We start from the raw sequence: 286,418 nt of genomic DNA, 5'->3' as shown, positions 1-286,418 counted from the left end.
ATGTGCTGGGTCATTGGATGATGATTGGATTGTGATGCGCTAGATCACTGGGATGATGAATAGAATCCATTTGCTAATACTGGGTGTTGAAATTACCAGTGTATTATCAGAATGCAGTAGAGTATAAGGAGAGTAAGTGAAGACAGTGCAGAAAATCTTGATCCGTGCTCTCTAATTCTTCACTGTTTGATGTTGCCACAATAGTGAACTTGTGCCATCATTTATTTGGCTCCAGAAACTGAAAATTAAAAATAAATGATCAAGAATTATTAATACTGAGTGTGTTGGTTAATGATTATAACGTTTCAATTCACCATACACCTGTTACCACTGTGACACCACAGTGACTGTAGAAAGCATTATTAAATCAGTTCTGACCAGAGCTGAACTAGAGGAGTTTCAGATTTAACTGGTGCCGTTCCACAAATCTCTGTTGCAGAGCCACAATGGAGTCAGAGAACAGCAAATATTCTGGCTGCATTCCATGCACTGACACATTCAGGCATCACATGACAGCTGTCCCAAATTAGGTATTATTCCCTGTGACCTTTTAGTGCTAGGCTGGCCGCAAGCACCAAGCAGCTCCACACCCACTGGAAGCTGGCGAGAGCCCTTTCTGTGGATGCTGGCAAGCTTTGGAGCAGATGTGACAGCAGCTGTGCAAAAACAGTGATCAAAAAAAACTACATGGAACCTCAGCAGCACAGGTAAAAGAGGTGAAGGGAAAAGGGGTGAAAATGAGAAGTGGGAGGGTTCCTACAGTCTGACGCATAAACACATGTCCCTAGCAGTTCACATGTAATGGGAAATGTGATCTGCAGCACCCCTGGGTCATGCTCGTATTTTTACAAGGAAAAGGACTTCCACCCCTACAGGCTGGCCTTCAGCCACTAAGGCCATCAGCCTCCAAGTCCCACAGACCATGTCTTACAGTCTGCTTTCAGGCCCAGGCTTTGGCCCATCCTGCCTCCTGGGCTGTGCATTAAAATCATGATGATATCGTTGAGATCATTTTCCCCAAGGGTCCAGGCCCTTCTTCTAACAATCTAAAGATAATAAAGACATTGTGAATCAGCCAATTTCTAATTCCTCTAGAAAAAAAAAAATGGGGGGTGGGGGGATAGGAGGGGAGACTTGAATACATCAGCAGACAAATATCCCATCCCACAGGACAAGCCAATCCCACATCACTTGTCTGAGTAAGTGGGTAGGAACCTTCTTCCTACAGTATAACATAGTATAGCATGGCATGGCATAGCAGAACATAGAATCCCCCTTCCCAGATCAATGCCCCTCCTTAGAAACTTCCCCTCTCTGCTCAGCAAAGGGGTGGGTATTGAGGAAACCTGGGAACAGCCTCCCATACTGCCAAGTCATGCCCCAGCACAAGTCCTGTCCCTGCCACAGCAACACCACCTGGATGCAAACAGCTCTGCGCCCTGGCATGTAGAGATTCTCTACCTATTTTCAACCTTCATGCTGTTTCCCATTTCATCACTAAGAATTTTCCTTGATTAGTTTAGTTATGTTAGCTATTTAGTTGAACATTCTTTTAAAATTAAGAATTCCAACTCAAGTGAAATTTCCAAATATATAATTTTCAATCAGAACTAGCAGGGATTCTACCTGTGGAAAGGCATAGCTCTTCTGTGGCTAGGGCTGCAGGACACATCCTATTGCAGCAAAAGGCAAGGATATCAAGAGATGATTCTGGAATGAATTTACCCTTGAAGCTCTGAAAAAAGCTGTTTTGCAGTAGTGTACACACCATTTCTGACTCCTAATTGTACTTACCTCCACTTAGCATTCACCACTCAATTCCTCCCTTCTCCATCCTCCTGGTCCAACTCTCCACTCTCTTCTCTCTGCCAAAAGATAAACAAGGACAAAAGGAGGCTAAAAAATGCATACTTGAAGAACACTGAATCCCCCACTGAAGAGGAATGGCATTCAAGCTGTACCAGATATGAAAGAAGAGGGAAGAACATTCTAAATGGGAAATAAATTTGAGATTTTTAAGACAAGGAATGGATTTTCTAAGTAGAGAGACAGTTTATTTCTCTATTTTCTAGAAAAAAAAAAAAAGTGTTGAGACTCACAGGTCCTTCCTCAGACATCCCGCAGAAATAAGGCAAAAGCTGAATTACTTGGGTCATACAAAACTTGACTAAAAAGACTGAGTTAACATCATTGGCATACATAGGTTTTTCCCATGGCTGCACTTAAATCACAGTAGCTCACATGGTACCCAAGGCCTCTTTTACACACATCCTTTCAACAAGGAAAGATTCCTTGAGTTAAAACCTAAGGCACAGCTCCTCAGAATTTTGTTAATATGAGCAAGAGTCTCATGTCCTTCTACTTAGGAGTACAAACTGCACACAGAGACAACAGGAGCACACAAGCTCACCTTCCTGTTGTTGTTCTGGATGTTAGTAAATTAATCTGCTGCTGAAGAGCACTGCAAACTTATGTTCCAGAAGCAGTGTGCCACAGACAGTATGCATCATCTCCTTGCAGCCTAGTGGGTGTTAACAGCCTGTTTTAAGGTAGAGACACAAGTCTGATCAAGAGACAACTGTGTGCATTAAAACCTCTGCTAACCCCAACTTTTGTTGCAGTCCTGCTCATGGAAACTACAGTCCTCAACTCTGCTTGCAGAGCCTCATGTAAAACTGGCTGTCAGGCACTGATGAAGCCTTTTCACTCACACAGTTGCTTTCACTATAATCAAAGAGTGCATCTAATTGTCATACAGCCAATGATTAGACAAGGATGGTGTCACTTTTCAACCAGTCCTGCTAGATCCAGCACAGGGTGTTTGCAGACAACAGAAAACTTGCTTGTGCACATCAGCACAACGCAGAGCTGCCTTGTCTACTGTGGTTTCATATCCCAAATTCACGATATTGCTTCTACACCATCACTCAAACTCTGATCTCATTCATTCTGGGATGAAAGAGGAGCAACATCTCCTGCAGGCACCACTTCTACTGGTTGAAGCAACTACTGAAAGAGTCATCAGTTGGGATGTATCTTATGAGCACAAGCATTTATCAGCAGCTTTTACTTACCAACAATTTCTGTTACTAGCATCATGTCTCAGTACTGGCAGTGAGTGGGGATTTGAGGGTGCCAGAGGCCACTCTCACTTCCTGGCATATAGTCAGCATTTCTTGGAACCATGTCATACACCAGCCAGAAGTAGCTGTTTGCATCTCCAGCAAGCTTCTGCTCTTCGTTATTAAAAGCTGCCTATCGTTGGTATGTTTGGACATAACATTTCACAGAGAAAACATTCATTCTTTATTAGTTATTGCAGATACTTTCAAAGAGAGGGACATAGGTGCTGTACATGTCGCTGAATTGGCAACAAAGCAGGAAATTGGGCCCATTTGCTCTTCCAAATGTCTGGCTACAGATTCCTCTTAAAAAAAAAATAAATCCACCCAGCAAAAAAGCAACAAAGAAACAACAAAAACTCTGAGCTTGAATACTGCTTTGAAAACTGCAAAGTCCAGACTTCTGTGTTGCTTGAAGTTTCTCATGTGCATAGCAGACACCCTGACAAGCAAGTAGGGGAAAGCATGCCGGGTGTGGAGCTCCTGCTCTTATGTCAGCATGCAAAAGAAGTTGATTTATTTATGATAAAGCTCTGATGTTTCACGATTTGTGCCAAAGTCTTCTCCAACAACTGCATTTAGTGAACAGAAACTGTTTAATAGGCTGTCACTTCTTTGCTTTGAAAGGAATATTCAAAACCAGACCTTTTGTGAGACTTCTGTATGGTGATTGTTATTAAATTGCACAAGCTAAATGAAATATATTTCATCAACTGGTTTATTTTTTTGGACAGCAATTTCAACCAATTCCTTCAAACAATTTTTGGACCATTATTTCTCATGTTAATAACAACAGAAAAGAAAGACAGGCAGGAAACAAAGCCGTATGTTTACCCATAACACAATATACATGACAAAGGACATCTTTGAATGGAAACTTGTTAAAAAGTAATTAAGCAGACAGAATCATCCCGGTAAACCCGTTTAAGATGCAATGGAGGATGCTTGATTCAGAAGCTGTCACTTAGAAAATAAAGCATTTTATTTGTTTTGGGGATTAGTAATTGACTTTTAATATAAAATGTGTGTGCATGTATATATCACAAAAATACAATATTTTTACATCTTTATAAGACTCTTTCAATAAATTATAAACATATTTACTATTTACATACAGCAGTTAAGTTGGTCTAGTGCTAACAAAATATCAGTTGAATATTCCTGCACTGCCCTGAGTACATGGACAATTCAATGCAGCGTGGAAAGCAAGCAGGAAAAACTAGACTTGTGTGCAAATTTACAGAATCATTACACTGCATAACTGGGACACAGTCAGACAGCATGCATGACTGAAGCACCATGGCGGATGGCAGAAACCCTGCAAGAAACAGTGGCAGGGAGGTCAAGGAGAGGGGCTGTCCTTTCTGTGGAAGAATGGCTTGAATGCATGGAACTCTGCTCACGGCCAGCTACAGACTGGTTGACAGCTTGTGTGTGGGGATCACAGAACATACCAGCAGGGATGATGAGCAGGCTAGTCAATGGATCAGCATAAGGAGGTAGGTAAAGGCTTCCCTAAGCAGCTCAAGAAAGATTTTGAATAACAGGCATAATATGGAGGAGGAACATCAGCCTCTCTGACATCTGCTGGAAAGGCAACACAGCAGGACTCAGGCAGTGAAGATGATTTCCTGGAAGTGTCAGGGGCCTCCACCTAGGCTGGACCAGCAAGAGTGATGTTGCACTGCTCTATCTGCTGCTCACCTGCAGATGGGGTCATGAATACCTGCTTTGGCTGTAGTGATCAAGAAAAGTGGAGTTTCAGATCCTTAGTGGAATGAGGAAGACAAGCACCAGAGTATCAGCCCTATACTTTGTTAGAGCAAATTTCAGCTTATTGAAGCAGCTGGTAGGCACGTTTGCTTGGGAGACAGAACTGCAGAGCAAAGGAGCTCCAAAAAGCCAGCAGGCCTTCAATGACAACTTTCTCTAAGCATGAGCACAGGCCATCCTGATGATCAGGAAAACAGGCAGGCAAATTGGGAAATCAGTTTGGCTAAGCAGGCTACTTCTGACACAGATCTAGCACAAAGCTGACAGGCAGGGACAGGCTGCAATGAAAGAATTAAGAAACTGACAGTGTAGGTAAAGGTCACTGAATCACAGAATTGTAGGGATTGGAAGGGACCTCCAGAGATCACTGAGTCCAAACCCCCTGCAAAGCAGGCTCCCTACAGCAGGCTGCACAGGTAGGTGTCCAGACAGGTCCTGAATATCTCCACAGGAAACTCCACAACCTTACTGGGCAACCTGTTCCAGTGCTCCTGTCACCCTTTACTGTGAAGAAGTTCTTTCGCATATTGGTGCGGAACTTCCTATGCTCCAGTTTATGGCTATTTCCCCTTGTTCTGTCCCCACAGACCACTGAAAAGAGGCTGGCCATGTCTCTTTGTCTCCCACGCTTAAGGTATTTTTAAACATTACTAAGATCCCCCCTCAGTCTTCTTTTCCCCAGGCTGAACAGACACAGTTTACTCAGCCTTTCCTCACAGGGGAGATGCTCCAGTCCCTTTGTCATCTTTGTGGCCTCCTGCTGGACTCTTCCAAGGAAATCCCTGTCTTTTTTTGTACTGGGGAGCCCAGAACTGGATACAGTACTCCAGGTGAGGCCTGACCAGGGCAGAGTAGAATGGGAAGATCACCTCCCTTGACCTGCTGGCCACCCTCCTTTTAACGCACCCCAGTATCCCATTGGCCTTCTTGGCCACCAGGGCACACTGCTGGCTCACAGCCAACCTGTCATCCACCAGGACCCCCAGGTCCTTCTCCACAAAGCTTGTCTCCAGCAGGTCATCCCCCAGCCTGTACTGATACATGCAGTTATTCTTTCCCATGTGCAAGACTCTACACTTGCTTCTGTTAAACCTCATCTGATTTCTTACTGTCCAGCTCTCCAATCTGTCCAGGTCCTTCTGGCAAGTCAGCCACTCCTCCCAGCTTTGTATCATTGGCGTACTTGCTGAGGTGGACATTATCCCCTCATCAAGGTTGTCGATGAAGATACTGAACAAGATCAGATCCAGCACTGATTCTTGGGGAACACCACTAGTCACAGGTCTCCGACCAGACTTTGCACTGCTGATCACCACTCCCTGAGCTCGGCCAGTCAGCCAGTTCCCAACCCACCTCATTGTCCACTCATCTAACACATTTCCTCAGCTTCATTAGCAGAATGTTGTGGGAGACAGTATCAAAAGACTTGCTGAAGTCAAGGTGGATGACATCTACTATTCTCATCTACCCAGCCAGTGACACCATCATAGAGGCTATGTGATTGGTTGAGCACAATTTCACAGAATCATAGAACTGCTCAAATTGGAAAAGACCTTAAAGATCACCAAGTCCAACCGCAACCTAACCATACTACCCTAACTAACAACCCTCCGCTAAATCATGTCCCTGAGCACCACATCCAAAAAGTTTTTAAACATATTCAGGGATAGAGACTCCACCACCTCCCTGGAGAGCCAATTCCAGTGCTTAACAACCCCTTCTGCAAAATTCTTCCTGATATCCAACCTAACCCTCTCCTGGCAATTCCAGCTCCTCCTGCTTGTTGCCCATGCTGCTTGCGTTGGTGTAGATGCACTTCCGCTGAGACATCTGCCTCACTCCCAGCTCCAGCATTGTTCCTCTAGGCTTACCTCTGGTGAGCCCTGGTTTGTTCCCTTTGCCCATCATAGGTAGTTTAAAATTCTTTCAGTAAGCCCTGCTAGCTCTTGCACTAGTATTCGTTTCCCCCTTTGAGACAGGAGAGTTTCATCTATGGACAACAGGCTAGGGTCTGAGTAGACTTCTCCATGGTCAAAAATCCCAAAGTACCTGCCTTGACACCAGCCTCTGAGCCAATTACTCATTACCTGTGTTTTCCTAGCCTGCTCCATGTCCTTCACCACCCCAGAAGGTATAGAACAAAACATCACTTGCACTTCTGCTCCTTGAACTATGCACTCTAAACCCCTGAAATCTCCTTTCATAGTTAGCAAGCTTCTCCAAGCAATTTCATCACTGCCCACCTGAACTAGGAGTAATGGGAAGAAAACAGTGGAGTGAACTAGCTTTGGGAGTTTTCTAGTTATGTTCCTGACACGGGGCCCAGGAAGGCAGCACATTTCCCTATGGCTCAGGGCTGGTCTGCAAATGGAGCCTCTGTTCCTCTGAGAAGAGAGTTGCCTACCACAACCACCCTTTTTTCTTTCCTGGCAGAGGCAGTCTCAACACGTGGAGTAGACTGCCTTGCCCTTGGTAACCTCTTAGGGGAGCCTTCCCACACCTTCTCAGTCACCTCCCCTTCAATGTCCAATGCTGCAAACCTATTGCTTAGGGGGACATGGGGATGCAAGGTAGGTGGGGAGGGGGGGTTGCCCACGATATCAAGCAGGGACTCTCTCCCAGTCCTTCCTGTCCCTCAGATCCCCCCCAACCTGACAGGGACAGGCCAGGGGGTCCACCACTGATTGCAGTGCTTTTGCTGGCTTCATAAAAGCCCTAAAAAGAGCTTTTTGTCAGTCCTTTTTGATTTAGATCCCTAGCCCAGTGCAGTCTTACCTGCCCTGAGTCTGGTCTCCGCAGCAACATTAGAAATATTTATTGTTGCTTTTCATCTTAGTGGCCAAGTTCAGTTCTACCTGGGCTTTGGCTTTTCTAATTTTCTCCCCACACAGCTTCAGTATCTATCTGTAATCCTCATAAGTTGTTTGCTTATGAGGATCTTTGCTTTTATGAGGTCTTTCAAAGACCATAATTTTTCCTTTTGTTACAAGTTCCAGCCAAAGGTTTCTGTTCAGCCAGACTGGTCTCCTTCACCGTCAGCTTGTCTTCTGTAACATGGTGATGGTCAGCTCCTGTACCTTTAAATAACTTCCTTGAAGTATTCACAGCCTCCTGGGCTCCCATGCTCTCCAAAATTACCTCCCAAGGAACTCTTTCAATCATGGTTCTAAAGAGATCAAAGTCTGCCCTCTGGAAGTCCAAGGTGGCAGTTCTGCTGATTCCTCCCTGGTTCCTTCATTTCATGATCACTTTGCCTCAAACAGCCTCCAACTTTTACATCCCCCACAAGACCTTCTCTGTTAACAAACAGCAGATCCAGGATTTTGCTTCCCTTTATTGGCTCCTTCACCATCTGTGTCAGGAAGTTATCTCCCACACACTCCAGGAACATCCAGGACTGTTCCCTTTCACCTGTATTATAAATCCAGCAGATGTCTGGGAAGTTGAAGACCCCGACGAGAACAAGGGGTAGACCTCGAGCCTTCACCCAATTGTCTATAAAGTATTCTATCCACCTTTTCATCCTGATTGAGTGGCCTGTAGCAGACTCCCACAGTAATGTCAGTCTTACTGGCCTCCCCTTTGATTCTGACCCATAGGCTCTCAACCCTACAATCACCATCATTAATTTACAGACATTCACATTTTTTCTTAACATAGAGGGCCACACCACCACCTTTCCTGCCTTGCTTATGTCTTTTGAAGAGTTGGTAGCCATCAATCGCAGCTCTGCAGCTATACAAGTCATCTCACCACATTTCTGTGATGGTAACTACTATGTCATAGTTTCCTGACAGCACAATGGCATCCAGCTCCTTCTGTTTGCTACCAATGCTGGATGCATTAGTCTAAACGCACTGAAGCTGAGCCACCTTTTGAGTGGGAAAAGCCCTAACACTCTTGACCATACTTACGTGTTTCTGTAGCAACTAGCCTCACACCAACCCTTGTATTCTTCCTACAAAAAGGTTTTTTGTTCTCCTTCACCAAGACACAAGACTATAAGATCTTACTAGCACATCTCCCTCCAACAAGCACTGGCGTGTAACATACAGGCTCCTTTCCAGTGACCCTGGTTTCACCCCCATCTCCCTTCATACCTAGTTTAAAGCTCTATCAATGAACCTTGCCAACTCCCATCATAAAACCCCTTTCCACCAGTCGGATAAGCTATTCTCATTGATTACCAGCAGGCCTGGTCTATTGTAAGTTGAGCCAAGGCCAAAAAACCCAAATCCCTGCTGGGCACATCAGGCTCAGAGCCAAGAATTCATCTGTTGGCCCATCGTGTTGAGTCCCTCATCATTCCCTATAACTGGAGGGATAGAGGAGAACATTTGTGCTCCTGAACCCCTGACCAGCTGCCCTAAGGCTCTGAAGTGCTTCTTAATAGTCCTTAGGGAAGTCCTTCCTATTTCATCCCTGCCTACCTGAAACAACAATAGGGGATAATAATCTGAGGACCATACTAAGAAAGGAAGTTTCTCCCTTCCATCTTTAACCTGAACCCCCAGAGGCAGCAGACCTGCCTGTGTAGTGAGTCTGGTCTGCATATTGGGCCTTCTGCTCCCTTCAGCAGTGCTTCACCACCACCAACGACCCATCTTTTTTTCTTTACTGAGAAGGTTTTAATGTTAAGGGTAGTCTTGCTAGACTTCGATGACACCCCTAAGCAGGAAGAACTATCATCCCCACCACTGTCCAATTGGCCCTGAAGAGCACTGTAACCTGTTCTGCAGGGGCAGCTGGGGAGGTGGGGGAACTGTTGGGAAGGTGTGTCTGCATCACTGAGCATGGACCTTTTGCTATTGCCCCCTGCCCCCAGTTCATCATCATTTTTGTTAGGAGGAGGAAAAGACAAGAGCTCACTGTAGCAGGAACACTGACTGCCTGATGGTCTCCTGCTATTACCTGTTTGCAAGGCAGTAGGGGGTGATGTGCTTCATCTGGAGCCTCAGCTGGATGCCTAGATCTCAGGGTTGGCAGGGACTGGCATTACCAATCTGTCTCCCTCTCACACTCCCTAATGCTCCTCAGCTTCTCCACCAGCTCCTTCAGGTCAACTACTGAGCTAAGTAAATCATTCAGCTGGTTGCATCTAACACAAATGCTATCTCTGTCGCCCCATGCTGCAAGGGCCAGGCTCTGGCACTCACTGCAAACACAGACCTGTGCACTAGCATGTTGTTGTGGGACCTCTGTCTGGGTCTCCACATTTTTCCTGGCAACAGAGAGCAGCCACGGCAAACCAAAAGACTCACTAGCACCATGTAGGGTAGCCTTAATGGGGTCTGTCATTGGACAATGTTCTTAAGATACACAGTTTAACCCCTAAGTTGTGGAGAGGCAGGAGTTGGAGTCAGAGATTTGGGTCCCTTCCAAGTTAGGATATTCTATGATTCCATAATTATCCTCCTCTACTCAGAATTAAATTAGCGCCCATTTATAAAACCGCTCCTGATTTTGTACCCTTTCAAGAAGACAGATACATCAGTCAACTGGAGCAATTTCAGTGAAGAACCACGAAGATGGTCAGAGGGTTAGAGCAATGGCATTGTAAGGAGACACTCTGGACACTGTGTTTGTTCACATCTGGAAAAGAAAATTCTTTGGGGGTGGTAACCAGCAGCAGCCTTCCTATACCTACAAGATGATCATCAAGAAGATGGAGACACGTTCTTTATAATGGTACCTGGTGAGAAGACAAGAGATAACAGACATGAAGTTGAAACAGCAATGATTCAGACTGGAAAGATTTTCAACATTAAAGCAGTCAGACAATAAAAGAGATTGCCAGAGAGTCTGTCCAGTCTCCATCTTTGAGGGTTTTCAAAACCAAAGTAGGTAAAGCAGAATCCCATTTCAGTGTTGACCTTGGTTTAAGTAGGAGTTTGGACTACCTAACCTCGTGTTCCATCTAACCTCGTATTTTCCTATCATTTCTAATAGTGTTACGAGTTCTTCTCTGTTACTAGTCTTCTCACTGTGTTATTCATAAACATGCCTTAACAACTGTACCACTCAGAACTGATTCATTAAAATAACCACAGGTATCAAGAACAGACTCTATTTGCATGGGAATGGTTCAGATGTTTAAATAATCAACTATTTGGCTGAAATATTTCATAAAGCCAAGGTAGTATAACAAGAATTGGCAATATGCCAGAATCCCTTCCATTCCTATCCAATTTCAGTTTGAAGTCTGAGTAATACTGAGGGCATGGGCATTCCTAATCTATTACACAGAGGAGAATTTGAATCCTGCCTTGCAAGCAAGAATCAGTCCAACGAGGAAGACAAAGGAAAATTTTCTGATTTCTTGTTATCACTATCAAACCTTTATCAATCTTCTCATACACAACTTTCAAAACCAAATGAAATGGCATTCTAGCTTCCATAAACAAAACAGCAAGCAGAATTTATACTCCACAGCTTGTTGTTTTGAAAACATTAATACATGGTATTTTTTTCTCTTTGATTCTTTTTGAGCTTCATTGTATTTCTGAGCTCAGTTTTCAAGTTCTCTTTCCAGACATGACCAACGTAAAACCATATTACTCTTCTTTAGAAATGGGTGGGTTAGGGGTCTCTTAGCATAATGTGAAGCAGCAGCTAAGACATAAAATAAACCCTCTCCCCAGAAATATCAAAAGTTCAGGAAAAATAAAACAGTCTTAACAGCAGCAGCAGCTCTGTTCGGATCTAAGAGCAAACCAAACCACAGCTTTATCTTGAAGTCAACCACCAGCAGGAGATGATCATAGTTTGCCAGTCTTCTTCTGACTCCAGCAGATAGCTATGTTTGAGAATACTTGTCTGGAGCACTGAGTTCCTGTTGGAGATCCCAAAAAATAGCAAATTCAAACTTCCAGCTATTTGAAACTGCTGAAGAACAAATCATCTCTCTCCTGAATGTACATGTATTGATCCAAAAGTTACACAGAAAGCTGATCAGACTTTGTTTATCTAAATTTATGAATATGACTTTGTTTATGTCTGAAAGGTTTGTTCAGTAAAAACTGATACGAAACAATACAGAAGAGATTTTTGTCCATGATTTAACTTATTTACCTCCATGCAGCAACATTCAAAAAGGAGGCCGTCCACTCTGAGGAATGAAAAGTAGGCTCTGGAAACAGCTGGACTAGTCTTCAAAACATCACTTTATGGACAATTTTAATGCTTCTGGAATGCTTCCAACAGAACAGATAGCTGCTCTTCCACTACTGAATTCTCTTCCATTGGTCAAACTGCCATTTGGTTCACAAGGCAATTATTTATGAGCTAAGATTCTGGAGCAAAATAAAAAAATCCATACGTAAACTATTATGCTTTCTAGAAACTGTATTAGTTATACAAGAATATTGCAGGCTTTAAACACTAATACTGTGTGAAGGTGAATTAAGATACTGTCACATCAACGTAAACAAACCATTTCTAAGAAGCTATTAGACCCATGACATCTCACAGGCACTAGCCAATTACCACAGTAATCTGTTTAAAGTGATACATGTTGCACTGAACTGGAGCAGAATAAGAACATTTGTCAGCTAGTGTCAGCCATTTGCTAAGTAGCCAGTAACCTGGAAGGCTGTTCTGATTCCGTGACTTTGGATCAGACAGCTATGCCCTTAAGACACCACTTTGAGGCAAAGATTCAAGTTTATCATTTTTTTGCACCACACATGCAAGTGATGCTGCTGCTATTCTTTCCACACAGTAACGGCAGGTGCTTTTAGTTTTCTAAAACTAAACAGAGTTCTTTTTTAAAAATCAAGAAAACTGAAAACAAAGGGAAGTTACAGCACAGGAGGTTAAAATGTAGCAAGTTCAAGACTACATTCCTAATCTAATCCCTTTTCAACTTCTATTTTTGTGCGTGTTTTATAATGTACCTATTTATTAGTAAAGAATTACATTTATATAGTTCATAAATAATGTAGTTACTGCTGATCAGCATCTCATCTCCTCCACAGAACTAGCACAGTGCTTATCAAAGTTATTTACAACCACACTTAACCTGTTATTCCAGCAGAAAACAATATTTTTTTCCTGCTGGATCAGTTTCCTTCTACATAGTACACAGAGAGTATGATGAACATCAGAGCACGCACAAAAAGTAAGACCTCCACTTTCAGTGACAGTAAATTGCCAGACTGGTTCAAACCATCCTGTGATTTGTATCTACTTGGAACAATTTTCACCCATCTACATCAAAGACAAAGCTCTGTAGAACAAGAGCATGGCTGGGCTATAGTAAATCACAGTGAGCCTCACAAACCCAGGTAAGTTAATTGCTATCATTGAATGGATTCAAAGTTCAGAAACGGTCCTTTGTATCATCTTATCCAGTGTAAGCTTCACAGACAGACTAACAATTGGGAAGATTTATTACATATTTACCTACAGATTAAATTTATGATTATTGCAGCCAGCTGATTGCACTTCTACAAGCAGACATACCATTTGCTACGTTGGGAAATATTTCCGACCTTCTCTATATGGCTGCCACAAAGACCAAGACTTTGAGATTCTTCCTGGAAGCCATTTCACAGTTAGTCACTTTGGAATTTTCCACACATAAGGGCTAAGCAGGATTTTGTGCAATACTAACCAGGTAGAAATCACATTAAGAGTGCAATGATTGCTCTTGATGAATGTTTGATGTTTTCTTGTCCTTTGCCTGCTGCCACACCAGTAAGATTTATCATTATAAACAAAAGGTCAATGATCCCAGAGCCAAAATTACAACATTTAGTATTTCTTGGGAATGACGGTGTGAAACTGAATAGTAACAAGAGTGAAATCAGTTAGCTTTCTACAGGCTTTCTCTACTAGAGAAAAATTCTACAGACTGGTCTGGACAGATGAAAGACTGTAAGGCTTTGCCTGTACACTTCATTAATGGATAGCTTTGTATGCTTCTGCTCTCAGATCTGGGACAGGATTAATATGAGTTTTTATATTCTCCATGTGGTTGTATTCCAGGAAATACATATGTAACCTTACACAGATGGTCTACACATCTACCACCAGAAACAGATTGAGAGAGCGAAACTGCTTCGGAGATGTGTAAATGGAGGCCTCTTATGTCCCCACTGTAAATACAGCACACAGAACTGATACCTGACTAAAGGACTTCATTAGTTCAAGCAGTATGACATAACTGTTAAGAAACATTGCATCAGTGTGGCCTGGAATTTCACTAACAAGATGAAGCACTGATCAATTATTCTCCCATACAAAGAATTACCAGCTTTCTCATTCTATGTGTAGGTCCTTAGGCTCACTACTCTGTTTACTTAGAAGAGCTTTCCTACAGCATCCCTGTAGGTTTAAAAACAAGTTCAACCACAAAAAAAAATACACGAGTTAAGTAAATTTGGCATTCTTTGCGAAAAAAAGAAAAGGTGTCTGCATACCTAAGCAATAAAGAGCCACCAGTGTTATGCAATAGCTCTCTGTTTTGATACGATGTTCAATAGTGTTTACAGTTTAAAAGACAGAATAACAGTTCTGCCTACTGACACAGACATATCACCACTATAACCCATTATCATTTGCTAAGGCACGACACAGAAGTATTAGCATGAGAAAGAGCTGTGTTATTAATGAATGCTAACAAATGCTAGCAAATTTCAGTTTTAGAGTTTCAAAGAGAGACTGGTCAGTCTGCTAAGCACTTCCATCACAAACATCTGATTTCATAGCAATCATCACACCTGCATCACACCAATAACAGCCCCAACCTACAACCCCACTGACCGTAGGGGACATCAGAGAACACACATCCCCTCTCCTCCACACCTGGAGCCACAGTGTTCTCAAGCTTCTTTCCACATAGGCCAAGCACAGAGGGCTCACAGAGCCGATGGCACCACCCTTTAGCTTCACATCAATAAGCTTCAGGCAAAAGCCAAGCAGACAAACACCACTCCACTATGCAGGCACTTACCTCCTTCATTTTCAACGCTGTCATCTTCACACCTGGCCACAAAGCTACTGAACTCCTTTTGAACAGTGTCTAAAGAGAGAGCAGAAGACAGCTACAGTTACCAAGCCCACAGCCACTCAGATTCCAAGTACAGACCAGCACTTAAGAGTGAGGTCGCAGCTACAGCTTACCGTACTGCCAACATCAACAGCTAACACTTATTCCCACAAACAACCCCACTGTGGAATAAGCATTCACCTCCCACACTCTCCTTATGGTCTGCTTCACAAAATGAATTTTGTTCTAGTCATTGACCATGCTGGTGGCACTATGCTCAATTTGCTCACATTTATCAGCACTTCTCCAGCTCTAGGGGATAGCACATATCATCTACCAAGTGGCAAGTAATGGAAAATAATCACTTCCTTTAACTTACTGGCTCAAGTTCTCCTCGAACAGCCTAGGATGTTATTAGTCTTCTTTGCTGCCAGGGAGCAGTATAGATTCATGTTTCAGCACACTGTTCTTAAAAACAGATTCCTTTTAGCAGAGCTACTCTCTTGCCAGGCAGTCAGCCTACACCACTGCAGAGTCTTAGTCCACTCATCCTAGCAGAAGACACCTTGTTGCCCTGCAGAACTTCATGTGGTTCACTGTGGACCACCCCTCCAGCTCTTTCTGAACAGCAGTCCTACCATTACACAGACCAACTGCACTCCGCATTTAGCAGTCTTTTATAAACTCAATTACACTGTTTTCTACTTCCTTGTCCAAGACAATAAATGAATATTGAAAAGTGCAGGCTTCTGAACAGAGTTTTGCAGTAGTCCACTTGCCACTGGCATCCATTAGAGAAAAAAGAAAACAACAACGACAACAAAACATTAGCTGCTAACAGCAGGCCTGACATTCTAACACATTTTCTATCCATATACACAGACACTTATTCAGACTAGGACATCCCAACTTCAGCTGTGGGAGACTACATAAAAAGCCTTGCTCAAATCAAGGCATATAGTACTCACTGCATTCCTCTCGTAGTTCGTAGACTTAGTTATTTCAGCCAAAAAAAAGTTTGTCAGTAGTTTGCTTAGCCAAGCTGATCTCCTGATTTATCTGCTTGTTTTCTTGACCATCAGGATGGTCTTTGCTCATGCTTAGAGAAAGTCATCATCTCGCTATGTCTGTATCTGCAGTCACCACCTACTGTTAAAAATGAGCGACATTGTACCTGACCTGTATATATATGTGTACATATATATATATATACACACACACACACATATACATACACCCTTAAAAAAAAAAAACACAAAAAACCACCACCACCAAAAAAAACCAACAGTGCTCCTAGATTTCCTCAAGCTCAATTCCCTCAAGCCCATCAGTTCTGCTGAGGTTATTTCCAAGTGTGACTTACATAAGAATGATACACATTACTCCAGCAAAATGTGAAGCAGTCACTCTTGACAGTGGCTTGAAAGCTGGTTTACTCATCATTATCTAAACAACTAGTGTTTGTCCGAATGAGGAACACTATTCTACACACATTCTTCCTGCATCAGTTGCAATAACTAGCAAAATCCAAGGGTCTCCTAGTTTCCTTCTCCTCATTGTCATCATGAGTGACATTTCCCTTTATCAGGTAAGGGAGGACCTCTTACTTCTCCAAACAAGGCACTTATTATCAGTTATTTGTGGAAAACAGTGGAATGTTGGTGTGTGAATAATCACTGTGACAGACTGGGAAACAATGTGTTTTTTACTGACTTGAATGAAAATGTTCACATTTCACATCCCTCTAGAGGAAAAGGAATTTCTAGAAAAAAGTACAGGTGAAATTTACACAGACTGTATAATAAAACAGAACTGGGGCTTTGTTAGCTTCCTAATAAATATATTCAAAATCCTAGAATATAAATCAAGTGGAAGATACAAGACCAACACTGGTGCTTCTCTAAGAAGCCTGCTAGATCTCCCAGACTGACATTTCACAAGCATCCTACCTCTAGATTGGCGTTTTGAGGCTCAGGTTTATTCTTCAGCAATACACCCAAGATTTGAAACCAAAGCACTTAATTACTTAAGGTCTGCTTGAGGATTTCTTTCTAGTAAAAATAAAGATCCCATGATGACATATTAAAGAAATATCCTCGTATTCTACTGCATGCAAATAGGAGCTAACACCAGACAAAAGGTAACTTGCATATTTACTATGAAAGAGGATCCTTCATATATACCTAGTTTTCCTTTCCAAAGATTATTGGATTATAATCTTATTATAAAGATTATAAAGAATATTTGGATTATATTCCAAAGTAAAGTGATTTGCATACAGTTTCATTCTCATTGTATCAAGAGGGAAGCTGAAGTCCAGAGAAGGCATTTGCTCAGTTTTGTTTAACAGACACGAGGATCCAGGTAGTTTCAACTCCTCGTCTAGTGATTCATCCACCAACATTTACTGTTCCTAAGGCAACAAGTCTGCTTAAGCTGACAGTGGAATGGAAATCTCTTGACTGAGAACACATTAATATGTTTTAGACTGTGAAAGGCCAGATGCAAAATTAATTCTCCCCTCATATTTCCGCAGCTGCAGGCAAACAGAAATTCTTTTAAGAAATGCATGTGGAGGTTTGCAAAATATACAACTCTACCTTAAAGTGACAGTCTCATTGTTTATATAATATATATAGCATATTCTTCAGATGACTTGTATGTTAAGCCAGTTTAGTGAAAGCTTTACAAAAAATTTCAGCTTCCCACCAGCACTGACTTAAGTTGCTAAACCACATTTTGCATTATTAGAGGCTACACAGATTTGCCATAAGAAGACAGAGACAGCTGAGAAGAAAATCCACATCTCCTGTCTTTACTTCCTACATGTCACACTAATGCTGTGATTTTCTCCTTGCAACCTGAAAGAGTCTCTAATTGAAATGTGAGCCATTTCAAACCACATTTAAGTGCAGCAGCAAAAGAAGGAGGGTTTTTCTGTTTGTTTATAAAATCTTTTTTACCTTCTTCTAACTCACCAGTACTTTGTGAACTTCAGAGACCTCTGAACTACTGGTTGGAAACACAGTTCTAAGGAACATACAAAGATATCAAAAGAAAAATTAAATTATTTATTCTGAATTCTGCTAAAAAGCTCTTTATATTTTGACCTGCCCAAGGGAAAAACAAACATAACAAAAAATACTCCGAAGTCCTGTTTTGAATGACCTATCTCCTTACCTGTGTCATCTTTTCCAAGCCCACCACCATAGACATCATGATTTTCAGCAACCAAAACTGTGAAAACATTAATTTAAGAAATTAAAACTATAGAAAATTGTCTTCAAAGGTAACACAGTTGTTTACAACCCAAAAAGCATCCTGCTCCAGCCTTGTGTTCATCCCAGTACTTCATGTAACAAACCAGATTGAGTATGGTATACATACAACCACTGTTAACTCCAGAACACTCCAGGAGGGCACAGAACTCCAGCGTGGTGACAGATACTTTGGCCATTCCCCACTGAAACAGTATTACTTGCTCCAGTGACCTCCATGACAAAGGATTTCTGTTAGTCTTCTCCAGCATTCTCCAATCTGCTTGGTTGTTTAGGGGGCTGATGGTCTAGCATGGTTCATAAGAACACACAACAGCACTCCTGGCACCAAAACACATACATCTTAAAGCTGGAAGATATTAACCTCATTCACTCTTGAGAAAGACAAATGGATTGAAGGAACAAAGAAAAGTAGGATTAGAACACAGAAAGCAGAAGCATAAGTAAAGACCTAAACAGAAATGCACACAACCCTAAGAAACCGTACTTCCTGCAAAAGAACATCATGTAAAGAAATCACTGATAGGCAGCAAACTGGTAACTAATGGAAAGAAGTGAGAAATTCCTCCACTGAGTGTCACCTTCCCTCCTCTTGATTGTTATGAGAAGACTTAAAATTGAACAAAAGTGAATCAAAAGATGCTGCTAAGACATTTCTTTCCTGAAACAACTGGAAGGGATTAGAGAAAGGAAAAAATTGCAACTGCCCACAAGAGGCAAGCGCGCACTAGTGTCTGTTAAAGAATCAATAAACAGGAACATCTACAGCTAGATCAGGCTGCTCAGAGCCCCATCCAACCTGACCTTCAATGTCTACAGGAATAGGACATCCACTACCTCTCTGGGCAACCTGTTCCGGTGCCTCACCACCCTTATCACAGAAAACCTCTTCCTTACATCCAACCTAAAACTTCCCTCTTTTAGTTTGAAACCATTTCTCCTCATCCTATCACCACAGACTCTGCGAGTCTACCCTTCTTTCTTATAGCCCTCCTTTATATACTGAGAGGCTGCTATCAGGAAACCTCAAAGCGTTCTCTTCTCCAGGCTGAACAGCCCTAGCAAACAGCTTGTCCCCATAGGAGAGGTGTTCTACCCCTCATATCATTTTTGTGACACTCCTCAGGACACACTCCAACTGGTCCACATCTCTCCTGTACTGAGGACTCCACATCTGGACACAGTACTCCAGGTGAGGCCTCACCAGCACAGACTAGAGGGGCAGGATCACCGTCCATGCCCTGCTGGCCACGCTTCTTTTGATGCAGCTAAGGATACAGCTGGCCTTGTTTTTTGGATTGTTTTTTTCTCTTGTAACTTTCCAGTTACCCTTTTTTTCAGGCTTTTTTTTTTTTTTTTTTTTTTTTCCATTGTGAATTCCCCCAGGTAGTTACATTTCCTCTGAATCATGATCTCTGCGGTGGCAGAGGACCCAGGACTAGATGCTCAGCACTGAAAGACAGGCAGATATTTACGCACTGCTCCCTACCTCCCAACAGGCCACAGACACGATCCTGTTCCCAAACTCCAGCCTCCCAGGCAGTTGCAAAAGCAAATAAGATTTATATAGCAGAGACTGCAGACCTTGCATGTAAGACAGAAAACAGAGGATTCCACTTGCTTATTGCAGCGAGTTCATACAGTTGTGCACCGCTGCCCTTGAATAACATGGGGCTGTCTGCAGCCCACACACCGATGTTTTAACTATGTGTAAGCTGCAAAATACTTCTGTCACTCCCTTTGCATCACTTGTATCTTCCTATTGATATTCTCTTGGGAGAAGAGACTGACCCTGACCATGCTACAGCCAGGCAGTTGTAGAAAGCAATAAGGTCTCCTCCGAGCCCCTTCTTTTCCAGACTAACAATCCCAGTTCCCTTCCTGCTGCCCCTTGCTTACATTGTCTTCATCTCAACCCATTTGTTTTCCTTGCTCTTGCCCTTCAGATTCTAACAGGGAGTGCATAGGAACTTCACAACTTTCAGATCCCCACCCATCTCTGGCAATGCATCTGAAGTTCCGTGTTTGAATAAAGGACAGAATCTAATCCAAAATTCTGCAGCTCAGGTCCGTTTCTTCATAGATCTGAAATGGAAGCTCTGAGCCAAGTACTGTCAATTACTGATTGTAAAGCTGAAACAAGTTTTCTTAACTCTGAGGAGATGCACCTACAATGAATTTCTAACAAGAAGAATCCACTGGACTACATTTCCAGCTTGGAAAAGATATTCCTCTGTGAGGGTAAATATGTGGACTCCTATTTTTCTGACAACTTCACTTGGGAATTTTCTTTTTGCCAAAGCATTACTTTAGCTTATTTCTAGGTTTCTATTCACTCCATAGTAAACAAACATATCTATAAGAAAATTTCCATGTCTAGTGAGTTCCCCTCTGCATGTACCCCAGGATGAGAGTATGTGTAGACTGTCAGCACAGCATTACCAGCATTATAGTCAGCCTGTCATCCTTAAGTAGTATGGTACAGTGGTCAACACCTTCATTCATACCCCTCCCATACTTGGTAATGCTGCACACCAGTACAGCAAGAGGAAAACCTGATATAACAGCCTAAACACACACACACCATTATTAGCTAACTTCACCTCAGGGCACTTCTCCTTGGATTACATAGTTTTCACTTCTGCTTCATAAACAACAGGAACTCGAGCTCACTTCCATCATTCCTATCTCTGGAACAGTAGCACAGACCCAGAATTTCATCTTCCTTTCACAGTCTTATAGTCGTGCTCGTCTGGCAAGCTCCCTGAATGAAGCCAGCAGCACTCTTTTTTGTTCTTTTTTTGCTGACAAATTGCACTGTCACTAGTACAATGAGTTAAATCCAGAGAATGCCCAGGCCAACACACAACAGTCTATTTGGAACCTCCACTTCTGGAGATGGTGAACTGTTAGAGAGCCCTGTGAAAACTACCCTCAGGGTTAAAACACTTCTAGGAGAAATCAGGAAAACAACAAAACAAAACAAAACAAAACAACCCACAGTGTTGCCAAGAAACACATTCCTGTGAGCCCATGATCAACAGTGTATAAAGTACCTTCTGCTCTTACAGGCTGTTTTTGCTTACCTCAATTTTTGTAAAAAGTTCAACTGAAAAAACAAAGCATTAAAAGGAACCCAGCAAAACAATAATACTGCTTGAAAATGAGTTGATGCTCAGGACACAAGAGCATCAATTCTTCTCCTTCCAGAAGAGCCTCACTACAGATACAGAATGCTTCCAGCTCCTCTAGTTCATTCACCTGGTTTCTCTTCCTTATCTCATCTATTCTTGGAATGAAGTCCCTATCCTGCTAAAGCTGGCAGAAGCTTGGCTGATGTCTGCAGCACAAGTGGCACAGCAATCCTCTCGCTGGTGCAGTTAGTGAGAAATTTATTCACCTTGTGCAGGCAGTACAGAAATCTCTCTCTAGTTTCTACAACAGTCTGCGGGATCTGGCACAGTCATCACTGTCACTTTTTTCCACCTTGTGTACATTCTCAGTTTTGGCTTGAATTTCCAATGACTGATTTTAGACCTACTAAGACCACTCTCCTTTGAAGTCCTACACTGCCTCAACGTGATCTTAACTCTTTAAGTATTGTATATGCAAGTCTGTGGTTTTATCAGACAAACGCCTGATCTGGCAAGGCACTGGGAATAGCAGCAACCTCTACACGTTGAGCAAGGATGCTGAAGAATGCAGCTGCAGTGAGGCTCTGGCAGCTTTCCACGTGTCAAAGTTCCCCACAGGAGAATGAAGATGCAAGTCTTCAGGATGGATTATGCTCTGTGCTCCTCTCTCACATCCTTTTCCAGGCGCTAGAGACCAGGGCACAGGAGCAGAATTTTAAACCTGGGCACTGGAAAGGGAGAGTGAGAAGGCTGGGATTCAGAAGGTGAGGGCAGACAGTGGAAGAGCGGCTGCAAACATAAGTTTGCAAGACTAGAAACTTGCATGACAAGTCAAGGTGTTATTGACGTACTGTATGCACTTGGGCGAAAGAAGAACTTCTTTACTGTGAGGGTGACAGAGCAGTGGAACAGGTTGCCCAGAGTGGTTGAGGAGTCTACTTCTCCGGAAATATTCAAGACTCACTTGGATGCTCTCCTGTGCAACCTGCTGTAGGGAACCTGCTTTAGCAGGTGATTGGACTAGAAGATCTTCAGAGGTCCCTTCCAACCCCTATGATTCTTTGAGACCAGTATGACTTACGACTTATGATTTTCTTATATGGATATGACAAGTTATTTAACCTCTATAAAATCCACACCCAGCAATAGAAACATTTACACACAGGCCACAACACAAATAATAGTCGTAACGTAAGCATGCAAACAAACAGAGGGTTGTGAAATCTCGCCTATGTGATTTTAGTCCACATCAGCAGAGTTGTTATTTGTTATTCTGATCACCCATCCTAATCAGCATATATATAATTACAGAGAGGAAAGAGAAACTGAGCTAACATCTCTCCCCCCTCAAAGGGCATAGCATCATCATAGAATGATAGAATGGCTTGGGTTGGAAGGGGCCTCAAGGATCATCAAGCTCCAAGCCCCCTGCTGCATGTAGGGCCACAAATCTTCATATCTCATACTAGACCAGGCTGCCCCATCCAACCTGGCCTTGAACACCTCCAGGGACGGGGTATCCACAACCTCTATGGGCAGCCTGTTCCAGCACCTCACCACTCTCTTGGTAAAGAAATGGCAAGGAAAAATGACATCAGCAGCCACCATTATCTTCTCTATTTATCTAATTATGATTTTCTGTTCTCCCTATCTGGTGCACATCTCCCCCCAGCCCCGAGTGGCACCCACCACCCACACCCCGCCCTGCTCCACCCTCATAGCAGCGAGGGGAGTGGGTCCACCCGCGGGGTCCTGGGCTTTGCCCGCCTTCAATATCTCAGCGTGGTTTTGAGGAAGAAAGTGAAAATAACCGCAACAGTTTAGGAAACCTAAGTGTCCATCAGCATGAAAAAGTTGTTGCTCCAGCAGCCATGCTGTGAGCTGCTGCTTTGGGGGGGGAGGGAATGTCAGTCTCCTGCCACTACTATGTTTGTGTTCGTGCCAGGGGAAGGCCAGTTCCACCTGAACCTCCGGCAGCCTCAAGGCACATTCAGCCTCCAGGAATTTCCTCTCTATCCAAGAGCTGCTGAAGCTCCTTTGCCTCATCACTGCAGCTGTTGCATGGGCTACAGTGACACTGCATGGTGCACTGAGCTATGCTGCCTTGGTCTTCACAAAATAAGAGTAACACCATAGCTAGGTTGTACCCACTTGCCTATCTGCATGGCATAGAACCGGCCCCAGATGGCATCAGACCTATTATAGAATCACAGAATGATTTAGGTTGGAAAGGATCTCAAAGCCCATCCAGTGGGCAGGGCTGCCCTCAACCAGCTCAGGCTGCATAGGCCTGGCCTTGAACGCTTCCAGGGATGTGGGCACCCACAGCTCCTCCTGGGCAGTCTCTGCCAGTGCCTGACCACCCACTGAGTAAAAAATTTCCTGCTAACATCTAACCTAATCTCCCCTTTCAGTTTAACTCCATTTGCTCTTGTTCTTTCAATTCCAGAAGCTCCTTTTGCTTAGTGACAGGAGCCCATGACTCAGTCTTCTGTTCCTCTGTCCTAGCTCCTGTTCTCAAGCCCACTAGCAGCTCCCTGCACTGCAAAGACTCTAAGTCATAGTCATAGAATCATAGAATCATGGAATGGCTTGGGTTGGAAGGGACCTCAAAGATTATGAATCTCCAACATCCCTACCACAGGCAGGGCTGCCAACCTCCATTTTTAATACTAGACCAGGCTGCCCAGAGCCCCATCCAATCTGGCCTTGAACACCTCCAGGGACGGGGCATCCACAACCTCTCCAAGCAAGTCATAGTGAGTACTCCAGAAATGCCATACCTTTCTGCAGTACACTGTTTACCAGCTCCCTGCAGCTGATTAGCCTGCTTGGCAAGTAAAACATCCTCTCAGCAGCAGGGGCTTTGGATGAAACTGTTTTGAAAGGTGCTGTCTCCTACCCTGCCCACTATAGCCTTCCTGTGGGTTACGTGATCTTCTGAGAAAGCAGGAAGAAATTTGAAGCAGGGTCTGGAGCACCTCTTCTTTGAAGGAGGGCTGAGGGAGCTAAGCTTGTTTAGCTTGGAGAAGGCTCTGAGGAAACCTCACTGTGGCCTTCCTGTACGGGAAGCTTATAAACAAGAGGGAAACTGACTTTTTACGTGGTCTGACAGTGATAGGACAAGGGGAGTGGTTTTAAACAAAAAGAGGGGTAAGTTAGGTTATAAATTATGAAGAAATTATTTACTCAGAGGATGGTGGATGCCCAGAGAGCTGTGGATGCCCCATCCTTGGAGACATTCAAGACCAGGTTGGATGGGATCCTGGGCAGTCTAATCTGGTGGGTGGCCACTCTGCCCATGGCAAGGGAGGTTGTAATTGGATAGGCTTTACAATCCTTCCCAACCTAATACATTCTGATTCCTTGACAGAATACTTTCACTTAGGTTATTTTAGGATGGAACCTCCAAAGGTCACCCACACGCACTGAAAGTAGGGCTGATTCTTCCTACTGGAACTGCTCCTATTTGTAGAGAATGATTAGGGCTTTATGGGGCAGAGGAAGGGAAAGGGAAGCTTGAGCCCAGTGGCTTAGACACCCATCTTGGCTCCTCTGTTTTGAGAGACTGTAGGGGTGAGTAGCAATGTATCTTCTTGTCCATGCTGATGTAGCAATTCTAGGTGGAAGATCCCTTATGTGTTTGCTCAAGACTCTAAGGAAGGATCATTTTCCCTTCTTTTCTGAGGATCCAATCTAAGTCCCCATGCTTTCCCCCCTCGCTTGCTAAGCCAGTCTTTAATGTTTTCTTCCTGCTTTCTCAAAGCCAGGACACTCTCCAGGATTTGAATCACTTCTTGCTGAGCTGGGAACTAAACCCTTGGTTTCTCTTGGGAGCAGTATGCAGGTGCTACCTACACCCAAAGCTGTGCTTTCTTTGCGAGGGGCAAAGGATAGAAAAGGAGTTGTGATGTCTATTCCAACAGTGGGGTAGAACCTTTAACTCACCATAAGCAAAGCCATGCTGGTGTTTCATTCCTTTCCTTGAATGCAGAGAAGACAAGGAGCGGACTTCATCACCGCTTACTGGTATGACAACCTGTTTTCCCCAAGGCCACACAATGCTACTCAGGCTGCATTGTTTCCATTGCCACTTAATTGCTTTCACACTTAAGTGAGTCTTCCTGCAGTCAGATTTCCTCCTGACATCTGGGCACGTCAAAATGCTGATACATTTCTGCCAGCTGTTGCTTTGTAAGTGAAGTGGTGACATTTTCCACTTTTGGTGTTCGCTGGAATGTGCAAACAGTGCAATTTTCAGATCCTTAATAATAAGAATTTTGTGCATAAAATCACATTTGTTTGTTGACTGACTTAAGTGTATCACATCAAGCTTCAATTTGGTGTGGGCTGAAAGCTTTTTCAAGAGTTTTTTCAAGTCCCTACTGTTATTATAGGCTCTCCCTGTGGGGAGTAAAATAATGATGCCAACAGTACCTTTACTGTAATTAACTACAACCATTCTGAAAGGTACTGTAATTAAGTTAACAAATATATTAAAAAAAAAACAACTTTACACTAAAATAGTTTTACTGGTAAAATATTTTAAGCACAGAGCAGTGAGGTGGTTTTCTGTGTTTGCATGAGGGACCACAGCAGTCTGCTGGCAGAAGAAGTTCATAGAACGGCAAAATACTGAGATTACAGGGGAAAAAGGTGGTAAGGCAACAGAATCTTCAATATGATAAAGATTTATTATTTTCAGATGTATTTTTTATGGCATGATAGTGTTTAACAATTCTGTACATTCACGTAGTGGTGCAAAAAGGAGGCTTGCATGAAATGGCACAGCTTATTGGTAGGATTATAGAAGCTTATTTAGTTTTTTCTGCACTAAGAAATGATTCAGATCAGTGCAATTTGATGACAAGGAGTGGGCTGGGCTTTGTTGCAGTCTCAAGTTAGCTTGTGTCGTGCAGTGTCAGAATTCACCTGAGCTGGGCTGGAAGCCTGGTTCCAACACTAAATATTGGAAAATTGGTTGGGTAGACAACCAGTTGACACCAATTCAGTAATGTATTTGAAGAAACACTGAAATCTGTTCCTCAGAAAATAAGCCTGCATGACCACAGAGCCAAGTAAGTGTTTCAGGGTCAGGCCATGTCTGCTATGTGTCACTTGGAAGATGCAGTTGGGCCAAGGTTTCAGCAGCCCTTGGGACCAAGCAGTTAATGCTGCCAAGCTTCCCCACAAAAACTGGAGGGTATTTCCCTCAGGAGTGTCTCGGGAAAAAAAAAGAAGTTCTGCCTAAAATAGCTGCTCTTCTCCATTACCCTTGTCCAGAGCAAACTGGGGTAAGGAAATGACTGCTATTGCCAGTTAATTGTGAATGAAGGTAATGCCCGGTGCTTTTGAAAAGGTTTTTTGGTCATCTTTCCAGTCAGACTGAATCAATTTCTTCATTTTGCTCTTCAAGTAAAGCAGCTGTAGAGTAAATTTCACCTGGGGAGGGAATGAGCTTTCTCTTTTGCTTCTTGCCACTGAAAACAGTCACAGACAAGGCTGCCTGTTCTTCTGCAAGGAAGGCCAACATGCATCAAAAAGAAAGACACTGATGCAATAGGAAAATATTTAGATGCAGTGTTCTGCTAGGAGCCTTCCTTGCACAAACATCTTATGAAATCTTGCAACTACTACTTTTGCCTTCAGGAAAAGGAAGTAGGAAGGAAAGGGGTGTCAACATCTATTTTAACCAAAATACCAGTGAAGCCTCTGCTGACACAGACCTTGACTAATGATCAAACAAGAGCAGAGGAGATTGCCCCTACTCGTTTTCCCAAAAGAGCAGAGCCTAGTTGATCATTGACCAAGCCAAGCCGAATGAGCAATCCACCACTGTTGTTATTCTGTGTACAATCTTCATACTTGTAGTGGACTAACAGGAAGATGGTTGAGGATCGGAAGAGAAAACCCCTCTTTGTCCTCGCTGGCATCTTGCTGCTTAGCTCGGCACAAGCAGGTAAGAAAAGGCATGAATGCATGGCAAGGGATTGAAGACTTTACACAGAAGGATCTGACTTAAATTCTCCCCAGCATACCTGTGTTTCAACAGGTCTTTGCTGTAATCCAGTTAGACATCAGGAGAATGGCCTGCACAGGAAAAGTCCTTCCTTAACCCATCTGTCTCAGTGATTTTACTCCACTACCATGATTTAAAAGAGCATTCCAGAATTGTGCTGAAGTGCAGAGAGGTGGAAAAGAGACCACTTGACCTCTGGCACTGGCAACTCCTGATTTGAAAGCTAAGCAAGTGTAATCTGCGGTAGCTGAGGGAAAAAAAATAGATGCCATTCCTCCACTTCTTGCTTTAGTTGGGATCTTTTTTTGCACTCACAAACCTCCTCCCCTGATGCCATTTCTGATATGCTCTGCTTTTACTAAGCATGCCCTTTAAGTGAAGCTAGTTCATGAGCAGCAGTTTTTCTGAATGACTGCCAGAGAATGTGTTTCCCTTTTCTCTCTGGTTCACAGAAAGACCAGAAAAGACAACAGTAAGGGACAGCTGCATCCCACAAGGGGAGATCTGAGTACCAGTTTTTTTTTTTCGTGTGTGTGTTTACTCTTAGGCTGTGTTCCATCTCACTGCTGTACAATATCTTCTGTGGGAACAGACAGCAGCTGGGAGCTGGTTGTTTGGAATTTTTTATTTTTTATTTTTAACTGAACATGTAGATTTAAGGCTGTTTCACTTCCTCCGGTCTAGAAAAGGAAAGGAACATGAGTTGTCATTTTATCAGGATGCAACTATGTCAGTTCACAGAGTAACCATTTTTTAAGTCAGAAGGTATCATTTCATCAAATATTTGGCTTCCTGCTCATCACATGTCAATAAATTTTGTCTTTTGTCATTCCAACACGTTGCCTCCTATAACTATTCTGAAATAGCAACCAGTTCTCTAAAATGTCAAAAGATGGAGTTCTTTTGTGGACTACTTGTTCTACTGGCTAGCCATACACACCATGTAGGTCTGCTATGTAGGTCTTTCTCTGATTTATAGCCAAAATTTATGCAGTTTTGTACTAATTGTGGGTTTGATGGATTTTTTTTTTTTTTTTTTTTTTTTTTTTTTTTGCTTTCATTCACATCTCAGTAAAACAAATCCACAGACATCCACAGTTTTGTTCCCCAACACTCCAATTCCATCAAAGGGCAGAACAGCTTCTTCAGGCAATACTTGCTTTTCAGAATAGGCTGATTTTAATCTATGATCTAGCCTTTCACTCTTTATTAATAGAAGCCAGATTCCTAGTGAATTAGTATGAGCTTTTTCTTCCACCATGAAGATACAGGCCAAATATTCTTCTCACTCCCTCTCATTGCAGGGAACATACACAGAACCTCAGGGCATCGCTGCGCTGATTTCCAGACGGCAAATTTCCTACATGGCAGTAAACTTAATGTCCGGTTTCTTCTATTCACCTCCTCCAGCCCTAGTTGCGGGGAGCTAATTTTGGCTGATGATGGCATCAAGAAATCCAGCTTCAATAGCAGCCTGGAAACGAAGATAATAATCCATGGGTTCAGGTGAGAGAAAAAAGAGCATTACGGTTAAATTTATATTCATAAATTAAACAGACAGGACATTCCCAGGCCCTGCGTGGGGCTGGCATGGAAATCCCCTGCCCATCTGACAGTCGAACTCTCCCCAACAGTGACTACATTTGAAACATCTGCTAAGAGCAGAGCCTGGTGTGCTCAGTGCCAAACCATACCTGGGAACTGCCTCTGAGACTATAGGTGGGACAGGGCCAGAGGTGGGAAAAAAATGCTGTTGACAACTCTCTTTACAATGCAACCTTCATAGAATCATAGAATCATAGAATGTCTTGATTTAGAAGGGATTTTCTGAAGATCATCTAGTTCTAACCCCTCCACCATGGACATGGTTGTCAACTACTAGATCAGGCTGCCCAAAGCCTCATCTAATTTGGCCTAGAACACCTCCAGGAATGGGGCATCTACAGCTTCTCTGGGCAACTTGTTCCAGTGCCTCAACACCCTCTGAGTAAATAATCTCTTCTTAACATCTAAGTTAAATCTCCCCTTTTAGTTTAAAACCATTCCCCTTGTCCTACCACTATTAGATTGTAAAAAGTTGGGCACCCTCCTGTTGATAAACTTCCTTTAAGTACTGGAAGACTGCAATGAAATCTCCGCAGAGCCTTCCCCTCTCCAAGCTAAACAAGCCTAGCTTCCTCAACCTTTCTTCATAGGAGAGGTACTCCAGCCCTCTGATCATCTTCACGGAGCTCCTCTGGACCTGCTTCAACAGCTCCACATCCTTCCTGAGTGCAGTATTCTAGATGAAGCCACCCCTCTTTTAATGCAGCCCAGGATACAGTTGACTTTCCAGACTGCAAGCAGTGAGAACTGTTGTCATATGTCAAGCTTTTCACCCACCTGAATTCCTAAGTCCTTCTCTGCATGGCTGCTCTCCAGGACTTCTTCTCCTAGTCTGCATTAGGCCTTCTTGAATCTCATTAGGTTCCTTTTCAAGACTGTCTAGGTCAGTCTGAATGACATTCTTTCCTTCTGTTGTACCAACTGCACCACTCAGCTTTGTGTCATCAACAAACATGCCAACGATACAATATAAGTCTGTGTCACTGGTAAAGATATGGAAGAGTACCAGTCCCAAGACTGACCCCTGGGGGACACCACTCATCACCAGCCTGCACCCGGGCATAGAATCACTGACTACGTACCTCTTGCAGCAACCATTCAATCGGTTTTTTATCCACTGAATAGTTCACCCTTCAAATCTGTGTCTCTCCTATTTAGAGGCAAGGATCTGGTGTGGGATCATGTCAAAGGACTTGCAGAAGTCCAGGTAGGTTATCATCAGTTGCCCTTCCTTTGTCCACCAATGCTGTCACTCCTTCATACATGGTCAGGTATGATTTGCCTTCGGTGAAGCCATATTGGCTGTCTTGGATCACCTCCTCATCTCGTGTGTGCCTTAACATCTCTTCCAGGAAGATCTGTTCCATGAACTTCCCAGGCACAGATGTGAGGCTTATGGGCCTGTAGTTCCCTGGGTCTTACTTTCTTCCTTTCTTAAAAATGAGAGTGATGTTTTCCTTTTTTCAGTTACCAAGTATTTTGCCTGACAGCCATGATTTTTCAAGTATGATGGAGAGTGACTTGGCAACCACATCAGTCAGTTCCTTCAGGACCCTAGAATGCATGTCATCTGACTCCATAGACTTGTATACATTCAGCCTCATGAGGTGGCCTCAGACTTGCTCTTCTCTTACAGTGGGAAGAATATTGCTGCTTCGACCCCCACCTGGAGGTTCAGGGACATGAGAGACATGCTGCAAACATTGGTGTAGAGGCACTTCAGCTGGGTTACTGGCTGTTTTACCTTCCTGGAGAAGCCTTCCCCAAATCACCTGGGACCAATCACAGGTTTTCTTCTGCTGCTTCCTAAAATGACAGTGTTCTATGACTCTTCTCTGTCATTTACAAGTACATCCCCCACCCACATCAAATCCAGTTTAAAGCACTGGTGATAAGCCCAGCCAGCTTGCTGTCCAATATATTCTTGGCCCTGCTGGTCAGTTGCATCCTATTCAACGTCAACATGCCCAGTCTATTGAAGGTATGTCCAAGATCATAGTAGCCAAAATTATTAGCACAATACTGTCCATGCAGCCATTCACTCAACTGATCCATTCTCCTCTTTCTACCTTGGTCCCAAACACCAACTGGGAGAATCAAGAAGAACACTATTTATCCTCCCAATCTTTCTGGCATTCTCCCAAGGAACATAAAGTCTTTTTAAAAATTTTGCAATTTTCATGTTGCAGCCTCCTGTGACCCAACTTGAAACAGTAGGAGCATGTGCTTTACTGTGCGACTAGCTGTCTATTTTTTGTTTCACATTTTTGGAGCCTAAAACAAGTTAGGAAATTATTTTCCATCTTCCTTCCCCCCCCCCCCCCTTTCCATCTTTCTTCTATACCTTCATTCATTCTTTATTTCACTCTTTTTTTCTCTCTCTCTTTACCTGCTCCCTTTCCCTTTCCTTTCTCTTCCATTTTTCTTTCAATCTTTTTATTTAAGAAGTCTTTTCTTCAAGATCATCTTCTCTTTAAATTGTCTCCTTGCAGAACCTTGATGTCCTGGTTCATCAGAAGCATGGATTAGCCAGTCATTTAGAATCCCTGCCAGACACACAGTCCTTCTAATCTTGAAAATGTAGGGATGTAAACCAGTTTTTTTTTTTAAAAAACTGTCACCATACTGCTAGCTTCTTTCACAGTGCCAGCTGTGACCATTTAATGTTATTTGATTTGATGTGCAAAAGCCTGAATGACAAGTGCCTAGAAAAACAGGATGAAACTTCTAAATGCCTTTGGAGGCATTCAAGGCCAGGCTGGATGTGGCTCTGGGCAGCCTGGTCTGCTGGTTGGCGACCCTGCTCATAACAGGGGGGTTGAAACTTGATGATCATTGTGGTCCTTTTCAACCCAAGCCATTCTATGATTATATGGTTCTATGATTCTGTGATTCTATGAAACCACACAAGGAGTTGCAGGGCCTTTTCAGAAAATCAGTAGCTGCCCTCACATGACATAGCATACTCCTACTCTAGGTGATAGTAGGGGAAGTGGGTAGTACACAGGCTCCTCATTTTCTCAGTGTAGCAGTGACAGACTGTGTTGTTTCACCTAGGACTTCCTCCTGGTTGGCAGCAGAACAGGACCAGGTGTTTCTGGTCAGTTCACTCACTCCAGGTGGGCTCTGTGGTGGCTGACTGGAACACCACAGCAAGACCAAGATCTCAGCCCGAACCCTACAAATGTTTTTCTTGGTTGGTTCCTTTCTGAATCAACCCATTCTGGACAGTTTGTTACTACACTGCAGCAATGACATGCCAGGTATATGTGTCTGGCACCAGAACAACTTTTCAGCAGCTGTCTGACAGTCTACTCTGAGATATATGAAACAACATCAGAGAACAATATTTTGTCACATGCCCTTCTTTAGAAAACACCTAACATATTTGTTTCTGATTACTCCACAGAGCGTTGGGTACAAAACCTTCCTGGATTGAAGGGCTTGTCCATGCAATATTGCACATAAGTCAGGTAAATGTGATTGCAGTGGACTGGGTTCATGGGTCTACAGGAGCCTATAACTCTGCAGTGGAAAACGTCACACAGGTGGCCCTCTTCATCACAAGCTTCATCAGCAAGCTCCTGGTAAGCTCATGCATAGCACTGCTGAACAACACTTATGCAATGAGGATGGTATATCTTTGCATTTACCAGCCATGCATAAACTCAGTGTAGCATTTGCACCGTAGACCCTGACTGGAGTGCGGGAGATCCTGGGTATGCTCCAGAGTGTGTATTCACACTCCTGGAGCAGCTGTGACATCAGGAGGATGGAGATAGGGCTGGGAGGGGAGAGGTCTGTCACCCTCATTAGTGATTTGGTCTCAGTGAACAAATTACTGGGCCACTCTGGTCCCCAGCATCCATCCTGTGTATGTGCTGAGCTCTAGTCCAGCTACTTAAGGACTTTTTTGTCCAAACTCTCCTGCTTACACCACAGAAGAAAAATTCCAGTTTCTCATAAGCCTCAGTGCTGCTGCAGGATGTAACATCACATATTTCAAAGGTACGATTTTTCATCTCACTCCCATGGTCTCATTCTCACCCACGGTATGCTACTGCATCATGCTGAACAGCCTGCAGCCAGCAGGATCCCTTCAGATGGAGTCACCTTACGTCATGTCTAAGTGACTGTGCTTTACCTGGCAGTTCAACCTATGAATAAATTCTTTATCTCTGAAAATGTAATCTTAAAATACTGAGTAAGAGTACAACGTGCACAGTAGTGGTATAAAAGTGAAACAAAATTATTTCCTCTGCTTTACTAAGGAAAAGATTGTTTGTATGGGGGAACATGAGTTACTCAGCTGAGATGAGGAAGTTTTATCTGAAGCAAACCATGGAAGGAGGAGCAAAAGGCTATGTAGTCATGATCAGAAGCATCTGACCAACCTGGTTAGAGCTGGTTTTGCATGTGTGGACAAAGAGAGACACTCAAAAGCAGAAAGGACAATAGCCATCATTCCCACATCTAGTTTGTTCTCCACTGTATACCTCAAAAGCAATCCTACATGAGAAGAGTTGTGGAGCTGCTGGGTATTTCACCTTTCTTCTATAGAAATACATATTTGTATGATCATCTGCAGGCCCTGGGAGTCTCTGCATCATCCATTCACATTATCGGTGTGAGCCTTGGTGCACATGTTGGGGGCCTAGTTGGGCACTTCCATGATGGTCAGCTGGGACGGATAACAGGTATGTTAAAACTGAGACTTGGGTCCTGATTTCTTATTCAATGAAGAGAATGAGATGTCAGGGAAGGGGATAATCCATAATGGTCTTATAACTGCATGAAGGCTCAGTCAATCCAAGCTTCAGGGATTCTTACTAGCTTCTAAAGATCTTGACAATCCTTTTCAGCCATCGGTCCCCTCCACAGTACCAAAAGAATGCATACACAGAAGAATTCTGCCTCTACTCTCTTCTAACTAGTGAGCTTTCCTAGTCATGAGATCTTGTTATTAGTGAAATGACAAGTCACTCAGTTGTACCAAATCAGAGCTCGCCTTGAAAACACAGCAAAAGTCTTAGGTGTGAGGAAGAGATTGCAGTGGGGAATTACAGATAAAGATGGTTAGAGGCTGATCATGGCATGCAAGGCTTTTAAATTCCTCCAGCTTTTAAGTATGGATTGGAATAAAGTCACACAACAATTTGGGTGAGAAGGGACCTTGGAAGGTCTCCTGTCCAACCTCCCACTCAAAGCATGGCTGTCTGCTAAGCCAGATCAGATTGTTGAGGGTTTGTCAAGTCTGGGAAAATTCCAAAGCTGGAGATTTATCTTAGTAGGAGTGAAAAGAGGAAGAGACACAGACTGAGCAGCAGCCAAGGAAGAACAGATGTAGACAGAACATGGTTCCCGGTCTGCTTCAGCCCATGCTGGGCTGCCTCATAGAAAAGTCCTCAAGAAGAGACACTCCACAGGAAATGTTGGTTCACCCTTCACATGTCATAGCTTCACACATTGCATGTACTACAGGCATTTCTAACCAGGAGCAGAGTTTCACGATGGGCCCCTGATAAAGCTGTGAATGAAAGTATATGTTCGGAAGGATTTTGGGTAACCATCATCCTGTACCAGTATTTTCTCATCAGCTTCATTTTGAGATGACTCCTTCCCAATTCAGTTGGAGACCTTTGCCTTTATGTTCTTCAAACGTAATAAAAGCTCTGTAGATCTATGTATCCAATTCATTTTTAGCTCTACTAGAAGTCTCTTTAAACCATGCTTATTCCTGCAGATTCCTCATTGTGCAGGAAAGAAAATGGTACAGGAATGGGAATTAACAGCCCATATCTAAAACTGCTGAAGAACAATTTGTTTCTGGAGGAGAAAAAGAGGAATCCTGAAGGAATTTAGCTGCACATAGTACAGCTACAGTGAATAGTGCAGGATGTATGTCTCCGTACATGCAGTTTGTGCTGGGAAGTGGTGGAAATCCCATCCCAGGAAATATCTGAGAGATGGGTAGATGTAGGACTCAGGAACATGGCTTATTGGCAGACTTGATAGTGTTGATGATTGGCTCTAATGATCTTAAGGGCCTTTTCCAACCTAAATGATTCTGTAATTCTGTTCATGGAGGAGACCAGCAGAGAAAACAGAGGATAGAAATGGGCTAACCTTGGAGCTGTGCTAGAACTGGCTTGTTTGTATTAAATGTTTCTCCCTCCTCAGGAAGAACTTTAAGGTGTACTGACTAATGCTTTTTATTCTATCCTAAAGCCTTTAACTTAAACTTGCTCTGTAGAAGTGAGCAGAGAACATCTCAGCTTTTTGCATGGGACAGAAGACAAAAAAGAACATCAATGACAAACAAAAGCATTACATTCTTCTGACCACTTGTCCCTTTAATAGCCTTTATTTTTAGGTAGGACAGGAACTAACTTTTCTTCTTTCTCCTCTTCTCCTCCTCCCTGCTTCCACACACACGCAAACATGTCAGTTTATATTTTGTTGATAACACCTTCTCCGTAGAGAATTAATGGGACTTAGTCCAAAAGGCAATTAAACTGGCCAGCTCTGAGGCAGTGTTACAAGGAGCAGAGCTGCTTCTTAAACCATTATTGGTGCCTGGGGAGTGAAAAAGGTCTTGTGAGGTTATTTTCCAAAGCAAAGTGAACAGAATAAACATCAGCCAGAATAAAAACATGATCTTTAACCTGTTCTTGGTACAGCCAAAGAAAATTTGCAGTATTACTTTGTCTCCTCAGAATTTGCTCTAGGAGCAAGTTTCAGGCAAAAATGTCAGTGGCTGCTTGAGAACTTGATTTTATTTCTTGGGAGAAGGCTCAGAAGTATTTCTATTTTAAGACTGTTTGATAGTATTGAACCTTTGTAAAGCTTAGGTTGATTAACACCTACAATGCTGAATTCATCACTAAGCTTGAGATCTTCAGTGACATTGCTCAGGCTGTAGCATTACTACAGATGACTGTACAATTAGGGAAGGTATTACAGGTTTGAATCTCTGAAAATCCAAAATATGCTCTGCCCCTACTCTGTTAGAGGTACTTGAAGCTCAAACATGGCTTTACAGCCTAGAAATTTGAGGCTTCATGGGCTGTTTGGTACAGAGCTGCTGCATAGAAATGGATGGCTGTGGAGCAGTGGAAGACAAGATAAGGAAGCTGCAGTGGAACTTAGTGGGAGCAGAAAGCTTTCTGAGCTATGATCAATGCAATGAGGGAATAATTAATCACTTCTGCCAGGCAACAATTTAAAAAGCTTTAAATAAAATTACTGGTCCAGAAATAAGAAAGGGAGGGTCTGAAGAGCATTTGTTGTTGGGCTGTTTGATTTTGTTGCAGGCCTGGATCCCGCAGGCCCTAAGTACACCAGAGCCAGCCCGGAAGAACGCCTGGACCCTGGGGATGCCCTCTTTGTGGAAGCCATTCATACCGATGCTGACAGTAAGCTGGCTTCTTTCCTCTTCAGCTCGCCATGTCTGTTTGTCCTGCCACTGTTATTGCTAAGAACCAAGCAGGTCATTGTCCCATTTATGCCATATGACTACAAGTTCCGGTCCAGTCTGAGGATGTTCCCCGATTAGACAGGCTTCAGAGATGAATACACTGGCAGGCATCCATACCCCAGAGCACATCACAACAACAGGTGGGAGCTTTAGTGCTGTAGACACAGGGCAATCTTCCAGCACATATTTCTTCCACAACCCTGGTACAGCAGAATGAGTTTCTACAGAACAAGCTCAGTTTGCTTTTTACCACTTGCAAGGAATTTACGTGTCTAACCTTGCTTTGCTTTTGTGACAACAGAAAGGTGCCACTGTGAGAAAGTAATGGAGTCAAATCCACAGCTGTTGCAGCAGTGGATTAACTTTCCTAAGACACTTAGGTTCTGCTAATTAAAATGTAAACATTTTAAATGTAAACATGTCTGCTAAAATATAAACATTTGCCTTTCAGTCACACCCTTTGCCTGGAGACCACAAAAATCTCTACCAACATCATTCTCACTCATTCCTCATAATTCCCTATGAAAGTTGTGTCCAGTTTTGCTCTGCTTTATATAGGATCAAGAACAGGAATGATGAAGATAGTGATTAAGCCAAAGTTGCCAGTCATTTTTATGGCAGATCCCAGAGCAATCTCTGCTCCATGCACTAAAGCCAGGGCATCTGAGAAGGAACAGAAAATATATTCTTGCTGTGTGAATAAAATGGGTCATGGGGAAGCTATGTCTGGCACTGGTCACATTCAACCTGTTATTGGGTCCTGTCAAACACCATGTAGATTACAGCCTACAGTAGTGCTGAGCATAGGAATAAAGTTGCATTTCATCTACTTTCAGATTTTGGGATCCGGATCCCTGTCGGCCACATCGATTATTATGTCAATGGAGGCAAAGATCAGCCAGGATGCCCCCGATTCATCTCTGCAGGTGAGAATACTATGTGGCCAAGCAAAGAGATTTCGTGGCCATTTAGCAATCAGTGAAAATGCTGTGTGGCAACCAGCTCCTGCCACAATCAGAGCAGACGTCAAAGCATGACAACATTTATTTGCAAAGATACATGGTAGTGGAGATTCATGGCCCACATCTCCTCAGCAGCACAAAAAACAGCTGAAATTAGGACCACATGTAAGTCAAATGTCTTGGCAGCAAGGGTTGGATGAATATTTAAACACCTTCTGGATGAGACAGCTACATTGAGGATAGAGAGGCCTAGGAAACCTCACTTCCCACAGCTGGGGTCATGGTGCAGATGGGAGGCAAAGCTATTGCCTTTTTACAGAGGGTTTGGGTCCTCATCAGTGGCATAATGAGTGAGACAGGGCAGCCATGTGCCCCTCTCAGTATGAAAGACAGTCTCCCAGCTTTCTGCATGATTTCTGTTGCAGTGAGATCTAGGTTTGCAGTCACAGAGATGTTCTACAAAATGTTATTTCGCAGAGTGGAAGTGTCTGCAGAATCTATTGCTTGACTTTTTGTTCCATAGGAAGCTGCAGAAAGATCAAAACCAGCTGAAAAGCTGACGGCTGCTTTTCTCTCCATGCATTTATTCCTGCAGGCTACAAGTATCTGATCTGTGATCACATGAGGGCAGTACATCTCTATGTCAGTGCCCTGAAACATTCCTGTCCCATCGTGGCATTCCCTTGCACAAGTCATCAAGATTTTTTGAATGGACGATGCGTGGACTGTGGTGATCCCTTCCTATTCTCCTGTCCCAGAATAGGTACAGTATCAGCGTGAGACCTTCATGGAGCAGGGGACAATACATTCTTGATGAGTGCCAGCGCAACCCACAGGACATGATTGAGATTTTTCCAAGCAAGATCTGAATGCGAGCTATGTGGGGTCAGGGAGAAACTGTGTCATTTTCAGGCTTCCGTAGAGAAATACTCATATATTGTCCAAGGTAGAACACCAGTGTCTTGAATATTTCTGATCTTTAAATATTTCACGGGGCTCATACTCAGAGACATTCTCAAGAATCTCTTGCCTAGCAAATGGGCAATTTGCTCAAAAAGTGTCTTGTTTAGAGAAGCAGATGGAAGTTTTAGACCAACCTCAAAGTCTCAACCTTCTGCAGACTACTTACTTTTGTTACATCACTTCCTTCTCATAAATTGCTGCCATGGCTGCCCTAAAGATAAACCACCTGGACTGGGAGAAGATAATCTTTGCCACTTTTAGCCTTTTGAATCACAGCTGTGGTAAGAGGAAAGGAAGTGTCCTTGAGTAGTTTTTGGTGTTTGGTACCAGAGGAATACACAGAGAGGCTCTCAGATCATCCACTCCTTTCCTATTTCTGCAAAGCCACACTGTCACCTGGTTAGTGGGTTCATGTCTTCTCACTTCTGCCAGAAATACCATCTCCAAGCTCCTTGGGTCTCCTTTGTCCTAGCACCTTGCATTGGCTTGCATCTGCACAAAGCCTCTAAGAGGTATGTTGCTGATGGTTAGCTACAATAGTCAGAGGAGATTTTCTGGGGGCCTGTTAACCTGTCAAACAGACAACACAAACCTCTGCTTGCTCTAGTATAAAGAAAGGGTCTGTCCTCCAACACAACGAAATTGGGAATGAAGGTGAATTGGAACCAATTCTGTTTCTGTCCTGAGTCCTTCACGGCTTTCTCTGCTTTGGCTTTGTTTCCTCCCACAGGCCTGCTGGAACAGGCATTTGTCAACAAGAGGAGGCTGCCTATGGAAGTGAACGCTTATTTAATGACCAGTTCTTCAGTGCCATTCTGTGGTAAGTAGCAAAAAACAAAACATGAGCCAGAAGGGGGATGACCAAATAAGGCAGACTATCTGGCAAGGCCAAGTAGTGACAGCCTACCACTCCCATTAGAATCAGCTGCTGTGGAGCTGATGATCCCAGACACATAGCTGAAGAGCAATAACCCTGCACATCTCCCTCATAAAGCCCTTTCCAATGGGTTTATTAGTGTGGGCACAGCCTCATATTAACACAGCCACATGGCTTCAGGGCTGAATTGAAGGGTACAGAAAATGCCTGACTGTTAACATCGGAGTATGCAGATCTGCCCACTGTGTCTTTCAAACCATGGACTATGTTCTTTCTTACACCTGCTTAATCTTAGCTGTTCTGGTGGTGCCAGGCAGTCAGTGCTAGAAATTACTCCTTTTGGTAGGGTAGGTCTAACACACAGCACCTGCCCTCACTCCCGCATACTTTTCCTCTCGCTCAGTTCACCACAGCCTCATTGAGTTCCGCTTGCAGAAGAAAAGAAATGTAATCACCAGCATTGAAATCACTTTCTTCAGCAACAGCACCAAGGACACAACAAAGATCACCATGTGAGTTACAGTGCATGTTTCTGGCTCACTTTTTCCCAATTCCATATATAAGGATGTTTTTCCCAGACCAGGAAAGGCACAAGGATGGAACATCTCCCTGAGTGCAGCCACTGTGTGATGAACCACAGTCTTTCTTGAGTTCCTACACATTTACCTTAAATGCTTTCAAGAATCAGGTATGTGCTACCACTACTTGGTAACTCTGATGAAGTCCACAGGTACACAAACCAAGAGGTGTACTCTGGGATCCCCTTTGTACTGTTATGATGATTCCTTTTTTACACCATACCTATGCCTGGTGCTGATTTAAATCACTCTCAGATAGCTATTAATCCTACTGTGCCAGACAGAGCTGGCTACAGCAAGACCTCATCCACTGGATGTTCTAGAGTGATTAACTTGGTTCAAACATTTCTGTTCATGCTCATTAGGACAGCAGTTGCAGAAAGAAAACAAGTACATCCCTGCACAGGGATATATCATAACATATATCTATGTGTTCAGCTGTCAGGAGTACACTTCTGTTTATGCAGTAACACCAAAATGTGCCGTAGCAGAGAAGTCCATTGGGCAGGAGACCAAGACTATGTGATTTAGTATGCACGGTGGTAATGGGTCGATGGTTGGACTACATGATCTTAGTGATCTTTTCCAACCTTAAAGATTTTATAATCTGTAGACAGTCAGTTCTCTCTTGCCACCACCTCCCTCTTCCAAACCATAACTGAATTAAAAGACCAGGCTCAGAGCTTCCAGCCTGTGCCTTAAGGGGATCTCCCCACCACAGACAAGTTCTCCAGAAGGAAGTCTTCCTCACTTCTCACAACTTCCTGTCCACTGCCAGGGGCTGGTAACCACCACGTAGATATGCAGTGTCAGAAAGCAGGAAAGCGGTCTGCTAAAGACCCCAGCCAGCTCTCCTAGGTTCAAAGGGGATCCAGAACTGGCTTCAACATAGCCCTTATGAAGCCAAAGCTACCTCTGTTGATCTGATCCTGTGCATTAGGAGAGAAAGGTGAGAACTGAAGAAGGGGAGGCCCATGGGAGGGTGCTTGATTATGGATTTTCAGACTAACACTGCAATTTGGAGTTCATACTCCAACCTGATGGAGCTCATGCCTGTCCAACTCCACAGCGAAGCAAAAGCAGATCCAAGCAGCCCTGAAAACTCAGAAGCCAGATCTGCCTTCTCCAAAGGTGTGGGAAGGAGGAAATAGCAACACCCAGGTCAAGTCAGGACCCACAGTTTGTTCAAGAAGACATGCAGCACTTCCTTTTGCAGCTGCACACAGCATTTGTCACGTGTGCAGCAGGAGACATGAGCCCTGGAGAGAAATCTGCCTGGGAAGTGAGACAGCCAGGCAATCCCAAGGCTTTACTGTACCCTCCAGTTTTAGTGAGACAGTAGAGCTACAGCTATCCAGGGACACCCTTGCCCTGGAAGACAGCAGCTGTGCTTCACTTAAGTGCCCACACAAGAATCACAGAATCACAGGGGTTGGAAGGGACCTCAGGAGATCATCAAATCCAAACCCCACCTAAAGCAGATTCCTTGAGATAGGTCACACAGGTAGAAGTCCAGATGCCATCACCCTACACATGCTGCTCACTGTGTCCCCAAGAGATGAGTCCTCAAGCCTGACAGCTGTCACAGAGCTGACAGAGTAAGGAGTTTTACATGGAATATTTCCCTGCTGCACTAGTGTTGCTTATGTACCACGTTATGTAACACGGCCTCACCCCCATACCCAAGAAAACATAGTTCTGAAGTTAGACAGAGCCCTACACGCACCCAAAGGCAGCATAGGCTTTGACAAATTGTCAGTCCCAGTAGTGAATTTCTTCAGTCTAATTAATTGTGCTCCTCTGTCCTATGGCATGGCTGGATCCTGTCCATGCACATTATGCTGTAAAGGGACAGCCTTTCCTCAGTTTGTTTTCCATCTATCATCCATCGTTCACCTTTATAGCCACAATTTAATGATGCTTCTCATTTTGAATAGCTTCAAGCCACACACAAAACTCCAGCATCTACCACTGCAGTCTAAGAAGAGAACTGGATGCACTGGTTTGGATTGGCTGCTCTGGCCTGGGAGGACATTGAACCCAGCCATCAGCCTGATCCTCAACTTATTCTGGTTACCAGAATTGTAGGCTCTTCCTGATCCCTTTGTCATCTCTTCCCTTTGTCATGTTTCTGAGCAAATGCTTTTGGGATTTCATCGACTCCACACATTATTAAACAGTACAAGGGAATAGGTGCCAAGGTCATAGGTCAAACATTAGATGCCCCATAGGACAGACTCCATGGAAGGTGGGCAGCCCACCTAGGTAAAACAGCTGGGCAGCATCACTTCAGGGCATACAGCCTGCCACCAGGCTCTGGCAATCACTGCTCTGGCTTTCCTTAGTTCACATTATGTGGTGAAGAGCTTAAGGACAGGCAAAATTCCATCTATGCAAGCATGTCATCTTCAACATGGCCTGAAGTAAATACCTCGAGAAGAGCATAAATAAGGCAACGTAGGCATGCAGCAGTGATACCTGAAGATAGTTTCCCTATTTCTAGCAAACACATTTCAAGGACATTCAGAGCCAAAGATGAGTAGTGTTTATTAACTCCCAATACTTCTATTTTCTGTGAACCTGTCCATACTCCTCCATGAATTTATGCAGTTATGTAAAGTTTCTAACACATGACAGTAATTTTTATGTGGAAATACTCCTGATTGCAGAGATGAAACATGAACAGAAAGCTAAGAAAGATATGTTCAGTTGCTGACTCTCTTGTAATGCCCTATGTTTTGACAGATGAGTCTTTGTACTCCATTTTTTTTTTTTAACCCAAAGGTCTGAATGAGTGCTACAGGCTCCTCCAGTGTTTCAATCTGCATCTAGACGTTGTTGAACACCAGCCCTCACATCTCTTCCCTTCCATTGCAGACCTAAGCACGAGGAGGTGGGCAGACGGCTGCTGGCCCACAGGGCTCCCCTCTGCCAGACAAACAGTGTGACACTCAAATACCTGCCCAAGAATCGGTTTTGGAGGAAGGATGAGTCAGACATTGTTGGCAAGTTCTGTTCAGCTCCCCTGCCTCTTGGTAACAAGTAAGTCAATACAAGTAAGGAATATCTCCCAGGGATGCACAGAGCTAGGGATGAAGTTTGTAGTATATACCAGTGCATTCTCTTCCAGTTTTGATAAACTTGTAAAGAGGTCTCTCTCATCCTTCCCCATATGTGTCCCCATATAAATAATTTCCCACTCATGAGAGAGAAAAACTACCAAGGTAGTTTTCCATGAGTTTTCTTCAGTCCTTCCCTCAGGATAAAAATGTTGCACCATACAGGGAAAATGCCACTCACCTCACCTTGAAGACAGTGAAGTCACAAACCATTACAAAAACTCATACTAAATGGAACTGTTGGTTTTGTCCTCCCTTGTTCTCTTCATCTTCCCCATTTCTACAAGGGGTCCCCATTTGAAACATGATGGAAATCCACATTTTTCAAGATAACAGAAGACCATAGATACATATATGTGTGTGTATACACACACACCTCACACAATTTAACAAAGCACTGAGGCTGAAGACAACCATTCCAGCCCCTTCTTGGAGCCAGACACTGCAGAGTACATACCTTCAGCCGTAACTACCTTCTCCAGAGCTGAAGCAACCAAGACCTTCTCATTCTGAAAGAGATGACAATCTACTCCATAGACTTGTCAGGATTGTTGCAGATCCTAAGTTCTTGTAGGCAGCACAAAATAACTGGATCCGTACAGATGCATTATACTCTTTCCATATTGTTACTGAGCCAACACTTACCTTGGCTCCAGGCTGAAGCAAGCCAGTGGGTACTCCAAAGCAGGGAAACCAGCTGGTCAGACTCTGTTCTAAAGGGCAACAAGGTAGCAAAATATATTATAGGCCCAGAGAAAATAGTCATTCCTTTGTAGATTTCAGGCATTTAAGGATAATGACTATTCCTAATTAGCATGCTTAGCAGAGCAAAGAACTACAAAGCAGTGATGGATATGCAGATATGTGGCTTTTTGCCACTTATGAATGGGATAGCATTGCACGTGGTCTTGAAGTTTGCTGACCTGTACCACTTGAGCGCTGGATGTGATGCAGGTGGGAAGCTGTGAAGTTGCACAGGTTCACAACTACACTCATCACACAACTGCTCAGAGCAGCAAAGTCCAGCTGATTTATCCCAGCTCAGCACATGTTCATCATACCTTTGCAAAGCAACATAAGATCCATCAGCAGCTTGCTTGTCCCTGTCTTAGGACAACAATCCCTGCCTGCTAAAACACAGTCTGACTTCCCTGTGCTCTTTCCACAGCAGGACCATGTTCTGTTTGCCCAGGATCCTCACTCTTTATGGCAACACAGAACTCTCTCTCCAGCTGTCTGCTCCTTGCACCTAGCACTGCTTTTGGAGCTCACATGCATAGCCAAAGCTGGGAGGGAGTCCTAAACCTGCTGCTGCTCTCTCTCACGGATGATGCTTTCATTACAGAACTGGATGGGTGTTTTTTTAGTTCCTGCATTTAGGAGTGGATATCAAGGAAAAGAAGCAAGAAGTACATCAGCAATTACAAGACTAAGCAGTTACAAGACCTCTCAGTAAAAAGACTATATTGGGACTTTTATCTCACAGATTCTGTTCCCAGATCTGAAAAGTGAAATAGGCGAGTCATTTAATCTCAAGATTTGAATTGCTATGAAACAAGAAGATAATTTCACTCTTCCTACACAGTATGAAGTAGAGTATTAGGATGATTCATTTGTGTTTTATTAAAGTGTCCTGAAATCTTTGTACTAACGGTGCAAAGTATTATTTATCTTCAGAATGAAGAGTTCAGATTTGGTTGAGTCTTGGCATAGGGAAGCATTACAGAATCATAGAATCATTTAGATCAGAAAGGATTTATAAGATCATCAAGTTCAACCACCATCTAACACTACCAAATCCACCACTAAATCACATCCCTATTGCTTTGGCAGCTTTCCCCAGTTCAGAACTCACTTCTACCACCTACAAGACACCTTCAGCCTGAGAGTCTTGATTTCATGTAAATACTCATGCTATGTAATCAAAGTGGATTCTCACCCCATGACAAGACTGCAGCTCATCTGGCTGCTGGTTTGTTCTCTTTGAAGCTCACATGGATACCAGAAACATAGCAGTGCTCTTCCATACAACTTTGCACTGCTTTAAAACAACCACCCAGAACAAAAGATAATAGAACGGAGCACTGCAGCTACAGGACTACCTAACATAAATTAGTCCTAGGAGCTCAGTGCAGCTCTTTAGATCTTGAAAAGTAGCAGATGTCTGGAAAGTACTGGCAGAAGCCTACAGTGAGAGGAAAACATACACTCACAAGCAGCCCTCATCTATTCCACCCATTTTCCACCACCTTGATGTATCTGCAAATTAAAGACACCAGTCTTCCCTCTCTGCTGCCCAAAACCCACGCATTCTGCAGATCACCCTCTCTAGTTCTCCCGACTGGCATCATTGGGTGACACAGAAGTGTACCAGGAACACCGTAGTCAAGAGATAGGAACATACTAAAGGCATTTCAGCCTTGAGAAAGCAGAAACATCATTGGCATGAGCTGCCACTCCACCAGACGTTGTCAATACAGAGTTACCTCCTCTGCTCAGCAAATGCCAGATCCCAAGGCCTCAGACCTCACTTGGAGGAGATCTGTCTGGTGGGGAAAGGCCATCAGCCAACTACTGTTGCACTTGAATGTGGAAGATGTTTTTCCATTTCCACACTTTCTCCTAGGGCACTGCACTACCTCCTCCCTCCCAGTGGCTGCTTTCCCCAGAGGCTTTTTGCTCTCACTCATTTCCTTCACTGTGTGCACAACCTGAGACCAAGCCCCACTGAGTACAAAAATGCCATTTCAGACTCTCCTTCTCACCTGAGTCCCAGTTTCTTCTCTTCCTTATTCCAAAAGAATCAACTCAAACCCTTTGCCAGAAACTGGTAATGTCTTTGATAAGCAGTGCTTGCCAGCAGTGAGAAACCTGGTCCCTAGAAGGGCTTTCCTGGCCTTACTAGAGCAGACGCCTACTGTGATGTAATAGATCCACTCTCCATATTATGCCTTCTGATACATGCCCATTATCAAAGCCACCAGGCACCCCCAATTCCCACTGTCCTTTTCCCGATGGCTTTCAAACCACCTCATATTCCCCAAGCAGCATTATCGCCCTCTCCAAATCCTCAAACACCACCAACTTCTCCTCTGTCTTTAATGGGAATCGTTAAATCAAAGGGAACACAGATCCCATGAGCAGCTCATGCTGCTTGCAGCCGTATTGCTGTGCCATGGTACCAGGCCTGCCGAAATGATCTGCGGAGGCAGGACTAGAAATCAAACCAGGGTATCACCCTGGGGCCAGCAAGTTGAAGCAAACATTGTGGAGTGGGAGGTGCTGGAGGGTCACTGCAGTCCCACGCGTGTGCTTCAGTGTGCTCCTGAGTGTCCGTGTCCATGCAGGCAGACATTTTGGTGCGTGCTACAGAGTGTCCATCTGGTCAGAAAGGTGTGTGAGTACACAGCCCCCCCAGGAGGGCTTGGGATCCAAACAGCCTGCTGTTCCCTAGAGCTCGGGGGTCTGCGTGGGAGCCAGGGGAGCTCGTCCTTTGCAGGGAGCAGGAAGGTGGCTCCAGAGGTTCTCAGAGGCTGTGGAAAAAAAGCAGTGGAGCAGGAAGGAAAATTAAGGGGGAGAGAAAGGGACAAAGAAAGAAAGCATCATTAGTGTCAGAGGAATAATTCTTACTTGTTTTGCAAACCTTTCCAAGACACAAACCTCACAGAGCTCACCATTACTTTTCCTCCTCCCCCTCTCCTGTTAAATTAACATGCAAAACCATATAATTCTTCCACACACAATATATCAGAAAATGTTATCCAAGCACACTGAAGCAGCAAAACCAAAGCTTTTCCAAGCACCTCCTGTGATACCACTGGAACAAAGCCCACAGCTCCTTTAGTTCTGCTTGCAAAGCAGGTGTAAAAATTCCTACTAATGTAGATACCAGGCTACAGCCCATCGAGCACCCATCCATTTTGCCCACCCAAGAGAAAGCCAGCTCACAGATGCAAAACTAAGTAGCAGCAGCTACGCATCTTGCAAGCATTTATAGAACAAGCCAGAGCGAATGCAATATGGAAGGGGGAAAAGGCAGGTGGCTTCTGGTTGTATCAATTTTCATTCAGGGATTAAAGCTTTGTTTGCTAGGGAGTACTGGGCTATACAGCAGTATGCTGTATAAAGCAAGTTTTGAACAGAACCCTTGAAACTGTCTCTTTTAAACAGACAAATTACTGAAACAGCTGTTCTCCTGAAAAAGCATGTGCTCTTCAGTAGGATAACACAGTCTGTTTGCTTGCAAGCAGACGAGAAATTCTCTCAAGGACTAGAGGGTAACTACAGTAGGACAACACATCTCACAGGAAAGTTTTGTACTGAAACGGCCTCAAGTTGCAAGGAGGGGGTTTAGGTTGCACATCAGGAAGAAATTCTCCACAGAGATGGTGACCAGGGATTGGAAGAGGCTGTCCAGAGCAGAGGAGTTCCCACTCCTGAAGGTATCTAAGAGTTATGTAGATGTGGAACTAAGAGATGTGGTTCAGTGATGAGATTCAGCAGGTCACACTGACGGTTGGACTTCATGACCTTGAAGGTCTTTTCCAACTGAGATCTATGGACATTCAAAAATCACTGTGGTCATTCAGAAATTGTTTCCTGCATTGTGGCATAGCAAGTTGGCAACAGTCAATGAAAAGAAAGGTGATTTGCAGAAGCACTCCGGCAAGAAGAATTTAGAGAACCAGAAGGTAATTACCCAGCCTGGAAACTGCTGGGGAGACAGATGAGAGCTCAGGACATGGGAAAGCCCCAGGAAAGCTCTGAGACCACAGCTATTGCATACCTCAAGCAAGGATGATGTGGGGACTATCCCTGTTTACTGTTTTCACCACTTTTAACGCAGAAGTTACAAAAGTGCTTGCCCCAGGCTGCAGCAGGCTGGTGCAGCTGTGCATGTGCCCAGCCAGGAGGGAGGAGCGCAGCTCCTTTCTAGCACTACCTTCTGCTGTTAAGTGCTCAGGTCATGGTGGAACAATGTCCTAGTGTGACAATCGACAAAAGGAAGACCATCCCCTCCTCCACTCCAAATACAGGCCTCTGGAACATTTGGGCTTCTATCACAAGTCTCTACTCCAAATATCAACCCATGCTGACATTGCCTCTGTCCCAAGATCTAGAAAGGCAAGAACTTCCAAATGTTTTAAAAGGACTTTGTGACAGAATATGGACCTTTGTGTTGCATCCCATGAACTTTCCCTAATGCAGATGTAAACAAGCACCTTTTGCATGCATGTTCACAGTATTGCCTTACGCCAAATACAGTTGGCTGAAAGGTTCAATTCAAGAAAAGCTGTGGTATTCTTTGCCTCCATCACTTCCTTCCTTATTTTTTTAATTGCATTTGAAATTCTGATTTTACTAAGCTTCATCTACCAGGAGAATTCTGCCAGTGACCTGAGAATGGATATCCTAGCACTGAGAAAACAACATACAAGCAAAACACAGACAAAGTGCCCATTTACAGCACTAACTGCATTTATTTTTGATTGCATCTATGCAACAGAAATGCCTGACAGTTAAGAGAATGACTGTCTCATAACTGATTCATGTTCCTGCTTCTCCAAGTAAGGACTGAAAAAGCTTCAAGTTTGTACCTCCAGCAGCCTACAGCCTAACTGTCAAATTAGGAGAACTCCTAAGCTGGAAAATAAATAAGGATTTTAATTTTTTTTTTTTTCTGTGAACCATTTTTTTTAAACAAAGCAAAACTCTTGCTGTTTTGTTTTGTTTAAATCCAATTCAAGGAAAACCAAACACACTTGTTCTTCTCCTGGCTAGCTCCATCATATCTCAGATTTCAAGTCAGTAGACGTGGAAATGCAGGAACAGGCACATAGCTTAATTCAAAGCAGAATGGTATTGGACAGGAAGATCTTCTAGCTCCAGTGCTTCCAAAACTCTTTTTAGCTTTCTTGCAGACTCAGCTTGGACTCATGCAGTGGTCACTTCTAGGACAGAAATCCCAGCCCTATGCTTGGAGTCTGGCAACTGGCTGCCAGAAAGCAGCATTTCAAGACAGCAGGAATGCACATTTGGAGACTGCAGCTGGTGTGCAGCAGCTGGCTAAATGTAGCTCAGCATGGAATTTATCTCTCAGTCACTTGCATATGAATTTCAAATATGAGCCACTCTACTAGCTATTTCTGTTTGCCTGTACTGTCCCAATGTCCCGTCCCCAAGCCCAGGAATTTCCTTCCCCAAGAGCAAGGAGCTGGCATTTTGGAGGGGAGCACTTATTCCCACTTACCAGAAAGTAGAGCTTGGGGCATGTAAAAGCAATATTTTACATTTGGCCTGGCAGAGTTCAGGGTCATTGGAGACTTTGAATAATGCACAGTGCTCCCACTATCAATCCACGTTAAGCCCTAGAGGTGGTTTTATCTGTGCTGGCCTCACTGAGGTTGTCAGCTCCCTTACCTGCATTTACCCTCCTCAGTTCCATACCAGAATATCTTCAGTCACAGCTCTACCTCACACAAGCAGGCTAATCCCACGCTGTCCTTGCAGATACCCATACATCCCACTAACCTGGATGCCATTATAGTGCCTCTACCTCCCCAGGGGGATGGAGAGGACAAGGCAGGGAGGAGCTTCCTCTGGGCTGGTGACCAGTCCTTACACTCCACTGTGTGCCTGATGCCTGTAATTAAGCTTTTACCTCCTCCTGCTTAAAATCATGCAGGTCAAGGACATCTCCTTGAGTTCTCTGGCAAAAAAATGCTGCCAAGTGCTCACAGCAGTATCATAGTCCTTCCCAGCACCATGATGACCAAGCAGGTGCACCTGACAATCATAAGGTACATTTGTGGTGATTTCCTTAGGGAAAAAGAGGGCTGTGTGTTGTGGGTTTATACCTACTTGTATGCTAACCTCCGTAACAAGAGAGCAAGGCATCTTGCGCTGGTAGTGGGAAGCCACCAGGAGGGAACTGGTAAGGCCAAGCAGCCACTATCTTCTGTTCTGCTTTGAGGCTGCTGTACCTCTGCCCCTGGGGACTTCAGGGGAGCCACCTGCACTTTTCCTTACCTCTGTGGCAAGCAAGGGCAAGAGGCTGGGGAATGACTTGCTGCCACTGGTGGGTACTTACGCAGGGGTGCCACATGGAGTGACGCATGCCCGTGTAGGGAGCACCCTCACTTCATATACTCCCCTTCGCTCACATAGTCCATAAATGACCCTGGTAACTCAGCAAAATCTTCCAAGACAAGACTGGTGGAGTCCTCACCCAGCAGGTCGCTCTCGGCCCGGGAGGACCGAGGGCGTGAAGGTGGTGGTGGTGGTGGAGGCTGTGGAGGAGGTTCCAAGGCCCCGTCCAGCCCATGTTCAGGCTGTGGTGAGCGCGGCAGCTCCTCGGCCTCCTCCAGCTCCCCCTCTGAGGAGGCCGGTCCCAGGACATGGTAGAGGCTGGGCAAGCGGATGTCAAAGCGGAGACCAAACTTGGCGAAGAGCTTCTCATTGAGGGAGTAGAGCTTCTCTGAGATGTCATAGCCCAAGTGGGAGGAGAAGAGGCGGGAAATGTAGCGGTCCTTCCTCAGAAGGAGGTACAGCCGCCGCCTTGGCCAGGTGATGTAGCTGCAGTCAGTTTCAGCTGTCAGTGTGACCTGTGGGGCAACAAAGGAGTCATTATAGCCATTTTTTACACTAGCTATAAGATCAAGCTAACAGTAATTTTAGAATATACAACACATGACTATATATTGCAATAAATATAATAATAAAATATAAGAAACATATGCAAGGTGAAATACTCTTGGGCCAGAGAAGAATATCTGAATGTAATGGAGACACAGGCATGCAAACAAGCATTGGAACCAAAATATCCCGGGGGCTCCCTTTCACTCCATACACAGGGGTCTCCTTGGCCAGTCACCGTGGCAGAGGGCCATTGGGAAGCTGAACATGGCTTGGCTGCAAGTGTGTGTCCTTGGGATTGATACCTAACACTGCTGCCATGCAAGCAGCTGCCCTATGAAAGAAATACAGGACCTAATAGCTGAGAACTTCCCCAGGACAAGGTTAGCGAGAGTATGGGTTACACAGAAACTGCAGTGAGGAGAATCTCATTTTCCTAACCAATTTCTGGCACAGCCTCTCTTTTTCACAAGGGATTAGGTGAACTGCGACAACAGAACTTAGTTAGGTTTTCTCCTAACTAGGGCAACAGGACAGGATTTGTTCATGAACCTCTGGCATCATCAGAGCTTCTGGGAGAATGAGCCAGCCACAAAACCCAACTCCTCCAGGCACTGGAAGCCAGCAGCTCAGCAGCAGTATGGGAAGAAGATGTGGCCAAAGCAGAAGGCATGAGAAAAAGTGGAGTGAGTCAGGCTCTTGCCACTTCTCAGTGGGCCTAGAATTGCTCAACCCAGTCAGCCACAGGGGGAAACGTGGGCAAGAAAAGCTTTCCATGTCCTGTTCCAGCAAAGGTCCAGAATCAAATATGCATTTTTCTACCCAAACGACTGTGGTGCTGGAAAAGGTTGAGATGAGATAGTCTTATCAGTGACACGGATATGGGGAACTAGTGGGTCTAACATTTGCTCAAGATAGCATGTTACCACAGGCATCAAGAACAATGTTCTGCCAGTCAAACCACACCTGATGAATTTTGGTCTCATGCAGCCTCATAATTCTTCATTCTCTTTAGTGAGCAGATAAGGATTTAGTCATTTCTAGCATGCTGCTGCAGCCTTTCCACACCCAGACCAATACCAGCTATCCCAGTGCCCTGGTGCAACTGATCTCCCTGACCAGGAGCTCTAGGAACATTCGGTTCCACAGAAATTAGCTCAGAAAGCACTGCTGATGCCTGTGCAGATGTTTCCTGCCTTTGACGAACCTTTTCCCTCAGGGAACAACAGGTATTGTTCTCTCTTATCAACTCTTACTTAAATAGAACTCAGGAGTAGGTTGAAGCCTGGTGCAAAACACAGGATACCTCCACCTCTGGCACAGCCATGCTGTTGTTACTCTCCATGCACCTCAGTACCTTGGCCTGACATCTCAATTTCTGTTCACAAACTGTAGGCTGTGCCACCCTTACAGGGTCAGCCATTCTCTGCTGCTCCTTCTCTGGTAGGATTGTGATGATCAGTGATGGCAGAGGTCTCAGAACCAGTCACCATGACCTCCCCCTCACAGTATCCAGGACAAATTCAGACCTGAGGAAAGCAGATATGGGGAGCTGCCTTGGCTTAACCAAGTCTGAACGCGGCTGTCCCCATAAGAGCATAATTCCCTCATGACTGTCCCACCCTCCCCAGGGATTAGCAAAGCCTCTCCTCATATGCTCCAACTGGCACACTCTAGATTGACATCCTGATAGCTATCAGCCAATCCCATGGGTTAAAGGCGGAGAGATACGGGTTTGCGTAATCTCCTCCAGAAGGAAAGCCAAACAACAAATACTGTGGTGTTGACAGCAAGATCAAAACCCTCTCAATTGCTGCAAATAACAATTGCTCTGGTCTCTCAGCAAGGGATTCCTTTGCTCAGAAAGGACCATATTCAGGCGTGAATCATCCTTTCTGCTTCTCCACCCCAAATAGATACCATCCTGCCACAGAACAATGCAGCCCACTGGGCAAACATTTCAGTGTTGGTACAAGGGAGCATTCTGACAGCAGCGAGCCAGCAACCCAAGGCCTCCCCGCCTGCTGAATCGCGCCTGGCATTGCTGCTGGCTGGCTGTGGGAAACCAGGAGTGAGCCTGGGTGACACTTAGGGTTACCTGGAACGTTCCTTCCTCAGAAGGTCGTAGTGACTCCCATTCTGGAGAGTCCAGAAACTGGTATGGAAAGATGTAGTGGAGGAACTGCCCATCCTGGCTCACACGGATCCTGCAGGTATAGGCAAAATGCACAGGCTTAGACTGCAAAGCAGATATCTCTTGAAATTGACCACACAGCCGGTCCCACCGGCAAGGAGAGGCCTTCTCCCTGCCTCGTGTGTGTCACAGCCTACTAAAGGCAGCTGCACACACTCTGGCCTTTGGGGCTCTCTCTTTTTCTCAATGGGAAATGAGATTCACTGCCACTGCCCTGCTCTCCACTTGTTTCATTTTTACTGCATACCCAGCCCTCACAGGTGCAATGCCAGTCCTAAACCAGGACTTCTGAGCCCACAAGATTGCTGCTGTTCAAGTACTTCTCAGCCTGACCATACCTCTTTCTACTTGCATCTTCCCGCTTTCCTTTGAGTTGCATGAGGGCAGGCAATCCTCACCTCCATGCTGCACAGCCCTCTCCCAGAATCACACTGGCAGCATGCTGCAAGCTCATAGTTTGCTGCACACTCAATCTTGCAGCCTCTTGCTTTCCAAGCATCATTTGCATAGCCTGGAACAATGGCAGGGCAGGCTGAAGCTCTGTTTTTGCTCTGCACCACCACACTGCTGCATGCCACACTCTGCAGTAGCATGAGCTCGGGCAATTCCAGCTTTTAGGAGTTACAATGCTCATTTCGCTGCTGAATTTTAGTTAGTCAGATGCACTGCCTGGGAAAGTCAAGGACTGCAATACTTTCTGTTCCAGGCAAATCCTGTGCTTCCAGTCCACCTTATCTTAATATCATTCCATTCTGGAGAGGACATCAGAAGAGCAGCTCTGCAGTGCTCTGCAGGGTCAGCCATGGCCTCGTAATGTAACAGGGTGGGTAGCAAGAAATGTAAATCCAATCCCACCTCCACAGAGCATCTCATAGCAAGATGCATACTTCCCACAGCAAAAGAGAGCAGGACAACTCCACCAGTGCTGGCTTACTGCACATTGCAGCATTTTGTGCTCACAGAGCAGCAGCAGATGACCCAGTGCAAGGCAAGGCAGCTCTCCTGAGAAATCCTATTTGCAGGTCTGTACACTTCAAAGGAGGGTGCTTAGCATGGAGTTTGGTTAGGAGAAGGGCATCCAGTAGAAATACACATACCCAGTTTCCTCCCAGTACATTGCCTGGGTTGGTAGTCCCAGAACGCTCTTAGCACATCCCCCAGAAATGTCCAAACATACAAGAAAAAGCAAGGACAACCCTTCTTCATGTCCCCCCTCACCTCCACTGCAGTAGACCACAAGTTCCAGGTGATGCTGAATTCATCTTCCCAAAGGAAAATCCTTGTGAGACACTTACAGGTCTCTTTCCTTTTTTACTCTCTCTTGACATTAACGCTGAGTGCCTGGCAGCAGTTAATATCACTACTATTTTCTGCATTTAGATTTTGAAAATTGGAAAAGAGGTATGATCATGGGAGTGTGCCACAGGCTCTAGGGTAAACAAATGCCAGTACCTCATCAGCACTGTTCACTCTATCACACAATCAAACCCCCCAGTAAATAAATAGCAAATTAACATAGCTTGAAGGCAAACAGCTACAACCATCTACAGGTCCTCCTCGATGGTCCAGAAGGAACAGCATGGATGCATGACAATACAAAAAAAGAAAGGAGCCTGCTGAGGTGAGATGGATTTTCTTTTGACAAAATGACCCTCAAAGTGGAAAAACAGAGCCTTGAAGGCTCAGATAATGGAGACGAAGTTCTCCCTTAATGCTGCTGGCCAGGGCAGCAGGTGAACCAAAGACTCTTGCTTGGCGTACTCAGTCACCCATAGCACAGTGCCATTTCTGGAACCCACAGAGAACACAGGTTCAGACACACCTCCTGCTCTCATGGCTCCAGGGCAGCTCCCACTAGAAATAAAATCACTTTAAAAAGACACATAAAGAGGTAAGGATCCCCCAACATTATCATAAGCACAGCTGTGCTTGCTGTGTATCATTACCTGAAATATTTTTATATATAGAAAAAGCCCAAAGGGAAGCTGAAAAAAAAAATAATCAGCAAAAGCAGCAGGAAGACGTATATCACAAAGCCCTTTCAGAGGAAGGAAATAATCACACCCCAGTTAGTACAGAGGGAGAAAACTACCCACAGCAGCCTCAGTGCTTTGCTGTGGGCCTGCTGGGAACCAGGAGAGCTTTACCTGCCAGACAGCAGCAAGGAGAGCCGGTCGATGGGCGTCTTGCCCTCCACTGCGTAATTCTGGTCTCGGCCTAATGATTGCACTTGCTCTTCACAGCACTTCACAATTTCTCTGTAGACTTCCAGGGGCACCTGCAAGGGCAGGTACATGGCCTTGTAGAGAAGCTCAAACTCTTCGGGGACGGTGTCTCTGCGGAGTCGGTAAGCCAGGTGAGCCAGCTGCAGCACACAGGTGAGGACGAGCAGCGCATTCCAGACTAAGATGTCAAGGCCACAGGCGCTCAGCCAGCCCCACAGAGCATAGCAGAAGTAGCCCGGGGCCAGGAGGCCAAAAATATAGAGGGACCCAAAGATGCCGCTGCCACCCATGTAGCCTAGGAGAACGATACAGCTGGCCAGATGGTAGGCCGCTCCCTCCATGTGCTCCTTCCAGGCATTGCAGGCAGGAGGCTGGAGGACAGCTTGGTCCCAGGGGGGGCTGCTGGTTCTCATCCTGCCCCGGCCGACTGGAGTTAAAAAGCAATTGTCATATGCAAAGAGTGCAGAGGTCTGAAAGCAGAGCTGCTGGGTGGCTTTTCCTCCTCCTACTCCTCAGTACCGGCTGGTCCCACAGCAGTGCACTTCACAGCGACATGTTAAAGCACTGCTAGATGTTTTCACTACCAAAAAATCCCCGAAGAGCTCACTTTTTCTCTTTGTGGCTCACAAATCAGACTGGCCCTCTCCCTAGCTGCACCAAAGAAAAACAGATCTGGCAAAACAGCAACTGAAAAAGCTCAGGCAAAGAGAAAGCAGAGGCCATTAGCTGGAAAACTCTGAGTCCAGTTAGAGATCTGGTTGCAATGCTCCTGTCGCCAGCCCTCGGCAGTGAAAATGAGCCCGCGAGAGAGCGGCGGGGAGGGCGGCAGGGTTGGATTTGGTACGTCTATCACTTGGCAGCAGCGAGGAGAGGGACCCCAGAGGGATAACCATGTTTGGAATTGAAATCCAAGGAGCAAAAGCAGCAAGGGGAATGGAGAACAGGCACGCACCCGCCACTTAACATAACTCAGGCACACAGATAAGTCCAGTGCAATGAGGGGAAAGGAGAGGGAGAGCAACGGGCTTTATCTCTGAGAACTCCAGGCATCTGCATGGCTCAGCACTGCTCTGTGCTCTTACAAGAGAGTGACCCTCACATGGAACAAAAAAGGAGAAAGGTTGTCTCCTTCTCCTGCTGCAACAGGCAGCGGTGCCAGGATTTCAGCAGAAGAGAGGCTGTTCCGTAGAATGTTATTTTCCAGCAATGCGCTCTGCAACACAGCCTCTCCACAGGCAGAGCATTTCAGACCTAGAGGCTTAAGGTATAGCACCAGAGCACATTTGTGAGTGCAAGGGACAGAGCTAAAGATAGTGAGCTGCTGGGACTCAGCTTTATCTGTTGTGAAGAGATTATATTGCCAAAAATTTCCAGAGCATAGCATTTGGAAGCACGCTTTGCAGGGACATCCCAACTGAGCGAGGATTCTTTCACCCCATGAGTAACAGGCCTGTGTTGTCAGCCATGGGTAAGATGCGTAAATGCAGCTTTTCCCCTGCTTCGAGTAACACATTATCAGTCACACCGACGGGATCCACCTCACTGCCAGGAAGCAGTAATATTTCAGGCATTGACGCAGCATGGTCAGTCAACAGTATGAAGTCAGCCTGCATGGGTCAGTGGGGTAGGGATAGGGTTTCCAAGGGTGGTTGTGTTTCAGGACGAGCTTGCAGCTGCCCTGCCTAACATGCCATTACCATTGGCATCGTTCATTTAAAGAAACACAATCAGCTCTGCCACTAATAGCCCTTTAGGATAACACTATGAACTGGGTGAGGCATAAGCAATGCTTCATGGAAGCCTTAAAGAACATATCATGGTCTCAGCCAGCACAACTGGTCTCTGCAGTGACGAGTCTACGTGCAACACAGTGCTGTACTATTCCTAAGAGCAGCAAAGGTACCTTGACCAGTTGCCACATGGTAAGGAAATAACACAAATAAAGCTTTGCCTTTGCCCAGAGGGTGAGTACAATCCACCCAGAAACACGCTCCTGTGAAGAGTGAAGTGCTACAGGGAAACTTGTCTCCAGTCGTCCCTTACTTAAGAGAGAAATTCCACCAACTGAAGCATAACAAAGCTCAGCTGCAAGAGGTATCTTTGGCTTCTTTGCAGGGAGAGAAGGATGATCTTACAGCCAAAGCACAAAAACAACAGTACTGGGAACCAAGTTCTGTTTTCCCTACCATTGTCATGTTCACGATAGACAAGCTATTGTTGAGATCAACTACCTTAAGGCCTCCGCAAACCAATATTATAAGGAACACTTTTTTCAGGGGAAGCTGGCATTTGATATAAAGAGGAACTGGAATATCAAGACTGGGAAGATTTAAGGTATGTTGCATAAGATATGCAAGATAAAAATGACCTGCTGCGGATAACAATGCTGAACTATGTTTGAAGAAACATTCTGAAAAGCAAAGTTGCAGTAAGATTACCGCTATGTTTTCCCCACCCGAATAATGGCTTCACTTCAGAGTCCAGCTTCAACACAATTTGTTAAGCACCTCCCTGCTCTTCCTTTTCTTTCTGGTGAAATCCCATTCCTGCATGTAACCTCACGTCATAATTTCTCCTGCCCTTCCGTACTATCAAAAAACTTCTGCAGTACTACCAAAGAAAGGGACCAAAAAAAAGTTACACAGTTTACCTCAGGTAATTTCTTGAACTAAGAGACACTCAGGTTACACAAAGTTAACTACTCCTTAGGACAAAGGAAGTTCTGCCCCGATGTCTTCCAGGACACATCTCGCTTAGAAAAAAGAAACACTGATGTCATTAAGTGCAGCCATTGGGATTGCAAGAAGCATACCCCAGAGCTGGATTTCCTTTACAGTATTGGGAGAGTCAATTGGGGTCAAGCCCTGACTTTTTATACTAGTACTGTAATGTATACAAATCAAGGCCTGTATCATTGAAGGTACAGAATGAAGAGTTCTGAATGGCAATGTGCAAGAGTGCCTGAGCTGCTGAGGTTGCTTCAAGCATTTGTTTGGATCTGTGCTTGTGGAGGTGTCTGGCAACCGCTGCAAAATAACTGAAACACCAAGGCCCAAACCTTGCTTTCTGCCTTAAGAATACAGTGGCCATCTTTACAGCATGTTCAGTTTTCTATCCAACAAGAGTTTAAAGAACTTTCTTAGTTTTCTGAAAAGAGATTTTATTCTAATGCATTGCCTAGAATTGGAATACATGCCTTCTCATCTAGAGATGCTGAGGTTCACCCAAGCTGAGAGTGCACAAGCCAACACTGACTCAAGAGGAAAAGCTAAACAAACATTCGAAGGGAGATATCAAGCTCAAAACAATTTGAAATCAAGAGAGCAAATAAAAAGATACCTGAGCAGCATTAAAACTCTTCACTGGAAGAAGACATATAGGGATTACAACAAAATGATCACGTGAGGAAGAAAAATACAGGTCAAGTTCTTCAGCTCTGAAATCAGCAGCACATAAATGGTCACTTATAATGAACTCATTCAGTAGCACGTAACATTCAGCAACAGATGATGACACAAACCAGGTGCATGATATGTTTGGCAAATAAATCTATGTACTTAGCATTATCCTCTATCCTTGAGAGCAGACCCACACCAAGAGATTATCAGTCTCAGATCCCGCAGCAGCTACACAAGTGGTTATTTTCCTCAGGATGTATAAAGTTCACTAGTGACCTCGTAACCCGAAAAGTAGTCTAATCACCTGAGTTGTGGACACTAAGATCTTCATGGCCTAAAGTCAGAGAGGGAATAGTTAGACAATTGTTTTAAATTTATTATGTAGTGCATTACCAACAACACTTTGCAAAACATATGGGAAACAGCTGGGAAAGGTCTCAAGACTGTTTCAGACAAGCTCAATCAAACAAGGTCAATCGCAAACGTACAAAGATAACTCGTACCATATTTGGTTGAACTACTACTATACAGTTCAGCCATATTTCCTGCTCCTGCTTCATTTCATGTCCTTGCAGCTACACTAAACATCATGTGCAGAATAGGGTATGCCATCAGTCCTCCCTCCATTCAGACTCTGAATCCACCCCATAAGAATCTTGTAGTAATAATAATGCAAGCCTCTCAGCAAGATTTGACTGCAAGGCAATTGTTGCTTTTAAGTATACAACTGTCCAGTATCTTTTCAGTACCTGCTGCATACTAGTATTGCAGCTCCCCAGCAAGCCTCAACATGACTTTGCTGAAAGCAATAACACAACAATATCCCTAGCATGATTGCTCAATTTGCATCAGGTGGAAAACCCACACTGAAGACCCACCTGTTCAACCACCGGTTAGACTGACTAATCCCTGTTCTCATTTCAATTAAAGCTTTCCTCATGCTCTCCATTCTTATAGCTCAGCGTTTTGAATAACTATTGCCATTTTTTCCCTTAACTTTTTTACGGAAAACAAACAAAAAACAGAAGTCATGATCACTGGTCATTTTTTAGACTTTTATTAAGAGGGAAAAATATATATTTTTTATACCAGCAATAAAGAGGTAACAGTGGAAAAGCTGCAGATGTGATACACACTTTACCATTAAAGACTCTTTATAAATAGGTTCTTTTTTCATACTTGTTCTTTGAAGCGACTTCCAGAAATAATTTATTTTTCAGCCTTCCAGTACACCAATCACACAACAGTCATCATCTAGAAAAGGGAGGAAAAACAGCTTCATTAAGCATGGATTCCCACAGGATATCAAGGGACAGTTTAACCGTCTCCAGACATTAAGAGTATTGTATACAAACAGCCCTACTCTGCTCTAAACTGGTTCCAGAGTTACTTTCTGAACTCCAGGGTGAGGTATGTCCATTTCCAAAGAATATGAGACAAAAACAGGTTTTCCCTCTCTATGTGACTTTTGCATTTGGGTGAAGGAGGGGCAAGAACTAAACACAGCGTCCTACCATTAGAAATCTAAATTGAACTCTGGCTTTCTTGAAAGAGAACAGAAGCAGCATCAAACTTCACTATTCAAGAGCCACTCACAAGGGCTCTGAGCTCCCAGAAGCCTTTGCCGTCCTCACAAGGAGAGCAGCAGTTACTCCAGGGTCAATGAGGTTTACTTGGCTTTCTCTCTTTTAGGAAAGATTTGCCCTTTATCATCAGTACAGTACCCTGTACTTCCCAGTAGCACCAGCTGAGACACCAGGATACTTTAGAGGCAGACAACAAGCAATGAGTGCGTTTCTGTAGGCTATACTCACCACACACATCATTCTTGCTCATCCCGCTCATATCTTGAAACCCAGAGCTCTCATACATTCTTTGTGAGCTTCAATTAAGTGCCCGCAATTTTCTTCCCCCTTCTCAATGATGCTGCAAAACAAAAAGATTTCCAAGGCTCAGCAACAATACGTTATCTTACTATTAGTCAAAATCACACAACTGACAAGCTGTTGAGGGCAAATAAAAATGAATAAATAACAATTAGGCTCCAGAGATTTTTTTTTGCCTATCGTGTCTAGAGTAGCACTACCAGTGTCCACAATGAGCAGGCCTACTGGGATTTCATTATACAGTACATGACAGTTGCTTCACTATGCTGGGTTGCTGATTTTGACAGTGAATTCTCAAATCATTTAGTAAGGAGAGGGACAAAGTTTCTACAAGACAGATTAGACTGGCTTTACCAATAAACAATGGGTTAGTCCAGTTTTTGGTGGCTTTTAGGGATTCTGAAAAAAAAAAAAAAAAAAAGGAAAAAAATCCATCTACTTATTAAAAACAAAACCAAACACATTACCACACACGGTAACTTTCGATATTACTCGTTCATCCCATTGCTCGTTATGTATTCAAATAACGGCCAGTCCCCGCTGTCCCTTACAGCAGGCCGCCATACGTTAAATCCTAACGGCGCGCCCAGGCAACTCAAAGCCGCGACCAGGTCACTCACCAGGCGTCTCGCGCCTTCTTGGTCTCGGGACAGGCGCAGCAAGGCTTCAGCGGTTTCTTCTCGTCCCGCGCCTCCCCGGCGCCCTTGGAGTCGCAGCTGGCGGCCGCTACAGTCGACATGGCGAGCGCTCACTGCTGTCACGGCCTACTGGAGACAAGGGACCTGCAGCGAGCTTGGTTTCCGGACGAGCCTCGCCTCACTGCGCCTGCACGCATAGCCCGCAGCATGCCGGGAAATGTAGTTTCTAGGCCAGAGTGTGCAACTGCGTGAGAGTCGCGCATGCGCGATGCGCCCTCGTGATGCTCCGCTCCGTCTCTTCAGAGCTGTGCTTCCTAGGCTTGTGCCTGGAACGGGGCAGCTCCGTTTTTGTGCTGCAGTCAGCTCCTCGCAACACAGTTTTCCAGATCGCCAAAGCTCCTCATTTTCATCCCATCAGAGATGAGGCACTTCCTGCCTCCGCGTGTCTATGCAACTCCTCCAAACACAGACTCCTGAGGAGGCTGCCTCCTGCCTCTGGAATGGTGTTGCACACTACTCGCTCACCTCATTGACCTGTTTAATTACCTGCCGATCTCAGTTCAGTACCTTGTCCCCAGCTACCCATCTGTGGCTGATGAGGATGTTCAGGATGGCTCACAGAATCATAGAACTGCTCAGCTTGGAAAAGACTTTAAAGATCATCAGGTTCAACCGCAACCTAACCATACTACCCTAACAACCCTCTGCCAATCATGTCATAGAATCATAGAATCACAGAATGGCCTGGGTTGAAAAGGACCACAATGATCATCTAGTTTCAACCCCTGTGCTATGTGCAGGGTCGCCAACCAGCAGACCAGGCTGCCCAGAGCCACATCCAGCCTTGAATGCCTGCAGGGATGGGGCATCCACAACCTCCTTGGGCAACTTGTTCCAGTGCGTCACCACCCTCTGTGTGAAAAACTTCCTCCTAATCTCTAACCTAAACCTCCCTTGTCTCAGTTTAAACTCATTCCCCCTTGTCCTACCACTATCCACTCTCATAAACAGCCATTCCCCCTCCTGTTTATATGCTTCCTTCAAGTACTGGAAGGCCGCAATGAGGTCTCCCCAGAGCCTTCTCTTCTCCAACTAACAGTATTGGTGCTTCCCATAAATATCTTACTAACTTTATTTTTTCAAGCTCTTAGTCCCTAAGTGCCACATCCAAATCATTTTTAAACATATTCGGGGTGGTGACTCAACCACCTCCCTGTGCCCAACTGGTTCAGCACACAGGCACTGTGAGGCCGTGCACCCCAGTGTGATGGGTTGTGATTGGAAGAAGTAAATACACAGTATGTTTTAGTAGCGCATTTTTAGAAATAGAGCCGTTGAATTGTTGTATTATGTGATTAGCAACTTGCTTGCAAAACTGTAATAGCTTTTAGATGTTGTGAATGGTTATGGATGTAGCATTATAGACTAGGAAGCATGTTGTAAGGCTATTGTCTTTTAACAAGAGACCTGCAGCAAAAGAAACACAATAATGAAAAGATACGAGTAGGCTTATCAGACATCAAAAGAAGCTAGGTCCTCCACACAGGGCCATATTGTCTCACTCTGGGTGTAGATTGGGATGCAAGAGGCAGACATCAAGATACTCCCCTCTATCCTCCTTATTTTCCAGCACCCCGTATGTCTCATTTAAAGACAGGCTGCCAAATTTATTTCTATCCAAAGACAAGCAGAAGTTAAGAAACAATGGTTGAAATGCTGAGTGAGCAAACGTTATGATTTTGGTACCTATAAATTACTTATAATAGGCATTTTACTGAGTACACAGCAATGAAAGCACGGAAGACCATTGGATGATGCAGAAGGCTGTCTGTTGGACTGTCATGATGCTAAAGGGACACCAGACAGTAGAAGAAACCATGGAATAGAAGATTGAAAACCTTATCAATCACTACCTGAGATAGGTATATGTGCTAATTATCTCGCAGGTAAATATGTACTACCTGTGGAAATATAATGGACTCTGAATCACATCATCTTGGAAGGGCTTATGGTGGAAATATCCCAGTGCTTCCTGGTGCCGCTAATAAAGAATACCTGACTTAATGGTAACAAAACTTTGCCGTTCAGTTTCTTAGCTTTTTTTCAACTCAGCTGGAAGATGCACACGTTCTCTATGTTGACCAGGATATGCTTTTCCTAAATCCATGCAAACATCCTGCAAGGTGGAGCTGAGATTGAAACTCTTATTGACCAACACTCTAAAGCAGTATCTTGCTATTGTTTTGTTTGTTTAATATATTGTGTGTTTTCCTTTCAAATTAACTAGCTTTGTCTTTTCTTCTTATAGCTTTCTCTACTGTTTGTTATCCAAAGACCTAGCTCTGGAGATAAAAACCTTGAAGAACCTGGGGTAAAAACCTCACAGGGATTTTCCAAATCTGTAAGCATCTTTTATTTAACAACATCTTCCAGCAAAATATTTGTAGTCTAGCTAGAGCTACAAAATGCCAAGTGAGATGGTGTGAAAATGTAGTTGTCTTCATTCTCTACACAAAGATACAAACCTGGAGAAACATCTCTGTAACCAGCATACCATTTCAACCCTAGCAGCTTTCCAAGTTAAGGAGTAGCACTGCTGTTTTTGCCACACTGCCTGTGTGGTAATGGTTTGTAAGAGATTGCCCTGGAAGAGGGGATCACTTCTTGGTGGGATGAAGGGGAAAGAATTGGGAGAGAAGAAAAGGAAAGGAACGGAAGGTTTTCCTGTACAACCTTTTATCAGAATTATAGAACATATTTCGGTGACTCATTATTTGTAAGCATCCCAGTAGCACTGTGGACTATGCTGTTGGCTTCTTGTATCTTCAGCTTCAGCCAACTTAAAACATTGTCTAAAAAAATGTACTTGTCTGTTAGAGAGGGTCAAGAGGGCAGACTTTTCAAGGAACCTCAAAAATATATTTACATTCATTGGTAACGTTATGTAGGGTATACCCCTATTCAATGTCAGCTAGAAGCAGCAGCCTGGAGCAGGCTGAGGTTTTCCAGATTTCTCACACTTCTGATATACATGACATAAAAGGTGAATTTAGCAATGGAAAATCTGCATGGTGAAGCAGAGATAAATGTATTTTGGTATTTTCCATGCAGTGTCTATTCTGGGATGTATTAACCCTTTACTGTCTTGAAAAGAAGACACCAATTTAATACTGATCTAGAGAAATATTTTTGTCTTCAACCTAGTATAAATATGAGACAGCCACTCCCCCAGCAGCCCAATTAACCTGTGTCTAATTATCACACAAGTTGTCTGTATTTTTGGTTAACACTTAGTTACACATGCTACAAGAAAAGGACTTCAAACATCAGAAAAAGATGACTTGTCAGGGCCCATTTACCTACCACATTAACTGCCTGTGTGCTGGATAGAGCATCTCTTTTTGATCAGAGTTGCAGATACGCAACTGCCCAGTATTTTCCGTTCAGGAGAATGACATGCTGGGATAGAAGGACCTTTGCTCTGATCTTGTACAATGGGAGAACATAAGGTGATTAATTGTAACCCCTATAAATTCCAAACTCTATCTTTAAGTGAAAGTAACTGGTTCACTATACCTGAGCTAAAATCACCTCCAAAAGTGATGCTTCAGTCCTATCCCAGGCTGAAAAGGTAAATCTCACTTTTTCAGCACTACAGCACGAACCCTTTATGCAGAAATTCCATACCACAACACTTCACTGTCCCTCCCGGCAGGGAGGCTGTATGGAAACAGTTTCATACTGGAAAGTGAGTTGTTAAAGAAACATGGTTAGAGTGGAGCCATGATTATTTTTAAGGCATTTCTGTTAGTTTAAATGCTCTATGAGTTTAGTGCTACAACAGATTATCCCTTGCCAGAAATTGAGCCAAATCTTCAGAGTGTCAAAGGCTGGAGGTGGACAGCAGTTTGCAAGATTGCAGTCACCTTTTGTTTTTTGCTTCATTTCAGAAGCAGATTTCCTGCCTGCATCCTCGTGAGGGCTCAGCAAACAACATCCCAGAGATTCTGAGGTCTCATGCTGGGATGTAGACTATATGGCCCACTCATCCATGGTAAGAAAAATGATGAGCCTCCTACAGTAACACACAGAGCAGAACTTTTGTCCTGATCAATATTTACAGCAAAAATTTCAAGCATTGTTACTGCTGCTTCTGCTAAAGAACCAATGTTTCTGTGGAACATGTTAAGATTGTTTCCAGCAATGAATGGCTTTTCTAGTGAAAACTGGTTCTTTGTACAAAAAAATAAAATGGACATTACTACTTCTTCTTCCATAAACTTAACTTACATTTTTGCTACAAATCTCTCCCCAGTTTGTGCTAAGATTATCATCACTTTAATGTTATGCCTCCTCATCTTTTCAATACCCTGAAAGCATATCCAGGTATATTAGCAAAGATTAAGAATTTGCCATGGAACACTCTAAAAGTCAGATCAGCAAATTCAGTATGCAATCACCATGGCAACATCACAAAAGAAGGAAGCTGGAATTTTGTACTCTCTACAGAGTTAACCACGGCAGCTGCTGATGTAGATATTCCCAAATAGGAAACCTCTTTCATTCTCTTTTCTCACGACTTGGAAGAGTAAGGCTTAAACTTCTGCATAACCACTACATAAATTGCCAAAAATGTCTGAATGTGAGCCCAAGCAATCAGACAGCTTACCCACCACTAATACAGCACCCCATATATGCATGTATGATCTCTGATTAGTTATCCTAGAGAAAGCAAATGCTGTTTGAGGTCCATGCTTATGCAATGCAGGAAATCTCATTCAGAACACAAATTTACTTGCTTATGTATTGAAAAAATAGTGAGTCACATAAAATATTCCATAATATCATCTTCTCACTTTGATCAGTTTGCTCATATCAGGCAGTGTTACTGAGTAACTCCAGTGAATGGTGTTCAGATGTTGATCCAGTGAGTGATACAGTAGGTCCATTTCTTGCTCGCTGTATACATTACAGTCATCCCTGCTGCTATAAAGAATTTTATTCTGCCTGGTGCAGTGCCATTTTGTTGTCAGTGTCAGTTGCAAATCTTGCTTGCTTTAATCTGTTCAAATCTCTTTTGATCATGTTTTATGAAATGTGAGCTATGTGAGCTCTGCTGTAGCAAACAGTTTAACAGTCACAACAAAGTGCAGGAGATAAATGAAAGCCTGGAAGGAATACTTAGTATTTCCAAATACGTTACTTATTTTGGCTGCATTCTTCTGCGCACTCAAGTCCCAGCATCTCACTCCTCTTAAATACTGCATCAATATATATGCTATATAGCACTGCAAGTTGCTGGTCAAGAGCAAGAAACATTACATATCTTCTAGATCCATTTAGACTCCCCGCAGCTCTTATTTGCTTGGCAAAGTTACAAAATAATGTAGAAAATGCAGCCATTTCTTCCACATCAATGGTCAGATTAGTTTGCAATTTTAAATACCTAATTCTCCTGCACTTGTTTTCTCCTAATTTTCTTGTTGGTCCATTGTTGGTACATTCTGAAAGACCTCTTAGGAAACCTCATTCCCACCAAAATCAGTTTGACTTGACAATTGAGTGCTTACTGTTCAGAATTTAAGATATATTAAGGTTCCATATACAGGTAGAGATTTCTCAAAAGATCCTGTTTCTTTTGACAGCTTCCTAAATTCTACTAAGTACCATTAGTACAATTATTATTTTTTTTAAAAAAGTGATGTAGGAACAGATCACCTTTGTTGTAATGCCTTTCTTATTGTATTGGTATATCCATTTGCTACTGAGAGGAAACTAGAATGTGATATATAGAAGAGTTATGCTGTGCTTATAAATACAAGATGAAATGCAGCTTCACAGCACTTCTGACCAGCTATTTAATTTCTATGAAGAGAGTGGCTAACAGAAAATCAAGAGTTCTTGGGACTCCCTTCCAATCAGGTCTTTGTGCAAACACACTCACTCACATCCTAGAAGGGTTTCCTACTAGCTGGAAGACAGACTTGACCAGGCACTTTGACGAACATTAGGAGAAAGAGCAAGGAGAGCAGAAATGCTGCAGAAGTTAACAAGATACTCCATTCCGTAGTTTCTGACACATCACACAAATATATACTGTCTCCCCATCTGCTGAATCCTTAAAACTACTCTGAACTCCTGTTGGCTACAGTAAAAACCATCAATCAAGCAGCAAGTAAAATCTAGCTATCAAACTCATGAGCTTCTGGATACAGAGATCTCTTTGGATGAGAGAGACAACCCTCTCTCTGCAGACCTTGATACTGTCAGGAAGTTGCCGTTCCTCTTAATCCAAAGGAGAGCAGAGACAGGTGACATGATCAGCTGGCCCAGCTGGGATGGTCAGTGCCAGTGAGAGCACCCTCTCTGCATCTTTGCAGGCTGAACAGGAATCACCAGGCAAATATTATGGAGATGGGCACCTCAGTACCACTCCTCCTCAGGTTTGGCCAAGTAATTATTTGCTAGCAGCAAATGTAGCTGTTATTTTAAAAAATAGACAAACAGATTATAAGTCTGAAGCTGGACCCTCATGGAAAGCAGATTTGGGATGGATACGCCTCCAATCACAACTCAGTTATATGCACATCTTCCAGGTTTCCTGAAACAAGTAGTTGGATTTGCTTTGAAGATACAAGCTCTTTCCAACTCCTTCTAAGCCACAAATACAGGGAATATCCTGTCTTTTAAGTCAGTGTAATATTCTCCTTCCATCAAACCACTGTTTCTCTGGCTCTGGAAAGGATTCTTCTCTTACTTCTTGCACTCTGTCTAGAACACTGATTCAACCATTGCTGGGGAAGGCAAGGGAGAGAACAAATGCAAGTTTTCTTTGTTGAAATTAGATGTCTTAGCACACTGGAACTTGAACACTGCAAGCTAACATGTTGGAATTACCATTTACATCTCTGAGTACTACATGGACAAAGTGAGAATACTAGAAATTCACCAGTTTCCTAAGCAGTTCAGTCAAGATCCTCTTGCTACTTAGGTTAGACAACATAATTCCAGCAAATGGTAGACAACACCAGGCTAGCAAAGAAACCAAATGTCTGCCTTAATCATTCCCTGATCACTGAGAATTTCCTCCAGAGTTCATCTAAGTGGAATGAAGTTTATGAGCATGCACATCTAACTGTATGAGTGAGTGGGCTTTTGTCAGAAATTGCACTTCTCTGCCCACTGCCTGAAAATGTCCTTAATTTCCCCTTCTCTTTCTTGCTTTTTTCTTCTTTTTTTTTTTTTTCCCCTCCTCCTTAATCAAAGACATTATAGAAATCTTCAGCAGGCTTTGGAGTGAATCCTTTAACTGTGATCACAAAGCACTGCTGCTTCATTTTCTTTGAGCTTTGACTTTTGAAGCCATCCTCATTTGTAGATTGCTTTTAGTTCAGAAAACATGCCAGCAGTTGTACTAAGAAAAGAAGAGAAAGAGAGAACAGAAGGTCTTCCATAAAGAGTTTCATCTCTGTGCTTTTCTTTCCATTTCAGTGGTTTTATCTCAAGATGCCTGTTTTAGCCAAGCTTTCAGAAAAAAACAGCAAAAGAAACCGAAGTTTCCAACTTGATGAAGCTAAATTTAGCATAATCAGTACTCTAAGGCCATTTTTACAAAAGATGTCACAAGTGAGGTATTCCACAGCAGATATAATGCATTACCATGGGCAAGAGCCAGCACTGAGACAAAGCCTAGATCCACAAAGCAACATATTTCACAGGAGCCAACATCTCACCAATATTGTACACAGTTAGAGAACCACGTGGAGACCGGTCTGAGAATGGATAGTGGGGCTTATCTGGGGTGCCCAAGGGCCAAATTCATGTAATTAGCATTTCGCGTTTAATAGAAACACTGACTGGAGCCCCCCAGTTAGGGCCTGTGATGGACTTTACACGGATAAAGGCTGACATCCTGTGGCAAACCTGGGAAATGGCAGCTCCATCTGACGGTGACTCGTTTTAAACGCATGGCTTTCATTGGGCATTTCAACAATGCTTTTAGTGCTATAACTTCGTTGGCTATGACATGCATATATACTTTTTTTAACAGTCAGAAAACAAACAAACAAACAAAAAAAACCCAACAACAACAACAAAAAAAACCCCACAACCAGCCACGAAGCATCACAGCACAACAGTGCAGTTGTTTGACTATTGCTAAAAACAGAGCAGAAGAGGAATGCCTATGTAACCAAGCCTCGAGCCAGACAGATGACGTCTTGCCAGGAGTTTCACAGATGCTCATGGATTGCAGAACAGCCACACTCAAAAATCCAGTTTCCTCCTAAGCTTTCTGGGCAGAAGGAAGACCAAGGAGATATTACAGCCTTCCTCACTTTTTCATCTCCTCAACCCAGACTCCCATTTTCTTGTCCAGAACATGTACTGTATTACTGCCTGCTCACTCTGTCTCTCCCTCCTCCGGTATCCACTGATTCTCTACACGTTTCTTTGCTCAGCCAGCCAAACCTCTCCTCCTATATCATATTTTTGTGTCCAATTCATCTTCTCCTTGCCCAGCTACTTCTGCTCTCAGCTGATGCCTCCTCATCACAGCTTTCCACTTCTCCGTCTGGTTTTACAGCTCAAGCGCATCAGGAAACTATCACAGCATAACAAGTCCATCAACAGAGCGGCAGTAATTCATCTTTGCAGCAAATTACACTGTCCTGCCTCAAGGTTAATAGGAAGTAAAATGCAGTTATCTCGGCTTCTTTCATGGCTGGTTAACTAGTGCACTTCACCACACATTTACAACATGCTAAACACTGGGCCATGATTAGTCTGCTCCACCAGTCACTGCACAGTAACTCACGGAGCTGTGGACAGCTTACGCATACATCTGAGTACTTGCTGTCCCCACACTGCCAAATGGTTGTAAGAAATCATCGCATGGACAGGATCCCAGCTCAGCTACACCATCCTGTCCTGAAAAAGCTATTACTAAATAAATAAATAAATACATAAATCATGCTTCAACCTGCAGTGCTAAAGAGAAAACCAACAGTCAAGTTCTCTGCAAACTAAGCTAAGGAACAGAGGAATGTTTCTGATTGCTTACAGCTCTGTTACCTTTAGTTCACTTTCAGTCAAGCAACAGCATGCATCCTGAGACAGAGACCTACCAGATAAGATTAGAGTCCATTTTCTGAAGTGCTGGCCAGATAGGATTGTCACAGTTTACTGTCTGGGACCAAACACTTTTCTCAGAGTCCTTCATGCTTGGGGATTTTTTTTCTTTAAAAATAGCTGATCCCACTCCATGAGTGGGAAGACAGCAAGTCTTCAGGCAGTTATACAGTGATCTGAAAACATGTGTTTTATTTTGCGGCAGGTTAGTTTCCAGCAACACCATTCTCCTGAGCTTCTTACACACACAGCCTTCTAGCTGCCAACACCCACAGGTCAGAGGCAATGAGGCCAGGCAGTGAGGCCAGGCAGCACATGCAAAATTAAGAAGATGGCAGCATCTTGCTTTGAGACCTATGTGAAGTGGCTTCATTTAATGGTAATACTACACCTTCCACAGCTCCAGAATAACTCATCTTTTAGGCTACATCCTGAGATTTTGTACTCCTGCATCAACAACTCATGTAATTGTTCCACTGCTCCTTCTCTACTAGGTTCCCATCCAGTCTTTCCCTCATCAGAAAAAAATAAACAGTAAGTCCAGGCACCTGCATCCTATCCTCTCTGAAAACTTTAAAGAGGAAAAACTTGAGAGGGTGGAACTGACAAAGAGCCAACATACAGTTGACACATCTCATCATTTTAAGGCAGATGTTCAGCATGGAAAATTTCATTGTGGAAATTATGAAGCTCTTACGCAATGAGATACGAGAGAAAGGAAAACAGATCTTGATCATGGGAAATGTTAGGAAAGCCTACTAAGCGATGTTTGCTGCCCCTTTAATAATTACAAGGTATCACTACGTAAAGCTCCTTAATAAGTGAGGGCCATTACAGCCAGCTGATTATATTATTAATCAGTCCATTGTATAAAGCTGCGACAGCATGCTTTATTTCAGAGTTTTCCATTGATCAATTTGATCTGCTACCTGAAGAAATATGCTGCTGCTTCAGACAAGCCTCAGGCCTTGAAGAAGCATAAACCAGCATTTCAAACTTAAATTCAGTGTTTAAACGTAAATTGCTAGAGTCGAAGAACTTGGAGCCACATGTCTCTCTCCTGTGATGAAGTACCAAGGGAATAAAATTTTGCGTCAGACATGCCAAGCTGTGAGTAATTCTTTTGGTATATGTGAAATAATGAATGCAAGGGACCTACTTCAAGGCAGTATGCAAAGGAGATGTTCCTTGACAGTTCTGCTGCTTTTTGTGCCCTGTTCTCTATGAGCAGTCTCCGCAGTGCTGCTGCCAAACCCCTTAGACTGACCAAAGGAGAGCCTTTCCATTCAGCAGCACCAGCGTTTCCAGGTTTGTTCCTCAGAGAGGATGACAGCCTCCTCCTTTTCAAAGCAGCATTACAACTCACTAGCAGAGTAACGTTGGTTTGTAATCCCTCATGTAGGTCTTTTTGGATGCTGTTCAAATGCAACAGTGCCAGTAGCTTGCTCAAGGAGGTAGGCACCAAGCCTATTTTCTGTGTTTTATAGCAAGAGATGTCCTGTAGACATGAGCAGAGCCAGAAACACCTGGGTTTAAATCCAGTACTCCAGCATAATTGCTAAAACAGTTTTTCTTAAGCACTAAGCAAGGATCCAGGAGAACTGGGGAGCACCGTCTACAACAAGGGCTGGTGCTGTGAAGGACTTGAGGTGGTGGTGCTGATGTAGGAGCATGCAGCGGTGGCGCTACCGGTGGTGAAGGACTTGCGAGGAGAACAGCTGCTGAAAGACATCCCCCCACCACCCTCCATCTTGGGCAGGACAAAGCCCGCCGCCTCGGCTCCCTCTCGGCGCGGTGACGTCACGCAGGGGGCGTGGCCTCCGTTACCCCGGTAACGGCAGGCAGCCGCCGCCATCAGCCGCGCAGCGTCTCCGCATCCCGCGGGCGGCTTCCGGTCGGACTCACCGCTGCCTCCACGGTACTCCCCCAGCACGCGGCCCCCGGGGCGGGGGGACTGGAGTGGCCAGGCCCAGCATCCCCGCGGGGAGAGGCCACGGCCTTCGGGTGTCCGTCTCCGCCCGTGGCGGGGGTCTGGTAGCGGGACAGCTATGCAGCCGCAGGGGTTGACTGCCCGTCCGTTTTTAACCTCTTTGGGCAGACTTTTAAAGAGGGAAAGGATCCTGAGCGGTGTCCCATGCTGGTTCCTTCTGTGTGTAACTAGATCCTTTTGTTCATTTATCTTTCAGACCCTCAGTACGCGCTACCGAGTGAGAAGGGCCATTCAAAGGCAAATGCCCACGTTCAGCTTGTCAGTGAGAAGTTGGTAGGTGTTTGCCAAAGAGAGCACACCTGGTACGCCTGGTTTTCCACGTATGTGCACACAAATGGATAGAACCTTATTTACTCCCTTAAAGCAACAACCTACACAGCAAAGGAAGGAAAGTTAGGAATTTTACCTGACATAAAAGACAACGCAGGGAGCACCTTATTGCTGGCTGGGATGACTGTAGCAGCAGCCTAGAAATGCCCAGTTTCATATCCTGGATAGTTTCCAAAATTGCATGTAGGTATTTTTAATAACATACCATCAAATGCTGATAAACATTAGCTTGCATATGGCATTAAGATCTAATAAAACAAATGGACAATTGTTGGGCTGTTGTTCGAATACAGCTGTTAAAATGTGTTATTTCACAGTGCCCTCTCCTGTACCTAGGGATGTACTTGCATTTGCAGCTCAAGGTAACATACTCAAACAGCTTGAAATCTACTAAGTATCAACAGCTAAGCAGCCTGTAACAGGTTGCAAACCCATCCTGATTCTTCTAGGTTTGCATAGCTCAGCTTCCCAGCTAAGCTCTTAGTTAGCCCATGCTTAGCTCTCCCACTGTCCTCCTGCTATCAGTATTCAACCTAGCTAGTTTAAAACCAGCTAGGGCACATCCTTAGGGAACTGCAGTCACATCTTTGGACAGCAGTGATCAATGTCTGGACAGGCTGCATATAGGCAGAATGCCAAGAAAAAGCAAATTTGCTACAGCAAGACTGCAGCAGCACAATGAATTGGATTTTAAACAAAGAGCCCTCCTGAAACTCTGTGCTTGACTGAGCGTACAAAGCAGATATTTGAAACTCTGAAAGTCCATTCCTATCCAGCAAGGAGAAATTCCCCCAAATGAAACATTTTTTTGAAAAATGTTTCTGGATGTCTCTTACCTAGTTATGTCAGGTTTTTGTGTATGTATATATATATCTACGTGACAGAGATGTGTGCTTGTCCACCCCTCTGCGCAGAGACACATGGAACTGTCATCATAAAGATCCTTGCAACAGTGTGGCTGTGCCAACAGTTCAGGCGCAACAAGTAAGCAGATGCACTGTCACAAAGGTTGTGAATGTCATAGATGTAATGTTGCAGATGGGTATGGTGACATACTCTGATTTCTATAAAATGTTTTTTAAGTGTGTGAATCACCAAGTGCGTAACGTGCTATACAAAACAAAACAACTTTGAATTCCTGGTCTATAGCATCACAAAATGGGGTGGGCAGAGGCTGAGCTAATGCTGGTTTATAAGCACTTCTGAACTCTTAGAACTTGAATTCCCTTCCAAGAGAAATAAAACAAAAATGCAGTCTCACGCCCAGAAAGCAGTTACTCATAGAAGGTTGCCAAGGTCTTCATAATCTGACACACTCTGATGAGTTAGTGTGCTTGAAATGTCACTGTTATCCTATATGTGTGCGAGTTACTATCCACTGAAATGAAAGGGGTAATGTGCAATTCAAAACAGATTTCAAGCTCTACAGAAGCCAGTGCATCTACATCACTTATAATTGAGTCACAATTACAAAGATTTATTGGTAACCATAAATCTTCAGATTTAAGGCATATCTACCAAGGGAAATCAGTGCTCCAGAAGAAAGAGTGTGGATTTTTAATGTGATCTTTTTTTGTGTGCTAACTCCCATCAAGCTATTTTTAGCACATGCTAAAATTATTGTATTATAAGATAATGTAATTTTACTCTCTAAGTAAAATAACTGCTTCTTCATTTCTAGAGCACACCTAGTGGGAGGGAGTTACATGGGGTAATCTGCTAGAAGTTCACATTCCTGCATATTCACAGTTTCTGCACACTAACTTCTTTATGTAACAAAACTGTTAGACCCTTGGATTTGTAGTATAAGTTTAGATACTGGAAAACAGCCAGAAGACATATCTGTGCATCTGCTGCTAGTCTGGTATGCTCCACATCTTGAGAAGTACCATCTAATCGGCTGCAGTCATTTGCATGTGTATGCCTTCTTCTTTCCTCCTCCCATATGTCTGTAAATAACACCAGCCTTTTCTATGGACTGCTTGTATATACATATACTCACCAGCACCAGCTGAAATTCTGATACTTTAATGCTCTTTGAAATGACTAAAGCACCGCTTCTTCTTTGTGTCCACACAAACATTAGGTAAAAGTACCAGTTTTCACAAGTATGCTTAGTAGCTTGATCCATTTCCCGGGCTATGGTCTGTGCTTGGAGGGCAAAGATGCAGTGCCTCCATTTATTGACCGAAGATGGACAGACAGGGCTCAGCAGCGCCTGAAGGCTCTTCAGCAGCTTGCAGTGTAAGTGTTTCATGCTTGGGTAATTTAAAACAAACATGCAAACAAAAACAACAAAAACCCTGACGCGCTGAAGTGGTGTTGACTGCAATTTGCTCCTACTTATATTGCCCTTGAAATTAAGAGACTGCAGCTGTTGTGGAGTGTTGTTGCCCATGTGTTTCTTACAGGGTGGACATTACACATTCCTTCATCCCTGTGCGATCTGCTCTGCAGAAGCTGCTGGCAAAATGAAGAGTAATTCAATCTCTTATAGATCAGACAAGTTGCAAAGTCTTCACTGGCTCACGAGTTACTTCAGTGGTAGCTGTTCTCTTTTAGTCCTAGGAACTTGCAGCTGGTTGGATTGCTTTTGCTGTTCATTCAAGCATGTATGGTGCTTGAACTGGGACATGCATTTACAGTTCAGAAGTTTTTTGTATGACTTTTCTCTTGGCATTGCAATTTGCACTTCTAATTCAGCAAATATTTAAGCTATCATTTGAGTTTTGCCACAGTATGCGTCTTTAAGAGTCTTCACTCTTGAGTGTAGCAACACTCAAGAATGCAGGCATTAGCCTGGCTACTTGTTTTCAGGGTGTTTTTGTTTGTTTTTTTTTTTTGCTGCCCTAACTAACTTTAGACCATGGGCTCTTCATACGATATATTCTCTGGTTTTGTTAACTGAGTTTTACCACTTGCCAGAAAGTAATCAAGGAAGCTTAAGAGTGATATGAAGAATTTCACACCTATTTCTGTTCAGTTTTGAAAGCATACTCTTCTCATTTCTGCAACAAAGTAATACTTTGGAGGTGTTTTGTTTGTTTGTTTTTTCTTATTTTCAGCAATTCAAACTGTCCCCAGCACATGAATACCTCAGTGGCTTCTTCTATTTTGCTTGCTATTCTGTAACAGGAACCTTTTTGAAACCTTAAGTGTTTTAAAATTACATTTACATTTCAACAACATATATTTGCAAAATATCTTGCAATTAGTAGAAAAAAATATATATAAAGAGAGAGAAATACATCCCTTCTATTTCAGCCTGCACTGGTTGACAGTACTGCTAGTGAAGATGATAGAATTATTTTCCAGCTGTCTTCTCAGTAGTTGTGTTGCTTCTGCAAGGTTATCAGGAATGAATGCTCGTTTATTTCAGCAAAGTCAGCAAATGTAAGTCAAGGACTTGGAAGAGGCAGGATCTGAGGAATAAAAGAGGCTGTTTCACTGGGTTCCCATTGTGCCTATAATGTATCATAACAGGGTGAATAGCTTATACTAATAAAATTAGATCTTAAGAATAAGTGCCCACCTGTGCTGAATGAAACATAAATCCATCTAACAGCAGCACTCATACATAGAGTCAGCTAGTGGAACTAGCCATCAGCTCAGTTAACTCATTAGAATTTCAAACACGACTTTACAATAATAGGTTGATTAGTGCTGAGTAAGTATCTACTATTATCGCACAGCATCTTGAACCCATCTCCTCTCCTTTGTTACATGATGTGACTAAAAATGCTGGGAAGAGATGACCTTGTCAGTAAACTGTATGTCACAGGAGATGTAGGAAGCGTTACTCTGCAGGCATTGCTGTAGTTTGTAGCCATATGGTTGGCTCCTTGAATTCCACAGCACAGTTCACAGGGCTTATGAGGTCTTTGAAGACAGTTGATGTCACTATGCAGTCTCTGTTTTGATCCCAGCTGTCAAGCAATATTATGCATTATTTACCTTATTTCTGTCAATGAGGCTCCGTATTTAAAATTAAGTGGCAGCAACTAACTCGATTACCCAGAATCCTATACACTTAAGGTCAGAATTGTTGTAAGTTATCAAAAAAAATATTAGGAAAACATAACCTTCAGGATTGGCCTTACAAACAATTTAATGATTGACCTTAATAGCACAACATACTACTTAAAAACAATAACAACAACAGGAAAAACACCACAGTTTTGTTTTTTTCAAGGTTGCAGGTAGAGAAGAGTAAGACTGGAATATGAAGTAGCTGTGAAATCTAAAGGCAGTCCTGACATAGCCTTCAAAGGACTCAGTCTCAAACATTCCCTCACTGATTGCCTCAATAGACCACCTGGTTTTAAAATAAAGACCTCATGGCTTTAAAAGAAAGAAAACCAAGATGTTATAGTGATAAATGTAAATGGTCTGACTACTGTAAATTCAAGATGGAGAAAATGAAGAAACACTATTGATGTACTTATTTCAGCATAATTTTTGAAACATTCACATGATCAGCATAATTTTTTTTCCTGTATTAGAGATCTGAAATTGAAGTCATTGAATCATAGAATCACTCAGATTGGAAAAGACCTTAAAGATCATGAAGTCCAACCACAACCTAACCGTACTACCCTAACAACCTTCTGCTAAATCATGTCCCTGAGCAGAATGCAGAGAAATACTAGCATGGTATCTTTGCCATGAAAGATTGTCTCCTTCCCAAGGGCATAAAATAACTCAATTTCAGAATTTACCATCCTGAAAGTTCTCCATCTGATACCTTCTGGGGATATGCTCTCTGAAGGAAGGGCAATCTAATGCTAACTCTACAAGCCCATTTGACTCAGTGTGGTTGTGTCTTCCTGTTCAACACAAAAAGTCCCTCCATATGTACTTGCAATCATATAACACTGTTAACAAGAATTTACTTCAGAGAGCTTGGGTTTCTTCGAGAAAAAAAAAAAAACAACTGATCACATGCATATCCCAGGACCTCTCATTTGTTAATCCAAAGGTCATAGGTCATTCCTCCCTTCTTTCCTCATTGTTGACTCTAAGCTTTCTCACACTTGTTTAAAATCCTTAGCTACTTTTAGAAGGCAGCAAATTGTAGTCTCCACTTTGTTCGCTGTGTACGTATTTTCTGTTATGGAAAGTTTTTCACTTTAAGAAAATGAGCTTGGCCCCCCAACTCCCAGTAGAAGTATTTTTTAGGTTAAGCAGTTAGGCCTTGTCATGACAGGTACATAAAGAATTTTTATTAAATCTGGCTGGTGGCTTTTTTTCTGCCAGGGAAATAACACAAAAAAGTGTGAAACTGTCTTGCTATATATGTAAGTATGAAAAAAGCAAAATATAATTGCTTGCGTATGTATGTGAATTTTGTGGAATTTATAATATGCATGTTTGGATTGTGCAACTGGAGAAGTAGAAAGAAATGAATGATGATGCATAAGAAAAAAAAGTCAGGACTGTTCTGAATATATTTCATGAGAAAAGAATCTGTACTACTTTCCCTGTATTTTGGCTTTCAGAGGTCAAACTTCTCTTCAGATACCCCATATGGTATATGAAGATCCTGAAGTTAGTGGAAGGAATCGTTACAAATATTTTGCAAGGTAAGCAATGAACTAATTTGAAACAGAGTTCTGAAGCTTGATTTTGTGAAGTTTATATAATATTTAAATGTTCAAGTCTTTTCTCCTTTTTTATTTCTCTCTCTCTCTCTCTCTCTCTTTTTTTCTTTCTTTCTTTTTTTTTCTTTTTTTTTTGGTCTTTTCTGTCTCTTTACATTCACACTGTCCAAGAATTTTCAGGTAATGAGTTACTGTATGAAGCATTCTGTACTTAATAATTATTTGTAGAAAGCTTCAGGCAAACTAAACCACCATGGCTCTCCAAAGTCCTGCAAAGGTGCCTTCTAGAGAAGGCACAGAAGGCACTTTTAAACTCCCTGTTTTTTTCCAAGAGCAGAATGAGATTAAAGGGAATCTTTAATTAACTTTTCATCCATGTTCTCTCTACTGCGGTACTGCTCTGTTCCTGCCAGAATTACACTGCAGTTAGCACTAGAATCATGATCTAAACCAACAGCTAGCAACAAACATTCTCAACTTAGTCACGTGTGCTTTGTGTTAAATCCATTTGTAGAGATAGCTATTGGCCAATACATCCACTTTAAATCCCATAAAAATTGTATGTTATTAACATTCTTTAAAGCTACTGTAATAGAGTCCATTCCTTCTGATGGGACCTTGATGTCTGGTTAGCTTAGCTGTAACATTGACAGAGTAGAGTCATAGAGTGGTCCAAGCCCCCTGCTATAGGCAAGGACACCTCCCTCGAGACTAAGTTGCTCAAAGCCCCATCCAGTCTGGTTTTGACTCTTTGAAGGGGGAAAAGTAGAACAGTACAGTAGTAGTCACCTGCAAAAAGTCTTATGCACAGCTTTTGTTAATTGAAAGCTTTTAGTTCATCTGGTTGCTTTAGAAAAAGAAAATGAAGGACTGTGTGTTAAAGAATCAGAACAAAAGTATTCCTAATTCATCAGTTGTTCTTTATAATATTCCATTAAATCTTGACTGTAAATAGAAAGCATTTCTCATTTATAAAAACTATATGTTTAAAACATTATATAAAATATTATTTAAGGGGGAATGACTGTTTACATGGGTTGATTGTCATAGGACCAGTGGGAATGGTTTTAAACTGAAACAGGGGAGGTTTAGGTTAGATGTTAGGAGGAAGTTTTTCACTCAGAGGGTGGTGACACACTGGAACAGGTTGCCCAAGGAGGCTGTGGATGCCCCATCCCTGGAGGCATTCAAGGCCAGGCTGGATGTGGCTCTGGGCAGCCTGGTCTGGTGGTTGGTGACCCTGCACACAGCAGGGAGTTTGAAACTAGGTGATCTTTGAGTTCCTTTTCAACCAGGCCATTCTATGGTAATCACAGTATACCAATTCTACACTTTTTTCAAGTTCCAGACATGCAAAGTTCTCTAGTTGTAATGTCTTTTAAGTCTCTCAGAGGCTTAGGAGGATTGCTATGGAGCAACAACATGCAAACTATAAGAATGCATAAGAAACAGTTCTTACTATGAATACTTCGTTTTCGTCCAGTCTTAGTGTACATCACTATATAATAAATATATTAGGTCTACTTTCGCTTTTTCTAATGGGCAACTTGGAAGTAGTCCACTGGTGCACAGGATCTCTATGCTGTTGAAAATCACTGACTTAATTTGCTTTGCTGTTGGTGACTCCTCATTTCCTAGCACACCACAGATCACTGTAATTCTTCTGAAATCACAACTGAATCAGTATCGAAAGCTGTAAGGAAAATCAAGATTTTGAATCGGAAAATACTTTTAAATTTTTTTCATGCTCTGTCTGAAGAATAGCACTCGTTCCTTCTGTTGAAGTATTATTTAGCTGTGAAAGGATTCTTGAATATTCAGGCACAACATGCAGGTTCAGATTCTGAGTTGTGGAAAATCAGTGCAACTCCACTGAAATTAATGAACTGCAGTTTTTCTAAGCTATAATGATCTTTTATGCCTCATGGCTATTGACTTGCCTCTTTGTTCTTTTTTTTTTTTTCAGACCTCTTGTCCCTCCTAACAAGCTGCTTCCACTAGATGTTTCTTATGTGACTGCAAAGTAAGTATTGGCTTCTGGAACAAAACTGTTGTAATAGGCCACAGCTCACCTGAAAATGATTGGTTAGCTACTTAGCTAGTGATTAATGGTTTTTGTAACGAATGACAGGAAATACTTGTTAATGATAGAGTCTGTTCACTGTTGAGAATTCCTGGGTGAGCAGGTGGCTGCCTCGTTTGGTGCTTGCTTGCAGTAGGTAAGCAGTGCTTTCTGATAGAAGAGGTATGTCAAGATTATGAGGCCTGAAACAGAATGCCAAGCATCTCTGAATCTTACAAGAAATACCTCTACAGAGGATTCTCCAGTGCAGCATTAAATACTATTGAAAATTCTCCTGACTTTTTTTTACAATTTCTGCAATAGCTGCAATACTGTTCAATTGTATAGAGCATCCATTGAGTAGAGTAATGTGGTAGTCTGATGAGATTTGCAATGCAGATCAAAGAATGCAAGTGGAGTCAATGGAAGTTGCAACTGCTTGCACCAGAACTGACTTTTGTTCTGGAAATGTTGGAAAGACAAACATGTAAGTTAAACTGAAGCAGCGCTCCTTCATTTTATACTCAGCCATCAGTTGCATTTTGTGCCTATTAGAAGCAGTGCTTTAGAATGAATACATAGGGAAGATTTGCATGTTATAATTAAAGAGAGCTGAAACTGGAAGATTTCTGGTTTGCTTATATAAAGAGGGAGCTTTCAAAGGATTTAGTGTTACCTCTGTCTGCTTTTACTGAAGATAATGGATTTAACATGAATGATATCAAAATTCAGATGAAACAATGCACATTTGAATGTGGTACCTTTGACATAGTGCTGCATCTCTGTTTTGTTTTGTTCTTTTAAATGTGACAAATGTTCTTCCATCTTTCATCACTTTTTAGGACAGAGCCCATTGTCTATTTATCTACAAGAGACAATGAGATCTTTGGTCCCAAAATACGAACTTTCGGCACACAGACCGATTACAGGGATGGTGAAGCCCAGACAGATCCATATTCCCCTGAATATGTAGTTCCCAGTGGCTCAGTCCCTGAGCTTCTGACGCTTGCTACTCTCACTTGGGGTGAGTTGCAGAATCAAGATAAATTGTAATAGTTATATCCCCCCTTTAGCAGCAGGTTCTCCTTTATTCAATGTCAGGTTTCAAGTCTACTTGTACCTTTGGTATGGTAGCCCTTTGCAGTCTTCCTTTAGGGCACAATAAAGTGATAATGGCCTGAAGTAGAATCTAGAAAGGTTCAGGCTGCACATTAGGAAACATTTCCTTCCAAAAGAGTGATAATGCATTGGAAGAGATTGCCCAGGGAGGTGGTGGAGTCACTGTCTCTGGAAGTCTTCAAAAAAAGTGTAGACGTGACACTGAGGGACATGGTTTAGTAGACATTATGGTGATGGGTTGATAGTTGGACTAGATTATCTTAATGATCTTTTCCAAGCTTAATGATTCTATGATTTTATCTATTTTTAAAATAGGTATGGTATTCACATATTTAATAGTGCTCTTCTGAGGCATTTAATAAAGAGCTTTGAGTATAAAAAGGTCACGTGTTTTACAAGTATGAACTAGTAGAAGTTTTCCACTTACCCTCTGTTCTTCGGTTGTTCTGAGCTAGACATCAGTAAGAAAATAAGAATGCTTCTGCGGAAGAATACAGCCTGTGGTCCTCATCTCCCAGTGTTTCATCTACAGTAGTGATGAGTACTGGGGGGATGACACAGTAAGTGCTCATTCTCAGAAAATGTCTTCCTTTCCAGCCTGCAGTAGAGGAATGAAGAGATAGCATTCATGTCAACTAAGCTATAGCAACGACAGGTCCAACCATTTCTCACATTATAGCATTCTACTGGTTTTGGATGTATTTACTTCTGCCTATTGGCCTTTCTGCATCTCTTTAACATAGGCGTTTGTGCCCATGAAGCCCTCTAATACTTTAGTGCTCTGGTGGATTGACAGTTCTTCTAAAGAGCTACTGTTTCTTGTCCCCGTAAGGTCGGGGACTACCAGCAGGACTAGCCGAAGTGGAGATGATTGAACGTGCCCGGGAAAAACGTGCATGGGAAGCAACTCTTCCAGCCATGGACAGCGCCTCAAACATCGCAAAGAGGAGGAAAATGATGGATGAGATGGAGAGGAAGGAATGGGCTTTCAGAGAACAGGAAATAGAAAAGTGAGAGACCAGTTATACACTTTCTTTCTTTTAATTATGACCTGAAGAGAAAAGAAATAAGAAGGGTTAGCGGATTGGCTGGAGGGTACAAACCTTTGATTTCTGCAGAAATCCCCTGATTTTCAGAAGGGATATTTTTGTTAAATTTAATATGAGATTGCTACTACTGCAGTCTTTTCACCAGGTTTATACTTTTAAAAGTGAAAGATTAAAAATGAGATACGCAATATGAACTGTGTGTAAAGCCATCGGCTGGTACATTGCACAGAACACTGCAGAGTACTCTAAATCATACCTGGCCTTTCTTTTCCTTAAAGGTTGCAAGAGATTCGACTGGAAGTCTTTAAGAAGCTGCTGAAGAGGCGAGAGGAGAAACAGAATGAGCTGGATGCCAAGCGCTTGGATGACCACTGGCAAAATCATCAGAAGGCTAAAGAAGAGAAAATAAAAAAGATTCAGCATGATTTTGCACTGAGTATGTTTGAAAACCAGGGAGAGCGCAGTATGAGATTTAGTTTTCAAACAAGCCCTTTCTATTTTCACAAAGTTGCAGTCTTTGTTCAAGATGAAACGAGTAGCAACCACAATATAGATATGCATGGCCAGCATGTGTTCTGAGCAAACTGGCCGTGTTTTATATTATCCAGCAGGAGCCTTTGTGAATTTCTGAAGTTGAGGCTTTTAAAAACTATTTGTATGAAGAAAGTTCTTACATTCGTGTATCCTTTTCAGTGCTCAGGAAACTGATAGCTAAGAGGAAGAATGTGATGGGGAAGCTGGAGAGACGAGATATCATCAAAGAGTATACTAACTTTGCATCACAAACATATGCTCCTTTGTCTAGGATTGGTTATTTCCCAGACAACCATTCTGAACGCTACGTTGTAAAAAACTTCTACCTTAACACCTTTGCAGGTAAGGCATTTTGGAAGACTTAGTTGCTATGAGATATTTATTAAAAACACTAACAAACTTCAAATTTTGCTCTCCATCACTCTGTTACTTAGTTGCTCTTTGTTTCTCTTAGGACTGTGCGAACTGGAAGCATCTCTCCCAGATTCTGTCACCCAGGTTGAAATTAAAGCTCCAAAGCCTAAAAACAACATCACTAAGACTGGATATATTAAAAGATCAGCAAGACTAGAAGTGGAGCTGGCACTGGTTCACCAGGTATGGAGGTGCATCCAGCAGTATGTCAGTTCCTTTCAGGCTTGAACTGCTCCAAAATGCTTTTAGGAAGACCAAACGTGTAAGCAATCTCCCAATTTGCTGCGCTAAATTCGTATTTTGTCTAAGACAACTTCAAGGACAGAGTGTATGAGACATTCAGTCTGTTGTAGACATGACCAGCACTGCTCTGGAACTCAGTCTGTTAGTACTCTTTTAGCAAGAGCATCTGTGGTTCTGCTTCGGCCTTCTAGAAAACAAGCATAGCTGCTTCTGTCTTCCTACAGATTTGGCATTTGGACTGGGATGTGCTATATCAATTAGAAAGTGTGTCCTGCAATTTGCTCATTCTCTTTTCTCCCTTGCACATGTGGCAAGCCTGCTGGTTACATTGCCAAACTAATAATGATTAAGTAAATCAAATGTGAACTCATAGTCTAAAAGTTTTTTTTACATTTTTAAAAATGTGCATTCTAAGTACATATTGTAAAAATACGTGTGGCAAAGCATGATTGAAATGGCCGCAGTCATAAAATTGGATCAGAGTAGAGGATTTATATCACTGTTATTCCTAAACAACAGTATCATATCGTAGTGCTTTGTATATCTTAATTTATCACAACTGTTCATGCAAATGAGATGTCCATATATGCAATTAACCACTGAGGAAAGAAACACCTTATTTGCATCTACAATCACAATGTTAGTAAATTAAGTACTCCTTTAAGTATGCTCCTTATGAGGGTTACCTTTCTTTAAAATCAGGCTTATTCTTACTGGCTGATGCATCTCTAAAAAGTACTAAGCTTGGCAAACGTTACTAATTTTTACTTTACAAATTTTTCTTTAGTGAAAAATATTTCAAATTTGGAAATTATATGTATAGCATTCTTGGTTTAGTGTAATTAATTAATAGTCAGTTGAATAATATTGAAATTGAAATATTGCTCTGAGAAAACAATCACATCGCTTCAAGTTTAAATTTTACTGGACGTTGTAAAAGATTAAGCATTGTATCTGATTGTTACTCAGATAGAAAATCTTCAAGAAAGTCTGGAGTGCTACAGGAAGTGTCAGGAACATTGGTTGACTACAGATTTGGAGAAGAGAACATGACACTATTGAAGAGGTTTGAGCTTGGGTACTTTCCACATAAGATAGTGATCATATATACTCATGATCATGACGTGTGCGGTAGCTCTCATGGACAGCAGAATGTTAGCCTGAGTTTTCAAGACTGAAATCTAAGTACAACAATTGTATTCTGTTTTCAAAATACTTCTTATAGTTTGAAAGACCACAGTGGAATGTCTGAAGTGTAGCCACTGGTGAGAAATATGCCATAATAGAGACTGCTAATGTAATAATGTCTCTTCAAAGACGAAACGATAGCCAAAAGGAATGGAATGCAGAACTAAAGCAGACAATACTGCATCTTTTCTTCTGTGGTACATCACTTGGGCTATATTGATTTATACCAGCTGAGAGGCTAGCACAACAAAAACTCATTTCCCCTCCACAAAAAGGCAAAATATATGTTCTTTTAAAGTCACAAAACATTTCCTTTGCAGGCAGAGATAATAAACCTGCACAAAATTTAACTACTAATTTTAGAAATACAAAACTAGACACAAAGCTAGTCAGTCCAAACTAGCAGAAAGTAGTATCACACTGCTAGAGACTCAGCCACCATTAAACATATTTTCTGCTCAGAGCAACAAGAGAATAAACAATTTTATCATAGCAGTCAATTTTCAGAATTGCAAGTATTTTTGCCTTGGTTAGCTTTCAAGCTCTGTGGTGATGTTGCTGATTAGTTCTCCCGTCAGAGCCTTTGGATCCCTAATTGTAGCAGCTGTAGCATGTTCTCTGGCTTAGCAGGGGCCTCTATGACTGGTCCAGCCCATAAGCTACTGGTGCTGTTGAAAAGTGGGCAGTGAAGGGCACAGAGTGCTTGATTAACAGAATTTAGCACTTGAGAGGACAGCAGTCAGACCACTTGGTTTGAACAATCTCAAGCCTGCCAATAGCCTCCTCTGGAATATGAAAGAGGTTTAAAGCAGATAGTTGGGGATCATCTTAAAAGGACTATGTTGCTTTGTATGATTTCTACAGCCAAGCAGCTAGACCAGTTTTCTCTTCAAAATCCTCTATTTAGTGCTGTCCCAGCACTCAGTCCGGAAATTTTCTCCCTTAATTTTGGAAATGACACAGTACTCTAGTAAACTCAGTGTGTGTAATCATCTAGCTTTGGAATGAGCTTCCTTCTGTTTTTTTGTTTTGTTTTGTTTTTGCTGGCTAATCTCTGGGAGGAGGCAGCAAAAGAGGAGGAATGTTAGACTTTGTCATTAGAAGTAGTTGGTTTTAATAAAGAAAATCTGCAAGACGTGCTTCTCTGGCAAAAAAAAAAAAAAAAAGTGGAAAGTTGGACTAATTCTCCTCATTGTATTCCTCTTGGATTGCCATACTGAGCATCTTCCTAAAGTTAAAGGCTATAAAAAGGGACAAGAGATTATCCAGGGAACTACAGAAAGGGTGTATGTCCAGAAGAACAGCTTCCTCCAGAAATGAAACTAATCAAAAAAGAAATGATTTTAGAGGAATATCCTGAAACCTTTTGCAAGAGTATTGTTTAACTTCAGTGTTCTTTGAATAATTCTCTAAAACAAGAGAACGTGGCTGAAACAGGATTTACAGTAACAGCTATGTTCTGTACCTTAAACCAAATCTGTAAAAGGACAAGAAAAGCCAGTTTTTAGCCAGCACAAATAGTCATGCTTAAGGGAATGTAAGTGAACCATTATACAACCTTAAGTGATAATCAAAGGCATTCATTTAGTTCAAAAAAGAGATAATGCATTGATGTAGCTAATTATCACAGAAAATAAATGCAACTAGGGAACTGGATACACCAAGGAACAAAGGAGCTACTAGAATAAATCCCAGTGCAGAGCAGTGCATGACTGCAGGCTGACCATGGTGCTCTGATGACTCAGAAGAGATGAAGTGTCAGATAGTTTCAAAGTGCTGGATCCTGATGACGTCAGAACAGAGCATCTCTCACCTCAGCATCAAGTGCGACTCTCATCATGGCTATTTTCCTTCAGCCCATTTTTGGAAGGAGGTGGAGAGATAGGATAGCCAAGAATATCTCTGGAGAAAATCTGTGCCAGCTTCAAAGAGTAGGAAAACCCATTAAAGCAGTTATCTCTCCATCACATTGGTAGTTGGCTGATTCTCAGGCAGATTCTAAGAGCTATCACGTCAGATTTGAACAGCCAAGATGCAGCAGGCATGCTGCATTGCAAAGTAAGTATTCAGTCTGGCCTTGGTGATCTCACCTTTCTCATTCATGGGCAAAAAGGAAGGAAAAGACACAATTATATATTCTGTTGTATATGAAAATAAGAGATGGTGTCCTGTGAACATGATTAAAGAGAAGGTAGATAATGAAGAAATCTAACAGATGGTTTCCTTGTAAGGAGAGTTGTTTCTCAAGCCACTATCCTGTAAAGAGTTCTGCTTCTGTCGGAAGCCAGCCAAAAGAGCAAAGTGTTTGGCCAAAAGCAGAGGTGCCATTTCCTATTCACTGCATTCATTAGGAAAATGAAAAGGAGGTGAAAGATTTAGTTGATCCTTCCCTGTCCAATCCAATCAGACTTTACCATGACTCTGAACCTACTACTTGAAGGAAGAAACATAGTCTACCTCAGAAATGCTAGCATGTGAGAGGTAGGCAGTACTTTTTGAAATACGTTGCTTAGAACTTTAGCACATTTTTCTAAGTCTTAAGAAAATATTTGTATAGCAATTCTTCTATTCTGATTTCTCTGTTTGGAATGGAAAAATGGTCACTTGTTAAGGTAAGCAGAACGGGTTAATGCCAGAAACACACCTTTTCTTTTTGTACACTGAAGTCTTAAAGTAACTTAAAACCTCAGGTTTGAGAAAGCAAATGGTAACCATTTTTGACTTAGTAAAGATAACAAAGCAGCACTAGCTTGTGCTGACATGAAAGCTTACAGCCACTTCTGGGAACTGCAGTGCTTCTCAAAGCTACATTTATAAAAATTCCTGCTTGTCAGAAGTGTTTGTAGATTTTCTGGCTTTAAAAGTTTTAATTCTGGTTGTGCTTTGTTATTCTGGTTAACAAGATGTATTTTTAAAGAAAAAGGTTTTATCAGATAAATTCTTATGAATGCAACGTTGTATTAACAAACGTAGGAGCCACTGTTTTGAAAATCATCACAATTATAAGGGATTTTTTTCTTTCACGTTTTTCCCTGTCATGCAAAACACCTTATAAATCATAGCAAGCACTACTATATTCTTCATGCCAGAAAGCTCTAAGGTCATCAAATACAAGAAAGGGTTCAGAAGATGTAACATTTTTGATCTATAGCCATTTCGTGTGGCTTATATACAGTTATAGGCTTTGACTTTTGCATTATTAACACGGTCCATTTCAGAAGTTTCACTATTCAAGCATTTTACCCCCTCCACCTAGAAGACCCTCTACTTTTCTGCACCCATTAATTATCCTGGTCTGAATGTTTAGCTCAAATATTCAAGAGTTTTGTACAATGACCACTGGTGTTTCAAAACTTGCAAGTGCCATCTATTTTCTGTTACTGGAGAAAGAAATGCTGTGTGGGATTTCTTTTCTTTGTTTCCTTGGATTTTATTTTTCTTTTTTTATATTTGACTGTATCTGTGCAACGTACCTTCTCTAAAAATAAATGAATAGGTAAAAACAGAAGAATAAAATAAAAGGTCTCTTTGCTGAAATATGTCTGTTCTTATAGTCGTAAAGACCAAAGATCCAATCCGTGCAGCAGTAAGATTATATTTCAGAAAGAAATTTAAATGTGTGTAGACAGATATTGCAGTGCCATTGGAAGAGATTATTTGAATACCTTGCAATTAAGTAGCTTGCAAGGAGCATTTGGCAGGACTTTGTCTGTATAAATGGTGTGGAAATATCTTGAAGTGGCTGAGACCTTGGTGGCAATTTCAGCTTCCAGCCTGCTTAGGCCTGCAAGTTTTGGCATCTGCCACCAAGCAGCTGCAAGCAGAGTAAAGTGCACTTTTCATGGTGAATTTTCCTGGTAGGAGGAAGTTCTCAGGCAAGCTTATTTTCCTTTTTTGCCTTTAATCTACTTATGCAGTTGCTGTGAGTGCTGCTGGGCAGAGGAGAGTTTCAGAGCATATTTTCCAAAGAGGTCCTGGATCATTCAGTACAGCCCTACGCACAAACAGGATATCATACAGGGATATTTTCCCAAGGAGGGAGCACAGAACAGTGACTCTTGGAGTGAACCCCTTTACTAGTGGCTACATAACACTTTCAACCTGCAGTAACAGTCGTTATACCTATAGTTAAAGACAAAAAGCTTATAACCATTTTCTTCAATACATAAACTGTAATTAAATTGTGATATTCTTACCCATGCTTTGAAAGAACTTTACTTCTATCATAGGAATGTTATTAACATCTTTGTCATTGCATAAGGCAAGAAAGTAACACATACAACTGCTTCTGCTTGCAGATGGGTCAGTGTTAAATTTTCAAATGGAAAAAATTACTTTCAAGAATGATTTATTTTAGAGATTGGGTTCACACCAATTTCAGGCAACTCATTTTATACAGTTGCTGATGATTGACTTGTAAATATCATAAAATAGCTCTCACTTTCTTACAAATTGTTTAGAAATTCCCATTGGTATCTTCTGACCAACGAATAGCATAATCTACCAGCTATATTCCTATATACTATAAAACTATGTAGTTTTTCAATTGCTGTGTCGTGCAGAATGGAAGCCATAAGCCTGCAAAATGCAGAACTTCTTTCGGTCGGTGTGATCAGGAGTGGCTAGCATCTGCAGTAGAGGCCTTACTGTGTCTTGCTTTAACTGGCTCAGTTCTGAGTAAACTCTATGACTGTTTCAGGCACTGTTGGAGAAGAAGAATAAAGTCAAGGAGCCAAAGAAGCCTCTTCGCTTCCTTGAAAAAGTAGAAAAGCCTGTCCCTCGTCCCCCCACTCCAATTTTGGAAAAACCATCAATTGTAAGTAAGATGATTTTAGCACTATTCATTTATCCTCTTTTGATCCTCCATTATTTCCTACCTGGTTGTTGAAGGAATGCCCAGAGAAGGAAAGAAATGAGTTTTATCTTTTTTTGTTGTTGTTAGGTATTTGTCTTAGAAATACAAGTGTATTTCTAAAGCCTCTCTTATTTATTTATTCTACAAAGATTCTAGTAAGTGAAGAACTGGAAATCTTTTACCTTATCTGTTGGCTAAATCCTTTAATTAGCCTCCATTTATAAAGAAATAAATTAGTAGATGTGTTGTTCCCTTGCTCACTGGGAACAAAAAAGCAGTCATAGACCTCTGCAAACATGAATTTATTCAGCATCTTCCATCCTTCTGATCTGACAACACTATCATAATCAGGGGAGCTATTAAGTTTAGTCTCATTGAAGTCCGTAAGACTTTGGGTGCTTAGCACTGAGCGTGCACATCACTAATTGCTGAAATGAAGCAAAATGAAGTCATTGCATAGGACTCAGTCTTTGATGAACATGCTCAGTTTAGGTGACAGTTCACCTTCATTTTTCTGTAGAGATCAGAACAGCAGTAATGTGTCGTGAGGATTGTGATGTGCCATAGGAAAAAACCAAAACAACTTCTTGGGGGAGCTGCAACTTCTTTTCCATTTTTGAAGTAATGCACTTAAGAGATGGTTGCCCCAGTGGATTGCTTTGTCTGCTTATTAACACCATTTTCCCGAGGCAGTAAAAAATCAGACATAATCACCATTTAAACTTGTGAATTTTGGAGAGTCATACAGCCATGAAAGCAAGAGAAAAGAAGTCTTATTAAGCCATCCATGCCATCTTCCCTCATGCAGTATGATGATCTATGTTTTATACAGTCCATTTTAAGATGAATGCAGCAAGAACATCTGCTTGGGGAGAACTTTCTACAGTTTAACTAACACCTAGATATTAGGTATTGTATTGGAGTAGTACATTTACACTATTTAGATACAAGACTTCGGGAGATTTTTTGGACACAAGGAAAGAAATCAGAAAAATGTATCCCTTAATCGTAGTCATTCTTGAACCTATTTTCAGATTATTTTCTTTTGGAAGGGTTCCATTACAATACACTTCCACTTAGATTAATTCTGCCAACATTTGGTTGATTTTCAAATATCCTATATGTGAACATTTACATGATTTGAGCTCTCCAGTGAAGAGATCTGTGAAATCAGTCCACTTCAGCCACTGAAGAGCATCTGCAGCATCACCTACCTACTTTACAGAATCCTAGTAAGCTTTCTCCTACCAGCTTTCTCCTGAAAGCAAGGTCACTCTTTCTTGCTGGTTTGTAGCAGGTGGATGAAAAGGTTGATGATTACCCTTGCTAAAGCATCATTTGCAGCACTGAACAATACAACTCCAAGTGCAGAAGATTACATCACACAAAAATACAGTCTAAATCTTTTCCTAATTTGCCTTACCTGTATTGCATATATGTTGATTGTCTCCATTTCCATTTCGGGAGGGTTTGTAGGCCTCACCTCTGCAGCCAGGTGACGTGATGCAGGTTAGCTTTCTAACTAGACTGTAAATTCATCCTTTCTTTCCATAGGAAAAGAACACACCAAATCAAAAGGCAGTCTTTCTCTCATCCCACACTCTTCCTGGCACTTCTAAAATGCCACTTTTCCATTCAAACCTATAGGCTCTTTGTATAAAAAAAACCTTCTTTCAATTTTTAGTTTTCTTTTTATCTTTCCCAAGTACCTGATAAGCTTTCTTCTCCTGCTGCTGTCAGTTCAGCAAGATCCCTCAGCAAGAAAAAATGCTGCCTGTTCTTCTATTTAAAATAAGCTTTTTTTTTTTTTTTTTCCTCCTGTGGACCTGTTCTCTTTCTCATTACATACCATCGTTTTTCCAAGTTAGTACCAGTCATACAATGCTACACTAGTAAACTTCTAAAATTAACAAATTGCACTCTAGGGTAATTTATTTTACTTCCAAACTATCACTTTCTGAGTCTAAATTTACCAAGTTACTGTGATAAAGGTCACCACTAGAAGAAATATAAGAAAAAAAAAAAAAAAGGATATGTTGCTTTTTAATCCCTTTATTTATAGTTAACAGCTCTCTTGCAGCTCCTTAAATAACTCTTCTATCCCGTTAGTGTCTTTTTGTGTTGCTCATTGTCATTTTGCCAACTCAGTCAAGCGATAAGTCATACTTCTAACACGTACAGTCATTTTCTCCATCAGTATCTTAGTATTAGGTACTTCTCTCTAGAGACCCTCTAAAATCTCAGATAAAATCTCATTATGTTGTCTTGCTCCCCCACCTCTTATAAAACATGTAGGTATGTATTATTCTGACTCATATTACCTTTCATTAGAAGAAAAGTGTTCACAAACAATTGAGAAATTGGTATTAATTTGACTTTTTGATAGTTAGTGGATACTCCATAGAAATCTCAGCCTCTAAATAAATTGTCAGTTATTGTGTGGATATTTGTTTGGTTTTGTCAGGAGGAAGAGGAAAGAGAACTGGCAGTGATCTGCTTGCAGAAATTGCTCCGAGGCAGGGCTATTCAGAACAAGGTATTTTGTGTGTCTTGGTTTATGTCTCTCTTCAGAATGACAGTGGGAATGATTGGAGGTGTTTGCAGTCTTTCTTTCTCAGAACTAATCTAGGGTAATGAGGATATTATGCAGCATATCCTCCTGTATGGCCTCTGATATCCTTCAAGTCTTTGCCCTCCATCCCGTATTTTTTACAGGAACATTTAGGTTCCTATCTGTTTGTGTCTCCCTGCCATGCATTCAGCTGTTTAATTAGATGCTTCATAACAGAATTACTCAAATGGCAAATTCTAGACTAGATCTGGATTATGAGTACATTTTGCCTTGATTATGCCAAGATCCCAGGCACACAAGAACACACAAGAACGACACAAAGCTGTGCCAGGTGAGGTTCATACTGGATATCTGCAAAAATTTCTGTACCTTGAGGGTGGACAAACACTAGAACAGACTTCTTAGAGATAGAGCTGGTGACCCATGCCTGTCAGTGCTTAAGACACTTGGATAAATGCCCTCAGTAATATGCTTTAACTTTCGGTTAGCCTTGAAGTGGTCAGCCGCTTGGACTCACAGATCTTTGTAGGTCCCTTCCAACTAAGCTATTCTGTCCTATTAATGGAGAAAAATGTGTGTGCTCTGCTCTGCAGAACACGTTGAATATATTCTCTGTTTAATATGCTTGTTTGTCTAACTTTATCTGAAAGATGTTTGAAGAGAAGGAGAAGAGGCTGGAACTGATCCAAGAGCTGCGCACCACTCACGCACTTCAAGAGAATGGACAGCTGCTTCTGAAAGTCCAGGAGAAAATGACCCGGGCCTTACAGCAGCAGCATGACTTGAAAATGCACAAGGTATACCTATGAAGATGGAGAGGTTGACTCACCACACTCCTCTAGCAGGGCACTGTGCTTGCAGCAGCATCAGCACTCTCACTTATTTGTTTTCTATTATCCACAGCACAGCAAGTACCCCAAATAACTCAAATCTGTGGGGCTTTTAACATTTTTGAGATTCCCCAGAGCCTGCACAGTATCAAGAGCAGTCTGAGGCACCCTGACCACAGCTGCGACCCAAGCTGTTACTTGCTTATTTATAATCCTGTGGCTCTGAACAAACTGCACCTTCAAATGAACCTCATTTTACCCACGTTTCTGTCTCTTTGACTGTTACTGTGACCTGGCATCACAATATCTGCTAGTCACTTGCACCTGTCAGATGCCTTTTATTGAATGCATGTTTTTACTGTGACATTTTCTAGTTCCTTTTCTAGCTTGGCACTCCCTCAGGCTCCTCTTCAGGCACGAGGTATCAGTGGATTTATTTTGTAAATCTTGGAGGGATTGAGCCTTCTAGGAATTTAGCAGTGATGTCGTATTGCTGTTGCCACTGTTCCAGAGAAGAGAAAAATTCTAGGCCCCATTCCCTACCAAGAACCTAGGGAGTGCTGAGAACACAAATTCTCATCCTATTTCCTTGCATGGCCATGGCCTTCCAGAGCACAGTTAATCTTAGACTGGAAGAGATCATAAAGAAATTCTGTCCATCTCAGATACTGAGTCACTCCCACAATTCTGCAGGTGTTTGTGCATAGTTTTTACCACTCTCCTGGTGTTTTACTGACCAACTGTGAGACAATACTACGGTTTGCATATTATGCTAACAGCATCCACTAGCCACTGGCATGGCAGGGATGAAGTCAAGTTACTGCATCTTGCTAGGTGGGCAGCAGCGAAGTTTCCCTTCAGATCCCAACAGAAAATGATTTAGGTGACTGTGTTTTGCTGTTTATGATTTTTAGATGCTCCCTAATATACAGGGAGCCTGAGTATAAATCATAGAATACAGAATTCATCTAATGAGAAATTAATAAAAAATGAAAGCTTTTTGCTCTGTCCCTGGAGGCCTGGGTAAGAAGAAGGAGAAAGCTGTTCAGACATAATGACGTTCAGAAGAGAGAGAGCAAATGGTAAAGATGCTGACCTCTGGTCTCAGAATTTCCTTTTGGGAGAGCCACTATCCCCCTCTGCTGGCACTTACCTCCTCTGCACTTGCCTTTTTTTTTTCTTCTTTTTTGTTGTTTCCCCTCTTTTAACTAAGTCTCTGAAGGCACACAGTCCAAGGCTCAAGTCTTTAAATATTTAGAACTTTAAAACTCTGGAATGCATGTGCAATAGTTTTGTAAGTGTATGCCTATTTTGGAAAGTCACTGATGATTCATAGCCCCTTAGTTCTAGCTGGTCACAATTTTTTCAGGTTTTTAACTTCCCTGATATAGAAAAAGGCATTTTTTTAAGAAATGTTTTCTATAGAAGAAAGACTGAAATTCCAGATAAAATTGTCAAAGATGAAAATTTTAAACTTGAGGTACAGCAAAATCCTAAGACAGGTTTGTTCCTGTGTTGCTCTCCCTCATTTCATGTAGGTTTTAAACACAGCACCTTGAGCAGTAAAAAGAAAGAAACTTGTTAGCTCCTTGATACTCATCCCTGAGGGATGGTGCAGTTACAGCATTGCTGTCCTCCATCCTAAACCCCTGTGGGCTGAGCACTGTCACTTCTAGGTGCAACGCTGACAATCCCACTTTCTTTTAAAAACTGCATGAGCAAACGCCACAGCAATATAAGAAAGATGATTTATTTCTACTTGTCTGGCATATTTCACCTCCAGTATGCTTTGAGTTTTACATTCAAGTTTTCTCTGTTATTGCCTGTTTATTCCAACAGAGACACAGCATACCAGCCAGCTCCAGGCATTCTTTCCTGCCTAAGACTGTGGCTTCATAGTCCATGCTGGAGATAATGTACTTACCATATATCTTGTCACTTTCTGAAATGCAGTCACACATACCAGGTCCATAAAGCAACTCATGAGCGGCACTGTGGTGCCAAACACCTGAACTCTGGTCTCAGCTCTGTCAGAGACTTTCTGATTTTCCATTGCCTGGATTTTGAGTTTTCATGAGCACTTCTGCAAAATGAGTATAATCGCTGTTGATTTGAATTTGATAGTGTCTAGTACTTATACAGTTTTAGGGAATAACTCAATACCTAAACCTCTTGATTCCTGTACCACCTCTGCACTTTGCTCACATGGTGAATGTCCAACCAAAAAGGAACCATTTCCTTCAGACAGCTTTGAACTGCAACAGACATGACAAGTCCTCAAAATAGCACAGAAATGTGGCTGTACTCAAAATTGTACAGCTTCCTAAACTTTGACTCAAGCTCCCTGTTTGTAAGAATTGAGGCTTTACTTTCCAGATGTTAAAAGCTGTCTTTGCATATTTTGATCCTATTTTTTCTAGCTGAGCTTAGTGCAGAAAGATGAAGGGTATGCAAAGCAACCATTTCATTGTCACTTGTTTTTTTTAATCTTCCTTTTCTCAGACTGGGAATTGGAGCAGTTTCCCAGTAGCAGAGAGAAGGCCCCAGTGTCTGTTCTGATTATACTCATAGACAAAAAAAAACAGTTCAGAATAGCTGGAATACAGTGCGTCTAGTGTTTTATTTCCTCCCACTCACCTAAACGAAGGAACTGCTTGTCACAGTGTAACAGGACCAGGACCATCCCCCTGGTGGCTATTTTTACCATCTTTTTACCTCTTTGTACCATCGGGGCCAGTATACAGGAACATTACCTGATGTGGAATCCAGGTCTGTGCATGTGAAACAAGAATGCAGAGCTCCCCACGGTCAATGTGAGGGGATGCTGTAGAGCTGTTTCACATGCCTGTGGTAGTCCTGAGACTCAGAGGGACATTCCTGAGGCTTGTAACACAATTCTTTGCATATTTTATTTTTTTTTTTTAAAGCTGTCATCAATGGAAAGCCACTTGGCCAGGGAAGAAGGAAGGGCACTGGCAAACATGTTTGATTTCCTGTCCAAAGAACTGCTGAGGTTGCAAGAAGAGCGGAGGATCCACGCTTTTGTCATGCTGGCTGAGAGAACCAGGCGGATGAGAGAAGCAGAGGAGAGTGGGCGCCGACAGGTGGAAGAGAGGCAGCGGCAGGAAGAAGATGAGATTTTCAGACAGGCAAGAGAAGGAGATTGGTGGAACTGTGGGCAGCTTGTGGGAAGGTCTAGGTGGAAGGGAAGTGCTTCAGATTTCACCAAGGTGGTGGTTAGGGGAAAGGCTTAGTGAAGAGCAGGTGATTGCATCTTAGAATGAGTGCATCATCTGCACTCAGTTAAGGATGATCTGAGTGCCTCTACAGACAGATCTGTCGAGCATTCAGTTACGTGCCTTGAGTGGATGTAAGTTTCCAAAGTTCCACAAACACTTCTAGAAAACAGATGAACCTACATCATCTTTGGGATTAATGTTTTGTCAGAACTCGGTCTGTCCAGCAGAACTGCTATGGGCTCTCCCAGGAAAGATGCCTTTAGGCAGAATTTTCGAATGATTTTGTCCCCAAAAGTAGACTGTGATAACAAGGGATAAGATAAGATCGTTTTGAAACAATAACGAATAACGTAACTGTGAAGTCCAGAAATTAGTCCTGAGATTATCCTATTCCATAACTAGAATGCAGTCCTGTTCCTATTCCCTAGCTCCTGACTGCATGAAGCAGTTGAAACAAATGAGTGGGAGCCTAATTGTCTAAACCAATAATTTTCAAACTTGATGGGAGGAAATTAATACCAGGAGAGTCTGAAATTAGCATTGTTTTTCTTCTAATTTTAGCTTTTTCTCTTTTCCAGTTCTCTAAGTGGCAAGCAAGGAAGGTCAAAATGCAATTAGTTTAGGCCCTTCAGACTAGCAGAGGGAAAAGCCCCATTTCTAGAATCTTTGCTCTACATCCATTGTAAGGAAACCAATAATTTTACCTTGTTATTTCATGTATCTTTGTCTGGCTCACTGGAAGCTTCTCCTCCAGGATTTGCTTGAATGAAAGCTGATTAATTTACTGAAGCCAACACTGGTATTTGTTACGTAGCAGCTGTTCAGGAGCCCATGAGAACTGAAGAGACAACTGCTGTTGGATTCATAGTAACCTGCTGCAGAAATGTATCTGGTGATAAGTTTTGCTGGTTCTTTCCTGTACTTGTTTCTGTCTGTTCTCAGATGGAGTTACTAGAGAAGAATCTTTTACTCAAGTTATTCTTCCCAGCAAGGGCCTTTGAATCCAAACCTCAGGCTGGCCTGCCTGAAATTGAGAGCGACTGGTGAAAATCCATTGATTTTGTTTCTCTGGAAATCTGGTTCCATTCTCTTAGCGAGGCAACGGGCAGTAAGAGCAACACCTTGGTACTCTGTTCCAGGTGGTGAAAGTGCACCAGAGCACTGTTGACTCCTACCTGGAAGACATTATCTTAAGTAGCATGGAGAACACAGCTGAAGAGCAAGCAAGGGAAGAAGTTCAGAGAATGGCTGTAGAAATCAATGACATTGCTTATGAACTGGAAAGAAGGTGTGTTCTTAAAAAGCACATTGGAGGTCACTGACAGCAGTTTAGAACCTGCCTAGCTGCCTGCATCTGGGGTTACATGTACGGTCTAAGAGAAAGGAAGGCTAGAGCAGTACTGTTCATGACCACCTCAATAGTGTGACTGCTGGATGGCAACCACACTGTTACTGTCTGGTACGTGCATACAAATTCATCAGAGCTTTATTTTTATGCAGCATGTGCCAGATTCCCTTTGGAAATCACTTGTGGGATCTGTGAATCACCCTTTTTAGACTTCTGCATGCCAATGCGATGCTGGGACTGAACTTTAAGTGAATCTGGGAACTGCCTAAAGCAATGCCCATTCATGCTGGTCTTTTCATTTATTTACAGTATTACAGAAAATCGGTTTGAAAGAGATGCTAAAGATACAGCTTTACAGAAATCTCTCCTTCTGAGGTAGCTGTTCTTTTAGAAAGTGCCAGTTTCCATGGGCTCGGTCATATTGATAGTGCTTTGGGTAGAGTAACTTGTTGAGAACACCATGGTCTTGTGTTTGGCTGGGGCATCAAGAATGAATACTTTTCAGGACCTGCCAAAGCTCTAATTCAGTTTCTATGCCCTTTCTTTGGATCCGAGCCATAAAAATCCCAATGACACAGTGACTCCCCTATGGTACAGCAGCCGTCTATTTTGTAACTAGATGAATACGACCAGAATGTCAAAATCCTTGGGGAGAATGAAGTGTAGATAATGCATGCAGCCCTTGGGCCAGTTGGGAACCCATTGAACACTGGCATGGTAAAGAGCATGGGGACCGGTGCAAAGTCACAAAAGGGAAGAATTCAGCAAACTCAGCAAAGGGCCAAAAACTAAATTGTGAAAGACTCAATTCCTTGGAGCTATGTGTGTGGGTTTGTCATCATTCAGGGCTGTGCTCCTAAATACCTCTGGGGATGAGAAGTGCATGCATGTGGCAGGGGGGTTGGAGATTCATGATCCTTGAGGTCCCTTCCAACCCTGGCCATCCTGTGATTCTGTGAGTCCTGGGTGATCTTCTCCCAGAAAAGCTCCTTTACCTTGTTGAAGACATTGGCGGTGCAGAGGGCAATAGGCACACTGTCACGGCACTGCATCAGTTTTTTTGGATAAATACACTGAGCTGATGATTACTGCCATGACTCACTTGAAAACAGTGATAATAATTGTGTGCTTGCAGAGGTAATCTGGAAAGAAAAATGAAATACTAATATTACTTTCTGCATCTGTTCTGTAGTCGTACTCACCTACAGTCAGAAGAGATTGTAGCAGAGCTGGTTTACGCTTTCCTGATACCAGAGATTGAGAAAATGTCTATCAGAGAAAAAGGTGAGGAGCCACGTTTTATGCTCTTTTTGAACTGCTTCACCATCCTTACTCTTGCTCATCAAAAGGAAAAAATGCAGTGCCAGGAGGTGTCTCAATTCTCCGAGATGCCTCTTCTGCACTGTGCAGGTAGAAAGTTGAGCCCTCTGGTCCCTTTTCACCAATTTCTCATGATCTTGATGGCCTGAGTTAGATCTGATGCAATTTGGTGTGACTGCGACATGTAACTGTAGAAGTGGAAAAAGAAATAGCACTGTACATCCAGAAACAAACAGAAAAAAAATCTTTAAGCAGCATGGTTGTGAGTTGTCTGTTATGTGGCAATTTGTAAAATCTGGAAGTCTTTAACAAGCAGATTACTTAAACATGGGCTGTATCTGAAAGGAATATTATATCCTTTCCGATGGTTTTTATTCACAATCAGTTAAAAACTAAAACCACAAATAAGGTTTTAAGGTTGACTGTAGTGACACCATGCTTTAAGGAGATAGTCTTGCTGTGTTAAAAGGTATTTCTGTTTAGTCAAAATGGAAGAGTATATCTCAAAATACAGAGGGGAAGACGCCAGAAACCCATGCATTGCCTTGATGGTCATGAATAAATGTTGTTTTTAACTCAGAGTTTTCCACTGGCTAGCATGCTCAGATGGTTGGTGACTAAACCAGTCATCCATATAAAGAAGATATAACTTACAAAGAGCACTTGCATCACTGCTGAGTCTGAAGTGGTCCTTGCCTCATTATACTTCTCTGCCTTGAAAACAAAGGCACTTTTACTTTATTCTATTTTTTTTTTTTAATGAAAACACAAGCCTTCCAAATATGCTTTATGATCTAGGAATTGTGCAAACCTCTTTATTCCTGGTTTGCGTTTTTGTCACAACAACAGCATCTGTTCAGCAGCTGACAGTTCTGTGTAAGCTTAAATCAGCTCCCTTCTCCCTAGCCTTGCTTCTGCACTCCTCCCAAAGCAGGATGATGTAATTGTAGTCAGTAAGCCTGCAGCATAGGTAATAGTACACACAGATTAGCCTGTGTCAGAAAGGAGAATAGAAAGAGAAGACCTGAACATGGCTTAGGATTCTGGGTATACCAAGGTACGATCACTAAGGAAAATACAGACTGTGTTTAAATGCAACAGTAGCTAATGTATAAAGCATCTCAGAAGTGCTTCCACGAAGCAGAACTTAAAAAAAAAAATCGTCAAAGGACCCACTGTCTCACATACAGTCAAACTGCCTGGAAGGAAGATCTAGACCCAGGAAAAATGGAGGCTGGAAGAAGAGCTAGAGCAACAGGTGATAAAGTACAAGAGCTCCTTCAAACGTAGTCAGGCAAAGTTTGGCACAGTATTCTTGTGACGGAAGCATTCGCAAGAGATTCAATACCAAATGTGTGCTTTGATGAATAGGCTCTGCCATAGACCTCCTTCACAGTGAGACCTTCAGGGAAGCAGAAATCAGTGACTATTCCTTGTGAATCCAAAGGAAATATTATCAAAGAGCAATGTTAGATCTCAAGAGCACATTGGTATATTGCATTTCTGTGGAAGCTTTTAAAGCTTTTCCCATTGTGAGCCAGCTTATTCATTATGAAACTGTTTTATTGACCCAGCACATTCCTGAGCACACACATTCCTTGAAACTATCAGGGAGCAAATCTGAGAGCACAGTTGTGTGGCCTGCCAGAGGAGTGAGTCTATTTGTATAACAAAGATCTGAGGACTTCCAAATTCAGACTGTGCCTATCCTTCAGCTTTCTCTTAAGCATCTCTATTTTGCCATTAAGTAGACTCTTCTCCTCTTCTTGCCCTCTTTCTCTCCCCTTCCTATGCATAAAAGCAGGAATTTTCCAGAGCTGGCTCATCCTGAGACACCTCTGCACATCACTTCTGAACCGTCCCTCACTGAAGGTCACTGTTCTCATGTGAAAAAAGTGCTTTTAAAAGGAGAAAACTCAGCCACCAGTTTTTAACCCTCCTTGTAGATGGAGGAAGGGACTGCAGTGACACTGGGAGAGTACTCCCAATATACTACATGCAATTCATGCACGTGCAACTGAAGCCTGAAGCCAAAGTGCCTTGGACAGATGAAGCTCTCCTGGGAATTGAGAGCTGGCTGGTAAAGGTTTGCTTACCGAACCCAGGCTAGATCCGTTGTATTTGCTGTCAGCAAAATGGACCTGGAATATGGATGAACATAAGCAGGCTGGGTTAGTAATGCTGAGCAATGAGGGCTGTCTGAACGGCAACAGACCGAAACAAGAAGTCTTGGGCTTCTGCAGGGAAGCAACATGATGGCAACCACCTCTCACTGCTGGAACATTCCCTCGCCCTCCTACAAGCACACAGTATTTCATTCCTTGTGATTGTTTATCAGTGTCATAAGTCTAGAGACAGAAAGATAGAACAAAGAATAGCAAAGAGAGATGAGTTGTAGGGTCAGTGATTTAGCTTGGGTAATTACTTCCCAAGAGGTGGGCTGGAAATATGTACAAATGAGATTGCTTGAAAACCATGTATCTCAGTAAAGAACAATTCTACAGCAGCAAAAGGGAGATGATAGGATGGGTGGCTTAATGAATCTGTACTGTCTCCAGGTCTTTCTTTGAACTCTTTCTCAGTGTAGGCATAATCTTAACATAAAGAGCAGGTTTCAGCTCTGCTCCTCTAGAAACCTGCTACAATTAACAGGTACTGAAGGAGAAGCTAATTTAAAGCCTGCTAACCTGTGCAGTTGTGCCCTAAGCTGGAAAGGATGACACGGGCTGTGCTTTCCACTGGCAGGGGGAGCTCATCTTCCAAGTGAAATGCACAGTTGGGTGCTGCTATTAGGTGGCAGTAGAACACTTTCACCAAAGTTATTGGGGTGTGATGTTTTTCCTGAGATTGGCTTTTCCAGAGCTCCAGAAAGGCTAAGAGCTGCCTCTCTCACCTCCCCCACAGAGAACCCTGTGCTGCATGTTCTCAAGGAAAAGCCTTTCTTACCTCTTTTCCTTTGCAGTGAAGCAATCCCAAAGAAAACACATCTATGCTGCTCATCAGATCATCCATCGGAGCGTGGAAGAGTTATTGGCTGATCCAGCACTACGCCAGGAGATGTCTGCCAGCAAGATGAGGGGAGCTCCTCCTGTTGAGACAGCCAGCACTGCTATGGGCAGGACAACCAGTGGACAGACTGTGGCTGAGAGCTCTCACTCTGCCCCAGTTGCACAGGATGTGTGTCAACCTTTGCACGAAGAGAGCCCACAGGAGCCAACAGTGAGCCCTGCTGATGGACCAGACAAGGATGGCACAGCCTCCTAGAGATATGAACACGGTGAGTTTCCCTTCCCCTCATTGATCTGAGCTCAGAACATAGGGAAGAAGATAGAAGCACATTACATTTACTTTTTCCAAGGCGTCCAGAATGCAAAATTCATTATTTGCCCCTTCAGCTACCCATCAGCTATGCTGTCCTGGAACCAAACAATATTGTGACAGTCCCAGTCCAACTCTTCTACCCATCTACTGCTGAACCTCATTAGCTAATTTTTCTCTTCTGATTATTCTAATTATTAGAGAGCTTGAGTGAGAGACCACTTTTGATATTCGTATTTGTATTCCTGGTGCAGGCCAACAGTGATCTGCACCTGAGCTTTTGATGCTTCCTTGTATCAATAACATTGAATGACAAAATATTCCAGCAGTGGGATGTATTGAGGTGAGCCACCGCACACAGCTTTTCTCAAGCACATCCCACTGCTTGCCTTAATGGAGTAAAGCAGAGAGCAGGTTGTTGTATCAACAGCACCACTAATTGGCATTGTAGTTGAATGCAACCCCCCTTTGATGAGCTACTAATGGTGGCAGACCTTGCACCATCTTTTCATGTCATGCACTTAGGAAAGGTGCTTGGCCTCAGCGAGTGGCTTCTGCCATCCAGGCAGCCTCTGTCACTAACAACCAGAGCTGGACCTCTTTGTGTTTTTTCTCATCCTGATGGAGACCACTTCTGGATAGTACCTTATTTCTCAGAGCAGCATGAGTCACTCTGCCCTTCATTTCTGGGGGAAAAGCAGGAAGAATGCTGGCACATTCTGGTGTGCAGGCAGGAGGTGCTCAGGCTCAAGATGCCAGCAGCCAGCACGGTGCATCTGAGCAGGGAGCTGCCAGCTCTCCAGCACTCACCTGTCAAAACTATCTGGGTTTAGCGTCTCAAAGGTACTTTTATACCAATCCCAACATCAAACTCAGGCACAGCCATGACCAAACACCTCAAGTACTTGCTTACTCACCGTCCCTAGAATTATAACTTACTCAGCAATGCCAGTGCATTGGGCTGGTATCTGCGTACTTCCAGAACCTCTTTGGACGTGATTGCCTGTGCTTTGTGCTGGGGTTGTAGAGCCACAGGCATGGTCCAGCTCCAGCTAATTATGAGCATTGCTCCGTTCCTTCAAAAACAGCTGTTGTTCAAAAATCCAGGCCCACCGGGGCATTTCTGGAAACATTTTGCCTCACTTTTCCATTCTGTGGACTGAAGGGGGCAAGTGGCAGATAGAAGAGAGACAGAAAAAAAAATATTGAGTACTCCTGTAGTCCACTGAGCTGTAAATGAGGACTGGAGAGAGGAACACTGCCGCACCATGATGCCGTTGCCACGCTATCAGCCCTGGACCAGGGGCACCAGACAAGAAGGGAGGGCTCTCAGCCTCTGTAACGCTGCAAAGTCTGGCAGGAGTCAGGGATGGGTGATGGGTTTTGGTGAGGATGCTGTGAGGATGAGTGTGGCAGAGTTTAGGGATTGGGGAAAATTCTCATGGCATTCCTAGCTAAGCTCTGGAAACAAAGGTAACAAATGTAGAAACAGAAAACAAAATCACAGAGTGTAGGAGGAGCGGCTGTGCGGGGCATTGGCTCCTTTGCCTCAGGCCACCTTGGACAAATTTAGCCTGGTTGAAAGAAGGGATAACACGAATCACAAGATCCAGTGTAATAAGAGAAACATGGAAAACTTGATGCAGCTCAACAGGAGAACAGGAAAAGCAAGCCAACGAAGCATTCACTGTATTTCTGAGATTGCACTTGGAAATAAACATCCTCTGTGTGGCATGTTGTACAATTTGTTGTGGTTACAAAGACAAGAAGCGTTCTAACAGGTGTGGGAATAGATGTAGGGAGCAGTATCCCTGCCTTCCCCAGGGATGCAGCCCAGCACAGCAGCCAGGAGCAGGGGATGTGGGTGCTGTGTGCAGGCTGAGCTAAACATGCCATGGCTTTTGGTGTGATCTAAGGGACGCTGTCAAGGAAAAGCCCTCTTCTCCACATGACATTGCATTGCATGGATACTGAATGCCACAGCAAGGTTTCTGTGGGAAACTGCTCCAGAAACTGCTTTCAGTCATCACACGTGGGGTTACAGAATGTGCTTTGAGGAAGAAAATGAGCACAGTGAGAGGGAATTGAGCTCATAAATCAATAGCACAAGAACGCGCCATTCCCTCCTCGCAGGAACCAGAACAGCCCTAGGGAGGAGCTGCATCTGAAACAAACACAGCTGATGCCTCCAGGGCTGCACCAGTGCAGCGTAGGCACCTGGATGATGGCACTTGCCCTGCATTGCCTCCAGCAGCTCCTGGGAGGAGCCTGGCTGTGGCTCACAGCTCTTCTGTGTCCCAATCGGGCCTGGAGGGACCACAGAACACAGGCTCCTCAGAGGCAGCTGGTCTCAGGTCTTCCCTGCAGCCTTGGCTCTTGCAGTGTGGGGTGAGAAAATCTGCAGTTCCAACCAGCAGAAAGGCCTATTGATGGGATAACATGAAGGCAGCACACCTTTCCCCAGACACTAACTGATAACAAACCCACAGTCCTCCGTCTCTCCCGCCTCCCTTAAGAGCAGCACAGCCATCACACAGCAGCTGCACTCCTGCTCTCTGAGAGCACTCTCTGTTCTGGTCTCACACAGGTGCTTGGGCTCTGCCTGCTGCTTTGCTGGGCTCAGCTCAGCCCTCGCACACCTGCAGGGTCATAAAACCACAGGTACAGTCCTCGCACACTGAAGGCTTTGCAGGGCTCAGACATGGCTGTTACTGACTCAGCCGCCTCCTGGAAGTGCTCCTGCCACAATTGGGAAAGAGAGGCTTCTCTGGCTCCTGCTCCAACAGCATCATTCCCTCTCCCTTTTCTCCACCTCCTGCAGCCTGGTCCAGTCCACTCCTCTCAGCCCATCTCCACATGCCAGAGCTCCATCCTTTGTGTAGGGGCTCAGAGCTCACTTCCACCCTCCCCAGCAGCCCCCTCTGCACGGCCATCCTGGTACTCTCAGGCCAGTGCTGGACACAGGGCCGTCCATCCCCTTCCTTGGGGAGAGGCCAGCAGCGCACGGTGCTGCAAACTGTGCTGAGCAATGGCAGCTGCGCAGCATGGACCCAGTGCTGTTGCTCCTGGTGACAATGCCGGCAGTGAGCATGAGCAATGCCAGTGCTCTGAATACAGATGCAGCAACACGGAGCCATGCTCCTATGTAACTCCTAAAGGACAAGCACCCACCCTGCTGCCCTCTCATACGCCCACTCGGCAGCATCTGCTTGTTCACTGTTTCACCTCTCCAGCATTTGAGAAGCAGCCGCTACCATCAGCACTACGAAGCTGCATTTGCTTCTCTCCCTGAGCTGCTGCAAGACTGATCCTAAGAATTAAATCTTTTTTTTTTTTTTTTTCCTTCCTCTCTACGAGTCAGCAATAGCCAGCATCTGTAGTCAAAGCCTTTTGCAAACACCGTGTTGGTCCCCCACCAACTGAACCTGCCAGCCCACATCATTCTCCCACCTGGCCAAATGCAAACTATTTCTCATCCCTTGAAAGGTCCCAGATCTGTCATTTCTTGCAGAGCCAGCTGCCATTGACAACCCAGCCTGATCCCAGGCCTCTTAGAAAGGGGAAAGGGCTCTGACATGCACAATCCAAACACTACCCAGCTGGGAGCCACTGCATGTCCCAAGATTGTGAACCGCAACATCTCGAGGAACATTAATGGTACAGTTCAGGTCAATACAGAAAACATCTTCAAATAGTCTGTTATATTCCACTCTCGCCTGGCAAAGGGCCTGACTACACAGCCAGGTTACTGAAGGGAGAGGGCAGGCACACTGCAAGTGAGGGAAGATGGGTTTGTCCCCCTCCTTCCTCGTCCCAGGGAGCTGGCATTGGCTTGGAGGACATGAATGTATGCGGGTGTGCAGAATGGGATTGCTCCCTGCAGGTGAAAACCACCGTCAGCAGCCGTGGCACCACCTGTACTTACACCCGAGGTGGCTGTCGGTTGGCTGGCACAAGCACTCTGATGGAACAGACTGTTGTAATACACGCAGATCAGTGCTGCTTTGTGTTGGGTTGAGCGCTGACAAGAATCTGAAGGTGTCATGATCAGCAAGTGGGTAGACTTGAGCACAGCTTACTGTTAAGTGAATGCCATCCAGAGAGATCTAGATGAGCAGTGGGCCCAGGAGAAACTCATGAGGTTCAACAAAGCTAAGTGCAAAGTCTTGCACCTGGGTTGAGGCAACGCTTATCAGTACAAGCTGGGGGATGTAAGGATGGAAGGCAGCCCTGCCAAAAGGCAACTGGAGATACTGGTGGATGGGGAGCTGGACACGAGCCAGCAATGTGCCCTTGCAGCCCAGAAGGCCAACCGTATCCTGGACTGCATCAAAAGAAGTGTGGCCAGCAGTTTGAGGGAGGTGATCCTGCCCCTCTACTCTGTGTTGGTGAGACCTCACCTGGAATATTGCATCAAGATGTGGAGTCCTCACTACAGGATGTGGACCTGTTGGAGCATGTCCAGAGGAGGACTGACTACAAAAATGATCCAAGGGATGGAACACCTCTCCTATAAGGACAGGCTGAGAGAGCTGGGGCTGTTCAGCCTGGAGAACAGAAGGCTCTGGGGAATCCTGAGAGCAGCCTTTCAGTACCTAAAAGAGGGTTATGAGAGGGATAAAGGGGATGGACTCTTTAGCAGGGTCTGTGGTGATAGGACAAGGGGTAATAGTTTCAAATTAAAACAGGGTCCTGATGGAAGGGCATTTGCAGCGAGGTACTTAGAGAAAACACAAGGCATCAGTGCATGTGTTTAAAAAGGAAAGTGCTCAAGGGTAATTACCCCTGATTTCCAAGGATTGTGATGAAGAGCAAAATTCAAATCAATAAGAACTCACCAAACAGTTCAATCAGTGACTCCAACGCAGTACAACTGGCGGCTTTCAGAGCTGCTAGAGCAGAGCATCCCCAGACCCTGCAGCCAACAGTGGATGGTGCTTTGGTCGCATCCCCATCCTCTGCCACCCAGGAGCCTGGAGCGCAGGGCAAACCACGGAGCAGCGGCAGAGCCCAGCTGCAGACCTGGGGTGGCTGCCAGCCGCTCCGAGGGGCTCCGTGTCAGCCCACCTATCGGGAGCACCCCGAGCCCAGCCGCAGAGCTGTCACCCACTCACATCCCCGAACAAAGCCAGAGGAGCCACCGTGCAATATAAATTTGTTTTTATTGAAGCAGCAGTCACATGACCTTGCATCTAGCCTTTAGGATAGCGACAGAATGGATTCGGCCAGGTCAGCCAGCCCAAAAAAAGGAATTTTTATTCGTTTTTATTTATTTATTTATTTATTTTTCTTTTGCGCTAATAGACATGTCATGTTTAATACACACATTATCCAGTACCGGAAACCCAACTCAGAGATAGCTACGTGCTGATTTGCTGGAGGAACGGTCCACTGGACGTGGTCTTGACAAACTTTACAAATCACCACCAAATAACGTTACTAATGGGACCAAATGAGGAAAAAAGAAAAAAGAAACGATGAGTGCAGTATTCAAAGCCAGCAGTTTACACAGGTTCTTAAGTTTGTATCTATAGGTGGACAGTAAAGGAAGATCGCTTGGTTTCAATTTGAGATATCATGTCCCAGGGTTCCTCTCTCCATCAAATCAAACGGCATCAGAGACAAGCTGGCACCTCTTGGAAAAGTATCATGGAGTAACACAGCTCATTTAAGAAAACATGCTTATTTCTCATGATTTTTTTTTTCTATTTTTATTTTTATTATTATTACAAAGATTCATGTCCACCTATTCTCGCGGAGTGGAAAAAGGTGCGGGGGTGAGGAACAAGGGGCAGAGAAGGAGGAGAGGAGGAGGAAGGAAGGGGGCAAGACTTTGAAATAAAGACCACACACTTGGGAATTTTCAATTTCATTTCCAGGCTAACCTACTTTTTATTTAATGCAAATTACAGTACCAGTTAACTATTTCCGAACCGAGTCACACAGAACAAAACGTATTTACAAGGGGAATGGGCGGGGGAAATAATAAAACATTAAGCATACTTTCCACAAAAAAAGTTTATATTTAAAATGAAAAAAAAAAAAAAAAATCAGTCACAGAGGCATTCAAGTAGTAATAATGTTATACAGGTTTTGCTTTTCCTTTAAATCAAGACAGATTTGCACAAGTGTATGCAATAGTTTGTATACAACCCACAGTCCTTAATATATATATATATATTTTAGATTTGTTTTTAAGATGGAAGTGGTCACACTAATCGGTGTGTACAGGCCCAAGTGATCCATCAGCAACACATTAATGAACGCAAATTTTACAGGCAAGCAAATTATATATATATAAATATATTTTATATATATATATATATATATGTATATATATATATATATTAAAAATAAATTGAGAAAGACCAACACAAGGAAGCTACTTTTCTCAAGCTAACCCCTTAGGTACTGTTTTCCTTTCTGGTCGTTTTGCTGTTATTGCAGGGCTCCAAAATAAAACAAACTAGGAACAAAACTAAGAGCCCTATGGGAAGAACCTGGGACCCAGGCACCTCTCCCCGCCTCAGAAAGGCAGACCCGGAGTGGAGGCTCTGTGCATTGCTGGCACCGTCCGTCCGTCCGTCCAAGGCTGTCTGCTTTTCAGAGAGGGGACTGACGAGCCGGGGGTTTGGATGTGCTCACCAGTGGCACGACACAGGCACCTGCCACTGCTGTAAGCAAAGCTTTGCTTAAAAATAATGGGAGAAAGCGACCAGGGATCTGTGATTAGCCAATTTTCTTTTGCGATTTTTTTTTTTTTCCTAGTAAGGTAGGTAAGTTAATTAGCATTAAGAACAGCAGTGTCTTAACTGGGTGCCCAGAGGGGGCCCCGATCACCATCGGCTCCATCTCAGAGACCTACGTGTTGTGGAGTTGACAAGAGGACAGATGGAGACCATACACTGTCAAAACCGAGCCCCAGACGGAGGGAAGAGAGTAACAGCTCTGAGCGGACCATCAGAAGCAACGTGACATCACTGACCTTTGTGTCACCAGAAAAAGTGCAGCCTCTGCTTCATCGGAATGAACGCAAGATGCTCCGAAACAAAACAGCAACCTTTGGTTTGGTACAGGGTGTTTTCCCATTCAAGACAACCTCAGGTGGAACACTAACCAGGTAGTAAACACAAGCGGACTAATTGTAGAAACAAGGCCTTCGTGCTGGGCGCAAGAACTCAAGAGACATGTTCAACTTGCCATCTTAAGAAACCAAAAGTGACTGTGGGGAGGGGATGCGGTGAGGAGCCCCCTGCTCCGAGAGCCCCCGCAGGGCCCAGCGACGATGGCGGGGTCCCTTCGCTGCTGACGGCAGAGGGCCCTTCATCCATGACGGTGGGGAATCCATCAATGATGGCGGAGGATCCACCATTGATGGCGGGGGGAAGACGAGCAAAGCCGAGCTCAGCCGCCAGCCATAGGGCTGCTGCGGGCGAGTGAGTGGAGAATGAAACCGGTCACTGCTAGAGGGGGGAGGAGGGCAGGGGGAACCGGGGACGTCCAGAGCAAAGCCGTGGCTCAGGTGAGATGGGGGCGAGGAGGGTTTCCTTTCGTTCCGCTCGGGATCGGGGTACCACCGAAACCTGACAGCACTCCGAATTAAAAGCGGGGAGCGGAGATGCGGTTGTATGGGGGATGTTGTTAATAAAGGAGGAAAAAAAAAAAAAGGGAAATAAAATTCAAAAAATCATGGAAGCGAAGGCACTCCAAACTATATAGATACACTATACATCGCTAGAGTTATTGTTACAATAATACAGGCCGGTACCTACTGTACAGAGTTAAAACTATATGGCTTTAAAAAGCTCGTCTACATTTTGTCTGATTATTAAACAGAATCACTGCCCTGAACGGTAACTTTTTGCTCATTAATAACAGTTCCTGGGTCCACATATTTACATACAAAACAATAAAACTCAAAATTTAAAAACAACCAAAAATAATAATGTACAAGCTTGAATTTGGTGAGGAGCTTTGTGGTTTCCTTTTTTTTTTTTTGTTTTTTTCCTGTGTGTTTTTTTTTTTTTTCTTCTTATTTACAAAAAAAGGTTATTCAAAGACCTGGATCTAACTGTATAAAAGAGTCGGTGATCCTGCCATGATCCTTGAAACAAACAAACAAACAAACAAACTCCCCGGGGCGCCCCGACCCCCGGCTAACACCCACACAGTGCACACAGACACGGCACAGAACGGGAGCAAAGCTCTTCACTCTCCTCCGCTAGACTTCGATGAAAGGAGAAAAAGAAGAAAAGAAAGGAAGAAAAGCCACATTTCCTGGAACGAGCAGCAATTTTTTCTCCGTTAGTTTTAAAGACTCGGTCATCTATCTGCCTCCGAGCAGCGGCGCCTACAGGCCATGGCCCAGCGCTCTCGTCCTGCAGCAGATCCACACTCCGCCCTGCTCTGTGGGTCTCCTGCACTACGTGAGATGGCTGGGCCACTGCTGAGCCTCTGCACTTACCTGTGTGAGCCGTGTTCCGTCCTTAGGACGCTCTCAGCCCTTTCAATTGTGTCACGCGTGAGGGTTTTGAAAGCCTTCAGCTCTGAAGAGGCATTGTGCCTTCCTCTACAGTCAGCCAGAATTTAGGGACAGCCTCTGTAAAGCACGGAAATGCTTTTTTCCCCGACAGCAAATTGATGTGGGGCATAACGTAAGGGCTTAGCGGTTTCAGGGTGGGCGTTTGCTCCTCCCTCCCACCATTATATCGGGCAGGACTCGGAGACGAGTTTCCAAAAATCCCCACACAAACAGGGTGAAATGCACAGGAGGGAAGGCCGTGAGCAAAGCCCCCGCAGCCACCAGGTTTGCTGGAGCCGCTCCAGGCCATGCGAAGGGCCGCACGCTGCCACAAACCAACCACCTGTCTCAGGCCCTCGGGTCAGACAGAGCTGCTAAGCACCGAGGCGGCTCCTAAGGAGCTCAAGGCAAGGGGGAACTCCTCCACCTGTCCTCCCCGGGGATATTGCTTGGGATGGGGCAGAGGTGGGACCGTGCACCACTCGCCCTCACAGGGGGGGAACCCGGAGCCTGGGCTATGACAAGCACCCGCCTCACGCTTCAGTCAGACTGCTGCGAGATTGTAGACAAAATAAAAAAAACAGTGTTGTCTCTATGTATACATGTATATATTTATATAATATATATACACACACACTCATATGTAGCCAGCTTTCCTACAAGTCAGCAGGTACAATTACCGTTGATAGCACTCCGATGTGTAGTTTATTAATATTCTACCGATGTAAAAACAGAATGGCAACGTGGCAACGCGCATCAATAAATAGAGATCAAAAAAGCAAAGAGGTTAAAAAGATGAAATTTAAATACAGACTCTAGCCGTGGATTTAAAATCAGAGCTACCGTAGAATGTGGCATCCTGCGAGTTAAAGCTGCAGTTAAAAAATATTACAAAATAAACCAGTAGAAGACTGTTACAGTTCACATTATAAATCCCGGTGTCCTTTTCCTGTACATCTCGGGAAAGGGAAGCCTATTCCAATTGGGACTGGACAATCGCTCAGGCGGTGGCATCTCTCAGCCCGGCCCTCGCCATCCCCTCCGCTGCCCCAACCACAACCGCTCGCCTCCGCCTGTGTGTGTATTATATTATATAGAGCCGTGCAAAGGGCTCCTCTTGGAAGGAAGCTGCAGGTCTCTTCATCGCTAGCACTGATTTGTGAAAGGAAAGTCTGCCACTAGCAGCTCAAGCCTTAAGACACACGTAAGCCTCCCCCCTCCCCCAGGCAGCCTATGTCCTACCATGCCAGCCAGGGCAGCTGTCAGTCGCCCGTCGGTCGGCCCGGGGCGTGGATTCGCTGGCACCGAACGCTGAGCTCTGTTGAATGACCCCTGCTAAGCTCCCGACCAAATTCAAGCTGTGCACTACATCAAAGTCCGAAACTTCACTTAAAAAGAAAATAAAAAAAGAGGTTAAAAAAAAGAACTTCAGCAGAGAATGAGGTTTGGGGGTTCTTTTTTTTTGTTTTGCCTTTTTTTTTTTTTTTTTTTTTTTTCTCCTTCTTTCCGTTGTGGGAGAGGGCATGAGGCAAGAGTCCTGGTTCTGAAGTACACAACAGCAAACTTCCAACATGAAGAGATTGTTGAGGGGAGAGACACTGGTGTGTTGTATTGCTCCGCGTTCCCTCCTCCCCCCACCTAGTCCCTGCCCCGGACACCCTGCAGAGTGAGATACAATGAAACTGGTTCGTATTTATAGATATTTTACAAGGTTAAATAAGAACAGCAATAATAATAATAAAAAATTGAACACTAAAATGAACAGGTTGGTTGGTTGGTTGCTTTTTTTCCTCTTTTTAATTTTCTTTCCAAATGTGACCAGTGTTGCTGAGCAAGACTCAAATTACTGGTGATTTTCCTGTGCAGCTGGCTGCTTGGTACCGGTTCAGGTGGAGTTGGAGGCTGATGCTGTAGCTACACTATTGGTCTGAACTCGTTCTCCTGCATTAACATCTGCAAATGACAGGCGAGGGAAGGAAAGAAAGAAAGAACAACCAGCATTACCTCCAGAATACAGACATTTGCAACAACAGCCATGATATTTCCCACATAGGGAAAGCCCCAAATCCCACCACCGTACCGCTGGGCAGGATGCCCTCGTTGGGTTTACAAAGAGCCGTTTGCTCTGGGCAGAGGTGTGCTTTGAGTGGGATGACACCATTTCAGCATGCTAACACCTGGCAGTGTTCAGCTGTCCTGGTGGGACAGGCTGTGCTCAGGCTGACCCAGGAACACTGAGTGTGAAGGCTCGCTGGCACTGCCAGAGCCAGCACAACTGCCCAGGGCTGCACACTGGTGCTGATGTTTCCTGTTGTTAGGCCTCCTTGTAGCAAAGCCATCTCCAGGAGGGATGGAGCCCCACACAGAGACAACATACAGGACCAGGGGCTCCTGTCAGTGTGTATTCAAGGAAACTCAGAATTTGCAAAGAAATACCAAAAGGAATTTCACCACAACTGTGTCTTCAGATGTGATTTGAAGGGAAAACAGTTGTGTCAGCTTGTAGCGAAGGGCTATAGGGAGAGTCTTCATGCTGATGTGCAGAGGCTCTTCCAGAGACCATCAAGTACTGTTATTCAGTTCTTAGAATGCCCCAGCAAATCGGGGCAGGCCTTCAATAAGGCAAGAAAAGGAGAAAAGCAAGAGCCAAGATGCTAATAAACATCCAAATATATTGAGAACAACGGAACAGTACAATGACCAAATAACCACACACCGTTGGTGAAAAAAAGAAGCTTTCTGAATATTAGAAGAATTGGGAGGGGAAAAAAATACACCAACTTCATCTGGAACCATCCTATGCAGCATGTGATCTGCATAGCCACAAAAAAGGAAAGAGGACAAAAAGTGAAACACAAAATACTTAACAAATACATGAGTAGAAAAAGATATCAAGTGAAGCTTCCTAAAGTGAGCATCATGCATTTCTCCCACTGAATTTAAGGCTAGCTGCAAAGCTATCAATACTGCAATAGGATAAAAATGACTTTTATCTCAGTACAGAAGAGGGCAGAGTGGGAAAGCAATGCATTCAGAAGACAAGGAAAAGGGCTCACAGAGGACAGAGCAAATTTAACAACCAATGAAGGACAGCGTGACCAGCAGAAATAACAGGACAAAATACAAGTGGGGGTGGTGGGGTGCAGCAATACTTCTCCAGTAGAGAAACACTGGTGAGGCATGGCTGTGGGATGTTGCTAATGCAGCCTATCTGCTGTCCAGCCACTCCAACCTGACCATAGTTGGAAGTGCAGCCACGAGCAAAAGGTGACAAGGTGAATGAGAGTTCAGAAATGGAGTGCATTGGTTGAGGGACAAATTAAGTAACACATAGAGATGATGGCAACAAGAAGGGGCAATCAAACCAGCACCAGCATTCAGGAACAAAAAGGACAATGGAGAAAGGGTGTGATGCCTGTATGAAAAGGAAATGCCGCGAGGAATGCGTAGGAAGAAAGGGAAATCCTTCTGTGGGCACTATGCTGGGAAAGTTTCCCATTCCTTTTCCCCCCACCCCAAAGTGACCCAGAGCTCTCCCTACCGAAGGAATGACCACCATGAGAAAAGAAGCTCAAAGCACCACGGTAATGTGCCAACAGCAGCAGTGTTATCTGGGAAGCTAGCAGTGCACGTGAGGGACATCCACCTAGGTGGGGAACTGCTCTCAAGGAGCAGCTCCCAAACCACATGTGCTTGTGAACCAATGATGACCAAGGAAATCTGAAGTGGAAACTCTGATTCTCAGCTTCTGGCTGAGTCACACCTCAAACTGTGCCTGATGTGCAGGTAGAGATAAACCCTAGCTAATGCAACATCTGTGCCTGATGCAAACAGTCCAGCTGGAATCCGTACTGTTGGCAGAGGACTCCTCTGTGCAAGAACAAGAGTGTGTGTGTTTCATTTGCTGAAATAAAACATGTTTTTTGATCTCCTACTCCTGAAGACAACAGAGGCTGAAACCATTATCATTTCACTGCTACTGAGCAGAGATAAAGAAGAAAGAGGAAGGGATGGAGCTACTTCATGTAACATGTAACACATGCTCCTCGTATCATCATGCTAGTGGGGGAGTTTCTGAGAAATATATACAGCATACGTCAGAAGGAAATAAAGTGATGCAGCCCCAGACCATTTACATGAGGCTTTTCACAACACTGTGTAACAGCCCACCCAGGCTGGGACAGAGCACAAGCTGCTAAGGGCTGCACTGACTCAGAACCTGCAAGAAAATGTAGCATTGTGACTCTCCAGCCTGTTATGGATGGAGCATTTGGGGAGCAGAGCAGGGCTTGCTCCAGCACCTCTCTGCTAGAGTGCAAGAAAAAGAGTACAACCAGAGCACGAGGGTTTCTGGGCATTCAGTTACTTTTCGTCACTAGGAGAAATTGGTCCTTGGACACAGGAGGAGAAAACCTATGCCTTCAGCAACACTACTAAACTCTGCACAATATTTGCTTTGCCAACTGTGCTGCTGTGGAAGCTGTGCTAGGGACTGAAGCTACGAGCTGGTACGGAGCTCTCTAGTATGGGGCAGGTGATGCAGCAGCCTGTGGCTTGAGGTTAGGGCATGCTCTGCTCTGACCCGCCCACCTGACCCCTCTGTGCCTGGCAAGGAAACCACAGCAGGGTTGAGGTGTCAGCCGCTTCGGAACTTCTTATAAACAGAGGGAAAAAGTCATCTCTCATCAATATACTCTCTGCCAGTTCAGCTGCAGCCTTTGAGGAATACCTTTACTTTCTCAGAAGATATGCGGTGCTCCCTAGAAACCTCCCAGAAAGGAAAGACTGGGCTGCAGTTCAAAGACAGAGCCACCAACTCAGTCTGAAAAAACTCATCAACACTAATGACAACATTAGCTGGCTGGATTTGAGCACTGACAGACAGCACTGCTCTTCTATAAGAGAGAAACAGAAGTGCAAACAGTCTGGGAGTCCACACAGGGCAACAGAGGAGAGGAGTGGAAGGATGAGAATGGCTCATTTTTCCTGTGTGTCTACTGAAGGAGAAATGTTGGGCTCAATGCAAAACTGGTAAGACTGACATGGACAAATTGCTCTCCTGTAGCTGCCATGGATGCATGAAAACTGCCTGCCCTTTTTCTGTCGAAGGAAGTAGGGCTGTACAAAATTCTTTCAATGGAAATATCATACTTGCACTAAATCTTATTTCACCGGAGTACTGTGGCCTTTTCAACTACCCAACACTGGCAGGTGACACTAGCTCTAATCTGTTTTGTTGCTGAAAGTTCAGGCACACCATCTCGTTTGGGATTACACAGGATCAGCACAGCAGGATGCCTAAGACGACAACCCCAGTATCCCAGCTGGCACAGCTCCCTGCAGATGGCAATTACACCCTTCCCATCCTTGCACTGCTAACAGAGAGGTAACTGCTGCTGCTGCCTAAGCCAGGAAGAAAAATGCAGTCACACAAACAGGTAAACCGCTCAACTTCACTGCATGGCTGTGAACTGTCCTCCTCCTCCGGACTGATCAAGTCAACATCCATGTGTACAAAGCTTCACTGGCCTTTTTTATCAATCATCAGTGTGATTCACAGAAAGCCAGCACACCATTTCCAGCAGGGCCATTCACTTTCAACTTCTCATTCCTTTTTGTGCCACAGAAGTCAAAGGGGATTTCTCAAACTTTATGCCAGTTTGCCAGTGCCAGAGCAGCAAGGCTTTGTGCTCCCATAGCAAAACAGGGTTCCATCAGTACAGGGAGCCTGGCTTTACGCCTTGAGAGGAAATCTGCAACCTAAGTCACACTAAAAGTTACCTCAAATTCCTCTGCGCTTCACATCATGATCCCAAAGCTGCTGTTGCACTGGGCTACTGAAATCACTACTCTGCATCTATCAGTTAATGAGCACAATTTTGGATAACTTGTAATAATATAAAATGTGTGCAATATAAAGCAGTGCTTTGCACCTTATGAAAAAATTGAGACTCATGTCACAGAATCTGCTACATAGCAGCTATGAAAATGACTATGAACAGGTAAGAGCAGCTCAGCTGGATGTTCACTCCATTTCAGTGCTAGAATACCTATAAGCAGCTATGTTGGGCACAGCACTGGACACAAGAACTTCAGTATCAGCTCTGCTTGCTGACAAGAGACAAACTATTAATGTGGATTGTGGTTACATATAACTTGATTTGTTCTCTTCCCTGCTCAAAACAGTTTCTGAACTTCCACTGTTTTTTTTCACACGGTTTCACATTTTTCAGAAGAGCCTCCTGCCTGTCAGGCTGCCCTGGGTCAGGTGGGAGAGCTGCTCCCACACTGCTTTAGCAGCTACAAACCGGAATATGCAGGGGGAGGGGAGAAGGGTCTCTTTCAAGTTTTTGCTCAGTGAGGCATCAGCATGCAAAGCAAAACAAATTAACATCATCTCATATAGGACTGAATCTTAAAATCGTAATTCTGTTGAAATTCCCAAGGCCTGTTGAGAACCCCACGTGAGCACGGAACTACAAAACAGCTGTGCAGCAGAAACACAACACTACAAGTTGCTCAATCCTTAATTAATTTCACAGTCTCTTTCCAAGTTGCAAGGTTATTTTCTAGTGAACTAAGAGTAGGATGTCCTGTCCCAACTGTGAGTACTGCTTGTGAACAGGAGGCTTACACATGTTGACATCATTAAGATGGGTGGTTTTTTTTCTTTTCGTATACTTCACATTTAGGACACTTCTAGGATTGAGCTTAATGCATTTTTCCCCTTCTGTGTTCTGGAGTGGAAGTACTGGGTGAAAACAGTTTTTTTTTTTTTAAACCTAGTTCACTCCACAAGACTGCTGCATCTTAGCAAAGAGAGCAGCTCCTCAAAAAGGCATTAGAATGACATTAAGAGAAAGGATTTTTCAGAACTTTAAAGTCAAATTCCCCGTCTATATTTTGTAGTTCTTCTATCACTTTTACTACTTTATCTGTTTTTTTCCCCACTCATTGAGCAACAGATGCACACGGAAGGGAAACACAGAACATGACTATTTGCAAAATACTGCAAAGTGTATGGAAAAAACATAGTAAATTTTAGAAGAGCAAATTTGCTTTCTCCTAAGTTCAAAGCACATAAATTATACAGGCCCTGTCTTTTACAGATGGACACCACATTTTCAAAGAGAAGCCTGATCTTCCAACTCAGTTCTAGTTGTCTAAAAGAGACCACGAAAATGCTTTCTGTATGGCAGTGGCTGGACCAAGCAGATCAAAATTAAGTAACTGGAACATCAACTTTCAGACATTTTCCTTCACAACTGAGTAGCACCTCAAAAGCGGGTCCCTGCTCTTCTCAAATGGGCCTGACACGCTTAAGAGACACACATGCAAGCACACCCATCTTGCAGCCTGCCTTGGGTTGCACAAGTGCAATGAGCATGCCTGCTGGCATGCTGACTCAGGGCTGACGCAGTGCCACGTGTGAATCACCACTGCCACATCCGGCAGCACCTGGGATTTGCTTTGGGAGTCTCCCAACTGATATTACTCAGCTTTTCAGGTTTCGTTGGAAACATAATACAAACTGGAGTGGCTACAGACCAACAGTGAGCTTTTAAAGGATTTCTGACAGAAATGTGAGAGTGAGACAGAACAAAGAAAGTTGCTCAGTGCTGGCCCAAAGCCAAAGTGCTCAAAGATAACATAAGCAGACTCAAAAAGAAGCAACAGCAGCTACAGAGAAGAGGCAGTTAGCAAGGTGACCCAACTCCCTACGTTGACTTTTGTAAGCTTCTGCCTTTCCCACTGGGGAAAATCCTCTCCATCCGTGCTCTGCAGAGGCCACGTCTACTAAGCTAGCCACTCCTTCTCCTAGGCATCGTGCTCAAAGCCAGTATTAACTTTGGAGAGGCCGAAAACTCACAACTCAGGTGTGAAACAATCCAAAATAAAATAAAAGTGTGTAAAAAAAAAAAAAAGTAAAAACCAGGGGAGATAACTATTCTTTCATGGTGAAAGTCTGGGCAAGAGGCATCAACAAACATATCGGTGGTCCAGGTTAGGATGTGGGTTAGCGACCACAGCTAGCATCCAGGTGACCATGAGCAGAGACCGAGCAGAAGGCAGGTCTGGAGAAGCCTGTCCTTTCCTTCCTGCTCACCCTGGGCCTCCACAGAGGATGGTGCCATGGAGCAGGGGAGGCAGGCGGGCGCGTGTTCTCACCTGAGGCTGCTGTAGCGTTTGTAGGGGTTGAAGCAGCTGCTTGGTTCCGAGCATGAGCAGGGATGAGGATCGAAGCCAGAGATGGGTTACTTGACAGTTCTGGAGGGGAGGTGGAACAAACAGAGTTAGCTTGTCATTCAGAAAGAGCCCCGCATGCAGCGCAGCTCATTGGGTTGTCCCGTAACGGGTAAGCTGGAGGCAAATGTGTGCCCTTCACAGCCAAAGGCAACACTAAACTCCTCTTGGCTGACCAGCAGGGGGAAACCATGGCAATATTCAACATGGCCATCCCTGTAGCAAGGCTGACAGGACTATAAGGGTGGTACGGGTGTCAGGGAATTATTTTCTAGAGAAAGACAGTGGCTTGTGAGTTAGCAAACAACCGGTCAAGCTTGTTGCTTATCAAAAGCCTGATAATGTATTGCTTTTTGAGAACTGGAAGGATTCCCTTCACAAACCCACTCGCAATCAGTCTGAATGCTGATAGCAGTCATGCTGCTTGGGGCACTAGTTCAGCAACAAGCAGCTGTCACAGTGGCTCCAAGAGCTCCGGGGGTTCAGTTCTTTGGCTCGCTCAAGCTTCATTTCTCAAGGACCCAGGAACCCAAGACCCAATCTTAAGGCAGTCTCCTTGAGTGTGGTCAAGAAGAGGTGGCGTCTCCTCTAAAAGTACAGGGACAGGCAAAGGGAATGCATTTGCTGGGTAATTTAAATGGACAACAAAATGACACAGCCATTAACCAAGGAAAAAATAACCATGGCTTTTAGGCTCCAAATCTAATATAGCTTCAGTGTGTATCAGAATGAGAAACAGGCATCTTAAAACCACTGCTGTGGGAGGGTGAAGGGCAACACGCTGCCAACAACTGCCAATCTTCTGACAGCCTCCCAGGAGAACTGAATGCCTCACAGAAGGTGGTATGGAGCCAAGACAAGGCAGGTCCTGTCTGCCTCAGCATCAGGAGTGACTGTCTCTTGAGAAAGCAACATCCAGTGGGAAGGATGTGAACAGTCACCTCGTACAAGGATGACTTATGACTTTTGGGGCTCCAAGGGCTTTTGTATGCAGTCTTACATTAATGGAGTTTTTTTTTAAGATACCGTTTCTCTTAACACAAGCTTTAAATTTAGAGCCTAAATGGACTAGTGGTCTATTTGATGATTTTTTCTCCTTTAAGTTCATTTTCTGCTAGGAAGGGAAGATGCAGACAACTCTCACTTGTTCATAAGCCTCTTATTAATGCGTATTTTGATACTGTACTTAAGCACTTAAGAATTCGAGTTTCAGTCTGGAACCAAACAGAAATTGCTACATTACCTGCAACTTATCAATTCGCTATAACATTACATTCTGGACCTGGTCTTTCCATAAAGCTTCAATAATCAAAACATTTGTATAAATACAAATCCTCACACTCATATGCGAATAATGTAGAATTCATATATTCATAATATCATTCAGAATTCATAAGTCTCCTTTTTATGAAAAAATAACCTGAAGAAACACGAATCCTCCAAAATCAAAGCTGAACACAGGTGATAAACCTATACTTTAATCCTGTACTGGCTATTAGCTGCTCTGTGGAAGAAAATCTTGCTACTTTAATACCTTCTCCAAAGCTGTTTCTCAAATCTGTTATTACAGGGAATCTGCCATTCTCTTCATTATTTTTTAAAGTTTCTGTTACCCACGCACTCTTTCCTGTTCATCACTGGCAGTAGTAAGGGACTGCTGCCCAAACGGAAACAGTGACAAAGCGCCATGGAGACTGAATGACATTTGCTACCTTTTGGTGCTAAGCAGTGCCTCAAGGATGCAACTATCCTCTGACAGCATCTCTGTAGCCAGAATCCTAGGGCCAAAGAGCCAGCTGACCCGGCAGAAAAATACACATCAGACCCAGGATGATTCCTCCCATACTTTCTTGTAGTACTGCCAGAATATGTCCTATAGCACCAGCTATAGTTTAGCATACTGCTTTTTTTGCTGTTGCACAAGTGTTTCTCTGGAGCTACCTCAAAGAATATACAGAGACTACAAGGCTGATAGTGCTCACTTCTACAAAAACCTCACGCTGTCTTAACTGGTATGAAGTTTCTTAAGTTGAGCGTGCTTCAAGTGTCTTGGTACTTCACTCAGAGGAGAAGGGTGCCAATTCAGACAACAAACAATCAAAGCAAATTGAACTTGCTGGCTAGAGTTTAACAATAACTTTGCTTCAGAATTTGAATTTTTGTTCTGCTGTATCTTTGTGGCTGTCATATCTGTGAGAATGAGGCACGTCAACGCAGAACAAAAGGTCTGAGCTGTGGTTCTGACAGTCTGTTCTCAGCGACTTCTATCACAATCTATGGACAAGCTCTGGAATTGTAGCATGCTTATCTAAACCAAACTTGCAGTTCAGGGTTGTGGTAATTTCAACCAGTAATGCTGCAAGCAGCTATTGTGATCAAGGCAATGCAGATAAAGATTTCAATATAATTATGTGAACAGAGCAGTGATACCAAATAATTTATGAGAGCCAATTCTGGTTCACATCAGCTGGGGAAACAGCTCTCCTTCTCCTGATCAAATCTTGATACCTACAGCCACATCTCCAATACCTACAGCTACATCTCCAATAAGGAACCAGAATAAAAATAACCAGTTTTATCAGAACACCAGATTATCTTCATTCCTCAAACACAATAAAATGCTTTGCACTGGGAAATGATGACACTGAGAGCACTGAGCTGCTTAATATTTCAATGCTCCAAGAATGCCTGGGAGAAACTAGTTTTGTACCATTTACTTGGTCAGAGTAACAAACTTTCTGTGTAACAAGTTTATGTATCAGTTTCTCTTCAGAGCAGAAGAGTGCTGGAATCAACACAAGTTTCATACTCCTCTATGTACCTCACCACTGAGCATACCTTAAAATGAAATATCATTTCTAGGTAGCACTCAAATGGTCACACTAAGGATTTCTGGACACACTGAGACAGTCTGGATGGGAATAAAGTCCTTTTAAAAAAAATTATTTTATTTTTTAAGAAAAAATAAAAACCCTTTTTGTAATTAAAGGTCACAAGTCAGTTTTTTCTGATTAAAAAACTCTAGGTGTAAAAGTGCTTGTCATCAAGCAGCAATGACAGCCACTTGTAAGTGCTGAATCATAGCAGTCATCAATGGGTAACTGATATGGACAGATAGCAACATTTGTGACCCAGCAGAATCACTGAGATGCTGTAAGAAATTTAGTAAATGGTAGTCATTTTACAGGTTGTTTGAAAATTCATCTTCTAAGAGAAAAAAAAAAAAGCTTCAGCTTTTTGCCTTGCAGGTCTAGGAGGCACTGAACTGCAGCACTGGCTACTACAGATGCTTCCCTGGGCATGATAATTTTTTAAGTCCTAATTCGCATATATCATTTGTTTTTATACTAAGAAAAATGCAGAGCCAAGGCAGTAAGATAAAGCTCTCTTAACAGTTCCCATCTCTACACTAGGCATGTACGTGCCCCAGAACCACTGCTGGCAGCCAAAGACCTTACTCTTTATCTGCCATATACACTCCATGCTTTTTTCTAGGCCACTGCCTACATCAGCAGATTTGGTATGACACCTTGGTTCCTTCTGAAAATCAATTCAGTACAGTAAGGATCAGATCTATACTGTTATTTCTAAGAGCTTTGTTTTCAAAAGCCTTCTCCACCTCCTACTCCATGGGTTTCAGTCAACTGGCCATAGCCAAATAAAACACTTCCTTTAAAATTTAATATTGTCTGTTGAAAACAAATGTCATAGAAAACAAAAGGATACCTTTCACTACCTTTCAGAATTACCAGAGATGACATAAGTTATCAGCATATCTGATTTCCAAAGTCCTGATCTGTTTCCCAGATGTGATTTCTGCTTTGGATTAGTCACTCTGATGAGGCCATCGTACACTCCAGCTAAAGACTGATGACAGCACAGTGCCACAGGAGCAGCAGAAGCTCTTTGTGTATCCTCAGGTCAAAATCAGCACTGCCACTAGACAGGACCTATACTGCATAATTATTAATGAAGGTCTTAAAATCGCTGAGATAAGCTATTTACTTACTCTTGAAATTTGTTGTTTTTTTCTTTGGTTTGTGATATGCAACACAACTCATTTGGAAAGGTATTAATGACCAACCTCACTCCTAGATTCTCTTTCTAGATGCTAACACTGGCAAGCTGTCAGAGACAGAAAACTGCTTTTCTGAATCTTAAGGGTTTCTTTTCCCAGGAAGCAATTTTTCCTGCCATTCCCAAGTGTCACAGTGAGAGCACATCAGCTCTCTAGGATGGCAAAGGAGAAGTTTACTTGAGGATTAAATTACTCAGCAGTTTCCACACTGCCTAGGGGAAACCAGGGACAAATTCCCAGCACATGTATTTATTTTTTTCCTCTAAGGATTTTTAAAGTACTCACTACAGATCTTTCCAATCCTTTTTTAAACCCTCGCATTCATGGAGTAGATTTACCTTCCACAAGGCAGCCATTCAAAACAAGTTCATGCTCGGGCACATTTCGGCAGATGGACATCACACGCACTAAAGGATTTGAAAAACTACACTGATGCTAACTGAGCCAAAAGGTATTTTAGATTTCCAGCAGAAAATGCACACTGATCTATTTTTGCTCCAAGGGTAAGAACTTGCAGCTAGTCACTTAACATTAAAATGAAGTGCTACAACATTAATTACTAGGATATTTGTATGCCATATTTCTCATGTTCCCTGTCTTGGAAGACAAAACTGTTCTACAGAGGTATCAGTTTTATATTTCTCAGGAAAATACACATAAATGGTTTTAAAATTTGATACTGGTCTGGGTTCAAATAAGAAAGCTTGCTGTCTGTCGTTTTTATTGTTTCTAATTTACTGAGTCAATACGATGCCAGATAAACTCTACAGTACATAAAACCTGGACAGTGAGATTTCTGCATTTATCTCACATCCAAAACCAACATAGGCAGCAACACTACAAACTTCCCTGCCGAACTTAATATCCACTGCTCCTCAACATGGCATGAAGGAATAGGAACATCTCCAAAAGGAAAAACCAATCTAAATGGTCACTGAGTATAGTATTCCACACACATACATCAGCTGGACTGCAGACACTAAACTGCAAATGTAACCCTTTTGCTTTTTAACTTCTGAGAGCGTGAAGTGTGCATCACAGCAAACATTTATCCTAGCGCTCCCTAAAGCAGGGATCCTCAACGGCTGCAGGCTACCTTGAGTGGTGAAATTGAAGAGTGCAGGTTTCTCTCGCCCGTTTGGTAACTTGACATTTGGGTCCCGTAGTTCATCGAAGAAAGAGTGTGCACAGGCCTCCAGGGGAGTCAGGCGGGCAGTGGGGGTATACTCCAGCAGACGGCTACATAGCGCAATTGCTTCTGGTGGAGTGCGGGGCCGGAAGACCTGCAAGAAAACAAGCAAGGAGAAACAAGTTGTCTGGGTATGTTCCTTTTCTTTGCTGAGCAGCAGCAAGCCAGAGCAATTAAACCTCTCGTTGCCCAACGCACTGGAACAAACTCGTGTTTGTGGTAATCAACGTCCTCCAGCGAGGATAGGAAAATCCAGTTCCTGGGGTTGAGAAAGGGTTAATTGCCAAGCTCTGCACTCAGTGAAGGAGCAATGCCAGCAAGAGACTTCATGGGAGCGCACTCAGAGAAACAACTCCAAGAATGAAGGGGGAACTCATTCAAAAGTCATGACAAAAACACACAGGTGCTACCAGCCATGCACATGGGGTGGAGTGAAGGTGGGAAGAAAGGGTTCAAATGAGCAGGATTCACTGAATGCAAAAATTGAATAGGGCCCCACTATTTTTTTTTTCTTTTCATTTTTGTTTTTTGCTAGTGAATGAAGTCTTACTAACATGGACTTTTGCAGGCAGTAGGTCAGATTGTTGCTATGGAGGCTGCTGTTCAACTTTGGAGAACAACAAGGGAAGCGAGGGTGGGGTGCAGGAAACGTCTAGCTCTAACTTGCAGGTTTCTCCTTCCTTAACCTTATTCTGGCAAGTCATTCCTGTAATGGGATAACTCCTGCACATCTGGTATTTCTAAGGCTCAAAGCTGTGTCAAGAAAGCCAACTATTCTATTCTAAAAGACTTTTACCTGGGCTGATGACAACACAGAACTCACAGCAGTTCCTCACTGCAGCTTGGTGTTAAAACTCCAAGAATAGCTATACACACCCAACAATGCTCCCATCCTCCTCTCTTCTTATATAAAAAGCAAAATAGAAGGTTATCATGTAGGTGACCTGGATGGCTTCTCACTATGTTGACCCTCACTATGAAGTCAGAAAAGAAAGGCAAGAGACCACTATGGCTAAATGGGACCTGCTAGTCAAACTGGAAAGCAAGAAGAAAATGCACAAGCAGTGAAAACAGGGACAAGTACTGTGGGAAAAGTATAAAGAAGCTGTTAGGCCATGTAGGGATAGGGTAAGGAAAACCAATGCCCAACATGAACAAAACTTGGCAAGGGGTGCCAAGAAGAACAAGAAAGGCTTCTACAGGTACCTTAAATCAGGAAAGTCCAAGAGTGACACAGGCAAGCTGGTAACAACAGACAAAGAGAAGGCTGAGTCACTCAACAACTTTCTTGCCTTGGTCTTCTCTGATAACTGCCTGTCACACAGCCCTCAAACAATTGGTTTGGAAGGAGGGAATTGGGGGAACAGTGTTCCTTCTGTTCTGAGCAAAGACCAGGTTTGTGACCACCTGAGGAACCCGAACATCCACAAGTCTGTGGGTCCTGATGAGATGCAAGTCCTGAGGGAACTGGCTCATGTAGTCACCAAGCCACTCTCAATGGTATTTGAAAAATCATGGCAGTCAGGTGAAGTCCCTGGTAACTGGAAAAAAGGCAACATCATACCCTTTTTAAGAAGGGTAAAAAGGATGACCCAGAGAACTAGCTATCTGTTGGTCTCACCTCTGTGCCAGGAAAAATCATGGAGGAGATCTTTCTAGAAGCTATGCTAAGGAGCACGGAAGACAAGGAGGTGATATGAGAACCAGCATGGCTTCACGAAGGGCAAATCCTGTTTGACCAACCTATCTGTCATCAATGATGGTGTCACTGCATCAGTAGACAGAGGAAGAGCCACTGATGTCATCTTTCAGTAAGACCTTTGATATGGTACCCCACAACATCCTTCTCCTCAAATTGGACAGATATGGATTTGATGAGTGGACTGTTTGATGGACAAAGAACTGGATACAAGATTGAACCCAGAGAGTGACCGTCAATGGCACAGTGTCTGGATGGAGATCAGTGATGAGCAATGTTTCCCAGGGGTCAGTGCTGGACAGATACTCTCCAAGATCTTCATCAATGACACTCACAGTGGGGTCTAGTGCACCTTCAGTAAGTTTGCAGATGACACCAAGCCAAGGGGCACAGCTGATATGTCCAAGGGATGGGATGCCATCCAGAGGGACCTACACAGGCTTGAGCAGTAGGCCCAGGAGAACTAAGGCTCAACAAAGCCAAGTGCAAGATCTTGCACCTGGGTCAAGGAAACCTCCAATATCAGTACAAGCTGGGGGATGAAAGGATGGAGCACAGTCCTGCCATAAGTACTTGGCGGTACTGGTAGATGGCAACTGGACACAAGCCAGAACTCTGCCCTTGCAGCCCAGAAAACCAACTGGATCCTGGGTTGTACCAAAGGAAACACGGCCAGCAGGGTGAGGGAAGTAATCCTGCCCCTCTGCTCTGTGCTAGTGAAACCTCACCTGGAGTACTGCATCCAGATGTGGAGTCCTCAGTACAGGAAATACACAGACCTGCTGGAGTGTGTCTGGAGGAGGGTCATAAAAATAATCCAAAAAATGGAACACATTCCCTACAAGGATAGGCTGAGAGAGCTGAGGCTGTTCAGCCTGGAGAAGAGAAGGCTCTAAGGTGACCTGGTAGTGACCTTTCAGTATCTAACGGAGAGCTACAAGAAAGGAGGAGACAGACTCTTTAGCAGGGTCTTTCAAAGGACAAGGGGAAATTACAGAGAGTAGATTTAGGTTGGATATAAGGAAAAAGTCTTTTACAGTGAGAGTTGTGAGGCACAGGAAGAGGCTGCCCAGAGATGTGGTGAAAGCCCCATCCCTGGAGACATATAAGGATGGGTTGGATCAGGCTCTTACAACCCTGATCTAGCTGTGGTGCCCCTGTTCACTGGAGGGGAGTTGGACTAGATGACCTTTAAAAGTCTCTTCCAACTCCGAGGAGTCTACGATTCTATGTTACAGGTGATGCACAGGCTGCAGAAAAGGCAGGGGGCTTGGGGTGAGTGATAAGTTCTGATGCTAGCAGTTTTGGTAAAAGCTGAGCTCTTATCATGCTCTTGCACCACTGCAAGTAAACACACATCATGCAGCACCTAAGAGAAATTAATCGGTGCATGACATGCTAACTGTCTGCAGTTAGGAACTTGCACAGGCACTCCCTTGGCAGGCTGTAAGCCAGAGTGTGCTCTGGTGAATGGGAACTGGACACAAATCCACCAGGGTGCTGGAGTGCACTCGTGTGAGTTCCGTACATGTTGTGCCAGCTCCTGTGGCTGGGACTCATGGAGTCAAAGTGACTTCTATTTGTTTACCCTGCGGTGAATAGTGTAAATAAGCATGTCCTGAGGTAAAACCACTGAAGAGAAGTTTTCTGATATTTACTGAGAGGTCTCGCTCTTCTATCTTCTTACTGGTGTTTTAACAGGCATGATCTACCACAGCTTGAAACTGAAATACTTCATATTCAGCTGTGTTTTTCTCTGAGGACAGCCCACTTATCAGCTACTATACAGACTTAAAAAAAAAAAGATCATTTTGTTTTTTCTTTAGGAAAAGATGACAAGTCCCTATCTGGAGCACATCAGCAGGCAAGCTGAGTGACAGACCTGCCGTTTGTAAGAGGAGTTGTCTCATCTGTCTAACTCTTAAGCTCCTCATGTTGGCAGTGAAACCCTCGCAGCCTCTTTCTAAACTCGGCCTGCCCCTGAATGAGCAGCCAGGCATCCAGGGCTGGCAGAGCCTGAGGGCCTCCCTAGCTTTTTCAGAACCAGGAAGGGGAAAACCAAATTACTTTTGAGTCCTCACTCAGCTTCCCCATGCGCAAAGTTGTGATTAACACGTGGAGTGAGCTGCACATCTAAGCCTATCTCCTCTTCATTACCTTGCGGTAAAAAACATTTGCCTGTCTGCTGCTTCAGGAATGCTCACTCAACTCAAATACCCTTTCTAGCATTCCTCTCCTTTTTTCAAGGCTAGGCCTAGTAATTTGAAAAAATGTTTCAGTACATACCCGTACTCCTGAGGTGAAATGTCCTGTTCCTGACGAGTCCTAAAGATAATGCAGTGAAATAATCCAAACAGGGGGAGTCAATCCAAATGAGAATAGTTCAGCAAGGAAAAATATATCCAATATTATAAGAAATCCATGGTGTGGGAGACATAGAAAAGGTTTATACAATTAGAAACTTTAAACATCAGTCTCCATAGCAGCAAGTCCAACTTCACCACAGTGTATGCCAAAAATTTGATTGTGCAATGGTGAGGCATAGTATAGAAACATTATTCTATTAAATTTATGTTCCAATGCCAGTGCATTTACTAAAAAAATAAAATAAAAAAAAAATTGAAATCAAAACTCGAACTAAAAGGGTAATTGAAATTCTCATCATAAAGAATTTTCAGTCTTTGGTCCTGGGTATAAATGTCCACAGACAATGGGTCCGAATTAGTTTGTCTCCAGAAGTGCATCCCACTTGTAAATCTGTCCCAGAGACACAATGCAAACTTTATTTTTCTGAAAAAAAGCCAAACCCCTAGCAATTTATAATTGGTGCTGAAAAGAAAATAAAAACCTGGGCTCTGTCCTTCCAATTTGGATGCTTTCAATTTGTGTGAGCTATGGGTGCCTCAGGCCGCCGCGGATTATTCTCCATTTTGGATTGACTTCCCCCACCACTGGAGTTTGTTTGCTGATGTGACCTCTTTAGGATTCTTCAGGAACTGGAGATACCACCTCAGGAGTGCGGGTATGGACTGAATTTCGTTCTACTACGGGTCTTTCCCCCTCATATCGTCGCACCCATTGATTAAGAAATTTTCCCTCAATTTGTTTCCCCCTCTCCTTTGGATTAACACACTAAAGCTAAAAGCGACCCCTCCCCCTGCCTCTTCCAGCTCTTCTGATCCCATGCAGCCCCACCAGGAAGGCTGACAAATTCACCCACCGAGAACTACACTCGTGTGGAGCCGGGGACGGTCACTGCTAGGCAGGGGCAGGGCTCCCTGCTAGCTGTGAGCCCCCCAGCCCTGGGGTGCAGTCAGAGCTTCGGATCTGGGTAGTTCTCAGTGAGGGAATGGAGGTAGCAAATAATCCGCGGATTATTTTTTAGTCTGCGGACTAAAATTTAGTGCACGGACTAAAATCCGGCCCTTCGGAGCAAAGTCTGTCTTGGTTTAAGGTACATCTGGGTGAAAGCAAAAGAAATAAGAAATAATAAATGAAATAAAAAGAAGGAAAGAAAAAAAAAAAAAAGGAAAAAAAGCTAAGTGCACAAAGTAAAGTGTTTGGGCAGACTACCATTTAGTATGCAGACTAAATATGGCCGGGCAAAATGCACAGCAAGTCCACAAACAAAACCAAAAATAAAACACTGACAGGAACTTTTAAAGCAATCAGATACTACCCCACCGGCGCAGCAATTCATTTTTCTAAAATGAAACAAGACCTTTGGTAAGGCTATTTGTCCACAGGCGGGACTGAAGGCTCAAGTTTTCATTTTAAAAAATGAACCTGTTTTGGAGATAAACAAATGCAAAAAAAAAAGAAAAAAAAAAAAAAAGGCTTTACATACAATATTTTTCAAGGAAAATTTGCACTTGCATAACTCAAAACCTCTTCGTTTCTGCAAAGCAATGAATTTCAGGCTGAGACCCAAGTCACTGGTTCTTTTTGGATGAGTTACAAAATCTCTGCATGGTCATGTAAAATGGAAATGCTGACTCATCCAAAACCACAGCTTTTGGTGTTTTTGTTTTGTTTGTTTTCCTTTAGATTCCAATTGATCTATACCTCACCGAAAAGCTGAGGGACCAGCACAAGTCCGTTCTGTGTTCAGGCATGCTGTTGATGCTCAAATGCCCATGACTGCAGGCAGTGAGGCCAAGCAATTGCCTATTTCCTTCCTGCGTTACGTTGCTTTCGGTGTGATCTCTCTCATGCAGTTCCCTCTCCTTTTCTCAGGAATCACCACCATCTCCGATACTGCAAAATGACTGTCAGGCCTAAATGCCCCAGGTGCACTACTGGGCTTTCGAACCCAAATGACATCAATTTAGAAGAAGCCTTTGTGCACTAGCAGAGCGAGTCACATACTGTCTCTCTGATTTGAAATGCTTCCTACCAGGGTAGTAGAGTTCACATTCTTTCTGAATTTCTATTTTCATTTTTTTTATCCTCGACACAGACACTGCAAGAAAAAGGATGGGAAGCATAGGATGCTCTATTTCACTGCACTTGCATCAGCATTCAGCCCTCAAATGAAACCCCACAAGGCAAGCGTTGAGCATTGTTTCAGCAGAGTGCCTGGTCTGACTTTCAGCTCATTGACTTGCCATGCACAACATGGAGCTCCGCCGCCTTGGTCTAATTACACATCCAAGCTCCACAATGTTACAGCAAGGTGCTCTTCCAGCCAGTGTGTACTAAAAGACGTTGCTCCTGCCATCAACCGCCGTGTGTTTTGCATGCAGATCGCGAGTCCTACTAGTGTGCTGTGCTCCAAAGAGAGCAGAGGCTTATTAACATGACATCTGTTGCTAACGCATCAAGCTGGTGACACCGCAGTTAGAAATTTCCCTGCCAGCTCCAAAACCCTGTGTGTTTTGCCAAGAACCACCCACAGCCCCGCTGCAGGCCGACAGCCCGTGTACATCCCTCTTGCTCCGCAAGCACATTTAGATGGCACATGCCCCAGGCTGGGGAGGAGGAGATAGAGCCTCTCTGAAAACACTTCAGTATTAAGGAGCAGGAAAGCTCCTCCTGCTTGCAAGTCATCAAAGCTGTCAGATGTAGGCCACGACCCCTCAAGTCAAGTTGTTTGAAATGCAATCACACAATACCATCAGTACAGCTTCACGATACAAAGCAGTATTTCAGTCATGCGCGTAAAACATAATAAGCTTCATGAGAAACATAATGTTCATAAACACAGAAGGAAAAGGAGGAGACATGTGAAGAAGCAGCAATTTCTGGACTGAGCTTCATCCGAACACAAGGAAACAGAAAGCTAATGCTGAACTACTGCTCTGAGGATCAGTCTTGTCCCAAGAGGCTGAGAATTTTAAAAAGGGATATTTCGAAATACACCTGTTTTCTATTTTTGAAGTGCTTAGAACTCACATGATGCAAATGAAGATTAAAAGAAGTCCACCTTCTCCGATTGAATCCCTGTGCATTTTTTCTCAAAAGCCTCTCAAAAATAACTAATGCCTCAGTAGTCAAAAATCCCCATCTGATGGCACTTCCCCAGTTGGAGGAATGAAGACAGAAGGGTTAAGTGGCTTACAAAAGAGCCGACACTGAACTGGGAACAGAACCAGAAACCTGTCTACAGAGCTCCTTCTTGCTGAGACCACACACTTGTTATTGGGCTAATTCCATTGAGGTCCCAGCAAAACCAGCACCAAGCAGCTTTTATTAACCAGCACATGCTTGGCTTCTAGCAAGCTCTACAGGCGAGCAACACAGTCAAGCGGAACAAGCTCCCCTTCTCCTCAGACAGAACTCAAAAAAATCTGCCTCTGGAAATGATCCCAGCCTCAGCAGGACAGCCACAAGGAGCAGCTTCGGCAGACGTGCTGCAATAGGAGAGACAGCAGAACAGACACTACGTTGCAGAAGACCTGTTAACCATAGCATTTGATTGCTGTATCACACTCAAGCAAATCACGTCTTAATATTAAAGAATGCTCACTTATTTGTCATTACGCAGTATTCTCTTTACTGCATACAAATAGGGCTGTGAGGCAGGGCAATTTATCACCTACACAACCTGGTTCTCATGCATTAGATGGAGATAAGAGATTTACACTATCCAAAAATCCATTGCATCTACAAAGGGATCTGGAAAAGATCAAATTGACAGAAAAACTTGGCTTTCTCTTCTTTCTTTTAAGCTAGTCTCCTGCAGAGCTGTTTTCACTCTTTGCTTGGAAATTCGTTACACATCAAGTAAAAAATAGAACTGTACTCTTCAAAAAAAACAAGGTTTTACAATCAATCACCTCCAGATTGTGCCGGAAAAGACAGTCCTGACCTTCTCCTGGCCCTGCAAGTCTGCCCCATTCTCTTGTCCCAATAAGTACAGTTGGGCCTGAATGAGCAGTCAGGTAAGAAAGCCAATCCAGATCTTGAATAACGTGGTTTTTCTTTCCTCCTCCAGGAGTTTTTTGCTACTACATAAACAAGAATGAAGAAGGAAGGCATCAAGAATATGCAGGAGGGAACTGGAAGGCAGACCCCGCTTCATGACAAACTTGAGCTAATTATGAAATTGCATCTAAAGAAATATCTAACCTCCATTCTACTTCTGTATCTCTACAAAAGATCAGGCTCCAAATTCGGAAGAGTTTGCCATTTTATTTCAAATGCAAGTTCACCAAGGAAGACTTCTGACACAAAAATTTCCATTTTTCTTTTGTCATCAGTTATAATTAGGAGTGACAAAAGAAGCTATTTATCCTTTTTACTGCTTGGTATTCTTTCTTGAATCTACAATATGAGCAGTCACTTGGATGTATTACAAGCAAAACAATCTGCTTAAAAGTCAGACAAGAACCAGGAGAGCAGGAGTAGGACAGGATGAGGACATGAGGCTGATTTGGGAGGGTGGAAAAAAACAGTCATGAGAGAGACCAGACTGCTTATGTCCCAGTCCCATGGTGAGGGGGAAGGTGACAGGACTGCCTGCTGCAATTATGGCAACATTCAACAATTAGGGACCAGTGAGAAGAGTGGTAAAATGCATATGAAGGCTATACACACAGACACACCCAATGCACACAATATTCAATGTAAAATATATGTCCAATACTTTATAGTTTTAGCAATATTATAGAATCATAGAATTGTTTGGGTTGGAAGGGACCTTTAAGATCATTTTGTTCCGATCTCTCTGCTATTGGCAGGGTCACATTCCACTAGGCCAGGTTGTTCAAAACTTGCCAGAAATACCCAGAGAGCAGACCATCACAAAAGGTACAACCAACAGAGGTCCTCCTCACAGAATTTCAAGCGTAATTTATTTGTAATACAGAGTACTAAGGATTGGAATCCTTTTAATTGTAATCCAAACATACTTTTACCAACCAGATAAATTTCCCTGAAATATTTTGAAACAACAGTGAGAAAGCTCTTGTGTCAAAGAGCCTACGTGAGGGAGTGACTTTTTTCTCTAAACATTCTGATAAATAGCTGCCTGGAAGCTTTTTCACACAAAAAATAACTCTAACTGGTGAGTCCCCCGGTTAGAACTAGATCATAAAAGTAACAGCCTTCTAAATACAGTATCTTCAGTAATTCTTTAACCTAGATGACAAATGTTTGTGTTATTGAGATTGAATCTTTGAAAATTGAAGTCCTGCTGGCAACCATTTACAGCACTCTAGTTACACACATAACAAAAACCATTTGCCCTTTCTCCTTCTCTGCTGATTAGACTGCACTTCTGCAATGATGGTTCAGAAGTACTTTTCTAGTCAATATTTTCAATTCTAAAATACAGAAACTCCAAGAGGATGGAAACCTCTGTATTCAGTAGTCTTAATTCTTTAGTGATCTGCTGTCTTTCATCTTTTAGCACTTCTTTGTTCTCTACTGTGAAGTTATTAGAGGTTACTGCTATATCAGGCTGTAATTTATTAAGGTTTAATAAATGATGAGTGTGTAGTTTATGAAGTTGTTAATGCATGGCTACATTGGATCAAGGGTCAGTAAGTTTATTTATAACAATGTTTTATAATGCTTTAAAACACTTTTTTTTTTTTTAACTGATGTGACAAATATCTGTTAAATAAACAATTCTTCAAGAGTACATGTAAACAGTGCCATAATATGAGGTAAGATCTTCTGCTTTCCTTCTTTTGGGTTTTCATTGGAGCTCTTTTAATAAGAACCTTTTAGTGTGGAATTCTGCAGTTTTGGATTAAAAACTTGCACTACTTAGCTGTTTTAGAAACTTAGTTAAAATGTTACATGCTTGATAAACGTTGGCTTAAATGTTATTTATTTATTTATTTATTTATTTCAGCACAGCTTTCGATACCATTTCTCACAGTATCCTTCTGGAGAAAATGTCCAGCATGTAGCTGCATAACAACATGAGGCTATGGAAGAGTTGGCTCTAATGGTTGGGGGGGGTCACATTAGACTGGTGGCCAGTCACCACTGAGCTCCCACAGGGTTCTATTTTAGAAGCACTTCTCTTCAATGTTTTCCTAGATGACCTAGATGCAGGACTCAAACATATAATAAGTAACTTACAAATGATACTGAACTCCCCAGAGGGTGGGGAGGCTTTACAGAGAGATCCTGACAAACTGGAGGGCTAAGCAATCATCAACCACGAGAAGTTCAACAAGAGCAAGCGCCACATTCTGTAGCTGGGAAGGGGCAATCCCGTATATACGTACAGACTAGGGGATGAGAGGCTGGAGGGTAGCACTGCTGAAAGGAATCTGAGGGTTCTGACTAATGGAAAGTTGAATCTGAGCCAGCAGTGTGCCCTGGCAGCCCAAAGGGCCAACTGTACCCCGGGGTGCATCAGGTCCAGCACTGCCAGCTGGGTGGGGGAAGGGGTTGTCCTGCTCTGCTCTTTGCTGTGCGGCCTCACCTCCTGCACTGGGTGCAGCTGCGGGTGCCACAATGTAAGGAGGACTGTGAGAGAGCATCCGAAGGAGGACTACGAAGCTGTGGAAAGTTCTGGAAAGTGTGTGAGGAGCAGCTGAGGTCCTATGTGTGCTCAGCCCAGAGCAGAGGAGCTGAGAGGAGGCCTGATGGCGGCTACAGCTCCTCACAGGGAGCGGAGGGGCAGCGCTGAGCTCTGCTCTGTGTGACAGCGACAGGGCCCGAGGGAACGGCATGAAGCTGTGTCAGGGGAGGGGCAGCTGGGAGTTAGGGACAGGGTCTGCACCACAGGGCGGTGGGCATGGAACAGCCTACCCAGGGCATAGCTGGAGTGCAAGGAGCATTTGGACATTGCTCTCAGACACAGGGTTTGGATTTTGGGTGGTACTGCGTAGGGTCAGGAGTTGGACTCAATGATTCCTTCCAACTCAGGGTATTCCAGGATTCTGTGATAATTTATATGGCTTCCGTGCCATCAGATTTGATTATACCAATACAGCTGGGTAAGAGAGCAATCCTAAGCATTACTGCCACTTACTGAGACCTTTCATAGCTCAACAGCAAAACGTTGAAAGGAAATGATCTTTAGAAGTAAGTCTGGATGGGTGCCTTTGCTAACATTGTGCTGGATAATCCATTTTTACTAATTTTGCACTTGTATAATAAGAAAAGTACAGATTACATAAATGAAGCATCATGTCACTCAAGTGCAGCAAACTAGTTTAAATGCTATTGTACACCCAACTATGTCAGGAGAATGCAAAGAATGAGTTGAGAATAAGAAGCTATGCTGCAAGCACAGATGTCCAAAAGTAACTGTGCCCTAATGCAGATTGCAGATGACTTCTACCATGGTGCAGTTTGAAAGGGAAGAGACCAACTCCCAGGGTTTTAAATAGTCCTATTCTTGTTTCCCGTTAATGTAAGACACTAAAAAAGCATCACTAGATTTACGGATCTCTCATACTATTATAAATCACTTAACCAATCCACAGACACTAGGATAGGGAAATACAAACGAGGAATTATTGGAGAATAGGAGAACTGAAGTGGTGCATAAAGTGTTGAAGAATCTATTATACAAATAGCATATCTGGCTTGACATGTACCCACTAGATACATGACCAGCTGTCATAAAGACCCTTGATTAGCTCTAGCTAGTTTATCCAGAGTTTATGTATGAAAGGATCTTATTCCTAGTTGAGCACATGTCCAGGTCAGACTCTTCAAGACCAAATGCACTGTGCAGCCTTGAACTTACTCTGATGCTAGCAGTTTCCACTTTGATCATAATTATTATTGCCAGTATTTACTGCAGTAGTACCTCCTTCTGAAAACTAAGTAGCAAAACAGTCTTAAGAAGTAGCTCCAGGAAAAAAAACACCACCAAAACAACACTAAACAACACACCTACGAGACTACAAATGCAATATTTTTTGAAAGAATCAGTTAAGAAAATGACTGTCAACCTTCACTGTCAGATTATGTAACACCATTAGAGAAGTGTCATGCACATCAGTGCAACACTTTCTCATTTCTAAGTGACTTTTACACACATCAAAAGTTACAGAATGACAGGATTTAAATATATTGCAATCCATTACAAACACACAAACCATTGTTGTTGTTTTTTTTTGTTTTTGTTTTTTTTTTTTTTTAAAAAAACCACACTGTAGGCAGGCTCAAAAAAAAAAAAAAAAAAAAAAAGACTAATATATAATGCAATACACTGCTTCAATATCTTCTTTATCCTTACCTATATTAAGAGTTATTGGGTCTCCAGCACAGTTAAAGGCACCTAGTTTAGACTGAAAGTTACGAAGGCAATCACACTTAACTCCCTGAATTTCTTAGTTTCAGCCCACATGTTGTTATTATCCAATTGTATAGACTTACCTTAGTCCACGGATGTGCCTTAATCTGAGGGAATTTAAATTCAGTATAGTTTGGATTCATTTCTCTAATTTGCTCCCTTGTAGGCGTTCCCAGAACCTAGAAAGGAAAGGGGAAAAAAAAGCCACTGTTTACATATGCTTCACATTCACATGGAATCTATTACATGGCGAGAAAACTGAAGTCAATCTGTACAATCAGTAAGTGACTACAGAGAACAAAACAACAAAACTTCCAGTTTCAATTGGAAGGAACCTCCCCTCCTGAGGCCATCTGGTCCAAATCCACTGCTCAAGCAGAGTTAGATGTAGGGAAGGCTGACCAGGACTGCGTTCTACTGGGTTTTGGGTATCTCCACATATGGAGACTCCACAACCTATGCTCAGATGGAAGGTGTTTTAATTTGTGCCTCTTGACTCGTCCCCTTAGTGAGCACCACTGAGAAGAGCCTGTGTTTATGCACATGGATAAAATCCTCCTTGAACCTTTCTCAGCTCCAGGCTGAGCAGTCTCAGCTCTCACAACCTCTCCTCATGTGGCAGATGCTCCAGTCCCTCAGTCATCTCTGTCACTCCTGATGCAGCTTCAGTAGTCTCCTGGTGGCAGAAATTATGCTCCAAGCCAAGCATCAAAAATTTAATTATTTTCTAAAATTTTTCCACTAAATTCAAGAATCCTCAAACTTCGTGATATTTCAATAGGGAATGGAGTCTATTGTAATTTTAATGTTATAAAACTGTGCTGCTGATTGTAGCATACAGGTCAGATCCTTAATCAGCTATAACACAGACTGCATTTTAAGTCATGAACAACAGCCCTCTAACAAGCTTACAACCATACTTCTCCTGCCATACATACTGCTGTGATGTTATGCACTGCCTCCACGAAGAAACAACCTAAAATGTGACAGTATTAGCTAGTAAGGCAGAGTGCTAAAGAAGTATTTCATTATATATTCTCCTACCTGTGGACATTTTTTGTTCAGTTACAGGAGTGGAAATGGCACAGACACACACTGAAGAGTCAGGCAAAGGGGATAAGAACAAGTGTCACTATTCAGTTCAACAAAAAAAACCCAGCAGTTACTATGGAAAGAGCCTGCTACCTCTGATTTAAAATATGTCTGTACGAAACAAAATATCTACCCATAAGGTAATGCTTTAAATTAACAGCAAAAGGAAATAAACCTCCAGAACTTTTTCAGGCAATTGCTTCCTGGGTAATAGATTCAATTGGCAAGTTATACGAAAGAAATGATCACAGAACACCCATCTCTCAATTGCTAACTGAGACATAAATCCTACCTCCTCTACAATCCAAGAGTTATGCTCACATCAGACTACTTTTCCGTGCACGCCTATGTTGGTAGCAAAGAGTCCATTTACAGGATCCCGTATGTTTTGCTAAACTTTGAAGGAAAATAAGAGTAGCCAGAAATGTTCCTTTCCCCTGGTTCCAGGTTCTGAGACCACTGCTCTCAAAGTGCCTGTTCAAAAAATTGATGGAATTTCAGACCTGCATATAGTATTTCAATTTCAATGCAGGGTAAAAACCATTTGTAAAAACGTGGAAGTTCCCTGGATTATTTAACTTCCTGTCAAATTATGGATAACTTCTATTGCTGTCCCACCATTTCTCACGGCCCACTGCATTTTAAGGCCTCCCTTGCATAGAGAGAGCTTGTTTAAAGCCAACCTTACGTCCGTCATCTCCTCCCCCTCTCAGAAAAAAACCCACCATCTTTAATAGCTTTCCTAAGAGGAGGCAAGGACTAAATTTTTTGTATCGCTTAAATTTAGGAATCTGGCTCGGTTCCCAAGGCTGCGCAGAATGAGAATCTGCACAGTGCCTGTATCTTTACCTAAAGAATGCTTACAGGATGGGAGAGATTTCAGATCTGAAATGCAAAGATAGCTTCATGAGAGGACCCATGGACAACACCCAGCCACGCATTTCACAAAAACCCACAGACCTAACTACAAATGATGCGACAGAACAACTCCTGAGCTGAAGCTTTGGTGACAAGGATAGTGAAGCATTTAATCAACACTGCCTAAGTTGTCAAGAATGCTTTGAAAAGGAGGTTTTGAAGAGGGATAATACTAGATGAAGGAAGGGTAAGCTGTACCTTTTGGTTATATAGCTTCAGACACACAAAATGACCCATATTATGTCACTACAGAGTGAGAGTAGGTAGACTAAGGCAAAAAAAAAAAAAAAAAAAAAAAAAAAGAGGAGGAGGAAAGTACACAGAAAGAAAAATGGTAGCTTTTATGATTGTCACATTCAAATCACAATCCAGGGGGAAAAAAAAAAGTGGGATGAATGACATGATAAACTATAAAAATGTTCTGGTACTTGCAATGCCTTGAAGAGGTCCTGTAGCAAGGGATGGAAATAACCCCACCCTGTCCTCCAGGCACCATTTTTAAACCATAACTTACTGACTTATGCAGAGTTTTAGGTACATTAGCAATACCTTTGAGTAACCTTGTTGAGTAGCAGCAATCGCTTATGCTATCACAAAAGCTGGGCAAACATTTTCTCTTTTAAAAAGAGAAGTCATTCATATGACTGCTATTTCTGTTGGAATGCAAAGGAGAAGAATAAATTACTTTGCACATTTTTGGCAGAATTACACTGTAAAACAACCGTTCTTGCTATACCAGCTCTGAAAATACTATGAAGCAGATGTTCCTTGCTGACAGGTTTCACAGAATCACAGAATACTGAGGCTGGCAGGGACTTCTGGAGGTCAAATGGTCCAAGCCCCTGCTCAAGCAGGTCAGCAAGAGTCAGGACTGCGCCCAGGTAGCTTCTTAAATCTCCAGGGACTCCACAACCTCTCCAGGAAACATGCTCCGATATTTAATCATCTTCATAATAAAAACTGATTTCTTGTGTTCAGATTTGAGTTTAATGTGTTCCAGTCCATGTCCATTGCCTCTTGTTCTGGCACTGAGCACCCAAAAAGAACCTGGCTTTGTCTTCTCTGTATCTTTCCTTCAGGTATTTCTATACATGGATGAGATTCCCCAAATCTTGCATAGGTTAGAAAGCTTTTAAGAAATACTGAGTCCGATACTTAATTATTCCAGTCTATGCACATCAACATATACTATTCTACTTCTGCTTCTTGGGGACAGTCTTATGAAAGGTAGTATTTTCAAATTAAAAAAAAAAAAGGAAAAAAAATTAAATTAAATGACAACAAACTGGGTCTGGAATGAAGACAAAACATTTGAATGAAAGGGGCCTATAAGAAAAGATCCTGCAGGTGAAGACAACGATAGGCTAAAGATCAACTGGCTTTGCTCTTCATCCCCAGAAGTCACCACTGTCCCTTAAATAAAAACACGTAACACAAACTATCTAAGAAGAGTAACCAAGGAATACATATTTGAATTCTCTCAGGACAAAAACTGAATGTGGGAGTTTTTACAAAGATTTTCTGGAAAGTTTTTCCCTGACATTCACCTGCAACAGATGAAACCCTCCAGATACTTTTTCTTCAACTAACAGCGTATGTCTTAAGCAATTCAAGAAAACCTACAGGCTCCAGATAATCACATCTCTAAAAATACCAGGAATTTTTTATATCTAGAGTAAGTCCTGAATTTGATCACAAATAGCACAAAGATCTTCATTTACTTGCAACTGAATTTTCACAGAAGGAGCTAGACTCCAGAACTGAAGACAGCTGCTGTCCACACCTGGCTTCACTGTGCAGGCCTATGAGATCAAAAGCATGCTATTTCAACATAGGAGGAAGTGGAAACTGCAAGGTTTGCATAAACCTCTGTAGAATAAAGGTCCTTTCTGACAGCCATTGTTACTTAGTGCTAATTATTTGCCAAAATATCAAAATCAGCTAAAAGCAGAGTTCAGAAACTCTGGCTGGGAAGGACTGAAGTGAACTTGAGACAATTCAGGGTCTTCTAGAAACCACACAGTGGTATAGTGCCTTCCCCATGAAAATCATGCTACCTTAGGAGGAAACATCTACCAGATGTGTATGGTTTACCAGATGGCATAATCATTGCTTTTGCAAACATGCCTGCACCTCTTCTGTAAGTTGTTAAGACGTGTGCCAACTAATTACTTAAATTCATGGTGCTGGCACGTCAAGCAAAGACAGGTTGGTTTTGAAATAATGCTTCTATGATTAAAAAAAAACTTGCACATTTTATATGCACTTTCTTTCAAAATCATGGTCCTGTCAAACAAAAACGAAAGCCAACTAAATATAGAGATTTCTTCTATTTAACTCAAGAACAGGTACACAACAGGAATAGGAAGAAATCCATTGTCACTACTGACGTGAATATAATTATTCATCATCTTTTTATACTGCCTGCCAGCAAGCACTGGAAGCAAGAAACAACATGAGATACATGAACAGGCAAGTTGTGGTGTGTGCTGGAGGTGAAACGCCAGAGGACTTCCCTTATGGGCACAAGGAAAGGAACCAGATGATATCCTGCAGCAGGGACACACACGTGTTATGTACAATGATGGGCAGCACTCTCTCATGCAGGACCAGAGTTGATAACAAGCTGCCTTCTCTCTGCTTGTGTCTTCTCCCGGAAAAGACAGCTCCACTCTCCCCATTAACTGCTGTGACTGAATTTATTTTATTGCAAGAACTGGGCCCAAAATAGCACCCTGACATTTGAGTGTGAGCCATATATTGTAATTGCAGTCTATACTTAGTGTTCAGTTTGGTAAAACTGTCACAGATCAAGAAGTTACACATGGATAGGATTCCCGATACTATCAAGTTTGGGTTTTAATAAATTTTTTTCCCTTTGCCTCATTCCCAACCCAGAGAAGTATGGGAAGATGATTTCATTTTTTCTTCAGTGCAAGGAATAAATGCACAATCCAGAAGGAACAAAAAAAACATACCAGAAAACCCCTAGCTATTTCTTACAGTTATCAGAAGTTGGCCATTGCACGTCATGCTCAACACAACAGCACAGACAGGGAAAAAATATTTGTGGTAAAGTCAATGAAAAGCAGATTGGCAGATGCTGTCCTCCCAGTGTGCCAGGACTGCTCATGTGAGTACTGCCGTTTCATTCCTTTGACAAAGATTTATTTCCTGTTTTGAGCAGAGTAGAGGGAAGAAGCTGAACAAAATCTTTCAAAAGATAAATATGCACTTAAGTACGTATCTTAGAAAAAAAACTGTAATGCTCCAGAAATTTCCTTTTTGCATGGGGAATACTGCGAAATCCCTTTCTGTGGGAGCTGCGGCTGAAGATGGGTCAGCCTGGGGGAACACTCTAGCCAGTTTTCAGTGCTCTCCAGGGTATGGGAGGAGCGGGATTTACCTCTCCAAGCTTCCACAGCAGTCACAGTCATCCTGCAGGCACCACAGTTACATTCCTAGCTGTGAGCACGAGGAGAGGGAGTCGCACAGGAGCCTACACTGATTGCGCCCTCTAAAAATTCCCTCTTGCAGGCTGAGAGCTCTTCTCTGAGCTGTATTCAGCAATATCCTGCTTGTATAATGGATTCTAGTCAAGTGCAAACTGCAACCCTCCTGGGCTGCTGACAAGAGCAGTTTCACCTTTCCCATGGCAAAGGAACCCACCCCACTGTTCTCTCAGGTGTAGTACTCACTCAGATGTAATTTCTCTACCATGACCACTGCTGTGCCTGCAGTGCCACTGTGTCTGTGTCAGGAACTAGCAGATTTCCGAAGAGGTTGTCACTCAAAATTAAAATTAATGTATCTGGTTACCTACTTGAGATATTTCCAGCAACAGGATAACCTAACATTTGGAATAGTCCACAAGATCTAAAAATAATGACAAGTCACCATCCAAGATAAAACCTTGGAAAAAGCACATCATATAATTTCTCTCCAGAAACGATGTAAGAATTCAAGAAGAATGTAATTAGATAATTATTTTTTCAGATTTTTTTTTTTCAGCTCCAAAGCAGTATTTTGCCACACTGAGCATCATTTTCTCAAAGGCAAGTTGTTAAAGATATATCTCCTAGCCAGAACGACTAAAGAAATACAAAAGAAACAAGGAAAGAAGAAAGTACGACTACAGAAACACTGAAGAAATACAAACAAGAGGAAAAGAAACTAAAAATAAGGGTTCCAACCCTAAGTTCCAACTCCCTGCCATGGGCAGGACTGCCATCCACCAGATCAGGTTGCCCAGGGCCCCATCCACCTGGACTTGAATACCTCCAAGGATGGGGCACCCACAGCCTCCCTGGGCAGCCCGTGGCAGTGTCTCAATGAGCTCCGGGTAAGGAATTTCTTCCTAGCAGCTAATACAAACCTACCCTCTTGCCAATTAAAACCATTCCCCAGGCCTATCGCTGTGCTCTCTGATAAAGCATTCCTCCCAGCTTCCCTGCAGGCCTCCTTTAGGTATTGAAAGGCCTCAGTAAGTCCTCCTCACAGCCTTCTCCAGGCTGAACAAGCCCAGCTCGCTCTGCCTGCCCTCAAAAGAGAGGTGCTCCAGCCCTCTGAGCATCCTCAAGGCCTCTTCTGGACCTGCTTCAACAGGTTCACGCCCTTCTCATTTTGGAGTATCTGGATGCAATGTTCAACATGGGGTCTCATGAGAGATTCCCTACAGTTGGTAACCCCATACACTCTGCTTCTTTTGCAGCCTGCTGGCATTAAGATAAGTCCATGTTACAGTAAAAGATTTAAATAGTAATACTTTAAGAGCTGCAAATGGAAGAGGTGGATGCCAACTATATTAAAAACAAAACAAAACAATATTAAATGAATCCTATTCTAAACAAATTCTTAAATAGCCTTATATCTCACACATTAGTGGCTGCACTATCCCTAACTGCAATTCCCTCTGTATTCTCATGTCAGCCTTTTGCCAATGCTTTTATGAATATATATAGCTAACACAAAATGCACAACACGTCATATGCAGAAGTATTCAAAAACAGTACAGTTCTGAAGTTTACATTAATTTTCCCTTCCACTGTTGCCTTGAGAATCTATGTTGTCTACGTAACAAGCATATGGTCAGAAAATTATTCGTGGCACCTACCTAATACAAGTCTTCATTTTCCATTGTATTTTAACAATTTAGTGAACACATTTTAATAACTACTACTCTAAGACTTAGTGTTTGTTCTTTCAGACTTTGCTAAAACATTCTCAGTACTGTAGCCTTTTAAATGAAGAGACTAGGCTTACTATAAAATGGAGCTATTCCTACATTTAAGCTGTTTTACTTAATTTTTGTATGCAGAGGGCTACATGTTTAACAGGAGATGAAAAAAAAACAAAACAAACAGGTTTGGATGATCATTCAGAATTATTATTGCTACATTCAAAGAAATTATTCAGAAATTTGTCTCTGCTGAGGTGAAAATCATCATGCCCAGCTGTAACTTACTGATTTTCAAGCCTTTATACAGTACAATCCTTTGGCTGTTATTAGACATGAGTTTGCCAGCACTATATATTCAGTTATAAATTGAACTCGATCATCTTTGAGGGTCTCTTTCAACTCTGGGTATTTTACGAATCTGTGAATTGGTCAATAAGAATTATCATAAATCATGGTAGCAACATTTTAGAAAGCTGTAGGTGGTAGTATGCAGGCCATCAACAGTTTTTTATTCCTTTGCTTCAATACACTGTCAGATAAGCGTAAACGAAGCCAAATTATCACAATCAGAGCACATATATGCTACAAAACTATTAGTTTATAGTTGTTTACCCTCAGAATTGCAGAACTGAAAATGCCTAAGTAACAAGAGCAGCTTCTAAAAAACTTTGAGCAAAATGACGATTTCTGCTTGGCAAGCACCTCAATAATGAAGGGACATCTATTTCCTTTATTATTTTGCTTTCATATTGTGAAAGTTGAAGCAACTGCAGAGCACTATGGTTTTGTTGATAAGGCCTCTCTACTCTCAGTTTTCTATCTGAATTATGGAAGGACTTAGAGGGCTTTCATCACGATATAAAAAGTAATTTTTACAAAAACTCATTTAGGTGTAGTTTCTTGGGATTGTAGGTATTAATCAAGAATTGAAACAGGGTTTTTTCTGCAAATATCTGAAGGCAAGTAGCACAGTTCATTGCACAAATTCCACAGGAACTCTAGCAACCTGACATGTTTACTGACTGTTTTACATCTCACAAAAGAGGTGCAATGGAAAGAACTGCACTGCTCCAAGACACTTCTCAAAAGGAGAAAATTCTCACTCATGGCACCATCAGCTCTACTTGGGACAGCAGTTCTTGTTTTCCAGTGGTGTTTCCTATGTAAACAGACACTACGTGAACCTGCTGAGCTTGAGATACACTGGGCAGAAAGACAATGTTAAAACAGCAAGGAAGTCAGAGGAGAAGGAGATGCAAGAGGCTTCTGGAGGAAAGGAGCAGACTGAAGGACTTCCAGCAAGACAGACACAAAACCACTGTAGCAGAAGCCAAGTTTACACGGCCAAAGGCTGGAGGAGACATGGTGAGAGCCTGGAAAGGTCAGGGCACACACGAGTAGGACTGTACTGCCAGCCACAGAAACTCTGAGCCTCGCCAGCCCATGTTCCTCATACAGCAGGATGACAGCTTGGTACTGGCTAGCGTCAGACACTGTGATAGAAGAGGTACAAAGACAGCAGTAATACACGAAAAAAGGCATGCGTACACAACTCCTCTGTAACATTGCCATCTTACTAAGAGCACAGTATAGATGCATCTAGAGGAATTATACGCTCATTGGAAACCTTGCCTCTTTCATTGCAGAAGTTGAACAAGGAGGGAGTTAAACTAGGGAAAGGATCATTTTGAAGGTAACAAAACTGAACTGAACAGACGCTGGGAAACCAGGCCCCAACTATGTAAGCTATGAATTATTGTTCCATTCTTCTAATTTGAGAATCAAAGAATATTCACAGCTTTCCTAATGAAATCAATCAAGATGTGTTTGAGCATAAGCAATATGTAAATGTCATGCATTTAGAAACGTTAGGTCTTTCTCGCTTCAAAAATAAGACTCTTCAGGTGGAAGATATTTTTGCTCTACATTTAATTAGGTCCTGCTCTTCTGTCTGCAAAAAGGAGTACCCATTTTCACCTCTCATCTCAAAGAGCTGGTAGGAAGGAGGAAGAAAAGAAGGCTACATATGTGAAGAATCTGGCACAAAGACACTCAACAGTACTGTTTTCAAAGCTAAGTACTAACTGCATGCAACAAAGAAAAGAGGTAGGTTCTTAAAGAATTAGAATCATATTAATAAATATTGTCTCAGTATGTAAGCACCATTTCCAACCACGCTGAAAGTGCAAGCCTGTAAGAGGAAAAAGAGCTGTATAATTAAAAGATAGAACCATCATGCCTGACTTCAAGATGGGCAAACAAAGAGTATCAAGTTCTCAGAAATGCGTGAGAAATTTTTTCAATCAAAGTTTACAGGCAAAACTTTGTACAATGGTATCAGCATGTAAGTTGCCAAGCTTTAACAATGATCGTTTTCATTCTGATTCCCATGGAGTTGAAAAAACACTTAAAATTCCATACCTTGATTATTTCCACCAACTGATCCACACCACTGTCACCTGGGAAGATTGGTTGTCCTAGTAACAGTTCAGCCAATACACAGCCCGCTGACCACACATCTAAAAGGGGAAAAAAGCAGAGAGTAGGAAAGGTTTAAGTAAAAGGTTTGTATTCGTTCATTTATATTAAAAAATAAGTAGTTTTACTCTACTATTTGCCACGTTTCATACTATAACATAACAAAAAATTAAAAATATTCCTTTCCTAAATGTATATAAAGCAAATAATGATGTGTGGCACACAGCAATAGGGGGCACATATTCTAGAAGTCGAACCATGAGACAATGGGAGATGGAAAATAATGTAGAAATCATGATATATTTACATTAAAACTTAACCACATAAGAAGAAGAAACAAATATTTGCCATGTGAAAATTAAGAACTTCCCAGCCTTATGCTGTTCTTTAATAATGTTCATCATGAACTATGCATAGGTATCATCACAACAGCCGATGATTTTGCGATTCCTGAATGTTGAATAGACTCATTTTTTTCATCCCATGTATTAAAAGTATATATATATTAACAGATAAGCCAATATTGTAAATATTACTAGTATTCTGCAGAATCTAATTACTATGGGACCTAGGAGACAGCCTCTCATTCACATCAAGATCTAATCTTCCTCCCACTTCCATCTGCAAACTTCACAGGACAACAGCACTGCAGGGCATAGGTCAACAACATCTGTAAATTCATTTTCATTCATATTCCAAAAACCACATCTAGCCACAAGCAGCTATTCCCTTATGCGAAGGCAGAATAAGGCAGTTCAGTGCTACAACAGTAACTTAAGAATGCATGCAGGAATTCAAGGTTGGTAATGCAATCAAATGGAAGTCAGAACAAACCTTTCCTTCCTATAATACAGAGAGAGGGTTAATATAAAAGTATTTTCCCCTTCTCTCAGGAAAGATACAATTCTATCCAAACATACAGTAGGCAAAAAACACTGCTGATTACTGCAGCTGTCAAAATAATTCCAAAGTCAAATGGATGCATTTTTTCATAATGCCATAATCCAGATATTGCAACAGTATTCATCCTAAAATGTAACAACTTAAAATGCAAACGGTACTGGAACTAACCCATGTTTAAGTCTTGAATTTCAACAAGCAGTAATAACCAAATCATAAAATCATTAAGGTTGGAAAAGACCTCTAAGATTATCTAGTCCAACCATCCACCCATCACCAACACCGCCCACTAAACCATGTCCCTAAGTACTACATCTACCCTTTGCTTAAACACTTCCAGAGACAGGGACTCCACCACTTCCCCGGACCACCTGTTCTAACGCCTCTTTCTTTTCTTTATGAGAAGAAATTTTTCCAGTATCCAATCTGAATCCCCTCTGGTGTAACTTGAGGCCATTCTCTCTTGTCCTGTCATTAATTTCCTGGAAAAAAAGGCCAATTCCCAATCTTGACACATCTTCCTTTCAGGGCACTGCAGAGTGATAAGGTCTCCCCCCGAGCCTCCTCCTCTCCAGGCTGAACAACCCCCATTCCCTCAGCCAATTCCTCATAAGATGTGCGTCCCAGACTTCACAGCTTTGCTGCCAGTTTCTGGATATGCTCCAGGGCCTCAATGTCTTTCTTATACTGCAAGGTCCATAACTGAATGCAGTACTTGAGGTGCAGCCTCACCAGGGCTGAGTACAGCAAGATTATCACCTCCCCCTCCTTCTGGCCCTACTATTTCCAATACAAGCCAGGATGTCCTTGACCTTCTCCGTCATCTGGGCAGGCTGCTGGCTCACATTCAGTTGAGCGTCAACCAACACCTTCCAAATCCTTTTCTTCCACACAGCTTTCCAGCACTCTGCCCCAAGCCTGTAGTGTTGCCCAGTGTTGTTGTGATCTAAGTGCAGGATGCAAGAACTGGTTTTCTTGAACTTCAGCCTCAGCCTAGATATCCAGCCTGTCCAAGTCACTCTTCAGGGCCTTTCTACCACCAGGCAGATTGTCATTTTCCCCCAGCTTGATGCCATCTGCAATCTTACTGAAAGTGCACTCAATTCTCCCATATCAATCATCAATAAAGATGAAAAAATAAGGAAAATCAGACACTTTTTGAATTTGTAGCAGTATTTAGTAGAAAGCCATCAAGGTGCCAAGATCTCTTCTGGGAAATGAAGACGACAACAAGCAAAGAACAACACATTGCCTTGGCTTCTGAATGACTGCTAACTGATAGCTATGGCCATCAGACTGATACATACAAGTAAATGATGAAACAAATGTATGACTTATCCATCCATACAAAGAGCCTTCCAAATAGGTAGCTGCATTTACAGGAACTTAAACAGCAGACCAGAAGACAGCAGATTTCTTCAGAAGTAGCAAAGAAATAAATTAAATGTATTAAGCCCAGAACTGAAACCTAAAAGTCTATTTAAAGGCACTGTAAGAGGTGTTGAGAAACTGAAGATTTTTCCACTGAACATACAAAAAAAGTGGTACCCCCAAGGCTATAATCATTATTGACTATTTTAAGACTTATTTTGGACTAAAAAAGAACAATATATTGAAAGGAAAAGACAGAACATATTTAAATGCCAGCTTTGTTTTATGTAATTTTGCATTCAGAACTCAGTTCCTTTTGAGATCTGGGAGCTACACAGCATGATTTTTTTGAATTAGATTAGGGCTTTATAAAATTGTCTTGATTAACCTTCTGGTCTGGCTTCTCCATGACACTGGCTATGTGCTTTTATCCTTCTCCAGTCTCTCTCAATGTCTTCCCACTCCACCAGCCAATTTCTGACAAGTCTTAAAGGTTGAAGTATCAAAGTCATTTCAGTTTTGGGAAAACAGAGAGGACAACAAGCAGCAGCATCGCTGCTGTGGGGAGAAGCTCAGCCCTGCAGGACTTGCTTGGCCCAGGAACAAACTGCAGCTGCAGACAAGCCAGAGGATGCACAAGTAGCTGACGGCAGCATGCAGGAAGAAGTTGAGGGCACTGCAGAGGGAAAGAACAAAAAGGATGCAGGTCACAAGGGAGCAGCAGGGGAAATCTGAGGAATCCTTATGGTATTTGTGATGGGGTAATCCAGCAGACACAGCAAATCCACTGGAAACAAATCTGTTGCTCCTTGTGCTAGGAATTCTGTAAGATGGGGTGATTTAATATCTTCTTACAAACCTGTTTCATTTTCCCAAATTTTAGTTGTTAATGCTATAAATTAATCAGCATGTACAACAGCCACTGAAATGCACAATTCTTTTTCCAGGAGCATCATTTCACTCTCTTCCAAGTTTGGACCTGGGCAATGTTCCCACTTCAAGGAAATGAAAAAATCTTCTAAGTATTCTCATTTAAAGCCAGAGATCTGCAGCCAACTTTAGCAGCTTGAAGTAGGGATGGCAACAAAATAATTTTCCTTAGTGTTTATAGAACTCTGCTAACATAAATTCAAGAAGAAACTGAGAAATTTTGACTCTGGCTCTCATCATCGCAGCAGTGGTCATTGTGCTATACGCCACCTTCCCTAACTCATTATTTAGAGGGCACGAAGAAAAAAAAATATTTGCCTGCTCTCATCAATTCAGTGGAAATCAAGAATTTTCCTCCATCTGAACTCTCCTACACTTTTTTCCTCTTATAGTAAGCTCTGCCCCAGCATCCTCTGATCTGACCTGATGGATTTCCTCCATCTCAGAACTGTTTCTCTGGAAGCCAATCATCCGTACAAACCAGCAGGGAAAAAACAGAATCGGAACAGTAGCCCTAGGAGGTTGTAAAATCTGCAGCTTCTACTTGCCAAATGCCAGAGCATAAAATGCTTTTCACTGCTAGTTTTTTTGGAATGCTTTTTAGAACGTCAGAATGAGAACAAAATCTGGGATAATGGGCATGTGTTGCTATGTCAAATACAAGTCTTGCACATCTGCTCAGCACAGATCCACAGCCTACATGAGGTAGAGTAAGGCTAAATCCTGAACTGGTTAGGAAATCATCAACACGGGCACCTTTTCTCTGCAATGAAGAGATGAAATAGCAATCACAGGTGAGAGAACTGGTAAGTACTTCAACATCCATGTTTAGTTTCAGCAATGGGAATCACCGCCTTAGATAGAGGCAAATCCTTTTCACTGGTCTGTAACAGGTTTGAGGCACGCCTCACACGATGGTTGTTCCCCAAGAAATTTGGAGACAGCCTTGCTGCACGTGCCTCTGGGGGAAATTCTGCTCTGAAGGAGATGAACTTCTCACGTCCTCAGTTCTAGCACTTGCTAGGAAAGTGAATGAATAACTTTGTGACACTTATTTTTGGACAGCTCAGCAGAAGCCAGTGATAAGGCTGTACAGATTGATCTTTCCCTGACAGCAGCTATAAATGTTGCCTCTGGAATGCTCTCAATGCCTGTCAGAGCCATGACGGAGAAAATGTGCTGGAGACCAGCGCACCCTCATTAGCCAGAAGCACCACATTTTCTGATGAGCACTCCTTTTCCCCATCTCCCGACCTAGTAAAAAACACATTCTCCAGGTAAAACTTGACTTCGGTGCTTCTTTTTATAAAGCAGAATCATGCAGTAACGAATATCTGCATCCAGACCCACTCCAGAGCCTGCCTATGTTTGTCTCAGGACATTCGAGGGGAATGCGGGCAGTAATCCCACGTTTTCAGCTGGCAGCAGTCAGGCAACAAGCAGACAGCATACCCTGGGACAGCAGCACACACGGACCTGCAAGGAGCAAGTTCCAGCTAAAACTCTATCCAGGGGCAGCAGAAGGGCTCCATTTGCACAGAAACAGATGCTTCTAGTAGTTAGCTTCAGGAACAAAACTGCGTGCTATCCTTAGCCTCACAGACACACCCATAAAATTCATAGTCAAAAGCAAAGGAAGCCCCAAGTTCTGCAGATTTTAACTGACATGAATGCTTGTGTCCTGCCATTGACAAATCCCTTAAAAGTATGCAAGTAAGAATGCTCCTACAGGCCTGGTTCAGTAACTAACTGGCAACAGCAACTATTCAGAAGCCTGAACAGGTTATTTCCCAACTCTGTTATTTTAACAGTAGTTCCAGGTCTGCAAGATGACACATACTGAGGTGTTTAACTGCATTAAATTTTGATGCCACTGATGTTATCATACATTACTCTACGTCACCAACACAGTATGAAGGTGCAAACACTACCCCCAGTTTCAGTTATTTTAAAATTATAATCCAAAATACCTATCTAACTCATGTGTTTTGATAAAATCAGATCCCAGAAATTACAAGCCAGTTTACATTTCTGTTCTGACTTCCAGAAGCATCCCAGAGTGCTGGGAACTGCAAAAATAGTTTCTAAAAGCATTTTATTACTTCTCAGCTCCCAAATGCAAAGATTATGTTGAAGAAAGCTAAAGGAGGAAAGGGAAAGAAGGATTTGCTAAATTTCATTTTCAAACTATTCCGTGCAAGTTTTACCTCAGCTGATTTGTTTAGAAGAAGATTTTCAGGTGATAGATTTTTTTTGGTGTATGAGAAAGTGTGAACCACAACGGTTTAAAATCATGATGGCCTTGGCAAACAGCAAGTTTATTTTTTATTAGAATTATTATAGAGACTGGCAGGTAACAAAATAAAAGTTTCTGCAAAAAAGGCAAGATTAAAGTCATTATACAGTTGGAGCCAGCAACATTCCATAGACTTATCTATAAAGCAGTCTCTTCTGGTGACCTAAAATATTTGTTTTATGTAGTTATCCCCTGAAACAAGCTGTCTCAGTGCACTCTGATAACACAGCTGAGTCAACCTATTAGCTCTCAGATGGCAAAAAGATGTCAGCTGGGATCAGCTGCCTTCCCTCGCTCTCAAGCTCCTACCACTTTGCTTTTACCTGTGCCCCAGTGCTTATCAGACTGCACAGTAATGTTGATTCAACTCATTAACACTGCAGAAAGCTAACCTAGCCAAAATGAAGTCTCTAGACAAAGTGAGGCTGAATCAGCATACTGAATAGTAAAGTGTGGGACCTGGTGTACCCAAGAGCAAAAGGAGGGCTGAGGCTGCCAGTATTGGCTTGGCTAACCATTAGAGAAGCTCTGCCACTTTATCTTTACTGTGCCATTACTTTCTCCAGACTCCTGCTCCTGCATCTTTTCGTACCAGAGGAGATATGTGTTTATCTTTACTATGCCATTACTTTTCCCCAACTTCTGGTCCTGCCCCCTTTTTTTTAATATCAACGTGAGCGTTGCTATAATATGATTCTGGAGAATAACTAACGGGGGAAAAAATAATAACAATGAGAGGAAGTAAGTCTTCGGAAATATTTCTATTTTCAAAGAACTGAACATGTGAAATGACATAGCCAATGATTTCAACACTAGTTTGAGCTTACTACCTTTAAATACACTTGAGCGAGTGACAAGCTTATTTTTTCAAGACTTGTTCACGACCTCTGTATCCTTTTGAACCTATTAAACCTAGCCTGTACTACTCAAGACCGTAAGCAAGATAAAATCTTAGCACCAGACTTCAGAAAGAGCCCAGGGAGTACCCTGACTAAAAAACTGATGAAGTGATCCACAACTCACTGCTGTTCACCTTGACCAATTTTCTGTGACTGCTGTATGAACACCTGGTTATTTTCCGTCCTCTGCCTAAACCTTCAGCTTCCCTAACATTTCCACAATGCAGCTGAATGCTCAGTATTAAAAAAAAAGTCTTATTCATGTTGACAATTAACGAGTAAGGGGCAACAAATATTAACGGAATGAGCGGAATCTGAAATACTGCCATATATGTTATGTTAAACCTACCAAGAGAGTTTAAAGCCAAACATCAGCCCGCATTTTCTCTCCCACTAAAAACATTTCACTAAAAGCCAAGCAAATAAGCTACAAAATTATTTAGGTCTAAATCATAGCATACCAGAAGCAGGATAATGGCTTATATTCTTTATATAGCCCTTCTTTATAGTTAAGTCATCAAATAATTTTTAGCTTGATCTCTCTCTTGCACCTACTTTAAACTTGAACAGCAAAACTACCTGGAGAACTTGAAAATGTTTTATTTTAATCAGATTTCATCCCAGACTAAAGACAAACAAGCATCATTTTATTATATAATTGACCATTGAAATCTCAAGTGTAGAAACTGCAACAGCCCCCTAAAAAATGTATACTTTGCTAAGTGGTGTCTGCCCATTTACAACAAAATTCTGCCTCTTGCAATCCTGTACACTTGACTACAGAATAAAAACCCACACAGCTGGCACATACTTCAACAAATACATACACATACCTATACTGGAGGTATAATCGGTGGCTCCAAAGATCAACTCTGGTGCCCTGTAGTACCGAGAGCAGATGTATGAAACGTTAGGTTCTCCACGAACCAGCTGTTTTGCACTGAAATGGAAACAAATCAATAATATTTTAGAAACAAAAAGCTTCAGTGTATTTTAATGCAGAGATCAGTATTAAACCTTAGCACTCTTTACCACCCCCAAGTCCTAAATGCTAAATTACTGTGTTCTAAGCTGATACATGGCACAGACTTGATTTATTGTGAAATCAGCCCACCAGGCAGCTACCTTACAGTGGACACAGCAAAGGAAATGCTGACTACAATTTGGAGGATAAATAGAGTCAGGGTTTTGGCTGGCAGTTGTCTGGAAAGTTTGATGTGTTGAAAAGCTTGCGTATAAAGTCGAAGACGACAGAATACAGCTCAGCCAGATGTAGCCACCTTTCAAGGTTCAAAAGCCCTGGCTACTCACCAGAACAGAGTACTTTCTATTATTACTCCTATTTTCTTAAGCTTTCATCAGAATATTCTGGCTTTTTCCTGTTTAAGGGAGTGTGTCACGAGGCTAAGTGGGCACGAAGACAAAGGTAAAAACAAGTTGCAATAACATGGTGCAGGCACATGTTATTAGTCCAAGATAAACATGAAGGCTTCATATAGAAGAGAACACAGTGAATTTAGTTTCAGGTACTTTGCCTAATGCAAATTCTTCAAATACAAAATCACAGCTGTATCTTTATTCACTTTTGTAGTTGCTATGATTTACACTGCCACAAAGTGTAACTTTATGCTACATCTAACATACAGTACTGCCACAACCATAACAGCGAGTTTCTTTAGAAACACAGCAGCACATTACTTTTGGAACATGAGTCTACATTATATTTCTTTCTTAATTAATACCATGCTTTTGACAGAAAGGATGTGGAAATCAACCTGCTCTTTTGGAAGTACGATATGTTCCACTAAGTGGCAACAAACCCCAGCCAAATCCAACACTGAACCTTTGAGAGAAGGAAGAGCTCCCGACCACCCAATTAGACGGTTTTAAAATGTCTCAGTTTTGCCTACAGCTTTCTGATACAGAAACTACAATTAACAGTTCAGATTTCTAACAGCTAGAGGTACCACCTGTTTATGCACTGTTACTTCAAGTTTAAGTGTGATTCCTATTTTGCTCCATTGCTCGTGATGTAGAGCTAGGAAGGAGATTCCCAAACCACGAGGCGTGACGATGCACTGCTTGAGTAATCACCATCTGACATTCCCACTCACTACAGGCAAGCAAATTTAGCAACAGCAATTTCAGTGACCTCTCACATGTATGACCTGGCTATTTTGGTCTGCAAAGTTACAGCACAATCTAAAGGCTGACCTTCAGGAACAAATTGGTTGCCTTTCTCAGTGTGGATATCTAGAACTTTTCTATCAGTTTTACTTTCTAGATTAGGGCTGGACTCACTTGTTCAACTGAATCACTTGAACAGAACTGGAAAAAATATGCCACTGGAAACTAGGATACAGGTGTCCACTATCTGCAATTAGAATTGCTGCTGCTGAACTTGATCCTCTACAGTATTTGAAATATTAGATGAATCAGCAGACCAACACAAATAGACTAATAAGGTAACATTAGCCTTTTCGGGTTACTATGTCACTCTGCCTATCCCTTCTTCCACACATTTTACCCTACTGTTCAGCATTATTTCTCCATGGTACGGTATTTTCCCTATCAATGGCCTATTTACTTTATTATTATTATTATTCTTATCTGCACAAATAACAGGCTTGAATTTTATTTGCTTCCTATTTGACACCCTTCACCAGTTCCTTTTCTTTTTTTCTTATGAGCTCATTTTAAAAAGAAAACATTCTAATGTTAATTTCTCCATTGAAACTACAAACAATAAACTTCAGAGGAACACGAGAGTTCTTCTGCAAAATTTCACTAGATTTGTTTCGAAATAAATCTGACTCCCCAGGCTTCAGGCCATAGACAAGCTTACCTTCCGAAGTCGCAGAGTTTAAGGACAGCTGTATCAGGGTCCAGCAAGAGGTTTTGTGGTTTTATATCCCGGTGGCAGATCCCAAAGGAATGGATATAGGCTAAACTCCGGAACAGCTGATACATGTACAACTGGAACACAGAAATATTGTGTAAGGTACGCTTTCCCAGCCGAAACAGGCTAAACAACTCAATTAACACAAAACTCTATTAGAGTAAAAAACAGAACCACTCAAAACAAAACAAAACAAAACAAAAAAAAGGCCCTGCTGAATTTATGTCAGTCTTGTGAAAACAGGGAAAGCCCAGGAACTGGCTCATCTTCTCCTCCCTCTTTGCCACATAAGTTCACAGTGTCCACATGAGGTTCAGATTGTCCTTTTGAAAATGAGCACAATTCCAAAGAAGTAATTGTGCCAGCTTTCCAATATATATAAATAACCACAGAGCAAACAATGATGGTAGTCACAGAAAACATACAGAAAATAAAAGTCTGCATTTACTTTATAAATCAGCCTCTTCACAGAAATGAGGTATTCCAGGTTAGTAAAAAAGTGAAAAAAACCTTTTAGCCAAGGAAGTTATTAACAGGGTAGGAAATGCTGTCCAAGGAATATGGTAGTGTTTCAGCCTGACACTAGAATGAATCTCCTCGCTTTCCCTGGTCAAGGGGCAGACTCTTTCCAATTTCAAACCTCCAGGCAAAAGGAGAGCCAACTGAAGACAATTTTATATAAGGCAAGGCAAACAAGTCTGCTAACAGGGAGTTTGCCCTGTTCCCCCTTCCAAGGCTGGCCAACTTTTAAGCAGTGAAGAACACAGCAAGCCAAGAACTTGCCACGGCAAAACGACAGGGTAAGGCAGGGCTGTCCACATGTCTGGCTGCAAGGAATAAGGAGCTGCTGGACATAATTAGGGCAGTATAGCACATACAGTCATTAAGACATGGGGAAAACCCAGGCTTAACAGGCAGCCAGGTTATTTCATAGTTTTCTTGTGTCCCTCAGGTTTTCTGAAATCATTCCAATGATGTGAAATAAGCCTACAGGCTGGAAATTGCTCTGCAGTTGCACCTTCCCATTTTCATGGGCTCATTCTCCATACATCAGCTTTAGTGGTCTGTAAAACCAGGTGCAATCGCTAGGCATTGGTATCAAGCCATGTTTACTTCACTTTCATCATTATTTTTGTATTTACAGTCCCCCCCCTTGCCTGTGTTTTTTTTTTTTTTTTTTTTTTTTTTGGCAAGGAAGATACAAGCAGGAAAAGAATTGTCTGACTACTGCTCTATGTTTTCAGTTTCCACATTTGTTTTTTCAAAACCAGAAACCTGCACAAAGAAAAGTAAACAAACAAACATTTTCTGAATTGTCTGTTCTAGACATGGCCGGTACTTATTGTGCAAGTGTATTGCAAAATAATTTGGAAGACTGCTCTAAGCTGGCGAGTCAAGTCAATGCATGCAGTGTTCATGAAGTATGCCCTCCATCTCAATACAACAAATCCAGAACTTCCACAAATGTATTAAGGAATGTTAAAGGCTGCTAATAAAAACTAAAAGATTATTAGAAAAGATTCTTGCATTTTCATTTGTTATCCAGGAAAGAGGAGCTCTCTACCTTCCTACATATCAATCAAAAGTGAACAAATGGGTATGATTTGACATTTGCAATTGCCAAGGTATCTTTCACTTGCAAAAGTTCTAAGCCATCAAAGTCACATGATTTCTTTTAAAACATAAGACTGAAATAGGCTTGCCTTGTCAGAAAAACAAGGTAGGCTACATGGAAAGGGAATTGCCAAATATCAAGGAAGATGAAATGGGTGAAGGAGAATTCTCTCTCATAGGATACTTACAGACCATTTTTTCAAAGTCATCGTAATTAACAGCAATTAGAACAAAAATAAATGAATAATTTATCAAAAGCTAAGCTAGCAAGTTTTGTGGCGCTTATAACCTGAGGACATATTGTTCCACCAACAGGCCAAGCACAGAATTTCTACTGCAAAGTAGTTCCTTACTGCTGAATGTTAATATCCTGTGCTTTCTTAAAAACAGGGAACAGTGCTGGCTATTGCCAACACACTTAATTTACAGTTTCTGTATACTGGGTAATGGTACAACGCTTTGTTATTGGAATAATTATTTTTTGCAACATTCATTTTTTCAATCAAATTAGAAGGTACTCTTCAGCCCACCCTAATGTTAAGCATTAGGCATTTAAAAATGAGCCTGAAGAAATCAAAGCAAATCAGAAACTTTTATTGCTAATTTCAATTTTATGTTATCTGTGTGCCATGTTAACAAGTTAAATTCAAGTTAACAACACTGGACTCAGTGATCTCTTCCAATACTCTATGATTCCAGGACCATTCATTAGCATGCAAATTTTGGTCACCACAATACATGAAATAGAATTACAAGACTCAGATGGGTCCCATACTGGACAAAAAATGAAGTTTTATTCATCTTTAACTACTGTACAAAAGACAATAAAAGATACAGACAGCTAAAGTGAGGTTTTGAGGCTAAAATGTGCATTAAAACATCCACTCTTCAATACAAGTGGTAAAGGCAATGAGCTCCACGTATAGGGAAGGGGACAAAAGCACACCTTTCATTCCTTCATCAGAGGCACAGGAGCTCTTACTTAGTTATCAGGCAAAGGAAGAAGGTAACGCATAAGAGAATAGCATTCTTCCTGTCATTCTCTTTAAATTCTTGACCTCTGTACTATTGTGTCGTCATCACCTCTGAAAGCTAAAGCTGGGAATCTAGCTGGTGTCAGACTCTAAGCTATATGAAAACAAAAAACCCCACACTTCCCAGCCCTCCCCCTAACCATTCTGAGATTTCTGTAAAGTGAGAAATCAGATGCTGAAACTTAAGCCTCTTGCCACTACTCTTCCTTCACTCTAACAAATACAACCTTCTGATCTTTTTTGTTTCTTGCCTCAAGACACAAATACTTCTAAAAACTTCAGAAAACTAATTATGTGAGAAAATAGGTATTCAGAGAGTTCATTCCTATAATATACCTCTTCATCTAACCACAGTTATTAGTTACCTACCTTGACATAAATCATAGGGAGTGTCTGTTTGGCCCGACTATAATGTCTGGCAACTCTGTATACTGTTTCAGGAACATAGTCCAGCACCAAGTTGAGGTACACTTCATCTTTCTGAAAGAGAATACAAGAAAAAAAATAAATCAATAATTATTTTGAAGCATGAAGAACAGTAAAAGCATTCAAAAAAAGCAGACAGGTTGAGAAACATCTTTAGTAAGTGTGCCAGCAAACTGTCTTTCCTTTAGGCTTAGCACCGTATTCTAATATCTAAGTCAAACTTATGTTTAAGATCACACTAATCTATATGGCCTCAACCATAGAGTATCTTCTAATTATAAATAAGGACAATGATGTCCATTCGATATCTTCACTATGGGACACCGCCTTGAAATATTAGTCTCTTTCCCTGGGGAAATTCCCAAACTCATACCATACAAATACACATTAAAAAAGTTTTAAAACGCCACATATTTTAAAAATGTTGCTTTAATCTTAGTGAATTCCTAACAATTAAGAGATTAGTAATTATAACTGATTACTACTATCCATTCATAGACAGCAAGCTAGTGTTAATATTCATAGCCATTTTTTTAAATAAGCATTTTAATGCCCCAGTTTTGTCCAACTTAAGCCTACAAACTAATTTCAGTAAAACAGAACAAAATAAAAATGATTCTTGAGTCTCCGTTTCTAACATCTGGAATTCAGTTAGAGGTTTGAGTGAATGTAATACAGAGAAACAACAAAAGTAGATTTCTAGTAAGACACTTGGTTACACAGTTTGTTAGCAAAGGAAAGGAACAAAGGAGAATTAAATGACATAGTACTGTAATCACATAGTGTCTAATTGGGGATGGAATTATTTCAGTGGTAAAACAGGTCTTAAAAAGACTTCTGATATTTTAATGCAGTCTTCTGTACAAAGCATAAGGGCTGCAAATACATTTAATTATACCCCCACCCCCCACATTAATTATATCAACCTAAAAAACTATGTTTGAAAGCCAGTTGAATTAAGCAGAGGTATACTTCTGTGCTTGCTGTGCTTTTCTACAGGAAAAGGTGAGATGGAGAGACTCTATGTGGATAGTTCTACAGAGTTCCTAGGTACTCAGCTTGTCACTAGGCCTACTGCCTATTGATCTTAACATTGCTCAATTTCAAAACAAACCTCATTCAACTTTAATTTAATAACACTACTGTTACCTAATCACTTAGAGTACAGCGTGGTGTGTACTCTCACCATGTTCTATCTGAGCAAGTAGCTGGGATCTTGCTGGGGATGTAAACGTTTTGTGGTAACACTGCAACATCTCAAATACCTGACGTACAAAGTCTATGGTCATCATCACATCGTTACGTACTTTCACATCTCGGTAGCTCTCACCAGTAGCTCCTAACAGGACAAGTCACCATGCAAGGCCCTGCTTACAACACTCTTCCCTACAAAAAGATATTCTACTTAAAGCACCGTTGCTTAAACAACAGCAGTAACAGCCCCTGCGCTACGTGAATGCTGATGGCCTACTGGCTTATATCTACTCTTATTGGAATTGTGCAACTTAGAGAAGGAAAAGGAGCATCAGAAAACCTGCCTACCCTTGGGCCCTCCACCTCTGTCCTGAGAACTGGGTCAAAGCATCATGGAACCTGGGGAACAAGCCAGAACATGGACAACAGGGGACAAACACCAAAGGAAATACCAAATGGCTCTAAAATTCCACAGGTGTGCAATCACATGAAAAACTCGTCCTACTTGTACTTCAGTACTTTCCCTTCTGCAGCAACGGTTTTTTCTCCTTTACTTCCAGATGACATAAATCCAACACAACATCTACTTAGCACGAGACTTTCATGGTATTATTAATAATACAATATATTCTCTGAAAAATCCACGTTAACTTACGCATAGTAGGCCAAGCAGTACACCAAAAGAGAAAACAGTCTCCTGAAAATGAGGATATGCTTGATTCAGTGTAGATACAACCTGATGAATATACAGAATGCTCAACCTCTTAGAGAGCAGCAGTCATAGGTGTAATAAGTCAAGAATCACAGAACGACCAGGGTTGGAAGGAACCTCAAGGATCATGAAGCTCCAACTGCCCTGCCACAGGCAGGGCCACCAACCTCCCCATTCAATACTAGACCAGGCTGCCCAGGGCCCCATCCAACCTGGCCTTAAACACCTCCAGGGACAGGGCATCCACAACCTCTCTGGGCAGCCTGTTCCAGCACCTCACCACTCTCTGAGTAAAGAGCTTTCCCCTGACATCCAACCTAAGTCTTCCCTCCCTCGACTTAAAACTATTTCCCCTTGTCCTGCAGTTATCAACCCTTTCAAAGAGTTGATTTTCCTCCTGTTTGTAGGCTCCCTTTAGGTACTGAAACGCTGCAATGAAGTCACCCGCAGCCTTCTTTTCTCCAGCTGAACAAGCCCAGCTCCCTCAGCCAGTCTTCATAGGGGAGGTGCTCCAGTCCCCTGATCATCTTTATGGCTCTCCTCTGGACTCTCTCCAACAGCTCCCTCTCTTTTTTGTACTGGGGGCTCCAGACCTGGACACAGTACTGCAGATGGGGCCTCACAAGAGCAGAGTAGAGGGGGACAATCACCTCCCTCTCCCTGTTGGCCACCCCTCTTCTGATGGAGCCCAGGATACCATTTGCTTTCTGAGATGCAAGAGCACACTGCTGGCTCGTCTTAAATTTTTCATCTATCAAGACCCCCAGGTCCTTCTCTGCAGAGCTGCTGTCAAGGACCACTCTTTCCAGTCTGTATGGATGCCTGGGATTCCTACGGCCCAAGTGCAAAACTCTGCACTTTGCCGTGTTGAACCTCATCAGGTCCACCCAAGCCACCTTTCTAACCTCTTGAGGTTCCTCTGAATGGCATCCCTTCCTTCCACCATGTCAACCGCACCACTCAGTTTGGTGTCACCAGCAAACTTGCTGAAGGTGCACTCAATTCCATCACTGATGTCATTGAGAAAGATGTTAAAAGACCACCGGTCCCAAGACAGACCTCTGGGGGACGCCACTCGATACCGGCCTCCACCTGGACATAGAGCCATTGATCACCACCCTCTGTCTGCGGCCTTTCAACCAGTTTCTTATCCATCGAGTGGTCCACCCATCAAATCCACATCCCCCCAATTTGGAGATATGGATGTGGTGGGGGACCATGTCAAAGGCCTTGCTCAAGTCCAGGTAAATGACATCAGTTGCCTTTCCCTCGTCCACCAATGCCGTAACTCCATCAGAGAAGGCCAAACTCTCTGCTACTGAGGTTGATTCAGAGGGTTCATGTTCCATGTATCAAAAAGATCTTCATGACAGATTTGACAGAAAAAAATGAGTAACAATGGAATTGTAGTGATTTCATCATCCTCTCACAGTACAAGCAAAAGGAGGTATATACAAATAATACGTTACCACTAAAACCTTCACAGAACTGAGTTATACAAATTAAAGAACTCTGTTTTGTTCGTACCATCTGTTTTACTTTTCTCTCCTCCATTTTGATTTTTACTTTGCAATCTGTTGGAAACAAGACTACTTCAATGGCACGATATGACACAGGCACAAAAAGATTAAAGCACTTCAATGGCAGATGGAGATCTGCCACCCACCCAATCAAATCCCTAAGAGTTTTGATGTTATCCACAGTACTTGAAGAAACTACATGGGGTTTGAATGCTGCTGTTTCTGTGTAAACTGTATGTTACACGTTAAAATCTACATGGGATGGAGCAGGAATATCTTTTCCCCCCACCAACAAATGTTACCTAGATCTACATGTCTAATGCACCCAAAACTTGAATATGCAACTATAAAGGCAAGCCTTACAGTGTTAGCTATGTAAGAAGCAACATACTTCACTCCTACCACAAGCAACTGACACTTCAGAAGTGCCCTAAATAGCTATGTTCATGAATTAAAGATGATTTGAGTGTTCTGACCTACCTCCTTCTGATGTTACCTAGTACAAATCTGATAAACACTTAAGAGAACAGGTTTCAAGAAACTGCACCCTTCTCTGTGAGCATGATCTGGACAAAAATAACAACCAAATTATCTGGATTTTCCGAACAAGATTCAGTGTGAGCTAGAAAGCAGTCATGGCCTGAAAAGCTCTGAGGATGATGTAATCTGGTGTGCCTACCTCATGCATTCCTCCTAAACACATATTTTTCCAGTGACCCAGATATAGTACAACAGGAAATAGGGCTAGCTCAAAGAGCTCACCAAATGAGGGCAACTGTTCGAGGATCAAGAGAATGGATCAAGGCTTATCTTTCCATTACAGGCCTTTTTCAGACCTCACCACATATTCTGCATGTGACTTGTTTCCACACTACTGTTCCAAAATTGCTGGGCTGGGAATCAGCCAAAGTAAGTGACCCATCAGGAGCCCATCTCACATATCTACAGAGACCAGAATGGTTTGGAGGAGGCTGCATCATAGAAATCATTTGCAGAAAACAAACATAAGATGATGTTAAATAACCCACTTTTTTCTACAGATGTTGGGATTGAAGAGATTATTAGCCTTCCTCAACAGGTCAAATGTTCAACCACATTTTCCCATGCCTGTTGCTCAGGTTGTAGTGTTCTATAATATACTCTTTTAAAAAAGGGTGCGCAGAGGAGCTGAATCCTGAAATACAGGATCAATGCATTCCATTAGGATTTTGACTTCAGCATTGCAATCGTTTACAGTCAATTGTGTCAAATGTTAGGAGTTGTTTTTTGACACTTGGCAGACAAATTCTCAGCTAACACATGCTGCTTCTGAACACTTAAAAGATTCAGAGCAAAATAACCATGGCCTTGTCACAGAACCAGTCCGTATCACACAAGAACCAACGATTGAAGCACCATTTCACTTCAGTTGGAAACACTTCACATAAATAAATACCAATACAAACTGTGCCACAGTGAGCAGCATGAGTAGGATGCAGAAGTCAAAATGTTGTTGAATCTTTTGTGTCAGAAATCAGAAAGCCAAAAGGCTGCAATACAACTTTCTCCAGCACATGAATGTTAAATACTGTATGGCTGAAGACCTGGTGAAAGTAAACACACTGTTTATAAACACATAAAAGGCTTCTGGAAGTCACAAACTCCACTTTTAAAACTCTTCTGTCCTTCAATCTACAAAAGAAAAACTGTTTGAAGCACCATCCTGCTGACATTCACTATGTTCAATATAAACCATTAGCTACTGAATTAAAAGGTTTGCACTTCTGTATTGTTCCTGGCAGACAGAGAATATTTCTCCTCTGTGAATCTCCCTTCTCAATAAACTTAAACTAACTTTAAGTGCTTTCTAGAAGACTTTTTTTCCCCCACATATTGCCCAGACTGTATTTGGAATGTGTACATAAAAAACTGCAATTGACACATGCCAGCCCCAGTGCAAGTAAGTCTCTTATTCACCACCAATGCAATGACAGAAACCAGTGGTTTCTTAAATACCAAAAGACAGGCTGAAGGCAAGAAGAGAGCATCATAAGGCATATTCTGAAGAATGCATCAATATCTGCGACGTCGTCAGAAGTTCCCATGAATTGGCAGTCCTCCCTTGATTCTACGAAGAATGCCTGGGTGTAACATAATACAATAAAAAGTACTGAATCTATTTACTCTTTCTTCCATGGTGACTGAACTTACTGGTCAGTGTCTGGAAAGAGCAAGGAACATGCTCATTTCAGTCTCCATCAGCCGGGTTAGCAACAATGTGGTGTCAATCGTGGGATTTCCAGGTGTTTTTTCTTCCCCTCCCTTATTTTTCTCTTTCTTTCAAATCCCCACTTATTTCTCTGAGATAGTTTTCAGATGATCAACTCTATGAGCGCCACTGAGTAGAAACCAACAACAGAGGAGTTTCTTAAACTAACTTTGCATTCAGAAATCCTAAACACAGAACTACACTCTGAAGTTAACTGCTTTTTTTAAAAAGGGCTAATTTACCTTTCCTTACAGCTACAACTTCACCCGCTCTTTCCAAGCAGAGTAAGAGACACACCTTTCTCCTCTTATCTTAAATGCTGCCATATGACTTTAAAGATACAAAGCCTTTGGAGAAGCTTTCATAGACAAAGCAAGAAATTTCAGGCTTCCTCCTCTAACTACTTAGTAGCCATGACATTCTGGAAAAATCCTTAAATGCGAAAAATGCTGGAATTGCCCTTATTTAGATGAAGGAATGGTGACATCCAGTGGCCACATGAGCATGTCTGTACTTGCAGTTTACAACCACATTTCAGAAATACACCTCTATTTTTATTAGCATCACAAATATTGGGTAATATTCCCTCAGTGCCTATGGACAGGTATACCCTTCTCTGGGTAAGGAACTGGCTAGAGGGCCATGCCCAGCAGGTAGTAGTTAATGGAGTTAAGTCCAGCTGGCGACCCGTTACGAGTGGTGTCCCCCAGGGGTTGGTACTGGAGCCCATCTTGTTTAATATCTTTACTGATGACCTAAATGAGGGGATTGAGTGTACCCTCAGTTAAGTTTGCAGATGACACCAAGCTAGGAGGTAGTGTCAATCTGCCTGCGATAGGGAGGCCCTTCAGAAGGATTCATGATAGGCTGGATCACTGGGCTGAGGTGAATGGGATGAGGTTCAACAAGACCTCAAGTACTGGGTCCTGCACTTTGGCCACAATAATCCCATGCAGTGCTATAGGCTTGGGGCTGAGTGGCTGGAGGACTGTGAAGAGGGAAGGGACCTGGGGGTGCTGGCTGATGCTCGGCTGAACATGAGCCAGCAGTGTGCCCAGGTGGCCAAGAGGGCCAAGAGCATCCTGGCCTGCATTAGAAATAGCCTGGCCAGCAGGAGCAGGAAGGTGATCATCACCCTGTACTCAGCACTGGTGAGGCTGCACCTTGAGTATTGTGTTCAGTTTTGAGCTCCTCACTACAAGAAAAGGCACTGAGGCTCTGGAATGTGTCCAGAGACAGGTAACAAAACTCGTGAGGGGTCTGGAGCACAAATCCTATGAAGAGCAGCTGAGGGAGCTGGGATTGTTTAGTCTGGAGAAGAGGATGCTCAGAGGAGACCTCATTGCACTCTACAACTTCCTCAAGGGAGATTGTGGTGAGGAGGGGTTTGGCCTCTTCTCCCAGGCAACAAACAGGACCCGAGGAAATGGCCACAAGTTGTACCAGAGGAGGTTTAGGTTAGCCATAAGGAAAACTTTTTCTCTCAGAGAGAGGCCAGGCACTGGAATGGCTGCCCAGGGAGGTGGTGGAGTCGCCGTCTCTGGCGGTGTTCAAGAGTCGCCTAGATGAGGAGCTGCAAGATATGGGTTAGTGCTTGTGGTAGCAGTGGTGATGGGAGGATGGTAGGACTAGATGACCTTGTAGGTCCTTTCCAACTTTGTGTTTCTATGATAGAATTTCAGAAATTATGTGGGTCCCATGCTTTCTGTTCCCACATCTATCTGTCAGAAAATTCCCAAACTGGCTTACAATACTATCCTTCAGCAAGATATACTCCGAGACAGGAGATGCCTACCAGATCAGCTGTAATGACAGCATAACAACAGAAATCAGGCCAATCAATATAACTCACATTTAAGATCTTACCTAGATCTGACTCTAAAATAGTTGTTGAATCATTTGAAGAGACTACATTTAGGTGATGTTCTAAGTCTTGTGTTCTAAGGCAACACTTCTTCCCTTCATTCAAAGTTTTCTGTCATAGTTTTTCCACATAAGAAGACAACATCAAGGAAAAAGGTCCCACCTGAGGACAATTTGGGAACCCCTGCCTATTTATTCTACACCCTGTAAAGTCCTTAGAATTTTTGTTTTAATTCCAAGGATAAATATTTCTATTAAGATGGAAGCAGCCACCCAGTATCTAAAAGGTAGAGCTGATTTGTGATCTTTGATCTGTGGCCATTTGAATCGCATCTTTCAGACATTATGTGACAGGCTGGCAACAAATCTGTAGATAGATGGAAATTAGTGGAGAAAGTTGGGCTGACTGGGCTGTCCTGCATACCCTGTCATGAGAAAGAGAATCAGAATCATAGAATGGCTTGGAAGGGACCTCAAGGATCATGAAGCTCCAACCTCCAAACCTAATATTAGACCAGGTTTCTCAGGGCCCCATCCAATCTGGTCTTGAACACCTCCAGGGACGGGGCATCCACAGCCTCCTTGGGCAGCCTGTTCCAGCACTTCACCACTCTCTTGGCAAAGAACTTCCACCTGACATCCAACCTGAATCTTTCCTCCTTCAACTTAAAACCATTTCCCCTTGTCCTGCTATTATCTACCCTTTCAAAGAGTTGACTCCCATCCCGTTTGTAGGCTCCCTTTAGGTACTGGAAGGCTGCAAGGTCACCCCACAGCCTTCTTTTCTTCAGGCTGAACAAGCCCAGCTACGAGGAACGGCTAGAACTGGTGGAAGAACGACCTGAGAAGATAAAAGTGACTCACCAGGCATAGTGGACAGTTAATAGACCCAGTGAAATCAGAGCTTCCCGTTTCCACAGCAGGCACTGTCCACACTGAGGATTCTGCTGCCTACTGCAAAGCCCTGCTGCAGAGGGGCATAACTGCAATTTCTAGTAACAAAATCTATCAAAACTAGAGACTGCTCCTAGCTATAGCTAAGGAAATTCCCAGCATGTTGCTAGCACTAGCAGCAGCAACTGATAATCATTATCTGATGACTGGTGCCCTTTCTGAAACAAATGTGGCGGGCCTCAGGCAAGGACTAAAGATACCAACATCACAAACTCATAATAATTGGCATTAATTGTTCCTTTGTTGACAGCACAGTAGATCTGCCAGGGATTAAATGGATCATAGTGACTAAACTCATCTGTAGCAACAGCCCTTCAGCACTTGACTGGGCTGGTGAAAAGCATTCACACAGTCTCTGTCTATTTGCAGTTGGACTCGAGGCTCTATCATTTGTGTATATTGCACAAAACCAAGTTTTGTTTTTGGTCATTTCTGCAAGAAAGGATGGTGATGTTCATGCCTCTGAAGGTGGAGGATGCGCCACTGCCTAGCAGAGATGTGAAGCTAGAGAAATAACAGCTGTTCAGCAAGGCCCAAACTTTCAAGTCAGCCAGTCACTTCCTTCTTCCAAATTTCTTCTTTGTAGCTTAGTAACTTGCTGCCAAAGCACATCTGAGACACGCACTCAGCTGCACCTATAAACTGCTGCACACCATGCCCTGCACATTAATTTTAAACTTCAGTCTATGGGAGAAAATTTCTACCCTGAGTTTGCATGGACTTTCAGCTGCAAGCTGTTACACTCAGGCTAAATTAGATTAAAGATCAATTAAAAGATGCAGATGGGCCAGCTCAGCCTCCAGAAAAGAGTGAGCATATTGCATATTTATGATCTTTCAAATACACTTTGATGACTCCGAATAACAAGCCACCTTGATAAGAAAAAAAAAAGCTACATAACCAGAGATGCAATTACCCAACAGAACCAGTATTTAGTTTACTTTTATACAATTTGATGCATGAAGAAATCTTTCCAGTGACCTCTCTCCCTCTTTCGGACATGGATCCAAACACTCAAACATCCATACAGGAAAACCTTACAGTCAGGAAATACCACCAAGAGGTATCCAAACCAGAAACACAGAGGAAAAAGAATGTGAATTAGGAACTCTTATTTCAGGTTTTACCAGGCTGAAGAGTTTAATTCAGCAGCCATTGATCTAAGAAGTTAGTTTGAGCTACAAAACATTGGGAAATACTCGCAGCACAGAAGCGAACGGGAGTAGTATTCAGTCCATCCACGTCCATTCTAACTTAGAGCATGATTCAAAAGCTCTGTGCTGCTGAAACCTAAATAGGGCAGGCTTCAAGACTACTCCATGCTTCACTACAACAACATTTACATTTATCTATCATGCTACACACAAAGCAGTCCTTGAAATTAAGGAAAAGGAACCAAAATCAAACAAAGTGTGATTTCCTAATATGGTCTGATCTCCCTGAGCTGCCCAAACTAGGTCTCTTGTTCAAGACCGTACCATAAAGCAGAATACCAAAACTATAACCAACACAGCAGAGTTGGCTAGCCTACAAACCTCCCCATTTTCACAGACGAATATCTAGAAAATCAGAAATCACAAAACTAGACCATCAAAAAGCACAGTACAGTGACAAAAGTCAGTGCTCTGCTATCAATCATCTTGTAAAGCCTCAGGAAAAAAAGAAATCAGAATCTACTCTGGAAAATTCATTAAGGTAATCTTTTGGAAGAACCGAGTAATCCAACGGGTCTGATGAATGTCTGCAAACTTACAGGAAGAAGGAACTAAGGCATATATAGTTTACAGAAACAACTTCAATGCAATGCCTGTCAACTGTCTTATTAAAGTATATTATATGTTCTTTGTGAGTAATCTTACACTGGAAATTATTAGTCAAACATGATTAATGTATAGTCAGTACATAAAACCTATATATGTAAAGGAATATATGTATAAATATACATACATACAAGTAAGCATATACAAGCACACACACACACACACACACACACACACAAACATCTTCATAAAGTGTACCTATATAAAGGTAATACAACTCCAAAGATGCTCAGAAAAGGGGGATTCACACAGACACAGAAAACAAAGGAGAAGGAATCAAAACTATGTTTACTACAAGAACTCACTGCTGCTAATGCTGGATTGTTTTCAGCAAAAGCAGGAATGAAATATAAGCAAATGGAAGAACCTCTATAAAGTACCCAAAGGTTTGATGCAGCAGAAGAATAGTCCCATTATCAACTGTACTTGGAATTTATTTTATATTTTATCTATTTCCTGTTGCTTCAAGTTTTCTAACAAAAAATGTAATTGTCTCTTTTGCAAGAATGAAGTCAGTTTTAAGGTTGCCTCATTCCCAAAAATGCCTAGTGCCTGAAATAAACTGAAATGACTATTCAGCACAAGGCTTTCAAAGAGTACCAAGAGTATCTGTCTAAATAGACAGAATCTGGACGTAAATTTAAGCTTCAGTTATTAGCCAAAAAAAAAAAAAAGAACAAAAAAACCAACCAGAACTAAAACAAAGAAAGAAACAAAAACCTCTGGGCTTAGAGTCCCCGGTGTCAAGCAGCAGGGAGGTAAGCAGAGAGAAGTCCAAGCAGTCTCCAACTTGGACCAACGGGTGGAACATTCATGGCAGCATGAAAATGTTTAGTATGTAGGCATCAAAATTAAGTTCACTGTCAAACTGTTTAATTAAAGAGATCAGCAGTTAGTTACATGTGAAACATTTCTGCCATAGTTAGGTTTTAATCTGTGTTTAATCTATGCTAAATTTTATATGAAGACAGACAAGAATTGCAAGCCACAGTCATCACTTCAGAACCCTGACCTGCTGCTACGTAGATCTTTTCCCAAGCAGCAGATGACAAACTAATTTGCAGTTAGCTCCATGTACTGCTGCCAGCATGGAAACACTCACAAGCCAATTATGTACAATTCTGCAAAGAACTGCAAAGAGACCTTGCACTGCTGTTGATGCTGGTGCTGGGTGTACTTACACCCTAGGGACTGGATCCCATTCGCCCCATTTTGCAGCGAGGTGGAAGTGGAAATTTCAAAAGGTACAGAGTAGAAACATGAACAAAGAAGAACGGAAAAGAATGTGAAAGACAACTACTCCCCAAAGCATTAAGATTCACTTGTAATGAACAGAGAGTGCATTATTAAAAACAAAACTAGCTTTGCCAAGAATTAGCCATGTGGGGTTGAAAGAGCTAAGTAGAAAATCCAGTCTCAAGCTCAACATCAAGTTAAAGATTTACAAAAGACTTTTACTTAAGTTATTATTAGACAAAGATTCCTGGAATAGCATTCTGAAATTTTAACATTTCCACTGTTGACAGAAGATTTCTGAAAGACATTAGATAAGGCAGATGTCTTCTCCTTGTCTCATGAGGTTCTACTTCACTCTGGCTAAGTTAGAAGCTGGTTAAATACAGAGCTATAATCAAACCATCCTTCATGGTTTTTCTCTCCTTACACTCATAATGCTTAAAGAATTTCTGATTATATGCTAAATGATCACTATATATTTGAAAAGCTACCACCAGCAAACTACCACCAAACAAACAGACATAAAAAAAACCTGGAAATATTCCCTCTACTTTTGTTTGGTAAGCATGGTAAAATGGATGACCTAAGTTTAAAAAAAATTTTGGGGAAAAAAAAAAAAGGAAAAAATATCAGATTTCTCCCTGACTCTTGCAGGCTGGTTCTGCAAGCTTTCCTTTTCATAGACAGAGGCAAGCTCATCTGGAGTTCTCCCTCTGTGCACTGCATAAGACTGCAGAGACCTGCCATCAACTCACCCGGGGAGCGCTGTCTCCTTTCCTAAATACTGCATACAAGGAGTGAAGGCTACGAAGTGCTTTCCCTCTCCTATTCTGCCAATCCACTGCATGGCAGCCACAGTTAATACTCTTCCTATTGCTGTCAGCTCAGGTATACAGTACCTCAGAGCACTACAGACACACCAATACATACATATATATATGTACAGGCTCCCACGGGCAGTGGGCAATACCCCAAGCTCCCGGAACTCAATAAGTATTTCAATAACACTCTCAGACACAGGGTTTAATTTTTCTGTGCTGCTGGGTGGACCCAGGAGTTGGACTTGATGACCCTTATGGGCCCCTTTCAACTTGAAATATTCTATGATTCTATGAATCTGCTCCTCCTTTTGGAGCATATGCATTCTGACAAATGTTACAATCATGTGAAGGGGTACAAAAGCATCCAGAGACTGGGTCTGTGAAACGTCATGTAAGTTCTATAAATCTAGAGTGCTTAGAATGCTAGAATGCTAAAAAACATGTTTATAATTCAGGAAAGGTAGCAGTAAAATGTGCAAATGAAGCCCTACTGTGCTTCATCAAGAAAAGAGGCAGAGTATACCTAAATCTGTTACACTACTGTTATGATACATTAATAACACTACTCCATGGACCACCACACTTCCACAATGAAGATCTGTTCCAAAAGACCTGTACAGCATCACTACAGCTTCTTCTCAGTGTTATCACTATCTTCACACTCTTTCTTGTCTCTAGAAATTCAAACAGCTCATTAAGGCCTAGGATGGGTACGAGGAAGCATCATCCCATTTTTCATTCTTACCTTCTCTCCACTGGAGTAGAAGAAATAACGCAATCGGACAATGTTACAATGATCCAGCTTTCTCATAATCTGGAGCTCTCGGTTCTGAAAAGAAAAAAAGGAGAAATGCAAATGGTTAGGAACTCTTTTCTCAAGATTTTAAAGCACTGCACTGAATACCATAAAATTCGTATCAAGGAGATTATAAAACTGAGCCAAAGCTAGAAGTTGGAAAGATGTAACAGTTCTCTTGCTGTAAGAACCACAAGTCGATTAGTCTTTCTCCCAATTACTTTACCACTGAAAATACTGATGTCACTGAATGTATTTTCCCTCAAAAACAAAGATCTGTAAATACACTGCAAACCCAAGAACTACCTACTTTATATTATTAAAGTGTTAAAAGTCAAGAAAACATTAACTTCGCATTTTTATTTTCTGATCTTACCATTATACAAGGTATCAGCCAGAACAGTTAGAAGGCTTCCTACTTGAATACTGTAAAAATAATGTAAATAATATAAAAACAAACGTAACACTTCCACTCCTCCATTCGTCAGACTAACGGCCAACTGAATTCCACCACTCTGATGTCCAAGTGAATTTCAACATGCTGATGGCCACCTGAACTCCACCACACAGTGCTCTCTCATTGCCTTCCTCAAAGGATGAGAAGCAGGACAAAATACGATGAGAAAAAAGGAAAAAAGCTCACAGGTGGAAACCAAGTGAATTCCACTACCGCCAGATCCAGAACAATGCTGTGAAACAGGTGTACGATGCAAAAGCCTTTCCCTTAACGTTCTCCTTGCAATGCCAACAAAAAAAGACATGTAATTGAGAAGGGAACTCAATTCCCAGTTTCATTCAACCATGGTTCAACTAGATGTAGAGAGAACAGCAACACTATTTTTTCCATTTTATATCAACTTCAAAAGTTTATTAAGAAAAAATCAATTCATTATATACATAATAAACTGGGGACTTTACTGCAAATACCCACTGCAACTGAGCCCTAGACAAATTAGGGAGCTTCTAGTCTAATAGACAAAATGAGTAAAATTAGTTGAATTGCAGGTATGGATGAAAACATGCAAGTAAAATTAACACAGCTACATTTTATATTTTATTCCACAACTGTTGCTATAAATACTTGTCTCTCCTGTGGTTACACATACACATCACTTTTTCCTTCCTCATTTGCAGCATCTGTAGTTCTAGAACTAGAAGGTATTTCAACTTTAACTTGGATCACAGGGTTGCAAATAATGCAACCTGACTAGCTAAGATCAGATATGTACTAGTCCTACTAGCTTCATCAACCTTGACATCTTCAGGAATATTTGGGAAGAAAATTCTTGAGCTACAAAACGTTCTCATATATAGATGCTCAAAGTTCACACTTTGTGAGGCACTGTCGTTGAAACATGGATATCATGTTCTAAGCATAAGAGAGTCACATACAGTGCCTATCTGAAGCTTGAGGAACTCTGCAAGAATTCTGAAATTCTGAAATCTCATGAAGTGAATTTGCAAAAGAGGAATATTGGGTTCACCACGTAACCTCACCTACACACCTTGCACCTAACTGAGAAAAGAGCTCTTCTGGCAGGAATGGGAGCTTAAATAATCTCCACCTACTCGTTTCCTTACTAAAAATTACCAATAAGAAGTCATTTTGGTTAGTTGTGTTTGGGGCTCCTGTGACACATGGTACAATTCTGACTTTTGACATACAGGAAGATTCTGTCTTCTCATTTTGTCCAACCTGCATACCACTGCTCATGCGGTGCTATCACCTCAGTAGCTGAAAACCCGTAACAGATTTTTAACTATCATAACAAAGCTGGGATGGATCTAAACCCCATCAGTTATAGAAACACTTCTTGTGACAAAACACTCATTTCTCCAGGTGGATTTTACAATGCTTAACAATATTACTACCCGACCGAAATTAACACAAGAATTCTCCGTATCTCCAACTCAATTCCACCAGCAAGATAAATGATTTTTTCCACCATTTATCCCAGTAAGACGGAAATAAGACTATTTATCTCAGGGAATTACTGAAGAAACACATGAATGTACTAAGCATGTACGTGTAAAAACTATTTTAGCAATCCCTCTACTAGCTCCTTAAAATACGCATATACACTCTTAAGTTATTGCTACAAGCTCTTAAGATAGTATGTGTATGCTGACTGAATACACTGCGAAAAAAAATCAGGAGTTACTCTAATGCAAGGCTGAGGTTATATTTATCCCCTGGTACCTCAGCCCAGCAGAAGCACAATCTGTGCCTACTCTGATGCCTTCCATTCAGATCCGTCTCCTTGGGCTCTGACCCCGACCATCTGCTGTGGCTCCACAGGCAGTGCTTCAAGGGGTGCTAACATCAGGGATAACCATAAACCAGTTACACAGTAACCTACATCTAGCATCCCAGAAACAGACTGAATGAAGCAACTGTCATCTTAGTCAGTCGCCTCAGCTGTCTTAAAGCCAACCAGACTTTCAATCATCACTCCTGATGGAGGTGAAAATGGGATAATCAAACAGTCACAAAAGCTCAACTGGATGTGGCAGAGAAGAGAGCTTCTGATGCTTATGTCACAGACTGATGCTTTTAAGAACTCATTTCTCTGCAACGAATACGTCAAGAATTCTCACTGTACTACTTCACTGTATGCTTCTTAAATACTTAACAGCCATTTCACATCAAAGTGGGTCATTAATTACCCATGCACAAATACAGTTAAAAACAAAACAAACCTGAATTACACTAAGGGAATCCTTCGTGAAAAGAACAGTGACAGATGTCCTAGACAGCGTAAGAGAGAAAGCACACAGCTAGATATGATGCAGGCTAAAACCATTTCAAAACATGCTGAAGAGGCAAGCTGACAGCGCATGACCAAAACACAGGGTGGATGGAAACATCAAGCTCATGCTCATCCTTCGTTCATCTTTGTCTTTCATGAGTGACATTGGTGAAAAGTCCAAGACTCAAAGAGAAAGTACTTCTCCCACCTCTATTCATAGGAAGAGAAAGATTTAGTTTACACACCAACTGAGAATTTCAGCCCAAAGAGCAATGAAGGCGGCTTCAACCTCCAGCACCGGCCCGTCCACAAGAGAGGACCCAGATTATCTGAAACACAGAGCTCTTGTGGTACACACTACACTCCTTCAAGAAGGAGCAAAACAATGGCACCATGAGGCGATCCTTCAGTAGATTTCTCCTGCAGTTTGATTTACCTAAAATCCAGAATGCAAGGAGCTGCTAGCGCACAGTCCCAGAAGACTGATTTGCAACCAGTGCATTTCAGCCTTTCAGTAATTACTGGTGCAAACCTAATGTGACAAAAACCTGTTTATCACTTCTGAAGACAACCTTCCTAGCCCTGTCTCTGAATCTGTTCATTATATTGAATAAATACAGTTGGTCGAAGTAAAGATTGCCAAGACATCATCAGATTTGTAGCTTTAAACCACAGCCAATTAAGCTGATGCATGAAGATGCATGTCTTCTCTCTGAGATTGTACCCCAACTCCTCACAGCTATGCTAATGCTGTAGTTGATATAAAACCACCAAAGCAAGATTATTTCTGGTACACTACCTTAATCTGGACGAGGATAACTATCTCCCCACACATTCTCTTCTGCCCCCATCCAGATTTCTAGAGCTACGTCAGCTATTTATCAATCCTAATCTGGATCTTTCCACTGTTTTTGTTTAAATAATTTCACAAAATGACTGGATCTTAAAGGATTATGGATTTGAAACTTGAACTGCATCAGATCAAATGGAGCTGAAAAGTTCCATGCAGTGCCCACTAGCATGTCAGAATCAATATAAACTCAATGAAGTGTAGAAATATCACCTGGATATAGTTCAGAAGCGATGTTCTTGGAGTTTCCTTGGCTAAAGAGTATGCTGGATTTTGCTCTTTTTTTCCTTCCTAAATGACTGAAATCTCAGCAAGGTACTTTGAAGATGCTGAAAACAGATGAAACACAAGAAACTAGAGAGCTGCATTTTTGTTTTGATACTCCAAGGTTACAACCCTTCTTGCGACCACATAAGGTTGTGTACCTCTGGTTCTCTTCAGAGATGACATCTTTTTGAGGGAAAGGCAGCATCCTTTCAGGGATAATGCTTACCTACTTCAACAATTTCAGCAACCATCTTCTTACAACTAAAGGTAATGCTCATTTTTGCACTTTGTCTTTATTCTTTTTAGGGCAATACCTTCAAATGCTTGAGTTCAATATGCCCCATTCTCCTCTCTGGTTGCAAAAAGACCATGAGTAACAATCACCACAAATTCTGACATTATACACAGACAGAAGCAGCATAGGTAGATCCAAATTTCTTAGCATACACAATTCTCCTCTTGTATGTTTCACATTTACAGCTTCCTCCTTTTTTTCTGCTGTCTCCATAATTTTCTCTGTTCTACCACGCTTCTTATTCTTCTGCAAAGCTTTCTGCACAGTGATGAGCTGGAGCACGGGGTCATTAGAGCAGTGTAGAAAGGAACTAGTTTCCAGCAAGAGGCGTGAAAGCTATGATAAAGCCTCAAGTTTGTTTTTTTTCCCCTCTTCTTCCTGCTTCCACTTGAACAGCTTGAATAGCTAGGCACCTCCATTCACCTGCTGCACTACTGAGCCTCTCTGGAGAAAGGGTTCAGGCCGTCACCTTGAGAGATGTCAAGCATTTCTGCAGAGCAGAAAGAAGTATCACTATCCCATCCATGTCCCATCACCTGCAAAAGGCTGCACAGGGCAGCAGTCACACACAGACAGGTTTTCCCATCTGAGGTCTTCTCCACAAATTCCTTGAGCTGCCTGACCCATCCCTCCAAAAATGCATTTCAAATGCTGTCAGTCACAAGGCTCCTTTTAATGCTGTCTTGCTGTCGCCAAAAGAATGTCAGAAATTACTCTAGGGCTCAGAGAAATAACTTCCTTCCACAGAAATACGATGATTCAGTCATTTACAGAATAAAAGGTTAATTCCTAGATTATCCTGTATTTGCCCCAAGCCATCACTGAAATAAACCAGTGCTTAAAGGAAAAACAAGTGAAAAGGGCTTAACTACAGAGGTCAGGGCTGGGAATCTGCCCATGTCAGTCATTAATAGCTAGTCAGGCATGAAAAGTCCATTTTGTGGGCAAGCAATTTCAAGCAGAGAGAAATGTCAACAGCGATCACAATTTTCCTCATTTACATGTGTGGTGCAAATGAAGTCCAACCCGTCTCCCTCTTGCTGCCAGACACTGCGTATTTCCAACATGGACAGATTTAGGTTAAAAAGAAACCCTCTTCCAACAGCCACCATTACCCAGTTAGTGCTAGTCCATCAGTGATTGCAAAATACTTGCAGCTCTGCTGGCTTAATGCGTGGGTCAGAAAGTTCAGATGCTGCATCCTGCTCCAATCCCTACTGATGGATAGAATACACATGCAGCTTGGAGGATTTTGTTTGTAAAACGCTGTGATTCCTTTAATCCTAAAAGGCCTAGAGACCGATATCATACTCATTAGCACACTGTTAGCATTCAGGGCTTCCCTGAGGAAAAAAAATAGGGATCAGTGATAGCAACCAGCAGCTTACAGCATAAATGTAAACTTGCTGCTTTCAACACCATCACCCGCACAGATATAGTCCTTCCCTTGCACCTCTCCTGGCCATTCACAGGAATTCCAGCCCTTCACAGAAGGGAAAAGCTAAACGTTAAGCACCCACGCAACATGAGGATAATGAACTCACTCTGTGAAGCAAGCGTGAACGAAGGGACCCAAGACACAGAATGCTTGTGCACGTCTGTCTGTGCTGTGCAGTCACAGCACGCTTTGTCACCACACAACCGCAAGGAATGCAGGCTTCCTTTCCCTACCAAATTCCACAATGCTGCCAAACTTTCCACTCTTTATCCTCATGCAAAAATCTGGTGGCTAAGATCCCGAAGTGACAGAAGATGGAGATGCACAGCAGGGCTGTGGAGCACAACGCTTCTGAACGCTGGCCTGAGAGTTGTTAATGCAGAACACCCAGGAAGAGTCAGAGCACAAACCGTGTGTGTCAGCTCTATTCTAGTCAAAAATTATTACTGAGCGCAGCGACCTTCAGTCGCAGCATGGGTACAGAGCAGGGTAAAAAGCGTCAGTTTGGCACGAGGCTGCCTTAAATATGGGCTAGCTTTCTTTAACCCCTGGAAAGCTAGGCAGATTACACCTCCACCATGCAGCAGTAAGAGCTCTCAGAAAGGTATGCTGAATAGAAAATAGAGACACTAAGACATGCCTTACTTCCGTCCCACGTGGCCTTTTATTGGAAAACTCAGGCATCATGCCCTTTCTTACAAATGGGCCACCTACCTGTTCCCCCATACAGTGCCATTTTATGTAATCTCCAGCCTGCTCTTGCCAATGCAGGACACAGTCCCTAGACAGAAGACTTAGGCTTCATAAGCTATGATACACTTCTTTCTGTAGCTGAAAAGACAAGCAATTTATCTTTAAGAGAACACACGACAAGCTACAGTCCCCCGGGGGAACAGAAGAAAAATTCTGTCTCTTCTTTCACTTCCTCCACACATCTCAGTGGTTAACTGAAGGGAAGAAATCAAATTCTTCGTTAGCTCACCGAGGTCTCTTTGAATGGAAGTGAGCTTGAGAGCCTCTCAGAGAATTAATACCATTTCTAGATTCCTGCCAGCTCTCAGGAAGCTTGAGACCAAACTTGGAACAGAAACTGATTTACAGCCCCATGTCTCTTTCAGACCACAACCTGAAATTCAATTAATCATTTTCAAGTGGTTGTTCCAAAGCCTGTGACCTTGTGAACTGCTTAGTTCTAAACCTCAGCCCTGCAGCATCTACTGTGCTCCGTCAGGGGCGAGGCCAGAAACAGTAGGAATTACAGCACACCCATGATAAAAGTTGGAAAAAAATGGAACTAGCTGTGAAATTCAGAGAGATGGTTCAAGTCCATTACAACACTGAAATAAGAAAGTGCAGGAAAGATAATAATTGAAAGAAACAGTACTTTCTAGAAGGCAACCCTGTGCTTTCAGAGATAATAGCCATTCTTTTTCAGAGGTAGCACAGAGGATCTCTGTTGAAAAACTCTGACAGCAAAAATCATTTTCCTTTCAGAAAAACACTATATGGATTTTTCTCGTATTTTAATTTCCAGCTCTTCAGCTAGGAAACAGGAAGTGTAAGCATGACTGTAACACCAGGGCTAGTGAGTCTGCAACACTCATAGAAAGTTACACCTGCAATTACAACCGGAACAGGTTGCAATTAATCTATTAATCAAATAAGTTCCAATCTCCCATGGGCACAGACATTTGCTGAATCGCTAATCACTATGCTATTAAACATTAATGAAATGCTTTATTACTCTTGGCCTTCTCTTCTTACATATGACGCAGCAGATGTTTTATGCAAGCACATTTCAAAGGACTTGCAAAACAAAAAACTCTCACCCTCAACTCCAAAAAATGTATTTTAACTTTGTGGGTTTTTTTTTTTTTTTTTTTTTTTCTAGGGTACAGGTCAGTGCAGCCTCCAATGTTTATTTGTCCTTCATCTCAAACTACTTCTACGTTAACAGAAGACGTCTGATATAAGGAGTCATTAGGGGCTTTCATTTCAAACCAAATGAAAATATCTGTCTCCCTAAGAATTTGAAGGAAGCATCCAAAGGACTCAAGAAAGGGAAACCAGGGGTAAAAATCAAGCAGAGAACAAGGAGGGAGCATAGCTGGTGAGTGAAATTAGCTGCCTTCAGATGATTATTTGCCAAGAATAATTAAAATTTTCAGAAGTATGAGTCGTAATAATGAGCTCCCAGATGACCGAGCTTTTAAAAGGTTAACCGTTCACTGCTGAACTCAAAGAGAGACTGGGCAGCTCCTGCTCTGAGGGTGGGGAATGCAGGGTAGCGAGGCATCGCTCCAGCACTGAAGCTAGAACAGGGACTTAGATCCCTTAGAACAAAAAAATACTCTTTTCCCCAGAGTACTGGACCGCTTCCCAGCCTTTGGTTTGCTAAGTTTGTCATCAGCAAATAACAGCATTTATTAGTTACCACTATATTTTAGAACCTCCACGTGCAAATGCTGAGTCTGAGATAAGCATGCCTAAGAAATTTTATGTCCTATCAAATTTCAGATGGTAGCCACATGCATACAAGAATGTTTCAAAATCAGTTCTTTGTAGTCTCATGTTAAAACAATTCAAGCTCCCTCAAATATGTATTTTTATACTAAAAGGCAACAGCTGCAAAACAATTTCACTGGTTGACCTTTTGCTAGATGCAAGAAATCTACCACTTAAAAGGAAAAGCCAACCATGCCCAAGTACAAATCCCCTACGAACTTACCAGATGAGTTAGTACGCGTAGTTGGCAAAATGGGTTATTAAACTTCTGACTTCAGAGTTTTTCCCTTAGCCAGCACCAGTGCACTTCCAGCAGTTGCATTTTTTTTTTCAAAAATCACTTCATCAGACTAAGGGGTGCTGCAGCACCAAAATAAAAAGATTAGGAAATCTTTGTGTTCACTCCTGATTTAAATTCTCCCCAAAAGATGCAGTATAGAGAAGAGGAATATTTTTCAGTATTTGCATAACAAAATGTGCTTCTTATGTAAAGTGTTAAAAGCACAAAGACACAGAGCCATTCACTGGTTAGTCATGCTAAAAAGTAGTAAGAAACCCCAATGGAAAGAAAAGAGCAGAGAGAAGTGGTTTGAGATGTTGGCAAGCATTCTGAATTTGGAGCAGCATGCTTTCTACACTCACTACCACCCCATGGGAATCCAAGTTAAAATTTTCCCAAAGGTAAGATCCACGGAGGTGGACCTAATCTTAGTGAAGCTCAGCCCTTCTTCTCCCACTATCAGCAAAAATCTAGGAATTCTATCTACTCAGCCACTCCCTTTTCTGCGTATCAGGAGATACCTCTGAAATCAAGCTCATCTTCAGGCTGAATGACACAACCCATACTTAGGGTTTCAGGAGCACACTGCAGTGACAGGCAGCCTACAGGTCACAGCCATGGCCAGCAGTCACAGCTCCACAGGCCCAGCCATCTGCCCTTCCTCGTGGCCCAGCCTCGTACCCCTCAAGCCAGGACGTAAGTGAGCAGTGTGTGTCACAAAATCTGCCTCAGAGTCCAAAGCACACAGCTCCCTGCCAATCGAGATCAATTTGCACACCAGGCTGCCAATGGCATCAGTGTGAGACCACCACACTGACAAGAAAGGCAAAGTAAAAAACTGAAGTTGTAGTTGGGAATTAGCTATAGTGGCACTGTCACTGCATGAGGTAAGAGCAGTTTCAGGAGCATCATGGCCTCTACCTAGTTTCTAAAAATCAAAATATAATTACCATGTAAATCTGTCACACACAAAAAGAAAAAAAAAAAAAAAGAAAAAAAGAAAAAACTGCTGAATCCAAGGTTCTAAGAAAGCCAAGAAAACTTGGCTTCTTAGGCATTGGATCATGTGGTATCTCAACAGCAGTTATCATGAGATGCTTCTGAAGAAGACTGCAAGAAGTTCTTAAGCCACTCGGGACCCTAAAACCTAAAGATATCAAAGTTTAACCTCCATTTAAAAGCTGTTAGCTATTTTAAGAAAATGCAGTTGTAAAATATAAAAGGCTCAACAACTTTGTGACACTGTGTCACAGTCAATCACTTCAATTACCACAGAATCACAAAATATTCCAGTTGGAAGGGATCCAAAAGAATCATTGAGTCCAACTCCTGAACTCAAAACCCCAAATCCAAATCCTATGTCTGAGTGGTGTTCAAAACACTCCTTGCACTCTGGCACTCGGAGCCGTACCTACTGCCCTGGGCAGGCTGTTCCATGCCCACCGCCCTGTGGTGCAGACCCTGTCCCTAACCCCCAGCTGCCCCTCCCCTGACACAGCTCCATGCCGTTCCCTCGGGCCCTGTCGCTGTCACACAGAGCAGAGCTCTGCGCTGCCCCTCCACTCCCAGTGAGGAGCTGCAGCCGCCATCAGGCCTCCCCTCAGCTCCTCTGCTCTGTGCTGGACCTCAGCTGCTCCTCACACACCTTTGCTCTCCAGAATCTTCGCTGTCTTTGTAACCCTCCTTCGGATGCTCTCTCACAGTCTTATGCCTGTTATATTGAGGTGCCCATAACTGCACCCCATACTCACAGTAAAGCTATACAAGTGCACCAGAGATTACACTTTTTGTAGGAGAACGTTTGCTAAGCCACCTGCCACCTTCTCAATGCAAACTCATCTTCTTCTATTTCTCATACTGAACAAGAGGAGATTCGCATGAATTAACTTCAGTAAACCATCCATCATTATCAGTAACGAAAGTTGCAAAGCCTCACAATGGCCTTGCTACACACTTTCCATGGCAAGGCCTTTTTTCCATAGCTTAAGAGACATTCATTCTGGTTTTCTATACCAATCTTCTCCTCAGGCAAAACAAAGAAGGATGTTCTACCTCTATAGTTGCTATTAGTAACAATTCTTAAAAACGTTTACAATTTTATACAATATTACAATTATGTCACTTGTGTCAGGGACATGCCTCTTCCCATCTCTATGAACGTTACTTTTATCCAAATTAATTGGAAGGCTACAGAAAACTCTTATGAGAGCTCAATATGATTCCTATTTTGCCGAAAGCTGTGATGGCCAAAGCTCGTCCCACTCCTTCCTGATAGCCCACCAACCATACAGGTCTCTCTGCAGAGCACTCAGCTTCCTCAAGATGCAGTTACAGTATCGTGCTGCTGCAGAGATGCACTGTGCCAGGTAATGAAGGCAGGCTCATCTTCAGGGCCCTTATGTCATTGGTTACAAAAGGGAAAAGCTCTGCAGTGCATAAACTGATGAACTGCAGCAACAACAAGAATGGTCTTTCAGTCTCAGCGCTTCATAATGCTGCATTGTGAAAAACGCACTTGAATTTACCACAAGCTCTATCACACAAGTGTGATTTTCCAGTAAGCCATTACATGTTTTACTTTGTCCAGCGCCGCATTCTGAAGAATCAGGCAATCAAATATGCGTGAGAGATCGTACAACCACAATTGTTCACATCTAGCCCAAAAGCCAAACCACTATGTATCCACTACACAAACAGAAGAAAAAAAAAAAAAATCTATCAATGCTATCTAAGCAGAAAATGGGACATCATACATAACCAAGACAGATGAGGAACCTCTAGTGCTGCAAGGATACACCACAGGTAACCAGATCAGGTTGGCTTGTCTAAGCCAGTAAAGCATTCACTTCGTACCACAAACCTTTCACCAGCTGGTCTGTTTGTCTTCCCCAACCGTAATCTTTTTACTTCCTAAAAATGAAAAGTATGCACAATCAGGTGGAAAACATAGAGTTTTGAATAGGTTTTGAGTAGAAAAAATCTAAGTACTTCTGCTCTAGAGGTATGAGGAATATGCACATTAGTGACATTCAACTGCAAAATAAACTACAATCTTTGCTTCTCCCTGATTAAGCTTTTGAAACAGAATCCTAAAAAAAAAATCAAGTGTCTCCTGAAGATGTGATAGCTTCCAATGAAGTCAAAAGTGTTTCAAAGGCTATTAAATACCAGCCTCAAGATCACAATGCCTATACAAGAGAGAAAATCCAATAGCCATTCACCGAAAACTAACTCAGAAAGAGAAAGAACTGAAATACTAAGAATTAAATTCTTAAGTCATCAGTCTACTGTTACCAAAAGCAGTCAAGATAATCACAAATAGCAATGTTCAGGTTCAAAAACAGTACTGTGTCTCTATGCTAAAGCTTTATTCATCAAGACTTTAACTCTAGGCTTGGCATGCTAACCTTCAGCATCAGTGCAGGAAAGAAACTAAAGGAGCATCTCCATCTCTACCCACTATCTTGTTTCTTGGGAAACAGTACATGAGCATTAACAAGTATATTAGTAACAGCAAAATTCAGTTTATGACCCCTTGAAGAAAACAAATACTAGTTTTCAACTTTATCAAATGTTAACATCCTTTACTGGACTAGAAATTAAGATCTACCTTGTTCTGTGGCACCCCTCAGAACTAGGGAGTAGTCACTGTTCAACAATTCTCTGAAAAATCACAACAGAGGCACTGAATTCAACCTGCATCAGCACCTCACCCAAGTTAGTCGTCTATGGCAAGCCTTTACTGGATACAGAAAGCACTGTCCAAGTTTCCTCTACACAGCACAGACCAGAAAGGATGCACAAGACTTTCCACATTTTTCTGAAAACTAGCAGTATTCAAAGCCAGCTTGAAATACTTATATAGACCAAAGCAATGGGACTTGCATGAGCCCACCTCTCACATTATGTCCGTCCTCCTAGCTCAGAAATACTACAACTTTATCCCATAACCAGAGATAATCAAGCAGGGTTACTGTGCAGAAAGGAAAATCATTGTTGAGTCCAAATGGGTTCTGTGCTGTTACTGAGAAGCTGGAATTTTTCCCAAATTGCTTCCACTGTGCAAGAAGAAAGCTTAAACAAGTTATCACATGAGTTCTACTGCCTGTTTCTGTACTGAATGCTTTCTACTGACAGTTTTATGAGCGAGAAATATTAAACTTACTCCATAATGTTTTGTGTATTCTTCTGGAATGTTTTAAAATGCAACTCTGAAAGTTTCAAAAAATTACAGAATTGACCCCCCAAAAATTACTACAAGCTAATGTAAACAAAACTTGTTCCAAAATCCCTTTATTTATATGCTTTATTCTAGTTCCTGGACTGTTTGTAAGTTGTATGTAGAACTGGAGAAACATAACACAAAATGTAGTAAGTAATAAGTTTGCCTAGCAAGTAGTAATTTAAATCAGTTTTAAGAAATTGAAGGTATCTTGTACTTTACAATACCTTATGTCACAGGAGCTGCCGTTGCTCAAAACTCAAGAATGAGCATACTATACAGGAGTCTCTGGTTATTTGAAGTGAAGAGACCAAAGATCAAATGCCACCTGCTCAATTTCTTTAACTACCCAGACCAACAGTCACAGGAACAAAATTTGCAAATTTGCTTTTAGAAAGGAAGTTCTGAGGATAGCCCCTGCTTATGCTAGCATTAAGTGGCAACACATTCACTAAAGATGCAAAGAAATACTATCAGGTGCCTCGTGTTTCAACAGGATTGCTCCCCGGTTCACTTCCTCACCCCATCCCTGCACATTGAACAACACTTTCCACATTTCTGGGGGAGAATCAAGCTTCATATAAAGAAGGGTCTTGAAACTCTTCTACATTCAAAATGACATCAGCACAAAATATCAAGTTACTTCATGCTTCAGACTCAACACTGCTTGCCTATACAGGCAAGACGGCGCTGCTACCAATGTATTCTAGTGTTTACAGCATAGAAGGACAGATTAAGACGCAGCCACCATACTTGCAGTTATACTGACATTCAGGACAATTTAATTCAAATAAACTTTAAAGGTAAGCTAAGATTGCAAGAGTTTGGGTGGACAGCTGAATTCAGAAGTCTCACTTGAAATTAATAACCTTTGAAAGCAACTCAAAAGGTCACCTACAGCCTTATTACCCATGCAGGCAAGCCAGTAGAACAGGATGCCACAGCTCGGTGCTTCACCAGGAAGAGACTTCCTACTGCCACCTGCACACAGTGCCATGCATTTGCATTAAGTACAGGACGTTCCCACTAGTAAGGCAGACTCTTGCCAGAGCTACTCACTAGAAAAGTCCGAACTAGGAGGCCTTGCGCTGTTTATCATTCCTGTTAATTGATGGCCTTCGCGCTGCCACAAATTGCTCAATGAGTACAGTGACTCTGCTGTGCCTCCAACACACCGGGCAATACCCAGTTTGCCCTAGTTCTCCTACGTTTCATACTCCTTCCTTGTCCTATGTGATCTGCTAGCCTTACCAAAAAGTCGTAGATAACCTTTATGTCTGTTATGCACAGCTACAGATGCAGAGTCATTGCTTATCAGGAAATCAGTAATGTTATTTGCAAACCACGTCCCTTTCAGTCCTTTCCCAACTTGTGTTGACTTTTTGGGAAAAAAAAAAAGAGAAAAAGCAGGCACTGTATCAAGTCCATGACTATTTGCTCTGGCTCTTCAAATGCAGACTTCAATCATCTGCAGTGGTTTCTAGCACACTGGGGAAAGAGCATTTTTATTTCATATGCTCTCATCCTGTTGCTTTTCGCAGGTACCTAAATGACAAGTGGGTTGTATTAATAACCCTAGCATAAGCAAGGAAGCCCCAGGTCTCACAGGCATGCAGTTACAATACACTGTGATGTCACACTAGCGGAAGAATATAGTCTATAACTATCACATATATGTTTTTAAAACGACAGAAGTTTAACGTCATTCCTTCAACTAAAAATGACCAGCTCTTCCAATCTTTAATTTGATAATTCAGAATTGTTGCTTACTGTAAGGATGTCCAGCAAAGCAACACAAAGAAAAACACTAAGAATTTGTCCTCAGGAATTCTTCAGAGATATGTACTCCCTGCCCTACATCCCGTGGCTCACTGTCAGGCATGGCTTAACATGCGCTCACACAGTTGCTCAAGGTTAGGAAGCAAATACAGGCACATCCACGTACCACACTGAACTGAACTTTCCTAACACTTCCTAGCTTCCTGGGTTTTGAAGCAGTAAACTTGAAAGTGCCAACTTCCACACTTGATATTAACACTAAGGGAAGTTGGAAATGCATCTTTTTAAAACTTCCTCTATAACTCACCTCTATAACTCTATAACTGGTAAGGCCTCATCTGGAGCACTGTGTCCAGTTCTAGGCTCCCCAGTTCAAAAAAGACAGGGATCTCTTGGAAAGAGTCCAGCGGAGGGCCACAAAGATGGTGAAGGGCCTGGAGCATCTCCCCTATGAAGAAAGGCTAAGTGAACTGGGTCTGTTCAGCCTTGAGAAAAGACGACTGAGAGGGGACCTGATCCAGGTTTATAAATATCTGAGGTGTGGCGGCCATAGTGGTGAGGCCAGTCTCTTTTCAGTGGTACGTGGAGACAGGACGAGGGGAAACGGACATAAGCTGCAGCATAGGAAGTTTCGCACGAATGTGCGTAAGAACTTCTTCACGGTGAGGGTGACGGAGCACTGGAACAGGCTGCCCAGGGAGGTTGTGGAGTCTCCTTCTCTGAAAATATTCAAGTCTCACCTGGACGCCTACCTGTGCGAACTGGTGTAGGGAACCTGCTTTGGCAGGGGGTTGGTCTCGATGATCTCTAGAGGTCCCTTCCAACCCCTACAATTCTGTGATTCTGTGATTCACCAGGAAAACCAAACTCCCCCCATAAAGGTGCCTTATCAGTTTCAGGCAAGTTTGGAAGAAGAAAAAAATTCCCCATGAACAGTGCAGATTGGAACTCAGGAAGCCCGCCTGCCCTGCCAAAATCCCCAGAGAAGCAGCTAAGTTGCACTGTCCCCTTTCAGGGACTAAGTAGCCTGCAACAAATGATTTAATTTACAACCAGTCAGCATTCTTGCAGTGTTACAGTCATCCGGTATAAATGAGATGCCTGTTCTCGAGTCCAAAAAACTTGCTACAACCTTTATGAGTCATTTTTCTGGTGCCATTAACTTAGATGAATGCACAAGGGCCTTCAAACTCAGTCTGATCAACAGATCTGCAGACATCTTCAAATGAATAGCACAGAAACAGAATATTTGACTTGATGTCTTTTTAAGATCCATCTTCATCCTCACTTGGCAAAATCGAAGGGGAAAAAAAGAAGGGAAATACAATCTAGCTCTCTGACATCAGAATGCCCCTTGAATTAAAAAAAAAATAAATAAAATTAGATCCAGCTGCTCTTTTACATATGCATTGTTATGCTTCAATGACTCAGGCTGACTGTTAGTATTTTGGCTACTTAGCTTAGTACTAGGCACTCTAATCACTACGGCTGGGGACTTTCAAAGGAACATCACAAACCAAGAGGTGGAATGAACACCTTTGTTGGGTCGGTAACAATTAGGTTGGGCTTCAAATTTTAGAACTACGCAACACAGATGTACACAGTCTAGGTATTTGCATCATGACATACAGAAGTCTTGATTACTCATCCCAGTTCACTCTTCCAGGCACCACTGAATCAGAAACCCACCCTAAAGAAAGGAGACTGCATTCTCCTTAGTTAAGAGTTTGTCACATCTCACTCTAAAGAAGCAGAACTAGATTTTGAGTGGGCACCTTCCCTGCTCCTGCCCAAAAAATAGTACAAGTTCACAATAAGCTCTGTATTGACATCATTCTTTAAAGTTTAAAAACAAATATCAATGTAAAACCAGGACATCAAGCACCATAAATAATATCTTCCTTAGTAGAGTAAATGTCTCATCATCTTTCCATAATATTTCTTTTTTCGGGCATTATTACATGATACAACTCTTGTGAAGTCACTCAAATAAAATTCAGATCCAGTTTTACTTCCTGCAGAAGATCATATAGAATTTAAGTCCATCCAGCAAAACCTCACTGTTTCTCTCATCCTTAAATTTAGTTTTGCCAAACTTCATTGCATAGTGCAAATTAAAAAAAACAAAACAAAACAAAACAAAACAAAACAAAAATAAAAACAAAACATGAGGGAATGAACTCAGAAAGACACAAAACCAAACACTTTTCTCAGTTTTTTTTTTTTTTAAGTGCAACATGAAATAGCAGAAAAGGGATTCCTTGTATGGTGCAGTTTAAAAACAATCCTGGCACTTGCATCTCATCTTCAGTTCTACTCAAGAACAGGAAGCATCCAAACCACAGGAAAAACCAGCACTGCTTCTAATTCCAGAATATGCCCTATGAGACTAAAGGCCCTTTTCTCTGCGCTACAGAGGCTTAACAAAAAATAGCTTGCTTTCATTATTTTCTCACATCTCTGTACTACTTTTCAGAGCAGAAGTAGTCACTGCATATTGCCTTCTGTAGCAAGGGAAACACCAGCTACACAGCTCCTCAAGCTCTGAAAGCTTCCTAGGAGCACACCAGTTGGTTTGAAAATGTCAGATCTACTCAAGAAAACAATGCAGCAAATCAAAAATTATTCTGATTTCCACATTTCCTGCAGCCTTCCTCATTATGCTTGCTGAACTTGAGGTATTTCTCTTCAAGTAGGGAGCCAGGGATAAAGCCAGCTTATTTACAAGGTCTTAAATGAAGCTGAGTAGGCTGAGCTAGCAGACAGCACTGGAGGGCACAGCTGGGTCTGCAACCACCATGCTTGAGCAGATCCATCTCCTGGACTTGCTCTGGGAAACCTCTACTGAGCAGCAGGTGGGTCTGTTCCACCCTTCCTGTCCCTTACACTTCATTAGCTACCACTTTTTGATCCCCCTAAGTGTACACTTATCACAGTAGAATACCTGAATGAGTAGCAAGTACCGGATTCAAAAGGGACACACATTTCCTGTAGCTTAAGATAGAAGCCAAATATTTTTAAGTTAAAAATGGCAAAAAATGAAGACAAATCATTTGACAGCGTATTCCAATCACATCTTAGGAAAGGCATGCTGCATCAAACATAATTTAATCAAATAAGAGAGAAAGTCAGCAAGTGAGAGGCACAGGTACATAATGCTGCTAGATGTAAAAGTGCTCCAGCTAAGTCTGCTGTGGGCAGGCAACCTCATGCTGTGCACTTCTAACACAGAACACACAATGGTACAGCAAAAAGCCTTGAAGTAACTGCATGCACCAAACTTCTAAGCTGTCTCTAAAACACCATTTTGATCTCAACAAAGATCAGCTAATCCTCTATTTATATGCTGCAAAACGCTTTTCTTCTCAACTGGGAGACAGATGTAGAAAGTTCCCAGCGGGACGCCATTTTCCACCCCATATTCACTTTAGTACCTGAGCTCAGTACAACAGCAGTGCTAGCCAGCTCTCAGGAGCATTAGGCGTGCCTGCTCTCTGCCTCGTTGTCTTAACTAGAACTACAAGATGGAAAAAAAATTAGCTTAGAATTTATATATGACCTTAAGCAGCAATGAATCACTAAATTGCTGAGTCCCAGAAGGGAAGATGCTAGCACTCATGACAGTAGTTCTGAAGGCTATCACAGACCTTTTCCGTAAGAATACAGAGGACGTGCATATTTTACAACTGCTTTTGAACATCAGCCCAGCAATAAAACCTAGGAAGTTTTCAAGTCACCTTTCACTGTGGCTACAGGGACCTAGGAACATGTGCTACGAGCAAGGCCCCCTCCCAGGTGTGACCCAGAAAAAACACCAGCAGGATTTACAAGTAGGAATGAAGAACAGCTTATCCCTACTGCATGCAGAGTTTTGTTTTTTCTGTATCGTTCCTTCTCAGGTTCTTAAACAGCATAGCTGGAAAGGACAAAGGAAAGAGTCTTGGAAAACGAGATTTAACGTGAGTAGATCAGGCATTTTGAAGCATCTTAAACTGCAATCAAATAGCTACAGTATGCTGTCAGTATGTGGCAGAGTTACAGCTATTTCTGTTCCTGAAAGTACACATTTCCATACCTTAATGTGTGTGGAATTCTTCTAAACTGTAATCTCCACTCTCGGTCTCATGATTTCAGAATAGCATTGCAACCACTTTAGTATTTTTTTTTTCAACCTGTCTCAAAGCAGTCTTCAGCTTAATTTGGGATTTTATATATGAATATATATGTGTGTGTGCATATATGTATATGCGTGTGTATTATATATATATATGCACTTCAAAGAATATATATAATTTCATGGGATATGTATTTATTTTATGGAACAGACACATATTTCACGGAATATACATTTCTCATCAACAACAGACTTACAGACTTACCTCCTTTGGAAGATGTGAGAGACAACAAAAAACCCATAATCATTACCACAGCAGCTACATAAACCATCTGGACTGCTGAGGCAAAAGACTATCAAAAGCCAATACCTCTAAAGGTTCCTTTTTGGAGTCAGTGGATACACAAAGGACAGATCTGCATCCTCAAAGCAATAGTTTTCAGTCCTACTACACAGCTAAGAAAGAAAAGTGAAATCAGTGCCTATAACAGAACACCGATTTGTCTCTATGTGCCAAAGTGATTTATTTTGGGTTGACAACCACTATGCATCCAATTCATCTAGAAGATGAGAAAACACCAGTAGAAACAGTTCTGACATAACTACAAAGTCAATATAGACTTAAAAATAGAATCAACTGAAGAAGACACTTCTTAGCCCTCGCAGGGCTCAGGAGTATGCCCAGGGATTGGTACACCGAGCAGTACACTTGCACGCTTCAAAACCTGCCAAATCAAGGGTACACACAGACTCAGTTCTTGTGCAAATTGGAAAATTGAATCAAATACAAGGTTTGGAGTGAGAATGTAGATAGCTATCCAGACTCTTCAGCGCACTGAGAACAAGAAAGCAATGCAACCACAGTAACAGCCAAATGACAGAATTGGCTCAGATAAGCCAGCTTCCAAGAGACAGATCAAACAGTGCTGTAAGAAATGCTATTATCTTGGTAAACATCTCTGCTAATCAGGCTAAACTAAGCTAGATTACAGCTACAATTTTGGCCTCCATACAACAGTTAAAGTACAGACTTGAAGAAAGCCTCTCAAACAGAACAGCCCTTGAGTTCATCAGAACATGGAAAAATATCCCAAACATGCAGGCACCCAAGTGCCTCTGCTACTGCAAATCGTATCTGATGGCCCTAGTTTTAAAGAGGACTCCAACTCTCCCACCACAGGAAGGGATAGTTTTGAAAAGGCTTCCAGTCAAGCTGAATTATCTTCTTTCTGTTTGTTTTATAGAAGTTATTAATATTGACTAATAGTCTATTGACTATTTTCGCAGGAAAATATTAGCAGCTTCCTTCTCCCCTTGCATTACAAGCATAATGCATCACACTGAAGTAGTCAGAAGAGAGAACTGTTATTCAAGGTGCTCCTTCTAGTTATTTAACAGTAAAATTAAGGCATCCTTCTAAAAGCACCACTTCTGTAATGGTCTTACGAACAGTGATTCATTAGCCCTCAGATCTTCAAAGTAGCTAAGATGTGAAAGTCCTCAAAGAAGGGCTTAGAAGAAGGTGTTTAAACGTTATTATCTCATCATCACATCTATCCTTTGTGACTTTTCATCCCATGGATGCTGCCAGTTTAAACTGGGAAGTCCTTGGAAATGAGACAGGACAAATTAAGAAAACATTATTTTGAGAGAACGCCTTCAGTTTATTATTTGAATGTTCACCAGTCTTTCGAAAGTGATATGAGAGAGCTAGACTGGCTCACACACACACTGAATTAACAATAATAAGTTCTGTCTTTTGTAGACACCTAGGCACATGACACAAGGCCACCAAGAAAGAGGATCATCAATACAACAGAGCAGGTCTAACCTCTGCATTGTATTTCACTCTTCATTTCAGACCCAAAGCACTGCCTGAAGATAAAGACAGTGTTTATTCTAAACCTGTGTGACTGTCTCCCGATTCCTTCTGTGAAAGGGCATGATGTCCTTCCTCGACATCAAGTGCCTGAAAGACTGGTAGGTCGGGCATATACAGACACAGTGAGAGTTCTACGTGGTAGGCACCTCAACTTTGCAACAGGGAGGATGGCTTCCCTTCATCTATGCACTGAACGTTCTTCATGGCAAAGCTACAATACACAGGAATAGGAGTCTGCAAGATGGATTTGCTAAAATAGTAAGAAGTGAAGATCCTTCATACACCCTCACTGAACCTGACAAAGGAAAACTAAGCCTGCATTGAAGAGACCATGATACCTCTTCCTCAAAAGTTTTTCTGCTGGGTTTCCTTCCCAGCAAGTATCAAGGGGCTGTCTGTCAAACCCTTGTTTGTCAGTTCATAGGCAGGACTATCTACAGCCTCAGCTTACAGACCACAGAAAATGCTTGCTTTAACTCAACCAGAGTACTGTGTACCTGTCAAGCGAGATCAACTATGCTAACAGCCACCTCGGTAGAGTGAAGCCCCCAGAAAATGCAGCATATTTTCTTATACATATCTACTATCTCCTCTATTCTAAGTAGCCAAGGATAACAAAGAGCCAAGAAATGGGCCACGAGGAGCAGCCAGGAGTGGAACCAATTAAGCCTGGTGTGAATTTGGACTCTCAGTGATCTGTTAACCATTGAGATTCTGAAAGCCAAAGATACAAATCTCATTAGTCAACAGGTTCTGTATGTACACATCTAGAGAATGACATGTTTGACCACAAGCAGACACACAAAATCTCCTAAATAACTCAGTCAACTTTAGATTTTTCAATGTTTTGAACAGAACGGTCTCTTCAAAAGTTAACATAACTTAAGAACATGAACACATCATCATTTTTAAATGGGAACTCTTCCTTGTAGTTTTATGTTTTTCATGTGAAATGCTATAATCAAAGTTACTGTAATTAAGCTAACACAAACAGTGGATGTGAACTAATTTGAAAAAGGCTCTTCTTATACGTAGAAATTTGATATATCTGAAGCCAGAACAGAAATAAAAACCGCTTTCTTTCAGAAGCACCCCAAACAGCTTCCCAAAGTACACACATCCAGAAGAGAAAGAGAGAAACCAGAACCTCAACATATACTTACTTTTCCATCCTGCTGCTTTGTAAGGTTCTAAAGCTCAGGTTAACGCTGAACTTTTTTCATACATTGAGACATAATAACAATTCTGTAAATGGTCACAATATATACATCTAAATGGAAGAAAGTTCACTGCTTGCTCTATTCAGTGGCCTCAGCTTTACCCACACCGGATTTCATGTTAATGGACTATCAGGGATCTAGTTTGACAACTCTCTCAAGCTCTGGAAGATCTGCTTGTCTACTTGAGAACTTCAGGCAACTGAACCATGGCACACGCAGTTTGAGAGCTAAACCAAGGCAGTCGTTAATGACTTGAAGGGCTGCATTGCACAAGTAGTTCCCACATAGAGTGTGGCTCTCTTACTGCAGACTTTGGACCAATGTCCAGAAAATGTGATGCCCAATTCTAGATCAACTGAGAAGGTGCACAATTAAGAGCTTGATCATTTTGATGGCAACAGCCTAGTAGACTAAAGCAAAAGCATTAAGTACTAGATATGCAGAGCTCAGGTATTTATTCTCAGTCAGTCAAGAGATATTTTCAGCAATTCATGCATCCATTCCAACAGGATTTCTTAAGCATGGGCATGGAGTCACAGAAACAATCAGACTAAAAACCTCCTGTGTGTGCTAAGACCTGCTGCCTTACTGTTGCTTTTTATAGAATTAAGAGTCAGTCACCTTGCTCTCCACTCTGAAGAATATTCCAAAGAACATATCAACAAAAAACAGGGCAAGAAGATTTATGTTACCAGAATTCTTTTCCCAAGCATCACAATGAGAGTATTGGCAGTTAAGGACCTGCACTGAAATATGGATTAAAATACTTGAAAAGATTATAAATAATTTTACTGCATCTATCTTTACCAATGCTTTGTTTGAGGACCTCTTCTTACACATCTGCAGAATAGAAGCAGAAGCACAGTATTGATCTAGGAAGGGTAGGATGTAGCCCTCAGGAAATTCAGTTATTCCAATAGGTTTTAGCTACAAAACCTTGTTAAAGCTGTCTCATGCCATTCTTCAAACAGAAATGTCTATTACTTAGCCTCGTCAAACTGTTAATTTCTGATTCTCCACATTGACTACAGACGACCTCAGTGGTCTTGTACGTAAGTGACAAATAGCATATCAATTGTGAACCACTCACCTAAGTATCATATTATTGTCCAAAATGACATTACTTAAGTTCCCATGCCTAACATGGAAATCTAGCTTAATGAAGGCAGGTGAAATGTGCACCAAAATTAAGAATAAATATTTATTCAAGCTGTTCCTTTCAGTCTGTTCCTCATGTATCTATTATGTTGCTCTATGATACAATGAATTCTAGCACACACCATTTTAGAACTCAGAGCACTTCAGAGACCCTGTTTAAAACATAGTCATGCTAGAACGGGAGCACCACAGCTGAAGAACCAACTGAACTGCAACAAGGAGTAGAAAGAGGTAGCAGCATTGCAAACTATCCATACCATCACATAAACTGAAGCACTCCTCTCTTCCCACAAAAGATGAGAAAGCTCATTTAAAACAGGCAAACCAACTTCTAGCATTCTTTGCTATCTATGGTGGGGTTTCCCCTCACTAGTATCAAAGCAAGAGTGTATGTTCATGATAGAGAAGTGGGAATTCCAGTCACCACAGCTGAAACTGCCATCCAGGCAGTCATGCTAGGGTGGCAAGAGCCCAGCTGCCGTGCACTTCACAAGCAAGCTATCTGAACAGAAGAGCAAGTCTGCTTCTGAACTGCAAACAAATCGTACAGGCAACAGGCACTCCAAGTCCCCTAATAAAATATTCAGTCCAGCATTTACAACCTAGATCAGATGTACCCAAGGAATAGCACACTCTGAATTGTAAACTATTCTTGATATAAGATAGTTCATTTCCACCTTCCAAATCTGTCTAAGCAGAAGCTTTCTCCCAGCCTGCAGGAATGTACATCTTCAGACTTCAGAACATGCACTTTCAGATCAAAATGTAAAAAGAAGGGGAAGGCTACTATGAATTACAGGATAAAACAATGAGTTGAAGACAGACAGGTGATCTGTGGCTGGCATAGAAGTTTGGGAAATAAGAACACAGAATGTTTAACAGGTACTACTGGAGATGTGACTTACGCAGATTAGTAAGAAGACTTTTTTTGGTGTCGTTTTTTTTTTTTAATTAATGCTATAAACCTGTGAATCTACTCATATACTTAACATTAATTCCACCTACTTGAGAGACATTCCCTGCTCATGTCTCTTATAGACGGACAATTAGTTCAGAGTTCAAGGTGCAAAAACCACAATGAGATTTTTAGCTTTTTTTCTCCCTTAAATACGAAGAGGAATAATACTGAAAACAAGCCTTCTTTTTTCCTAGTGGCTTAAAGAAGCACTCCAAGAAATTACAAACACATCCAGTGAAGCTAGCTAGGCATGAAATGTTACTGAAAAAAATGAGAACTGCAAAGGAGATGGTGAAAACATCATCCACTAGCCCTGAGAAGTATTTCTAAAACTTTTTTCAAAAGAGTTTCAAATTGTCAGTTTTCCTTTAATATGCTTCAAACTCCTATCTTTAAGCTCAGAAACTTTTGCACCTAGCTTATGCCAACAAGATTACCCTTAATGTCTTCTCTACAAACTGTCCATACACTTCTCTAGTCCTGAAAGTTGTGGGTTTAATCTCCAGATGCTGAAACTCACATTTTAGATGGTAAAATCAGTTACCTTTGCCACCATTCACCCTTGAATGAGCTCATCGGCAGCTCCCTAAACTGTAAGAGAAAGCAGTCAAGTACATCAAGTACCCAGCAGGGGCAGGTAACAGCAGTGATGAGGTTGCTAATGGTCCTTAATTTAGTCTAAGTATCACACAGAGATAGACTTCTTGGAAGGCTAATTACTGTTTAGAATAAAAATTCGCTGGTCTTCGAACAGTCAGAATAGATCACATTTATGAATCAGGTAATGAAGGGAAGTAACCCTCCCTCAGTCCAAACTGCCTTAGGCTCAATACTTGTTACCTTCTTGCTTGGCCTGGGGACTTTCTGATTTATTCAAGCATAGCCTTCTACTTTATAGGTGGCAACGCCCAAGAACAAAGCCCAAAGGCACCTGTCCTTACAGCAGCTTAATTGCTAATGACTATAGAGAAGAATCTGTGCTAGAAAAAAGTAAGTAAGTACAACACAAACTTTTCCCTTGTTACCCTGGTTCATTGTCTCAAGAATCAAGTCTGTAACCAGGGAAAAGCACTACAACATCAAATCAGGAAAATCAGGATTTTTAACTTCCTGTTTTGCACTATTGCAAATAGTAAACAGCAGTGACTCACTTCAAGTTAAACTATTTTCCTTTATCAAAAAACATCTGTTTAATCTTTAGTCTTGGATTTTTTTTTGTTTACATGCTCTAATGAAGACAAATGAAAAAAAAACCTGAATAAAAAAGACTGCCACAAAAGAAATGGAAAACAAGACAACATTCACAAAGAATATTCTGAAGCTATGCATACTCTTACCTTAAATCTTTTATCCTGCAGGACTTTCTTAATGGCCACAAGCTCTCCTGAATCACAGAGTTTGGCTTGATACACAACACCAAAAGATCCATTTCCAATCACCTTGGTGTCCGTGTAGCTAACTTCTTGCGGTCGGTCTGGACCTTGTCCAGGAGTTGCCACTACTGTAGTCACTTTGCTGCCATCTTTGTCTCCTGGGAAACAAGAGAGAGAAAAATAATCAGAATATGCTCATAAGCAAGATCACCAAAAAGAACGAAACAGAAAAGGGCGAGGACTTACATTAGTATATATGTTTTAATATAACAGAGGAAGAAAAACTTAACTGTCAAAAGGCAGAAAAGCCACCGAGCATGTTTTATTACTGATGCCATTTAGTGCTGACAAAGTTTCAACTTGATCATAAAAAGAAATATTCCCTCCCAGATGTAAATAACTCAGCAATAAAATCTGCTGTATGACCAGAACAAGTACTTATTTCTGCAACATGCATCATGTTAAGACAAGTGGCATTAAACAGTGTCACTCATATTTCCTTATATTCTCCTGTAAGGGAAAGAAACAAAGCTGTCAGTAGAGCAGGATGCAGACACACTGGTATATATCTGGCAATTAAAAAAAACAGCAGCGTGACAAAGTATTTCACTTTCATGCTGTGCAGCAGAGCACAGACAGGAACATGCACTCAGGATCCAAAGTAGCTGCATGTGCTTCAGTGCAGATGCAGCAGCTGTGGATTTCAGCTGTCAGCAACCAGCCACTCTTGAGTAACACAGCTGCTTCCCCATAAAAAGACAAAACCATTATCACCTACGATGAGAGCCATTTATTACCAGTGTGCTTCCTCAAGTTCAAAATCTGATTTTGCTTGTAACAGGACCAAAGTTTTAGTCATCCTGCAAGTACACATCAGGATTTGTTGTCCTTAAGTTATGATGGTTCGGGTTGCATTATCAAATCAGGCTGCAAGAAAAGCCAGAAGGAATCTGCTGTTCCACAGCAATCACTCACCAACACTACATGAACGAGACTCAAAATGCCCATCAAGCCTGCTTACCAAGTTAGCTCCCTTCCACAGCTATCTCAGGAAGCCCCTTCCAGTCCTTCACTACTCACGCATCAAGAAAGATTTTCCTAATACGTAACTCAGGTCACCTTTACTGCAGTTAGGCATATCACTAGCTTGACTCCTCATAGGCATGGAATACAGCATGCACTCCCCTCCCACCTGCCCTCCTCCCACTCCACTCACAACACATGAAGGACTATTGCAAAAGACATTATCACCACGAAAATGCTACTTTTCTTTGGGGACCTGTCCCACCACTGCTGACGTCTCTCAGGTATGATACCCAAAAGCAGACACTCCAGCTTAAGCTTACCTGAGCTCTGCCCAGCATGCTAGCAGCCTTGTACCCAACTTGCAACACACTTGTTTGTGCAGCCCGGCACAGCGTTTGCAGCTTTTGCAACGTGAGAATCTGGCTGACTCACAGCCTGTTTGGGTGCCAAACCCTTCTGAGCAGAACCACTGCCTGCCAATCACTGTCCCCTTCTATCTTGCACCTGGCTGTTCTCATCATGACCAGAGTCCGCATTTGCCCCAGCTGAACCGCATCCAAGGCTTCCTAACAGTATTCTGTCGGCCTGTCACACACTTCCAATACTGAGTGACCACCAAAAGAAGACCCATTTCACAATGCTACACAGAACTTATCTCAAAAATTGTCAAAAACCGGAGAATCCTGCAAGACTGCTGAAAGAATCTACAGAAACCCTGTAAATATATCATTTTATCTTGAACCCCATGGTACACTCAAATCATAGAATGACCAGGGTTGGAAGGGACCCAAGGATCATCAAACTCCAACTGCCCTGCCACAGGCAGGGCCACCAACCTCCCCATTCAATACTAGACCAGGCTGCCCAGGGCCCCATCCAATCAGGCCTTGAACACCTCCAGGGACAGGGCATCCACAACCTCTCTGGGCAGCCTGTTCCAGCACCTCACCACTCTCTGAGTAAAGAGCTTCCCCCTGACATCCAACCTAAGTCTTCCCTCCCTCGACTTAAAACTATTTCCCCTTGTCCTGCAGTTATCAACCCTTTCAAAGAGTTGATTCCCTCCTTTTTGGAGGCTCCCTTTAGGTACTGAAAGGCTGCAATGAGGTCACCCGCAGCCTTCTTTTCTCCAGCTGAACAAGCCCAGCTCCCTCAGCCAGTCTTCGTAGGGGAGGTGCTCCAGTCCCCTGATCATCTTTATGGCTCTCCTCTGGACCCTCTCCAACAGCTCCCTCTCTTTTTTGTACTGGGGGCTCCAGACCTGGACGCAGTACTCCAGATGGGGCCTCACAAGAGCAGAGTAGAGAGGGACAATCACCTCCCTCTCCCTGCTGGCCACCCCTCTTCTGATGGAGCCCAGGATACCATTTGCTTTCTGAGATGCAAGAGCACACTGCTGGCTCGTCTTAAATTTTTCATCTATCAAGACCCCCAGGTCCTTCTCTGCAGAGCTGCTGTCAAGGACCACTCTTTCCAGTCTGTATGGATGCCTGGGATTCCTACGGCCCAAGTGCAAAACTCTGCACTTTGCCGTGTTGAACCTCATCAGGTTCACTCAGGCCCACCTTTCTAGCCTGTCGAGATCCGTCTGAATGGCATCCCTTCCTTCCACCATGTCAACCGCACCACTCAGTTTGGTGTCACCAGCAAACTTGCTGAAGGTGCACTCAATTCCATCACTGATGTCATTAAGAAAGATGTTAAAAGACCACCGGTCCCAAGACAGACCTCTGGGGGACGCCACTCGATACCGGCCTCCACCTGGACATAGAGCCATTGATCACCACCCTCTGTCTGCGGCCTTTCAACCAGTTTCTTATCCATCGAGTGGTCCACCCATCAAATCCACATCCCCCCAATTTGGAGATATGGATGTGGTGGGGGACCATGTCAAAGGCCTTGCTCAAGTCCAGGTAAATGACATCAGTCGCCTTTCCCTCGTCCACCAATGCTGTCACTCCATCACAGAAGGCCATGAGATTGGTTAAGCATGACCTTTCCCTGGTGAAGCCATGCTGGCTGCCTTGGATCACACACTCATTCCTCATGTGATCGAGTACGGCGTCCAGGAGAATCTGTTCCATGATCTTCCCAGGCACAGAGGTAAGACTCACCAGCCTGTAGTTCCTCAGGTCCTCCTTGCTCCCTTCCTTGTAAATGGGAGTGATGTAACCCTTCCTGACATGATCCAGGACCTCACCTGACAGCCACAACTTTTCAAATATGATAAAATATGACAAAATAACCAAACAACTGTGCTCCCCTTTAAGGGGATTTCTAGCAGTCCGTTCCTCTCCTAGGCTGCTCATGGGAAAATGAACTTCAAAATGTCTAAGTGAAGACACACACATCTGCTATTACTTCTGCATCCATAAATGCAGAAAGTGAGTTTGCCATTATTTGCTCCTGAAAAATTCACATTAACTGTTGTTATTCATCCCTTACCTTTCAAGTCTTTACAAACTGTTTGCTTTTATGCATCCAACTGCTCCATGAAACTAACGAATTTAAAAAGAAGTAAAGAACATTACTGCAAAGGGTGACAATTACTTGCCAAACAATGCACAACAGATATATATAGATTCCTTTCTCCAAAATATTCACAAGGTGAAAAGCAGATTTTCACATTTGAAGAGAAAGCAGCAAAGCAACAAAAAGCAAAAAAGGGAAAAAGAGATAAACATCTGCTCAGAGAGAAAGGAGAATAAAGAGAAAGCAGAGTAAAACTGCATGGAAAATTAACCCTCCTCTTTGATAGCTTTAAGAAATACGTGGATGAAAGCCAAGAAGAACACTGAAATTCTTTTTTTTTTTTTTTTTTGTAAACAAAATGAAAGTGTAATTCTGATAGCAGCCTTCCACCTCCATTTGCCCAACTTTCTCTGATGAACATTCCAACTCAGCATATACAAACAGGTGACATTTGTGTCCATGTCATCTAAAAGGTAAACCCTCTGCTTTCCCACCTCTTTTTTTCCATGCTTGGTCACAAGATTGGGGTTTTGAGATTACAAGTAATGAGGCTCATTCCCAGCCCTCCCAAAGCCAGATGCTAGAGGTAGAAGGAAACTCATCTCTGGCAATTCCCACTGAAATGTGAAGTGCTTAGCCTCAGGAGAGCTGCTTAAGGGACACTCTTCAGAGCTGGAAGCTACTTTGGGATCTCCTGGACCACAAGAGCAAGCCCTGAGTTTTCTCACTTGGCTCTGCTGCAGATTTTCCAGAGCTCCAATGAGAACTTTCATGAGGTTTCCTTTAAACACAAGTAAAAACAACTCCCAACAAGTAAAAACTAAACTCATTAAAATATTCAGCGCTTCAAAACATAACCACTGACATTAATTGGCTAACCAAAGAATTGCTTGGTTTCCTTACCAGCATGTTACAGAGCATTAAGCCCCCTAGATGTTTCTCTCCATTTCCTTCTTTCAGTGAAGCACAGCACTCCAAACTTTCAAAAATAACCCTGCTGGAGTTTCAGCTGTATTACATTAGGGAATATCTGAAGCTAAATTACTGTGAGGTTAAATTCACCCCGTGCTTTTGACAGCTTTGATCTCAAACAGCAAAAGCCTCGTTACTTCTCCAAGCGTACAAATAATACGTGCTTGTATCACAGCAGCATCCAGGTGCCCCAAGCCAGTTTTGCCACTCACGTACACACTGTTCAGAAGCCTATACCCGGTTCAGCATGTATGTCAATTCTTAATGTCTGGACAGCAAGAATTAACTTGTCAGCCAAACAGCGTATAAATGAGTTTGCTGGAACAACTCTGGGAAATATGGTTTTAGCCCCAGTGTGACAAAAGCTGGTGGAAACACCCTTCCCCAGCAATCTTCACTATCTCCAAATTGAGATTCCCAACAGCAAACACCAGGAAACATCACACCACAGCAAGTCTCAACGTGAAGCTGAGACAGTTTTCATCTCATCTGTTTTGCCTCTTACTGGGTTTCAGGCTGTCAGACTTGGTGGCCTCACTGGCTAGGCGAGCACAATGTTCTCAACACCTTGGATTGCAGAAGGTCTTCAAAATTAACTTGAAAATGTAAGGAAGGAAGAAAGGACCAAACACCAAAACACTACAGCTCTTAAAGCTCACATCAAACCTGCTTCAACTGTTCCAGCAAGCTGACTTCTCGTGCTAATAGTACCTTGTTACACTGCAACAAAAAAGCAGATTCATACCATGGCACAACCATCATCTAAGTAAACTACCTTGCATTTTCACTTGGTACATCCAAACCCTTAAACCACTTCCTCGCATCTTTCAGATGTTTAACATCCATTCCATAGTATTTGGGGGTGCTCTTGATGAAGAGAGTATTGCAGAAGCCAGTTCACAGATTTGCAAGTGAAAAGAAAATCCACACGCTGTAATTCCCAAATGCAGTGATGTTTCTAGCTCACTTTCCACCTTCCAGCACGATTACTAAATTGGACAATTTACAAGCATTAGGTAAAGCTAGTTCTTTGAAAGCAGAGAGTACTAATCAGTTTTGGGGAAAAAAAGAATGTATTCCACTCACAAGGCAATAGTATTAAAGCACCATGGCAAACTCAAACTCTGTTTTCCAGCATCTTAGTTAAATTTTAGCACAGCTCCTGTCATCATTTTACCTTACCATCATTGCTTACCCTTTCAAACATAGGCATTAATCAAATTTGGTGCATCCAAAAGAAGCTGAGTACACGTAGGTCACTTTGAAAATTATGGCTTCGATTTATTTCCAGGGAAACTACAACAGATACAAAGACTGCAATAACATTATTTGACAAAGCAAATTCTCAGCCAAAAAAAACACTATTTTTTTTTAACATAGTCATCACCATTAGCTGTGCATTTTTGCCAGCAATGAACAAGAGCCTGCATGCCGTGCTTGTCAAAATCTGCGTGGTGGAGGTGACCCCCATTTCACAGCCGCTACAATGGCGTCATTGCTAGGAAAATGTTGTCCATGTAGCCCATCATTCATTGGTTCTATCAGATGAAAGCCAGAAACTGCCATATCCAGACTATAGGGTGGGTGTGATAGGATAGTCCAGCCAAGATTGGCAATGTTTTCTGGCCTTCAAGCTGGTATGGGGCCTGGTGTTATCATGTCGCAAGAGAAAGACTGTCTTCTTCTCTGGTGTGACCAAGCCTTCAGCTCAGTCAGCATGGCAGTGTAGCAGTCAGAGTTGATGGTTTGTCTGTGTTTCAAGAAACCCAGAAAAATCAACCCTTTGCTATCCCAAAAGGCAATGCACAGTGCTCTACCCACTGAAGTTGCATCTTGAACTTTTTCTTCCAAGATGAATTCACACGTTGCCACTCCATGGATTGCCTTTTTGACTCCAGTTCGTAGTGCGGACACCACTTCTCATCACTGCTAACAATGCAACCCAGGAAACCATTACCTGCAGCCTCATATTTGTTCAATAGGTCCTGACAAACTTGTTCTTTCTGTTCATTTGTGAGCGCTCGTGTGACCTATCTGGCACAAACGTGATATTCCAATATTCCCACCATTGTTCCCAAAGCACTGAAGCAGATACTGAACTCCACAGACAGTTCCCTGATCACAATCTACTGATTCATGTGGATGAGCTGATATCAAGCTGCTCTTCATTTTGTGGTGTGACAGCTATACATGGTTGTCTGAAATGGCTTTCCATTGCTGTCATCACTGCTGAGATGCACCAGCCACCATCTCACTGTGCTCTATCAGCATTCAGCAAGTGTCAAAAAATGTCAACAGGCACAATTTTTTCCATATAGAGGAACTCAATTCCACAACTTTGCTTCATCTGCACTTCCATGTCAGATGCCATTTTGTCAGATTGCCCCTCTGTTGCCATCTGTGGCACAGCAATAACAAGGAACAGAATACTGTTGGGAAGGCTCAATCTCAACTGCCATTCCACCAACACCCACCTCTGACATTGTGGGCCAACATAGCAAAAAAGGAGGCATTACTTTCAGAGCAGCCCTCATATTAAGTTCCGCATTTTGTTTGTACAATTCACCTATTCAACTCGAATGAACTTGGATCAGTGCTACTGTAATGAGACACTCACATGGTTTAGGAGCCAGAGGCAGGCTTCTCAAAAAAAAAGAAACAGTCCAAAAAAAAACCCCACTACATGATGTTTACCCAGGTAAGACAATGGATTCAACTACTGGACAAGGATTTCCTCATATAAATATCCCATCAGCTGCAGACTCCTACGCCAGCACAAAGCTGCAAGCGTCCTGCACGTAGACTTTTTGCTAGTGACTCAACATAGCTTTCAGTCAATAAAATTCACTTCAACCCTCAGAGACCATGAAAGACTTCCTTGCTATTGATCATAACTCCCACCATACATTCTAATGAATAGGCCTGGAGAAAGTCCAAAGTTATGTCTGCTCTACATCCCTTCAGCTGTTTAACTTCTGACTGAGCAGTACAGATGCACACTAATGCACACATAGTCAGAGATCTATGATTCTTTGCTTCTTTCAACTACATATAATCCATTTTCCTTCTCTTTCATATATTTTGAAGGGCAGAAACAAAGAATTAATAGGATGTTTATTTCTGCTTTTTTCCTACTTCAAATACAACCTCAATTCCTTGTGCTGTTGACAAACTCCTGCATTTCCCCTTCCTTCTAACTCTACCTACCTGCTCTTCCTTCCACCCTCCAGCTGGTACGCTTCTCCCTGTTGCCACGCACAGCAGTCATCCCACTACATGTTCATGAGGTGTCCTGGACCTAAGAGAAAACCTCACACACCTACATCATGCTCTCTAGAGTCTATGTTCACATAGCTATCTTTCTCCGCTTGATTCAAATACTTCCATTGATCTGTTTTAACTCTCAGAGCCATTTCCCTATGAACATATTGCTCAATATTAAGTCAATATTGTAGACTGCTTCCTTCCCACTGTCTCTCATCTTAATTTGCTTTATGTTCAATACATTCAAACAGGGACTATTCCATGGAAATACTACACCACTGCATGTAGCTCCTGCCAAGTTCAATAGGTTACAACCAGCAGTTGTCACCGCTGCTTATAGGACGTGAGTGATCAGGGGCTATGGAAGTCTATCAGAGCCACAACGGTGATTTTCACTCATTGCTAATTGAGAAGGTCAAAGGATCTGAATACTCCATGAAAAAAAAGCCTTAATAGAATGCACAAGAAAAGTCATCTGCTAGGATGCAATACAGACCATCCGATTACACTAAGGAACAAAACTCCTGGCTACTTAGATACCTGTTAATGACCTGTGAAAGAAGAAAGAGGTCTAGAAGTCCTCAGGTGCTATAAGTCTTCAATGCAAGCAACACATGACTGAGGTCATGACACTGTCAGCAGCAGAAGTCACAGCTTTAGATGGTAGTTTTCTAGTTATTCTCCTGCACATAGCAGGGGAAATTTTGTGGAACTTAACTGACAGAAAGAAGCTGATCAAATCAGTAGTTGGTTAAGTGCACACAATCACATCATGATTATACTATTCATACTTAGGAAAATCTGAATGAGTAACACGGATTCCCTGCATGATTTTGTGAAAGGTTCATGTCAATAAAAGCTAATAGTTATGAGTGAGTACAGGGAACAAAATGCAATTTTTTTTTATTTTTATTTTTTTCTGAACTGTGTTACTGGCCAGTATCTGTCCTTCATCAGGGAATTGAATGAACATTACCTACTGGGAGACAGCAGAAGATAGACATAAATTTATAACAGACTTAGAAAAACTCAGAGTAAGGAGTCTAAAATAGAATGTTTTAAATTTTTTTTAGTACAAAAGCAAAAGAAAACCTCTGTATTTCTAAAATAGCTCAAGTCAAACACCAAACAAAAACGCATGTGTCAATCATCCCCACAGAATCATTCAATAAATTTGCATACTGGTTTTGGCACAGGAAATGTCATTTGACCTCCTGACTGAAACTGAATACCATAAGAAAAGAACAGCCATCAGACATCATGTAAGATCAGAAGAATCTCACAATTTGAGTCCAAGGACTTCAGAAGAGCTAGCTGAGAAATGGTGTTGATTTTTGAAAGCAATCAGAATACAGGAGAATCACAAAGATAAATGGGATGACCCAGGTAATTACGACCCTGTATCTTTGATGGTAATTCCAGATTAAGTGTTTTATCAGCTACTTTGGTAGTACAGAAGCAGTAACATGGTTTGTGGAGACTAGATTGTTGGGCTCCACATTTTTGCACAGACTGCAGGCTCATTTGGAAAAGAGAGAAAAAATAGCACTGATACAAATGCACTTCTATGGGGTTTGTGATTTACCGCCTCCTACGTTAACAAAGAAACTAGCATACAGAAAGAAGTATGATTATTAATCAAATCACAATTAGGCCATAAGTTTCAACATAACTAAGATCTAAGAAGAGCTATGCAGAGGCCCCAAAGGCATTAACTGTTGGTCTTCTTGCAATTTTTGCCACCAGTCTGAAAGAAAAGCAGCACAAAACTCAGAGCTGTGCAAAGAGAAGAGACAAATGAAGAAGCAGCTGCCCTCCCTGCAAAATCCAGGCTGTAGGAACCAAGGCAATGGGCCGTGCTGTCAAATCCAAAGAATGCAGGCATCAATTTGGACCTGAAAGGTACCCCAGCAAGCAATGAGCAGAAAGAAAAACCTAAGCTGAACACAGCTACTGAGACCTGAAGCGATCCTTAAGATGAATACATAAGGGAACATCAGCCAGGAAACAATCAAGAAAAAAAAATTCCTCTTCCCTCTTTGGCATCTATGCAAAAGTTACTGCATTCATTTCTGGTGACTAGAATTCATAAGCAATAATTCAAAACACGAGAGGTTCAGAAAGACATTGTAAGAAAAGGTAAGAAAAATGCATTCCTTTGAACGAGACTTTAAGAGATCAACCAATTTAAGTCTAAGAGAGAAAACTGAATGAGCATTACACTTAAAAGATACACTTAAGGAATAGAAATTTCAGCGAGGACCCTGATCTATAGATGGAGATATCACATGCAAAGATTAGAAACAGAAATTGCAAGAGTCTGGGACAGAAATGGAGCAAAGTCAAATGTCAAAAATGTGAATCTTCTAAAGACACTGAAAGCTAGTGCGATTTTTGTGGCACAGTATTCTATTTCAGACTAGAATCTTTTCCAAAGCTTACACATATCTTTAGTAGTAACAACTACAAGGCTTGAAATAAGAAAGCCTGCACACAACAACCATGATGATCTCTCTGGGTCTTCAGAACGTCACAAAAAATTCAATACTTACATTGTGCTACGCAGACCAAATAGTTCTCCATGGCCTTCGTGGAACAGTATCATCACTCAATAATGAATATCCTGCTTTCCATTGTAATCAAAATCTATATTCAGTTTAAAAATTGTCAACAAACGATAATAAATAAAAGATAATGATAAATGACAAAAAGCTGAAACAATCCTTCTTTTGACTTTATTGATAACAGCCAGACTGTAGCTGCAATCAATTATATGCCAATTCACAAACACAGATCAATTTTAGTTGCAACTGCCAAGCCACTCAAAGATCACTCAGGTTTTTAAAGCACTCCATTCTGAATTCAGAGTTGCCTTTGTTTCTATCTGGACACAAAGGAACAAAAGAAATATATATAGATAAAGATATATATTCCACTTGTACCTAATGTTAGTGAAGCTTTCTAGATGGCTATCATCTCAAAATCTGCCGGTGTGAAAGAATTACTAAGATGGCCACACAAATTCCAAGTAAAAAATGCTAAGTTTCTGCAGGATATAACTAAAAACTGGAGGAAAAAGGAAATACTAGGCAGAAATAAGTCACTGCTACTGTAATATGCCTTATGATGCTGCTATAAAATAAGAGGTACCAGTTCAGAAAGGCTGAATAACTTCATTATAAAAAAAACAAACAAGTGTATAACTCAAGCATTCTGTTCCATGCCTTTTTGAGGTCAGTATGTCACAAGGAACAGAAAGAGATGCAGGGACAGTTTTTCTCCTATCATTTACTTGTTGATAAAGCCCCGTTATTTACCCACTGATAAAATTTAACTAAGCAACAGCATCTGGATTTACTACACTTCAGTCCAATTGTTCCAAATGCCACAGGAGTTTTAAGCCCCTATTTTAGAGGGGCGGTTCCATTTACTCTATTTGAAAGCTTAACTTATGAAGACTGCAAACAAGCATTTAAAAAAATAACAAGATGCTTCTGAGCTCCAGGAACATTCACATGATAGTCTTGTTAAATGGTCACTGCAAGGTCACACGAAGCTCTAAGGCACTTACTTTCTACAGGCTTGTAAGTCCAGGCAAACACAACACAACTTTCACATGGCAGAGCACTCATCTTCCCCAGCATAAGCTTGACTCAGAACAATCTCTGACAAAATAAAACCAACAGAGAAGAAAAAGCACGGGAAGAGCCCTGTTGCGTTAGATCAGCCCTTATCGCTTTGGCCATTAGATGACTCCTCCGGGTCCAACAGTAGCAGAGGGGAATGCAGCAGCCAGCTCCTGGGTGGCCAACACCAAGTCCCAGCAGGTCATCATCACACAGTGCAATAAACCATGCAGTCATATTTCAAAGGGATATTTACTTTCAGTATCAAAATGAAAAATCATTTTCCTGAAGCCTTCTTTCCTAACACTGTGTGAGCCAGTGCCCACACCTTTCTGGCTTCACCATCTGGTAGTTTCCTCCAAGCACTCCTCCCAGCATGGCAAACAGACCAGCACAGTAAATTCCTAAGCTAAAGAGCTTTATCGAGCTACAGCTAACACTGAGGTGAGGGGAAAAAACCTAACCTACTATCTGCCTACATCATGAAAGAATTTCTTTTTTCCATGACTAAACAAAGCTTTCATCTGAATGCTTATACTTAAACTTCTGCATTGGAAAAAATACAGAAACATACAATTAAGGTAATCTTAGCAGTGGCTGCTAGTGGTGTTTCATAAGCAGTCTGGCAGACATTAGCAGCTATTTTTAGCAGGTCCCCTCTCTGTTATCCTCTCTGCCCACCCACCTCACACACACATATGCAGACAAGCCCACTCCACACACACTGCTTGGTTCATAGATCAACTTTACATTTGGATAAGGTGATTCCGCAGCTTATGCAGTGAGTACTAAAGCGATCGTAACAGCACCTGTTTTAATAACCTCGGGTCAGGTCATTCCTGCCCCAAAGAGCTTACAGATTACAAGCACAACGAGACGTGGAAGGACAGGGAGTACGTGGAAACAGCACAATACTATTGCGGCCTCATCAGACAACATCTATGCTATACTACACCTGTCTGAGAAACCCAGACAAGCCCCAAAGTGCATACAGTACCAGGATCTCTCATTTGAAGTTTCCTTTAGTTATTCCTCCCTCTTACATCATCAGGGATCATGATTTAACAAACGCTTGCCAAAGACGACTATAGCAGTTCAGCTGACACATAATAACTTATAACCCCCCTGTAACCGAGCCCTGACAGGGCACTGAAGAGCCCCAAGTTACAAACGGATCGTATTTACACACTTGCTCGTGCCATTCAACAGCTGATCCTCAACGCATCCATTGGCGACTTCTAGCGCAGCTGACACTCAATCCGGACACCCACCGATACGCTCGCTTTGACAGCTCTGGCAGCGATTCCACGCCTCCCCTCTCTTCCCTGAAAGGCTAACAATTGATTAATAGCACACACATCTTCTGGGAATTCCTGAAAGACCTGCAATCTTCCCCTTAGGTAGGAGATGTAAGCCCATCATAACTGTGTCGTGCAAACATTAATCAGGAGGCTTGCTACTTGTGGACTTATCTAGCTGAGTTTTAACTGCATTTGTTCCAGGATTTGATGCAGGTTAAACATAGGTATGTCACCTAGCCAAACGTGTATCTGATCCCCAGAAACAGGTATTATCGTTATTTTTTCCCTTTTCATACTTCTCAGCATCTGTTAAGAGGTTTCTAACTGTACCTCTGCTTGCAGTAGTTTTAAGTCACCAAAGCCCTCCCTGCGATGGTGGCATGAGTTAAGAACATCTTAATACATCTTAGAGGCAGTCTCCCCTCTTCTACTGGAGTTTAAATGAGAAATCCTTCAATCGTGTTTGTTACAGCAGTGCTAAGGATCAAGTGTGAATAGGAGCCTGCTGTGCCAGGCACATCACTTGCTGTGGGACTTCTAGCACAAGGATACAGTGCTGCTAGAGCAGGTCCAGCAGAGGCCACAAAAACAATGACAGTGCTGAAGCACCTCTCCTACAAAGAAAGGCTGAGAAGTCAGGTTCATTCAACATGGAGAAAAGAAAGCTCCAAGGAGACCTCACTGAGGCCAGTACTTGAAGGGAGCTTTTAAGCAGGAAGGGTACAGACATTCAACATGACCTGATAGAGACAGAGAATGGCTTTAAACTAGAAGAAGGGAGATTTAAGTTAGATGTTAGGAAAAAATTCTTAACTCACAGGGTGGTGAAGCACTGGCACAGATTACCGAGAGAGACTGTGGATGTCCCACCCCAAGGTTGGATGGGACCTGAGCAGTTTAATCTAGTGGATGGCAACCCCATCCACAGCAGGGGGCTGAAGTTCAGTGATATTTTAAGGTCCCCTCCAACCTAAGCCATTCTGTGATGAAAAGAAAGCTCCTCTTCCAGAACTGCAGGCTGCACACCAACTGACTTGTTTAGTCTGGAGAAGAGAAGGCTCGGGGGAGACGTCATTGCACTCTACAATTTCCTGAAGGGAGGTTGTGGTGAAGAGGGGTTTGGCCTCTTCTCCCAGGCAACAAACAGGACCCAAGGAAATGGCCACAAGTTGTACCACAGGAGGTTTAGGTTAGACGTGAGGAAAAACTTTTTCTCTCAGAGAGTGGTCAGGCACTGGAATGGCTGCCCAGGGAGGTGGTGGAGTCGCCGTCCCTGGCAGTGTTTAAGAGCTGTCTGGATGAGGAGCTGTGAGATATGGTTTAGTAGCTTGTGGTAGCAGTGGTGATAAGAAAACAGATGGACTAGATGATCTTATAGGTCATTTCCAACCTTGTGATTCTATTCTATGATTCTATGACGAAGCTAGTTTTCCTCACAGAGGAAACTGCATAATGGTCAGCCAGGAAACACCACCAGATAACCAGAGACCAATCTGTGGCATTAATCAGACTGGGTATGAAATTGCAGTGAGAAACAGGTAGTCTGGAATCTAATACAGAAGCCAAAATCCCAAGAGGAAGACAGATGAAGCCCGTTATGAAAAGTATTTATTTGATACCTTTCAAATCTCAAAGAGAAGAAAATAGCCAGTGGTTCAGAATTTACATCCTTCATGGGTGGGAAAAAAGGCATAGGGAAACATGCATAGTGAAAAAATGGCACAGAACAGATTGAACAAAGAGCTAATCTGAAATCCCCACACCTGAACTGTGATCCCCAGTTCAATGCTAACTGAAGAGTCAAAGGGACATCACAGTCACCCCTGAAGGGAGCAAAACCAACTTGTGCAGTACTGCCCAGATCCTGTTGCAGAACACAGACCAGCCCTTAAGACTACACAGCCTCACTGCCGGTCATAATGACAATACAGAACAGCAGAAAAACGAAACAAGTCAGCTTAGATTGAAGTTGGCTTTGAATTCAAGTAGGACATTATCTCAACATTAAGAAACTGTAAGCATGCCATCAACGTATTACAGATATTCTCCCTGGCAGAAATACATAGCTTATATGAAGGAGATCCTATTACAGATGAGGCAGCATTTAAAAGCTAGATGAAAAGTTCTCCATCATTTGCAAGTTTTTGATTTTTTTTCTGAAGTTATGAAAATAGTAGAGCAAGAAGAGAAAAACTAAATATCAGGCATTTCTAAAACTATTTAAGTTCAGTAGATGAACTAGAGCCCCTCCTCCCCCCCCACCCCTTTTTTTTTTAAATCATCTAATTAAAGTACAGCTACTGTCTAGAACAATGGTCCAACTTCCCACCTTTACTCCTCCTGAAACAGGAAATCTGAGAAACTTGTAGCCTTAAATGAGACAGGTTAACTAGTGACCTGACAAAGAAATCCATCTCCAAACTGAAGCAAGCTGTCTTGGGGACAGGCAATTGTTAGGTCTGACAAGAGGAAGAAGGGTGAACAGGAGCATTCCCTGCTGCACACTTTCAGATGTGCAACGTAAATCCATATCCTACGGACTCAAAGCTGTGGCAGAGCTGTGGGCCCTTCTGTGCACAGAAGGGCAGCTCTAGCCCTCATCCTATTTTAACAAGAATTTCTGCTTCAGTGAGAGGCCAGTAATAGTGTAATTTAAACCACAGCAGATGTTTTAGTAAAATCTGTATATTACACTAAAATATTTGGAAACAACATCCTATACAGTGAGAATCTCCACAAAGAAAAGACACAAAAGGAATATTTCTCTCTGTAGGAATGAGACCAGCCATCTGGGGAATCAATTCCCTCCTGCCAGCACATGAGGCTTTGGGAGAAAAGCTCTAAACATACCACTGAGGTTCTCAGCAGTGTTCCTGTAATTGTTCGTTTAAGGAAGACTGCTGGAGCTTGAAATCCTGAAATAGAGGCAGGTTTCTTTTAACATGGAGAGAAGAACAGTGTTGTTTTAATAAAACTTCCTCTCATTTATGACAATAAGAAAATGAACAAAACCAGTTCTACTGCTCCATACCAGACTAAAAGTGTATCACTTCTGAAGATAATACGAAGAAGAAAATAAGCAATACTAAGTAGAAAACTGACCTAAAAATTCGTGAGGGTAAATGCTGAGAAATTATATCTAGGCCTGTGCAGGAGCTGCAGATCTATCCAGAAGTGGAGGTTTTTCAGCTGTTACTGTGTCAAATCTCTACAGGTTTTGAAAGCACTTGAGGCTGTCTTGTCAACAGTGTCGCAAGTCTTCTTAGTTACAAGTTCAATCTCTGAGGAAAGAAAACAGACTGAGGTCTCAACACTGCTTGCTCTTCCTTTTCTACCTAAGCGTACTCCCCGTTCTAGGAGTCTAGTCATTATGAGGCCACAATTGAAGGTACAGGCAAAGAACTCCTATTGCTAGAAGAATATAGCAGAGCCTATTGTTTCTTTAGTGCTGCTGAGATAGGAAAATAATAACAATGATAATCTTGATCCAACTTGGAAGATTACTTTCAGCACAACAGCAGACACACATGTAAGACTACAGACAGAAGAATAATCTCACGGCTCCTCACCACAGAGCTAGATAAATAAGTCCTTCTGAAGACAGTAAGTGGCAAACAAACAAAGCACTAAGTAACACAATTCCTTTATTAGAAAGATTCATTAGATACGTTGTTTGAGTATCTTGCATCTGTAAAGCACAGGTTCATCTGTCCCATTTTCCCTATTTCATACATGGCAGCAAACAGCAAGTGATTAAGGCAGAGTGTACAACACGACAACCTTGCAGAGACAGCATCCTAGCACAGTCTCCCAGCTCCCACCTACGTGTAGCTCAGGTCTTTCCCATGCCCAAGGCAGCATTCTCTGCATTTTCTTTTCTGGCTTTGCAAGTCCATCCCAAGGTCCAAAGATACTCCATGCAGCAAGACAACCATTCCTAACGGGCAGAAGTGACATCTCTGAAATAAAGCAATGTCAGGACTGTCTGGCAAAAAGCTGAATTTCTTTTAATCTGAATACATACAGTAGCAAATAATGACAATTTTGTTCAAAAAAGTTCGTGGTGGTTGAAGTATGAACATGCTAGGAGTCCTTCAGGCACATTCTACTACACAGGATTAGTCTTCACCTTGTTCAGAAAGTCATCTCTCAGGGTCATTCAGAAACAATATACAAAATCAACTGAGGACTTCATACAGACTGGCTAAAGTAAGACTAGAATTCCTTCACACGAGTTTGGGAACAGAAGAATCGCTTGACATAATAAGTAAAAAAGGTAAAGCGGTTGTTTGATTTCTCTGAAGAGTTGAGAAGAATGTAGTTCTCACTAAAAGAAGGCTGGAAAGGAGTGTACAGAATATGCTCGGATGCTCACATTTTGTCTGAAACAGGAAGCAAAGTCTTGAATGGAAGTTATTTTTCCACAGTAGCAGCCACTCACCCACAAACCCACAGGGAAATTACACTGAGACATGAAATCCAGGCACTGTAGATAAGATAATGACTGCAAAACCCAATTTATCATTAAAGGACTTCAGCAAAGGAAAGATGACAGTCATCTTAGCTATGACGCGTGCGCACACACACACAAGCAAAAAATTGTCTTTGTATTGCAGTTCAGATATAAAATTATTATAAAGTACACATTCCTCTTTTAGTAAAAGCATTCTTCTGAATAAAGACTATTTTTCTTTAAAAAAAAAAAAAGACTAATAGCACTTTATCTGCGAAGAACTGAACCTGGGATTTTGTTTCCCTTTACGCTGACATGTAAAGAAACTTCTAATATTTCACTTTAGATCCCTGATAAAACAAATAGAACTGCAATTCAGAATGCAATTAAGGAGAAAACAGCTCTTTTCCAAGTATTTTCTTTGAAAGAGTGAAATCCAATTGAGTTGGCATGCAATTTCAGAGCTCAAAAGAACAGTTTTTCAAAGGACTCATTTCTTCTGTGAGATGACCTGAAAATGATATACTTCTTAATCCAATTATTGCTTTAAAAAAAAAAAAAAAAATCAAACAAATAAATAAATAAAACAAACCTCACCCTATCCTAAGCCTAACAGTTCATACAGCAGACAGGAATTAGAAACAAAGAAAAACCTTTAGACTTTTTTTTTTGCTTATCAGAAGGGAGTTAACATGTGGGTTCAAAATTAGATGGCTGGGGAATATTCAAACTCAAACTCTTATGTTTTTTTAACACTGAAGACTGGCAATACTGAAATTACTCAAAAACAGGTTCATAATGAGTGATCATCATCTATCCCTATGATAGCTCTTCATCTATCCTTACCCTTACACTGTTCACCAAGAAAGCAGAATTATTCCCCAGGAAGTTAGAATTACATGAAGAAATGAATAGTCATCATACTTGTAGAGTACATATATAGATGGAATTATGGAATAAATCAAAGTAATTTAGAATATCTCTTCAACACTGAAGAATCCAAACAAGAAATTATGTCAGAAGAGCAGAAAGGCAGGGTATTTTGTTATAGAATTAGAAATATTATCCTGGGGGAAATATATTTTTGATCTTTGCAGTGGCCTGAGACCTTAATGAGTTGGAAGCAGAAAGCTGCCTATGCAATAACCAAAAGAGTGTTGTCCAATTAACTGCATGGCCATTCCTGAAAACCTAGAAGTTAATTATTTTCTTGAGACGTTAAGAGAGAAAGATCTGTGGCCAGGGTATGAACATATTCCTTAAGTATAGACTCTGCAAACTGACTGTAAACAAAACAGTGAAGTGTCTGGCTCCCTGCATTAATCTGAGAAACATTACTAGCTAAAACATCTGTTAGCAGAATTACTTTGACACTAACATTTTCACACAATTAAAAAAAGACACCCTGGAGTACCACACTGGTGGTTTTAAACCTAAGTAAATCACGTATATACTATTTTTTAATAGTTGCAAGTTACTTATTTCAATTTCACAATTCATCCTCTTATCGTTTGCCCTGTGAGATAGAGAAGTCCCCACAGAAACCACAGTCAGGACATATTAGTGCAACACTGTCTGCAAAGTACACACATTCAGATTGAGAGAACATCTGAACCAACGTTTAACATAAAAGATTAGCTCAGACAATCCATCTCTCAAAAAAAAAAAAAATCAATACTGTGCAGTATCATATCACATCCTAAGACAGTCTGATTATGAGAAATAAAACATTCAATAGCATTTTTTTGTTACTGTAAGAATCCCATAGTATGCAGACGCTTATTAATTGCGAGCTTCCAATCAGCCACACTGAGCTTCAGAGTTTTACGGCCATCAACCCATCTCCAACACAAAGGCTCTGCAGCAGTACTATAATGTCCCTGCAAGCAGAGTTAGAACTGGTTCAGTGTATTTCAGGTTTACCAGCATGTATTTTGTTCATTATTTAACTTCCTGCATCAACAGGGACAATCTGAACGTAGCATGAAGGTCACTTGAAGCAGATAAGCAATTTGCTATCTTCTAAACAAAACGACAGGAGTGCAATATTCTATTACTATACCCTATGGCAACGAGTGAATATTTACTGCTTATTGCATATTCTCAGTTAAGCATCGATACTGTATACAAAAAGGCAGCTTCACCTCACCAATGCAACAACCCACAGCCTAACAGTACTCACGGCTGCAAAGTACTCTGTATGAAAAACAAAGGTAGGGCTCCTAACTTAGTGGTTTTACACAGAGCTGATTGTGTAGCAGCATGTTGCTTTCCTCTGGTAGGAAAGTCAGATTACAAAGTCTCCCACACACTGCAGCAGCTTATTCCTGTTTTTACTACCGTAATTCATCACTCACTAAATCACGCTGCCCAAACTGTTGGCGACTACACTATAAACATCAATGAAGAAATCTGGGAAGGAAACCAAGCTATGTTTTTCATTAAAAAACATACATTTTTAAGTCTGGATCATCTCACTGATGGGGTTCACAGCACAGCTGTAGAAGAAACTAGCAAGGGGAACTGAAAAGACCAGGGTCGGCAAGAAAATGAAACCAGCCTTGCCACTAAAATTGCAATCAAAACCAAACTGCAGCAAGGGATGAGGGTTCATCAGCCACTGCACGGAACTCCCACTATTCAGAATAGTTACCTTAAGGCCAACTGCATTAAGAATGTACCAGTGCTTGCTTGGGTTATTATTTTCAAAAGCCATATACGCAGTATTAACTTAATAGAATTGTAAATCACCTACTTATATGAAGGCATGTGCTAATTTGGATCTAATATGATACATAGCAAAACAGTTAATACCTGCAGAACTGCTTTATTTGTAACTGAGTTTTCACTTCTCACTATACCAAACCTGCGCTCTTGGGCGTAATGACTCAGGGGATGAAACTTCACATTTATGCTTTCAAGTTCTTTTATAATTAACCTAGTAGATTTTGATGGGAGTGTTCAAAGACAGAGACTGATAAATTGTGACCTCTTTCCATGGCAAAACTGCAGAAAAGAAGGGCACAGCACACACAGTCTGCTGATGAAGGCAATAATGCCTTGGCAAAGGGAAACCCTGCCCCTCTAGAGTGCTGGCACTTCAAGCAGACAGGCACACGGGATCCAAAGAAAACATACCTGGATTTTCAGAAAGCCTAGACTGCTTCTTTAATAGCATACGGCAAGAAATCAAATTGCCTGGTTAGAAGAGAGGTCCATCTGTGGACAGAAAGCTGGCTAACAATTAGGAAGAATAAGACTTAACAGCCAACTTTCCAGTAGGTAGAAGAATCACCAATGGTGCTGAGCTGGCAGCACTGCTGGGACTCATTTTGTTCAGTATCTGCAGTCACCTGGAGAGAAGATCACAGCTGAATTACCAAAGTCTGCAGACAAAGCTAAGCATTTTCAGGCAGTCTGCTGCAGTGGCAGGCTATGAATCCTTAAAGGACCTTGCAGATTGAAGGCACAAGCAAAGTCTGAAGGGTGAGCTTCAGTGCAGAGATGTGAAAGAATACAAGGAAATAGTAAAATGGTTTCCAGACCGCATTTGTACTGGAATTTACTATTCAAAAAGGGACCTCAGCCATTGTTGAGTTGGACATCAACAGGTATGGACAGAAAACAAGGCAGAAATTTATTCTACTTCTATGTAAAGGCACTGCAATGATATCTTATCTAGAAGGGAGAGAAGAAGTGTATGCAAGCAGAATTCAGAAAGGTATAGAAAAGGGCAACTGAAGGATTAAAGACACAGAGGAGTGATCTCTTGAGAAGACAGACGAAGCTAGCCCTTTTTGATTCAAACACGAGTTGGAGGGGTGGAATACATTCAAAGCTCACAAAAACCCGATGACAGCAGATAATATCAACACAGATTGCAGAAGTTCCTTGCCAGCTGTCACCTCACGGTCATGAGAAGATACTGAAGGAACAGCTGATGATGCAGATTCTAACAATGACCGAAAGCTAGAAGAGGAGGAGGACTGTGAGCAATACTCACGTGTTGTCCCTAGACAGCTAATCACCACTGCTGCTGAAAACGAAATATTTGGCTACATGAACTACTGACCTGACACAGTATGGTTACCTTTCACCTTCTAAATCAAAACTTTTTGAGGAGAAACATTGACTGTGACATATTGCCTGATTTAACAACAGGAAAACCTCTGAATATGATTTAATGAACTAATTTCCGTTATACTCCTGTAAGGACATCAATTCAGAGAAGAAACGGACAGATATTAAGCTAGATGTGGTTGAGGAACTTGATTTTTGGGTTATGGGAGAAAGAGCAGGAAGAAGTCAAGTTTAGCTGTCTCAATTATGTCTTACTCCAGGCACTTACAGTCAGGAAAAACTTGCTTCCCAGACAGCTACACACACCTCTGTGCCACAGGCTGCAACTCTGAAAGCACTCATGTCAGCAAAGGCAGCCAGGTTAGAAGTGGGCTGGCTCCCCAGTTGTGTGACCAGCTATGGTTGATGACATCTCACGGGAATTCCACCCTGAGTAGAATACACCTTTAAAAGGCAACACCTCTTTCACCTCAAGGCAAGTCTTAAAATAAGTAGGGACAGAAGAAGGAGCATGAAACAACTGAGTCACTGCCCAGTATTCCAGACACACGTTTCTTCAAAAGAGACAAGACGACATCAAGCAATCACAGATTCTATCTGACTGGATCCAAGTTAGTTAGGGCAAGATCCAAATCACAGCAAATATGGCATTCTCGCTGATACTCTCTCCACCTTGGAAACCCCATGAAAGTAGGAGACAGCGAGGCTCTCACTGTAGCTTCTGCTGCTGGACGGCTCCAGCCTGCTCTCCTGACCTGGACCTCTCAAGTCCATATGATAAGTGTGGCTTACTTTCTTCCTGTGCCTTCCTAAAAGCAGCTACTTACACTGCTTCCCTGCTTTACGCTCCCTCCATGAGGGCGGGGGGAGAGAAGCAGGCAGACTGGCTCTGAAAGCACTGCGACAGACAATCTCTGGAGAAATACCTCAAGGCGATGAGTTGCTCTGTTACTGGGTGCTCCACAGCTGGGCAGAGCTGTCTCCACTGGGGCTGTGTTAGTACAGAGCCAGAACATCTGGAGAACATATCTTAAAATTGCTTTGTTCACTTGTTCCTAGCACATGTTTTGGAAAAAGTCTTCAGAACTACGCATGGTTGTGATAGATAACTTGCAAGACAGTCCTAAAGCACACAACCACTTCTTTGAGAAGAGGCTACACAGTCTGAACCACAGCCACATACGAGGCAAAATGGTTTGAGAGCAGAACTGAGTCGAGACTTGGCAACACAGGCAACAAACAGACCCAAAACTGGTATCTGACACAGCTGTCCAAAATCTTACTGGGCACAGAATCAGTGATATACACAGGTCCCAAGGGATGGCTAGTCCTGAGCTGGCACCCCAAGCCTGGCTGGTGACACATCTTAGGCCATGGGCACAGCAGGGAGGGAACAGGCATCAGCAGAGCCTGAGGCAAGGCCACAGCCCTCTCACTATGTGAAGGCAATCAGAAATTAGAATCAATGGCCACCACGCAGAGGAACAGCAAGAAAAAGTATCTGGGGCTTCCTATGTCTTCAGAACCCAATAAAAGGAAGATACCTGTTTAAATGGCAATGAAGGAAACCCAGCCTGATGAACTCTAATCACACAATCAGTAAACGTGCATACTAGCAGCACTTGGTCAATCATATATACAAGAGTTCAAGTATCCTGAACTCTACAAAAGCACAGAAAATACATCAGCAGCTTAATCCCTCACTTAAATACCTCAACTGTTGTCTTAAATAGCTAAAAACACATCCTCACAGCTTACAAGCAGGTAAAAGCAACACATTTTGTTTTGTTAAAAGTAAATAAGGGATTTTTTTTTTTTTTTTAAACTGTTAGTTTCTGCCCACGATCTATTTCTGCAGTATTTTCTTCTCTGTCTATTCAACTTGAGGAAGTGGGAAGGAAAGGTTTCCTTGCTTGTTTTAGATGTGTGGTAGTTCACCTATAGACACTTTATTTTAGTAAAGTTTACCATATTTTGGGGACATTTTTGGAACTTGACAGTATCAAAAATAGAAATGAAAACATTAGGAACTATTTGTCTTTGTACTGGGCAGAGACAACAGAACAGCACAGAAGTCCAGGAAAGAACACTTAGCTTTGGTCAGACAACTAACACAGCTAGGGAAAGGAAAAGAAAAAAACATCCCTCTCTCACACACACGCACACACACACACACACACAAAGTAAATACTGAAAATACAAACCATGTTTATTATTGCACCTTAAATAGCTGGTATTCTTTTTCCAGAGTCTGCTTCTGGAGTTGCTTACAATAAACCCAGTTCTCCTTAAAAGCAACCCACATTTCTCATCCTATAGTTGAGCCCTAACTCTGGGGAATACATGGAGCCATTAAGCTAAAAACAAAAACTTCTTTCTCCCAGCTCAAGCCAGGAGCACGCTGTAATTCTGGGCAGCACTGCCTGCAAACAGCTGACAATTACAAAATTAAGTAGAAGGGGTGATTTTTGTTTGTTCTAATTCTTCTAATGCAAAACAGAAAAAGTACAGCTCCACACATTTTGGCTTACTCAGATAAAACTACATGACAGTTGCTTCACAATGTGGTGAAATTATTAAAATTACTTTTTCCAAATGCACCTGAACAATGTTCCAGGCCAATTGCCTCCATCTGCAAAAACCTTATTTTGATTATTTCCACCCAATCTCTTCCCTAACATGTATTTCCACATCCTCCCTGTTTACTTGCTGCCTCCTTAGATCTATTTTCTCTCTTGCAGCTCCTCTCTCACCCTGCTTCTTCCTTGTCCCCGACTCACAACTACAGCAGGAGCCTCAAGTTTGCCCCTCCAATTCCCTCAGATTTGGAGGAGTGTCCTTCATCATGTCCTACCTACTTCTTAATCTCTATCAAGAGGTCAATGACAAAGTCACCAGCATTATCTCAGCCTTCCTTGCAGCCACACAGTCTCCTTGTGATTAGAAGCAAAGCTGAATTTGTGTACAAGTCATCTCAGTCCAAGTATAAGCACAACAAAATGCTGGGCTACGTGGTGCTTATCCAGTTGGGAAAGGGTGATCACAACTCATGCTCCTATACCTTGGCACACAGCTGTATGCCTGCAGCCAAGTTCTTTCCTAGAAAAGCTATTTAACACTTACAGTGCTTTACTGAAAAATCAAACAAGCCATCACAGGTAAAGCATGGTAAAACATTTTCCTATCTGTCAAGGGGTGAGGATGTTAACTACTTCTTTAGGCTTTAAACTCTCCCAAAAGCACTTTGGAGAGCACTTTAGCCGCTGTCTACCTCTAAAAAGGTGCTTACAGCTCCTGGAGGCAAGCAGCGAGGGTCTGGCAGCCAAGAGCTCATTTACACAGGTGAGACAAAGTCCTCAAAAGGGTGCTGTCATCAACTGCACCGTCACTGTGTCATTTGGCTATCTGAACACATTTATTGCTCTGGAGATTATTTTATTTTTTTTATTTTTATTATCTTGCTGTGTATTCTTCCATCAGAGGTTGAGCAAGGACTTGTAAAGACCCCAGAATCCATAGAGTATTTTAAAAGCCCTAATCCAAGTTTACAGAAGCAATTACAACAGCTTTCAGACAACTGTTTCAATTGCCTTTAGCATATATGTTTTCTGAGTGGGTAGACAAGAAAGCCTAGAGTAAGCTGTGTTCTCTATATAGGATGGGGCCTGAAAACTCAGTGTTTCTATTTTTGTGTAGCAAAACATGCTTCTTATCTTCTCCCCAAAGGGATACTAAATTTGACAGCTGTTTACCTGAAGTACTGCTGTAATTGTATATACTTCTAACATGCTCATGTAATTCACACAGCTGTTTAAAATGTCCTCAATAAAGATCCATTTTTAGAAAAATACCACCTCAAACACTGTAGTTTTTGTCGTTTCACAAAAGCAGATCTTCCCACTCGTCACAGCATTCGACATTAAGCACATCCCAACATGCATTTTATAGACCTAAGAATATTTGGAGAACATACTTAAAAGGGTTTTCAAAATGGCTGGGGGGAAAGCAGAACTAGCACTGCGTACAGAGAAAGCCCTAAGCAGTGCCCAAGCAATGCAGAAACCAAAGTCAAATCCACTGACTTCACACAAGAAATGTTATGGATCCAGAACTCCTCACTGCATCACGTCCCCACTCCCCAACAAGCTCCCTACTATCCTGCCACTCTCATGAAACAAACGTTCCTGCTTACTGAAAAACACTAAACTTACATGCTTGCCTCTAAACTACGGCAGCTTTGCACTTCTAATTGGATTCCCACATCTCCAAATGCCAATTTGGAACAGATAACTTGTTTATTTTGATGACGGCAAACAGCAGAACTGATTGAGCATAGTTTTTGGAACTGCTTGTTTAATTTCAGGAATCGGCTGCTTTTCACCAATTTTTCCAGAGCTGAGAGTATGTACAGGAAACAGTCCAACACTACTAACACAGGCTAAGGTGAATAAAAGCTTTAAGAAAGGTAAGCTACCCAATTCTTCCCTTCACGTATGAGCTTCAGCTGGTGACACAAAGCCCTCGCACTATACTTACTTATACATAAGATTAGTATCAACCACATGCTTTTCTCGTGTCGTATGGGCAGCAGCGTTACTAGGCATGTCTGCATTTAAGACACAGCCCCTAAATACAAGAACTGAGATGTTGTTTCTACATTCAACAAGTAAATCGGTATATCAGAACAGCTCTTCTTTCAAGTAAATTCCAATTGTAAGTAATGCAACTTCCAAGTGCAGTTCCTTACAAGTAAGGGCTTATCTGAAGCTTGTTTACCTACTCTCTTATCCTAAAAAGTTTAAGAAGATATTTTGGTACAACAACTGCCAGCGTTTCCCTAGCGAGTACATCCACCTCCCATCCCCACCTTTTCCTTATATTTGACGCAATCTGCAATCCAAGTGAGGGCTCCATGGGTACCCAAAACAAGCACCACACTCCACTGCCTTCTGTTTGTCTATCTATGGAAGAGAGAATGGACACACAAAAAAGCATTGTTAACTGAATGTACAAAAGCTATTCTGGTTTGGAGGCAGAACTACACACTTTCACTTGCTAACACAGTTAAAAGGGCAATAGTGAAAAAGTATTTCAACAGTATTTCCAGCTACTGTCAAGGTAAACTTTAGTTCTAAGCCAAGAGAACTTCAGTCAGCTCTGTTTGTCCTAGAAGGCTCATCATCTGGACTCCGACCTGCATCTGAAAAGTCTGCCTGCAGGTTTCCAATTAAGGAAGAAAAGTACTATTCGGCAAGGACAGGGCAAACATGCAAGAGTCTTCAGCCTTTAACTACGCTGCCATGGGTGCAGCCAGACAAAATGACATAATGCTCTGCTGTCATCAGAGGGGACACTCCCTCCTCCTTCCTCCTCTCCCCTAGTCATGAAGTCTGTCCCATCCCTTGTCATCACAGCTAAAAGCAAGCCCAATCAACTTGCTCACCTAGTAGAAAAGTGTTTGCTCTCACACTGAGTTTGCTTTCTGATAAATAAGGAAGTTCAGCTGGCCCACCGTGGGGTCACCCGAAGGTCTAATGAGACCACATGCAGGAATGAATACAAATATGGACAATGGCTGGATCCCATTTTGATAGCAACAAGATAATTTTGCTGCAAACAATGCTGAACTAAAGCTATATGCATCCTGAAGTTATGTAAAAATAAATTATATTCAAGAAGAGCAACAAATTCCATGCAAAAGTCAAGGCTTTGACAGATCTACACATGTACGTACACTCGTTATACAAGAGTGCAAATAAAAATACAATATAAGCAAATAAATAAATACAGATTTTACTCCAGAAAGTTTAAAAAACACAAAGTTAGTTCGTGCTCTCACACACAAGTTGCTGCTACCATTATTTGTTCTTCAGAAAAACAGTCACTAAAAAGAAGATGGGAGAGATGACTCATTATTTGTTGCAGATTTAGATCACTTACTTTCATGGGCAAACTCAAAAAGCCTTTGATCTGGGTGCTTCTGTAAGAAAAATGATTTCTAGGGCCAAGTCCATCAGAGGTGTAACTCCTTAGCAGAAAAGCGTTTAGGAAACACTGACTTGCAACAACAATGCCCTTCTGAGTGTGTTCACTTTACTTGGTCAACAGTTCAAAAACAAGAGAAAGGCTGAGATGAACAACCTGCTGGTGCTTTTATCTTGTGAGTAAGGTGTTAACACAAAGAAGTAACTTATTTTGTTGCTGTAACTAATTATTTCATTATAATTCACTGTTCTCCTGTGGCACTTGGTTCATAAAAAATGACTTCATCAGAAGCTTGACATCAGGTGTTTTGTTGCAGATATCATGACCAAAATTCATTAGTTCAAGTGATGAAAATCTGTCTGTACATTAGGTGGTATGACTCATCCTCAAGTCAGTCAGGATAGGCACCATTTCTCATCATCTTTACTTGCAGTGATAAACAGGCAGCAACAAAAATAGAAATTGTAGCCAATGCATCAAAACAGGCTGCTCTGAAAGACTGGCATCCCACACACCTTACAAATAGAAACAAGAAAACTGCATTAGTATCAGCGTAACCTGATGTGCAAGATGACAAGCCAGGGATGGAAAGCAACAGAAACAGATACCTGAAAAGCGATACTGAAAAAGGAAAAATGTATTATCCATCCTGAAAGGAGAAAAAGAGCATTTTTCTTGTTGAAGGAGGGCAGAGAAGAGTGAAGAAAAAGCAAAGAGAGCTCAAGTGCCAGAAAGGAAAATGAAAGTACGCTTACAAAAGGAAATGGAGAAAAATAAAATGCCACATCCTTTACTGTGAAAGTAAATACATCAGTACATAAACAAAATTACTTCCAATCAACTGTTAAGAAAGAATTGTTTACACAAACAAGTGGTTCTTGTGTAAAGAACAGGAAGACAATTCCTTCAGGTCATCTCTCGGGGAGAGCTTTATTCGTGACTTACATGATTTGGTTCACAGCACAACTCCAGGAAGCAGTCAAAAAAACACCACATTTGGCAAGACTGAAAACAAGAACAGGGTGAAAGCCTGAGTGGTCTGGCTTTGAGTTCAGCTGCTTCCTGTGTGACAATCTGAGCAGGCAGGTCCTTTGGCTTTAAAGAAAGTCACCCAGACATCTCAGAAGCACATTCAAATACAACCTCTCTTTCATAAACAGATTACAGTCAACAAACGGGAGGGAGAGAAGGGGAGGAGACCACAGACAGGGCATGTGAATTGTGCTCAGCAGGGATGAGGGGGAGGAAGAGGATGTTTAGTCAGCACCTCCCAGAAGTACTGACATGAAAATGCCCTACCTCTTCCTAAGCGAATTACTTCAAACTTGAATAAAACAATGCATGCTGGAGTACAGTTCTCAGCACTCAGTTAAAAAGACTCTATCTAAAGTTACCATGTTCACAGTATTTACAAACCATTTGCCAGCTACATAACAACCTTCAGAAAAAAGGCAGATGTGTGTACATGTTAAACACATGGCGATGGCACTGCTGTAAAGCTCCACGCAACAAAGCATTTTGCAGGCAGCACCCCTGCTCCAGGGGAGGAACTGGCACATTGTGCAAAGGGTAGGGCTGGGGATTGCCAGCAGTGCTGCAGTGCCCTGAGTCTGCCCAGGTACAAAAGAGATCCCTTCCTGCCAACAAAACTAGAAGAGAATACCATGACGAGCCAACTCTTGTCACTGCTGTTAATGAAAAAGTGCCCTGTGAATGAAGCAGAGTGAGACTAAGAAATTATAAAAGAGATGGAAAGCCTCACACTGCACACAAGTCTTTCTAGCTGACAGTTTCTTCAGGAGTTGGTGCTTCATTAGGCAATGCTTGTAAAGCACTAAGTGTAATGATGGGGATTAAAACATTACTTGCAAATTGATATACTGGGGAAAAATGAAACTTTTGCCTGAAGGGACAAATTAGCAGCAAAATTCATCTCTACATTTCTCTTATTTGCACTTTACTCTGTTTCCACTGCACATTCTGTACCCTGGCTACCAGTTTTTCAAACAGATCCCTGAACTTACAAAGCTTAAGTGGTCATACTTACGCCTGCTTGTTTTTCCTCATCACCAAAAGACCTGGAATTCATTGGCCAATACTGATTTTGTGTAGAAGTGCAGAAACCTCAGAGAAATTTTGGACACCTCATCAAATAAGGCAACATTTTCACCAAGCAGGGCAGCGGGGATCAGTTTTTGCACGTTGGCTGCCAGCAGGAAGCCAATGCATCAGCCCGTACCTACCAAGCACTAGCAGAAACACACTGTACTCCCAGCAAGCCAAAGTAAATGCCTTCTCTGCCTGTGAGAGAAGGAAACTAAGGTCACTGAGTTATGGCACACACATAAATAAATGGACTCATCTATAAGAAAGAAAGCATCATTAGTTCCACTGCTCAGAAGTCTGTGCCATGCGTGTCCACAAAAAAACTCTTCAACCTTTCCTTTAAAGCATTCCAGAGCTTTGCTTCCACCTACATTTGACCTCATTTCTTTACCCACCCTGTCTCACCCAACTTGCTTTAAAATCCTGGCAACACACCCTTAGGAAACTTGTAATAGCAAGAGCTACATCTTGTGGAGTAAGGTCATTCTGTGTTTACACCTTTGTATTTGTGCTGAAGTTGATGCTCTATTTGTACTATGGATATTCAGATTGCAAACTGAATTATAACCGCAGCCTGCATGTGCCTTTAGTGCATCACTGAGCACCACTGCTACCATTTATTACCTTTATACATGAATTTATGCATGACAAGTCACAGCACAACTAGAGATTGATAAAATGTGCCAAGGTCTTCTGAAGCCCTACTTGAAGTCTGAAAGTCTTAGTAACAAGGCAGGTGCCAAAGGTTCAAGATAAATATAATTCTAATGTGAGAATTTCTGTTTAAACCATAGCGTGTCGCGCGGTACATAAAGCTTTATTTTCTTTCTTATTTTTTGGCAGCAACTCAAAATGGACCCCGCCTACATTAACCATATTCATGATAAATCTGCCTCAGTTCTCATATTCTACAGAGAACCCAAAAGATATCCTCAATTGTTGAGGATCAACTGCTTTCATTTTCTTAATTCTACTGCCATCTAACAGGCTTTGAGAGGGAAGCCACCAACCCACCAAAGCTTATGCTTTTCTGGGAGACAGGCAGGGACCAACCTACACACAGCATGGAAAAATCAGAGCTCACACAATCTGGCTGAACACCGTTAGACAGGAAGTAGCTCTAAATGAGAGAAAGAAATCTTTAGCAACAAATCTCTAAAAAAAAAAATAAAAATAAAATTCAATTGCTCTTGCTTTTAATCAAGAAGACAGTAAAAGCAGAACAATTCTGTAACCTTTATGTTTAGTTCAGAACAGCCTGCTGCTTTAAGTAAGCAAAATTTAAGCCAACATATTTAAAAGCGCTTGAGATGTACAGAACTGACAATTTGGTTTTCTATTTCTGTCTGCTTACCCTGCTGCTCCTGCCTGTAAACATTTAGTAGGAGGATGTGAAATTCAACAGCGAGGGCTCTGCGCGAGGAACGACTCTGCAGGGTCACATTCTTAGAAGTGCTGGTGCCTGTGAGCTCACAGCACTGGGCAGGGTCAGTTCCGGACAGCCGCTGCATTATGTGGCTGCAGCTGGGTGACAGCCTACAAGGGAGAAAGTCCTTCCCCAGCTGCAGCGGCCATTTAAAGATCAAAAGCAGGAAGGAAAGGGAAAGCAAGTCACTGGTTTAGGGAAAATGGGTTATTAGGACACTGGGTAATATCTTCACTTCTTCGCTGGCCTTCAATTTCCAATAGTATGCCCAGAGTTTCTTATCAGCCATAACTGCTGCATTTGCCTTCCTTATTTTGTCCAACTTCATGACTTGAAAACCTCAGTATACCTTGCACAATTACTCAAATTCTTTCATTCTGGATTCCTCAATTGTGGTGCAGCTATGCAATAGGTATGACAATGTCTCCCATTTACCCCGTGGTCTGCATTAAGACCATCACCAGCTGCCTGAGGTAGTAAAATACAGTACAGAAATCACCCTAAAGGCTTACTTATCTACAGCAGGCTGAGAAAAAAAGACATTAGATAAGATTAAAGTTAAGATGTTGTACACAGGTATTCTTCTGCCAAATTAGGCATGCACAACTCATCTTTAATACACCTTGACCTGATCAACCTGCTCTATCTCCACAACAAGGGAAGGTCAAGCTGATAATCACACTTATAAAACAGAACTTAATTCTTCAAAGAAAAAGCCAAAAACCTTAATAGTAAAGTAAAACATTATCTAATAAAAATATCAGAATAACTACTTATTTCATAAACATACTGTTCAAGAACCTCTCCCTGTTTCTTCAAATGAAAAAAAAAATCCAAGATGGTTGATTTGGCTGTTCAGCTGTATCGTATTTAAGACTTCTGTCAGAAGAACCTACCACATCACATCACTAAGTGTCAGAGGAAAAAGGATTGAATGAAGCTTTCCCCACTACCATGGTTCTTCCATCCCTAAACAAATGGTACTATGGGACTTGGAACTTCACCTTCCAAAAGGAAGCAAAACAGCATGCTCTGTCATGTAGAAGCACATCTGAATAGCTGAAGGGGAAAAAAAGCCACAAAGGGAATCAACATCTGTTTTTAAATGAATATGCAACCTTATCCAAAATGCTACAGTTTTAAGTTATGTAAGTCATTTTTTTTTTTTTATTAAGAGGAGAAAGAGAGAATCACCTATCTGTGAATTCCACAGTAGCCATTTCAGTATGTATTGTGGTTGGGATAGGACACATCCATCACGTCTTTGTTTTGCTAACTTCTGCCAGAAAAGCCCATTCCCATTGGCTCCATGGCAGTAAGCAGCACGCTGGACTCTCTAGCATCATCTGAAGGCTTGCAGCTATCATACAGCAACTCTAGAGACAAAAAACTAAGGAGTATGACCACCTGAAGGGCAACTTTCTGAAAGAAAAAAAAAGTTACATATTTGATTTTTTTTAATTTTTATTTTAGTCTTCCATCTATAGAGAGATAAATCAAGAGACAGCAAACAAGACAAACACTAGAAGGGAAGTCAAGATTTTTATCAGCCCTGAGGCTCTGTACATAGGTTGCCATAGAGAGGCTCAAAGAAAATTGTGCAATCTTCTGACAGCTCCAAAGTTGACATCTTCAGAGCTGTTACCAAAGGCACAAGAACCAACTCTTAAAATACAGCAAGTACTTTTGTAACTCTTCCCAAAGGAGAAAAATAAGTGCTTCAATATTTCTTTATTCGAAACATATCAAGGAGCTCCATTCCAGGAATAAATATCAAGAGTTTCTAAGGACAAGCTAAAAATACAGAAGATATTTTTAAGTCTAGAGAAGCAACATTTGTTAATCCACACATTTTAGCTAAATATATAGCTAAATTTTTACCATTAAAGCGAGGATTCAGCCACTTTGCTGTGTAAATAAACTAGTGTATCCTCAACAAATAACAGTGGCTTTCCCTAAGCATGCTGTGTGTTCCAAGCTTCAAGTGGACACATTATACATACAAAAGCAAAGGAGCCCTTCAACAGCCTTCTAAAAGCCTAATACCCCATGTCAGCCAGAAATCCCAGCCATCTTAACTGTTCAAGATAGTTTATAGAGTTCAAATGTAGTCAAGTCCTTCGCTAGATAAACGCAAAGACATAAAACCCTTCATACCGTAATTATGGCCATTATTACAAAGATCAACAAAAGAGTTTTTGTACAGAATTCTGCAGGTAATTATTCAATTTCCAAATGGCTACTTTTCTAAATAAATGGAGGTCTACAATGAAGTGGTGTGTCAAGGATCAACAGGGATAATATGAGGACAATTCAAATTCACTTGGGAAAAGGGGAAAAGGGGACATTTTGAGAGTTGACATGATTTAAGCATCAGCCTCACATTCAGACAATTGATGGCAGCCATACTGTATTTCGAGGAATCCTGTGTAGAAAAAAATATTTGTTTTTCTGCAAAACAAATTCTGAGCTCCAGATCACAGCCAAAAGTAAAAACTGTAACAAGGGTGTGTGCTAAGAATGGAGGCAAACTAGAGGAGTTTAAGCACACATTCAGGGAAATAGGAAAGCCAAGATTTATCTGGAGCTAGAAAGACATAAGCTGCATACCCTCTGTACTGTTTCCAAATGAGAAAACAGCTAGCCCATACTGCAAATGACTTAAAATTAAAGTATTTATTTTATATTTTAAAATACCACCTAAAAGCATCAGAATTCATACCTCTAACTATGACTTTCATGTAAAAATCTGATGGAGAATTCAGTGTATCAGCAAATAAAGGGTAAAGCATATACCAAAAAAAAAAAAAAAAAATCAAGAAAATAAATATTTCAGTTCCTTGTGTGTAAATGAATGTTTAAATTTGAATCCATACATTCATAAAACAGAGATAAAACAACCAGAATTCATCTTGTTTGGACTCACCAGCAGGAAACGTACTAGCAACTGCAGGAAACCCAGAAGGGTCACAGTGGACCACATGCAAAATTCACACACAGTGATCTGCACCTCGGTCATAAATGTGGTTATTTCATGGCCTCACTACAAGGTAGAACAACACCGCCAGAAATTTCAGAAGCTCCCATGTCTCAGCACCTCAGTTCCATCTGCAAGTCCGCTGAGCTAGTACATCCCCAAGCTCAAAACCAGATGGTTCTATATCAAAAGGCTAAGTATTTTCATTTCACAAAAAAAATTGTGTATATATATATATATATATATATATATATATATATATATATATATATATATATATATCCAGTCATAAACTGTATGGATGTGACAACACTGGAAGAGACTGACACCTCATAGCCAGAAGACATGGGTTGTGAGGCTTTCAAGAAGTTGTTGTAGGGCTGTGCCAAGACTTCAGCGTAGTTCTTCTAAACCCTGAAATGGTCAAGCTACCATGTAGTGAGGAAGCTCCTCCAAATAGTCAAGCAGTTACTTCGTAAATATAATTCATTTTGCTGCCTACTGCACAAAAACTTCACAATAAGCAAGAGCAGCAGAAAGCTCTCAAACAGCATATCAAGTTGGTGTTTAATTTTTTAAGTGTATATGTGTATATACATAAAAAATATATATATACACACATACATACATATATATATATGTATATACTTAACCATCTTGTAGAATGGGAGAGAAGCACGCATGCCTCCATTCTGATCATGAACAACACAGTCCCCAGAGCATTTAAAAACATAAATCTCAACTCTCAAGGGACAATATACTCCACAGCAGTAAATAAAAAAAAAAAAAACAACCCTCTAAAAATTCTATTAAAGCTGTTGAAAAAAGTCTTTAGCAGAATAGTTCACTGCAATAAGAACCATGGCAGGAGAGTCAACAGGGGAGAGGAAGGACTAAAGAAAAATAAATTATGATATGTAGACACTTGCACATGCTGATAGAAGCCCAAATGGAGCTTGAAATAAATGTCATGATCCAAAGAAAAGTGATCAATGTCATCTGTACTTGAAAACATAGCAAAAACTGTGTTACTACTTGTGTAGACTTAATTCCCTAGCTAAATGAAGGTTTTGTTCTTTCTTGGGCATATACGATGATAAAAGTCAACTGCAGACACACTAGAAAACAAATTTTGACAGTCAAGCCCTGTTCAGAACTGCAACCTTGACTTATCTAAAATTTTTGCCTAATACTGAAACAAAAAGCTGTGAAGATGAGGTTTTGCTGTTAGTAGGTCAGGGACTTGAGCAGCCATTTGAGATAGGTGTGGTATTCTGGCCAAAACCAGCTGTACTTCTTTTTCTTTAAAAATTTCTACATAAAAACCTTTGAGAGAAGATGACAACCAGAGGACAAACATTTCTACCTACACTTAAAATACCATGTTTTGCTTAATGGTACTTAAAAGACTGGTTCTTTAGAAAAGCAAAAGGAAAAAACTGGATGGAGAGGAGAAAAGGCACTTAAAAGTTCAAGATGGGTACTTTATTTCTATTAGAAGAATAAGTCCAAGACATAAATAGCTTTCCCTTTCTTCTCTGATATTCTGACTTGATAGATAATTACTGTAAAACACTGAATTATGTCTCTATCCTGTCAGGCTGCTGGCTGACAGAAGCCTTGTAACAGTGTAACCCTGTCCCTACAGACCAAACAGAAATTTAACAGTAACTTAAGCTTCAGAATTTAAGGTATATATCAATATTTTTGTATCAGTTTGGTTTCCACTAAATTTTTTTTATGTGGGACTAACAGTACATTCTCTTATTACTGATACTACATATTACTGATACTACAGCCACATCCTCTAAATTTTCAATAATCCAATTCCAAGTCCAGCTGTGACAGCAATCGGAAGTCTAAAGGAGACATAATTCATGATGCAATACACATTCAGTCCCTGAATTCGGATTACAATCAGAACACAAGTAGTTATGGACTTGACACTAAGAAGGAAATTTCCCTACATAGTCTTTGAGCATGGCCAGCATGCTAGAGGCAGTCAAATATTACTCATGTCCCTTAACTAAGCCATAGAGCTGACTCAACTACATGAAGGGCGATGGTAAAAAACAAAAACAAAAAAAACAAACCACTCCAACAAATTGGATAATGGGACTCACTGTGGGGGTATCTTCCCTCAACCCCCCCCACTCCCTCCAAACTTCACACAAAATACTGGAGGGGGAGAGAGAGTTATCATTATCAAATGAACAAAATGCTTTCTGCATCCAGTCTCAAGCCTTAAACCGAGAATGGAAAACAAGTCTGCTGCTACTGAAAGTTCCTATATTCAATGCAAGTCCAAACAACTCCACATCTGAGAATGTTAGGTGGCTGCTATAGTTACTACTAACCACAAGAAAGTCCCATACATGTCCATGAACAACTAAATTACTATGATTCTATTTATTCATTTTAGCTTTGTTCTAGCCATTTTAGTGGTCTGGAAATAGGCATAACTGCTTTTTTAGAAGAGCAAGTAAGGCTTTCTCTTTAGGCCACAAAAAAGAAAGCCTCCAGTTCCATGTATACCAAAACATCCCCTCAAGACAGCTGAAATTTGAGTTTTAGAGGGTTGGTAGTTTTTTGGTTTTGTTTTTGTTTTTTTTTGTTGTTTTTAAAGGGTTTTGTTGAAGGCATTTTAAAAATTATGAAAGGCTTCACAATTTGAAGCAAGAAACTTTAACTTCTCATGCACATCTTATAAGAAGACCAAAAGGGATCTGTTAAGCCCCAGGTTGAAATTCTTGCTAATACTGCAACTATATTCAGAGTATGTCTGTAAGGTACTTACCTCTTCAACTTTCGGGACAGGTGGGAAAACAGGAGTTTGAGATCTTTTTAAGACAGAAATTATTTTTTTCCTTTAACTTTAGCGTCCTTGGTTTTTGCACAAATATTGCACTTTAGGTGAATAAAAGCAATATTTAATGTTTACTCGTTTCATCCAAAGTATTTCTACAGAGAAAAATAACAACAGAATAGTCAGAGAGGAAGTTTGTATTAAGGCAATCACCATCAGTTTCACTTCCAGGTTTGCCTTTCCCCTGACAATCCCTACTTTTGGAAACTCCATTTGCGGAGCCCACACAATGCACTTCTCCACATGTGGCCTCAAGCAGCAATCACCCTTTACGATTTTCCTGTGTCTGTTATAATGCTGTACAAAGTATTCCTGTACATAATTCTACTCTCCTACTAGTGACAATACGAATTAGTTCTATGCTGATAGCAGAAAAGGTAAGTCACCAAAACAAGAGCAGCACAAAGCTCACTGCTGCTACTGATGTCTTTCTGAATGACTCAAGACTTCATGTTTTCTTCCCACTGGCAGTGGTTTGAAAGGTATAGGATTAGGAGTTTTGCTTTTACTTACAGCCAAGGCAATTGTTATTGTCTACCCAAACCAAGTGGTGCTTCTGGGTACACCACATGTTAATTACCTCTTGCTGATGATACTAAGCTGGGAGGTGCTGTTGATTCTTGAGGTATGAGAGACCTTGTAGAGTGATCTAGGTTGGTTGTCCAACACTCCAGTCTTCAATGGCATGAAAATCAACAAGGGTGTGTGTCAGTTTCTGCCCCTGAGATAGAGTAAAGCTGGTAACAGGGCTGGAAGGTATGTCCTGTGAGAAGAGCTGTGGAAGTGTGCACTGTCCAGTCTGGAGGAGAGGAAGCTGAGAGGTGATCTCATTGCTTCCTGCAGCTACCTGAGCATAGGAAATGGAAATACCCATCTCTTATCCCCTGGTACTGACACGGGGATGCGTGGGGATGGCTGAAAGCTGTGCCAGGGCAGGGTCAGTCCAGGCATTAGGAAAAAATTCTTTACCATGAAAGTGGTCAAGAGCTGGAACAGACTTCATAAAGAGCTGGTTGGTGCTCCTCAGTTTTCGAGAGGCATTTGGAGACCACCACTAGTAATATCCTTTAACTCAGACAGTCAGACTCTATGGTCTGAACCTATGAACCTTTCAACTAAGCTAATCTTACTGAGAAATTCCCAGCTGGGCACATTCATCTTTGCATCAATTTTAGCCCAAACCTAGAAACTCGGTCCATTCACATAAGCTTCTACTACCATCTCTGTAGAGCTCTGAAAGCCAATTATGAAAAAGAAAGTTTGGACCTTTTTTTCAACTATATCTAGGATATCAATAAAACCTGAAACTTTACATCAGCACTGATCTTTTTTTTTAATCTAAAAATGTGTCACTGCATTCTTTAAACCGGACCCATTTTCAAGTTCACCATTTCACTTACCCTCTAACCTCAAAAAAAAAAAAAAAGTATTTTTCAATATTTGTAAAGCATATTTGCATAAAATTGAAACCCATACACAATGTTACAGTAAAATCAACTAAACTCTGTCATTACAAACCATAAATACAACATTTTCAAGAGCTGTGGTGCCATGTGACTTCAAGCAAGAATATAAAAAAAACTAAAATAAGAAAGATGCAAGTACAAGCAAGTGACACACAACCACTTAAACCCACAGTCTTTATGCACGGAGAAGTTTCTGCTTCTTTGACAAATACAGAAGCTGAGGAATCAGTACTTCTCTCCCATGTTTCCTCATCACGAGAAAAGTGTTGCTTCAATAACAGATGTGCACTAACTTATGAATTTCAGCTAGCGTACCAACTCAATTCAGCTGCTGCACTCCTAACCCCAAAAAGCTCAGGGATGGGAGCGTCCTGTTGTTTGTTTGCTTACGTTTCAAACCCCACTGGTTCTCAGAAAGCTCAATTCATCCAAATGATTCCCATAAGAAAAAAAGACCACTCGGTGAGGCTGCGCCACACTTCTCTTCTCGTGGCTGTTTCTTGATGCCAGGTTACTCTGACAACTTGTCACCATCAAGTTCTGAAGCTAAAGAGTGTCAACAGAAGCGCCCCAGTCTCTCACAGCTATCAGCAGGGAAGAGGAACAAATTTTCCACAATACCAAAGTTGTAAACTATTCCATCGTTCCTAAGATGACAGCTGCAGACAAAAAAAGATCTGCACGTCCCTGATGGTCTAAGCCATCTAATAGAGACGGACTATTTTGTGCACGTCAAATTCAGAGCAAATGCTATCTAGAGCCTCAAGCAAAGTACTGCAGTCTCGAGCAAGAGCCTCCACTCTTACAGCTGAAGGCCCAATCCTTTCATCAGCCAAAGATTTAAAGAGGAGAAAAAAAAAGGTATTCTGCACTATTACTATACCTTAGGAGAAGCCCTGCATAAAGCTTCAGGGTTATCATATCTCCTCTTCTATTTGAGCAGATTAAGAAGAAAAAATGAAAACTACATCTATGTATTTCTGAATATTAAAATCACATGGAATAAAGAAGCAAGACATCCATTTTAAAAAATGAAATAATCGTAGAAGCTATATTAACAGTAGTTCAGGATTTCAGCTTTCCACAGTAGCCTCGTATGTACACAGACTATGACTGAAGCTCGGTGAGGCACAGAAGAGGAAGTGTTTGCCTAGTACAACTCCTCAAAGTTCCAGCACCAAACTGGAAGCCGCTTACCAGTAGAGATAATCAGTTCTGCTTCAAAGCATCATAAGCTCTCATGAGAGAACCCCAGAGTTTCATAATTTCCTCCTTTTTGTATAACAAGTTAGGTATAAGCCAATTGAAAACCCTAAAAGAGTTAGGATTACAATAGCAAATGACAATGCTTTGATTTTCAAAGTCCACATCAAATCTTCTATATTTGAACAAGAGAACTCTAATAAAATTGGAAGAATGTACGCTACACGTTTACAGCAAACCAATAAATTCTCTCCTTTCTTGGCTTAGATTCTAAGCAACATCTGGTTTCAACACAGAATTTTCAGACATGCCTATTTATTTAGTAGAAACTGAAGTGACTACTGCAATTAGAAGGTTACAAAGGGAGAAATGTTCTTCGTGCACTGGCATCAGACACCAAAGTTATCTGCTTACACTGTCAGCTCTCTTGGGCATACACCCCTATCATAAAATTGATACATAGATAGCTACTGCAATACAGTCCTGGTTTACATTTGAAGCTCTGAGCAGTTCTTTATTTGCACTAAATTCTTTGGTGTTGAAGCAAAAACCACAGGATCAAAACTTAAAGGAAAGAATTGTTTTCCTTAGGAACCATACAAAGCAAGATGGTGATCCCCTGTAGAAATTCTGTGGTTCTCAACTGCAATGCAGGAGGCCCAAACTACAGCAAACTTTCAGGTGAACAGAACTTAAGTCAAATACAAAATTCAGAGCTGATTTAAGCCTTTAAGTAAACTAAAAACCTTCCCAATCAGATTAAACCCTTCCAAATATGATACACCTACCTCAACTCCAAGGGTAACGAGATTCTTTCAGAATGAGCTACATGTCAAGGGTAAGACAAGCCACTGCATACAGTATGTTCCCAAATTGGAACAACTCTAAGATGAATCAGCTCTAAGTGCTTTAATTCTGAAAGCTATGGCACATTTCACAGACCCTCACCTCCACATCCATCAGCTTCCAGCAAGCTGCCAGTAGCACTAGCCTACCCCAACTCAAAGAGAAGAAATGGGAAAAAGACCAGTGGGCTACAATTGAAATTCATTCCAAGACCATGCAGAACTAACCAGAATGGTAGAAAATATGGCTCAAATGGACTACCAGCTGCCTTAATTCAAATCTATGCAAATTTTATATTAAAACTACTAGGAAAACCTTCTCAATTTTTAAGACAGCCGCTGCTGAAAATCCGACAGGTTTCCTAGTAGATCACAATGCTCCCATTGATTTTAACTGAATGTGCATTTGCTGCTGAAGTTTAAGCCTATAACTTGTCTTATCTACAGTGGAGAAGAAAAGCTTGACGCGTAGCTGCAGGGTCTTCTTTACAGGTCTCATGCCTTCCCAGGTATCCTCCACCTTGCCATTTGCACAGCAAAGTCTCACTGAAATCTGATAGACCAAATCTGTTCATACTGAACTGCATCCTACTTTACATGCCATGCTTTGTCCATTTGTCAAGATCATTTCAAACATATGAGCTGAAGTCTTTGGAGTTTCTTGGATGGGAATGCAACCTGAAAATCTAGAAAGTTGCTCAAATTAGCTAAAAACAAAACAAAACAACACTACTGCTAAGAAAACTCTCAGAATCCCCCCGACCCATCCTCCTAGTTTGACCACAAATTTTAACTAACCTCAAAAAAAAAAAAAAACATTTATTTTACAGTTGATTTTACAATTTTACAATTAGACGAACAAAAGCCTCAGACTCTGTCCAGATATACAAAAGAGTTAACAGTATGAAAGCGAGCACAGACAATAGGAAGGCTACATTTCATGTGTAAGAATTGATCTATTGGGTTAGGTAAGGGTCTCATCTTATCACCTTCCCTATCTTTATAAGCAGCTACAAGTAAACACTCAGAAGAGAGTAACAGAACTCATGGGATACATACATATGCAAAAAAATATGTATTATTATACTACATTATTGTGTTTAAAGCACATCAGTAGCTTTATCTAGAAATAAATTAAGCTGTTGTCCAGCACTTCATCTCATTGCCCATGTCCAGTTTACACAAACAAAGAGCTCTCAGCTGCGTAAAGCCAAAAAGAAATGAAAACAATGCTGTGACTGAATTACTGGAGGAAAAATTAACCAGCCTTCCATAGAAATACACATTTGAATATTTTAAGCAGATGGTATATTTTTAAATGAGCACTTTCATGCTCCACAGTTGACTCTGTTTACCAACACGTTCCAGGGCTGATCTCCTTTTCTCCTTTTAAGAGGTTTTAGTTCTGTGGTCTACATATTCTTTTCTTCAAAGAGCAGTCATGGGTGGGTCACTCTAAGAATCTGAACACTACCACACTTTTTTTTTTTTTTTTTTAAAGAGCAGTTCTGAACAACTTCTGAAGGATTTCAGCAATTTCTCTTTTATAGCAAAAAGGAATATTTTCCTTAATACTATAGCAAGATGAAACAAAAGTGATTTATAATTGCACCAGACTTATTGCATTCTACAGAAGAAAATACACTCTTTAACCTTCAGGAGTGGTAGTACTGACTCCTCAGTCAGGTCATCTAGCTTTCATCCATCACTGCTGTTGAGCTCCATTTTTCATGCCATTAGAAGAGCTGCATATTATGTACTTGGCTGCAGGATGTCCAAAGAGTACAGTTTACATAAGAGATCAGTTTGCACATAATTTAGAAACTTGGTAAAATGCTGATACCATTGCATTAGTTTGTAGATTTGTTTTAAAAAAATAGGGAAAGGGCACGATGCCATACTTGTATTTAAAATTCAGTGACTTACTTTCCACCAATGTATGAAAACCAGCTCAGCTCTTTATTGCTACTTTCACACAGAGAGAAATTTCATACAGTGGGGTTTAAGCAAGTGTCACAAAACAAGTGCCGTATTATCAGAGAATCATAGAATGGCCTGGGTTGAAAAGGAGCACAATGACTACCTAGTCTCAACCCCCCTGCTATGTGCAGGGCTGCCAACCACTAGATCAAAACAGAGGAGAGGTATCTCTACCTAACTCACTGCACGGTTTTATACTGATAGAATTATTAATTGAAGAAAAATAGCATGATAGGTGCCTAGAGAACTTACTAGAACTCAGGGATTTCAACCAACAAATCTCCAGAAGCTCAATTGCTTCTGCTTTCTTCAGGGTCAGATGGAATTTCATTATTCCTCTTCACATGTAGACAAATTCTCCGTTCCTTTATTAACTAATTTTCCTGGAAAAGTCCAGGACATTACCTGAGTTTTAATAAACATTTCCTTTTATAAACGTTTTCCTTCTACATTCAGGTCTTTCAAATATGCTATAGTAAAAAAAAAAAAAAAAAAAAAAAATGGCATTCATAGCCTCAATAAAAAACTGTAGTACCTACAAAACCAACCTACCCAAAACACCAGATCAGTGATAGCAAAGGTATTGTAAGAAAGCTTCACTGTAATACTCAAATATTTTCAGATAGTGAAAACAGTGGCATAGACTGTAAGTTTTTCATAAACACCTACTATAGGTGTAAGTTTGTGATTGGTTTGAGACTGGCTTTTCCCTCCGTTCCACCTACCCCCCACCCCAAGTCCTCATACAAAAATATAGACAAATAGATCCTGAAAGATCCACAGGTGTTGAATCCTGCCCCTCAGAGCATGTTGTTATAGCAACTATATTCTTACTTGAAAATTGATTTCTTAAGAGTTTAAAAAAAATACCTAGCTTTACAGCCGCACACACAAAATCGACAATTCATCAATGTGAGAACCCCCATTTCCTACCTTATCATAAGGTTCTTTAAGAATTGGTTTGCTGACCACCTAAGGCAAAAGTTCACAGAAGGTGGTTGGACTCAGTGACCTCTAGAGGCCCCTTCCAACCCCTACAATTTTGTGAAAAGCCTTCCATAGTCACTACACTCAAGGAGAACAACAACAAAAAAAAAGATATTTGGAATCACTGAAGGCAGCACACTAAACTGCAGCACAGTTTCTTTCAGACTTCCCTTATCAGCATCAAAATTAAGTGTTAATGCCAGTGGGATAGGACATTACCAAGTCTCAAAATGCATTCATGAGAAGTCAAATGAGAAGGAGAAGCAGGTTCACCATTCCTGACAAAACAATTATTGTTCAAGTATTAAAATACTACTCCCAAACTTGGCCTGCAGAAATGTACTTAGTTGACCCAGATTTGACAGGATGTTTTAAAGGAGTGTTTAAAGGCTTTAAAGCTGAAGTGCTAAAGCAAAGCCTTCACACATGGTCTAGGTTTAAAGTCCAGATCCCAGAAGCACAGTCTACGGCCTGCCCTTCCAACCATGTTTCTGACAATGCACACATGCCTCCTTTCTGATCCTTGTTCTACATCACAAATACACGTAAAAAGTAATAAAGTGAAAGTATTACATTTTTATTTTAAATGCCCCACAATGTCTAAACTAAGAAGTATATATAACTACAACCACCATCTCGGAATGAAAATTAGGTTTTCACCATTCATTTTGAGATGTGGGGGGTATCATTTCCTTGATACGAGCATCTCTTATGTATCATAATTATTAAAAGTTATGGATGTAGCATAAACACACCTGCACCATCCTTTTTTAGAATTGGTCCTCTATCAAAGTGTATAGCAACAACTACCTGCTCAGACATTGCCACTGAAAAAATAATACAGTGGACTATAAAAATTTCCACTGCTTATTGCATAAAACCAAAGCACTAACGCCACACAAGAACTGTTTCTCACCTCATGAATATCTGGCTTCTGTAAAGATGAGGGCTGCTTCATTCAAGGTTTCTCCACCTGTCCCCAAAATCTCAGAGATATGTCATGTACACCACTTGGGAAAATAGCCACAATACTTCTGCTGTCACAGATCCCTGCAAAATCCTTTTCAGCACCCACACATACTCAAAGACAATACCTCCAGATGAAGAGAAGTCCATCGCAAAACACAAAAGACTTGCCAATTCAGTTATGTTCGTTTCCCTAAAATGAACTTCTACTAAGCCAATTAAATTTTCTAAAGCACAGACTGAATGACAGGCAGATAATCTGCTGGTGAACTTTGTTGTTCAGACGCGTCAAGAATCCAGCTAATACACATAACTGCCAGCCCTATACCACTTGAGTAACATCATCTATACATGTCTTCAAATTAACCCAGTAAGGAGCAGCAGGCTCAAAGCTCAACTCAACCAAAAAACGGTCCGCTACCTTTACTTCTGTTGTCCTGAAGCTCAGGCCCCAGATTTCTGGAAAAGCAAAGCTCTTCCATTCTGTACAAATTTTGTGCTTCTGGCTCAGTTACATTCATCAGCTGGTTCTCCAAAACAACGAGGAAACAAACATCTAACTTTTAAAACATTTCCCCAAGATTCAAATCAACTCTGCAGTTGATACGTACTCCAAAACTAATAATTATGGGAAACAGGTTTCAAAGTCGCTGCAATTGAAATTTGATTACTAAGATTGCTCTACTCCTAAAGCGTTTCAAGTTGACTCTGTTTCTACTACACTGTATTACGCTTTATGTAGCAGCAACTGCCAAGCCAGCACATACAACTTGGGAGCAAGATTGCAAGACTGGAAGTGAAATGGCCAACAGATACAATCTTCTCAAGGACAACATTATTTTCCACTTCTGCAAGTTTCAATTGAGCAATTGGACATGTAGAGAAAAACCATTCCAGAAGCCTTACATCTACTCACCTGCAAAAAGCATGCCTTGCCAGAAAGTCTTCATTCTCTCAGCAAGGCACGAAACATTCTTTCAGATGCTGATACTCAGCCTCCCACAAATGTGTGGAAACTCACTTAGGCCGCGGACTTCATTTGTGGGGGTACAGATCTGTGCCAAATGATTCATGTTTACTTGGCCAACAATCAAAGATTCTGTTCATTTAGACTGATGAATTTGTGTCCCCTTCCTCCCTCCCTCAAGGAAACCCACTCATACAGGTCAATTCATGGTGCTACTTTTTTAAAACACCGAAACCACATGAAGCATGTGAGAGGTGGGATACAAGTAATAACATAGGTTCTGTGCAACTGTTTACAGTAAGGCCTGAATCAAGAAAACCAAAGGGATTAACTCTATCAACTGCAGCTATGTGATTTTTCTTTTTCTTGCACTGCAAAGACAATTAAGCCTTGCTTTGCAGCAACAGTCAAATTTTAGTTTATCTTTGGGCAAAGCATATTCTCAGCCTGCCTGAAAATTAAACAATTGCTTGCATTCTTGGCAAAAGACAGTTCTTTGAAGCACAGGGCTTGTAGCTGACAAGAATTATATGCCTACTAAAAAAGTCAAAACAGATGATGTTCTATAGTTGCAGCTCTAAGAAGTCTGCCTTGGTTGGAAAAATTCAGCTGCTGTTTCCCTTCTGGTTATAACTTTGGAGCCAACACCCAATTTCTATCTGTCTAAGAGCTTGGATCCAAAAGCCCACTGCAACTTCTGCAGCTACATCACACACTTCTCTTTACATGTGCAGAGTAGTACTGCATTCCTATCTCATACACCCTTGTTGGCATCACTTATCCAGTGGGGCTGATCAGGAGCATCCTTCTTTTCCCTTCTAATCAGAAGGGCTCCTTGAATAAGCTGTAGCACTCCTGCTGTCAGACAACAGACTCTAGCACGGTTCTCCAAATCTGCCCAACTGCCTGAAGAGACATGTCAAGCAACACAACTATGCCACTTCACATTCTGCCATGTATTACATGTAAGAGTTGCTTTCCACATACACAAACAATCAACAGAAGCTACCTAAACAAAAATATATTAGTGGCTATCTAATTTCATCAGAATACTTGCATAATACTTTCAACACAACTTCATAGGTCATTATACCAAGCAGAAGGCATTTGGCCTTACTCAGGCCAATTACAAAGTTAGAAAACTATTTTTCTTAGCCTCAAGTTTTCTTACAAGCAAGAAAGCGAATTTCCTATTGCAGACATCAAGGTGCCCTGCAAACCCAGTGCCACTCCCCTTCAGCTGAGCTGACTCCACATCATTCCATGCAGAAACCCAGCAAAACACCAAGAAATTGCTCAAGTGGAGAAGAGTTGCAATAGACTTTGTCCCACTTAATATCAGGTGGAGGTGTGCAATGCCCACATTAAGAGAGAAAGCACTGATGCCAAGCACACAGTGCCTAAGATGGTGAGGCTATGTCAAAAAATACAGAGCCCGCTGCTGCGGAGAAGTGGCAATGTTCACAAGGAGGAGACAGGTGCCATCTCTTCAGGAAGATCTGTTGCTGTTCCTTTTTGTTTAAGGAAAAAAAGCTTTCAGTGCTTGACATTGAAAAGCTATCATACCACACTGTCCTTTCTTCCATTGTAAGAAAGGCAAGGGTGAGAACACAAATTGCCTTAAATGCTTAGATTTACTTCCTGTCTGCACAAGATGAAAGTACAGAATGAACTGCTTTATTTCCTTTTCTGAACAACAGACAACACATCTGTAGCAAGAGCACCTAATGAAAAGATTCTTTGATAGCACCGATCAGACAAAAATCACTGTCCACTTCTTTTAGAGGCATGTCAGAACAACTTCTGGGCATTCAGGTTTTTGATAACTCTCGAGCATGATGTAAAAATGCTTTCAGTAAGATCTCCAACGCGTGTTTTTTTTGTTGAAACCATTGTCTCTCCCCTACTACACAGCCATAACTTTAAAGGGTAGCACTGCTAGAGCATATAGGATCCAGCTGAACGCGTGCTGCCTCACGAACTACACTAAGACGATTTACCCCCTCTCTCTATACAACAAGCCAAAACCAATGTGAGCAGAAGGTTCTGTAAAAATAACTTCTTTTACCTACGGTTGCTATCCAAACCTTGCTTGAAGCAGCTCTGGAAAGAGCTCAAGTTAGGCTTCTGCTTAACCAGCTACTACAGCACTGACCAGGAACACTTCACCTAATTGTGACTGATGTAGCTGCAGCTCACAGAGGTGCACCTTGTTACCACCACTCACCTTTCTCATCTTCACACCAGATTACTGCAATGCACCCACTATAGATAGTTACACCATAAATCAATTAAACAATACCAGCTGGCATAGACCATCATGACTCCAAACTTGTATCTTCTCCCAGTATGCAGCACTTTGGGATTCATCTCCATCAGATGCCAAAGGGAGTCCTGGTTTTGTGTCTAAAGCAATAGGTTTTGGTCTGTCCAGCACCAAATGGATTTGAGACTTTATGCTTAAAGAAGCATCTTTTCTCACCACACTGTAGAAGTTGTAATTAGCACTTACTTTCAATGCACATAATTAAAAATAAATGGGAATCTATTTATTCCCATTTATAGATATTTATTTATTTATTCCCATACAGAGAGTTTACCAAAGGAAGTTGCGACAACATGAAATTCTGGATTTGATATAGGCTTGGGTGAGGCCTTTAAGCTTTCAGTGAACTTCTTTTCATAGCTGTTTCACTTTAAAATGCGTTGGTCTTTTAAGACTGAGATGGGCTACTTAATGACTTCAGGAAGCTGCCAAGTGCCCCACCAGCCGCAGAACTGCAGGAGATGGTCACCTCAGCGTTTAGCACACAAGTTACAGCTGACCAGAAGTCCTTAAGAGTAAAGATTTTCGTCAAGAACAAAGAGGAAAGCAGTCCAGAAAAGCACTGAGGGAGCAAGTCTGCAGAAATTTCTGGAAATCATCAAGATCTTCTGACTTAAAATGGGAGTCAGTAGACCATTTAAAACAAAAAGACTCCAAGAGCTCCAGCAAGAAGGCTGCATGTGTTCTCCAACCACCTTGAATGTTATTAGCTCATGTACAAATAATAGCCAATGGAAAATGCTGGAATTCTTCCAGCATAGAGCTTCCACTGCAGCCTTTTTGTGGACGTGGATTCCTTGCTGATGTTCAGAGCCCATATCATTCATTCAGGCAGTTCAAGGAGCACAGGGCAGAGGGGCAGCAACAGCCAATAACCCAAATTTTGGAATTATGAACTGTGATGAGTATACTAGACATCAATGTTGTAATTTACGTAATTAAGGAAGTAATTTAAATAAAGAGCTATTTAAAATAGCACTTGCAGATATAATACATCAAAATTAGATGGCCTTAGGAACAGTAGCGGAAAACCCTTCAGCCAGGGAGGTGGTCTTTAGGTACAGATCTCAAGGAAATACTTTTTTCATCCTTCAAGAGATCAAAGTACATAAACACATACTGCGTGATACCTACAAGACCCTGTCAAGTTAAGGGATGAAGTGGTATAACAACTTCCAGAACCAGGATGCAGGTACAAAACACAGCCACAGAAACCCACAGGGCATAAGAAAAAGGTGAATGAGATGGTATTGCTAAGAAATAGAAAAGGTAAATCAAAGTGATAATACAACAGGAAATCACCTCCAGAATACCGTGCAGGGAAAAAGCAGCACGTAGATCAGCGACAGAAGGTTAGGGATAACCCCAGTACAAGAGGAAAAAAACAAATCAACCCACACACCTAAGACATGGGGACACAGAAGAAGAATTAATGAAATTATTATTTGGCAGGTTCCATTGGCAGGCTTCATTTTCGTATTAAGTTTTTCTTCTGCTCAACTACCCCTAACAACAGGAGTAAAGAGAAAATAGTTAGTGTTAGAATGAGGTACCACAGACAGCCGTCAGTCTCCTGATCAGCCTGCAAGGCATGACTTTGGGTCACCGCAGCACACGTGGCCATCAGCAGACCTCAGCTAGTCCCATTTTTATTGTTACCATTTGTAAGTGTCGGGCGGGAGGAAAGCCACTCCTGCAGCAGCAGTCAGAAAGCTGGACAGGGCTAGGCACAGCCGCACAGCTCTCAGCAGGCTTCTGGAAGGGAGTGCTCTTCCTCTCTCCAGCAAGGAGAGCAGGATGGGCGGCTTCCAGTTTCAGAAACCAATTAGGCAGAAACTGCTATCAAAGCAACAGAGAGGGCCCTACCCTAACTACGTTGAGAAACAAGGCAGCGCTATCCCAGCCATTGGGCCAGTTTCATCAGTCCCACTCGTTCCTCTCGCTGAAGCTGCCCAGGGTGCTTTTCCAACCTATCTTCCTACAGCTCAACTTGAGCATCATCTAGTATTAAATACCACATTCCACCTGAAAAAGCAGCCAAACCTTTATGTACTGGTTTACGAGTGGAGCAACCAACTCCCAGGCTTTAATCCTTCAAGGGATGGTTTTTAAAAGCGCCACTGTACTAATGAGAGATGCATCAGGTTCACACATCAGCAGTTCTACCATGTATAAATGGAGGGTTACCATCCTACTGTCCTGTTGGAAGAGTATACAACACACACACTCACAGATAGAACAACAACAACAAAAAAACAACAGTGAATCTAGAAGGAAAACAAAAATGTCAACAAAATCCTATTTGGCATCAGTATAACATTCTTCCAGAGAGTCCAAAATGAGTTACTGCAAGACCGTCCTTTAGATTTTGCAACCAAGATTAGGTGTACAATGTGAGAACTAGCTAAAGCAAATAAACTTGTCTTCCTCACCCTCTACATTAACAAATTCTGCATAATCTGTTACAAAGCCATGATACTCGAACCATGGAGCAAAGAAGCCTTTATGGCAAGCATCAGCCATGAGACTGCTTTAAGTCATACTAAGCCTAGCAGACAACAGTACTTGTTGTAATTGCAGCAAATTATTTTGTTGGTCTGCAGTAAACACTTTCCAGAAGCTCAAGAAAAGGGGGAGGGGAAGGACAGGGAAAAAAAAAAAAGAATAAATTCCACAGTCATTAGATGAAAATTTGCAAACCAAACTTTGGGACTTCTATTTTTATAGATATTTTAGGTCATGTGTTGCATGACTACCCTTTGTTTCTCAGTATTTTTGTCCAATTTGGGAAACGACATCCATCTGGAGGCAATGCAAGAACACCTAGGTGAGGAACAAAAGCAAGCTTTAAGCTCATACCTCTTCTCTATGCTATAATCAGCAGGTAGATAGCATCAGCATGTGGAGAACTGCAAGCTTCTGATTTAAATATTCATCACCTGATTTTGAAGCTGATTTCTTGCACTATTAGACATTAAGATAACAGCTACCCTCTCACAACCATGATCTTTGCCATACCACGCACTTCCTACGGGCTCAACCTAAGAACTGATTTTTTTTGTGCAAAGAAAACCTACAAAGCCAGCAACAAAGATCTGAACAGAGAATAAGCTACTTGGGAATTACTTCAGCACAGAAATCCATATGGTGAGGTGGAAAGAAACACAGAATGATTTAAAAACCACCAAAAACATAAATACCAAAAAAAAAAAAAAAAAAGGGCAGATCTCATAGGGACTCTTGATGCTGGTACACCTTGAAAGAGATAGGAGAAGGCCACTGGGTTCCTACTCTTGCAACAACTATAAAATACTTGTAACTAACAACTATTACAGAGCAATGAGAGCAGCATGCCTGGGTAGTCATCTTCTTCAGAAGCCAGAAGACAAGAACCCGCTGGGAATCCCCTCCCATTCAAGGCTAAGCCCGATGAGAAGCCCTCTCATCAACTTCTGAGCACAGAGTCTAATAAGATGGAAAAGACAATGCCTGCTCACCCCTTCCCCCTGCATACCCTGAGCAGAAGAGCAATCACCACACTCCCTGCACTCCAACTCTCTTAACACAAAGCACAGCAAGCCCTCCTCCAGTCCTTCAGCAGTGCTTCCACCTCATCTTTTGAATCCTTTCTTCCTAGGGAACTACTGCCGGGCTCAATCAGAAGGTTGTCACCAAAGCAGGCGTGACCTCACCGCATCATTTCACCACTACTCCAGCCTTACAAAGGAGAGCAACGAGGCTGGCATTGAGCAGGCTAGGTTTTTGCTTCCTGGTGACCCAGAGAAGGTCTGAACCAAGATGGAGATACAAAAGCTGCCTACAAGACTCAAAGAAGAGCAATCCATCCATTTCCACCTGCTTCACAAGAAATCTTTTATCCCAGCTTTCACTCAAAAGGGTACAGAATGTTAAGTGTCAGTATGAACACACATTAAAATAAAAGAGCCCAACAAAACCTCTGTACACCACACCAGGCTTTTTTTCAAAGCAGTCAACAGCAGTAATAGATGGCTTGCTACATCATTCCACCAGGTGCTACTGAAACTCAAGAGAACAAGAAAAATATTTCCCTTTTTGGCAACCAGCAGAGCCTCTCTCTTACAAAGGGAAAAAAAAAAGTTTAAACTTCCTGCACTGTCTTACACGGATAGATTAATTGAAAATATGAACTGCCTTTCCCACAGAGTCCTTGCATGTGGTTCTCCTGCTTTGTTCTGACATTTTTTTCCAGACAGCAGAAGGACCAGGAGCACATGACTAGAGCGACTGGGGAGGGGGGGGGGGGGGTTATCACAAGTGCGTGTGCTTTATGCTACGGCCTTTGTTTCTCCCTCGGTGTTATACACTTGGGATCAAATCGTATTTGCAAACTTGTTAGTCTGCATCAGTTAGCACCCGCTTCACAGGCAAGCATCTGTCTAGTTTCTGACCTCAAACAAACAGGAAAGGAGCATCAATGACCTTTCAAGAATTGAGCTGTAGAGCTTGAATAAGGCAAATTTAGCTTCGGAGCGTGGCAGGGCTAGGTCTGGCTAGCATTAGACAGCCACCTGCAGAAATACCCATCAACAAAACCCGCTTCCTATTCCATACTCACACGAAGTAAATCGATAAATTAAAATGGAGTCATACATATATTTCCCTCCGTGTGAATTAAGATCTTTAATACACTTTAACCAGATCATACATAACCCATATTAGCGGCATAAGAGTATAAAGGGCACTCCGTGTTTTTCAGAGTGCAGCAGGCACACCGATCATGCAGATACAAAGCAGCTCCAGAACCTCAGCCCAACATTCTCCTCAAGGCTTCAACCGCAGCGGAAGTACATTTCGGTGCAGAAAAACGTCAGAATTTCTCATCTGTCAAAAAGCCCACAGCCAGGCAGAGTCCCGGCATGAAAAGCCTCTAACACTAAGAACACACACACACACACACACACACACACACAGAGCAGTGTCAGGTGTGACCACATGCGATATCGAAGGGATCCATCAAACCATCAAGCGCTCCAGATCCCATAAAGACCCTGTCCTACATTTCCATAGAGAAAAAAAAAGGGGGAATATTACTGAAAACAAAGCCCATAGCACAATTTGGCAACGATTTGGCTGTTAACAGGCACGTATTCAAAAGAGGCCTTCAGAAATCATTTGCTATTCCGGACATATAGTTAATCATAGGTGACCCGGAGTCGGGCCTTTCTCCAGTCATACAGGGAAGCAATGCCCATTCTCATAGCATGGCCGAGCCCACCAGCTGCAACGCGATGGATGGGCACATATCAAGCACTGATCATTTCCAGCACATCCATGCAGAATAAAGCACAGGCCTCATTCTCAAAAATATTCCCCTCGAGAAAACCTGGAGAAGGCATCCTCAGCTCCAAACAACCACTCACAGGCCACAATGAGGATCTCCTTATTCCCTCCACCGGGGATCGTTAGCAGCGTAGGAGACACCCTTTGTAACCCCCTCAGACACCCTTTGTAATCCCCCCCCTTCTTTCCCCAGCCATTTCTTTCCCCTTTAGCAGGCCGGGCCGTGGCTCGCCCACACCCCATACAGAGCTCTCCCCCCACCTCTCCCATCTCCCTCCTTCAGAGGGCACAAAACACCTCACGGGGACGTCACGGCCATACCCGCGTGCCCCGTCATTCATCCCCTCCTTCCCGAGGCACAAAGCCCGATCGGGGCGGTGGAAGCCCCGAGGAGCCCCCCTCGCAGGCACGGCCTGCAGGGACCGAGGGCAGGGCCGGGAACGGCCTTTTTACGTCCCGCAGGCCCGGCCGAGCCCGCGGCCCACCCAAGACGAACGCGGAGCAGGGCCGGAGGGCGGCTGGGAGCGGCCCGATACTCACGGCTGACTTTCATGCTGCCGAACGCCGAGGGCTGCTGCACCGGCTTGCAGCTCTCCGCGAAGGAGGTGGTCCTGGGCCGCCCGGACATGGTCTCCGGTTCCGGCTGCGTCCCGACGGGCTGTCCGCCTCCTCCGCTCTCCTTTGGGGCTGGCTGCGGGGCGCTCGGCTGCGGGCTCAGCGGGAGGCGAAGGGCGAGCTGTGCCACATGAACCGCCGGCCCCTTCCCCCCCGGGGAAGCCCCCTCCCCTCGCTCTCTCCCCCGCCGGCCTTTCCGCGCGTCTCCTTTCTTCTCTCGCCGCGCTCCTCCTCGCCGCCCGGCGCTCACAGAGCCATCCTCCCGCCGCGCCGGTGAGCTCAGAGAGCCGCCTCCGCCCAGCCGCAGCCCCCCGGGCCGGCCGCGAGCAGCGGGGGTGTGCTAGGCCTCGCTGCCCCCACCCTCAGCCCAGTCACATGGGGCGGAGGCTCGCGGCCCGGCTCCTCCGATCCTGCCGCTCGGCTTCTCTTCTTCTCCTCCCCTTCTTTTCCCTTTTCTGTCTTTTTTCCTTTTTTTTTTTTCCTGTTTTTTTTCTTTTTTTTTTTGTCTCTCTCCTCTCTCTTCCTCCTGCCCTCTCCTCTCCTTCCCCCCTCGCCTCTAAGGGAGGCGGCGGGACTACTTTTCCCCCGGCGGAGGGATCTCGGGGCTCCTCGATCCGCCGACGGGAGGCGATGCGATGCGGCGGCGCGCAAGGGGATCCGGCAGCGGCGGCGGGATCCGCGGCGGGAGGAGTTGGGTGAAGCGGCGCGGGCGGCCTCGCTCCCTCGCTGGCTGAAGGCTCTCAGTGCGGCGCTGAGGCGGCGGCTCCGGCGCGGCTCCTCATTGCGCCCGCAGGGGCAGCTGGCGACGGCTCAGGCTGGACAGGCTGCAGTGCGGGTGGTGGCCGGCGGCGGCGGCGCGGGCCATGGCGGTGGCGGCTCCCAGCTCCTCCTCGGCCGGCTTCAGAGCGCCGGCGGCTCTCGCTGTTGCTTCCCCGGGCGTCCGAGGCGCATGGGAGCCGTCCGCCCGGCTGAAGGCTCCTGCCGCTCCCTCCTGGCGCCGGCTGCCTCTCGCCGGGCCCCCCTCCCCGTTTCTGTTGATCGGTCCCTTTGTCCCCGCTGCTGCCTCCGCTGCGTGCCGGGCTCCCGCTACTGCGCTCTCTGTGTGCGCTAAAGCCGCGCAGCCGCCTATGCCCGTCGCCGCCCTACGCTGCGGAACGGCCCTAGGCACCTTCTGTGAATAGCCAGCCGAAGCGCCCGACGCACTCGTTAGCCCCCAGCCCGAGGCCCTTACGGAAATACCCGAGCCTCGTCGGGACCAATCCTGAGGCCGTTACGGAAATGCCTGTGACGGGTCGTAACCAATCGGGAAGCCCTTACGGGCGCACCCGAATCTCCCCGAAGCGAGGCGGAGGCCCAATCGGAAAGCGCTGCCACCGCCCTAGCAGCGCGGTCGGGCGGCCAATAGGAAGAAGGCCTCTCTTCCGGCTATTACTGGGCCAACCCGAAGGGAGCCGAAGAGGGCGAGCCAATCGCGGGGCGCTCTGTCTCGATTACACAGCCCTGGGACGGTTTCAAGCCGCAGCCCGAGGCGGAGAGCGGGCGCGAGCTGCGATTGGCTCGTGCGACGGAGAGCTGCGATTGGTTCACGGCGATGAGGCGGCCCGAAGACGGCAGCCAGCTGCCAGCTCTCGACCAATCCCCAGGCCGGGCCGGCAGCAGAGCCCGCTCCCATTGGGGCACGGCAGTGACGGGCACCGCCCCTCTCACCTTCATGACCTCACCGGCTGCGCAGGGCGGGGATGCGGCCGAGTGCGCGTGCTCGGGCCGGTGGGGCGGGGGATGGGGTTTCATCGCTGCCGCCGCCCTTAGTTATGGGGGGCTGCGGCCTCCTCCGCGGGGCTGGGAATTGTGGGTGGCCCTTGGGAGCTAATCACGGCTCTGGGAGAGAGGCCGTTAAGCGGCCCTCCCGCCTCAGGGGCTTGGCGGCAACAAGGTTCCCGTGAGGGAGGGGCGGCGGCACCGGCTCCGTGCGGCTGTTGTGACCGTTACAGCCGCTGTGGCCGGGCGTCCTGCCCGTGCAGTTAGAGCGAGGTGTGAAGCCGGATCCAAACGAGCTGTGTGAAAGGAGAGCCCTGAGAATGCCACTAGATAATACTGTGCTTGTAAACCGCCAGGGGATATGCCATCCTCCTCCATGTGGGAGCATAAAGCTTTCCCTCCTGGTTCTGCTAAGCTTGTAAAATGAAAAGCTTTAAATCCCCCCTCCAGTGCTATTGCATTGAGTGTTATGGCTTTAAGTCTTGGGTACGTTTGGCTGGAAAAATCCCTGGCCATGGAATATAATTGCTTATTTTAAGAGGCAGTTCACACCATGACTGTGTTAGCAAGGCCAGAAAGCACCTTGAGTTTATAGACAGAAAGGACATGTGGTAAACCTGGAATAGCAGAAAGCCAGTTGAGGGAAGAAGGAAGAAAATGAGGATGTGCAAAGTTCTCTCAGCTCAGCTATTGCTAGCAAATAGGAAACACAGTTTACATCAGAGCTGCTAAAATGGCCTCATATCCATGTCTTGGTGCTACCACGAAAGGGTTTTGCTTGGCGCTGGCCAATGTCCAGGCAGTGCTGTGACCTCTGGAGAAGCCTGTCCTTCCTTGGGGCCTGCGGGCTTCCACAGAGCAGGAGCTGAGATAGAGCAGGAGCTGGAGTACTGCTCCTGCTATGACCTCAGTAAAATCACTCGGCAGCCCTCAGCAAAAATTGAGTCCCACTTGCTTATACTGTTCTAAAAAAGCGTGTTCTCGCCAGAATAGTTTGTACCACAAACAAAATAACTTGGACTAGCAGCAGCACTTTTTGCCAGTGTTAGACTCTAAACAAACTGCTCCTTTCTTTTCAAGGTATCAACATATTGCCAGATATTTTTTCCTCCCAGTTCCATTCTAAATGACATTGCTATGTGAGAAAACAAAGATCTGGCCAATAGCAGCTAAAATTTATCCTTCAAAATAGCTTTGTTCCAAAGCAAAAAACCAACTTAGCCTCCCAAAACAGCCCCGTTCAGCGCTCTGCTCACCCTGGGGTGCTTGATTTGCTAGAGCCTTTTTCCTGCCTGATAGATGATGAATTATTTTACCTACTACAAAGGACTTTGGACTGTTTAAGGTTTGATTCATTGTGCGCTTCCAATGCGGCAGGGGAACTGGAAGCAGAGAGCGCTATGCCCTATCAAGGAGTAGAGTGTCTGAAATGAGAGTTCTCATGGTACTGCCACACCCCACGGCACCTTTCCGTATTCGTTATGCATCAGATGTCCCTGAGACGTGGTCTCAACAAGCTGCCAATGTCCGGAATTATATTTTTTGGCCCATTTTAGTAGAGCTGCTTACTCCAGCCAAGATTAGTCAGGGAGGGAGTTTAGTTCTCTAAAGAGTGATCTTCCATAAGATGATAAAGAGGCCATGGAAGGAGGCAGCATCCAGCCTTCTTCTACCTGGAATGCACCAACAGGCATTCCAGTCATCTTTTAGAGCAGAGCTTAAAATTGGGGCTTTTTTGGTCTTGAGTGCCAATGCCAACACAAATCTCTCCTTCTTATTTACTGACAAAATTCTTTAGAAAAGCCATATAAACAGTGGCACTGGCTTAAGAGAGATAGCCAAGCTTTGTGTCTTGACAAAGTGGGTGGGCAGAAAAATATTATGAGGAGAAGGAACTCTTTGTAATAATAGTATATAAAAACCAAGCCCATGTGTACTTTACCCTGCCAGTATCTCTGTGAAAAATGTCCTTTTTATGGTGAATCTGCAAGCTGGTAATACAAATGGAAAATCAACTTCATGCACATGCAGAGAACAAGGCTAATTCTAGAAAATGCTTCATGCTTACGCTGGCATAGCCCTTCACTAAAGCCATCCATCTCCCTGTACTAAAACATACCACATCAAACCCCAACTCCCAGTTACTGGTATTCCTGCTTTTCTAAAACACCAACCCTGCCTGTCCACTTGGGGAATGCACACTACTGATATCCCAGTAGTTCTTCTTCCTTTATAGGCAGTCCTGCCCATATTTCTCTGTAATAGTTAAGCAGTGAACTCTCAAAACCCTATTTCAGTCATACTGTCTTCTCATTTAAAATGAAACCACGCATGTATATTTAACATGTATATTAGGGTTATTATTTATTTGAAGAGACAAAAAGCTATTAACTATCTCCAATTTCTGTTAGTCTTTTCATAGATTATCTCCTTAGCTAGGGCTGCTGTCAGAAAAACCATTAACACATAAAGAAGGGTATCTGCTAAGCTTTCATCCTCAATGTCAAAAATGCTCTGAATTAAACTCATTTGGGGAAGTCATGAGTGAGCTAGTGGCTTTTTTAGATTGAAAGATTCTCTTTTGATAACATTGCAAAGTTCGTATTTATTTTTGGCCCCTTGGCTGATGAAATGACCTCCCTTTAGAATCCGCAAATATAAATAGAATTGACGCTTTAATGATCAGTTTTCACAAGCAAGAATAATCCTGTGTCTTAGGCATTAATATTGTTCCAAATCTGGATGCAAAGGATGGTTTTACAGCTGCAATGATTCAAAATCAAAGCGTTCCTGTCACATCCAAGTTCTCAGAGAGGGTGCCTGAAAACACGAAGCATCTGATGGAAATTATTGAAGTGTTATCTCTCCAAAATGCCATGAGGTGGCAGTGAATTAGAAAATTGGTACTATTTCTGGGGAGAACAAAGCTTTTAAAAGCTCAGTGGCAATGATGGAGAGGCTTTTTTGTTTGTCTAATTTGTCTACTTACATTTCATGTATCACCATCAAATTCAAATCCAATCACCTTAAGAATATGCTGCATAGATCTGCTCCAACATTCATGAGCAGCCAGTAGACATGTTCCTGCACGGGGAATTCCTGCTTTTTCTTTCTCCTCTATTTCCTCTTCAATTAATCAGCAAGAAATTTTTCTGTTGCCTTTTGGTTTGCTTATCTTACAGCTATTGCTGTGTCATTCCAACATCTGCCGTGCTAAGAGGGCAGGAGGGTAGTGTTTTATACTTCCGTTTGGCTGATAAGGATGAAATCATTCAAGGTTTCTTTGCACTTTGATACACTAGTGATTCAAACCAGTACTGATAATCCACCAGTTCTGCATCCATTTCTTTAATATTGCCAACTGAATTATAAAAAAATAATGTGGTATTTTAATGGTTTGCCTCTCGGTTAATAGGCACAGGCAGAGTTGATGGCTATAGTTGAATTTTAACTTTCCTCTTTTTTTTCTAGTGGAAAACCAGAGATTCTCTGACTGCTCAGGCATTAATTATTAGACAGTAACTCCCTAAGATTGGTTCTGATTTTTATCCCAGAACAAAATCCACCTGAATCTATGTTTAGAATGTACCGGTTACGTTTATTTTTCTGAGCAGAACAGCCACTTTCAGTCCTGAGAAGCCAACGTTTTGCAATGATTTCCTGTCACAAAACATGTCATCACCAAAATTGCTTCAGAGAGCAGCTGATGTTTAGCTGATCTGAGTGTGCGTGGGCGCACCTAGGTCCTGTAGGACACCAGGTAGAATCACTAGAGTCAATAGAGGCAGGTGCTCTGAACCTGGTGTGTATTGTAACAGAAGATACAGACAGCTTCCGTTTCCCAATTTTGCAGCACTGGACAAACTGTCCAGTGAAGGTTCACAGGAACACTGCAACACATGGAAAACAGTGGTGACTCATGATGCAGGCTGGTGCACCCATCTATGGAAGTCCTCTCCACCAATGCTCTGCAGAGGTTTAAGGTTGCTCCTACTCACTGAGAGAGACATCAGGTGTCACAGGGTGACAGAAAATGTTACTCAGCTGGGACAGCTTCCCTTGCTCTAGCATTTGTCCAGCCACACCCTGTTCCTTGATAGCCTTGAATAAACAGCACCCAGAGCCAGAAAAGCCATGTTGTTCTGATGAGCCTTTGACAAGCCCTCCAGACATTTGTTCTCTTGAAATCAAGAATGATGCCTGTTTCCTCAGCAGTTTAAAAAGGTTCAAATCTAGAAAATTATTAGGCTCTTCTCACATTAGATTCACTCCAGCAGCCAAAGACATTCATCCATCTGCTTTCTATTGTATTTCCCAGTGCTGCCAGCAGGCCTGCCTGTTTCTGCAAAGGGCGTACCAAGAAGCAGATGGGTCACTCTCTCAGCAAGAAATTAAAACAATCTCAGTAGGGTTGTGATAAAAAAAAATTGTTCTAACCACTTACTGGGAGCTCTCTGAATGACAGTATTTGTGGAAGGGCACATGCATGCTGCACACTCAATTTTTCTCACCTCCTCAGCCAATCTCCAGCCTAGCTGTCCAAATACAAAGAAAGACAACATGCAATCCGTTTAGGAAAATCTTGTAGGTAGAGTAAGCCTTGGCTTGATAACAGAGAGCGAGGCACAGACCTCTAGTGGCACAGAGTGCCTGCGATGCTGGCCTTGCTACGAGGACTCTGCAAGCTGAGGTTGCCATCTGTAGCTGCAATGAAATGTTCACTCAGCCATTGCTGTTCTAGCTGCCCTTACCCTAGTTGAAAATAATAGCACAAGTCTCCCTGTGGGAAAAAGAAGATTGCTCTTGGTGGGCTACAGGCACTCTTAATACCACAAGACAGACTGTGGGGAGTTTTATGCACTTATGTCTGCATATGAAGTGTGCACTGTACTTTGAGCAATATATAACAGGACAGTGATACACAACATGTAGCAAAATGGTGGAAAAGAGCCATGAAGAAGCCTTGGTCATTGTGTACATCAGTCATAGCAGTGAGTTTGCAATATTATTGCATGTACTTCCTGGGTTCTGAGGTCTTTGATTTGCAGCCCACATTAAAGCTGGTGATTGTCCTCAGTTTTGTCCTTTTTTAAAAGGTGACAGAATGGAGAGTGAGTAGAACCCGTGAGAAAACGCATAGATAATTATGAAGTGGCTGAAACTGTAGCAGTATTTCCATTTTGCTCACTGAGTTTTTGCCAAGCAGTCTAATTAATTTAATGATCCCTGTCCCTGGCTGCTCACTAATGACCACTGCATACTACTTCCTTCGTATTTGCCTTGCAAATAGTTACTAATTGTTGCTGCGCCTTGCATTGTACGTCTGGTGTTGACAGCTGTCATGGGCCTGAAGTGGGGACAGATGTTTCTAAAGGAAAGTTCCCTCCCAGATCTCTAAAACATCTGGAAAAGCGTGGAGTTTATTTGCATTGCTGAATATAAAAACTTATCATATACATGCACAGGGTAAAGGGAAGAGGTCTGCAAACACAAAAATTAAAAGTAGGCACTGGAATAAGATCAGAAGAGGCTCACTGCTGTGTCTGTAAAACACTGGATTTTTGCTATAAAAAATTCCTATTTCCCCTAATTCCACACTGACTGCTTGGCATAGCAAAGTCTTTTACACCCTTCACAACAGAGCACACCTCTTAATTTGATCAGAAAAACAACCTGTATTGCTTTTGCTTCAGCTTATTAGACACAATCCAAAAACCTTTTCTTCAAGAAGGGACTCAGGATCAGGCTACAGACCTAGCAGGCTGGGAACAAGAAACCAGAAGCATGAAAGCACCGAAAAGCCTTAGAAATCAATGGAAACAATTGCAATCCTTAAAAAAATAATAATCCAGAATCTCATTTCCTCCTGAACATTTTGTAACTGAGATTGTTACAAGCAACCTATTTTTTTTCCCCTCCATTTGTTTAGCGTATTTAGCAGCACTGAGCGTACAGACCATTGTTTTGCTAAGGGCCAGCAATGCTTATCTCCAGATCTCGCACAACTGGCTGGCTGCTCTGTGAGACTTGGATGAGCTCTTGTCTCAGACCCAGCAAGAGGCTGCAAACCAGCAGCAGCAGAGCTGCACTCAACAGGCAGCAGTGAGCAAGCACGTAAGGACGCAGAAAGGAAATGGCTGGGCTCAAGCAAGGTTAGCGTGACTGGAGCAGCAGTCACTCCAAACAACTCTGAGAAAAGAGCCAACAAGCATAAAAACCCTGGTGGGATTAACAGTGCCTTTCTGTAAAGGAGTCGTTTCAGGACAACTGACTTAAGGGAAGTGCTACAGTTACTTATTTTTTAATCAGACTGGATTCAAGCCATATCTAGCTGATGATGCCATTCTGAGTTCACAGGGACCTTCTCATTGCCTCATGGCACAGGAGCAAGAGGACAATGCAATTGATGGGAATGATGGCACTTTTAAAAGTAACAGAAGGAAATTGTTTTAAATGCGGTTATTGTGCAGGCTGGGATATTTTTCTTGTCCCCGGAAGGTGAAAGTTCCAGGAGATTTTCAAGTTCTCAAGTGGGGTTGCTATAGAAGTTAATGAGGAGGAGACTCTTCTCCATAGCTAGTAGGGGAGCCCTGGGGTAAGAAATCTCCCATTAGGTGATGGAAGATAATCTTTGTCTATAGCCAGCCCATTAAATCACTGGTGCAAGATATCATGGATACAGAAGAATTTGTGGTAATTATGGTAGAATCTGAACAAGTACTGGGTAATACCTCTGAAGGAGGTAATGTTAAAACTATTTTTATTTTTTTGAGTGTGATGTGAAATCTGCGGTTTGAACACAACCTTCTAACTCTACAGAGATGACCATACAGCAGCCTTTCAAGTATGGTAAAATTTATAAAACACTCTGAAACATCTTGCCCTGACCACAGTCAAACAAGATATTGGACTCCAAATCAGGGCCTGAGCGATTTGATATTCCAGGATCACCTCCTCTGAGCTCCTGAGTGATTCATCCTGCATAGGAGATCAAGCAAAGGCAGCAGGAAGCCTGTGTGGATGAATGAGAAGCCCCTGTCTGAACTCTGGCATGAAAAGGAAGTACACAGAAGGTAAAAGCATGGTGAAGTGACCCAGGAAGAAGCTTTGACTTGTGACACTGTCTTCTGGCAATTCCAGATCTATGAGGGGGGCCCCATGAGTACTGAGGAAGCTGGCTGATGTCTCTGAGAGTCCATGCTCAGAAAGATCATGGAGATCAAGAGAGGTTCTTGAGGTCTGGAGGTATACAAATTACAACAGAGTCATAGAACATCCTGAGTTGGAAGGGAACAACAAAAATCAGCAAATCCAACTCCTGGCTCCACACAGCACCACCCAAAATCCAAATCCTATCCAAGTGGTCCTTGAAAGCTGGCAGCTTGGGGCCATGCCCACTACCCTGGCAGCCTGTTCCAGGGCTCTACCACTCATGGTAAAGAACCTTTTCCCCTAGTCTGCACCTCTCCTGACACAGCTCCATGTCACTCCTGTTTTCAGGATGGGCAAGAAGGAAGAACTGGGGAACTATAGGATGGTCAGCCTCACCTTAGTTTCTGAAAAGGTAATGAAGCAACAACTAATGGAATCTGTTTCTAGACTCATGAAGAGCAAAGAAGGTGACTGGGAGCAGCCGGCATGGATTTACAAAGGTGAAATCAGGCTCAATCAACCTGACAGTTTTCTAGAGTGAGTTGACTGGCTTGGTGGGTGGACAGAGAACAGTAGATGTCATTTACTTCAAGTTTAGTAGGTCCTTTTACACTGTCTCCCGTAATACCCCTATGGACCACTCAGTGAAGCATGGGTTAGATTAGTAAAGAGTAGGGTGGGTCAAAAAGTGGCTTAATGTCCAGATGTGGAGCATCATAATAAGTAGCATGAAGTGCAGCTGGAGGACAGTCATTAGTGGTATGTCCTAGGGGTCAGTACTGTTCAACATCTTCAGCAAAGATCTGAATGATGGGATGGAGTACACCTGAAACAATTCTGTAGTTATACAAAGCTGGGAGGAGGTGTGGGCTGTCATTCAGAAGGAACTGAGCAGTCTGGGTATTGGGCAGAGAGCGATCTATGAAGTTCAAGAGTCCTGCACCTGAGGAGGAACAATTCCATGCCCAAATACATGCTGGGCACCAGCAGTCTGGAAGCAAGCTCTGCAGAGAGAGACCTATGTTGTTCTTGTGAACATGAAGCAGCTCTCCTACTCAGGAAAGAAGGTCCTGTATGTGTCAGTTCTTATGTATTTTGCCAAGCTCGATTTTTCCTTGAGGTAAGTACAGGTATTACTGATATTATTAGCTACACAGAATACATATACCTCTGAGGTTGAGGTGATTTCAGTGAATCTTGAACTCATAAAACAAACAGAACTGTCCTTAAAATACAAGATTTGGGGATCATCACTCATGGCTAAGATTTGTTACATGAACTTTCAGCAGAATAAGCAAAGTGTGGGCAGATGGAGGTTGGCAGAGCACACAGGGCAAGATCAGATGAGAAGTGGGAGATAAGTGTCTTATGACAGCCAGTGCTGAGTACTGCATTAAAGAATTTCAGTTGCATTTCCCAATCAACGACAATATGGGCTGGGTTGGTAGTGTGGTGGAAGTGGTAAAGCTAAAGCACTGTATCAAGACAATGCGCCAAACAGTGGCAATTAAGTCAGAGGCAATATTTTCAAGCTGAGCACCTCCATAAAGTAGAGAAAATGGAATTAATGACTGCCTGGGTGAAGTCTAACTTAAATGGCCACCCAGGAACTTGGAAGCAAAGGCAGTTCCCCAGGGCAGCAGTCAGCAAGTTGAACCACAAACTGTCCTTTCTTTTGCTGAATTCCCTGTCTCCTTCATGGCACGGTCCCGGTTTATTTTATGCACTGAGGCAGGATCCCATTAAGAAAAAGTATGTGATCATGTCATTAACGTCTGCCTCGAAAGAGAAGATTAGGGAAACATTTGTCAAGAATGGTCTAGGAATAATTGGTCCTGCCTCAGGGCAAAGAGATGGGCTGGAATCCCCAGCTGGCTCCTTACGGTCCCTTCCAGGGCTGTTTTCCACAAAATCATACATGATGTAGAAAGCCAAATTAAGTTTGCACAAATTGTTTAAATTCCAGGCTCCCCTAACTTCTGAGTTCTTGATTTCAAAAAAATTTTGGCACAGATTATGGCATGCTGTCTTTTAGGATCCTGACTGGTTTGTTTTAAAGCAAACTCAACCTAGTAAGAATACCACGATGTACACATCTACAAGGTCCCTCCGAAGCTTGTAAGAGGTAGATCAAACACAGGAACATCTTCCAGGGACTGGCAGAGACAATTGTGTCCCCTCCAGTTGTCCAAGGTAAGAGTGGCTGTAAGCAGAGGTCACTGTGCTACTGGACAGCCTTGATGTCAAATCCACGTGCTGGCAGCAGATGAGATAAGAGACGAGGGTGCCTGAGTTCCCTCCCAGACTGTAGAGGGCAACATGTGCCACCAGGAAATTTTTCCGTCCCTGTTTCTCTCATTTCCCATTTTTTCCAGACCCTTGAAAACAAGCAGCACCTTACCTTTTTCCCAATAGATCCTAGATCCAGAATCCTTGGTGGCTTAATCCATTCTATCCTCACTCAGAAAATGAAGCTCTCCATCCTCCCTTCTTCTCCAGCTATTCCACCCCAAGACACAACACATTCTTCAATCAGATTTATCCCTTCCATTCACAACAGGCTTTCACATCTGCTGCTTCTGCCATCTTGCTTCAATACCAGCATGGTGATCATTGCACGACTGAAAAAAACACTGCTTCCCTGCCAGCTCAGTGCCCCATTTCACAACATGATGAAATGACTTGCAGGAGGAGCGTGCTTGGTCACCACCTGCAGAAAGCCTGGCAGCTGCAAGGAGATGGAGCTTGCTCCGAGGGGGCTTTCAAAGGATGATTTGGAGATGGCTTTTTGTCTGCTGAATCCCAAGACCCATAAAAATGTCAAAAGCCCTTAAAGTTACACTTGCAGTTTGTGTGATGTGAGGGAGATTAAGTGTCTCAGACAAAAAAAAAAAAAAAAAAAAAGGAAAAAAAGAAAAAAAAAGAAAAAGAAAAGGAAAAGAAATCCTGGCAGATGTGCTGGAAATGAGGTAAAATGCATTTTTTTTTGACTTGTTTCTTGGAAACATCCTGAATCATGTTTACTTCAGTTCTTCCAGAACACTTGGCATGAAAATTTTGGTATAATGCTTAGATTTTTAGGAAATGGTAGGCAAGTGAATCCAAGATATTTTTATGGAAAATGCAGCCTTAATATGCACTGGGATGTTAATGCTAGATAATGAAGCAATAAGTATTTCATCTTCTTTCACTCTTGCTTTTCTCCTTTCCGTTTTCACTCATTATCAAAAAACTGCTAATTGCTGCACACTCTGGGCCTCTAACATTTTAGTCTTCATTGGAGACCTTTTTGCTGCAGAACAAATTCCTCGTTATCTGGAACATCTAAATTAATTGATTCCGCTGGTTATTGCAGAGTCATAAAAACAGTGGTATTAAATTGGGGACAAAAGTCATAGGCAGAGATAAAGCAGCAGTGTGTTCAAGCAGCTGAAGTGATCTGAGCACCGTCCTTGGACTTCTCTTAAACAGACGACTTTATTTTGTAAAGACAATATTCTGCTTTATTAAGTTAATTGATGTTATCCTGGGCTTGGGCACGCCTGCTGAGCTGCTGAGAAATGCCACCAGGTTTATGTTACAGGTGGAAGCCACTGTACTCTGTTCAACAGACACAGCTGCCAAGAGACGGCTATTGCAGCCTAAATGACATGAGCAAATTCATGTCTCATAGCTGTTTTGGTCATCCCAGCAGTTCCTTTATACTCTACAGGTAGGTTGCAAACTTGCAAAAAAACAATGAGACAGTGGAAATTTTGCTGTAATGAAAGCATGGCTCTGAACACTTCCAGACACGTTGCTGCAGAACAAAGCTGTGACCTGTTCTTTCATCTGTCACCCTAAGGGCAGGAAGATCTTTAAAAGTCAATGCCTCATTTCTGAGTGTGCATTAGAACAGCCTAAACTGGTCACAGGGGGAAATTATTTTATAACAATCCTGTAAAGGGAGAGACGAACACTCAGTTGCTCAGCTTTCAGCAACACGGATCTTGGCACCCATGCAGAAATCCAATGAATAATTTTTGAAACAATGTTGTCCCTCTCTTTCCAGCTGCCCTGTAAGGTGGGTGGTCAATGCAAAAACGACCTGATCTCCTGTTGCTGCTGCGGAACTGATGGCCATCCGCACCAGGAGGGGAACGGCCCAGTGTTTCAAAGTAAATAGACCCACGCTGGGTCTGGCTTAGGGGCATCTCCCCTTCTAGTAGGACAGTGCCCCCCACAGCCCAGCTTCTGATTGCATAGCACGACGCCTTTTTTTTTTTTTTTTTTTTTTTTTTTTAAGCACTTTAGTGAAATTTCTTCACTTGTGGGGTTGTTTCTAAGGTTGCCATTATCTAGAAATATCTCCATTTAGTAGTAGAAATCTCATGCTTATTTCAGCAGATGTTTGAATTTCTGATGGAGAGAAGAATTCTTGGCTCTTTCTAATTTGCGACTGTCAAATTCCAGTTAATTCCTGGTGGGGTGTTTCTGGGAAATTGGGATGTTTCCTCTTTGTGGGAGGTTACAAATATACACAAGAGCATGCACAAAACTATGATTTGATTCACTAAAACCAGCTGTTTGAACAAATCATCCAAATACAGCAAATACTGATTACTCAACAGCGACATCAGTCTTCATCACTTGTGTCCCAGACCGTTGCCCGATCTCCTTCCTCCCTTCCCTGTCTCAACCATGTTTTCCAGAGGATGTTGGGATTCATGCTGGGGTTCAAGCCTTGCTGGCTCAGGAAACCACAAGGGCTGGGAGTATTGGCTCTCATTTTCTTGTTCACTGAACGGTTGACTTACCACTCTGGCCCTCCTTGGGAAGCACTCAAAGGCTTTTTGTAAATACATATTAAGGAAGCCTGAATGTATCTCAGGGAGGTGGCCCTGCGTCCACTTGAATCACTTGAATGACAACTGAATGAGACCTCTCTGTCAGGGAGTCACAAAGAATGGGTCACAGGAAAGCACTAAATGTGTTTTTGTAACTGGTATGAAAAATGCTGTAATAGCGAGAAAATGAGCTGACACTTGTAAAAGCATAATCCACCATCAAGCGAAAGATTCACCTGTCACAGGAATAGTCTTTATCCAGCACCTGTATTTGGGAACTGTTTAAAGAAACACAGCTGCTTTCAAACAAGAACTTGAATCTTCTGTAACCACTTACAGCATATCCCACTGCCCATGGATCTTCCGAGCTGAGCTGTAAATGCAAGGTGTGATTGCATCAGCTAATGATATTCCTGCTGTGCTCTTTGGTTTGAAATATTGCCCTGATAATTTGAGCTAGATACAAGGTGAAACTGCCTGGAAAGCAGCACACATCTCTGGAAGGGTGTCTTGCTGGTTGCATTCACTGTGTCCAATAAAAAGGGAATGCCATTCATAGAATCATGGCTTGCATTGGAAGGGACTTTGAAGCCCATGCAGTTCCAACCCACCATTGAGAGCAGGACTGCCACTCTCTAGGTCAGGCTTCCTTAGGCCCCATCCAACCAGACCTTGAATGCCTCCAGGCATGGGGCATCCATAGCATCTCTGGGCATCTGGACAACTTTTTTGGGCAAACTGAACATTCTTGTGTCATCAGTATCATGTCATCAGGACACTGCATAGGGTATGCCTTTGTTTTCTCTGCCAGTGGCTCCTTGAGAAGTACCAAGGACTTCCTAAGAAATTTGGGTCCCTATGGGTGTCCTGAGCTATGGGAAGCTCCAACAAGCAAAGGCTCTTCAGGACCAGGTACAGGTGCACCTCCTGGTACTTGCAGGAGGTATGCCAGAAGGAAACATCAGCATATGAGGGATAAACAGGCCTCCCTCTGCAAGTACAATGCTGTTGGTAACTTGATGGGTACCAGGACCCCCTGGTCCATAACAAGACTTCAGAGAAAATGTTTCTGCTGACCCCCAGGAAAGCTGCCTGCTTCTGGCATGCCTTTCTGGTGCCCTAACTACTGATGAGTATTTCTTCTTGTCTGCTTTCTGAAGGGTGAGTGTGGTCCCATTCTTGTACTTGACAAGCTCTTTAGAGGAAGAGCAGAAGCCATGGGCTGCCGGAAGGAACTAGAAATAGAAGATCTATTGTCTGAGTAGACAAGTGATTCTGGGAAGCAAAGCTCGACTCTCTATCAGCATATAAGACAGTAGGTTAAAGAAGGAAGAAAAGCTATTAACAAGAAGGCAGCACTGGCATGAAAACAAATAGATAAAAATAGGCATAAAAAAAAAAATGTGGGCTGGAAATCAGAACAAGTTTCCTCAGTGTCAGAGTGAGGCTATGGAACAACCTGCCAAGAAAACTCTTAGCGACTTCTGAGATGGACTGTGATAAATTAAAAAGAGGGACTTCATGACTCAGTGCTTGTCACAGCAAGGGAACATGACAGTGACTTGGAGAGCCCTCCTAGTCCCACATTCCTGTTGATATGATAACAGAGGAATCTGTGTAAGGCGCAGTAAATGCTGAATCACTGAGCGCTTTATATAGCTGCCTGGCAGAACAAAGTCCCTTGCTCCCATCCTGTCTGCAAGAAGCTCTAGGACAAAAAAAGAGAAAAACAAATCCTTACGTAAATGGTTGCGCTCTGACAGCGAAAAGCATAAAGCTGCAGGTGCCTGAGCTAGAAGAAAACCAGCTCAACTCAGCTTCAGGCACCCACATAGTGGAGAGAGCTAGTGGTGTGGACATGAAAACAGGAGACCTCGCTGGGAGAGGGCGTGCCTGGAGGTGAGTGTGCCCCAACAGCTTCAATCCATAACTTCTAACACATGAAGAAAACTCAGTGCTTCAAGCTGTGTGAGCGTATTCCATGTACTTGCTGCAGCATGTGCATGGAGAGGATCATTTCCACAGTGGAAATGGTCTTATAATGCAGCAGAAATTTGTTTAACATCAACTGCTGAAGCTGCCACATTTCTCCTACTGTCTCAGGACCACTGATTTTTGTATGGTGTTTTTTTCTGTCCCTTGAGAATGGGATCACTTTCTGAAGCACAAGGCTGTGGTCAGGGTGCCGCTTGCACCATGGGTTCAATGCCTCACAGATGGACATCTACAGCTTATCTGTCCTTGGCTTTAAGGATAAGATCAGCAGCTACAGTTGGAGGAGTACATAGAGGTAGAGGCCAAGGAGGAGGCATGTGAAGAATGGGGTAAGGTAAGAGACTGATCTGGTGTCTGGGCTCAGGAAAGCAAGAGCGTTCAGGAGAGAGCTTCACTGAAGCCCTTATGGCTGTTGGACAACTCTTCCACAGCTTCTTTCAGACCTGTGGAAGCGCCCCTATGGATGTCGGTGCTCTCTCACCTTCTCAGAACCTCAAGCTCACTCTATATAGAGAAATAGGGTCATCAGCTGTTGCTCCTCACATTGCCACAAGAATGTCCCATGGTTAGCAGCACTTCTTTTTCTCTCTGCAGATGAGGGAAAGGTCCTTCATGGATCACTGTGGAAGATTTCCTGTTGCACTGTCCATAGCAGGGCACAAGCAGGCTGGCTTATACAGTCTCGCTATTTCCTCCTATGAGCCTTGTATTGTTTGGAGACAGCAGATGGAAACATGGCTCATGACTTGGGGACATAGCTCAGGAAGCTAGAAACATTCAGAGGACATCACTGCTCGTGAGGGGACATTGATGCTACAGGCCCCAAATGTGAGATGGCTCTCACTGAGCTCTCTTCTGTAGACACTGGCAACAAAATACACATCAAGGATGTGAGCTGCCAGAGCTCTCAGTCTGCCTTTCCACCATGGCAGCATGTGCACCCCTGTTCCTACAATTGCTCAGAAACCTTCGGTTCTGGGCAAGGTCCTAATTAAGGTGCTTTGAATCAGCTAACAAGGAGTCGGGCTCCTGCAAAGGCTGTGCACAAGGAACTGTGGAGGAATGAAATACTAAGTACTAAATACCAAATACTAAAGCAGCAGGAAGGCATGCAGTGCGCAATGCCCAATGTGATAATCCCCATAACATTAAGGGCAACAAAAGGTAGCCCATCATCTCTCTCTGTTCTCTCCTCTCACACACAGGCAGCCTGGTCCATCACACAGAGTTTTGGCTCTTCCCACCTGGATTCAGCATGTGTTCTTTGCTGGATATGGGAGAAGGCTGGAGCTGGGACCCACCAAAAGCATTAGGCATTGCTCACATACACCCTCTCCATCTTGTTGGTACCACTCTCCTTCCCCACACCCCACACTCCCTTCAGGAGATCCCATAGCAGGCAGAGCCTCCATCTCCCTGCATCCCACCAGGGCACCAGCCAAGTCCAGCCCCTTCAGTACTGTCTCCACAATTGGCTGCTCTCTCAGATGGGGAAGGGTCCACCAGGACCTCAAGAGTACATTGGCCTTGGGGATTGGGATCACACTCTGGAGTGTTTCCATTTCAGGAACAAGGTGGAGCTGGGGGAATACTGTTCCCCTCAAGATTATTAACACTGCTGGCTGGTGTAGGAAAGGGATTATCCTGCTCTGCTCTGTGCTGTGTGGCCTCACTTCCTGCACTGGGTGCAGCTTGGATGGCACAATGTAAGAAGGACATAAAACTGTGAGAGAGCATCCGAAGGAGGGCTATGAAGCTGAGGAAAGTTCTGGAGGGTAAAGTGTGTGAGGAGCGGCTGAGGTCCCGTGTGTGCTCAGCCCAGAGCAGAGGAGCTGAGGGGAGGCCTGATGGCGGCTGCAGCTCCTCACAGGGAGCGGAGGGGCAGCGCTGAGCTCTGCTCTGTGTGACAGCGACAGGGCCCGAGGGAACGGCATGGAGCTGTGTCAGGGGAGGGGCAGCTGGGGGTTAGGGATAGGGTCTGCACCACAGGGCGGTGGGCACAGCCCCGAGTGCCAGAGTTCAAGGAATGTTTGGACACCGCTCTCAGACGTAGGGATTGGATTATGGGTGGTGCTGTGTGGGATCAGGAGTTTGATGATCCCTGTGGGTCCCTTCCAACTGGGGATATTCTATGATTCTGTGATTACTGGGTTCAGTGATTTGTTCCAGAGCCATAACGTTCAGCAAATCTGGAGAAAAGCAGGGAAGAAAAAGCAGTGATGGTGAGGGGATTCACCCGCAGAAAGGGTAATTGAGAGAGACATGCTAACATATCATTCAGAGCTGGGCTGGGGACACATCTGGTGCCATCCTTTCAGCACAAGCTGCTTCCTGCCTTCACGGGGTTCTCCAACTCTCATTGCCCCTTCTTTCTCCTGTGGTGGCACCCACACACTGAAATGCCTTCACACGTATCCCAGCAGAAGTAGGAACATCACATTTACTGTGCTTGGTATTTCTCAGATGAAAATTAAACAAACCGCATTAATTTAAACAAACCTAAACCATTCCAGACTATTTCACCCACCACAAAGGCATACATCAGGGCACATAAGCCCCAGAAAAAGAAAAAAAAAAACAAGGGGGAAAAAAAAAAAAGGAAGGACCTTTTCAGATCCTCTTTTAAGACTGTTTGTTTCTCCTTCCCTTCAGTGCCAACCTGAGTGTAACCTATGACCATGCAACCGAGCCACACAAAATACAAGGACACATCCAGAAGTGTCACCTTTGGACTCCACGCTTAAATTTAGATACTACTGAGCCTTAACAGAGAGCCTCCAACATGCCCTGGGCCTCAAGGCCTGGTTCAGAGGTGGGACAGGTTGTGAGCTCTCCTGCCATCCCCATCCCAGAGGGATGCACTTCTGCATCGCTGTTTCCTCTAACATGGTGCGTTCTGGGAGGAAGGAGGCACTCGCCTTTGAGGCATAGGTGCTTGTGGTCACACAAACGTGGGTTTCAGATCTTCTTTGAAGTTCACAACAGGCTGAGTCTTGCCCTGGGGCTCCAGCCAGCATCCCACGGCTCCGCCAGGCTCCATATCTGTCTCTGTGCTGCTGCTGCTGCTACTGCCCAGAGAGCCACGGGGACTCTGCAGGCAGAGCTGGCAACACGGCCTGTGGCAGCAGGGAAATACCTCTTCGGAGCTGCTGCTGGAGTCCGAGTCTGGGTAGTGGTACAGCGAGTGCAGAATGGGATGTGCCGGCATCCCCAGGCTACTCCACTGCCGCCAGTCCTGTAGGGAAATGTTGCGGCAACCCTCTAGTTCTGTGCCGCTCACCGCCCAGCCCTGTGGCCCTGGCCAGCCCTTGGCAGGGATGGAAGGAGAGGACAGCGATGGCGGGGGGAGCCCTCTGCCAGCCCTCTCACCTTCCCTACCCGGCCCAAGGCACGGTGGCTCCCCATGGCTCCGGGTGCCCGGCCTGCTGCCCGCTGTGCACCAGGCACAAGGGGATGCAGGGAGGTCAATGGAGGTGGGAGGCAGCAGGACACGTCGCCGCCGTCGAGTCAGATAGGGGCTGAGGGAGCTGCGGGCGGCTGGGTGCCCCCCCTGTGCCCCACACATCCCGCCTGTGTGTGTAGGGAAGGCTGGGCTGCAGGTTCTGCTGTCCAGGCTGAGCTCCTGCAAGACTTCCTGCAGCTTCTCACTGCTTACATAGCTGACCTTGGGGGGATGCTCTCCAGCCACACCAGCTGAGGCATCCTGCTCCAGAGGATGCTTCCCAGCAAGCATTCCATATTCCTGGGCATGTTCTGGGCTGCGTTCAAGGCTGTTTCTCGTGTCAAAAAGCAGTGTTGGTGAACACTCAGGCTCCTCCAATAGTTCGTGCACATGGCTCACATGTTTCCAGAGGTCCTGAGCATCGCTGCTAAGAGGCATGGGACTGTGAGGCAGTGCATGCAGCACAGAGGAGGTTTGCTGCCCATCTTTTTCTGTATCCAGGGGCCAGTGCTCCCTGGGCACATCCCCAGTGCTGCTGCACTTCTCGCAATGCTGCCCTGTGCTCTGGGTGCAGGGATTTGGCACTGCAGGGCTGCAGCCACCCTCTGCTGACATCAGCCTCATCAGCTTCTCCTTGGCGTTGTTCACTTGCTCCTGCAGGCTCTCAATCATGGCGTTTTTCTGCATCAAACAAACAAAAGTGTCAAGCTTCTCTGCTCTCACTCCATCTCTGCATTCCTTTTTTTTTTTTTTTCCTTTTTTTTTTTTAAATAGAAAAACAGGTTATGCCCCAATTTTGACACTTCAGGACGAGGATGCAGAATGATAGGACAAAACAAACCAGCTTGTCCTCTCAGGAGGGGGGATGGAGGTGTAATGAAGGGCTGCCCACCCCATCAAGCTGGAAGTACAGAGGCCATCAAGTCCTTTACCTCTGTCAGCAGCTGTTTCATGGAGTTCTTCTCCCCTATCAGCTGGTAGAGCTGCTCCTCACTGTACACTGAGTGGTAGCTCCTGCTTGGGCTGCTGAAATATTTTGCCATGTGGCTCAGAGTCTGGTTTTCTTCTTCAAAGGCCTTCCACTGCCTGAGCTGCAGGCACAAGGAGCTGTTACTGGGGGGAGGCAGCCACAGCAGGGAGGAGACAATAGGATGGGGCATGGGGGACAAAGGCTGTGATAGATGTGCATGGAGACAGGCAGTGAAGTGATGCTGCTGGGAGCATCCCACACAGCCACACCCTGCCTGCTCCCTGACTTAGCTTCTAACATCAAGATAGTCAGCTCCTGCCTGTGTTGCAGCCTTCAAGCATGCAGCAAAAGCCCCCCCCCTTCTCTCCCCCCCAACCCTGTAACAAAGAGAAACAAAGAGAATTGCACACAGCCTTCACCCCAAATCGTTGGTGACAAGCCATCAACTGGCAGTGCTTCGGGTCTGTTTTCTTGTCTAGTGCTTAGCACAGCCCGGTTCACACCACTCATCAATCTCAGGCGAGCAATAGAAGAGCAAGCCCATTAGGAGAAACAAGGTGATGAATTAAAAGACGCGGGATAAATAAAATGCTCGAGACTTCCAGGCTGCAGCAATGGAACAGCAGAGGCAGAAGGCACAAAGCAGCACAGCTCAGCCACTCGTCCTTGCTCAGAGAGCACGAGCAGGCGTGGAGCTCCTCAGGGGCTGCTAACACAGGGGTTGGGGCTCTGTGCTTACATGGCACTGATCAGCTGCAGGAGCATCTCCAAGGCAGGCAGTGACCTTTTTTCCCTCAGGTATTTATGCGCCTGGCTGAGATCCCACAACTCTTGCACAGATCTGCTCTTTCTTCAGCTTTACCTCTTCCTCCCTTCCTCACCTCATTTCCTCGAGCCCTAACATCCCTGCAAACCCAACTCCAAGCAAGCAGCTGTTTCCTCTCGCTGTGACAATGGGAGTATTTTTCGCACTAATGGCAAGAGCTGGCACAGTACCTGAGGGACAAAGATGAAGCAGTTGATTGTCGTCGTACACACAAAGATGCCTCCAGAGGTGAAACCAAAGAGCAAGTTGTGCCAAGCGCGGAAGAAGCGGTGAATCAAGACAACGGTGCCGGCCACCAGGAAGATGAGGTTGACCCCCACGATGAGCGTTAGGGACTGGTTGACTGGCGGAGAGCTGACGCTGTCAGTCAGGCCGGCCAGGTATGTCCCATACAGCAGCAGCACGCTCTGGAAGCAGAAGCCAGAGCCTGCCTTCAGCACAGATGCTAGCAGAGCATGGAAAATGACATCCTGAGGCCAGCTCCCACCCCATGCCAAGACACTTGCTGCCATCCTGATGCATCCTGCAGCCTGTGTGTGTGCAGCAGGCACTCCACAGAGAGCAGCAGCCGCAGGACAGGGATGCTGCGTCAGCATCAGCTGGGCAGGAAGTCAGGACCAGTGGCAGCGGTGGGACCAGCGATGCTATGGGCCTGGAGAGGGGGAAAACTTTCTCCAGCATGCTGCAGTGGGAGCAGCCAGGGCAGATGAGGGATACAAGTCCCTTCAGGGACGTTCTGCATGGGAATGTGGCAGTGGGAGACATTCTGCAACAACACACCTCTGACGGAGCAGAAAGGAGCCTCAGAAGGATGTGCAGAAGGAAACAGCAGGAAGGAAGAAGAAGGGGGGTAGGCTGGAGGGGAGAGGATGTCCTTGGTGCCTCTAAATAGAAATCCAGGAAACCAGTCAGTTCAATTCTTTTCCCTGCCCTGCTTCCTGCCCGACTCCAGTGATGGTGCAGGGGCTGGAGAAGGGCTCTGCGCACAGCAGCCCCCTCCCTGCTCACACTGGCAGGCAGCACTGAGTGTTTCATGTCTTCCTCTCTATCACAGGGCACGATCTGCCATAAGCATCCTTTGGAAATGCCATCTAACATATTCCTTGCTAATGCAAAGACCCAAACAACGGGAATGTGACTCCTACATTACCACTGCGGCACCCAGCAAGTGCAGCTGTCAGCCTTTTGCTGCTAATAAATATTAAATTGTTATCTGGGCATCGAGAAGAGCTTTGTGGCCAGTGCTGCACATATTCTGTAGACTCTCAATCTGAGAGCACTGTGAATTATCACAGGGAGCAGCAGTGGTGAGAGAGCGTGGAATTAGGCAGACACTCAGTCCTGCTCCATAGGAGCATGTGAGTCCTAACTGGACCACAACCACATTCACTGGATCGTAACAGCACTCACCACAGGGCACCTCCAAACATACATCCTGAGGGCAAGCACCATAATGCCATTTAAAATTCACATAGTCTGCCAGGGACACAGACAAAAACATTGCCATCTGGTAAACTGGAACTTTAAATAAGCACACAGGGCTAAGTTTTGTTGTTGTTGTTTTAAATCCCGAGCCGAGGATTGCACTCCTCATTCAATTGATGACCTTGGCAAGCCATTGCTGCCCATTGCTGCGTGCCAGCAAAAGCGGGATAATACACTGAGTGGCTTCACAAAGGGCTGAGCACAGTAATGCCTTGGAAGATAAGAAGTGCTACATACACATGGAGATGGAGCCTGCTCTCCCATTAGTATAAGTCCTGATTAACTCCAAAGAAACCATTAAAGAAATGCCTGCTAGATAGGATCGGGGTCAGGCTGAAGGCACTGCTAATTAAGATTAACTATGACCGAAAAAGTTTTATTGTGAATGGAGGAACAAAAACGGTCTACAGGAAAGGCATTCCCATCTAAGCCCTGAAGAAGCCTAACACTACTGGAGACAATGTCAGGAATGGAGACACAGCACTGAAAGTGGCTGCCCAGGGGAGGTCTGAAGTCCACAGCACCAAAGACCTTTTAAGGCTAGGCTAGGTAAGCTAATGTCTCTAAAATGGAGTGTAGGGGGAGAAGGACAGTGTCTGGAGGCCTTTGTCTACTCTTTTTCCTATAGTTCCTAGTAGATGGTCAGTGAGTCAGAAGCGGATGAAGCCATGCACAAGGGCAGGCTGTGATCTCACCAAAATCTTCTCGCTGAAGTGCTTCCAGCCTCTGCCAGAGACACATGAGACCACGGATAATTACAGCTATAATTACACTTACATAGTTACATCAGTATAACTAACTCTCCTGGAATATGAATGGCCACGTACAACGCTACACCAGTGAAAGTGAGCTTCAGTGGTATAATTAAGCCGATAAACATCCTGTACAGGTAGGCACCAAGCACCTGTCGTCAGCACCTCACCTCCCTGATGTGGTGGCAGAGGACTCAGGGGCATGGTGCATCACTGGGGTGGGCGGTCAAGCAAAGCCTCATGGAAAAAGTGAGCTTTGGAAAACATTAAGGCAGAAGTTCTAAGGAGGAAGAGAGATGAGGTGTGGGTGGGTACAAGGTGAGAACCGGAGAGACAGCAGGGATAGAGTGGTTAACAGGGAATGCAAGAGGGAAGGAATAGAGGTGAGAGGATTTCAGGGTGAACAGGAGCAGCTGAGATCTTCAGATCACATGTGGCTTGAGAGGGCAGTGAAGTTACGAATACTTCTGAACAGTTTAGGCTGTGAGATCAAAAAGGAGGCGAGATATAGTGAGAATCAATAAATCAGTTACGTACCTTAAACCCTAAAATGAGAACGAGCCAAAGATCGGAATAAAGAGATGCACAGGACTGCATCCGGCTCACTGAGCAGGTCATGCCTTTCTCTGTGGCCTACGAGGCAATGGGAAGGCAGAAGTGAAGACTGCTGTCCTGCCCAGGAGCAAACAGACCAATGGGCAAATGGGTCTGCACACTCCTAAAGGGAAATGCCAAACTCGGTGCTGCTGAGGAAGACACTTAAAGGGAAGTTGTGGTATGCCAATTTCTACAGAGCTGGTTACACCTTTTCCTAGAGCAACTGCAGATGGCAAGGGGCTCTCCTGTGGCACCCAGGTGACCTGCACAGACTGGCTTTGGCCATTCACCAGGACCCCACTACTCAGCCAGGCAGGGCTCTGCTACCAGATGTCACTTCCAGGTCTGTGGCTGATAATTCTCTGTGTAATAGGCCATAGACACAAGCCTAACCTGGAGCATCCAGAAGGCTACACAGCTCATCTCTCTGTCTGGTTTTCAAACAGCCCCTCCAAATGCTTTGCCAACAGAACTCAGACAGGACACAGCACAGCACTGCACCATCGCATTACCCGCAATGAGACACTACGGCTCCGGAAGCACTGGACCGGGTCGGAGAAAACCCACGTGAAGAGCAGCACAGCATCTGCCAACACCAACACCGCCACCATTGCCAGCAGCTGGAGGTCTTTGATAATCTGCAAACATGTGGAAGTGTTACAGGAGAATGATGCAGTGGTAGCAACAGCTATCCCAAACAGCTGCATGCTGTTCTGGGCACTTGGTACTCACCACCCGCTTGTCCGGCACCCGCTGGGTGAACACCTTGTAAAGCCTCCAGCTCTTCCCCAGGATGGGCCCAAACACCAGGGAGGTTCCCACACACAGCAGGCAGAGTCGCAACTGCAGGCAGGGAAAGGAGCTGGACTGGGGACATGTCTATAGAGCCCCAGCTGACACTTGTGTCCAGCTCCCACCCGTATCCATGCATGTGGACACGTATGAGGGCACCCATCCTGGCAATCCCTGCTCACCTGGATGAGCATTTCCACTGATTTCCTCGATGACAGGCTCTGCTCCTGAATCCCGAAGAGGTAAGCACTAGTGTAAGTCAAGCCACTGCCCAGCAGGGTCACAATGTTCAGATTGGGGCTGGACATCTTCACGATCCTCCAGGAGACAAAGCAGGGAAGTGGTGACAGTTACTGAGCGCAGCAGCCCAGCAGCACTGGGACGAGGTCCCCTTGCAGGGATGAGGGTGGCCTTGCTTGCCTCGTGCTGTCCCTCAGGCTCATCCCTGCCCTACTGCGTACCCTCAGCACTGAACCTGAGCCCTGGGGAAGACCTTGCAGCAGGAAGGGAGGCCCTCACCTGTTTTTCCTGAAGCGGATGGTGAAAGCAAGGAAGAAGAGCGCAAGCAGGACTCCTCCAGTCAGAAATGTCCACACAACTCCCAGGAGGGCAGCAGAGAAGGATGGGGAGCTCTTCCCACTGCGGTCAGATGATGTCTGAGGAAGGTGGAAGGGGTGAGGAAGAAGGGGACATCTCTGGGGCTCCCAGTGAGGGAGGTCCCTTCCTTGGCATGGCTGCTCAGCCCCAAAGGACATGCAACCACGCTTCCCAAACTCCTCCCTCTCACACACACACATACAAAACAGCTGCTGTTTCCCTGGACATCATCGGCCTGTGACTGTGTGAAGTTGATGGAGCACTTTGTTTACCACTGAGCAGAGTAAATCCTTGCCCTAGCAGGGGGAATATTAATTGTAGCAAAGCTGCCAGGGCTGAGGAGCCAAGCAGCTTATGGCCCTCTCATTAAGGGCCGCGCTTGGCCAGTCCCTGCAGCAGCCTCACATGGAGCCAAACGCCTGCACACGCGTCACCAAGTTGTTCCTGCTGGCCCAGCAGTGGGGACAGGTGCCTCTTACTGCAGATGGTGACTTTTAATTAAATGCTGCTCTATTAATATTTGAAAAGCCCTTTGAAGTGGCAGGGGGTGGGAAAGGCCAAGGGCAGAGAAGGACACCCAGCGTGCAGCCTCTAGCAGGAGGGGACCGTGTTGCCCCTTGCCCCTCTCCATCCCTCCTCCCAAATCCCCTTCCCCGGAGGAAACGTACAATAGTGACAGTGCAGAATTCCTGCAGCATCCGCTGCTGCTGCTCCTGGTCGCTGAAGCCAGGCTGGCCATTGCAAAGGTCAGAGCAGTTGAAACCCAGCTCCATAGCACATCCTCAGCCTTCATCCAGAACAGCCTCTGATTCAGCGCAGGGTGCCCAGGTGACACAGTGCCATCCCGCACCGTCCTGCCCGGCCCCTCGGGGTGCCCTGCAGACCAACATGGAGTGGGTGTCATTGCGGCCTCCAGCAGCCAGTGCCGAGCCGAGACCAGGTGTGTGCCAGTCCTGGCACCCCGGCCCCTGTACACTCTCACTGCCTCTTTTGCTCCTCTTCGGTGGGGATTTTAATAGCCTCATTACCATTTTAGACATGAGGTCATACTTATACTCAAGCATCCCTACCCAATTACCATTGTCACTGGTTTTAATTAGCTTCCCGTACACGGCCCTAAACGAGGCTCCTGCCGCCAGCAGCTGGGGAGGACGCGCGAAAGCTCTGTCCCTGTTCATTGGTAGTGGCAGGCAGGCAACAACTCTTTCCAGGAGTGTTCCTTGGGGCTGCCCCGGCACACGGTGAGGCTCTCCCCCATCACTCACAGATGGACAAGTGTCTGAAAGGAGCTTGCAGGGCAACTCTGGGTGAACTCAGTAATGTCCAGCCACCCCTCAATGAGTGGTACCAAGAGCCAGCGCATCTCCACATGAAGCTGCCCCTCGGAAACACTTTGGATAAAGGCAATTTGCATTCAACTCAGTGTCTCCAGGGTTGACAACCTGCTTCTTTAGATTCTCCAAGACCCAAGATGACTTGTCTGCTGATGCTGAGCAACTGTATGCGGGTGTATAAACATCCTTCAACAACATTGCTCATGTCTAATTGAAAATCTCGACTCTCTCCTTGCCTTCAGATCCTTTTTTGAAAAAGCAAAGGAATAAAACCCCGAACTTAAAGAAGCTGAAAAATCTATGCAAAATGCCTGAGCCCAAAGTAGGCACAATGAAGGTTTCACCTGAGCTAAATATTTTTCATCTAGCTTTGAAAGTGACTTCTTCCTCCCAAAAATAAAGCAGCGTCACAACATGATGAATCCGAAGGTGGAAAACCAAAGAAGTCAATTTGCAAATAAGAGAACAATCTCCACATTTCCTGAACACCTCCAGGGATGGTGAGTCCACCACCTCCCTGGGCAGCTGTGCCACTGCCTCACCATTCCTTCTGAGAAGACATTTTTTCCTAATATCCAACCTGAGAAAGACCAAGAAGGAAGCCTCTGCTAATCCGTGGAGCTTATGCTTCTACTGATGAGAGATGGAGCCTACTGGTGGGGAGCAATCCCATCAGGACAGGATGCTGGGCCCCACACTTAAACCACCAACCCATTTGATAGCTTTTCCAGTAGGATGAATGACATGAGATGGGTTTTGCAATTCAGAAAACTCTTGCGCTTCTGAGAAAGATTCACGCTGCTCCCTTCTGCCATTCTTGCCCAACAAGATCCCTTCTCGTTTGACCTGAGAAACCTGCAGCATCGCCAACCCCAAGGCGACCAAAAAAATCCCAAGCTACACTTACTGCAGCACCCCCAAACACAGCTATTTAAAAATTGCCTCTTCCTCTCTCCTCTCAGCTTTCCCATACACCATTTCCAGCCACCCCTACAAAGTGTGCCATGCATTCATCCTCATCCACATTCCAGATATGGAAGTGTTGTTGGGTGCCCATCCATGCTGCTGATGCCATCACTTCCTGCTTCCATCCCCACTGAGGGCTCCCCTCTTTGCAAATCTGCCTCTTCCCAGCCATTCCCATTCAAATCCTATCCCAACGCACCACTCTGAGCCATGGCCCCGAGCTGCAGCAGTGGTGGCCTCCAGGCACTCGCACTGTTGGCAGCCACAGGGAGGCACAGCCTTCACTGCTCTCCATAACTGCACCCAAAAAAAAGCCATCCAGCTTGCTATTTACAGGAGCAATTCAACCAGTGGCTGAGGTGTGTGGGTTTTAATTAAAATAGAGGTTCTCTCCTCGCTGCACTATGGAAGTGCAGAGGGAGAGGCCGCAGCGGGACTTTTCCATGAAGTTGTGCTGCAGATGGAGGCTGTCCCCCAGGAGCTCACCATTTCAGGAGCTGGCAGAGAGGAGCTCCTGCAATCAGACACTGGCCCTGCGCAGCCCCATAGCCGTGTGCTCCCGCAGGTCGGGTGAGAGTGGCAGCACTGCAAAGCCGGGCAGCGGGGATGCTGCCAACCCAAAAAAGCTCACCATCGTTTTTATTATTTTTGCCTTTTAACATCAGACGGGAGCTTGGAAATCGGATGACAGGTTCCGACCCTGAAACAGGAGGCAGAGCAGTCTCTGGTGCCTCCTGGGCAGGGCCTCGCGTGGGTCAGAGCCACGCCAGCTCCCACCGGGCTCGCCCTGGCACGGTGCAGGCGAGGCGATGCCGGCACATCAAGGGCGCCAAGAAACGCCAGCTGCAACTCAACACGGGCTGCGGGCGGGTGACGGCTGCCAGTTTCCAGGGATCTGGTTTCCCTGCTCTCCTCCGAGCCCCGCTCAGGCTGCAGGGTGGCCGTAGGGCAGTGGAAAATGCACGGCCCGGGCTGTTTGCAACGCTGACGTCCAGCTGAGGCCGAGTGGGATGTCGTGAGCCACTCCCGGCACTCTGCCCCCGAGCAAACGAGGCAGGAGCGGGGGTGCAGTGCTGCAGGACCAAACAGGACCCTCTGCCCTGCTGAGGGATTGGGCGCAGCCTTTCCCCCCTTTGCTCCTTCCACTCCAATGAAACCCCGTGGATTCCGAGGAGCGAGCTCACCAGAGCCACAACTTCCCATCCCCGCATCCCACAGCCGACCCGCTCCCGCTCAGCATCCCCCTGCACGGCACAGCTTGCAGGGTGCGGGGACTTTCAAAAGAGGGAAAAAAAAACACCACACCGTCTCACGCCCACCGCCGTTGCGAGGCCGGAGGTGATCTGCAGGCACCGTGCCGCACCCCGAGCGCAGAGCCCACATCCCTGAAGCGGGGCCCCAAAGCCTCTCGCCCCCCGCTGCCCCGCTGCAGCCCCCGACCCACCTGCACCGGCCCGAGGCTCTGCGGAGCGCCGCCGAGCTGCGAACCTCGGGGCTGGCGGCGGCTGCGCCCGGCCCGGCTCGGCTCGGCTCGGCTCGGCACGGCACGGCACGGCACGGCGCGGCAGGGCTCAGCGCGGTGGAGGCGGGCGGCGGGGAGGGGCCGGGGCGGCCCCGCTCCTCCCGCCGGGCTCGGCGCCTCTCCGCCGGGGTCCCGGCTTAAACCCTCGGTGCCGGCTTAAACCCGGGGGCCGGGAGCTCCGCGTCCCACCGACAGACCCTGCGGCCCCCTGCATCCCCGCTCCTTCTCTTTCCCCCTCGTCTCCCGCAGCCCCGAATACCGCGTTAACTTCCCAGCCTCTCCCCGCTCTTTTTGACCGGGTTTTCTTCCCCGGCTCCTTCTGCCGAAAACCCTTCTCCCCACCAGCTCCCAGATTCCCGTCCCGGCCCCAGAGCACTTCTGGAAAGCTCTGTTCTTGGCCGAGCGGGTGTTCTCTTCCCCTACACCCCGTTACCTCGGCGGCTGCTCCGCCAGGCCCCGGCGTGCACAGCGATAGCTCCCACTGCCTCTGATCCCCAAAGCCTCGGCCCTGCAGGACCGGGAAGGTGGGCAACGGCTCTTTCAACTATGGCTTTGGTCACCTGCTGAACTCTCCATAAACTACTCAATTTTCAGTCAAAGTTTCCTTCGAGATAAACTGCATTTTGTGTTTTCTTTGGTTTGGGGAAAGTCAGATTCTTCAGAAATCCAGTTTCCTATCTGACCGCCTATGAGTGTCCTGAGTTGTCCATCCTGGCCCCACTCACTGAGGTCATTGGTCACACACATGCATGGAGCACTCCCATTTGGTTTTGCTCATGAGCACCAGTACACACACAGTGTGCACCAAGGTACCTAAACCCTAAATCAGGTACGTTTGTGATTGACATAAAGCACTGTGCCTGTCTGTTGTTTGTCATCCTCTTAGCATGTGGCAGCCAACGACTGCAACATCTCCACTAAAGCAAGGGGGAATGGAGTTAAACTGAAAGCGAGGAGATTTAGGTTAGATGTTAGGTAGAAATTCTTCACACAGACAGCAGTGAGACAACTGGCACAGACTGCCCAGAGAGCTGTGGGTGCCCCATCTCTGGAGGCATTCAAGGCTAGGTAGGATGGGGCCCTGGGCAGCCTGAGCTGATGGGTGGCAGCCCTGCCAACAGCAAAGGGTTGGGACTGGGGGAGTTTTGGGTCCCTTCCAACCCATTTTTTTCGTACACTCGGCCCACTTAGCCCACAATCCCCTGACTTTAAATTGCTGAGGCTTTGGCCCATTTGGGTGATCATTTGGATATTCTTTTTCTCTGAGGCTCTTGACACCTTTACTACTCTCTTGTTATTCCCACACCATCCTGTTGGCTTTGTGACCCTTCTGAAATTGTCTCTAGTGACATGGAATCATGGAATCATTTGAGTCGGAAGGGACTTTAAAGCTCTTTGAGTCCAGACCCCTTTAATGGACAGGAACATCCACAGCTTGATCTTGTTGCTCAGGGCCCTGTCCGGCCTGACTTTAAATGTCTCCATGGATGGGGAACCTCCACCTCCCTTGGCAACCTGTTCCAGTGCTTCACCACACTTATCCTAAAAAAACCCTTTTTCCTAATATCTAGTCTAAATCTCCCTCTTTTGTTTTGAAACCATTTCCTCTTGTCCTGTCACCACAGACCCTGCTAAAGAGTCTTTCCCCTTTATCCTTCTTATAGCCCTCTTTTAGATAACTGAAAGGCCACTCTCAGGTCTCTCCAGAGCCTTCTCCAGGCTGAACAGCCCCATCTCTCTCAGGAGAGGTGTTCCATCCCTTGGATCATTTTTGTGGCCCTCCTCTGGATGCGCTCTAACATGTCCATGTCTCCCCTGTACTGAGGACTCCACATCTGGATGCAGTACTACAGCTGAAGTCTCATCAGTACAGAGTAAAGGGGAAGGATCACCTCCCTGACCTGCTGGCCAAGTTTCCTTTGATGCAACCCAGGATCTGGTTGGCTTTCTGGGCTGTGAGGGCGCACTGCTGGCTCATGTCCAGCTGCCATCCACCCGTACCCCCAGGACCTTTATGGCAGGGCTGTGTTCCATCCTTACATCCTGCAGCTTGTCCTGATAGTGGAGACTACAATTCATGTAAGCAGAAGCAATGGCACAGTCTGAAGCAAGAATTTCAGCTCCGGTGTGGTTTCCACTGTGCTCAGAATCCAAGTTTACTCCCACCAGTGGAAACTGGTTTGCTAGCAACACCCTGCTCACCTATCCTGTCTCCTATGCAAACAAGGCTGATCCCAGATTCACCTGACAGGAGGTCAGACAGGTACGGAGGGCTTGGGCCTGAGACATCATTAAGCCCCCGTTTGGCCATTTCCCCACAATCAACAAGCTGCCAGTGGACAGGAGGTGCATTCAGCTCTTCATGACCCATTCCTCTCCACCTGCTATACAGAACCATGAAGGTGTTAAAAACAGTGTGGTTCTGCAGATTTCATGCACCCTGCCAGCAGCACGGCTGGATGGGGACCACATCAGGACAAAGGGTGGCAGGGCAGAGTTTGTAAGAAAGCAGGAAATTGGCTCTGCAGCAATATGGTCAGAGCAGAGGGGCTGTGATCAGCCTTGGTGAGAAGGCACCAGACACCTGGCAACAACGATGCAGATTCTGTCTCCTGAGAATCTGAGACCAACAGTTGCCTCATCTTTGGCAAGAGCCTCTCCAACTCGTTGGGATCATTTCATTTTTTAAGAGTGATATCCTGAGGGAATGAAGCTTATTCAGAGCATATTCAAGTGTCCATTGTCCCCGCTTTAGCAATATTTAAACCTTCTGGCAAACTGCAACAAATATAACAATGGGAGGAGACTCTCAAAGCTGTGAAGTTTTGACAAGTTTCTGTGGCAGGGCAGAGAAAGAAACCCAGCAAATCTTGGAACAGGCTGCCTAGAGAAGCTGTGGGTGCCTCATCCCTGGAGGCATTCAGGGCCAGGTTGGAGGGGCCCCTGGGCAGCCTGAGTTGGTGGGTAGCAACTCTTTTTGTGAATGAATTATTGAATGACTGAATTCCTCCAAAGCTTGTTAATGCTTCAGGGAAGGACCGTGCTGGTGTGCCATAGCAATGCTCCATACAGACCTCCAAGGACAGCGCTCCTGAGGAATCCAGCTGGGCTTTGCACAGGCCCCAGTACATGCCCACACAGGATACCAGAAGTTCAGCTAATTTATGTAGGCGACTGCTCATGTCCAGTGTGTCCAATAATCCAGCCTGCTCTTTCCTGTAATACTGAGTCCTCGTGTATTATTGTTATTAAAAGTTTAGCATGACCTGGAACCTAGGGAAAGCGGCCAGTTTCTTTGATGCTAATGTGAACCACCAAAGCTTTCAGGGTTCACCTGCTGTGGCCAGCAACACCCAAGCCCAGCAGCACTTAGTGGTCTCAGGAGGTATCTCAGCCTCGCAGGATTTGATAAGGAAACAACAAAGTCTCCTGCTGTGCTGTGTTTCAGCTGTGCCCGTCTGCTAAATAACAGGTGGTAAATGATGGTTTCCTTCAATTGTAGCGGTCCGTGACTACCTATGAAGTCACACAGTGACCTCAGCTCAGTCCTTCACTGCTACTTTGTACTACTTTGGCGCTGTGAGGATGTTTTTCTTTCTAACAATAGAGAATAAAAACAAAAACAAAACCCTTTCTATTAATGTAGATCTAACTCGCATCCAAGGCACAACAGAAGCACCCCTTTTTTCTGGCTCTAGCTACAAATCTGAAGCACTTTGCTGATTACAATCCTTCTCAGGTTGTCCTTTGTTGGGGCTCACCTTGCTGCTGCTGAGCGCTGTGCTGGCAAGAAGGATTCCTGGCAGAGCACTGAAAGGGAAAAGGGGTACACTGGGTCTCAGAAAATTTCCTTACATGCAACAGAACTATGAGAGAAGAAAGGGGGTGCTGAGGGTAAAGTGGGTTATGAGAAACAGGGTCAGGAAATGACTACTGTCCACACTTTGAGTGGAATCAAAGGTCAAAAATAATTTAAGAAATGACTGTAGGGAAGGGACTGGGTAGGTGGAAAGGTAAAAAGTGTATGAGTATCTCTGAAGGATCTGACACTTGGAGCCATGTGCCTGGTAGCCAATATCTTAAAGAAATCCATCATGTCAGAAGATTAGTTTTTTGAAGAACAGCAAATGCAGAGATGATGAGCTGCACCGAGAGGAAAATAACATACCTTTATGGCATCAGCACAAGATGCAGGATGGAGAACTCTCCTAACGGGAAAGATAAGCATGTCATGGAGAAAGAACAGGTTGAGCTTCAGGGTGTGAGTGCTGAAGCACCACCAGCTGTAAGGGGCATGCTTCGAGATGTAAGCCAGGAGCGTGTAGCTGAATGTAGGAGAGAAAGTGGGGCAGGAACAGGAGAAGGAGCGATGAGTGTGACATAAAAGGTAAATCAATCCAGGCAACCAAGGAGCCAATTACCTCTAACTCTTCCTAAAAGGCAGTAGAAATACATTTTGAAAGTAAAACTACTGTTTCAAATGCAGATCCGCAGCAGCTTTCTGAAGACACACAACAACCAATTTAGCAACTCCTTCAGTACTGTGACAGCGATGGGCAGTGATCTAAATGCGTCAATATCATACACCTAAAAGTCATGTGATAGATTTCCCATGTCCCTTAAGGCTGAGCCAAGCCCAGGATCACTAGTACAGAATTTAAAGCAATCAGACAAATACATTTGCCACTTCATTGCCTCTAAGAAACTTGAAGCAGTGACTGCAGATTGCTTTACCCAAACTTTAGAAACTGAGATGGGAAAATATTTTACAACCGCAGCAGCTTTTGGTGTGAGAGGTTGCTGTCATTTAAAAGCATTATAATCACCTACTTCATAGAGCTACACACACCAGCCCGACGTTGTTAACTCTGCAGTCTCTCTGAAGCTTTGAAACCCATTCATCCTGGACTCCTTTAAAACTAAAAGAAACACACCCTTCTTTTTTTTTTTTTTTTTCCTTAAGAAAAGGAGCCTTTGAAAAAGTTTATGAATAGAAGTATACCAATGAAATCTACATAGAGAAGACAATTATTACTAGATAAAAGACATGAAGATATTTGACAGCTTTTTTCAACCTAAAGAATGACCAAAAAAAAAAAAGTGAATGATGAAAAAAAAAGTGAATGACAAAAGCAACATGACTTTCAGGTTTGAAAACACCATTTTTGTAAAAGGAAAAGGGAGTAGAGAATGTTAATGCTGAAATGGTTGGGCTGCCAGGTAAATCCAACACTCAGGTGGAAACCTCTTAGGCTTGTGACGTTCAGGCACATTAGTGCAAGGAGAATGGATGAGCAATGGCGGGTTTTTATCACTCTAACCAATAGTGCCAGCGTCAACACTTTCTCACACTCAACTCAACTCCTGCAGTGGTTGGTCAAACCCAAGGTTTCCCCCACACTTCTGGAAGCAGGCTTGGGAAAACACATAGTCCTGGCACCTGAAGCAGTAGCTGAAGATGACCAGAACAGTCTTATTTTCAGGTGCCATTTGAGCCTTTTTGATGCCGGGCTATTATTCTGGATTTCAGGAATTAATGTGCTGCCTGAACAAAGCCGCCACAGACCCACGTCCACTCCTGTGGTTGCCTTGACCAGGACTACTGCTATTACAGTCGTCTGAAAAGAAGTCTCTGGAAAGATGAAAAGGTTTTCCTTGGGTGACGAATCAGCCATTAGCTGGATTTGCTGGTTCATGATACCTATGAATCTCCCCACCATCCCAGATGTTACTGGGGGACTCATCTGACAGTGCATTAATACGATCAGTGGGAAATAACCATTTGTGAGGCATGTTTCCCTATTTCTGACATGCTATATCCCCACCCATTGGGAAAGAGCTGCCTGTTACCTTTACACACCATAAAGTATGTTATGCCTTATCCATAGGCAACACCACTGCTTATTTCAGTAACATCTCATCCAGAATGTGTATGTCTCATTTTCTCACAGCAAAGCATCATTAGGCTTCACCTTTGTCCCCAGCAGCTTCAAGAAATAAACTTCTGGATGCAAACACTCAACTGTGCTATGGTAAAGCCAAGTTCATTTTTCCATGCTGAAGATAGTCAAGCCCTGCTAATCCTCTGCTGTGCAAATGGCATTGCACGGGGCCATTTACATGCAATGAGGACAAGGTGAACAAGGAGAAGGCTGGCCTCCTCATGTGGTGAGCATAGTCTCCCTCTGCCCTCTTTCCTGGAGGAAGGCACCCGCCACAGCCAGCTGCTTGGCACTGAGAGGCCAGGAGCTGGGATATACCTCACCAGGGCTCTGCCAACCACTATATAACACAGGCTAAGTTTACAGCAATAAATCAGAGCATAAACATATTTCTGTACTTCACACAGGGTGAAATGCCCACGGCACTCTATCAAGGCCTTCCTGGATGCACTCCACAGCAGTTCTTGCCCTTATGGCTGACTGCCGAAGAACCCTCAGAGCTCAGAGATGTAAACACCCCCTGCCATAACAAGCCCAGAGCACGCAGATTGGCAGCAGCTGAGTGAGGAAGGCTTTTGGCTCTTAAGGCCATACATCTCCCCTCCACGTGCTCAGCCATCCAGGTCTGTGGGCAGGGTGCCCGGAGAGGACCAGGCCACGGCACTGGGCACAGTCAGGGTTGGGGCTGCTCCTTCCCTATGAACCATCACAAAGGGTTATCTTTGAGCAGGGTTTTGAAAGAGTACATTGGACAGATGGGGTTGCAAGCTGAGAAAACCAAAAATAGTTTCAAACTTTCCCGAATTGTTTAAAACGTGTTTCAACCAGCCCAGTCACGTGGGGCTTCCGCAAGGCCTTTCATGATTGCATCTCTCCACAGAAGTCTGCTGCTGCTTTAAAGAGAGACACAAACAAACAGACACAATTTAACCCCAGATATGTGGAGAGAATAACTGGGGAATATAACTTTGCAAAACACAGTGCTGTGTTTGTTTGAAGATGAAAACACTGCGCTCAGTTTTTCAACCAGCCCTTCACTGCTGATCCTGATGGCAGCAATAAAGAGTGCTTGATTACGTTCACCCAGTGGATGTTTTAAAATTCTCTGGTCTGTTCTTTCCAACAGCACTGTACGGAACAGAACACAAAGCACTGAGTTCCGCTGGTGTTTTCAGGTACCTACCTCCAGGCAGGATTTAGGAGCAGAGGGCTAAGCCCAAGAAGTGCTGTGGGCCCTTTGCTAAGGATCGGGGAAATGTGGAGAAACTGTGCTGCCCCGGGCAGCAAAAATGGATCCACAACAGAGGCACAGAAGCTTCAGTGACCTGTTTCCTTGACACGAATGACGTTCCCAAAGCCAGATGTCTCCCATCTCCAAAAAAGACCTGCTGTCCTTAAGGCAGAGAGCCATGAAGGGAAGCAGAAAGCCCTTTATATCTGCTGTCCAACTCCGTTCCACACTGCTCCCATGGTCTGGTTGGCAA

At 43.1% G+C, this 286,418-nt stretch overlaps 6 protein-coding genes and 2 long non-coding RNA genes across 14 annotated transcripts; 2 read left to right on the top strand and 6 right to left on the bottom strand.

Annotated features, from left to right (window-relative positions):
- The first annotated feature begins 26,753 nt into the window (after window positions 1-26,753).
- On the top strand, window positions 26,754-44,541 carry PLA1A (phospholipase A1 member A). 2 transcript variants are annotated; one of them, XM_085236826.1, is made up of 11 exons: window positions 26,754-27,257; window positions 28,622-28,823; window positions 32,332-32,509; window positions 33,511-33,619; window positions 36,236-36,337; window positions 37,236-37,325; window positions 37,957-38,124; window positions 39,055-39,144; window positions 39,605-39,713; window positions 42,657-42,821; window positions 44,070-44,541. In XM_085236826.1, the coding sequence occupies exons 1-11, from the start codon at window positions 27,185-27,187 to the stop codon at window positions 44,149-44,151; spliced, it is 1,368 nt and encodes a 455-aa protein (XP_085092952.1). In that variant the 5' UTR covers window positions 26,754-27,184; the 3' UTR covers window positions 44,152-44,541. The 2 variants fall into 2 exon arrangements, with proteins under 2 accessions (XP_085092952.1, XP_010717374.1); XM_010719072.4 differs by having other exon boundaries at window positions 26,758-27,257; window positions 44,067-44,541.
- LOC146545453 (uncharacterized) lies at window positions 27,928-29,995 on the bottom strand. Its single transcript, XR_014886650.1, has 2 exons — window positions 29,700-29,995; window positions 27,928-28,791 (listed from the first exon to the last, which is right to left on the bottom strand). It is a non-coding gene; the product is annotated as an uncharacterized LOC146545453 (long non-coding RNA).
- A 1,442-nt stretch (window positions 44,542-45,983) lies between the features above and the next one.
- On the bottom strand, window positions 45,984-55,778 carry POPDC2 (popeye domain cAMP effector 2). 2 transcript variants are annotated; one of them, XM_010719079.4, is made up of 4 exons: window positions 54,875-55,778; window positions 52,632-52,740; window positions 49,989-50,502; window positions 45,984-46,431 (listed from the first exon to the last, which is right to left on the bottom strand). In XM_010719079.4, exons 1-3 carry the CDS (start codon window positions 55,363-55,365, stop codon window positions 50,035-50,037), a joined length of 1,068 nt encoding a protein of 355 aa, XP_010717381.1. In that variant the 5' UTR covers window positions 55,366-55,778; the 3' UTR covers window positions 45,984-46,431; window positions 49,989-50,034. The 2 variants fall into 2 exon arrangements, with proteins under 2 accessions (XP_010717381.1, XP_003202753.1); XM_003202705.5 differs by having other exon boundaries at window positions 50,127-50,502.
- A 3,606-nt stretch (window positions 55,779-59,384) lies between these two features.
- On the bottom strand, window positions 59,385-61,083 carry COX17 (cytochrome c oxidase copper chaperone COX17). The gene is made up of 3 exons (XM_003202712.5): window positions 60,857-61,083; window positions 60,165-60,276; window positions 59,385-59,604 (listed from the first exon to the last, which is right to left on the bottom strand). The coding sequence occupies exons 1-2, from the start codon at window positions 60,973-60,975 to the stop codon at window positions 60,192-60,194; spliced, it is 204 nt and encodes a 67-aa protein (XP_003202760.1). The 5' UTR covers window positions 60,976-61,083; the 3' UTR covers window positions 59,385-59,604; window positions 60,165-60,191.
- A 10,725-nt stretch (window positions 61,084-71,808) lies between these two features.
- Window positions 71,809-109,681, top strand: CFAP91 (cilia and flagella associated protein 91). 4 transcript variants are annotated; one of them, XM_085236810.1, is made up of 18 exons: window positions 71,809-71,921; window positions 72,190-72,266; window positions 74,410-74,567; window positions 77,822-77,905; window positions 79,890-79,946; window positions 80,828-81,009; window positions 81,937-82,114; window positions 82,432-82,589; window positions 82,847-83,029; window positions 83,142-83,284; window positions 89,232-89,348; window positions 91,852-91,923; window positions 92,610-92,756; window positions 95,717-95,938; window positions 97,168-97,316; window positions 97,686-97,751; window positions 98,569-98,660; window positions 101,659-109,681. In XM_085236810.1, exons 3-18 carry the CDS (start codon window positions 74,434-74,436, stop codon window positions 101,958-101,960), a joined length of 2,286 nt encoding a protein of 761 aa, XP_085092936.1. In that variant the 5' UTR covers window positions 71,809-71,921; window positions 72,190-72,266; window positions 74,410-74,433; the 3' UTR covers window positions 101,961-109,681. The 4 variants fall into 4 exon arrangements, with proteins under 4 accessions (XP_085092936.1, XP_010717354.1, XP_085092925.1 ...); XM_085236799.1 differs by lacking the exon at window positions 71,809-71,921 and adding an exon at window positions 73,238-73,307; XM_010719052.4 differs by lacking the exon at window positions 97,686-97,751.
- On the bottom strand, window positions 74,336-82,540 carry LOC146545452 (uncharacterized). The gene is made up of 3 exons (XR_014886648.1): window positions 82,410-82,540; window positions 81,532-81,702; window positions 74,336-75,745 (listed from the first exon to the last, which is right to left on the bottom strand). It is a non-coding gene; the product is annotated as an uncharacterized LOC146545452 (long non-coding RNA).
- A 2,306-nt stretch (window positions 109,682-111,987) lies between the features above and the next one.
- GSK3B (glycogen synthase kinase 3 beta) lies at window positions 111,988-251,256 on the bottom strand. Of its 2 annotated transcripts, XM_085236833.1 has the most exons (11): window positions 249,904-251,248; window positions 196,712-196,905; window positions 171,606-171,689; window positions 158,436-158,546; window positions 155,365-155,495; window positions 153,353-153,459; window positions 146,067-146,164; window positions 136,540-136,635; window positions 123,954-124,140; window positions 118,705-118,803; window positions 111,988-112,488 (listed from the first exon to the last, which is right to left on the bottom strand). In XM_085236833.1, the coding sequence occupies exons 1-11, from the start codon at window positions 249,989-249,991 to the stop codon at window positions 112,421-112,423; spliced, it is 1,263 nt and encodes a 420-aa protein (XP_085092959.1). In that variant the 5' UTR covers window positions 249,992-251,248; the 3' UTR covers window positions 111,988-112,420. The 2 variants fall into 2 exon arrangements, with proteins under 2 accessions (XP_085092959.1, XP_085092964.1); XM_085236838.1 differs by lacking the exon at window positions 118,705-118,803 and having other exon boundaries at window positions 249,904-251,256.
- An 11,137-nt stretch (window positions 251,257-262,393) lies between these two features.
- GPR156 (G protein-coupled receptor 156) lies at window positions 262,394-279,058 on the bottom strand. The gene is made up of 10 exons (XM_085236792.1): window positions 278,915-279,058; window positions 275,839-276,046; window positions 275,093-275,229; window positions 274,756-274,891; window positions 274,514-274,624; window positions 274,294-274,419; window positions 273,722-273,817; window positions 271,118-271,354; window positions 270,084-270,242; window positions 262,394-269,832 (listed from the first exon to the last, which is right to left on the bottom strand). The coding sequence occupies exons 2-10, from the start codon at window positions 275,941-275,943 to the stop codon at window positions 268,651-268,653; spliced, it is 2,289 nt and encodes a 762-aa protein (XP_085092918.1). The 5' UTR covers window positions 275,944-276,046; window positions 278,915-279,058; the 3' UTR covers window positions 262,394-268,650.
- Window positions 279,059-286,418: the final 7,360 nt, after the last annotated feature.

This window comes from Meleagris gallopavo, chromosome 1, assembly GCF_905368555.1.
Source record: "Meleagris gallopavo chromosome 1, MGAL_WU_HG_1.1, whole genome shotgun sequence".
NCBI classification, from domain to species: Eukaryota; Metazoa; Chordata; class Aves; order Galliformes; family Phasianidae; genus Meleagris; species Meleagris gallopavo.
This window is presented reverse-complemented; position numbering and strand designations above follow the sequence as displayed.

What these genes read in the sequence shown, in the direction of transcription:
- CFAP91 (XM_085236810.1), top strand. Translation starts at nt 74,434, where the DNA reads ATGCTTAGTAGCTTGATCCATTTCCCGGGCTATGGTCTGTGCTTGGAG. An exon ending in AGCTGGCACTGGTTCACCAG is followed by an intron (nt 83,285 to 89,231) that starts GTATGGAGGTGC and finishes TGACTGTTTCAG; the next exon opens with GCACTGTTGGAGAAGAAGAA. An exon ending in GCAGGGCTATTCAGAACAAG is followed by an intron (nt 91,924 to 92,609) that starts GTATTTTGTGTG and finishes TTTATCTGAAAG; the next exon opens with ATGTTTGAAGAGAAGGAGAA.
- GPR156 (XM_085236792.1), bottom strand. Translation starts at nt 275,943, where the DNA reads ATGGAGCTGGGTTTCAACTGCTCTGACCTTTGCAATGGCCAGCCTGGC. An exon ending in CAGTGGAAATGCTCATCCAG is followed by an intron (nt 274,625 to 274,755) that starts GTGAGCAGGGAT and finishes CCCTGCCTGCAG; the next exon opens with TTGCGACTCTGCCTGCTGTG. An exon ending in GGGTGCCGGACAAGCGGGTG is followed by an intron (nt 274,420 to 274,513) that starts GTGAGTACCAAG and finishes ACATGTTTGCAG; the next exon opens with ATTATCAAAGACCTCCAGCT.
- PLA1A (XM_010719072.4), top strand. Translation starts at nt 27,185, where the DNA reads ATGGTTGAGGATCGGAAGAGAAAACCCCTCTTTGTCCTCGCTGGCATC. An exon ending in GCTTAGCTCGGCACAAGCAG is followed by an intron (nt 27,258 to 28,621) that starts GTAAGAAAAGGC and finishes CTCTCATTGCAG; the next exon opens with GGAACATACACAGAACCTCA. An exon ending in TTCTTCAGTGCCATTCTGTG is followed by an intron (nt 39,145 to 39,604) that starts GTAAGTAGCAAA and finishes CCTCTCGCTCAG; the next exon opens with TTCACCACAGCCTCATTGAG.
- COX17 (XM_003202712.5), bottom strand. Translation starts at nt 60,975, where the DNA reads ATGTCGACTGTAGCGGCCGCCAGCTGCGACTCCAAGGGCGCCGGGGAG. An exon ending in AAGAAGGCGCGAGACGCCTG is followed by an intron (nt 60,277 to 60,856) that starts GTGAGTGACCTG and finishes TTTGTTTTGCAG; the next exon opens with CATCATTGAGAAGGGGGAAG.
- POPDC2 (XM_010719079.4), bottom strand. Translation starts at nt 55,365, where the DNA reads ATGAGAACCAGCAGCCCCCCCTGGGACCAAGCTGTCCTCCAGCCTCCT. An exon ending in TCCTTGCTGCTGTCTGGCAG is followed by an intron (nt 52,741 to 54,874) that starts GTAAAGCTCTCC and finishes CTATACCTGCAG; the next exon opens with GATCCGTGTGAGCCAGGATG. An exon ending in CTGAGGAAGGAACGTTCCAG is followed by an intron (nt 50,503 to 52,631) that starts GTAACCCTAAGT and finishes GTTGCCCCACAG; the next exon opens with GTCACACTGACAGCTGAAAC.
- GSK3B (XM_085236833.1), bottom strand. Translation starts at nt 249,991, where the DNA reads ATGTCCGGGCGGCCCAGGACCACCTCCTTCGCGGAGAGCTGCAAGCCG. An exon ending in TCCCTATGATTTATGTCAAG is followed by an intron (nt 155,496 to 158,435) that starts GTAGGTAACTAA and finishes TCTGTGTTCCAG; the next exon opens with TTGTACATGTATCAGCTGTT. An exon ending in AAACGCTACAGCAGCCTCAG is followed by an intron (nt 112,489 to 118,704) that starts GTGAGAACACGC and finishes TGTCATTTGCAG; the next exon opens with ATGTTAATGCAGGAGAACGA.